This window comes from Sminthopsis crassicaudata, chromosome 1, assembly GCF_048593235.1.
Source record: "Sminthopsis crassicaudata isolate SCR6 chromosome 1, ASM4859323v1, whole genome shotgun sequence".
NCBI classification, from domain to species: Eukaryota; Metazoa; Chordata; class Mammalia; order Dasyuromorphia; family Dasyuridae; genus Sminthopsis; species Sminthopsis crassicaudata.
The window spans coordinates 470906400-471162218 of record NC_133617.1 but is presented as its reverse complement, the minus strand read 5'-3'; the positions used below and the strand labels follow the sequence as shown (position 1 = coordinate 471162218).

The following is a 255819-nucleotide window of genomic DNA, read 5'->3' as shown; positions in this document are numbered from 1 at the left end:
AAGAGGGCTGCCACAAACATTTTTGCACATGTGGGTTCCTTTCCCTCCTTTAAGATCTCTTTGGGAGATATAAGCCCAGTAGAAACACTGTTGGACCAAAGGGTATGCACAGTTTGATAACTTTTTGAGCATAGTTTCAAATTGCTCTCCAGAATGGCTGGATGTATTCACAGTTCCACCAACAATGTAGCTCTGTCCCAGTTTTTCCACATCCCCTCCAACATTCTGCATTATCTTTCCCTGTCATTTTAGCCAATCTGACAAGTATGTAGTGGTATCTCAGAGTTGTCTTAATTTGCATTTCTCTGATTAATAATGACTTGGAGAATCTTTTCATATGGCTTGAAATAGTTTCAATTTCTTCATCTGAGAATTGTCTGTTTATATTCTTTGACTATTTATCAATTGGAGAATGGCTTGATTTCTTATAAATTAGAGTAAATTCTATATATATTTTGGAAATGAAGCCTTTATCAGAACCTTTGACTGTAAAAATGTTTTCCCAGTTTATTACTTCCCTTCTAATCTTGTCTGCATTAGTTTTGTTTGTACAAAAACTTTTTAATTTGATATAATCAAATTTTTCTATTATGTGATCAATAATGACCTCTAGTTCTTTGGTCATGAATTCCTTCCTTTCCCACAGATCTGAGAGGTAAACGATCATATACTCTTCTAATTTATTTATAATCTCATTCTTTATGCCAAGGTCATTTTGGTGTACAGTGTTAAGTGTGGGTCAATGCCTAGTTTCTGCCATACTAATTTCCAATTTTCCCAGCAATTTTTGTCAAACAGTGAGTTCTTATCCCAAAAGCTGGGGTATTTGGGTTTGTCAAACACTAGATTATTAAAGTTATTGACTATTTTGTCCTTTGAACCTAACCTATTCCACTGATCAACTAGTCTATTTCTTAGCCAATACCAAATGGTTTTGTTAACCATTGCTTTATAATATAGTTTTAGATCAGGTACAGCAAGGCCACCTTCATTTGATTTTTTTTTTTTTTTTCATTAGTTCCCTTGAAAGTCTTCACCTTTTGTTCTTTCAGGTGAATTTTGTTGTTATTTTTTTCTAGGTAATTAAAATAGTTTTTTGGGAGTCTGAGAGGTATAGCACTAAATAAATAGATTAGTTTAGGTAATATTGTCATCTTTATTATATTTGCTTGCCCTATCCAAGAGCATTTAATATTTTTGCAGTTGGTTAGATCTGACTTTATTTGTGTGGAAAATGTTTTGTAGTTTTGCTCATATAGTTTCTGATTTTCCCTTGGCAGATAGATTCCTTAATATTTTATACTACTATATATTGTATATTTAAATCATTGGTCCTCAAACTTTTTAAATAGGGGGCCAGTTCGCTGAGCCTCACACTGTTGGAGGGCTGGACTATAGTAAAAACAAAAACAATGAACAAATTCCTATGCGCGCTGCATATATCTTATTTTGAAGTGAAGAAACAAAACAGGAACAAATGCAATATTTAAAGTGAAGTAAAGTTAAATCAACAAACTTACCAGCATTTCAATGGGAACTATGGGCCTGCTTTTGGCTAATGAGATGGTCAATGTCTGGTTCCATATTTGTCACTAGTCATAACAAGTGATGCAAATGTGCATCTGTTAGTCTTGATCTGGTTGAAGATTTCAAATGTTTCATTCTAGAAAAAATCTGTTCACAGACATAAGTGCTGCCAAAGATGGTTGCCATTTTGAGTGCATGGTTCCTGAGATGAGGATATATCTCAGAGGGGACAGATGCATAGAAATTATGAAGGCTGCTTGATTTGAATGCGTCTTTTAGAGAGTCACAATTCTGTAGTTCAGGCAGTTCGATTTGGTAAATTGTATTCACATTTTCAATGTCAATAGAAAATGGGTTACAGAAAAGCTGTATGAAAAGCTGTATGTCCTGTTCATGGAGATGAAGCTCTTTAAATCTAAATTGGAACTCCTTTTGCAATTTTTCCAATGAATTCACACATGTTTTGTTTGGGAATGTGTTAGGTTCTTACTGAGTGCTAATGAGATAATATTAGGTTCTTACTAAGTGCTAAGTCTGTACTTAACAATTCTCTAGTTCTGGCTTTTACTGGGAGTTTTATTTGTGAACTCCTGGGGAGGAGCTTGCATGCTTAGGAGGAGCAAGTTCACTGGTTGAAGTAATTTTTCCCAGAAGCCCTTGTGTGCCCATTCTCTGGGAGGATAGAGAGTCTCTGCTCTAGGCCAGAGTTGAGGCGGCTCTCTGGAGGAAGAAGTCTCTCCTCTAGACCAGAGAGCGATTGGGAGTTTCTGGAGACAACAGCACATTACAAATTGGCGTCCACAACATGGGGCAAGGACTTTTGCTTATCCTGACAAGGACTTATTCTGAGCCCTTCAGAGGAGCTAGCCCAGACCTTTGCATTTAAGGACTTATTCTGAGCTGTTCAGAGGAGCTAGACCGGACCTTCACAGGAATGCAATCAGCGGTTTTTCTGCTAACAAATTTTGAGTTGTGGGGAGATGGCAGAAGTTTTCCTCCTTCACTTGTTTGATGAGGAGGCCTAATTTTACTTCAAATGCTTTGACATGTGAGTGCATATCACAGATGAGCTTCCCCTTTCCTTGAAGTGGCATATTGAAATTGTTGAGTAGCTCTGTTACATCTGTCAGAAAGGCAAGGTGCCATTTCCATTCTGCATCACTGAGCTCTGGTACTTCTTTGTTTTATGAAAGCAGAAAAGTTGTAATCTGTGGAAGTAAGTCATAGAAACATTTCAAAACTCTCCCTCTACTCAGCCAATGGACTTCTGTGTATCATACTCAACATTTAGCTCAGACAGAAATTTCTGAAATTGTCTGTGATTTATTACATTAGCTCTAATGAAGTTAACAGAAGATACCTCGATTTTCTTAACAGAGTCCCATTTCAGTGATTTACTACCCAGTGCTCGTTGGTGGAGGAGGCAGTGTATGGCTATTGGATGAGAATGGTTATGTTTGTCCATCTCTTGGTTAATGCGAGCAATTACTCCTTTCTTAGACCCCACCATGCTAGGGGCACCATCAGTTGTCACGCTGGCTAGTTTAGCCCAGTCCAGCTCCAAACCATTCATAGTTTGGCAAGCCTTTTCATAGATATCCTTTCCTGTAGTTGTTCCTTTGATGCTCTGCAGTGCAGCAAGCTCTTCTGTGACTTCAAAATAATCATTCGTCCCACGAATAAAAATTAGAAGTTGTGCAGATTCACAAACATCATTGCTTTTGTCGAGTGCCAAGGAAAAATATGAATTTTTTTTTTTTTGTGGAGCAAAATCAGTAAATGCTGATGCAGATTGTCTCCCATTTCTTCACTCCTCTGTGTAAGAAAGACTTAACTGTACTAAATAAATTGGCCTTCTCTAGACACATCTCTTTGGCAGCAGAAAGAAGGCATTCTTTAACAGTCTCCCTCCATGAATGGTCTGTCAGTGCGTGCTATTAGCTTGGCAACTTGAAAACTTGCTTGCAGTGATGAAATATTTAGCTGCTTCTGCTTCACAAAAATATTTTGCTGAGTTGTCAATGTATTTTTCAGTTTTAATATTTTATCTTTTCTCACTTCTCCAACCAAACAATCATATTTATCTTTATGTTGAGTTTTTGTCAATACAAATTATGTTCTTTGAACACAGACACTATATTCTGGCATATCAGACATACAGCTTTTTCCTTGTACTGCATGAAAAAGTAATCATAAGGCAGTGCACTGTTCTTTGACTATCCTACACTCCAAGTCAATTTTTCTTTTTCTTGTTGAATGGATGTCCATCAATTGGAGAATGGTTGGGTAAATTATGGTATGTGAAGGTTATGGAATACTATTGCTCTGTAAGAAATGACCAGCAGGAGGAATACAGAGAGGCCTGGAGAGACTTACATCAACTGATGCTGAGTGAAATGAATAGAACCAGAAGATCGCTGTACACTTCAATGTTGTATGAAGATGTATTCTGATGGAAGTGGATATCTTCAACATAAAGAAGATCCAACTCACTTCCAGTTGATCAATGATGGACAAAAACAACTACACCCAGAGAAGGAACACTGGGAAGTGAATGTAAACTGTTAGTACTACTGTCTATCTACCCAGGTTATTTATACCTTCGGAAGCTAATAATTAATGTGCAACAAGAAAATGGTATTTACACACATATATTGTATCTAGGTTATATTGTAACACATGTAAAATGTATGGGATTGCCTGTCATTGGGGGGAGGGAGTAGAGGGAGGGGGGGATAATTTGGAAAAATGAATACAAGGGAAAATATTATAAAAAAAAATTACTCATGCATATATACTGTGAAAAAAAATTCTAAGTAAAAATTTTTTTTCTTTTTCTTGACATCATTATTTCTAAAGAATTCCAAATTGCTATTAGAAAAATACTAATATATATATATATATATCCTGCAGTCTCTCTCCCGCTTCAGACCTTCACTGCACACACGTCACCGCTCAGGCGACGTCCTGGCTACCTCTGAATCCTGGGATCAATTCTCATGATCCAACGCTGCATGATGGTACGTGCTGCACTCGTAATTTATCATAATCACAGGCAAGACTGTGCATATATGTATATAACTGCGCGATATATTGTATGTGCAGAATGAGCTTCAGTGACAAATCGTATAGTGGGGCTTCTGGTGGAGGTCATCATGTGACTTGAAGCTGCACAAGTGTATGGGGACCTTAAGAATCTGGAGGGGGATGAAGCAGTACACCAGCTCTGCACCCCTCATACTCAGGATAAGTGTGGGGGGCATTAAGGTCAGACCCCCCAGTGATTATAAGTTGATGACATTTGTTAGCAATATTCCATCTCTTTACGAAACTACAGAACATTCACACAGTGATAAAAGTGATGACCACAACACCAGACATGAGGTCACTATGGATACAGGGCCATGGCCTGGTACCAGGAGCCTCATTCTGGGTGACAATAGCAGTTAGTACTGCAACATGCGCTAGAGAGGAAGCCGTTACATTGTCATTACAGCATAATGACAATGATAGAGTCAAGCTGGGACTTGTAGTACTAACTGTATACCCGCGCACCAGACACAGCCCATATATTCCCCCTGCAGTGGCCGTGACATGCGTAGCGTGCACTGTACATCCCTCGTGCCTGTCTGTTGTGGTGGCTTATGTTACTTTACAATGCGTGGGCCATCAGTTCTCCATCTTCTGCATCTCTCTTCCTTCCCCACACCATACACCCTGGCCTGGGAACTCACCTCACCTCGGTATCGCCTCACCCTCTGTCTCCGCTGCCTCAGCCCAGTGCTGGAAGTGTGTGTTGCTAACACAAGTTTAGGTCGAACGTCACTTCTGGTCTGATTTTGCCATAACCCGGCGGGCTGCATCTGGCCCACAGGCTGTAGTTTGAGGACCCCTGCTTTAAATAGAATTTCTCTTTGTAACTCTAACTGTTGGATTTTGTTAGTGATATATGAGAATGCTGATAACTTATGTGGGTTTGTGCATTGCAAGATACAAAATCCTGCAACTTTGCTAAAGGTGTGGATTATTTCTAATAGCTTTTTAGTAGAATCTCTGGGGTTCTCTAAGTTCTCTCATCTGCAAAGAGTGATAATTTGGTTTCCTCATTACCTACTCTAATTCTTTTAATTTCTTTCTCAACTCTTATTGCCAAAGCTAACACTTCTAATACAATATTGAATAGTAATGGTGATCGTTTTACTTCTGATCTTATTGGGAATGGTTTCAGTTTATCCCCATTACATATGATGCTTATTAATGGTTTTAAATAGATGCTACTGATTATTTTAAGGAAAAGTCCATTTATTCCTATACTCTCAAGTGTTTTTAATAGGAATGGATGTTGGATTTTATCAAATTTTCTGCATCTACTGAGATGATCATATGGATTTTGTTAATTTGATTATTAATATGGTCAATTATACTAATAGTTTTTCTAATATTGAACCAGCCCTGCATTCCTGGAATAAATCCTACTTGATCATGGTGTATTATCCTAGGACGATTTTCTGAAGTCTTTTTGCTAATATCTTATTTAAGATTTTAGCATCAATATTCATTAGGGAGATTGGTCTATAGTTTTCTTTCTCAGTTTTCAATCTACCTAGTTAGGTATCAGTACCATGTCTGTGTCATAAAAGGAATTTGGTAGGACTCTTTCATTCCCTATTTTTTCAAATAGTTTATATAGCATTGGGGCTAATTGTTCTTTAAATGTTTGGTAGAATTCACATGTAAATCCATCTGGTCCTGGGAAGATCAACAGTCTTAACCTTTTTCTTTCCACGGGTCCCCCATTGTCTTTTCTTTAGGTTTCCTCACTTTGTCCCTTTTTTTCTCTTGTACACATTTCGGGTCCATCTGGTAGAGAGCCATCTCCATTTTCCATCTGCATCTGTAATACACAACAATCCCAGCCCCTTCAAGAGAACTTGAATGGGGCCATGCTATTCCTCATTCTTGTCCTTTCACACAACATTGCTATGATTGCCCAGGTGGGGCTCTTGATTCTTATTAGATGCTTGAAGTGCTGTTTTCATAATGCATCTTTTCTTTCATTAGGAGCATTCATTATATGTCTCATAACTGGAGAGAAAGCATATTCTTGATGGACACATAGAAAATTATATGTAAAAGTGGCCTTGTCTACATTGGATTGGGTGGGCCATCGGGGGTGCCTCTGCTTCCCCTTTTTTGTTTAATAAGGAGAGCTTTTAAAGTGTGATTGGCACATTCCACCAGTGCTTGGTCAGTGGGGTTATAAGGGATGCCAGTAATAGGGACTATTCCAAAGGTGGAGAAAAAAGTAGCTAGATGCTTAGAGGTGTGTGCTGAACCATTATCAGTCTTTATAGCTGAGGGAATTCCTTGGGAGGAGAAGCAATGATACAGATGTTTGATTACAGGCATGGTTGTCTTCTTAGGGGAGACTGTGGCTCACATAAATTTAGAAAAGGTATCAGTGGAAACACGGATAGCAGTCTGTCCTATGTGGGTAGCATCCATCTGCCAAAGCTCATTGGGGCAAGTCTTTGGAGGTTGACTCCGGTCAAAGTGGGAGGGGGAAGAAAAGGGATGCATGTGCGTCATTTCACAATGTCACCAGTCTGTTCCCAGGTGAGACCATAAAGGTGTCGCAAGGCAGCTATGGGGAGGTGAAAGGATTCATGGGCCAATTCAGTTTGAAAGTGCATGGTCTGCCACATCATTCCCAGTGAACATACTTCCGGATATAGATTGATGGGAATACACAAGAAGCACATACAACGGGTATATACATGCACGAAGGGTGAGTTGTAAGTCAAAGAGAAGGGGGGCTATAAAAAACCAAACCAAACATTTAAAGAACAATTAGCCCCAATGCTATAATAAATTATTTGAAAAAATAGGGAATGAAGGAGTCCTACCAAACTCCTTTTATGACACAGCCATGGTACTGATACCTAAACCAGGTAGGTTGAAAACTGAGAGAGAAAATTATAGACCAATCTCCCTAATGAATATTGATGCTAAAATCTTAAATAAGATATTAGCAAAAAGACTTCAGGAAATCGTCCTAGGATAATACACCATGATCAAGTAAGATTTATTCCAGGAATGCAGGGCTGGTTCAATATTAGAAAAACTATTAGTATAATTGACCATATTAATAACCAAGGGTGGAGAACAGTGTCCTCAATTCCTTTAGCTGGCTGATAAGTTTCTGAAGGAATTCAATGTGCTAACATCTTCTAAATGAAGATCAGTAGTCTGATTAGTAATAATATACCCATTTAGTTTAAGACCAAGATACGTCATGGGGAAGGAATGCTGTATCTTATTTAGCCCATGAAGGGCCTTCAATAAGGAGATAATGTTTCAGGAGTTGCAGACAACAGAATATCATCCATATTATGGCCTGTAGCCAAGCTTGCCTAATAGGAATCAGAGCTGTAGCCACAAAAGTCTGGCATAAAGTAGGACTACAGCTCATTCCTTGGGGGAAAACCTTCCATTGGTATTGCAAATTAAGGCTAGCATTGTTTAAGGCAGATACTGTAAAAGCAAATCTTTTACGGTCTTCTTTAGCTAAAGGTATAGAGAAAAAACAATCCTAGATATCTATCACTGTTATGGGTCACTCTTTTGGGACCATGTTGGGAGATGGCAATCTAGTTTGTGAAGGCCCCATGGGTTCTATTGTGTTATTAACCACCTTCAGATCCACTAACATTCTGAGCTTTCCTGATTTTTTCTTTATAATAAACACTGGGCTATTCCTAGAGTTAAGGGTGGGCTCAATAGGTCCTGCTATTAGCTGATGTTGCACTATTTCTTTTAAAGCTCAGGCCTTGTCTGCTGGGAGGGGTTTTCCATACTAACGGTATAGGTTCAAGGGAAGGCACCTGGCCTGAACATGTAATGGCCCCAATTAGAAATCCTGCTGTGGTGAGATGTATATTGAGGCCTTCAGAGTATCTATTTTCCATAGATTATGTTGAAGCCCAGCAACGACTAGTGGCTGAAATGTGCCCTGTCTATCAGCAAAGGGCCATGACAGTGGTTCCACAGCTACCCATTCATGTTGCATGCCGCCCACCCCATTCACTGGGGTCCCAGTCTTACATAATGAGCAGGAGGGGGGCTAGACATGCTGAGCAATAATTAACTGATCTGCTCCCATATCCATCAGGCCTTTAAAGGCATTACCTTTCACAATAATCGTGGCTCATGGTTTGCTGCGTTGCATCCAATTGCTCTGTTACAATCCAATTATTGACAGGGGAAAAGCTTGGGCAAGGATCTCTCCCTTGTCAATAAAAGTGGGAATTTGTGGCTATAACATGAGGCTGCTGAGGGATCATGGTAGTAGTATGAGTTATGATACGGGTGTATGTGGATATGCCTACTACAAGGGCAGATAGAATCCTTATTTCAGGTACTTCCACCAGAATCACAGTGGTATGATGCCCCATCTATTCGGTAATTCCTTGCAGATCGAAGGGGAAACCCAAACCACTAGGCAACAGGCGGAGATACTCCTGTAGTAGTCCAGGCTTTTGGGTTTTTGTGGTTTTGACCTCTGTATGGTATTTGTGGGGCCTTTGAGGAAACTCCTTCCTGTTTCCCTTCTTTCTGCATTCTCCAACATAATGCCTGGGTTTGTTACAATGAAAGCAGCTAACTTTGGGCCTAGCTCCCTGTTGTTTCCTTCCCTGATTGCATTGGGCTTGGAAGTGACCAGACTTGCCACAATTGTAACACACTTTGATTTCTTTGGTTTTCATGGCATCTGCAAAGGCTTTTGTAAGGGCTGCCGCTAGGGCATCCCTCTGAAAGGCATTGGGCCCTACATCCTCACATGTCTTCATTATTTCTTCTAAAGCTGCATCCTTATCAAGTCCCATCATGGCTTTTTGACAGTTATTAGCATTTTCTCAAGCCAGCTGTTTTATTAATAATGTGGCTGCCTCTCCCTTTCCCACTTCTTTGTCTATTGCTGTTTGTAATCGGGCTACAAAATCAGGAAAAGGCTCCAGATTGGGCCCTGTCTAATCTTTGTCATAGCTGGTTCTGATTTTCCAGACACCTGAACTTTTTTTTTTTTTTCATCTCTAATAGTTTTTATTTACCAGATATTTGCATGGGTAATTTTACAACATTTGACAATTGCCAAACCTTTTGTTCTAATTTTTCCTCCCAGATGGCAGGTTGACCAATACATGCTAAATATGTTAAGAGTATAAATTAAATACAATATATGTATACATGACCAAACAGTTGTTTCGCTGAACAAAAAGAATCAGACTTGGAAATAGTGTACAATTGGCCTGTGAAGGCATTACCTTTCCCTGTCATTCTAGCCAATCTGACAAGTGTGTAGTGGTATCTCAGAGTTGTCTTAATTTGCATTTCTCTTATTAATAGTGATTTGGACCATATTTTCATATGACTAGAAATAGTTTCAATTTCTTTATCTGAGAATTGTCTGTTTATATCCTTTGACCATTTATCAATTGGAGATTGGCTTGATTTCTTATAGAGTCAATTCTCTATATATTTTGGAAATGAGGCCTTTATCTGAACCTTTGACTGTAAAAATGTTTTCCCAGTTTATTGTTTCCCTTCTAATCTTATTTGCATTGATTTTGTTTGTACAAAACCTTTTCAATTTGATATAATCAAAGCTTTATATTTTGTGATCAATAATGACCTCTAGTTCTTCTTTGGTCATGAATTCATTCCTCTTCCACAGGTCTGAGAGGTAAACTATCTTATGTTCCTCTAATTTATTTACAATCTCATTCTTTATTCCTAGGTCATGAACCCATTTTGACCTGACCTTAGTGTGCGGTGTTAAGTGTGGATCAATGCCTAGTTTCTGCCATATTAATTTACAATTTTCCCAGCAATTTTGTCAAACATTGAGTTCTTATCCCAAAGGCTGGGGTCCTTGGGTTTGTCAAATACTAGGTTGTTAGAGATTATTTTGTCCTTTGGACCTAACCTATTCCACTGATCAACTAGTCTATTTCTTAGCCAATACAAAATGGTTTTGGTAACCGCTGCTTTATAATATAATTTTAGAGCTGGTACAGCTAGGCCACCTTCATTTGATTTTTTTTCATTAATTCCCTTGAAATTCTTGACCTTTTGTTTTTCCATATGAACTTTTGTTGTTTTTTCTAGGTCATTAAAATAGTTTTTTGGGAGTCTGATTGGTATAGTGCTAAATAAATAGATTAGTTTAGGGAGTATTGTCATCTTTATTATATTTGCTCGCCCTATCCAAGAGCATTTAATATTTTTCCAATTGGTTAGATCAGACTTAATTTGTGTGGAAAGTGTTTTGTAGTTTTGCTCACATAGTTTCTGATTTTCCCTTGGCAGATAGACTCCTAAATATTTTATACTATCAGTAGTTACTTTAAATGGAATTTCTCTTTGTTAGAGTGACATATAAGAATGCTGATGATTTATGTGGGTTTATTTTGTATTCTGCAACTTTGTTAAAGGTGTGGATTATTTCTAATAGCTTTTTAGTTGAATCTTTGGGGTTCTCTATGTATACCATCATATCATCAGCAAAGAGTGATAATTTGGTTTCCTCATTACCTACTCTAATTCCTTTAATCTTTCTCCACTCTTATTGCCAAAGCTAGCATTTCTAATATAATATTGAATAGTAATGGTGATAGTGGACAACCTTGTTTCTCCTCTGATCTTAATGGGAATGGCTGCAATCTTTCTCCATTACATATGATGCTTATTGATGGTTTTAAATAGATGCTACTGATTATCTTAAGGAAAAGTCCATTTATTCCTATACTCTCAAGTGTTTTTAATAGGAATGGATGTTCTTGTTCATATATGGGTTGGACTAGTTGGTTTATGAAATCTCTTAGAATTCTGAGATTTTATGTTTCTCATTCAATTAAGATTTGTATGATAAATTTCTAGGAGATGCTGATACATTCTTTCTCATCTGGAAAAAGGATAGAATAAATATCTTCCTTATGGACCTATTATCAGAGGTTGTTATTTCACAAAAGGGCCTGGATTCTTTTTTCAGTGTTTGTGTAACACAATAAATAGTATGCTGTTTTTGCTAGCCAGGATGCACTGAAAATGAAAAGACCTGCCAGTCATTATAGCTTTCCATGAGGTCTGATCCCAGAGCATTCCTACAAGGAGAAGTGATCAAATTAATCCACTAACTAGGACTTTGTGTAGTTGCCTGAAGCTGCTTTGGGGACCAAATGATTGCATTTGTAAGGATAGTGGCTAATGGCTAGTGGCAGAAAAGATAGGTGGTTTAAATAATGCTAAAGATCTGAGGTACCCTATTCATGTTTCTAATGAAGTTTTTGAAAGTGTTTTTCTGAGGGAATGGTAGACTGAGGAGTAAAAAAGGAGAGAACAGGTAGGTGATGTCATAATTTCCTTTCCTTCCCATTCTCCTCCCTGGCTGGCTGTCCTTATTTAACTAGATTTTATGTCTAAAAATGTCAAGGGGAAAGAATGATGTATGATTTTTCCTGGTTACCAACTTCTACCCTTCATACCATTCTAGGGGAGTGGAGCTCCCTCTTAGTTACCCTCTTAGCTTCCCAAAGAAATGGTTATTTCTCTGAAGGCTACATCTCCTAAATCTAGCTCCATTATTTCTCAGTATTTGTTCCACTTACAGTTCAGAGCACTCAAGAGAAGATTCTTTGTTTTCTGCCCTACTAAATATTGTTCTTTCTTGAACATTTTATTAAAATACTTTAGGCTCCGAGTACTTATGATCTTCTTAATGTCTTGCACACATCTAAAAAGAGCTTATTTTGCCCAAAGGTACTCACCTTAATTCTCTAAGTAGAAAATACATTATTATATTGATAAATTAATACAAAGGCTTACAAGTAGAATTAATGTCCCTTTATTTACTACATATGGGCACATGTTATAAGGGCCAGTGGTGGGGAGAACTCTTTAGTCATTTTCTTCATCTTCTGCTGTTCCCTGTTCAGCAAAACTCAGGAACACTTGTTCTAGAGTGATTTGGCTGATGGAATAGTCCTCCAATTTATATACATCTTTTGCTTTCTCCAAGATACCAAATACCTTTAGGGTAGCAGACAGAGTCAAGTGTTAACAAAATTCCTCAGGGAGCATCTTAGAGACTACCTAGTCCCCCTTTTCCCACGTAGATATTGAGAAAAAAAAAGGTAGGTGGATTTTGATTACTAAGGGAAGATCTCTTTTTACATATGTCTCTTTAGTAGTTAAAAGCTGAAACAAATGACTTGGGATTTTAACCTTCTTTTGTGTATCATGGACTTGGCATCTGATGAAACAGACTTCTCAGAATAATGTTTATAAAAATATAAAATTATATATATATATATATATATACATATATATATATATATATAGGATTACAAAGTTATCAAATTATCTTCTTTAAAAGTTCATGGCTTTGAGGTTAAGAATACCTGCTCTTGCTAAAAGTTTTTTCTCAGTTTCTTAGAATAATCCATGTCCCAGGCTACAAAACAACTCATTTATATCATGCTTTAATATTTACAAGTAATTTTACAAAAACACTGTGAAGTAGGTAGGGTATTATTCTCCCTTTTGGTTTTTCCATACCAAGTCCAGTTTTCTTTCCACTACATCATTCACATAAAAAGTCCCTGATGGATCTGAGCCTCCAGGTGCAGTTTGGCAGTGCTTTACAGTACTCATCTTCTATAAATCTGGTCCTCATTCCTACCGTAAGGGACATTAATTTGGGTTGGATCCCATACTCACCTTTGCCCAGCTAAGGTTATCACTGGGAATGTTGTATTGGACCATTCCTTGGTGCTCATGATTCAGTGTTCTACCTAAAATTAAGAAGACTTTCTTGGTGAGGGAAAATAATCAGTAAATTTATTTTTAAACTCAAAATAATTGTTACTGTCATATCACTTATATCAATAAAAGGAGAACACAGGTATAGACATAGGTGAGACTAGAAGGATGTGCCAGCACCCCTTGAAGTGCCATTGCCTAGGCCCCTTATTTTCCTTTATAGGAATGGGAAGGAAAAGATGAAGAGAATTGGAAAAGAAGGATGCAGGATTTGCTGGCACAGCTAGCACACCTTTGTAGAGCCATGCCTATAGGTGTAGATAATTCCAAATAGATAATCTAAAAGCCATTTGTCCTGGAGAAGAGAAGAATTAACAGAGTGTATTAAAGCTGTTTTCAAATATCTGATGGGTTGCCATGTAAAAAGATAAGATTTGTTTTGCTGTAGAGGGCAGAAGTAGTTGAATTCATAATTCAGCTGAAAAAGACAAATTTAGGCTTGCAAAAAAATTCTGAACAATTAAAAAGTTGAATATCTTTTTGTATTTTCTAGCCAACTGTCCCCCTCTTAGTGGCTCTTTCCAGACTAGTTATTAGCACATAACCATGATTTCCACTTTCCTTTCTTCCATCTCTGCAAATTGTGCTGGATGTCTTCTAGCAAAATTTGAGAGGCCAATTCAAGGCCACTCAAGGATTTATGATGCATGTTGCCATCTATGCTACAATATGCTAGACACCATTCTAGGTGCCAGTGATACAAAAACAATAAAATAACCCTTATCCTTACATTTTATTGGGGGAAATAACATGCCCATACAAGTAAATGTGAAATATACCAAGGATTTTGGGGGTAGGGCACAGAAGTAATACAATGATAATAATAGCTAATATTTATATAGCATTTACTATATTCCAGGCACTATGCTAAGCACTTTACAATACTATATTATTAGAGTCTTACAATAAACCTGGATGTTTCCTATTTTACAGATGAAAAAATTAACAGAGGTTAAGTGACTTGCCCCCATAAAGATATTAAGTATCTGAGGTTAGATTTGAAATCAGCTATGTAGGGAAGTCTCTTAATGGAAAAGGGAGACTATTGGGCACAATACAAGTGTAGGAAGAAAAAGATTAGGAATATTGGAAGAGTGGGACACAAACAGATGGATGTGAAGGGTTAGGGAGGGGAATTTCCCTTAGGTAGCCTATATCACCATGGGAAATTAAGTGTTATGTTTGTCATAGTAGTAAAAAGGCTGTAAAAAGTGGGGGATGGTCTAAAGAGGACAGAGAATCATTTGTCAGGCATATTTTAGAGAAGTTCTTTTATTCAGATATGGGTTGGACTGGATAGTCTCTGATACGCTGTGATTCTTTTAATATACTGCATATACAATACTATATTCATAGAGTTAATTTTTCATCTCTGGAAGGAAATGCCTTCCTGATCACCCTTTTCAGTAGAGGTTGCTATTTTTCTCATTGTTCTCCAGTGCTAGATCCTCCCTTTATTACTACCATTTAGCAAACTTTCCTTCTTTGAGGTTTGGTCCATATAACTGAGGTCATAATCTTATTCTTATAACTTAGCACTTTAAAGTCAATCTTCTTTCTCAAGAATTTAGGACCAGACTCTGTCTTACTTTACATGTTATAATAACCCCTACTCTCAAATTTGGGGATGTCATCGCACATGTTAATATTTCCTTGAACATCTTAGCTTTCTTCATCAATTTATTCAATTCCAATTATCTATATATAACTACCTCATATAGTTCTTAAAGTTCAAAGTACTCTGTAAATTTTACAAGATTGTACAAATGTCAATTATTGTAATTATTTCATCTATACTCACACCTTATAAAATCTCAACATCATCTATAAACTTTACTATGATCTTGAATTCTGAAATTTTCTTTTCCGATAATAACTTTCTGTCCTTCCATCTTTTTCCTCTAATTCATTATTCCTAAACTATTTTTTCATTCTCATGGCAAATTCTAGTTCTCCAATCTTCCTTTGTTTCCCAGTCTACTACTGCTCCTGTTTCAGTCTTAACTTTATATTTAATCCACCCAAATATATATTGTTCTCCATCTTTGAATCCCTTGCCCCTTTCCCCTTTAAAGCTTTATTATTAAAAGCACATTGACTGCATTAGCAAGAAATTCATTTTATCTGATCTCAAATAGACTCACAATGCTGCATAGAAATCTTTCCATTCATTCATTCTTGATTGATTCTACAACCCATTCTCTTTAGTGATTAATCCAAATCTCTCTTCCGAAACCCCCAATACTGCTTCCTCAGTATCTATTTCACTGAGAAAATTGATATGAGTCATTGTGGGTTCCTTGATGTCCCATAATTCCACATTTCAAAACATTTCTACATATGTACCCACATATGTTTGTCCTTTAATCTGAGAAAATGGCTCTTCTCAGCTCCTGTACTTCTATCCCTTACCCTATTCCCCACTCCATCTTTTAATCTCTCCTTATCTATTGATTCCATCATTGCCTAAAAACATAGCTTTGTTCTACTTTGTCCTTTGAACCTTAGGCTACTATCCTCACAAGCTGGTCTTTTATACACTCCCCTCTTTTAGTTCTAGAAGGAATGTTTGTGCTTACTGATTCTACTCTTTTGCCCCTGTTTGGTTTTTGGTTTGTTAATAAGCTGAAACTGTTCTCTTCAATCAAGTTCACCCATGTTCAAATTATGAAGCTAGTGTCTGGGGTTGGATTTGAACTCAAGTCTCCTGGCCTCTACACTCAACACCCCATTTGCCAGAATCTGACACATAAGACTATGGTGTAGACTGCATGCAAAGTGTGGAACTGAGCAGGTGAGCCAGCACATATAATTGGAGATTCAGAAAGAACTAAAAGTGGCCTGGGGCAAAGGCCAGGGCCCAAGGTTCAAAGCAGGGAAAGAGGGCAGGAAGGAGGGCTACAACAACCTACAACCAGAGGACGGATATCAAAAAGGGGTGCTGGGCGGGGGGGGAACACCACACTGCCTGGGACTCACACTTGCATACCTGGAAAGGTTGACTTGATGAACTCCTTGAACAGCTCCATGTCAGCATCTGTGCTGTCACTCTGCATCTTGGCCACCAAAGTGTAGCCACTGCCAAACTTGTTCTTCAGATATTGGGGACTGCCTAGACACTTCAGCTTCCCGGCCACCATGATGGCCAGACGGGTGCACAGGGCCTCGCACTCCTCCATGCTGGGGAGACAAGGGGTGGGGCTGTGGCCAAGGCCCAAGCAGCGCTTTGAGCTCTGCCCCTGGCGGCATAGTCCTGGTGTTGCAAACTCCTGGGGCCCAGGGAACAGAGAACCCCTAGGGTCGCAGCATTACAGGATTGATGGTGGGAAGGATTTGAGAGATCATCTAATCTAATTCCCTCATTTTGAGAAAACTCAAAGTACTTAGGACATGAACAAAGCAGATGTCCAGATTTACTGCAGGAGCTTTCATCTATCAGCCTCCATCTTTCTATTCTAAATTCTAAGGGTTCCAAAGACCTCACTTAAGTGGCCGGCATCTAAGGATCCTAGAATGTTTCCTTTGGCAAAATGAGCCACTGGGAGGGCTCCTTCCTAGGAAGCTCAAAAGTTCCCAGCCCCAAGAAAGCCCTGCTGCCCCCACGACAGTTCCTCCCACATCCCTGACCAAGGTGCGGGCCACACCTATGGGAGGTTATGACAATGGCCTTGCCGGACTCACGGGTCCGCATCACTGTGTCCCAGAGTAGGCGACGAGCCACAGGGTCCATGCCAGTGGAAGGCTCATCCAAGAAGATGACTGAAGGCCTTCCAATTAGGGAAATACCAGTGCTCAGCTTACGCTTGTTGCCACCACTCCAAGAAGACGGAAGCAAATAAGGAAAGAAAAAGATATTGTAAATGGCAATAATTTATAGAAAACAATTCAGAGAAAACCAAAATCCCAACTAGCACACTGACCAATATGACTGTCTGGGAATCCAAAAAATAAAAAAATAAAAACAATGCAGACTTTTCATTTGAAGATAGTTTCAATAAGTGCCCAAGAAGTCATGTCCCTGTACCTGATTCTGGATGGTGACACCAAATTTATACATATTTTGGATATGTAGGCAATCAAGATCATCCCTGCTGTTGGTGCTTGGGTCATTCTAACAGTGCTCGTTTAGCATAGTCACTGTCTCTATGTATCAGGATGGGCATTAGGCCAGATTCTGAGTCACTCAAATTATGATACTGATATCATTTTCTTCTACTCTCATCAATAAAGAGGTTGGTCTAGTAAAGGAACCCTGATCACAGCATCAGAGGTAACAATAATAACTAGGATCTGCGATGGATGTATAGTTTCTAGCAGGCGCCAAACAGTGGAGAACAAACTTAAAATACTGTTCTGTGTGAAATGGTGGTAACTGATCAGTTCCCTGGGGGCTGATGTCTACTGCTTCTCTGCTATCATGGAGTTTCTGGTGGAAGATTGATCTTGTGAATAGTGAAGAAGTCTATGTAATAATATCCTAACGCTATTGGTTAGGAATTCCCTGCTCTTTTTTGCTTCTGCTTCTAAAGGTTATAGGTATAGAAAAGGAGTAGGGAATGACAGAATCTCACCTTAGGTTCCTTATGAGCTTGTCTGCATTGGATTCAAGGAGCAATGATTTCAGCATGTTTTTCACATAATGATCGATGTGATTTTCAGGAATCCCCCACAATCGAGCATACATATACATTATCTCCCTTCCTGTCATGTAGTCTAGCAGAGCATCAAATTGAGGACAGTAACTGATTCGTCGCTGTACCTGAAGTAAGAGTTCAGTGCCACAGGAAATGAGATTCATTAGGGCTAAAGATTCTCTGCATCTGGGGCCCAATGGAATAAACTGGTCCTTGTGGACCTTTTCTCCTGGATTTGATGTAACTAGTTCCTTAACACTTGTTATGTTCAGTGTTGTGGAGGAATACATAAGAAATAAAATATGTGACAAAATAAGTATGACAGGACTGCTGAGCCATGAGGGTGACAAGTCAGCAGCTATGGGGAAAAAAGCCCTAGAGACTGTATTTATTAGCCACTCTTCTTCATGATGAAACTGACTGCAATCAGATTGTAAAACCTGGGAGAGGAAGGGTTTCTCTGGACATCAAACTGTTGTTTCAGGGAATAGTGTAGAAATGTGGCTGTGGTATTCTTTTTTTTTTTTTTTTCCTTTTTTCCTGAGGCTGGGGTTAAGTGACTTGCCCAGGGTCATACAGCTAGGAAGTGTTAAGTGTCTGAGATCAGATTTGAACTCAGGTCCTCCTGAATTCAAGGCTGGTGCTCTATCAACTGCGCCACCTAGCTGGCCCCCATGGCTGTGGTATTCTTGAGCTCCAATCTCAATGTGTCTGTCATAAAGATTTTGAAAGACAGTGATGAGAAAGGAGGACATACAAGGCTTGGGGATAACCTGTGAGGAAGCAGAGTGGTGGAAGATGAAATGTGGAATTCGTGGAACTTCTTATAATCTAGTTTGATTAGGGCAAGAGAGTAGGTGAATTAATATTGAAAAAGGGCAAAAAAAAAAAAACAACAAAAAACCGAGGTTAAAAAGAAAAAGCTGGTTGAGAGCCTAAGAGGTTTGAATATTACCTTCAAAGCAAATCCCTGAAAGTAATGGGGATTCACTGAAAGAACAAAGTTGAATATGATGATTGAGAGAAAGGATAATAGAGATAATTTTTTTTTACAATTGTTTGATGTTTGGTTTGTGGAAGCATAGAAAAGGGACAAGTCAAAGATGATCCTAAGATGGTGAATCTGGGTAACTGGAAGGTTAAATATCCCCACAGAAAGAAACAAGATTGGTGGAATGATATATTTAGCTTCCTACATGAGATAATTGGCTTTGGATTGCATATGTTAACTTTGGGATATTCCTAGATAATATCCAGTACCCAGTGGGTAGGTTTGCCATGAAAGCTTGGCCAATCCAGATCTTACTGACACCAGGCCCAATGTCTTATTTGGACTCTAATATTAAAGTCAATAACTCCTTTTTTTCTTTCCAGGATCAAAGTGAGGTCACAGGCAATACACTAGTCATTTATTGTTCAAAAATATTTCACCTTATGGCAATTTCCAATGCATGCAATTAAATCAAGGTTTTGTCTTTTAGGATAACAAATGTTATTAGGCTTGTTCTGTATTAGTACGGTAATATATTATGTTCATTAAATAGCCATCTTTGTATTTGGCCCAGAGATTAAAACACACACACACACACACACACACACACACACACACACACACACACACACACACATACATGCACACCCTCAAAAAAGGCTAATGACAAAAACAAAGGCCCCCATATACAAAGTACTTATTGCAGGACTTTTGTAATAGCATGGAAGTAGAAACAAAATAGATGATCACAGATTAAGGAATGACTAAATAAGTTATGGTACATGAATATAATGAAATATTATTATGTTGTAAAAAACAATAAATATGATGGATAACTGGAAAGACAATATCTGATACTAAGTGAAGAAAGCAGAATCAAGAAAAATCTATATACTCAATGCCTCATACAATATAAATGACAAGGACAAATCAATTAAAACTGAATACTACAAAATTAATATGATCAAGAGATATGAAAAGGCACCTTTCTCCCATTACTTTGGCAGAAGTTGTAGAGATCATTGGTAACTTTTTGGTTATCAGGATTAGTTTTAATGAATTGTTTTCCCCTTTTAAAATTCTTTGTTAGAAGGGATTTGTGTTAGGAATGGGGAAGAGGATAGAAATATCCTGGGAAATGGTGGTGACATAAAAACCAGTTATCAGTAGACTTTTCCAAACAATTTTAAAATCCAAATATTGTACCCAAAAGATTCCAACTCAATTTTAAAAAATTCTACTTTACTTAAGATTTAAAGAAGACTAAAGAAAAAGACTATTTCAAACAAATCCACAATGAAATCAACAATGACATAAAATCATTACACAGTATACCAAATCCCTGGTTTCAGTCTTTCCTGGGATATGCTTCCTATGCTGCATCTTGAAAGAGGATGGATAGAGTGGTACTGACAAAAGGAAAAAGTAAAAACTCTTATTGGAAATAAAATTGTACATTTTTTTGGTAGACCCTACTAATTTCAAGCTATAATATGAATGAATTTAGGATCAAATAAAGTTTTGATAAACTGCTATTGAATGACCAGTCTGTTATATAATGGTAGGGAAGAAAAAATATGTGGAAATCTTTAGCTTTTCTGTATATGGAGGAAATTATTCCAAAACCCCCCAAATCATTTGTCTTTAAGACACTATTAATCTGATATCATGTGCATATATATATATATGAGAGACTATCAAACACACAATACACATATTTCTATCAATTATTTTCAGGCTTTAAAACATAAGACATTTTCTTTTTTGCACAGAAACTATTTCTCACAGTGAGAGGCTACTAAGATTTCCTCAATTTTCCTTGTGCTGCTTATCAAAAAAAATTAATTTGGCATACCACAGTATATACATTTAAATGTTTAGATAATCTTTTTATCTTTTCAGAGAAAGCATTATGTTCCCAAATAAAAAAAAATTAAATTACCTGTTTATAAACTGCAACATAATATGATTGAATGTCAATATTTTTTCAGTCATTTTTCATGTCTATATTGAGAATGCACAGTCTTCCAATTTCATTTAACTGGAGCTACCCTTTCCAAAATTAATTAATTTACAAAATGGCCTTTTCTCAATCCTTATCCTTCTTGACCTCTCTTTATCCTTTGACATTGTTAAATATCTCTCCTTCTGGATACATTTTCTGTATTTCTATGACACTGTTCTATCCTGATTTTACTCCTACATGTCTGATCAGTCCAACTTTTTCTTTTTGGATTTTCATTCAAAAGATGGCATTTCCTCTTTCGATTTTCCTCAAAGGTTCTCTGTCCAGGACCATTTTCTCTTTTCTTTCTATACTCTCTCACTTGGTTATCTCATCAGCTCTCATAGTTTCAAGATCTATGCAGATGATTTCCAAATCTATAAATCTAGCCTTAATCTTTCTTCTGAACTACAGCTCTGCATCACCAACTGCCTTTGGACATTTTGAACCAGATTTTCTATCATCATCTTAAACTCAACATGAAATATTCACATTCCCACCTCCCTTTCTCCCACCCCAATATCCTCTTTCAAATTTTTCTATTACTATCAAGGGTCTAACTATACTTCCAATCATCCAGTTTGGAAATCTTGGCCATCATCATCTACTCTATACTTGGATTCACTTCACATATACAATCCATTAACAAATTTTGTCATTTCTACTTTTAAAACATGCTCACTTCTATTCATTTACATACTATCTAATTTAGGCCATTATCACCTTGGGAAGGGAATTATGATTTTCACATTATTTGATATGATATATATAATAAGATGTACTAATAATTTAGATTTTTCAGAGCGCCTATTTTACCAGCAGATTCTAGCTCAGTAGACTTAAAATGCAGCTTGACAATGCTCTCACAATCAACTTTTCTGTACCAGTGATGAGGTCCTGAATGGTGTTTTTTGACAGAAAGAAACTAAAGAATTGATCCCTGAGGCAAGCAGGGAGAAGGCACTGATAGAAATAAGTTTAGCTCCTCCAGTTTAAGTCCTCTAGTCTGAAATCCAAGTTATGTCAAACTGCTGAGACCCATCATGTATAGAAGTCTGGAGCAGTCTTACCTTGTTGCCATGCCCAGTCATCTCTCTGAGGTTAAATTTTCCCTATAAAATATACTTATGGGCCATCTCAAGGCTGCTGCCTTCCTTTGAGTCAGACCACTATGGCATTCGGCCTTGTAGTGTCTCCTGTTTCCCGCCATGGCCCTCAGAATTTCCCCTAACTCTACTATGCTTCCCAACCCCACTTCTCCTCCTTACATTTAACTGACTCCTTTAGGGTGCTAGGGTCCTTTAAGAATTTACCCTGCCACCTAAGGGCATGCCCCAACCTCATGGGATACTCCCTCCTTTTCTAATGGATAATTTAAAATTGTGAGTTCCACTGAGGAACTTGTATTTTATTTGCTCTCTCACTCTATTTATATTTACCATTACATTTACCATTATTAGTGTCTACTGTATCCCTTCATTTTGTCTGTAACCTCTTCCTTAAATAAATCTACCTTTTGCCAAAGAGAATTCTTCACATGACCAAACCCCAACTTTTGGTGCCAACCACCATCTGGTGTCTATATCAACCATGTCATTAGGTGCCAAATCCCTCATCATAAATCACATCACCAGTACACATTAAGTGAAATGAATCAAAGACTGCAAAGCCTATTCCCATTACAAAACTCTCGCTCTATGCCCCACCAAGCAATGATGTCCAAATCTTGAAACAATTAATTTGAGGACTGTTTTTAAAGGATTCGAGAACTTGTCTTGTCCTGTATTTATGGACTTGTCCTAGGAAATCACTCAGATCCCATAAATGACTTTCTCCACACGTCCTCCCCTTTTCCCACTTGTGATTTTTATATATATATATATATATATATATATATATATATATATATATATGTACACAAGATCTTCAGGAGAACTTTGAAGGTCTGTAGATCACTCATCACTGAAATTAATTGCTGTCGTTTTTCCTTCATTCTTGAAGAGAGCCACGACATCAGGGAGCTGTTGCCATGACATGCCAATGAATTGGATTTCAGTGGGGGAAGGCTGTGCAAAGTCACCTGCCTCACTTTTCTCTCCAGAGCCACCTGAGTCTAAGATATAGATCAGGAAGACTGGAGATGGCCTAGATGAAATGGGAAACCTTGGCCTTTTTAAGCTGAGCTCTTCAACAGGTCTCAGTTTGACTGAGGTCACACCCATTCACTGAGTTAAGGTTAGTAGCAATTGAGACAAAGAACCTCCTCTTTCACCTAGTTCAAAAAAAAAATCTAAATAATGAATGAATGAATCTGGGAGAGGAAGACCCTCAGGGTTTCAATTTGAGTCAAACATGACTCAAACAATGACCAAATGGGGTTTGGCCTAGGACCCTGAGGAGCTGGAATTAAACTGCTACTTCATTCCCTGCTTTACTTCTATAGCCTCTTACTATTCCCAGATTGAGACCTGTCCTGTCCAAATTACATTTACAATTATGTTAACATTAACTGCTGGCAGTGTTTTTAAAGGGTGGACATGGAGGTGGAGCCCTGAGTTTTCTAGTACTGAGAGAAGGACCTAGGTGCCACTGGATCTTTTTCCAGAGTCCCAACTCAGCTCCTATGGCAATTTCATTCTCAACAGCATTGAGGCTGTTGAGGGCGTTTGGCCTTTCATCATTTTCTACTATTCCTGGCAATCACACTCATACTTCTGATTTCACTAGATGTTGGTGATGCCATTTTCATCAAATTGTCTTGCTTACCCTTTCCTGAAAACCATGTCAATTACAAAACCATTCCAAATACTGGGGATACAACATAGAAACCAAATACTATTTCTGCGCTAGGATCTTATTACTCTTTACCAATCACTCTTTTGGAGATTTAGATCTGCACACGAAGATGAATCCATTTCCTTCATTGAGAAAATTATCTAAAATGGAACTGACCATTTTACAAGGTAATAACTGCTCATTATCTGAGTTATTCAAACAGTTTGGAGAATCACTTGTCAGGGATGCTGTAGAAGGAGATTTATATATTATGTGGAAGATTTATTCTAAGATAGTATGAACCAGCGGTGTTAATGGGAAAAGAAAACTTTGGTGAGGGTGATAAAAGTGGTGTGGAAAAGCAGAGTGAGGTAGCCATTTTCAAATGAATGAATTCCATAATATGGAAGAGGGATTAGATATTCTTTCTAGAAAGACAGAAATAGAAAAGATAGGCAGAAGTTACAGAGTTTAGTTTCCATATAATATAAGGAAGAACTTTCTGAATAAAATGGTGTTCAAAAATGGAATGTGCTCCATTGAAACTTAAGAAGATCCTCATCCTTAGAGATGTGCAAGCAGAAAGTGTATGACTATCTACTGGGAATTAGTAGAGGAAATTCATGCATTTGGTAGGTTAGATGACTTTCAAAATCTTTTCCAACTTGAAGATTTTTATGTACTGGAAATCTTTAGTCTAGAGTAGACTTAGGGGGAACAGAAGAGCTATCTTTAAGTATGTAAATGTTTATTACATGTTTGAGGAATGTTCTATTTTAAACTTTTCTGTGGCTCCTGAAAGCAGAACAATTACCAATATGTTAAAATTACAGGAAAATGGATTTTGGCTATAGAAAAAGCCATCTCTTCTTGCTCTGCTTGATTAAATCTAAACATATTACTCCAATAATATGATCCTTCTGGGGCACTGAGGTCAAGAGTAGCTTAGTGAAGCAAAACTAGTTTGATATGAAGGAGAATTAACAATTAGTTCCCTTTCTCTTTTTAAATTATTGTGGCAGACTTATGGAAGGATATATATATATATATATATATATATATATATATATATAAAATAGTTACAAAAGGAAAAATAGATAAGGATGGGTTAAAATTTGAACCATTGGAAGTCACTGATAGGATTGTCACTAGATTCCTGTGATTGTGTGAGTTAAGTATATATTGTATTTCCTACTTCCACCGCTGGAGAATATAAGCTCATTGAATTTATTTTCTATCTCCAGTGTCTAGCATAGTGTCTTGCACACAGGTATATAATAGTCACTGAATTGAATTGTTTGTTGAATATCTGGAACTATGTTGACAAAAAGTTTATTATGGAAAATTAGAGGTTGTAAAGTAAATTAGGAGAGAGTCAAATTATATGACACTAAATGTTGCTTTCTTTGGTTATTTTAATATTTTTTAAATGGAGCAATGTAATCCAAACTATCTTGCTCTTATATATATATGACAAATCTACTCCTTTTCAATTGACACTTGTCTTTCATACCATTTCATATGTAAAAGTCATCTTTGTTAATATAGTATACAATAATTCACACAACATATATTCTTCCATCATTCTTTGTGTCACCTGCCATTTTGATCTTTGAAGACTAAATTGTCTTATGATTTAAAGCCATATAGCATCAATGGAAGAATATTAGTGGTAAAAAGGGAGGCTTTGAAAGTCCTGACCAGTTTTTCTATATATAAGGAAGAAATGCCTATTAAATTGAGTTATCTAAAAATGGAAGTATCTGTCTCATCAGGTAATGGGATGTCAATGGGAAACGATAAAGCAGACAGTGGATTAATTTGTTGTGGCTTGATATGATAGAGATTTTATTAGATAAATGGCCTCTTAGGTCCCTTGAATCTGATTTTCAGTATAGATAAGATTTGGTTAGCTGGAAAAGAGGGGAATGGTCTTTCCAGGAAAGAATTTGGAAACATAGGGAGATCAATATCCTGGCATAGAGGATTTATATTACAGAATATTTTTACATCTGAGTTGATAACTTTTCAATAACCAACATTAGTAATTCACCAGCTACACCTGTCTCAATTTCAAACACTACACTATAAAGTCTGTTATCTGTGTTTCATAAGATATTTCTCCATAAGGAATACAATTCAATGATTCCAATTCTTTTTTCCCCTTCTCCAGGAGACTCAGCAAAATATATTCTACTCAGAGACTACTTTTATTTTACTAATATACCTTTGCCCAACTGCTTCTTCCTAAGAACTCAAACCTGCCAGTTTGGTCTCCAATCCCATAAAACTCAACAAATCATTTTACTTTGGATCCTAGTAATAGTATCTTACCGTTTTAATATTTTTGCTGATGCTAAGGCCATCGAAAAATGCATCCCCACTGGTTATGGTTTCATCTCCAGTCAACATTTTGAATGTGGTGGTTTTTCCAGCTCCATTGAAACCAAGTAGCCCAAAGCATTCTCCTTTCATGACTGCAAAAGAAATCCTATCCACTGCCAGGATGGGTATCCATCGATAATATACCTGAGAAAACCCAGAGAATATAATACTAAAAAAAAAAACAATGATTACAAATCAAGGACAGCAACTACAGACTAGTGTATAACAAACATTTCTACTTTCAAAGGTACATACAAAAATTTTTTTCTTTTCCTTTTTTTTTTTTTTTTTTTTTTTTTGGAATAGGCTAGTTCTCCATGCTAAAAAAATAACAGATGCAGGTCTCAAAGATCTATATTGGCATGCATCTTTGATCTCCTGTTTAATAGAGCTCAGGACAACTTTAAACACTGAATAGTTTTACCTTCATGAGGTCTCTAAGAATCAGAGGACTCTCCATGACTGAAATTGATTCTAAAGGATACTCCCGAATTTTCTTCTTTTCATTGGCCACATCAATATCCTCTGGTGGCTGTGAAGCTGCATTTATTGTCTGTGACTACATTCCAAAGACAGAAAATGAAGATGTGGATATCTTTTAGGCATCTTGGTCAAAGTTAGCTGTTGGGGAACAGTTGTAGGAAAGGGCTGGGAGACATACATGAAGATGCTAACATAGACTGATTTAAACACCCTAATTTCTCAGTTCCTCAATCTACTTATTCCCCACGACCTATTTCTCCACACACACTGACCACCAGGATACTCTCCTTCCTTCCTCAATGAATTTGATGCCTAGAAACTTATTGATATGATACTCCCCTTAAACTTTCTAACTCAGTTTCTCATTACTTATTTTTCCATCCCACTTTTTCAACATATGGAGATGTTCATACTTTTAACCATACTATCACCCATAAGCATTCTACCTCCATCTCTCTAAACTCTAAAATTCCTGTATCTGATCATAATCTTTTATTATTCTGTTTCCCAATTTATTCTCACCATGGATCCAATCTGCCTATCCTCTTAAGTTCTTTCTCACATTTTCAAGAACTATTCTTTCTTTCTTTGACTATTGTGATCCCTTAGTGATTCAGTTTAAGTACTCTTTATTTTTTGTACTTCAATACTCCGCTCCCTTGATCATGTCTTGCCAAACCCCATCTTGGATTATTCTCACTATTCACTCTCTTTGCTACTATTCAAGTACATGGTATAGGAAAAAATCATGAAGCCATTCTGACTGGAAACACTACATATTTATGCTACATAATCTCAACTGGGTCTTCAATGTAGCAATACAATCTATGTGTTGCTACCTAATCAATTCACTATTTTGTGACCAGGAAAACTATTCTAAATCTTTTCATACTTCCTTAAGTCTCTATGGTACAGTACATGTTCCTTTCCCTTCTTGGAGAACCTTGCCTCATGACTTCACTGAAAAAATTGAGGCCCATTTCTAAAATAGAGATTTGACTCAGTTTTTTAATAGTTCAAGCTATCCTCCACAATTGATAAATGGTCAAAAGATATGAACAATTTTCAGATGAAGAAATTGAAACTATTTGTAGCCACATGAAAGGCGCTCCAAATCACTATTGATCTGAGAAATGCAAATTAAGACAACTCTGAGACACCACTACACACTGTCAGACTGGCTAAGATTATAGGACAAGATAATGCTAAATGTTGGAGAGGATATGGGAAACTGGGACACTGATACAATTTTGGTGGAACTGTAAATGGATCCAACCATTCTGGAGAACAGTTTGGAATTATACTCAAAAAGTTATCAAACTGTACATAGCCTTTGACCCAGCAATGTTTCTACTAAAGTTTATATCCCAAAGAGATCTTAAAGGAGGGAAAGGGACCCACATGGGCAGAAATGTTTGTGGCAGCCTTTGTAGTGGCAAGAAACTGGAAACTTAATGGCTGCCCATCAATTGGAGAAAGGCTGAATAAATTATTGTATATGAATGTCATGGAATATTATTGTTCTGTAAAAAAATGACCTAAAGGATGATTTCAGAGAAGCTTGGAGAGACTTACATGAACTAATGCTAAGTGAAATGAGCAGAATCAGGAGATTATTATACATGGCAACAAGAAGACTATACAATGATCAATTTTGAAGGACATGGCTCTCTTCAACAATGAGATGATTCAAACCACTCCATTTGTGCAGTGATGAAGAGAGCCATCTACACAGAGAAAGAGAATCATGGGAACAGAGTGTGAAATACAACAACATTCTCTCTCTGTTGTTATTCGCTTGTATTTTTTTTTTTCTTTCTCAGTTTTTCTTTTTTTTTTTCTTCTTTGATCTGATTTTTCTTGTACAAGTTAACTGTATAAATGCGTGTGTGTATATATCTATATCTATATCTATATCTATATCTATATCTATATCTATATCTATATGAGATTTAATATATTTAACATGTATTGGACTACCTGCCGGCTAGGAGAGGAGGTGAGGGGAAGGGGAGGAAATTTGGATCAAAAGTGTTTAAAGGTATAAACTCCTTTCAGAAGTCTAAAGGTGTAAACTCCTTTTAAAAGTGTGAACTAAAGGTGTGAATTCTGAGCTAGAGAATTGTTAAGTACCAACTTATCACCTAATAAGGATCCTAACACAAAAGATTTTGCCAGGATCAATGTTGAAAAAATTACCCATACATATGTTTTGTAAATAAAAAGCTTTAAATAAAAAAAATTGAGGCCATTTGCTGAGAGCTCTCTCCTCTCTTTCTCACATCACTTAGTTGCCTTCTGCTAATTTTTTTCCTTCATTCTTCTCTCACAGAAAAAAATAACTCTCCTCTCCTAAAGCAAATCCTTCTACATGCATCCTGGACATCAATCCATCTTGTCTTTCTTAAGGACTATGCCTTAAACTTAAGCCACTTATTTATTGGCCACCAATCGGTGGCCTCGTTTGGTCACCATTTGGGTCCTGATTGACTCAAATTGAATGTAAAAACAATCATTGCTGTTCTGGGATCAGAAATCTTGAAGGTCTTCCCCTCCCAGACTGATTGATTGATTTAGACTTTTTTTTTTTTGACTAGATAAAAGAGGAGAATCTTTGCTTTTTAGCCTTAATCACTGAATGGATGCTGCCTCAGTCAACCTGAGACTTGTTGAAGACTGTAGTTTAAAAACGCCAACGTCTCCCATTGCATCCAGGGACATCTCCAGCCCTCTTTATCTTGCCACTGGACCCAATAGCTCTGGAGGGGAAAATGAAGCAGGTGACTCCCTCACTTAAGTCCACTTCACTTACATGTCATAGCATTACTTCCCTGATGTCATGCTTCTCTTGTGAACGGACAAATAACAGCAACAGTAGTTTGCCCTTTCTAATTTCCCTGTCCAGCTCTATATCTGTCTAGTGCCAGCTTCTCTGCTACCTACAAATGTCTACTATGTTTCTTCCATCATTAAAAAACCCTCATCTGATTGAGCCACCCCTGCTAACTATCACTGCATATCTCTCCTATTTCTTGAGAAATCCACCTAAATCATAATCTCCAATTCCTTCCCTTTCTTGTTCAGTGGTTTTTCAGTCCAACTTTTCCTAACCCTATTTGGATTTTCTTGGCAGAGACAGTGGAGTGGTTTGCCATTTCCTTTTCCACATCATTTATAGATGCTAAAACTAAGGTAAACAGAAGTTAAATGACTTGCCCACACAGTTATTACATGTCTGAGGTTACATTTGAAGTTGCATTTCCCTGACTTCAGGCTCAGCTCCCTATTCACTGCTCTACCTAGCAGCCCCCAAACCCAGACCAGCTTGTACTGCTGCTGTAGAAGTCTAGAAAGAGGCTGCTGCTGGGGGTCGGGTTGGTGGAGAAGCCCTGTGATCTTCAGTGTAGACACACCCCACCATTTGTCCTGTCTCTTAACCCCACCCCAGCCAATGGGCCTACAGGTAGAAGTGAACTTGGAGGGAGAATTGTCTCCAAAACTTAAAAGAGTACTGAGGAGAATAGAGTGTTTAACTGACAGAAGATGGAGAGAGAGATGGCAATTCTGGCAGGGCTGGATGAACTCTTTCCATGATCCCAGAAAATCCCAGGAAGAGGTCAAAAGGGCAAGAAAATGGACTAAGGTCAAGTCTTCTGTGATATCTCCTATTTTTTTTTTCCTTCTTGGGGAACTACAGACCAGGAGCATCTCTTCTCTCAGCCCACTTCCTTCAATATCAAACATGATTCATGTTTGTTTTTCTGGAATGGTATTTTGATGCAAGATATTGAATCAATTAAGACTGAGATCAAAGCTATAAGCAGGAGTATACAACGAAGATCTAAAGCCATACAGACAATTACAAGTACATAAAATTATACACTGAGATCATTTTTTTATGCGATACGTTTCATTTAGATCCCTTGTATCTGGAGCCCTCACTGAAGTTCCCTTTCACTCAACTGTACTTATATTCTATACCATACAGATGAGTACTTAATTACTGACTTGCCTTTTATTGTTTCACGTGGAAGGAGTGCTAGCCATGGGTTTAGGGAGAGATGGTTGTTTGTTCTTGAATATATTAACTTCTTTGAGTCTCAGTTTCTTCACCTTTACTATCTACTTGATAAGGTTGTCATGAAAGTGCTTTATAAGTCTTAAAGTGCTATGAAAGAATTTTTAAAATAATCTTCTTACAAAAGATTACCTCAAGCTCTGTTAGGTTACAATGGCTGTTCTTCAAAGACTGTTACTAAGGTTTTTGTTTGTTTCTCCATATTTCCCACATTAACTAATAAGCACTTAGAATTTATTAGTTTCTAAATACTTTTGCCCAGTCATTTATCCCTCTTACTTTCCCATATTAGGTTTATACCATAATGGTCCATTATACTATCATCTTGGATCTCTAAGAAATCTGCATTATTGTTTTACAACTTCTTGGTTTCTATTCGTAATCAGGAGGAACTGTCTTTGAGCAGAAGATCTTCCCGGTTCCCTCATTTCTGTCCCCAATCCAAATAAAGTCTTACTCCTAGTCACATATCTGAGGAGCAGGTATTTTCCAGTTTCCAGGTTCTATTGAACTATTACTCTTTTTCTGATTTCTGTTTTCCTGTTGGAAGCTTAAATTTCCTTTTAGCTTATTACTTACTGAAACCCCTAAACTTATCTGTGGTTTACTTATAACAATGTATAAGCCTGAACATCAGTACCCAGATACAGTGACCAGCTGAGATAAATTTGTAGAGGCTTATAAAGTTCTCTACCAGGAAATGAAATCTGTCATTTATAGAAACAAAGTCCATCCAGCAAGACAGAGAAAGGCTATGATTGTATTAAAGAGTTAGGGTTGCCCATGATGATGACATGAATCATGGAAGTAAGAAGCTGAGCAATAGAAGTTTAAAGTCATTCCTCTCACATTCTTCCTCTCTCCCACGCTTCTCTCCCCCACCAAAAATAGAACATTAGATGTTGTATTACTATGACATAAAAGTTCAGATGTTTATAGAGTTATGTAAGGCAAAAGTCACAACAAATCCATGAACTAGAATAAAGCCAAAGAAACTAATCTAGAGAATGAGTTAGATGATAGAGAAAATTATCAGATTAATTTATATACATTTCAAATTGTGAATATTATTTGTTGTAAGTATCATGTCTGTTTTAAAGCATAAAAATGTTGCATGTAAATGGAAAAAAGATTTTTTTGTATGTTTCAGAAGCAGTATGATATGGCAGAAAGGTCAATGGATTTGGAGTTAGAGGACCCAAGTTCAATTCTCATTTTGGCTACTTATTTTATCTCAGTGCCTTCATCTGAAAAATGATAGATTTGTACTAAGTAGTTGCTAAGGCCCCTGCTCTGCTCTAAAGAAATGATTTTATGATACTATAAAGTTTCATAGTTATATTTTGATTACTTACAGAAACCCTGGATTGCTAGGTTATGCATAGATCTCTTCTTCCACTTGAGAGCAGCTAATGCATACCATACAGGAGCCAGTATAATGGGAGCAAAAAATTCCATGTTCTGTGAGAAGTCTAACAGAAAATGTGATGTTGCTAAATCAAATGCTTAGCCACTTACCTTATGCCACTTTGTGTAGAATCGAAAAAATATGCAGCGGCTCAATGTATTTCTCAATTTCCAGAGTTGGCTCTCAAGAAGAAAAAGAATGAGAAGGAAAATGAAGCCTGATATAGCCATTGAGGCAATATATTTTCCAATACCATGACCTTCCCATGAATAAATATTCTTCTCATATTCGATACCTGAGGATAACAGAAAGAGATATACTCATTATAGGATGTTCTGATTTCTTTCTTCTTTATCTACTATTTGGAGAGCTTCTCTTATCACAAATGTTTCCTCTAATGTTTCAAAGTTATAATCTTGTAATATGAGCTATATAAATGAAAAAGGTTGGACAACATTTAGCATAATAATCTAAGAAAGGAAAAAATATCAAGAATGCATTTAATAAAATGATAGTATGACAAAGTAGTAAATGTGCTAGTCTTAGAAAGTGGATATGTATTTTTATTCTATGTCAGATATGTCATAGGCAACTACCTTAACGCAGCATAGGAGTAATAATGACAATATTTACACTAACTATTTCATAGTAGTTAGTGCTGATAAAGAGTTGATGAAGAGGAAAATGCTTTACAAATTTAAAAATGCAACATAAATATGGATTTTGATAATTTTTTTTTGCTATGATATTATACATTAGTAAGACTTAAATTAAACAATTAAGTTAATGTAACTGATATAACTTTTGCATATTAAAATCTTATTTTCAGTTTTTCTCTTTGGTTACATTATGAGTTATCAATGTTGACAGTTTTCTGTGATGATATGTAAACTTAATTCTCATATATCTTTCTCACTTATCTGCACACAGATAACAGATACACAAATTTTTTTTTTTAAAGGAAGAAAAATCCTGGATCTTAATCCTTAATATCTGGGGTTCCTGGATGAGTTATGGATAGATCCTGTTCCTCTAGAGAGTTAATTTCTAATGTCTGTGATGCTTGCCCCAACTTCCCTTGGCTCCTTATTGTATCCCTAGCTAGTTAGGCCTTATGCCTTCCATTATGAGAGTTAAAATGTACCAGATAAAGCTATCTCACTGACTATGTCTTCTGTGTAAATCTAAGTCACATAAAATAGTTATAAAAAGATTGAGATATGTGATTATATATTCACTCTTTCGTGAGAAAAATGACAAGGCACCATTTCTATAATTTCCAAGTCTGTTCAAGGATCAGGTAAGGAAAAAAAAATTGTTAAGACACACCTTATGAAAAGAGTGGGAAAGCTTTAAAAGGGAGCCTTTGGGGGTCTGTATGACAGAGAATAGTACTATTAAAGTAGGAAAGGGCCTGTACATAAAGATCCCTGTAGGTCACATATTAACTTAGTTTTTAAAAGTAATGTTTTATATATATATATATATATATATATTATGGTATATCTATTTATTTTGTTAACTATTTCCCAATTATATTATAATCTGGCTTGGATAACATTTAGTAGTATTGCTGCCAGCTGCCTGAAATTTCTTTATTAGAATATAATTTAAGACAATTTAGATATATGGTTGTATCTCCATATGTACATACATTTGCTGGTTAATTGAAGTAAGGGAATAAAATGCCACTGTTTGGTATAGAGTGAAGATAAATTTCTTAACAATTCTTCTAACTTTCTAGGTAGTTTAGCCTTAGCTTCCCTCAAAATGCAAAACAGGTGGCATTTCTGCATAATCATATGCATCTGACAGCTATTTGCCACCCTCATTAAGTGGGTAGCATAAAGAAGCAACAGAAGCCAAGTGTTCTCTGGGGTCATACCACTACTGCTAGAGCTACTTGTTTAACTTAATAATACTCTTTTTGATGCCTCTGAATCCCCAGTTCATTTTTATCTCAGGTTTTTTGCTTCTTTTTCAGGCCTCTTCAAGCCAAGGTTTCTGACCCAAGGCATCCAGTCTGTAGTGATCATTTCTTGTTCTGATACCTCTCTCACTGCCTTCACCACAATGACTAGTATTTTCTGAACTCTAGAGTCTAACCAAGGAGCCCTTCTTGCGATTTCTTGTATGGTTTTTACAATTCCAGCTTTGGCTAGACCTCATGTCTAGAATGTATTACCTCTTAAAATCCCTTCTATCTTTCTACACTTAGCTCAAACTCTTAATTTTACATAAAGTCTTTCTTGATTTACTAGTTCCTAGTGCCATTTTCTCTCAAAATTAACCTATATTATATTTTATATAGTATTTAACACATAGTATATGTATTAGTATATAAGCTATATCTCCAGCATCTATCACAATATCTGGAACACTGTAGGTACTTCATAAGTGCATACTTAATTCATTACCTGCCTATTACTTAGAACCATTCTGCCTGCTTGTTTCCCTTTTCTTTCACTAATCAATTAGTCTTTGACTTGGATTTATGGTATTTATGTACTTGTCCCTAATACAGACTGACTCCTTTACCTTTGATATGTATCACAGAATTACAGAATCATAGATTTAGAGATAGAACAGATCTTAAAAGTCATTTTATAGATGAGGAAACTGAGATGTTAAATGACTTGCTAGAAGAGACACAACTATTAAATTTCTGAAGAGGAATTTGAAATCAGGTCTTCTGGACTCCAAATCTATCATCCTATCCACTATACTATGTTACTTCTAAGTTGTCCTTACGTAATTGGATTAGTGATGACTATTCTGGTTTACCTATTTTGTTGCCACTCATGAACTGTCATAATAATAATTTTCAATGAATGAATAGGAGATATACAAGGAAATATTTTAGGTTATGGACAGCTGGGCATACACATAGTTCATTAAGTCTATGTCCTCTCACCCTACTCTCTCTCCCCTTTCCATGAAACAGTTACTTGAATATATAAATGATTCCACAGCTTTAATAAAAAAAAATCAAGAGGCCACCCTGTTGAGGTTTACAATTTTCATAGACAAATCTCAATGTCTATGAATTAAAGATTTTTACCAGGGTTTCTCTGAAATGAAGAAATTTTTATTCCTTTCTCCAACATTATAGAAATTTTAGAATTAGTCCAATTTATTTCAGACTACTTTAAATTGTTCTGTTTTAGGGTTTCAGTCACTTCAAACTGTAGATCTAATTTTTTTTAAAAAGTAGACCAACTATCATTTTGTCAATGTCACTAACAGAAACTTTAAAGTTGGAGCTTTCATTAATCAGAAAGAACATGAACTAGGCTAGCTTAATGGCCCATTATTCTTATTCTTTTTCTATTCTAAAATATTCAGCTTGTGCATCACAGTCGTGAATATTTTTAATGGATTAGAGAGGCTATAAAGTACCTTCTCCTTTTGATACAGAATTGACTGCTTGTTTTCTGTCAGAAGTTAAGACACCTAGTGCCATAACCTCATTCCTGTTCAGAGTGTCCAGAAAGGATTTAATGTAACTAACTCTCTATAGATCAAACTACTGCTAACTTCCCTAAAGCATTTTGCCTTTATGTCTTCTTTGAGGTCTTCACAGAGAGTCCCCATTCTGAGGAAACTTTTGTACTGACAACGGTCTTAATAACACATCATCTCTTCTCCTTCAGTTTCTAAACATGGAAGGCTGGAGAGAAGGAACTGTTACTTGAGCCTAGATACTCACCTTTCTCGTCACAATCTTTAGAAGCAACAGAAGTACAGTATTTCTGGGCTTTATAGTTTTCATAAAATCCACTGATAGACTGCCCCAGGTTGTGATTGGGAAATACCAGAAATAAATTATCCAAGGTTTTAATGGAGGAATTTGCCATTACCACCACTGTGATAGAAAAGTTACAAGTTATATATTTCAAGAAACATGACTCCCCAAGACACCCACATTAGGCTTATGGAATTCCTAAACTACATGTGATACTTGAAAAATAAAACTTAGCAATATATTGTTTTCCTGAGAGCTACTTCTATAGATATATATCTATCGTGGCATAGTCTATTTGCCTTTGCTTATGGTGAATATTTATCTGTGATGAGAAAGCCCACCTAAACCAATTATCTAGTTTTCATTTTGACTCGAGTCAGGAAAGGAAGCACATTTTCTAGAGGGAATGCAGGGTTTTTTTTAAAGATTTTTTTTTTATTTAAAGCTTTTTATTTACAAAAAATATGCATGGGTAATTTTTCAGCATTGACCCTTGCAAAATCTTTTGTTCCAAATTTTCCCCTCCTTCCCCCCATACTGTCCCCTAGCTGGAAGGTAGTCCAATACATGTTAAATATGTTAAATTCAATATATGTATAATATTTTTACAGTTATCTTCCTGCACAAGAAAAATCAGATCAAGAAGGAAGAAAAAAACTGAAAAAGAAAATAAAATGCAAGCAAACAATAACAGAAGAGAGCGAGAATGCTATGTTGTGGTCCACACTCAGTTCAGAGGGAATGTAGTCTTAAGAAAAGGACTGCCAACCTCTTAAAGGATAAGAGCATTTTTGTTTATTCTCACGTCTACTAACTTCAGTGATTTTATATATACATATGTATACATATAGGTATAAGGAGATATGCCAATTCTGTCTTAATTGGCTCTTTTTTGGCTTATAAATTAATATGTATTAATATAACACAATATGTGATTGTGATGGAATACTATTGTGCTATAAGAAATGAGGACCTAAATGATTTAAAAAACACACAGAAAGACTTGCATGAAGTAATGAAGAGTAAAATTAACAGAACCAGAACACTAAATACAGTAATAGCGATACTATTTTAATTACAACTTTGAGCAAATAAACTAGTTTGTCTTATTATAAATAAGACTATATATATAAATTATAACACACACACACACACACACACACACACACACACACACACACACACACTATTTGTATCTAATGATAGTTGGAATGGGGTAGTGAAGAAAAAAAAGAAAAAAATTTACATGACAATTTTGTTGTATATTTGAAAGGAACAGCAAATTGCGCATAGTAGATTCGCAGTTTCATGTACAATCATTTTTTATTGTACTGTTATAGAAATGTTTTATTCCACAGATTAAAAATTAAATTAAAAAGATATAACACAATACAATTGAAAACTCTTTTTTTCTTCACCTAAGAGCACTTTTTTTTCTCAGTGGCTTGATTTGAACCTCAATTTTTAAAATTATATTACAATTCTTTGTTCACCCTAATATATTAACCAAATAGGACCATTTTCCATTCCTGGAATGGATTTCAGACATTTTTGCTCTCCTTGCTCACAGCTATTTCTGGAATGCCTTTTCTTCTAGCTTTGGTTCCTACCCACTCTTTAAAGTCCAGTTCAAATGCAATATTTTGCTTTTCTTGAATCTCTCAGGTATAATTTCTGCTTCTGTTGAATTCCAATAATACTGCCAATCTCTCTGATTTATTCAGTCTTATACTGTAGTTACTTTTAGTAACTATTTTTAGGTCCCTTACTAAACTGCAAGAGTAAGAGCAGTGAAGTGAATGTCTACTATGTGGAGATATAAAAATCTAGATTTAGAAGAAAACTCTTTTGAGGTTGACATCTCAAAATTTTGTGCTTTGCATGGTGTTTGCAGCACCATGATAAAAGATAATTGTGAAGCAAGTAACAGCAAGCTTAGTATATCTAGGAAAAGAAAACATGAAGCTGGCCATGTTTTAGGCATGTGGGGTGGGTGGGTAATTGGGGAAAAAGAGAAACAGAATTTTAGAATTGGAAGAGTCTTCAGAAAGCTGGAAAGGTAAGAGGGGCAATAGTATAAGGAGTTTTGGATGTGAAATCACTATTCGTTTTTGAAAGCAAAGGAAGTTACAAGTTTATTGTCATGACCAAACCTGCATTTTAGGAAAGTAACTTTAATGATGGAACAGAGGACAGACTAGAGTGGGGAGAGAGCCGAGGTAGATAGACCCACCAGCAGGCTGTTGTAACAGTTGAGATATGAGGGGCTGAGGGCCTCTTCTAGATTCTTGGCAGTGTGATGTATTTGAGAGATGCTGACAGGCTTTGGCAACAGCTTGAATATGGGGGAATAGTAAGTTGTCCAGAATGAATCCAGGGGATGGGAGGATAGTGTTGTCCTCTACAGAACAGGGAAGGTAAGAGTGGGAAATGGCTTAGGGGAGAAATAATGTTTTGGACATGCTGAATTTAAGATATCTACTAGATGGACATCCAGTATAAAATGTCTGAAAGGCAGTTGGAGAGGTGAGACTGGGGTTTAACACAGACACTGGAGCAGGTTAGGCAGATTTAAGAACCATCAGCATATATGGCAAAGAAATACATTGAAGCTGATGAGATCATCAAGCATAGTGTAGAAGGGGAAAAGAAAAGGGCCCTGAACAGAACCTTGGGGACCACTTATAATGAGCAGAGTGACTAGATACAGAGGAGAATCTAAAGAGACATGAGTATCAAGGAAGAAAGAGTGATCAGCAGTGCCAAAGGCTGCACAGAAGTCAAAGGGAGTGAGCATAGAGAAAACTATTGGATTTGGAACCAAGAGATCATTAATAATTTTGGAGAGAGAAGTTTCAGTGGAAAGATGAGACTGAAAGCTAGATTAAAAAAGGTTAAGAGAGTGAGAGGGGGAACAGAAGAGAGGAAAGAAAATAGATGCATCTATTGTAGATGGTCTTTTTTGAAAAGATTAGCTACAAAGAGCAGAAGAAATATTTGATAACAGCAGGGATGGAAAGATCAAGTGTTTTTTGTTTTTTGTTTTGTTTTGTTTGTTTGTTTTTCAATCAAGACAGCAGAGACTGGGGCATGTTTATGGGTAGTAGCTAATGAACCAGTACACAAGGAGATATTGAAAGTGTTGGGGTAAAATGATGAACAAGCTGATTACAAAAAGACTTGGAAAGATTTACATGAACTGATGCTTGAGAAAGGTATACAATAATGGCAAGAATGTGCAGTGATAAACTATGAAAGGCTTGGTTCTTAGTAACTTGGCGATCCAAACAAATCCCAAAAGATATGGACGAAAAATGCTATCTGCAACAGAGAAAGAACTAAAGAGATTGAATGTAAATTAACACATGCTGTTCACTTTGTTCTTTTCTTTTTTAATCTCTCACATGATTTTTCCCTTTTGCTCTGATTTTTCTCTCCAACATAATTTATAAAACAATGTGTATTAAAAATACATGAACTAAAAAAAAAGTAATAGGATAGGGATGACAATGGGGGGCAATCTATTGAAGAAAACATGCTAGAATAGGATCATTTGAGCAAGTAGAGAGGTTAGCCTTAATAAAACTTAAGGTCACTTCATCAGATGAGACAGGGATAAAGGAGGAGAATAAGTGGCAGAAGATAAGGAAGAGGAGAGAAGATGGAATTCATGGTAAATGGCTTCAATTTGGTTTATAAAATATCAAGAAAGGTTCTCAGCTGAGAAAGTAGGAGGTTTGAGAAGGGATGAAAAAGTTTGGAAGAGCTGCTGTGGAGAATGGGATAGTGAATTGATAAGGAAATTAGCAGTTAAGACAGTTGAGATCATGTAACACAAATTTGTGAACCTAATTAGAATGGTTTTTCTCCACCTTTGTTCATTAGCACATGTATAAGTATGAAGGCAATGAATTGAAGGAGCTGATCCAAGGCTGAGAATAATCAGCAATATCATAAAGGGCCTAGGAATTCAATAGAATAATGTAGAGGTGAGGAGTGGTCAGTGCAGGGTTAGATGGCCTGAAAGAGAATTGAAGGGTCAAGGAATGGGAGGCTATGGTATGGCTGAAGAGTGAGGATTTTTTAAGGGAAGGAAAAAGGAGAGTCCACAGACAACTACCAGATTTTGATTGGTTGATAAGAAAGAATAGCATGGCTCTGTAACATGATTTAGACAGATTACAGAATCATGGAGGTTGAGGAAAAACTGTAAATGGCAATGGGGATCAAGATATATCCCAGCTTCCTTGCTCTGATCAATAGAAGAAGGACCCTGCTACTCTGAAGATCCTTGGAGAAAATCTTCAACCTTGCCTCAAATGAGGGACACTGCCCCAAAACTTTTTTTTTTAATGAATTTAAATTTTAACTGTTTGAAGGGGGAAAATGATGTGGGTTGAGGTCCCTTTAAGATTCCTTTCTGATCAAGCCAATCTCCAATTGATAAATGGTCAAAGACAATTCTCAGATAAAGAAATTTAAACTATTCCTAGTTGCATGAAAAGATGCTCCAAATCATTATCAATCAGAGAAATGCAAATTAAGGCAACTCTGAGATACCATTACACACGTGTCAGATTGGCTAGAATGACAGGGAAAGATAATGCAGAATGTTGGAGGGGATGTGGGAAAACAGGGACACTGATATATTGTTGGTGGAATTGTGAATACATACAGCCATTCTGGAGAGCAATTTGGAACTATGCTCAAAAAGTTATCAAACTGTGCATACCCTTTGACCCAGCAGTGTTGCTGCTGGGTTTGTATCCCAAAGAGATCTTAAAGAAGGGAAAAGGACCTGTATGTGTAAGAATGTTTGTGGCAGCCCTCTCTGTGGCCAGAAACTGGAAACTATGTGAATGCCCATCAATTGGAGATTGGTTGAATAAATCGTGGTATATGAATATTATGGAATATTACTGTTGTGTAAGAAATGACCAACAGGGTAATTTCAGAAAGGCCTGGAGAGACTTACATGAACTGATGCTAAGTGAAATGAGCAGGACCAGGAGATCATTATATACTTCAACAATAATACTATATGAAGATCAATTCTGATGGATGTGGCTCTCTTCAACAATAAGATGAAACAAATTAGTTCCAAAAGAGCAGTAATGAACTAAACCAGCTACACCCAAAGAACTCTAGGAGATGATTATGAACCACTACATAGAATTCCCAATCCCTCTAATTTTGTCCACCTGCACTTTGGATTTCCTTCATAGGCTAAATGTACACTATTTCAAAGTCCGATTCTTTTTGTTCAGCAAAACAACTGTTTGGTCATGTATACATATATTGTATTTAATTTATACTTTAGCATATTGAACATGTATTGGTCGACCTGCCATCTGGGTGGGTGGGGGAGTAGGGGAAAAATTGGAACAAAAGGTTTGGTAATTGTCAATGTTGTAAAATTACCCATGCATATATCTGGTAAATAAAAACTATTTAAAAAAAAGAAAAGAAAAGAAAGAGGAGCCAGAACTAGAAAGATGGCCAGGGAAGTGGTATCATCAGGGAGAACCAAATTTCAGTAAAAGTAGACAGAAGCAACAGGAGCAGAATACATTTCAGATAAAAGGAAGTTTGCTGCCTTATGGAACAGGCATTCCAGGGGACATAGTGGGAGTTAGGATTAAACTTTGGGGTGGGAGTTTGAAGGGGATGGGAATGAGGAATCGGGTGTTAGAAAGTAAGGAATAGGGTTTGGATGATGACTTGTAGGAGTTAAGAACCATTGAAATATGAAGGATAATGACCAAGTGTAAGGATGTTTCTCATTGAATAAAAGTTGCTATTCTGGAAGGACAGATGGAGAAAGAAATGGTTAAGTCTAAGGTCAAAAAGAGGGAGGCTCTTCTTTTGAGGTTTCCCACATTCCACTTAGGAGATTGGTCTCACAGAAAGAGAAGATGTCTTGTGATAATATAGATAGACGGAAGTGATTGCTTTGGGACAGATGGTAGATGCTTTTCCTCAGAGAACACACCATATCAGCAGGAGTTGCAAAGTATCGGTGTGGTTTGAAGTGTTCTTCTGTGAAAAGAGTGGCTATGAGGTGGCAGCTGAAACAGAATTCCAGTGCAGATGGAAGATGCCTGACCTGGCCCCTGGTCTCTTTTCCTCCTGTGTCCAGCAGATCATCATCCATCAGAGATAAAAACTGCCTAGACTATGTATTCTCTAACTATGCTCTCTGCTATTATACTCTTCATTTGTGCTCATTTTATCCACTGATACAGTATATAGTTGTAAAGGGAGAAATTTTGTTATTGCTCTTCATGCAATGTTATTTCAGTAAAAATCTTTGTTTTGAGCTAATTATATGAATTACTTAAAAGTAAAAGCACTGGATGGGACTTTTGAACTATAGTTTTTTATGTTCAAACTTAAAGAATATTGCTCTGAAACAGACATTACCAAGAGGGACTGATCTACACATTTTTGTGATAGTAGCTTTGAGAAGATAGTTAGATAAATACATAGACATACATATATATCCATATTTATCTACATGCTTACATTTATCTAGATCTACTATCTGTTTCTGTCTGTCTCTTTCTTTTCCCCTCCCTTGATATCTATCTCAATTTCTATCTATATTCAGTTCTAGTTTCTCTCCTAAGCTTAGGCTTAGTTCAAATTGTATATCTTGGGGGAACTCAATATATGCAAATTTAAATTTAATATCTTTTCTCCAAAACCCATCCTTCTTTCAAACTTTTCTGTTTTGTTCAAGGGCACCATTATCCTTCAGATCATCCAAGTTCACATCTTGGTTATCATCTCTGATTCTTCACTCTCATCCTTCATAGTTGAAAATATTTTTTTCATCTCTACCTTTTTCAAATTGACCCTCTACTCACAAAGCTACCATTGTAGCTCAAACACTCATTGCCCTTTTCTTGGATTACTGCAATATTCTAAATGATCTCTCTGCCTTCAATTTCTCCTTTCTCTAATTCATCTTTCACACAGCTGCCAATATGTGTCTATACTCTGTGTTTACCTCCTATAGAAATTTTGGAAAAAGTCTAGAGGGAGACGAAAATAATTTGGGAGGTTATTTTTAAGGGCATGGATTGGATAGTCAAAATTTTGTTGTTGTTGTTGTTTTTAAATAGAATTAACCTTTAAATTAGAAATTAGAATACTGAAGTGCTGAGTGTGATTCTATATAGATTTGACTCCTCAGGTTCTAGATATGATAAATTGAAAATGACTTATAATTAAATCCATGCCCTTAATAAAGGAGCTGCTTTTATTAATTTTTAAAATTTGAGAAATTTAGTATTTTATAATATTAAAAATAAACAACAATGGCAAATGTAAATAATAATTTCTTTTATTTCTTGTGATCATTGAATTATAGTCTTCTCCTTAGATCCTCTAAAACCATAAGAGCCAGAGGGTCCTCAAATCTCTTATTTTACTTCATTTTTTTTTTTTTTTTTGCAGATGAGGATACTGAGTCAAAAAGAAATTAAGTGAGTTGCCCAAAATCAAATGAATGACAGAATGGGAATTGGAACCCATGTTTTTTTATTCCAAAACTAGTACTCCTTCTCCTGCACCATGGTAGAAGAGACCTCATATCCATATCATGGCCAATCCAACTCATATCTGACCAAGAATCTCCTCAATAACATATCCAACAAATGCTCATCCAGTCTTTGGGGATAAACACTATAATCTCAATCCCTAATCCAGGAACACTGTTCTATTTCTACCAGTATACCAGTACTTTATAAATATTTTCTCATTTAAGCCTCACAACAACCCTTGAAGTTGAAGAAACTGAGGCAGACAGGTTAAATTACTTGTCCAGTATTACACAGCTAGTAAACATCTGAAGCTGGAGTTGAATTCAAGTCATCCTAACTCCAGATCTGGCATTCTATTCACTGTACCATTTACTTGCCACATATGGATGGGGGTGGAGTACAAAATCTTTGCCCAGCCCTTATGCAGGCACTCCTTCTGTAGGCACTTGAATCACTATTTTTGAATAATTTTTTTTCACATAGTTGTGGTGAGTATGCTTATGGTATTTCTAGTTCTACTTTTTACATTTCATTACTTTGTTAGGATTTTTTTTAACTTAACTCTTAATAGTATTTGTATCTGTCATTCAGGCAGAGATGGAAGGAAGCACATCTTGGTTCATTATCTTTTAAGCTAGAGAGTCTAAATAATCTCTTATTTGGAGGAAAAAAGGGAAATTAGTAGTGGAAATTTCTTTATCATTTGGGAAGAGGGAAGCATTTAGACAGAGATATGGCCACTGAGTCACACATATCATGTCCTTTAAAATATATTGGACGAACTATAATGTTATCAGAAATAATTGAAATCCCATTAGTGGAGATATTTTGTTCCCTTTCTCATTCTATATGTAAAATAAAAATGTTACTTTTCTGTATTTCCCCAAGAAATGAACTAGGAATCATACTATTCTTCCACAAAATGTGTGAATAATTGACACTGCTATTAGCAACATATAACATTCATACACTTAACTTTTGTGACTTCAAGCATTCGTGTGATTATTATTCTCATTTCACTTGCACTGGCATGAACATTTGTAGTTAAGCTCAGTAGGAAAAAAAAAAACGAGAGGTGCGATACATGCAAATTAGTGGAGCTGATATATTATTTCAGGCTGGTGTATCCTTTACAATCTCTAATGGCAGCCACCAACTGTGAAGGACAGAGTGTTGGAGGTGATGTCAAGAATTCACCATTTTTGGTGTCGTCCAATAGCAGCAACTAAAGTCCCAGTAATCTCTCTTTTGGTTTTTGGAAGTTAGCACATGGTTTAATGCCCTCATACCAGCATCTGACATAGTATCAGGTAGGATTCAGTTTAAATTTAGTTTTGAGAATTTTACTTGCTGTACAGTATTAATGGTAGTGTAGATTTCATGTTACAAGAATTGAATATTGTCTGAAATCAATTTTTAAAGAGATGTTAAAGAATTCTAGTAAAATTTTTTGCATATTACCGATTAATTGTGTGTGCTGCATTTAAAGGATTATTTCATGGTTAGTGTGTGAGGAAAAGTGCATACTATTAGAATTAATGTTTTATTACAAATAATTATAAGCATAAGAATGTATTTTCAGCAACTTCTAGGGAAAGATTATAATTTTTGGTGATCACAGGAACCTAACTCCCTATTTCTCATATTTTCAATATATCAATATTCCCATTTTTGACTTTTGTACCATTTTCTAGGAATGTTGCCTCTGCAAAAGTTAAGGATTGATTAGATTTATCCTATTTTAGACTTTCTATCCAAGAATCTTATTCTGTCTTAAAGGAATCAGAGAATTTTTCTATTTGGAAGATTGTTAGATATAATCTACCCCAATCTAGTAGATTTATGATAGTCATAACTTTTTAATGATTGTAAATTAATTTTCTTATTTTAAAATGTTTCACCTCACTTATTCATTGTTTTCACTGGGACTTACATGGGGAAGAAAGTAGCTAAAGGGAGAGAAAAAGTAAGTGTTATTGCCCTTACCATTGGATTCTGCCATGTAGACAAAGAGGAAACTGATCATGCCTGAAAAGAAGTTGAACACAACAAGTTTGGCATAGGCAGTGGCGCTACCAGTAAATAAGAAGCTCATCAGGTACATGAGGGGGATGACGGACCAGCCATATAGCATGAAGATTAATAAAACATCTGCTGCATGATGGTTGTCAACAAAAGCTTTCACACCGGAGAACTTGAACACAACCTAAATCAAAGAGACCAAATACAGAGATGGGAAACATGGGTTAAGAAAGGAAACTATCAGTTAAGAACCCTAGAGATAGAAACTGAGTGTTTCACTTTTAAAGGTATATATTTAAAAAAAAGATATATGTATAACTATTTTGAAAACAAAGGCACTAAGATGACAGTATTTTCTTACAAAACAGTTTTGTTTTGTTTCCTTTGCCAAGATAGGAATTAAAACAGGAATGGTGTATGAACACCACTATATCCAGGTGGTGTTCAATGTCCAGGGCATCAATTTTGTGGTTAGTATAAACAGTGAACAAAGGGATTAGGACTGGACTTTTGCAGATACCAGTATATCAGGAACTAAGCTTTTCTTCTGTTTAGGGAGAGAATATAGAGAGAGGTTTCTCAGCAGCAGGAGCCACTGATTGGCCTTAGTCTTTGTAGCTAGATTCAAGAAAAGAGCAGTATTGCCTGAAGGAGAAGCTCTACTAATGGACTCTGAGATATCCACATTTTTCCAATACTCACCAGCAGCAGAAGGCAAGGAATGATAAAGTTGAAGAGGTCCCACAAAAAGGCAGAAAGCCAGAAATTAATAATTCGTACACCACTCACAAATTGGAGGTGCTTTGCCTTAATGATTCTCTCGGTGACTGTCAGGAGACAAAAGCTACTGGCCAAGGCGGCCATACCAAAGAACAAGCTGAAGGCAATTTCATGTCCACGACTGCCCCTGTGGGAGATGGACATGAAGACTTATCAGTGTGCCCCAGCAGACTTGTGGCAGAAAAGACTGATTCCTATCAGAAGCTATTTTCCACAGTATGATTATTTAAGTGTACAAAATGTTAGGGTTTGAAAACCATAAGCCAAAGTATTACGTACTTTTGGTATGTTTCTCTTGCAGCTTTGATAGCACTTCGAGGCTGAGGCTTATTGGAGACTTGAATGGAAGCACGAGTACCAACACGTGACATGAGTAGGATGTTGTCCACCAATGCCAAGGCTGCTGCAGGTGAATGGTATGCCTGGTTGTTGAAAAGGGCAGTGACCAATGTCTTATCTTTTCTGGAATCAATCTCAATTGCAACGATGCATCGGTCAGTGCATAGTCTACCATTTAAGAGGAACTCTTCTATGTTACCTAGAATGGGGAAATCACAATTGTCAACCAATATGAATCATGTAAGATGAACTCTCTCTCTTTGAGGAATAATTATGCTTAAGAAGAATAAATTTTATTGTAAAGGCAAAAAATATCTCATAAGCGTAAAGGGATAACTCTTAATAGAACACAGAATAAACAATATCTGTGAAATTGGGCTACAGCAATGAGCTATCTATAGCAATAAAGCTATTCTAGCATTCATTCTCCAAAAACCCTGATCAGGTCAGTGTTAAATAAAATTTCCACTCTAATGGGATTGTGTAGAACAGGAAATTACTATTCTTTGAATTTTTTGTTTGTTTTTGTTTTTTAAAATTTTTATTTTATTTTATAATTATAACTGTTTTGACAGTACATATGCATGGGTAATTTTTTACATTATCCCTTGCACTTACTTCTGTTCAGATTTTTTCCCTTCCTCCCCCAACCCCCTCCCCCAGATGGCAGGCAGTCTTATACATGTTAAATATATTACAATATATTCTAGATACAATATATGTGTGTAGAACCGAATTTCTTGTTGCACAGGAAGAATTTGATTCAGAAGGTAAAAATAACAGTTTACACTCATTTCCCAGTGTTCCTTTTCTGGATGTAGCTGATTCTGTCCATCATTGATCAATTGGAATTGGATTAGCTCTTCTCTATGTTGAAGATATCCACTTCCATCAGAATACATCCTCATACAGTATCATTGTTGAAGTGTATAATGATCTTCTGGTTCTGCTCGTTTCACTCAGCATCAGTTGATGTAAGTCTCTCCAAGCCTCTCTGTATTTCTCCTGTTGGTCATTTCTTACAGAACAATAATATTCCATAACATTCATATACCATAATTTACCCAACCATTCTCCAATTGATGGACATCCATTCATTTTCCAGCTTCTAGCCACTATGAAAAGGGCTGCCACAAACATTTTGGCACATACAGGTCCCTTTCCCTTCTTTAGTAGTTCCTTGGGGTATAAGCCCAGTAGTAGTATGGCTGGGTCAAAGGGTATGTACATTTTGATAACTTTTTGGGCATAATTCCAGATTGCTCTCCAGAATGGTTGGATTCTTTCACAACTCCACCAACAATGCATCAGTGTCCCAATTTTTCCACATCCCCTCCAACATTCATCGTTATTTGTTCCTGTCATCTTAGCCAATCTGACAGGTGTGTAATATCTCAGAGTTGTCTTAATTTGCATTTCTCTGATCAATAGTGATTTGGAACACTCTTTCATATAAGTGGAAATAGTTTTAATTTCATCATCTGAAAATTGTCTGTTCATATCCTTTGACCATTTATCAACTGGAGAATGGCTTGATTTCTTATAAATTAAAGTCAATTCTCTGTATATTTTTGAGATGAGGCCTTTATCAGAACCTTTAACTGTAAAAATGTTTTCCCAATTTGTTACTTCCCTTCTAATCTTGTTTTATATTAAACTAGCCCTGCATTCCTGGTATAAATCCCACTTGGTCATAGTGTATTATCCTGGGGATGATTTTCTGAAGTCTATTTGCTAATATCTTATTTAAGATTTTAGCATCAATATTCATTAAGGAAATTGGTCTATAGTTTTCTTTCTCAGTTTTTGATCTACCTGGTTTAGGTATCAGTACCATGTTTGTGTCATAGAAGGAATTTGGTAGGACTCCTTCAATCCCTATTTTTTCAAATAGTTTACATAGCATATATTATATTATATATATATAGCATTGGAATTAGTTGTTCTTTAAATGTTTGGTAGAATTCACATGTAAATCCATCTGGTCCTGGGGACTTTTTCCTTAGGAAGTTGGTTAATAACTGGGTCTATTTCTTTTTCTGAGATGGGACTATTTAGACTACTTCTTCCTCTGTTAATCTGGGCAAGCTATATTTTTGAAGGTATTCTTCCATTTCATTTAAGTTATCAAATTTATCAGCATAAAGTTGAGCAAAGTAGCTCCTAACTATTGTTCTAATTTCCTCTTCATTAGTGGTGAGTTCACCTTTTTCATTTTCAAGACTAACAATTTGCTTTTTATCTTTCCTTTTTTTAATCAGGTTTACTAAGGGTTTGTCTATTTTGTTGGTTTTTTCACAGAACCAACTCTTAGTTTTATTAATTCAATAGTTTTTTTACTTTCAATTTTATTAATCTCACCTTTTATTTTTTGAATTTCAAGTTTTGTGTTTGTCTGGGGGTTTTTAATTTGTTCCTTTTCTAGCAATTTGAGTTGTAAGCCCAATTCGTTGGCCCTCTCTTTCTCTATTTTATGCAAGTAGGCCTGTAGAGATATATAAAACTTCCCCTTATTACTGCTTTGGCTGTATCCCACACATTTTGGTATGATGTCTCATTATTGTCATTTTCTTGGGTGAAGTTATTAATTATATCTGTGATTTGCTGTTTTACCCAATCATTCTTTAGTATAAGATTATTTAGTTTCCAATTATTTTTTGGTCTATTTTCCCCTGGCTTTTTATTAAATGTAATTTTGATTGCATTGTGGTCTGAAAAGGATGCGTTTACTATTTCTGCCTTACTGTATTTGATTTTGAGGTTTTTATGCCCTAGTATATGATCAATTTTTGTATAGGTTCCATGAACCTATACTCCTTTCTGTCTCCATTTAGCTTTTGCCAAAGATCTATCATATCAAACTTTTCTGGTATTCTATTTACCTCTTTGACTTCTTTCTTATTTATTTTGTGGTTTGATTTATCTAATTCTGAGAGTGCAAGGTTGAGATCTCCCACTATTATAGTTTTGCTATCTATTTCCTCTTGCAGCTCTCTTAATTTCTCTTTTAAGAATTTAGATGCTGCACCACTTGGTGCATATATGTTTAATATTGATACTGCTTCATTATTGATGCTGCCCTTTAGCAAGATATAATGCCCTTCCTTATCTCTTTTAATTAGATCAATTTTTGTTTTTGCTTGATCTGAGATGAGGATGGCTACTCCTGCTTTTTTGGTTTTCCTGAAGCATAATAGATTCTGCTCCCCCCTTTTACTTTTATGCTGAATGTATCACCCTGTTTCAGGTGTGTTTCCTGTAAACAACATATAGTAGGATTCTGACTTTTAATCCAGTCTGCTAACTGCTTCCTCTTTATGAGGCAGTTTGCCCCATTCACATTTATGGTTAGAAGGACTAATTCTATATTGCTTGCCATCTTATTAACTCCTGCTTATGCTTTTCCCCTTTCCTTCCCTCTTACCCCCCTACCCAGTATTAAAATTGTGAACACCACTTGGCTTTTCACAGCCCTCCCTTTTTAGGATCCCTCTCCCACCTTAAAGTTCCTCCCCTTATTTTACCCCTTTTCCTCACAATTTCTGTATTTCCTTCCCCTTAGCTTACTCCTTCCCTTTCACTTTTCAATGAAGTGGAAGAAGTTTCACCATAAATCGAATATGTCTATTGATACACACTATGATCATCTCCCTCCTTTCTTTCTCTTAGATATAATAGGTTACCTTTGCCTCTTCATGAGATATAGTACCACCACTTTACCCTTTTTTATGATATAATTTCCTTTCCATCTCCAGTTTCTAAGACAAATTGTACATATATCTTTACATATTTTTTTGGTAGAAGTATAGTTCTCAAGATTTCTTTTTACCTTTTTAGAAATCTCTTGAGTTCTGTATTTGAAGATCAACCTTTTATGTAGGTCTGGTTTTTTCATCAAAAATAGATGGAATTCATTTATTTCATTAAATGTCCATCTTCTTCCCTGGAAAACGATGCTCATTCTTGCTGGGTAAGTTATTCTTGGGTGCATAGCAAGTTCCTTAGCCTTTCGGAATATCATGTTTCAGGCCCTTAGTTCTTTTAATGTAGACGCTGCTAGATTCTGGGTTATCCTTATTGTGGATCCTCCATATCTGAATTGCTTTTTTCTAGCAGCTTCCAATATCTTTTCCTTTGTCTGATGGTTCTTGAACTTGACCACTATATTTCTTGGTGTTTTGATTTTAGGGTCCCTTTCAGTAGGTGATGGATGAATTTTTTCAATGTCTATTTTACCCTCTGTTTCCAGAACGTCTGGGCAGTTCTCTTTGATAATTTCCTCGAAAATGGTGTCCAAGCTCTTTTTTTCCTCACATTTTTCAGGGAATCTGATTATTCTCAAATTGTCTCTCCTGGATCTTTTTCCAGGTCTGTTGTCTTTCTAGTAAGGTACTTGACATTCTTTTCAATTGTTTCATTTCTCTGGTTTTGCTTGACTACCTCTTGGTTTCTCCTTTTTTTATATCTCTTTGTAATTGTCCAATTGAGTTTTTATCTTCTATGGAATTTTTTTCCATTTTATCCATTTTATTTTTTAGAGAGCTGTTTTCTTTTTCCAGCTCACTAATCCTGTTTTCCTTGGAGTTGTTTACCTTTTCCAGCTCACTAATCTTGTTTCTCAAGGATTTGATTTCTTTATCCACTCTGTCTTTAAATGCATGGGATGACTTCTCCAGGCTCTCTTGCCAAGCTTCCCTTTCCTTTTCCCATTTCTCTTCCAGCTCTCTTGTGAGAGCCTTTTTGATTTCCTCTATGAGATTCTTTTGTATTGAGGAGCAGCTCATATCCCCCTTAGGGGATTCCTCTGGGGACAGTCTGTTTTTAGTTTCCTCAGTGTTTGAAGTCTGCTCTCTCTCCATACAAAAGCTGTCAATGGTTAGAGCCCTTTTGAATTTTTTGTTCATTTTGTCAGAGTAGGAATCAAAGAAAACAAATTGACAAGAGAAACAATTGGTCTGTTTTGCGGAGGATGGGGCTGGATGGTATTAATGGGCTTCCTCTACAGACTGGGGGTAGGGCAGCAGCGAGTCACTAACAGAACAGCAATGGCTGCACTGCGTCTGCACTCTGAGAACGCTCTGAGTCAGTCCAGGTGGGGGTTGGGGGTGGCCGGGTTCTGAGAGACACTAGCTTTCTGGGGTTTTAATCTTCACCTCAGGTGTTTACACTCTCTCTGCTGCTCCTGGCTTTCTGCCAAGATGGAGTATCCACACTGGGGTAAAAGCCTTTTCACAGAACCGGCAGAGATCACACCCCTCCCCCTCATGTCTGAGCTGTGTGAGCTGGCTGTCTTGCTCTGGCTGCCTGCCCTCAGTCTGCGCCCAGTCTGATTGACCCTCCCCTGAGCAAACACAGACTTTTTTTGGCGACTTTCAAGGACGTCTTCTCTTGGTGATTATTTGTGGGTTTCTTTCTTTCTGGGTCAAGCATTAAGTCTGAGGCTTGTCATCAAGTAAGTTCTGAGAGAAAACGAGGAGCTCAAGCAGCTGTCTGCCTCCTTGCCGCCATCTTGGCCGGAAGTATTCTTTGAATTGTTAAAGTGAATCATAAGCTTCCAGGCTTTCCTCTTTGTTTTTTCAGCTGAGTTATCAATGAGAGATGGTGTAATATTTTACAGTGACAGAGTCAGTGGATTCAGATCTTCAGACTTTTAATGCCAAAGCAACCATAGTATGCTGGTTAACCTGTTTTGACCTTAGTTTCCTCACCTGTAAAATGAGGGAGTTGTAACAGAGAGAGCCTCTGAGGTACCTTTTTAGTTATCTATGGAGGAAATTCATAAATTGTTGCATGCAAGATGATAAAGTTAGTTATACCTTTTTCCAAATATTAAATGTTTAGACACCAGGCTTTGAGATCAGATGTTCAAAGACAAATGACTTATTTCCCAACTGCCTGTGTTATGTACCACCTTCTCAGCCAGAGAGAAAGGAAAATTAAAAGGGATATATGGTTTGACATTCAAATCATATTATAATGTGACATCATAGTCTTCTACCAATCCTCTCTCATGACTTGTGATCATTTTCCAGCTCCTCTTTGAGGATTCATACTTTGGTGCAATTTAGGGGAGGAGGGAGATGATTTTATAAGGACTAACGTTAAAGAAAAATCCCATGCCACATTTTGAAAACGTTTACTCTTATCTCTTATCTTATTAACAATTTCTATAGGTAAGAATATATATCAATATATATATATAAATAATATAATAAATAAATGTATATCAATTAGATGCATAGTATCTATTATTTAAGTCCAGCTATAGTGGCTTATCCTGGTATAGAAGTAATCTTGTTTTCTCAAAGACTATGGCAATAAAATGCAATGTCTGAAAGGTTTTGCCAGATGAAAAGTTTAAAACAATGTATTTTTAAGCTGAATTTAGACAACTCACCTTGAAAAAAGAAGACTGCAAAAAACCTTATTTTATATAAAACCATGAATCTTTTATTTTATACCTCCTTGCTTTTTATAAAATTATATAATAAATTCTACATGCTACTATAACTTTTCTGCTTATCTGTGCTTTATTTTGAATTTCCTTTTGTTCTATCCTTTGTACATTTGTACATAAACTTTATTTTATTGTTATTTGGCATCACTGGTGTTAACCCTTCCTTCTCCCTCCTTTCTAAATAAAGACTGGGTGAAAGAGAGGAAAAAGAACTTGTAAGAGATAAGCACAGTCAAGTAAAATGAATCTACATATTAATTTTTTTTTTGTCAAAAGGTGGATTACATGTTTTTTCATAGGCCTGATGGTTGATCATTGCCATTATCAGACTTCTTAAATTTTTAAAACTTCCAATCTTAAGACATTTCCCAGCCTTAGATTCTAGGTATGCATTTTTTTTTTGTCCTTTTATATCCTACTTTTAGTTTTTTTCCCTTAGAACTATATTTTCTTTAGAACTATAATACTTCTATTTTAGCCTTCCCAGCCACACTAATCAAATTTTTTCCCTGTTAAGTTTGACATTGTCCTATATCACACTCTGTGTTCAACTTTTCTTTGTCCATTTCAGATAAGAGTAAGGTTTATCTGTCGCTCATTGTATACTTTTCTTATCACACATTTCTTTTTCTTTTTTTCTTTTTTTTTTTTTTTCTGAGGCTGGGGTTAAGTGACTTGCCCAGGGTCACACAGCTAACACATTTCAAATACAATAGCAAGTTCAACACTTTTCTTCCCTTTTAAAAGTACATGTAACTGTACTGTATTAGTACTTTAGCCTACCTTTTCTTTGCTATGTTAAAAACCCTCACCACCTTCAATATTTCCCACCTCCATTTTTCTTAGATAATGTAACTCGTTCAATACATTTTAAAATACATTAAATTTTGTTTTTTCTTCTATTTGAATGTTAGCACTCTTCTATCATAATTTTACAACTCCTTCTAAATACTCAAATTTACATTTTGAGGTTTCTCAAAACTTGTGTTTATATTTCAGAATTCTCATTTATGTCTACTCTTTTTGATCAAGATGTTTTAAAGTCCTCTATTCCAATAAAGGATCGATTTTTACCCCTATGGATTATACTCAGCTTTATAAAGTAAGTTTTAGTTCTTGGTCGCAAACCTCTTAGTTTTGGTTTCTGGGATATTACATTCTAAGATCTGTCATTAAATAATAATTGCCAAGTTTTGTGTGATCCTGATAGTATTTTCTGTGGTACCCAAACTGCTTGTTTCTTGATTCTTGTATTTTTTTTAATTATAAAAAAGCCAACTTTTAGATGTATCTAGGTGGCACAGTGTGATGGACCACAGCTTGGAAGTACTGGGAATATGACCTGAGAACTGCTACAGGCAGATGTCTCTGCCTGAGAAAGTTGAAGGGAAGAACTTGCAAGTGCAATGGTAAGATTCTTTTGATTCAGTTTCACTATTGTGTTTTCTTGCTGAACATGAAAATTTACCACCTGGTTAATTCTCAATCTGACTATGATACCCTATGAATAATGGAATCTGGCTACATGATTGGCTGTTCCAAAATAAAGGCTTTTAACTAGAATCAACCAGCTATAGGAAGCTTTATCCTGTTGTGTTTATTTCAGATTAGTCTGTGCTTTTGAAGGGACAGTTTTGATAGTTATAATCATATCCCTTTTCCTTTCATAACAAAATTCTATAACCAGGGTAGATGAACTAAATTAAAAAAATATATATGATGTTTTCACAATTATTTAAACATTTCTGAATTACCATTTATTGTTGAGTTATTTTGGACTTGTCCAACTCTTCATGACCCCATTTGGGGTTTTCTTGGCAGAGATACTGGAGTGGTTTTACATTGCCTTCTCTAGCCTATTTTCCAGATAAGGAAACTGAGGCAGACAAAGTTAAGTGACTTGCCAAGGGTCACATAGCTAGTAAATGTCTCAGACCAGATTTGAATTCAGGAAGATGAGTTTTCCTGACTGTAGGCCCAATATTCTATCTACTGTTCAACTAATTGCCCTTCTATAGGATGCAAGGATGAAAGATTTTACTATTCTTATTTTTAGTATTCTGAATCTGGTCACTATTTGTTTAAACTCCCATACTAAGCAACTATGTAAATGATTTCTTAGGTTTGCCAGCCTTCCTTTTGTTAATGATTATGTATTTATTTGTAGCTCTGTGTCCACACAGTTTTACTTCTTCTAGAACAAAGCTTCTTAAACTGTGGGTCTTGACCCTATATGGGGTCATGTAACTGAATGTGGATATTGTGAAAAGATCCTACAGATGAGTCAGAGATTGTTGAAAGGAATGTTTGAATCCCACCCAGGTATTGTGTTTTGACCTCACCCAAAGTTTTCTTTTGGTTTCATCCAAATTTTATTGAATGTTTAAACTTCCCTGTTGTTATATATTTCAAGCAACCTACGTATCCCCTTTTTAAAAAATGCTTACATGCAGGTGATTCAGCTGCTTGTTCTTGCACCCTTGTTTAAATGCTACGTACATAATGATGTCCAATTCACAAAGCCTAAGAGAGACTGAGACACACTTTTTTCCTAGCTCTTCTCTTTGCCTTACAAGTTAATAATTTTTTTCTAAAAACATTTTTTTTTTACATTTTGGGTTTTCTCTTAACCTAGTTCTCTAATGAATCTTAAGCAAAAAGTTTAAAATAAAATGCTAGCAGTGGTGATTACTGTAATTCAACACAAAAATCATATAATATGACCAGGTAGCATTTATACCATAAATGCAGGGTTGGTTTAATATGGGAAAACTATCAGCATGAGAAAAATCATATGATTATCTCAATAGAGTCAGATAAAGCTTTTGTCAAAATATAACACTCATTCCTCTTAAAAACATTAGAAAACACAGGAATAATGGAGCTTTCCTCAGTCATATCTAACTCTTTGTGACCTCAGGTTAGGTCCTTCTGTCTATCACTATCTTTTTTTCCCCCTCAAGGTATTAGCTTTGTCTGCTGTTATTTTTCCTTTTTTAAATATTTTATTTTCCCCAATATATGTAAAGGTAGTGCTCAACATTCATTTTTGTAAAACTTTGCATTCTAATTTTTTTCTCCCTTCCTCCCTTTCCTTTCCCTCTCCAAGGTAGCAAGCACCCTATTATAGGTTAAATATGTGCAATCATTTTAATCATGATTTCCATATTTGTCATTTTATGCAAGAAAAATCAAACCAAAAGGGAGAAAAAAGCCACAAGAAAACAAACAAAAAGGTGAAAATACTGTGCTTCAATCCACATTCAGTCTCCATAGTTCTCTCTTGGGATGTGTTTGGCATTTTCCATCCCAAGGCTACTGGAATTGCCTTGAATCACCTCATTGTTGAGAAGAGCCAAGTCCATCACAGTTGATCATCACATAAAATATTGTGTACATTATTCTCCTTGTTCTGCTCACTTCACTCAACATCAATTCAAATTCATGTAAGTCTTTCTAGGCTTTCTGCAATCAGCCTGCTCATCATTTCTTATTGAAGAACAATATTCCATAACACATATGCCATAACTTATTCAGCCATTCCCCAACTGATGGAAATCATTCATTTTTCAATTCCCTGTAACAGTTATTTTTGTAATGACAAACATTTTTGCACGAATGAGTCCTTTTCCCATTTTCTCTTTGGGGTACAGACCCAGTAGCCTCCACTATCTCTTGAACTTTATGTTCATGTTTGTTTGTTTCATGATGCTAACTCTCCATCTTGTCTTTTGCATCTTCTTTTCCTTTTGCCTTCAAACTTTTTCAACATCAGAATTTTTTTTTTTCAACCAAGTCCTATCTTATTATAAGGCTTTAAAAGTATTTAAGCTTAGCTTCAGTATCTGACTGATTTCACCTCCTTGCTAAGAGACTTAAAAATCTTTGTTGGCACCACAATTCAAAAGCATTGGTTTTGTAGTGCTCAGCTTTCCTTATAGACTCATTCTCACAGCCATACATTATTAGTGGAAAAAGCATAAATTTGACTATATAGACCTTAATTGGCAAGTTGACATCTCTGCTTTTTTTTTTTTTTTAATGTCATCTCGATTTGCCATACCTTTTCTTCTAAGGTGCATCTTTTAATTTCATGGCTGCAGTTGCCATCTATAGTGATCTTTGAGACAAAGAATATATAAAATCTGCCTCAATTTCTTTTCTTTAAGTGTAAAGTTCTGTTGTCTCCAGAAACTGCCGATTGCTCTCTGGGAGGAGATCTGCTGTCTCAACTCAATCTCTCAGCCAGATTCTTCTTCCTGTAGAGCTCCACCAACTCTGACCTAGAGTAGAGACTCTTCCCCCTTGCTTAATGTTGCTTCTTTTATCCTCCCAGAGAATGGGCGTGGAATAACTCAGGGGCTTCTGGGAAAAAATACTTCAACCAATGAACTTGCTCTTCCTAAACATGTAAGCTCCTCCCCAGGAGTTCAAAGGGGTAAAACTCCCTTAAAGGTCGGAACTAGAGAATTGTTAAATACCGACTTAGCACTTAGTAAGAACCTAGTATCTCATTATCTCATTAGCACTTAATAAGAACCTAACATTTCAGTTTGCCAGGAAGTAATGGGAACAGTTGCCACAATCACAGTTGCTTTGTTTTTACATTAAACTTCAAACCAGCTTGTAACGCTGTCCCCTTTCACTTCATCAAGAGGCTTCTAAATTCTTCTTCAGTTTCTACCATGAGAAAGCATATTGTCTAAAAAACAGATTGCTGATCTTTCTCTCAGCAATCTTAACTCTAGATTTGGTTCAGCCAGTCTGGCATTTTGCATGATATCCATATAGTTTATATACAAAATAAGATGACAATATGCAACCTTGTCATTCTCTTTTTCCAATCTTAAATTAATCCTTTGTTCCATGTTTGTTACATGAAACTTGATCTACATACAGGCTTCTTAGGAGACAAGTATCCATCTTGTTCCTAATCTCTTTGAGGATTTGCCTTATTTTGTTGGGATCCATATAGTCAAAGGTTTTGGTGTAATCAATTAATCAGAAATAGATTTTTTGGGGGAACTTCCTTGCTTTTGAATGTTGGCAATTTTTTCTCTAGTTCCTTTGCCTCTTTGAAAACTTGCTGTGCTTTTCTAGAAATTCTCCCTTCACATACTGTTGAAGCCTAACTTGCAGAATCTTAACTATAACCTTGCTGGTATGTGAAATGAGCACAACTGTACAGTGATTTGAACACTTGCTCTTCTTTAGGATTAGAACATAGACTAGATTTTTCCAATCTAGGAGTCACTCATGACTTTTCCAAATTTGCTGGCATATTAAAAGTACAGTATTTTCACTTCATCATTTTTTAAATAGTTCAACTGTAATGTTGAACCTCCCCTAGCCTGTTAGTAATGTTTCAAATGGCCCTCTTAACTTCATTCTTCAGGATGTCTGGCTCTAGATCAGTAATCCCATCATTATGGTTTTCTTGTATAGTTTTTTTTTCTTTTGGTGCTCTCATTTTAATATTTTCTGCTTCTGTTAAATCCCTGACTTCTCATGCCCATTTTTATATTACACTTTTTCTTATCTTTAATTTTCTTAAAGTGATGTTTTATCTTTCCCATTATGTTGTTTTCTTTTTTCTCTTTGAATTATTCATCTAAGAAAATCTTATGTCTTCTTGCTATTCTCTGGAATTCTATCTTCACTTGGGTTTGTCTTTCCCTTTCTCCTTTACTTTTTACTTTCTTTCCTCAGCTCTTTGTAAAGCCTCATCAAAAAGCCATTTTGTTTCCTTATTCTTTTTCTTTGGAATATTTTTTGTTGCTGCCTCCTATACAGGACTATGAACCTGGGTTTCTCATTCTTCAGGTACCCTAGCTATCAGATCTAATCCCTTAAATCTATTTTATCACCTCCCCTTCCTATTCAATAGGGATGTTACATTGGTCATACCTATATGATTTGATGGTTTCCCATACTTTTTCCAATTTGTCTGAATTTTGCAATAAGAAGTTCATGATCCAATCTATAGTCAGCTCCTGACTACCCTCCCCCTTTTAAATGATAGTGTCTATGCCAAAAGAGCTATAAAACTGTGCATATCCTTTAATCTAGCAGTGTTACTGGTGGGTCCATATCCCAAAGAGGTCATAAGAGAGGAAAAAGAACCCACCTGTGCAAATCTATTTGCAGCAGCTTGTTTTGTAGTGGCAATCAACTGGAAATTAAGTGGATGCCCATCAGTTGGGGAATGGCTGAATAAGTTATAGTATATTAATGTAATGGAATATTATCATTCTATAAGAAATGTTGAGTAGGTTATTTCAGAAAAGCCTGGAAAGACATATATGAACTGATGGTGAGTGAAGTGAGTAGAACAAAGAGAACACTGTGCACACTCACAGAAAGACTACATGATGATCAACTGTGATGGACTTAACTCTTCTCAGCAATGCAGTGATTCAAAACAATTACAATAGACTTGGGATAGAAAATGCCACCCACATCTAGAGAGAGAACTATGGAGCCTGAATGTGGATTAAAGCATAGTATTTTCATCTTTGTTTGTTTGCTTTTTATTTCTTTGTCTTGGGAAGGAAGGAAGGAAGAAGAAAAATTTTGAACAAGTTTTACAAAAATGAATGTGAAAACTATCTTTACACGTATTTGGCAAAATATAATACTACTATGTCAAATGGTAGCCTTCTTTAGGGTACAAAACACTTATTATGCAAAGAAAAGGAAAATCTAAACTGGAAAAATATTGTGCTATATGTGATAGAATACTGTTGTGGGGAATGGTTACAGTATATTCATATAATGAAATATTATTGTTCTATAAGAAATGATGAGCAGGATGATTTCAGAAAAATCTGGACAGACTTAACTGATGCAAAGTGAAGTGAGCAGAACCAGGAGAGCATTAGGCACAGTAACAGCAATACTGTAACAATGATCAACTATGAAAGACTTAGCTTTTCTGGTCAAAATAATGATCTAAGACAATCCCAAAGGACTCAAGATGAAAAATGCTATCTATCTCTAGAGAAGGAACTGATGGAACTCTGAATGCAGAGTGAAACATACTCCCCCACCCTCACTGGTATTTTAATTGTTTTATTGTGTTCTTTCACAGCAGAGCTAATAAAGAAATGTGTTTTGCATGACTTCAAATGTATAAGCTTGCCTTCTCAAAGAAGAAGAAGGGATGGAAAGGAGAGAATTTGGAATTCAATTTTTAAAAAATAATTGTGAATTTTTTTTACACATAATTTAGCAGATGTTTAGTGAAATACGTAAAGCTTTATAGTCACAGACTTTTAATCTCAGTTTTCTTACGTATAAAATAACAAGAATAGCATCTACTTTATCATGACCTCACAATGTCATTGTAAGGATAAAATGAGATAATATACTTTGTAAATCTTCAAGTGATATATTATTGTTAGCTATTATTATTGTTGTTGTTGTATTTATCATATAACAATTCTTATCAATGTTTGAATATAGCATGGTAGCATATTACCAGGAAATTAGAACAAATACTCATTAATTAGGGAATAGCTGAACGAGTTGTGGCATGTAATTAAAATGAATTACTGTGCATAAGAAATGATGAGTAGGCTAATTTTAAAAAATCTGGAAAAATTTATGTGAACAAAGTGATGGGAGCAGGACCAGGAGAACTTTGAACAATGTAATAAACATACTGTATGATGACCAACTGTGTGAATGACTTTGTTATTCTCATCAATAAAAAGATATGACAATTATTCAAATCAGCTATAAAGGATCTAGGAAAGAAGATGTTATCCACCTCCAGAAAAAGAACTGATATTATATAAGTATGCATATTATGGTTTTACACATATTTCTAAATCTGTGTCAGATGGGGGTCTTCTTTAGGATAGGGGAGGAAAGAAGGAAATAGTTTAGAATTTAACATATAATAAAAAAATAAATTAAAAAAAGGCTACTTAAGAGTGAGAAAGGATTGGTAGAAATATAGAAAGTATTGATTAGAAAGGGAAATTATAGCATTCTGGGTCAGGGAGGCAGGATAATGTCCACCTTGAAGATGTAATAATTTTTTATGTATAACAGAGGTATGGTGAAGGTTTTACATCTCTGAAATGTGATGTTATGTTCTCTCTCTCTCTCTCTCTCTCTCTCTCTCTCTCTATCTATCTATCTATCTATCTATCTATATATATATATATATATATATGTATATATATATATATATATATTTGGTCTAATGGATGCTCCTCTATAGGTATAAGGCTAAAATAGATATATACCATTTTGTGTACCTACAGTCTATATGTGTAAAACTGGGTTTAGTTTTTGTAAGAACTTAATTTTTTTACTGGGGAAAAACAAAGATTACCATGTCCAAAAGAGTTAAGGAACATTGAATATGATTGCTCATTTGGAAGAAAAAACTTTCAAGATTCTATATCTCAAAAAACCCAAAACAAAACCATGTATTTTCTTGGCACATCATAAGGAATTGATAACTGGGGATGCAACTTGTTATTACAAGGATTGAAAGGGAAAAGGTGAACCAGGACAATGTAGGTATATGTAATAGATAGCACATTCTTCCTAAGATTCAGATCCTAAAGGCCAATTTAGGCCACATGACACAAAGTAAAATTCAAGGTACATATATGGCTCTTAATCATGGTTACATAACAGATATTCAAAAGGATATATGTATCACCCTAATAAAGTATTTTTCTTTAGAGACATATAGGTTGCTCAAGTTCCAAGTTAGGCAGTCGCACACTACTGGCTTCACTTATTGGCTTAAATGAACTAAGGCCTAATTTTGGTGATGCAATAAACACTATATATGGGCAATCCAAGAAACTGGCAGGTTGTGGAAAGCAAAGAACCTTCCCTTCCAGGCCTGTTCATCAACTCTCAAAAGATACTGAACTCTCTTTCCCAACAGGATGCTAATTCTACTCATCCTCACTCTTTAAATAGAGGTAATCCAAAAGTAATCCTACTTTTGGGCTCAATTGTTCTTTCTAAACAATTTTCAATTGAGGATATATGGTTGTTCACTTATTTAGATTAATAGGAAATCATCAATTATAATCCTTTCATAAGATAACAGACCACAGGCCTTATGACCTAAAGCCATGCACTACAGAACTCTGGGCATTGTTATCTGAACTGTTGCTGTCCTTTATGGATTTTTGATTCTTGGTATCAGCTGTATTGCTGCCCTCTAAAGACCATCAGCCCTTTCCATCTGACAATATTGCTGAACTCTTTTATAGTAGTTATTTATCCTTAGAATCCTTTGACACCAGAGTCTATTTTGCTTTTTTATATCAACATTCAAATATTCAATATTTAATGCATTTGGCACATCTTCAGTGCTTCATCAATGTTTTTTCATTTCATTTTATAGAACCTTGTGCTGAAAAGGCTAACTCTTCAGATCTGATGTACTTCTCTTGCCCATGAGAAAATTGGTGGATTAATAGAGTTAAGATCACCAATGCATTATATATCCCTCTTAATCATTTGTAGATATTCTTGCTGTTATTAGCTAATAAGAGTTTTGTTGATGTTGTTGAGTCATCTGCTATAACTAAGAAAAAAAGTGATATTCAAAGAGTTTAGAAGTATCTGATGCTAGTAATTATGCAGTGTGGAGGACTGGAATGGGAGAATGGGCACTAGTTTTCAAACAAGCTTCAATTTTCCTCTTAAGTTATAAATTTTAGAGGAGTTTGTTTCTTAAGACAAAAAATGTCTTGGATGATGGAGAATGTGTATGAGACTGTTACTTCACTATTTCAAACAAAAAAAAAGTTACACATTTTACTTATTCCAAATCTAGGTCAAATAGCAACAGTCAAGAAGCCTCTATTAAATATTATGTGTTAGATATTGTTCTAGATGCTGGAGATACATGGAAAAATCCTTGTCTGTCAATAATTGGTCAGTACATATTTATTAAGTATCTTTTATATGCCATGCACTATGCCAACTACTGGAGATATAGGAAGAGGCAAACAAGTTCCTGTTTTCAAGGAGCTCACAATCTAATGGGAAAGATAACATACAAGCAAATATATACAAAGCAAACTATATATATATATATATATATGTATATATATGTGAATATATGATAAATGTCATTGCTGTTATTGGTTCTTGTTCTTTGTTCTCAAAGAAGACCATGATATTAGGAGGTATAATGTCATGACTTTCAAATGAAGTGGACTTGAGAAGGAGGGCTACACATAATCACCGGCCTCATTTTCTCCTCTGGAGCTATCTGGGTCGAGTGGCAAGATATAGTTCAGGAAATCTGGAGAGGGCCCCAGATGATGGGATAAATAGAAAATAATTAAGAGGGGGAAAACACTAGAATTAAGAGGGTTAATAATAATAATTATTATTATTAAGGCTTCTTGTGGAAGATGGAGCTTTAGATGGGATAAAAAAAATCAGGGAAGTCAGTGGATGAAGAAGAGGAGGGAAAGCATTCTGAGAATGGGGAAAATGCTTGGAGCCAAGAGATGGAATGTCTTGTTCAGAAACATCAAGGAGGCCACTGTCACTGGATTGAAGACTATGTGGGGGAAAGTAAGGTATAAGAATAATAGAAAGGAAGGAGGATACTAGATTAGAAAGTATTTTGAATATCACATAGAAAATTTCATATTTTAGTCTAGAAACAACAGAAAATCCCTGGAATTGTGTTTGTGTGTATGTAAGACTTGATATAAAGACTTGTGCTTTAAGATCACATTGATAGTGGTAAAGAGGATGAACTTAAGTGAGGAGAGACTTGTAGCAAGCAGACAAACCAGCAGAGTACTATTATGGTCCAGGTGTGAGGTGATGAGAACCTGCATCAGATTGGTGGCAGTGTCAGATGAGAGAAAGGAGCATATTCAAGATATATTGTAGAGATGCTTCCACTTTATAAAACCTGAATGTGAGCTATTGTCATTTTTAATGAAAAGTACATTAAACTGGAGTTCATTTTCCCCAAGATTTATTAAGCCACAAGGCTTTGGAAAATTACAAACTAGTCTTCATTTGTAAAATAGAGTTAGTCATACCTTATCTGTCTAGGAAAGTAGAACCTAATCTTAATGTTTCTTCCAGTTCTGGGCTCTGAATATGAGGTTGAGCTTATTTATACCTGAGAGCAGATGGAACTGCAGAGATTATGCTCCATAATCTAAGAAAAATAAGCAATCAAAAATTATTCCTCAGTAGGAAAATGTTCTGAAGAATGAAATTCTATAATACTTATTTTGCTGATCCATATTCTTATATGGTTATGTAATGTACACAAAATTGTCTGTAGACATTAAAATACTTTTATCAACTATTATTATTGTTGATGTGCTAAAATATAAAAATAGGGGCAGCTACATGGCACAGTGGATAGAGCATCAGCCCTGAAGTCAGGAGGACCTGAGTTTAAATCTGGTCTCAGACACTTAACACTTCCTAACTGTGTGACCTTGGGCAAGTCACTTAACCCCAATTGCCTCAGCAATAAAATAAAATAAAATAAAAATAAAGCCTTTTCTGGGATGCTGATGCTAGCTTCTCACCCCCACCAAAAATGACTCAATATTCATATCAAAAGATTAAAGAATTTAAAGGGAAGAAAAGTAAACTATTAAAAACCAAATTGAAAAGTCTCAAACCATGGGTAATAAGAGAAAATAAAATTAAATAAACTTTTTTTTTGCCTCACATTGGCTGAAGATGCTGCTATAAGAAGTTGTTGTTCAGTTGGTTTTTGGTTGTACCTGATCTTTTATAACCCCATTTGGGGTTTTCTTGGCAAAAATATTGGCTTGGTTTATCATTTCCTTCTGTAGATCGTTTTACATTTGGGAAACGGAGGAAAAGAGGATTAAATGATTTGTCAATGTCAAATAGATAATTAAATTAAGTGAAGCTAGATTTGAATTTAGGAAGATGAATCTTCCCAGAATTCTGTAAACTGCTCCACTTAACTGCCCCATTAGGAGAAGACAGACACAGTAATAAATTGTTGGGATAGTCCTAAGTAGATGTAATTTTTTTGTAAAAGTTATGAAAAAGATAAAATTAATATATTGTACCACAGAGATTAAAGAAAGGGTTGATTGCTTATTTTTCTTAGACTTGTGTGCCATTTACTTTTTCTGAAATAGAATGATTTACAAGTGAACACTTGTAAAACAAGAGAACACCCTCTAGAAATTGGTTATTTCATTCTAACCATTATGCCACCAGATAAGTCATGATAATCTTGGATTATAGAACATATATAACAAAATATTTCTAGCAGTACCTTTTTGTAGTAAAAAATGGAGGAAAAAAGTAGATGGAGTTAGAACCCAGACAACGTTATTCAGCTAGGTCCCTATTGGTGTGAATAACAAATGAATAATATGATGTATTTCAATTCTGACTATTCAAAGTTAGGTATATAAAATAACGTAATTGGTTCCAACAATTGAAAATATGAGGGTGAACTCAAATAATATGACCAGCATACAAGATTCATTATTTGAGTAACTCTGTCCCATAACTCTGTCTCCTCATTGCTTAAAATCAATGCCCTGCACCTGCATAAGAAGAGGAGCTGGTGACAGGAAAGAGAAAAGAACTTCAATCTCTTTAGTCATTTTGAGTCTTTTGTTTCTTTGGGTTTCTCAAATCACTCTGGGTTATCCAGCTCCTGTGGATTCTTCTGGCTTCAAACTTCAAGAGGAAAGATGGAGAGTGCTAACCTTCTTCAGTTTGTTGAAAAGCACCTAAGACTCTGGGAAGGTGATCTGAGAAAAGCTAGCAGTCTTAATCATGTCCCTATCCCCAGCTTCTGCCACCATGAACTTTAAGGAACTCCCCTTCGGGTAAGATCCAGGATTCTCTTTGTTCCCTACAGGAAAGCTCATTCCTCCTGTATTGTCTGTTCTATATTCTCCAATGTATACTTTTTCTGAGATCTGTTTTGTTATTGATTTGGATAAATTTGGGTAAATATATTGGTTTAAGCCATGTAGATTTATTGTGGAACTGATATAAAGTGGGAAAGGAATCAAGCCTATGGTCTTTCCATTAATTAATGAACAGCAGTCAGAAGTTTAGCTTGAACCTGAAAACCACATTCTTACTAGATTAATATTTAAAGGAGAAAATAGATTTAACTCTATTCCCATTGTTCTCTCTAAAGAGAGCAGAGTGGTCAAGCTTCTGGTCCCAACTTCATATATTCCACTCCTGCCATATACCTCAAAGTGGGGTATAGGGAGAAGAGGCTAGAGATGTTTATTCTGACTCTGAGACATATAAAATCATACTCCCAAAATACATATTGGAGAGGAGGGATAGTCTCATTACATATGTACTAATTAGTACCTAGCTGTATACAATGATTACAATAAAGTAAATTAAAAACAACCCTAAAAGGCAATGATCCATTTTGGTCCTGGAAAACAAATGATGAAATATTCTTTTCTTCTCTTGGCAGTGACATTTTTTTTTATTACAAGGATTAAGTTTGATATGGGGGGAAATATTCGGAAATGGCTGATATAAAAAACAAAGAAGATAAAAAAATTAATTCTGTGAACAGGATTTATGTAACATGGAAAAATAAGAATTATATGTTAATATCTGTTGAGTGACAGCATATATAGATTTATTATATTTATGAACATATGCTAAAATCTCTCATCTATAAAACTAAAATGATCATTTTCTGTATTAAAAAAAAAGGTGACTGAATGGATGCACAACATACTATAAGCTGAGAATTGTACACTACTAGTTCAATTTTATATCCCCATTCAAAAGTAGAGTAATAAGAGTCAACATATAACTCTTTAATAGGTATCACTGGATTTGCCTTATTATTTTGATCTTGATTACCTGCTTTTGTAGAGGGCCACAAACAATAGGGGAACTCTTGGTGAGGTATAAAATTCTTCAGCCCAGAGGGAACCTGCTGACAATGTCTCATCTCCCCTTGGGGCATCTCACTTTTCCTAAGAAGTGTTCTACTTGAAGCAGACATGCTTGCAATAAAGAGGCATCTATATAATAATAGTAAGGTGCTTATAGTTAGCACATGCACAGTTTGTTGTAGTGATATAATTGTACTAAAGTATTTAAGGCTGAGAGAACTTGAAATAAATGGACTCCATATTTGACCATCCATGTGGGTCCCACCTCTTCACTCTTCTAAGACTAATGACTTGGGCTGGTACTGAGATCCTCCAGAGAGCTAGTTCAGATGGTACATTTGGTGCCCCATGTGAGCCCCTAAAAAGTAGGGTAGGTACACAGCACCTCAACTGACATGATCAGCGAGTTCAGTAGAAGAGTACTTAAGTGATTTTCAGGAATTGATAGGATATATCCAATGGATGTGTCCAGTGTGAGGGTTAGCTACCTATCAATTACAACCATTGTGTAGCATTTTGAGGAAAGATATTGTTTTAGACTCACCCTGACAACTTACAAAAGAAGCTCAAGAGGCTCTGAGAGAAATTGAACTGGCTTTATCCAATGTGGTTGAAAGAGTCACTCAAAAACCCTTGGATATCAGTTTTTGCTACAAAAAGGCCTTCATCAAGGAGACAGTGTGATCAAGTGGGTGATTCTCCAAGCACAACCAGACCAAAGCATTATTCCTTACCCAGTGCTTGTGGCTAGAATCTTATTAAAGGCTATTAAGCGAGCAGTACAATTATCTGGGATAAGACCTGACAAGATGTACACCTTTTATAAAAATGCACAAATCAATGTATGCTGTGAAGCCATTCTAGAGTGGCAAATTTTACTGGTCACAGCTCCAAATTTTACACATGAGTCTTCCTTAAAAATAATCTGGCTATTACATAATTGGCCCTAGATTTTTGAAGAAAAGGTTTCTAAGGTTCCTCTTAAAGGACCAACCATCTTTACAGATGCATCCAAACACAACATTTGTGTTGTATATTCTCATGACTTAGCTATAGAGTAGTCAGAACTTCTTTTTAGTCCACTCAGTAGAATGAATTATATGCAATTATGCTAGCTCTTATTTATTATCCAGGAGATGTAAATACATTATCTGATTTGGCCTATTTAATAGGTGTGGTACAAAAAATTGCTACAGCCCAAATAAAATTTGTAGCCTCTAACATCCATCAGCTTTCTAAGGAACTTCAACAAGTAAGAAAATGTCCAGGTAAGTATTACCTCTTGCATGTCCACTCTCAATGGTCTTCCAGGAACTATTTTTTTTTATAAAAACCCAAAAGCAGATCACCTTCTCACCATGTTAGCCAATACTCCTTTATTTCAGGAGCATAAGATCTCATTCTAAATATCATCAGGCTACTGGAGCTTTACATTTGCAGTTTGGGATAACAAAAAGAAGCTAAGAGCATAGTAAAAGCCTGTACAGCTTATCTTGCTTTCCACGCTCCCTCCAGGGAAAAACCCTCATGGTTTGAGACTCAATGACATCTGACAAATGGATGTGACCCATTATAAATCTTTTGGTCATGTCTTTTTATCCATGTTGTAGTAGACACCTTTTCAGGATTTACTTTTGCAATATCAGCAGCAAAATAAACAGTGCGAATGGTCACTGAATTTCTTATACAAGATTTTGCAATCATGGGTATGCCACAAGCAATAAAAACAGATAATAGACCTGCATATATTTCTAAACATTTTGCACACTTTTGTGCCCAGTATCAGATTTCACATACCACAGGCATACTCTTCAATTCTCAAGAACAGGCAAAAGTAGAGAGGAGAAACAGAGACATCAAGATGTTCCTCCAAAAACAAAAGAAAGGGAGAGCCACAAGTAACCCTAGAGCACTTCTAAACTCTCTCTATATATAATATATATATGTGTATATATATATATTAATTTTTTGATTTTTTGATGAAGATGCACTGGCCCCAGCAGACAGGTTTCATAATCTGCTGGAAGGGCAGTGTCTAATGCGAGCAGCTCCACTATCTTTAGATAATTACCAGGTGATGTGGAGAGATCCAGAGAATGGTGAATGGAAGGGACCAGACAGACTAACCACTTGGGGCAGAGGCTTTGTTTATTTCTCTACAGATGGAGAAGGAATCAGAGAGGTGCCAATGAGCTGTATCTGCCTTGTCCCTTGGAGAGAGACAGAAAAAGAGAAGACCCTCGAAATAAAGAAGATCCAAAAAACATTGTGTGGTTCCATCTCTCTGACACCACTGAAAGAGCATGACAGTTAACCCTATATGTATGGCATTTGACTCATGAACATCAAAAATAATTGTTAATGAAACTGATGCAGGACTTCAAAACCTGAATCACTGGATTCCCTGACACATGAAGAGATGGACAATAGATTGACTTTGGACTGTGCTCTTGGCTGAAGGGTATACGTGTGATTGTTATTTATATATCCTCCTTTTAAGACTCATGGAAATCTTTTATAATATTATGTTGATTCATATTGTTTGTTACATTATTACTTGCCTGTGTGACTCCTCTCATGCTGTTTCATTTTATTCATTACATTACTATTAGCTTGTGTGATATTACTACTTGCCTGTGTGATTTCTCCCATGTTGATGGATTTATATATACCTGCTTCAATTAAAACAAAAGAAAGAGGGAGATGTAGAAGGCCATAGATAGTGGGGGAACTATCAGTGAGGTATGGGCCCTTCAGCCCAGAGTGAACCCACTGACAATGCCTGGTTTAGCTCTCATCTTTCCTTGGGGGTGTCTCAGCCTTCCTGAAAAGTCAGGTGGTATGACAACCTGTGTTTTACTTGAGGCAGTAAAGAGGCATCTACATAATAATAGCAGTGTACTTATAGTTAGTACATGCACAGTGTGCTGTAGTGATGTGATTGTACTAAGGTATTTAAGGTGAGACAATTTGAAATAAATCCACATGGGTCCCTGCCTCATCATTCCTCTTCTAAGACTAAGGACTTGGAGGACTTGGACTGGTACCATAATCCTCCAGAGAGCTAGTTTGGATTGTGCATTGGCGCTCAATGTGGGTCACAAGAAACACAAGAAATAAAGAAGCAGCAGCACTCAAGAGCTGTTCATGAATAGGATCTTTCAGGGAAGGAAAGGGAGAAAAGACACTGGTAAACTTTTTCAGTTGGGGTAATTAAAATGGACCAACACATCAAAGGGCTGAGCCAAGAGACTGATGAGAGATTTATAAAAAATGCCTGTTCTGACTAGAGTCCTCTTCTCTATTGGTCAGAAAGTTTGCTTCCATGACATCTCATAAGATTCAATATCTGCTACAACATCTCACCCTGAAACCATCCAGATAAATAAAACAGAAAAGACTTTGATAGTGCTGTTTGTACTCCTTAGATACAGACTTAGATAAACAGCCACTGCACAAACTTTTTGACCATGCTGTTGGGGGAAAAATAATCATGTTCCCATAAAACAAAAAACAGAGAATTGTTAAGGACTGTGCTTAAATGTGAAGGGGCAGGTCAATTCCCTGAGAGCCCCCACAGCTGTGAATCATAACACATTTGAAGGAATTGCAAATCAGCCTTTGCTGACACAGATGTTGCTTGTAGATTGGGAATGAAAGAAATTGGAGGCAAGAGGGAAGAGGAGAGAAGTCAGAGAATGCAACTACCTCTCAGTCATTATCATTATCATTGTCTCACAAAACGGATCTATTCTGCTGGTCAAAATTAAGATCTCCAGCAGCCATTAGTAGGTGGCTCCTATAACACCCAGAAACCACTAGCGGGTTGCATCTGTAACAGCTTTCATAGGTTAGACTTCAAGAAAAAAATTAAATTACAGAATCATAAATACTTTGAATTAGCCAAAAGAAATATCCTTGTGAAACGTTGGCCAAATGACCATGATTAACTGCCTATGGATTCTTGGAACTAACCATTCAGGGTGACTCTCCTCATGTCATGGGAAAGTTATGTAAGGACTAGTACTTTGCCAACACCTTCTGGCAGAATGTCCTTTTTGTTCTCAGACAATTTAACAGAGAAAAGTCTAGTTACTTGGTTGGAGTATCACCCATGGAGAGGACACTCTGCTTGGAAACCTTCCCAAGTGGGACTTGACTGGCTGCCCCCGGGATTCCTCAGTTGCTGATTCTAGAGTGGTTGCTCCCCTGATTTGCTGATGTTTTCTGTAACTACTCATTTCTCTTTGCTTTGCTTTATTGATTATTGTTTTAAATTGCATAGGATATTGTCTCTGTAAAACTGATATGTTTTTGTCTATTCTTTAAGCATTTTTATTTTGCCTATTCTTTAAGCATTTTTATTAAATCTATTTGTAGAATTGTGTGTGCATGTCATTTTGTAAGAATGAATCAAACCATAAAGAACCTTTACTTTATACCACTTCCCCCAAGCAGACTACAGTTAAGCACAGAATATTTGTGTGTATATGTATGTATATATGTATATATACATACATATGCACAGATGTTAGGATTACTAGGTGAGAACTCAGGTTGTCTGGACAATTACAAGGTGAGAACTCAGGTTGACTTGATAGTTCTCTGGCTCAGATTCTTAAGAGGAGCAAGCTCATTGGTTGGAGTACTTCTTCCCAGAAGCCCTTGCATTATCCCACACCCATTCTCTGGGAGGATAAAAGAGGCAACATTGGGCCTGGACAAGCAGTCTGGACTGGGGAAGGACAAGAGCTGGAGGAGATTCAGAGACAGGATTCAGGAAGAAGAAGAGGCTGGCTGAAGGCTCCAGAAGTCTCCCAAGAAACCTGCTCATAGAGGAAAAGATTATACAGAAAAGAAACCTCCTCCCAGAGAAGGATTACAACTAAGAGACCATCAGCTCATTACACACATATATACATACACACATATACACACATAGATATAATATTGATATGGTTGACATATAATGTAAATTTCTTGATTAAATCTTTTAAATTTGACTTTGTCTAATCCTATTTTTTCCTAATAAATTCTGCTCCTGATCATTGTTATTGTGTTTGTGTATATCTCTTATTCCTATCCCTGCTTACTCTTCTACTTTAGTTCTACTCCTTAATTTGCTTCTTGCTTTTACTCTTCCCTTTTCTTCCCTCACCCTTTTTCTCCTTCTACATCCCACTCCCATTAATCTACATGCCTTATACTCCCATTCATCTATATAACCTTCTACACTTCCCTTTATTCTATTCTCTTATTTTTTTATCTGTGTGTGTGTGTGTGTGTGTGTGTATTGTTCCCTATTTAATTCATTCTTTATATGAACAGGTTTTCAGAACTATCAGCTCTCCTCCCCTTTCTAATGCTTCTCTGTCAGTTCTTCCTCTGCCCCTCATTTGTATAGCACAATTACTATTTTACCTTTTCTTCCAGTTTTGCTTTTATGAGTCAGATCATACTCAGCTCTGCCCCAGTCTTTCTTCTGGACTATCCAACTATTATGTGAATCTTGTACATATCATTTACATTTCCATGTATAAAACACAGAGTTTGTTCTTATAAAATCCACTGAAATTAGTCTTTGATGTTGGTTCTTATATGTTACATTTTCTATTGAGTTCAGGTTTGAGACAAAATTCTGAAAATCTGAGAGTTCAATGAATTTCTATTTTTTCATTAATTATTATACTCAATTTTTCTGGATATGATATTTTTGGCCATGGGGCCTAGTTCTTTTGATTGTCATATGTAATATTCCAGGACATTTGGTCTTTTATTGTAACTGCTGATAAAACACGTACAATTCTAATTGTAGCTCCAGTATAGCTGAATTGCTTTTTTTGTTTATTTGTTTCTCATAAAATTTTCTCTTTGATCTGGGGGTAAGGAGGTTAAATTCTAATTGGGAAATTCTAATTTGTGTAAAAAGGGAGCTGAAAGGGTCACCAGGGAGAAAAGGTACCTGGCTCACGGATAGTAGGTAGAGAAAATCCTATGGGGATAATTCAGCAGAGAGATAAAGCCATTTTTGGACTTAGTCTCCTCATATTTGAAGTTCTAGGAGGAACCAATCAATCACAAAGTCCTCCCAACAGATGTAGCCCTTACCTTTTACCAATTGGGGTACTTGCTTCTCATCCTTTAGCAGAACTTGAATATATTCTTTGAGTTTCCGACTCAGATTAGTAGTTCCAGAAATAGAGAAAGGCACAATGGTTCGGCCATATTGTCGCAAATTCATTTCTAATGCAGGGTCATCTCGTACTTCTGAATAGAAAGTAATGGCTCTGAGAAGTATGGCAGTAAATGTCAGAAGCACCAGAATTTGCAGTAATATTAACTTCCAATTACGCAAACTGAAGGTAGCCCTCTTCACTAACATGGCATAGAACTGCTGGCTGTAGAGATAAATCTAAATAAAAAGCAGAGAGAAATATAGTATTATAAATAATAGTTACTGAATCATAGAACTTGAGTGTCAAAGTACACCTCAGGGGCTATCCTGTTGAATTCAAATGCTAAAGTAATACCCTTCAACATATACTCAGCAGCAAGATATTTACACTGCTTACTTGTAGCTTATGATAGATACAACAGTTAAAAGGGCAGTATTAAGTTAAAGAACACAAAACAGAAAGGTATTCCTGAACATAGTGCCTTGGCCAACACAAATAGTATAGCAAAGATAATCAAAATAAACAGATTAAACTAAAAATTTTCTGTTTATGTTTGCAAAATTATTTAATGAAACAAAGATTGATTTCTAAAAATCACCATTTATTGTATACTCATAAGACTAAAAAGAACAAGGACAAGAATCCCATTGAATAAACATTGAACATCTTGATGAAGCATAGAGAAAAGAACAAAATCCTATTATCTCTCTTGTATCAGTATAGTTGTTCTATTGCACAAAATAATCATTCCCATAAAACTGGGAAGTACCAACTTCCACTGTTTTTATAATATACAAATGGTGCAGTGTGTAGAGATAAAAACCCTTAGTCTGGGAATCAGGAGGACTAGCTTCTAATTTTAGCTTTACCATTAACTAACTATATGTCCTCTGGTAAATCACCTCATTAGACCTTAGTAAACATTTATAAAGTCAGAGAACAGGATTCAGAAAAGTCCTTTCTAGTTCCAACATTCTTAGTTCTATTATCTAGATCACCATGCCCAACCTAAAAAAAAAAGTTGTAAACAGGAGTTCTTAATCTTTCTCTCTCTCTCTCTCTCTTTTTTTTGGGGGTATTATGGACCCCTTTGACAACCTGATGAAGTCTGTGGGCCCCTTCTCAGAAGAATATTTTTAAAATGCTTAACATACATACATACATAAAATGACAAAGGAAACCAATTATATTGAAATCAACACTCAGTCAATAACATTTATTAAGCACCTACTATATGCCAAGCTGTGTACTGTACTATGTGCCAGCCACTGTGATAAACTGCTGGAGATACAAAATGAAATAAAAGACTCGAAAATTCTCTCAAAAAATCTATTGGGGGAGACCACAAGGAAATAAATATGTGCAAACAAACTAGATACAAGAAAAGTAGGACTCAATTAAAAGAGGGAATGTGTGATTAGAAAGACTGAAGAGAGGTGTCAAACCATTGGCTCACAATACTCCCAAACCAGAATAAAATGTGAATAGGAAATATTTATCAAAGTAATTAAAAATATAGTAAAACTTAGATAACATTACATTCTAAAACTAAGTCATTATGCAACCTATAAGAATCCTTATGTATTGAATAGTGCTTCTCATTTCTATTTGAGTTTGACACCATTGATACAGAGAGACTTGAAGGAAGCCAGGGAATTCAGGAGGTGGAAAAGAGGAAGAACAGAGCAGTCATGGAAGAAAACATGAAAAATGCCTGAAGCTGAGACATAAAGTGCCTTGTTCATGAACAGCAAGACCAACATGAATGGATCAAAGAGTATTTGGAGTAAGAAATAAGGTATAAGAAGACTGGAAAGTTAAAATAGGGCTAGGTTATGAAGAGCTTTGAACACCAAAAGAGGATTTTGTATTTGATCCTAGAGGTGAAACTGGAGTTTACTAAGTATTAAGGGTAGTATGTAAATAACTCTTGCCATCTTGGAATTTCAAAAGTTCAAACATCTAGGAGAAATGGTAGCTATAATAAAGGGAATGATGATTTTTCCAACTGACATATGTACCTCTGTATAACTATTTTCTCAGATCTGTTGACCATACTATTATTAATCATTTCACATGTCAACTTGCATATATATCAGAGGGTGCCAATTAAATAAGAATTAGAAAAAAAATTGAATTCATACGAAATGGAAATTTATCTTAAAACTGTCCAATTTCTCCTTCTCTGAGTTCCTGATAAATAATCAAACTATTAATTTTAGCTTGTTACCTCAAAGTTTTCCTTTTTTTGAAAAAAAAGATGTTAAAAGTTTAAATTCAACACATAAATTAGTAAGCAAAGTATCCCATGTATTTAATAATTACATAAATCACCTTAGCTAACTCAAAATTGCTTACTAAACTTTGGAAGAACTAACAATCCAATTCTTGGATTATAAAGTTGAAAAATCACATTCTAAAGCAAACAGATGACTAATTGATGGGACTAGTAAGAACAGCAAATATAATCTTTACCAAATTTTTCCTTGTAATGAGTTTATATGGTCTAGCTTCTGCATCACTAAGTCACTAAAATAATACAGAATACCCAATATTTCCTAAATATAAGTATTACATTAATTATATTTCTAACTTTTAAAAATTTTAGTTGAAACACTGAAATCAAAATATGTACCTTGCACCTTAAATTTTAAGCAAAATTACTTACCCCTGTATTGAACTTCACAGAATGGTAGTGGTGCTCACGTTGCTGCTGCTCTTCCTCTTGACTTTTCTCTTCATCACTGTCACTAAGATAAATACCCATCTCATCTCCTTCTAAAGACATCCTGCTGACCTGTCTCAGGAATTCTTTATTTGAGGCAGATAGTTGGATGGCTTTGAGATCCATTTTGGAATCCACCATTTTACCAACCCTGTACCAAAAAGCATTTCATTTTAGTTGGAGATGAAAGTTAATTGTCTTTGGGAGGCTGTCAAGGTAACTGATAAAACACTAAATAATATCCTTTATAATATTTTTTCAATATATCAAAACAGGAAACCTAATTATTAAGAAATATGGGCATACCTGCAAAATATATAATTAGAAATGACCCTTATAGGAAACTGAAAATCAAATTGTATTTTATACTTTAATTATGGAAAAAATTTCTTACTCAGGGATGTACAGTGGAGAAGCTTGTGAAAAGTGCTTAAAATATCTCTGAGGAGCACATATAGTAGATCTTAAAATCATTTAGATACTACAAAATCAAGACAACAGTAAAGACATTTATAAAGTTTTATACAATCTTTGATTCTTTAATGGACAATTCATTGCTATAAAAGTGCTTCTGTGCTTTCTGATCTTTTATTTAGCTGTAAAAAATTAAAACCATTATCCAAGAACAAAAAGAATGAAATCAAATGGGAAGGATTTGTTTCATCAACCCTGTAGGAAAGGAATTGAGAGTTTATAAAAACAACAAAAGAATACTCCACAAACAATGAAGACTTTACTACTTGAACTTTCTGTTTTCATTTATAATTTCCCTTACATTGTAAATTCTATCATGGTAGCACTGAACTTCAGTTGGAAGGGACATAAGAAGTTATTTAGATTAACCCATATCTGATCAGAAATCCCCTCTATAAACTTAAATTTGCCTACGTGGCATCTAGTGGAAATGGAATGTGAGTTATCTAAATTTAAGAAATCATCTAGGCTCTCTACACAATATTTCTTAAGCAAAAGGTAATGCTACAAGTATTCTAAAACAATTGAAAATTAAGCATACATCAATAATTTTTATTGATTTTGTAATTTATAGTTAATATAACAAATTTCGTTGATTTGATAATACATTTTAAATCAAATTATTTACTTAGAAAAGAATTCTGAAAAAAAATTACCCAATGTCAGGTACATCCTGGGGATAATCCTGCACATCAGTAACTCGTTTTGAGCTTTTAGTCTATTAAAAATACCAGATCTTTCATAAAATTGGCTATCCATGCTTCTCTATCTTATCCTTATGATGGTTACTTTTAAAACCAAGTAAAAGATTTTACAGTTATTCCCTACTAAATTTTAATATATTAGATTTAGTCCAAGTGCTAGCTTGTGCTCTAAGCAAAAATAAAGAAGATGAACACAAAGAAGCATGGAATATGAACTGATTATAAAGTGAAGTAAGCAGAATCAGGAAATCACTAGCCCATATCACTATCACTAAGCCTTCACTTCAAGTCCTGCATCAGATTTAATCTTAGTCAGTTAATGATAACTTATCAGAGAAGAACTTTCGTAGAATTCAGCAATTATTTAATGCCTGTTTTGTTCTAGGCACTGTGCTAAATTCTGGGGATATAAAGAGAAGTAAAAACTGTTCTTGCCATTAAGGAGTTCACATTCTAATGGGAAAGACAATATGCACTATGTACATATAATGTATACATACACACATACACAGTAAAACTGAAGAAACTCTTAGAAGAGGCACTACTAATAAGAGATAAGGACAGAGAAGACTGAGAAAGAATTCTTGCAGAGGGATCTTACCTGAGACTTTAAGAAGTCAAGATAATGGAGGGGGGAAAAGAAAGGAATGGGGCACAATGTGTGAAAATGCCTGGAATCATGCAGGCAAAGATTCATGCAAGGACCAGCAAGGAGACAGACCATTCTCTCTGGATTATAGCATACAAAGGATGTAAAAATGGAAGATGACTGGAAATGTAGGAAGGAGACAGAAACTATTATGTTTGAACTTGGAGTTAACAGTGTAATTGAAGTGCTATGATAGGACTGGTGCCTTAGGATGACTGTTTTGGATAGAATATACACAAATATGCATTTATATATATATATATATATACATATATATATATGTATATATATATATATATATATATATATAAAGAGAGAGAGAGAAAGAGAAGAGTTCAGTATGACACCTAAGATATCCAAAAGGAAATCAGCTAGTGTTGATTAATTTATTTTAATTTGATTTATAAGATTAAACTACTTTCTTTAGCTAAGCCATACTAACTTAGTCTCCTAAGTCTAAGCAACCTATGGAGTTAATGAGCAGATTAAGACTTTATCATCAGTAGCAGATCATTTAGAATTAAGACATATAATAATTATAGGATTAATTTTTTTTAAAGGCTAAATTCCCCTTTCAGATTTCCAGGGGAAAGGGGTGTTGACCAGAGGCTGTTCCTCTTTATGACAGCTAGAGAAAGTTAGCCAAAAGTTCCTTTTTCCAGTTTTAGTGGATAAGCTCTTTTTTTTTTTTTTTTTTTTTTTAAACCCTTGAGCTAAGAGTTCAGTCATGGAATTTTCCAAGATGGGAATAGGGTGAGGTGGGATGGGATAGAAGTGATTGCAAATTACTTACCACATGTTCCTATTTCTCAGTACACTTTCTGGTTACAAAAGGCACCATCTATCTATAAATGACCTCTGAGTAGGATTAAGAAAGTCCAATAGAAGCCAACTAATCAGATCTTCTACCTTGTCCAGAACTGTGTTCAAAACAAGATTCTGCCATTTAAAAAATTCTTTTTAGTAAAAATCAGCTTTGTAAATCACTCCCTGTCTGACCTTTGAGATATGATATGCAAATGTTAGTTTTGCAAATTAAATCACAGATGGCTTGATAACTTTGTGCTCATTTTCACTTTTATTCCAGATAATTTTAACACTTGAGTTCTAAGCATCCTTTTTTAAAATTAATTTTCTTTTCAATAAATGAATGTCTATTTCTTTTTCTTCTATCAACTTGAAAAAAATTAAAACAAAACTTTTTTTTTTAACAAATATGTATTGTTTACAAATGACTAACTTGTATCTAAGGTTTGAGTCTTTCTAAGTTGTTTAAAATATTGTTATCACTGTACAAATTATTCTCCTGGTTCTGCTCACTTTGCTCTGCATCAGTTTATGTATTCTCAGATATTTCTGAAACCATCTTTTTTTAAATGCTCATCACAGTAGATACTTCTTGTTTGATTGTATTGATTTTGATTTTTTTTACAGCACAATTATATTTTATCAAATTTATTTGCCATATTTTGTTTAACCATTTCTTAGTTAATGAGTACTCCCTTATTTTCCAATTCTTTCCCATCACAATAAGAGCTGCATATATATTTTTTTTCCTCTACTTTTTTTGATCTTTTTGGGAGATAAGCCTAGTTGTGATATTGTTGGATTAAATATACGCAGAGTTTAGTAACTTTCTGGGTTTAGTTCCAAAATGCTTTCCAGAATGGAATTCATAGCTCCACCAAAATTATAACAATATGACTATTTTCCAACATTTACCATTTTCCTTTTTTCTCAACTTTGCCAACCTAATCGATGTGAGATGAAACATCAGTTAATTAATTTGGTTTGCTCTAGATATTAGTGGAGTAATTTTTTTATGTGGCTTTTAATAGTTTGGATTTCATCTTCTGAAGATCACTTTTTCTTATCCTTAATTAGGGAATGGGCTCTTATTCTAAATTTCAATCATTTCTCTATATGTTTAAGAAGTGAAATCTTCATTAAAGACACTATGAATACATGTATTTTTCCACTTAACTGCTTATTTTCTACCTTTAGCTGAATAGTTCTGTTGTGTCTATGTTCTTATTTTGGTTATGATATTAAAAATCCAATGATTCTTAAATTTTTTTCCCTCTCATTCTGTTTTGTAAGTCAGTGATTTTTGCTATGAAATACTTAACATTTTTTTGTATTTTTTCAATTATTTGACTTTGCTTTAATATTTCTTTTTTTTATCATGAAATCATTGGCTTCTTTTTGGTCCATTTACATTTTCAGAGAGTTTGTTGCTTGAGCAAAATTTTGTACCTTTTGTGATACTGCCTGTTCATTCTTGAAGAGGATAAAAATGGCATCAATGTTAGAATCAAGTTACAATTTGTCTGACTGTAGCTGATCAAATTCAATATGAGCTCAGAATGCTCTGCCACAGCTTGGGCACAAATAGGCTTTATGAACATCTGGGGATGAGTTACTTCAATTAAACTTTGCTCATATATCATAGCACTCTCTCCGATGCTCTGATGTCATGCAATCAATTCTAAAGTTCTTAAGAGATATCTTGAGAGTGTCCTTGTGTTGCTTTTTCTAACTAATACAAGAGTGTTTAAAACCTTGTGAATTCTTCATAAAAAAGTCCTTTTTGACATTTGAACAATGTGGCTAGCCCAATGTAGTTGTGCTTTCTGCAGTAGAGTTTCAATGCTCTGTATCTGATAACTTATCCTGCCAAGTGATTTTCAGAATCTTCCCAAGACAATTCAAATGAAAGTGATTCAGTTTCCTGGTATGATGTTGGTATTACTGTCCAAGTTTCATAAAGCATTCAACTAAGAACACAATGGCTCTGTGGACCTTCAGTTTGGTAGTCTAAAACTGCTCCTCTCCCACACTTTTCTTTAGAGCTTCCCCACAATGAGCTTAACTCTGGCAATGCATGCAGCCTCATTATCAACCATTATTTGGCTATAAGTCAAAACTAAATTGGAGGGAATATTGATGCATGATTTTTTGTTTGCAGATAATTGTGCACTCAATGAAGCCTCAGAAGCATAACTACAACAAATTATGGATTGTCTTCTGCTTGTGCTAATTTTGGCCTAATCATTAACAGCAAGAAAACACAGATACTCATCAGCCAACCATATCATCTTTATGTGGAACCATTAGTTACAGCAAATGAAGAAATTTTGAATGCGTGGATAGATTCACTTACCTGGGGAATATACTTTCCAGGCATGTCTACTTCATGTGACAAGACTGTAATCCTTTTTCTGATTCTTTCTTACATAGTCCCTACTGCTCTCATTTCTTTTCCATTTTTCTTCTCAGATACTTTCAATTCCATTTATAGAAACATTTTTGCACTCTTAAAAATTTTTGCTTTGTAGGCAAAGTAAAAATAGTGGAGTAAAAGGAAGCAATGAAACTGAGTTCCTGTCTATAAATTTTCCAAAGAGATCTATAGTATGCACCAGACTGAATTCTGATAAGATGAATTCAGAAAAAGTTAACAGTGAATCCTTTGTCCAGCCCTGCAGACATTTGGAGACAGAGAAGTCTGCAGGCAATGAGGACAGGACCACAGCAGGAGTACCTAGAGTGTGAAAAAACTTGTGCACCCAGGAAGAAGTTATATACTGGCATATAGAAAAATCCCAGACCCATAATGGAGAGCACTCATATAGGGCACTGCAATGGGGAAAGATTACCACTGGAAGTTTTGTCAACTTTTACTCAATCCTGTGTTGTCCATAGCACAATGAGAAAGTATGCTTAGCACTACATGGAGGTGGCTTTGCCTTTCCTAGACAAGAAAGCTCTGATCACTGTACTGAAAAAGGAGAAAATTCAGAAATGAGGAAAAACAGTGTGATTGGTCAGATTTCAAGGTCATAAAAAGCTTTTATTTTTCCCTGTAGAGGAATAATCAGCATTGTAAACACACACCAAAAAGGAGTTTCCAATTATTTCACTTTGAACCAACAGGACTTTTCAGTTGGTTAATAAAAAAAGCACTTGAGAAAAAAATTGTTTAAAAAAAAAAAGATTCATACCTTTCACATTGGCTAAGATGATAGAAAAAGGTAATGAATGTTTGAGGGGATATGGAACACTAGTGGTAGAATTGTGAAGTGATCCAACCATTTTGGAGAGCTGTTTGGAACTATGTCCATTTCAACATTTGAAAGTGGTTTTGTTTTTGTTTACAATTAATTTTCTCCAGTATTATTCTCCTATTTTCACCTGCTTTGCTACAAAATTTTTGATATATTCCACAATAATTCTGTGTGTTTACCCTCCTTTGTCTAGTTCACATGAACTCATCTAATTATCTGCTTGCTTTCTCACTAGTCCTTCCAAATTGATCTTGTGTACTCTGAAATATGAGAAACAGTACTTCTATCACCTTTCTCTTTCCTAAACAAGTATGATTCTTTAACCTTTTTCTTAAAAGTACTCAAAACAGAACTAATCCACTCTCAGATCCTCTGTTTTTATTTAAGTCCATCAATGCCATTGAAATATAGTCTTCTCCCAATATAATGTAAATCCTCCATTATACATCTCTTCCTGTAGTTTAAATAAATTTGACTTTCTGGGTTTCTCAAGTCTTTTACTCCAGTCAGATATTTCACATTATTTTCTATTTTTTCATTCTTTTGATTTTGCTTTATTGATTTCTCATGAAGTCATTAACTTCCATTTGCTCAATTCTAATTTCCTTTGCCATTTGGACAATTTTGCTTTTTAAAGCATTCTCATTAACTTTTTGTATTTCCTTTTGCATCACTTTCAATTCTCTTCCCAATTTTTCTCCTCTTCCTTACTTAATTTTCAAAGTTCCTTTTGAGTTCTTCCATGGCCTGAGATGAATTCAGTTGTTAGAGTTAATTTCTCCTTCTAGGCTGGATTATTGACATCTTCACATCTATTATAACCCTTTATATAGTAGTTTATTTATTTATTTTTTTGTTTTTTTCATCTTTCAACTTTACTTCCTAGGTGGGAATCTTATTTCAAGGCCAGGCTCTGCTTCTTGCTGCACTTTTGAGGTTGGATGATTGACTTTGTTTATTCTCAATTTGTGTAATCCTCCTTTCTATGTTTATCTCTATCTTTTGGTGTTCTGTACAATGCATTGGTTCAAAGCAATGAATCTCCAATGGAATCTCAGGACAGAGCTCTAGCGATCTGGAAATTTCTGGACTGATTGTGGCAGCTACTGGGCTTTGCTACTTCTAAACCCTTAAGAGACCCTCACTGTGGATTTCTGACTACCCTGGAGCTTTTTTGATGTTTATAAATAAAGCAGCTTTGGGGTTATGTGTCCCTGACTTGGATTTGGTGGTTTACGTATATGCTTAAGATTACCCATCACAATAATTATGGTTATGATTTAAGTAACAAATATTAAAACATAAATGATTTTATCAATAAAAATCTATTAACAAAACATAAAAACAAAGGATTAATGAACTGGATATGCATTTTTAAAAATCAGAAAATCAAAAAAATCAACAAAACCAAAGTAAGGATAAAAGAGGAGACATTAAAAATTAGAGGAAAAAGATAAGACTGGAAAAAAAAATCCCTCTTTAGAAACAACAAATAAAACTGCTGTTTCTTTTAAAAGACTAATAAAATAGGATTGATTAGATTAGATTCTATTTTACCTAATCTGATTAGATCAGATTAGAAAGACCGCAGAAAATCAAATTAATATAGTAGTAAATACTCAAAGTGAAATCATAACAAAAGCAAAAGAAATAGAGAATAATCAGAACCTATTATGTACAGTTATATGCTAACAAAACTAAAAACACAAAAGAAATAAATGAATATCTTCAAAAATAAAAAATACCCAAAACAGTAGGCCAATTAGAGATTTTAAATAATTCATAAAAAAGAACAAGTTATAGAGGAATTATAGAACAACAACAACAACAACAACAAAAAACCCTTCTAGTACTAAAAAGTTGTTTGCAGGGGAATTCTATCAAACTTCAAGTAACAATTCACACTCATATCACACAATTTTCAAAAATTAAGAAAATGCCCTCCCAGAATTTTTTTCTGGGACAAATACTCAAGATCAATTTGGAGGGAATAGTGAGAAGCAAGCAGATAATTAAATGAATTCATGAGACAAAGGAGGGTAAAATACAGAATTATTATGGAATGTATCAAAAATTTTGTAGGGAAGCAGATGAAAATAGGAGAATAATACTGGAGAAAAGTAATTGTAAGCAAAATCAAAACCATTTTCAAATGTTGAAATGGACATAGTTCCAAATTGCTCTCCAAAATGATTGGATCACTTCACAATTCTACCATTAGTGTTCCAGTTTTCCCACATCCCCTCTAACATTCATTACCTTTTTCTGTCATCTTAGCCAATCTGAAAAGTATGAATCCTTTTTTTGATAGCAAAAGCAGAATTTTTTTTTTTTTTTTGCCTTAGTAACTGCTAGACCATGAAGACAGGACAGTCTGCTTATCTACAAGAGTCGAGTTGCACAAAACAGTTTCTCAGACTGGTACAGATTGAGTGGAGCCTGTTTTAATTCCCAAGAACACACAGAGTGTCCAGTTTGGATCCAAAAAACAAATTATATTAGCTCAAGGAGCTAATTATCTTCCTTGATAAACTCCTGCATTCAAAGTTCAGGGGGCCCTTTATACAAGAGAACCTCATGGCACTTGCTAGAAATTAGTAAAGTTACAGGTATAGATAGAGTTTAGGTTGTAGTTTTTTTTTTTAAGTTTAATTTCTCAGCCATTTAACTAAGTTCTTTTTTTAAAGTAATGACTAAGGAAGTGTTTTCTCTTCATGTTCTAGTACACTTTGAACTTGTGTCACAATTAGTTTTCTAGCTTTCTCTCACTCACTAAAATCTTCATATCACTAGGATCAACTTCCTTGAGCTACTCCTGCTTTTAAAGTTTTCCCAACTGTCTGCTCTATTCAGATCCATAATTTGCATTAATTATCAATCAACAAGCATTTATTAAATATCTAAATGTCAGGCATTTTGCTAGGCATTGGAGATACAGAGATAAAAGAAAAACTTGCTTTCAAGAAGTTTATATTCTAATAGGGGAGACAATACATATATGCAGAGGTATATACAAATCAAAAAATAGGACTAGGAAAGGCTTTATATGGAGAAGTAGTATTTTACTTGAATCATGAAGAAAACTGAGCATTCCAAGAGGCAGAGGTGGGGAAGGAGAAATAATAAAACTGCTAGTACAAAGGCATGGCAATGTACAAAGGAAATGGAAATACCATATGTGAAGAAGAGGAAGAAAAGCAATTTGGCTGAATCCAGAGAGTGTGGGAGAGAGAAATATATAAGAAGACTAGAAAAAAGTGCTTTAAATGCCCAACAGAGGATTTTATGTTTAATGTTTAATTTTTAGAGTCATTGCCATTGGCATTTATTGATTATTGTTCATGGTTAATATAGTTTAGAAAAACTATTTTGGTGGCTATATGGGGAATAGGATACATACACAAATATATATATAAATATACACACATTCAAATACATGCACACACATATGTATATACACATATGCACATGTATGCACACACACATATATGTAGAGGGGGAAGCATTGAGCATTATGAAGAAGCTAATGTAAAAGTTTGGGTAAGGTGATTGAAATCTCAAAAAAGGTGGTTTATAAATGGAAAAAAGAACATAGGTAAGATGTGTGGTGGTAGAAAGGACAAGAGTTGGCAACTCACCATCTTCTTATACTTTATGAGCTCTAATTTTTGCATTTCTCATTAATTGTTATTATTGGGCATTGGCTGTTTTTCCAAGGTATATGTTTTTCACAAGCTGGCTAAAATCTGTCCCATAGGATGTGAAAATTTACTTAAGGCCTCAAACATTCCTTAAATAAGAAGCCAAAATGTGAATCAAGGCTACCCAATAATTTAATGTTTTTGAGGAAGGATCCTACCTGGTTATAACTCTTAAGTTAACTTTGAGACATATAAATATCTCCCCTCTCAATAAGCCTATTGTGAAACATATATATGTAGTTTAATCTGTTAACTTGACTTAATTTATTCACAGTTTGTTTCCTTAGGAGATATCTGAGATTTTGATTCTGTTTAAGTTTTCTCAATTTCTTTGGGATTTTTCTATAGGATAGCATGAGACTACTACATATCAAAAATTATTTTTTTGTCTCTCTAATATAATCTTTGTAAAGCCTTGTCAGAAACTCCAACCTTTGTGTAAGGTTATTTTTCTATCTCCTGAAGTTGTGCTTAAGCTTACTAACATCTAGGTTTTTTAATTTTTGTAATTTTTGTTTTGTGGTAGATTTATTTGGCAGCAATAATCTACCATATGAACTCAAAGAGATGATATTTCCCTCAGAATACTTTCTACTCCAGTGGAAAGAAACTTGTTAGATAAATTTCTAACATATATCTTTTCAGATAAAATTAGCACATGACATCAGTATACTTTAAATTACTCTAATCTTAGATCATAATTTATTCCCAAATTCTTAAAATGATTCAGAGGGAAAGGGGAAGGGCTTGATTTTTTGGGTATACCCACAAATAACTCACTTAAGGAAGACTTCTTCCATAGTTGTAACAGAGGCCCCATAGCTAGAAATGCCTAGCTTTTGCTGATTCGCTTCTAGTGCAGTAAACAATTCTTCAAACCTAGAAGGCAAAGAGAAATAAAAAGTGCCAGTCTGGTTCATTCTAGTTGCAATTCTAATATTTTGTTATCACAGCCCCTTAATTTCCACCCACCCCCATAGTACAGACAAAAATTAATGTTAGTTCTTTATTACAATACTCTAAATAAGAGTTTGTGCATTTATGTAAACCAAAACAGTAATGAATATTAGGAAGAGATAGTGAACAACTCCAGTGGAACTTTACCCTAACCTAACCTAGTAATATTTTTTTCTGAAGGGGGCTGTATAATGGTTATACCTGGTTAAAGGTAAATGTGTAACTAGCAAATAGATATTACCACCATTTAATCCAGGAGAGACAAATGGACTGAGTCCCCTTCAAAGGAAACTCATGGATTGTAGATGAAAAAGAGAAACACTAGTATCTGGAGATCAGGAAAGATTTTTAAAAACAAAAATTTTTAATAGCTTTTTATTTTTCAAAATACATGCAAAAATGGTTTTTAACATTCACCCATATCTCATTCCTTCCCTTAGGCAGCAAGTAATCCAATATAGATTAAACATATTCTTTTAAACATATTTTCACATTTAGCATGCTGCACAAAAAGGGAAAAAAATGAGAGGAAAAAAATAAGCAAGTAAACCACCACAAAAGGTGAAAATACTATGTTGTAATCCACATTCAGTTCCTATAGACCTCTCTCTGGATGCATTTGTCTCTCTCCATCACAAGTCTATTGGAACTGGCCTGAATCACTTCATTATTGAAAAGAGCCAAAGACTTGCTTTTTTAAACAATTAGGCTAGATTAGTTGAGATGTAGTCCTCATGCAAGTTTATTCAATATAGAATTAAGAGAAGAATAAAAGACTTAAGAACATTGATAGAAAGCCCTGAACCAGAAATAACTAGCACTAGAATAGATAAAATAATTGTATTCAGCTGGGAGAGATTGTTAGTAAAATGGATGCATTTGGAATCTATATAAAATATATATATATATATATAAAAGCTTGTAATTACATATTTATCTATACTGTGTCCTTATAAATCCTATGACTATAATAAAAGAGTTATGTTGAATTTAAGGAAAATTTAAGTTAGTATTCTTATGTGGAGGAAGGCTTTGGTAGATGAAAGGAAGCTTATATTTCTAGGTTCTTAAGATTTTTTAGAAAAGGTCTTTAGAGCTCATTTAATTTCATTTTACAACTGACCTGACTACGGTGTAAAAAGATTATTCTCTATATTAGGCAATAGCTACAGGAAAGATGCTTAAACCCTTAAGTTAGGGCAACAAAGGTAGGAAATGCATAATGATATAAGAACAGTACTGTAACTAATTTACATGTTGGTTGGGTATAGGAAATATTAAAATCAAATAATTGAATTATATCATATAGGAAATAAAACTCATTTAGCAAAGAAAATGTTCTGATACCAGAACACAAATATTTTTCTTTGCAGACTGAATATGAGCCAAAAGATCTACAATATTTCCAAAGTTTAGTAACAAGCTGTGTATCTCAAAAAAAGCTGAGGAAAGCCTCAACTTTTCAAAATTCAACTTTCTTAGAGAACCACTCTTTGGAATCATTTTGGTAACATGAAGGCTTCCATAGTATTTCATACAATAGGACCTATTTCTAAGATGGTAATTAGACTTCTAAGAAGAGGACAGAGAAAGCAATGCTTTTTCTCAGGATCAATGAAACTACAACAGCTATTTGTGAAACAAATAATACTACTACTAATAAGCAAAAATTAAAAGAAAATGATAAAAAAAGTTCTATAATACCAGACAGTATCAAGTTATCAAGATGGAGAAATCAACTACCAAACAAAGAATGAAAAACTCCAAAGGACAAATTAAAACAGATAATTCATAATTTAAAGGATAGAGTGCCAGTCCTGGAGACAAGAAGACTTATCTTCCTGAGTTCAAATCTGGATGCAGGAACTTTTTATGTTGTTTAGTACTGGGAAAATTGCTTCAGTTTGTCATCTGTAAAATGATCTGGGCAAGGAAATGGCAAGTCATTCTATTATCTTGGCTGCCAACAAAACCCTAAAAGGGGTCATGAAGAGTCAGACATAATAAAAAATGACTAAACAATAACAATAATATTTAACAATTTAACAACAATAATTTAATATTTTATTTTTCCCAGTTACATGTAAAACAATTTTTAACATTTGCTTTTAAAACTTTTAGCGCTCCATATTTCCCTTCCTTTTCTCCCCTCCTCCCACTAAGAAGTTATATGTGAAGTTATGGAGTCATGTTGCAAAAGAAAACATAGATCTCCCCTACCCCCAAAAAAACTCTCAAGAATAAAAAATATAAAAAGTATGCTTTAATCTATATTCAGACATAATCAATTTTTTCTATGTGTATGGATAGCATTTTTTCATCATAATTTCTTCAGAGTAGTCTTGGATCAGGGTGATCCAATGCTGAGAATAGCTAATTCATTCACACTTTACATGAGCTCATGGAGGACTTTCCAAGATTTTCTGAGAGCATCCTGTTCATCATTTCTTATAGAACTATAATATTCCATCATAATCACATACCATAATTTATTCACAGCCATTCCCCAAATGATGGGCATACCTTCAATCTGCAATTCTTTGCCCTGAATATTTTTGTGCATATACATCCTTTTCCTTTTTAAAAAAATTCTTTTGGGATATATGTCTAATGGTATTGTCAGGTCAATGGGAATTCATGTTTTTTATACCCCTTTAGCCACAGTTCCAAATTGCTCTAAAGGTAATTAAATCAGTACACAATTCTACCAACTATGCATTAATATTTCATTCTTCCCACATTCCCTCCAACAGTTATTTTCCTTTTTTGGTCAATCTAATAGATATGAGAGAATATCTCAGAAGTATTTTAATTTGCATTTCTCTAATCAACAATAAGTTATTTTTTTCATATGGCTATAAATAATTTAATTAGTTCATGTGAAAATTGTTCACATCTTTTGATCATTAATCTATTGGGGAATGGCTCTGATTTTTTATAAATGTGATTTAGTTTTCTAAAATGAGAAATGAGAAATGAGGCCTTCACCAGAGAAACTTGCTTCAAATTTATTTTTACAATTTCAACTAGTCTTTCCTCTATTCTTTCTCCTTTTATCCTGTTCCTCCTCGAAAGTTTTTTTTTGCTTCTGATCACCCCTCCCCCAAAATGCCCTTCTATTATCCCCACCATCTTTCTTGTATTCCTTTACTACTTTCCTGCAGGATACAATAGATTCCCCGCTTCTCCTTCAGGGAAACTTTTTCTTGCTTCTTTTATAGCATATAATTAGGCCATTCCACCTCTTCTTTTACCTTTTACCCAGTACATTCTTCTCTCACCCCTTATTTTTCATATTCATATTCAACTCATATCCATGCCCTGTCTATATATACTCATTCTAAATACCCTAATAATGAGAAAGTTATTATGAGTTACAAGTATCATCCTCCCATATAGGAATGTAAATATTTTAAGCTTATTAAATCCCTTATGATTTCCCTTTTCCAATCCTCCTGTTATACTTCTTTTAAGACCTGTATTTGAAAGTCAAATTTTCCTCTCAGCTCTGGTCTTTTCATCAAGAATGCTTGAAAGTTTTCTATTTCATTGAATGTCTACTTTTTCCTCTGAAAAATTAACATTCAGCTTTTCTGGGTAGGTGATTCTTGGTCATAATCTTATTTTCATTGCTCTCTGGAATATCATATTCCAAGCCCTCTGATTCTTTAATGTAGAAGTTGCTAAATCATGTAATTGATTTAAATGTAGCTCCATTATACTTGAATTGTTTCTTTCTGGATGCTTGCAATAGTTTCTCCTTTATGTAAGAGTTTTAGAATTTGGTGATAATATTCCTGGAGTTTTCATCTTGGGATCTCTTTTAGGAGGTGATAGGTTGATTTTTTCTGTTTCTATTTTGTCCTCTGGCTTTAGGGTATCAAATAAGTTTTCCTTGCTAATTTCTTGAAAGATGATGTTTAGGCTCTTTTTCATGGTTTTCAGATAGACCAATAATTTAAAAATGATTTCTCCTTGATCTATTTTCCAGTCAATTGTTTTTCCAATGAGATATTTCAAAATTTCCTATTTTTTATTGTTCTAGTTTTGCTTTATTGTTTCTTGATTTCTCATTAAGTCCTTAGCGCTTATTTGTTCATTTCTTTTTTTTTTTATTTTTTAAAATTAATTTTATAATTATATTATTTTTTGACAGTACATATGCATGGGTAATTGTTTACAACATTATCCCTTGCACTCCCTTCTGTTCCCCTCCATCCCCTCCCCTAGATGGCAGGCATTCCCATACATGTTAAATATGTTATAGTATATCCTAGATATTTGTTCAATTCTTATTTTTAAAGTATTATTTTCCTTAGTGAACTTTTGTATCTCCTTTCCTATTTGGCCAAATTTGCTTCTTAAGGCATTCTCTCTTCATTAGCTTTTAGTATTTACTTTTATATCACTCTCATTTCTCTTCCTAGTTTTTCCTCAACTCCTACTTGATTTTCAAAATTCCTTTTGAGCTCTTCCATGGCCTGAAACCAATCCTATTTTGCTTGGAGGCTTTGATATAGGAGCTTTGACTCTATTATCTTCTCTGTGTGTTTTGATTTTCCTTGTCATTATTGTAACTTTCTATGATCAGAATCTTTTTCTGTTGTGTGCTAATTTTCTCAGCCTGTTACTTGGCTTTAAACTTTGTTAAACTATGTCAAGGATAGAGTATAATGTCCCAAATTTCATTTTTTGATTTAGTTTTATTTCTTGATTTTTCATAGTCATTAGCTTCTATTCATCGCTGATTTTCCAAGTAGCCTTTGGTGTCTATGAACTAAGAGGTTTGGAAATTGCCAGTGCAGCCATTGATTCAGAGACTCCAAGGCCCACTCTTTATTAAATGGAACCAAGGCTATCCTCTCCCACCCTGGTGCAAAAGATTTTTCCTGCTAATCTTCTAAATTGTCTTAGGCTAGAAAACTGTTTGAATACAGTTGTGTGTGTGTGTGTGTGTGTGTGTGTGTGTGTGTGTGTGTGTCTTCTGTCTGTTATAAAATGTTTGGAGTCATTATTTACAGGTAGTTGGAGAGTTTTAGGAGACAGCTCAGATGAGTCCCTGCTTTTGCTTTGCTATCTTGGCTTTCCATCTCAACAATGTATAATTTAAAAGAAATAAAAGAAAATTATGACATTTATCCAATATATTTAATAATATTTAGCAATAAAAATGCTAAATTACAAAAAATTAAATTAAATATGTAAGAATTTGAAGGCTAAAGAGAGGGAAAAAAAGAATAAAAAATAGCATTTTTGTTTTTAGGAATTTAAGGTTAGTAACAATGAGACTTAGACTAAGGCACAGACTTAGCAACAAAGCACAGTTTTCATATCTAATAGATATTACTCTAATAGAAGAGTATTCAAAAATAATTTTAAATATGTTGAATATAAATAAGAATTGTTTAAACAACTTATCTTCTCATCCTATCCTAAGATTTTAAAATCCACAATAGAAATAAAAGTGGATCAAATAATTTCATCAAAAAAGAGAAAAATACAGAACAACAAATAAACAATAATAAACATAAATAAATAAATAACAGTAAAATTAAATATGGGTGGATTATGTTCTATTTAAGAAATCCCCTTACTTGAAAACTGAAAACTTTGGTTTCATGATATATTGAAATAAAAAGGTTACAACTAGAAATAGTGATTACTTTCTGGTTTGTGGTGTTATGTCCTGTTATTAAAAATATATATATATAGAAAAAAGTATGTAACTGCTGTAGAAGCAGTTTTCAAGGTATGGATTTTCAATATTTAAATTGCCTTTTAGGAAATTTAAGAAATGTGCCTATTCTTGGCACAAAGACAAGACAGAAATGAGGCAGCTAAGTGGCACACTGGATAGAATTCTGGGCCTGGAATCAAAGATTTTTTTTGAGTTCAAATTTGATATGAGACTCTATCTAGCTCTGTGACCCTGAGAAAGTCACTTAACTTTGTTTGTCAAATGGCAAAACTACTCAAATATCTTTCCCAAGAAAACCTTAAACAGGGTCATGATGAGTCAGGTATCCAGGTGCCTACCATGAAGAATACAGGGAAAGTAACCAAATAATTAAAGTATGAATATAATCAGCTCAACACTTATTGGATTCATACCTGTGAGAATTCTCTTTGGGTAGAATAAATGATAACTCAGCTCCGACATTACTCTCCATTGTGGCATTTGGTACATACTGATAAATCAACTGGGAAATTCTCTTTATTTTACATTGAGGTTCCTTCACCATGATCAAATGGTATCCAGCACCTGAAATAATTTTAAAAACCAAATGAAAGCTTTACTTTTCTATTACCCTTGACAGAAGGAAAAGGGAACTGGAGAGTCATTTGTAACTTGGTTAGAATTATAGATATTTTCCCTAGAACCTCTAAATGTGACTCTCATGTCTTCTCCCTTCAGATGGTAAATGTTAAATATAGGTCCTAACCTAGAAAAGGGTATTTTCAAGCAAATGAAGAAAACCCTAGGGTTGCTAACTGTTGGAGTAAAGGCCAAAGACATTTGTAGGGAAGATAATTTGGAGTTTTGTGCAAAAATTGCTCATGGTAATTTCTTGCAGAGAGTAATACCTACCTAGAGCTTGGCACTAGGTCTAGAGATAGTAGAAAATGGAATTTTAGGGAAGAAAAACTTCTGTAATATACCTTCCATTCTGCCTCTCTGTCCTCCCATCAAACTTAAACTGCTTTATTAAAGGTCAACAATGACCTTGATTAATCCAAAAGCTTTTTCATAAACATCTTCATTGTCCTTCACCTGTGTTTCATTAAGTATTGCTGAATACCTCATTCTTGGAAATTTTCTCTTCTCTTTATTTTTCTAATACTTTTTTTTATAGCTCCAGATTTTTTTCCCTTTATCCTCTTATTTCATAACAATAAGTATTAATTCAGGCTTCATTCTCAAGTTTTTTGCTATTTTCTTTCTATATCTCATTTCTTAGGGAATTCACATTCTCATGCTTTCATATATAAAGTTTATACTAATAAGGTCCTAAATCTAAAATAAATTGTGATTAATATTAGTAAAAGATTAGTAAAAAGTCCCTGCTTTTCATGTATGTGTTATATTTCTTTAAATACTCCTATAAATTCAAAATATTTCTCATTCACAGATTTTGAAATTTATTTTAAACATCAATACTAATTTTCTTTTTTATCTCAAAGCATAAGGAGAGCCTTGGCATTAGACCATGGGATACATAATCTATAATGCAGATACCATTGTTGACTGGGTGGCAATTACACCTATTGAAGATGTAAAACTAGAAGAAACCTCCCTTTGAAAAAGTAAACTTGCAAATCAAAATCTATAGTGAGGGCATCACCTCAAGTCTTTAAATTTAATTTTCCAATAATCTTTTCTCTCATACCAATCAAATTCAGGGGCTTGTGCTCATTACTTAGCACTAAACAGGTATCATTTGCTCTTTTCTCTTCCTTCTCTAAGCTATTGTGATAATTTACTCTGGTTACCAACGATATCAGATGATTATCTTGGCAAAATTCATTCTTATACCACTTAAAGAACATTTAAACTTTGTCTCATCTACTTAAAAACTTGCCTTAAATTGCCTATTGAATAAAATGAAATCAAAAGCAAATCTTTCAAGCCTGTCACAACTTAGCCTTAGATCTCTCTAATACCTTGTTTCTATCACCCTTATTTTCCATTATTCTTCCTTGGAAACCCTTTATTTCAGGTTGGTTTTCTTACTGACTCACATGACCACTCTCACCCCTATGAATTGTTTGCATTGCTTCCTCTTCATGAAATGCTCACTCCTCTCCCTTCTAATAACTCAAACACCATTTATTCTACAGAATATAAGGCATTCTACAGAGTATTCTAGAGGTAAAATTTCATCTTCAACTCAAAATCTTACTCTACTACTCCAGTTCACAATGATCTTTTTTCTAAAAAGTCTTACAAAACAATATAAAAATTTAATTATATAACATATTATAACTGTTTCATATGTCTTGCCTCTAACTAGATTGTGAGCTCTTCTAGAGCAATGACTTCAAAAGTAGGCCATATACTTCCTGCATCAATTCTGAAAAGAATGCTAATTAAGCACATTTCAGGGATTAAAATGAAAGTGACCTGTAAACTATGTCCTTTCATTAAGGTGAATATTTGAATTGTTCAATCAAAAAAAACAAGGGGCTAAGATATTAGAGATGGTAGTGTATTTTATACAGAAAGTGGAAATAGCATGATATATTTGTGGGCTAGTGATATGATTTGCCTAATCGGGGTGGAAGATGTATATATTAGAAAATAGTGGTAAATTAATTTGGAGAATTAGAATGGGGTCAGATAACAGATGATGAAGTTTAGGCAGAGAAATTTAATTCTAATGTAATAGGAAATAGGAAACCATTTTAGTTTTTTGTTTTGAAGAAATTCATTATGAATTACAACTAACATTTTAACTAAGAAAGCTAGAATGGCAGCAATATATAGATAGGATCAAAAGGAGTAAAAACTAGAAAGAGAGACCATATTTGTGTTTGAGGAATAGTGAAGAACCACAGCATTGCAGGTCTCCTTTGGCCATAATGGCAATGCGGTCACCCAGCAGGTCAGCCTCGTCCATATGGTGGGTGGTCAGCAAGATGGTACGCCTACTTTTCTGCTGCTGAAGGAGATTCCAGGTAGCCCTTCTTGAGATCAAATCCATACCAGCTGTAGGTTCATCTAGCATTACAACCTATAGACCAGAAAAAGAATTTGTGACAATGGTAACAGGTGCTATATCACTCCCAGCTTAGATTTGCTTAGCATTCACTTCTTTGGTTAAGGTAAAAGACAAAGTGGTTGAGTCATGTCTGACTACAGAGAAGTTCAGGCTAAGTCAGAGCTAATTCTTGGAAGTCTTATTACCATACCAATCTCATAACCTCCTATGAGACCATTATTATTATTTTTTCACTAATTATATCTTAGGAAGATCTATTTAGAGGGTTATGTTTACAACATTGTTCTTAAGTTTTCCATTAGCTGATGTTTCTAATCAGACAATAGTAGAGATCATTTTGACAAGATTCAGTACCTTAGAATCTCCTACGAGTGCAATACTGATGGAGAGTTTACGCTTCATTCCTCCACTTAGTGAATTAGAAAATGCATTGCGCTTTTCTTCCAGGTTAAAAATATTCAACATGCGATCAATTTCATTATTTAACTTCTTTTTAGAAAATCCTTTCAGCTAAAACACCAATAGAGAAGATTTAAGTAGTCTTCTAAATTTGAATACAAATCTTAAAAGTTAAACCTAGCAGTGACCTTAGAGATAATTCACTCTCATATTACAGATGATGAAAATGAAGTCCATAAAAGTGAAGTGACTTACTCCATGCTTAATAAGTGACAGAACTGGGATGTGAACTTAAGTGTTTCTTCTAACCCTAGATCCAAATATTTTTCCCACTCCACTACAGTGCTACAATTTTGAATAATTTTAGTTTCAGATATTCTCCTCCCCAAGTCTGACTTTATTTTAAAAGGATTAAGGCAGTGCTATGTACTGTAAACAGTGTAAGATTTGGACCTTTTAAAACATGGGAAAATCAAATAACTCCCCTAAGCCTCATTTATCTGTAGAATGGTGTGGCCTAGATGACTAAATGACTACATGAAAGTTCCTTTCCAGCTATAAATCTAAGGGAATACTATTTTGGGACATTCTAAGGCTGATATTTCTTAGACCCATCACCTTCAAGGATGTGAAAAGAGGAAAAAAAAATTTTTTTCTTTGGATTACCATAGCGAAGAAGTAAAGATGTTCAGATACTGTCAAGTAATCAAACAGGAGGTCATGCTGAGGGCATAAACCCAGGTTCTTTCGGATCTGAACCATATCTCTTGTGACTTCAAAGCCATTGATATATGCCTGTCCACTTGTAGGAGGATACAGACCTAGGACCAATCAAAAATATCTCAGAAGCTTATCTGCAGTAACAGAACTTCTGTATTGAAGTTCCCATAAGAACCCAGACTAAATGAATCCCTTCTACTTTAATCAATTTGATTCAATAAAAAATTATTTAATGCTATTATATGTAAAGTAATGATTTAGGTACTGCAGATAATGAAAAATGTATAGTTCCTAGTTTCAGGGAGATTATATTCTACTGGGGGGATTGTCATGAATAAAGATCAATAACATATATGGAAGAGAATGATATGGGCAAAGAAGAGAGCCAGAGAAAACACAATAAGGAAATGTACGTGTGGAAAAGACTTTCCCCTGGGGTATTAGAGAAAATTAAAGGAGATAGCATTTGAATTAAGCACAGATAGATGAGAAAGATTTTGATTTTTTCAAGTTCTCTAGACAACACAAGGAAGTATTATAGATCCATCTGTCCAGCCTCTTTTCTGGACTCCAGAAGCTACGTCCAGAATACAACCAGTCAGGGTCTAAAAGGAAGAAGTAAAGGAGACAGAGAGAACTGTTCATTCCCTACCCCCAGGAGATTAGAGGGAAAACAGGCCATGAATTTAAATCGATCCTCCCTAGCAGCAGCAAATTTCCTGCCTAGTCCAGAAAAAGAGGGGTTAAAGCACCAGTGTTACTGGAAAAGGAACATCCTTACCCCAAGTATTTTCTGAAGCTTGGTAGATTCCCAGGCTTTTGGGCCTCCTCTCAGGTTAAAGCTAAGAGCAGAAGCACTTCATGACTGCCTGACTCCTTTTCACTTCTGTCTCTTCTTATACCTCTTATGGGAGAGTGGAACTGTGAACTCCAAACACCATATTTAAAAAGGTAGCTTAGTTCAGAACATCTCATTTCTCAACTGGCTGTACTATTTTGGGACCTTCTCTGACTTTTCTGCTATATTCTTGCATACGGTACCTTCTCTAACTCCCACCCTAATTTTTCAGTTTCCTTTTGTTTTGTCTCTCCCCTTCTCCTCCTGGCCTCCACCAGACATGATAAACTCCCTGATGGCAGAGGGTATCTTATCTATATCCTTAGTGCCTAGCACATTGCTTGGCACATAGCAGGCAGTTAATAAATGCTTAGTGACTATTGAGCTTAGGACTACTAGCCCTATTTTGCTGTAAAGTATGGCACATAAAGAGGAACAATATGAAAAAAATCCAGAAAGAACTGCAATGATATTCTAAAGGAAAAGTGATAGGCTGAAAAGTCTAGATCTTATCCCAGGGCAATAAGAAATCATTGAAAGTTTCTGAACACAAAAGAATGACTAGTTCCAATCTGAATCTTAAAACAATTATTTTGACAACTACATGAAGGATGACTGTAGTCAAGTAAGAAGTAATTTAAGATATGAACTATAGTAGTATTTGTTAGAATGAGGAGAAGGAAACAGATATGAGAAATGTGGCAAAAGTGGAATGATAAGACTTGGTGATTGGACTGGGAGGTGACACAGAAAAAATAATTTAAAATGGTTCCAAGGTTTCAAAGCTAGGTGACTAGAAAGATGGTTGCATTACCAGAAGAAATAGGGCAAGTCAGGAGAGTGATATCAGAAATTGATGAATGCAGTTGTGGACATGATGAAACCTGAGGAAAGTTATGTGGACACAGAGAAGGAAATTCACTGGCAGTTGGGAGACAAGGAACTGAAACCCAAGGGAGATATATTAAGGATGAATTTATTGAGATGGTGACTAAGGAAGAGAGTATAGAAAGAAAAGAAAAGAGAACTCTAACCTGAGCCTTGGAGGATACTCATGCATGCTTAGATAGTAGGACAAGGATAATTAACAAGAGACTGAAAAGGAATTGAGAGCTGTATCATGAGAAGCAAGATAAAAGAAGCAGGTGGAAAGTAGCATCAAAAGGTGAAGAAAGAAAAGAGGATGAAGATTGAAAGGTTATTTTGAATCAATAGATCATTAGTGACTTTTGTTGAAGTAAATTCAATAGTATGATAAGTAATCAGTTGTGAGGAGCTGAGAAGCAAAGGAGTGAAGAAAAGGAGATAATGAGTAAAGGTAATTCTTTTAGGAGTATAGCAGCAAGAAAAGAAGATATACAATATGAGGATGACCGGCTCAAACAATTTTTTTTAAGGCTAGGGGCCACCTGAGCATGTAGCCAATAGATAGGGAAGTATGAAAACAGAAGTACTGAACAAGAATCATTGGAAAAAAATTTAAAGTTTGGTGGATGCCAGATTTAGAAAAATCTGGCTCTTTTCACCAAATACCACAATAACACCTCAAAATGAATAAACAAGTCAAACACAAAAGTTCTTATCATTCTAGAAAACTGTAATTATTCAAGGAAAATTAACAACCTACTCATATTCTTTTAGCCAGATTTATACCCCAAGGAAATAAGAAAAAGAGTCTGTATGTATTTTAATATTGATAATACTAGTTTTTCTGTTATAAAAAATAGAAAACAAAATAGGTGCTATTGACTGGAAAATCATGAACTAACTGGGATATATGAATACAATGGAATATTATTACACTGTGAGAAATTGTCTCTCAGTGAAGACTTGATAGGGATTGAGTATCATATATGCTATATGATAAGATTAATATGCTGGCATTTAAATTTTTTGTGAGGATGATATAAACACAAGTTTTAAATAATATTTAAGACTGAAATAGTGGCTGAAATGGGGAGCTCCTCAAAATATAAGGAATCGCATTTATAAAAGTCTTAAGAACAAGGAAGTCACATGCAGGAAACAAATAGATGAGCTTTTAAGTTGTGAGACAGTGAAGATAATTTTCTCCTTTATATTATAGTCTAACTAGAAGTCACCACTAGTGACCAAAACATCTGGAACAAAGTGAGAGATAGTAGTATGGTATATTATATGAAGGGTTGAGCATTAGGAAGTCCTGCCTCTCTTCAAATCCTGTGTCTGACATCCATCAACTGTGTTGTTATGGTCAAGTGGCTTAACCTCTCAATGCTCCCAGGAAACTCTTAAAGACTAAATTACAGTTGAGTTGCCATGTTGGATTTCTGGAAATATTTTCTATACTTATGCTGATCAAATGACAAATCTGTTCTGCCTCCCCTACAAAATGGAATAGATGTCTTGAAAACAACTAAAATGATGATAATAGTGATGATTATAATAAAACTTCGAGGTTTTCCAAAATATTTTACATACATGATTTCAGTTGATCCTGATAACAATGTTGTAAAGTAACTGCTATGGTGTATACTAGCAAAAGAGAAGTTACTGTAATAGCCATGTTCTAGCAGGAAAGAAAACTAATAGAAAAGCCTTCTAGAGAGGGTTATAGCAAAGGTCATACTGGAGGTGGAATGGTTGTGGAAATAATTTGTTATAAAGGAGTGTGATGTTTCTCTAGAAAAAAAATCTTAACTGTAGAAACTGATTAATGGCTTCCTAATTAATAGACTCCTGAATGTCTTTTACCCATTCTACAGAAAAGTTAAGAATGTGTGAGAAGCTTTTTAATATGGATTGCTTTAGCTACCTACTTTCCAAGTACAATTCACATTATATTTCCATTGAACTAGAATCAATTATCATATTTTACATATCATTATAACTTTGAATAGCATGGATTTGAATGTGATCATATAATAGAATTCATTATTGACATGGACAGAAACATGACTATGCAGTCTCTTCTTTATACTTCAATTCCACATTGGAAATTACTGTCTACCTGCCTGACCTGCTGGTACCTCAATTTCAACATGTCCAAATTAGACTCAACATTTTTGATCCTCAATTTATCTTTCCAACGTCTCTCTGATGATACATTTTGAAGTCATTTTTGAATCTCCCTCTTCCTTATGTTCCACATTTTAATCAGTTGCCAAGTTCTTGATTCCATCCACAACATTTCAGGCATATGTTCTTCTGTCTCCACTCATGTGAGATCACTCTAATGAAAGCTCTCATCATTTCTCACCTGGATTATCATAATTGTCTCCTGCCTCCAGGTTTTCCCTTCTTAAATTCAGCCTTAAAATAAGATGTTCAAATGCTTTTTTTAAGACAAAGGTCTGATCATGTCATTTTCCTGCTAAAAAATCTTTAGTGTTTCCTGTTGATATTTCTATCACATACCAGTATGTGATATGGAAGTATGCTATACTTCCAAAGCAATTACTAATGGGATGAGAGCTTTGCTAAGGCAAAAAAAGCAAAATTTTTATCTTCTCTTTTCAATCACATGCTGAGATACCACTATAGTGAATGATTATGATTTAAAACAGTGCACTGGCTATAGAGACTAAAAAAATAACTTTTGAACTGATACTTTTCACTGAGCTATGATATACTGATTAGATATGAATGTATATATAAATGTATAATTTAGTGTTTATACAACTTAATTTGAATCTTTTCTGAGAGTAAGTGTAAAAATGTCACTTTGTGCCTGTTACACCTGGCAAACACTTCTGCCATCTTGCAGCACTTCATCAGTTTGGTATTAACATATTTGTTAAGCCAGCATGTGATTTAGAAATTTAATTTATATCACAAGAACTATAAGTGGTGTTTAAAAAAGGTTCCCTGTGGACAATCCTAGTCACTGTTGAGAAATAGACTGATCAATATCTATCTATCTCTAATCTATTGATAGCCAACAGATCAATTGAATACATATATCTCTATCTACATAAATAGATAGACTGATAGATAAATAGACAGACAGTAGAACAGAGAAACAGATTAATCAATTAGAAATAGGGTCCACTGTAGGTAATGAGTCCTATAATTTTAATGGAGAAACTTGATTATTTATTAATTGCAAAAAAACTACTAGAGGGAGGAGTCCCTATTAAGACAAAATTTTGAGGAAAACTATAAAACAGTCCACTAGAAATTGGATTTAATCTACTATTTTGTCTTTTCTACCACAATTAACTCAAAATATATGTCCAGAATTTTAGTCATACCATAGGAAAAAGAATGAGATGAGAATAAGACCAAGTACCATTCATAACTATCTAAATACAGATTTCTTACTTAAAGGATAGGGAGTCAACAGACATTTGTTAAGCACCTATTATGTTCTAGGCCCTGTGAGGAAATCATAAAAGATATTTTACTAAACCAATCTTTAAAATAGCATTTGCAAGAAGAAAAATCAATAAAGACAAATTTATAAGAGAAACTGTAGAGGAGAAAAAAATCTTTGCTCTGAATATTACTGATAAAAATATGATTATCTAAAATATATGGTGAATTGACACAAATATATGACAAAGTCATTTCCCAATAGATATCAAAGGATAGTATTTAAGATATGCAAATTACAAATAACCACTTGGAAACAGTTAAAATCAATGAGAGAAATGCAAAATAAAATAACTACATCTCCATTCAAATTAATAGAGATGAAGAAGGATGGGAAAATTGGGCAAAATGATGCACTGTGGGAGCTATGAAGTGGTCTGCACAGTGTATATGTGTGTGTTTTCATGTTCATAGCAACCCTCTTTGAGGAAATAAATAAAAATAAATTTATATTTGGGAAATGGGAATGGTAGAAAAATTGTAGCATAGGGATTTAATATTGAGGCACATGAGGCATTTGGAGAGGACTAATACCTCTGGTGTGAGAGCCTTTTGAGCCCTTTTCAGGGCTGCTCATTCCCCTTTTGGTGTCTGCTTTCATCCAACTCTCACCTGTGGTTCCCTTTTGGTGTCTGCTTTCATCCAACTCTCACCTGTGGTTCCAAGAAGTTGGAGCATGAATAACATCCATAATTCAGTAAGCTGTTTTGGCAGGTGAGCTAAATTATGCTTAATAGGCTTAAATTCTGTTAGCAACTTAAGAGTTTATCTACTCCAAGCATGTGACAACTTTCCCTAGTAATTAGATGGATGAGAACTTAATTCATCATTAATTCAATGTAGCCAAAGCAAATGCTGTGGAATGCTTAGAACGTGGTTAGACACTAAAGGTGCCAACATTATCCAGTGAATCCTGGACCCTCTCCAGTCACCCTGACTTTTGTCTTGCTTCTAGATTATGATGAGAAAAGTGAGTGACAACTTTGTGCAACTCTGCCTCATTTAAGTACAATTCACATGCAAATCATGATACTCCCCAAGATGGCATCTGTCTTTTCTGAAACCAAAGGATGAGTAATAAAAACTGCATGTAAGAAATGATCAATATAAAGAATTCAGAGAAATAACGGAAGATTTGTAGGAAATGAAGCAGAACAAAATACACAGAACAAGAGAATAATATATTCAATGATACAAAAGTACAAATTAAAAGATCACCAAAGGAAAATTGAACTTTGAGAGATGGAAAAACCATTAAAGGTCCTAAAGAAGAAATAATGAAACATATCCCTCACAGGAAAGAGGTAGGTGACAGCTAATATAGACTATCATCTGCATTGTTAGACCAGGTTTCTCCATACCAGATATTTTTGCTTCAGTGTTCTTTGTCACAATAAAGGATTCATACTAGAGTAAAAGTGGGTGAATGTGGAATGACTTCAATTTAAAAGCTAAAAACATAAATACATTTAATTAGGAGGTCCACTCAATTTTTCACAGTGACACATTAAAACTAGTCATTCATGCTGAATTCATGAGCTAGAGATGCTCTGGGGCAATAGATCTGATTTAGCTGGCCTACTTTCATCTTAATTAATAATTCTCTACAGAACTGGAAGTTTCCTAGAAAATGTTTTAGAGTTCAAGATGATAGGTACAGTAGGAGAAAAATATTAGCAGCTACCCAAAGAGCACTACTGTCCATAAGAAGATAAAGAAATGGGTTTAAGATACCTAGGGAGTTACCTCTTACAGAGTGTAGCTGCTATCAGCCACCACTCTTGCCCAAAAAGTTAAATTAGTTTTATTTCTACAATCAGGACAAGACTTTAATAATCACTCAATCAACAATCAACTTATGAATGTACCAAACTTTTGGCTAGGTGTTCAAGCTGTGATTTTATTACTATTCCAAATCCCTTGACTGATGAAAATGATACATTAGAGGGAAGATGATATGATTCTGTTGTTGATGTGTTTATATAGAACTAGAATACTATGGAATTCTATCATAATATTCAAAGTCCTTTGGATAAATCTCTTTTGGATTTACATGTCTCTCTAAATGCCATGTACTTCTATACCTAGAAAAAAGGGAAATCCCAAGATTATAAGCTTTAATAGTCTGTATCATAACTCCAAAGACTTGGAAGACTAGAGGATAATGGACAGTCCTTCCTCATCCAGATTAGGTTAATTAAGATTCTTGTATAGCTCTGCTATTATCAAGGAAGAACTGAGGGAAAAGAAAGTTGACTTTCAGTGGGTAATGTTGTAATGACAATAAATTTAGCTCTAATAATAAAGGTAAGGGCCTGAAGGACTGTGGACAGCAAATCCTTGGTTTCTTGGATGATCAAACATACCTGTAAGCATGGACAAAGTAGTGGTCTTTCCTGCTCCATTATGTCCTAGAAGAACAGTAATCTGGCCCTCGTATATGTTCAGATTCAGGTCTCTTACAGCCTCTTTGATATTACTCCCCACTACAAATACCTGTGGAGAGGTAAAGAAAGAGTAACTTTGCATCCATTTTCCTCACTCCAAAGAACTTAAAAAAAGGAAAGTATTCAAATCAACTATGCCTAAAAGTTATTCTACCTACATGTCAACAAGACCAAAGAGAAAATACAAAGGGAGTAGATTTTACTACTTCATAGAATAAAACAGGATAAAGCTTATATACAAAGGGAACTAATTTAGAGTTTTCAATAAAGCTTAAAGGAGCATAGCTCCTTATATATAGCTTCCAGCATATAATTATGCAAAGCCTTAAGAGGAGAGTTTTAAGTTTCTGCATGGTTACATGCAGGCAACAGCAATACAAATATATGTTGAACTACTGCTACTTTTAAAGCAGTAGACTAGACATCTTAATGAACACAAAGTAGTATAAGACAAAGTCTCTGCCCTCAGAAGCTTGGGAGAGAAGACATGGACATGAAATATAATTTATAGTACCAAGCAGTCTATGTATGTATTAAATATGTTACAGAAAAAAAATACTACAGATCTTTAGGGGAAGGCTAATTTTGGGATAGAAAAGGTGATATTTTTAATGGGTCTTGGAGGAGAGTTAGGATTTTGCCATATGGGAAAGAGAGGTAATGTTAGAGGTAGGCAGAACAGTGTGAACAATGGTATAGAGCTGAGAAAGTATTATATGTGTTGAGCCATGAAATATAAACATAGAAACATACAGCTGTAATTAAGGTACAGATGAGGCAGGAAATAGGAGTCACAGTGAGCACTGCCTTCAGTGCCATGCAAAGCTGCTTGTACTTTTTCTGGTAAGCTACCAATACATACTGTGTGTTAAGAGTCAACAAAAGACTATGAAAAAAATTTGAAGGTTGAAATATAAATTGTTAATTAAAAGTTTAAAAGCATTCATACTGTAATAATCAGAGAAAAAATAAGTTTAAGGCCCACTAAATTGGCAAAGAAATTTTAAAATATAAAATTCATTATAGATTAGATGATAAACAGACTAAAAAATTTGATAGAACTATCAATTAGTTAAATCTTTTAGCTCAAGCTAGCAATATATAAGTGACTAATGAGATCCTTGATCCCATTCAATACTCAAAGACAAGTGGATTTATGATCTTACTAATGTAAAATATTCCTTTCTTTTCTGAAATTACATATTTTTTTCAATTAGAAAAAATCTGCTTGTTTTACTCTCCCTCTTAACAATGAAAAGGAAAAAAACCCCAAAATCTTGTTACAAATATTTACAAAATTTCCATGTCTAAATAAAGGTCTTATTTTGGACTATGAATTCTTCACCTCTCTTATCAGGAAATGGGTAGTATGTTTCAACATTAGTTCTCTATGAAAGTGGCTTATCATTACCCTAATCATAGTTCCCAATTATTTAAAAGTTTTTGTCTTTATGTAATATTGCTGTCTTTGTGAAATTGTTCTCCTGGTTCTGTTCACTTTATTCTATAACAGTTCAAATAAATCTTTCCAGTTTTCTGTAAAATCATCCCCTTCATTACTTCTTTTTTTACTTTAATCTAGCTTTTTATTTTCAAAACATATGCACAGATAATTTCCAACAATGATTCTTGTAAAACCCTGCGTTCAAATTTTTTCCCCTTTTTCCCCCATCTTCTTCTCTAGATGGTAAGTAATCCCAATATATGTTAAACATAGTAAAAATATATGTTAAATCCATTATATCCTCTATTACTTCTTATAGCACAAAATTTTTTATATAGCTCTGATATTTTCATCAGGAAATTTTCCTTTTTAGGATTATACCCAGTTTTGTTGGATTATAAGCCCATCTCTATTACCTTATGGAATACTATATTCCATGCTATTTGCTCCTTTATAGTGATGTTTTCTAAATCATGTGTGGTCAGGATTATGACTCTTCTGAAGCTGAATTTCTGGTGACTTCAAGTATTTTTTTTTAACCTAGAAACTCTGGATTTGGGATATAATATTTTGGGGAATTTTCACTTTGAGGTCTCAGAAGATCTGCTGGATCTTCTATTTTCACATGACTGATTCTAAAAGATCTGGACAGTTTTATTTTAAGATTTTTAAATCTATGATATCTAGGATAATTTTTTTTGTTACAGCATAATTCCAAACTGCTTTTTAAAGGAGTTGTATTATGTCCCAGCTCCAATAATAATGTATGAGTGTTCTTATCTTTTTATAACTCCTTCAATTGACTCTTCTTATTCTTGGATACTAGACTTCTATCAAAGCAATCTAATGTAAAGATTTTTCCATTTAATTGTTTGAGTAAATTCTGAATGCATTTTATTTTGCTCATGTAAGACATTTTCAAATTTATATAATCATATCATTTTATTTAATTTTTTAGGGTCATCTCTAGGTAAGCATATTTCCCCTAACCATCATTGTAAAGAGACATTACTTAATAGATAAATGGTCAGAAATTCAAGTTACAAAAACTATTTGGTAAAAATTATTTAAATCATTAATAATAATAAAATGATTGCAAATTAAAGCAACTTTGAGATTCTACTCCAGAGCCATAAAATTGTTAGAAATGACAAATATGGAAAATAACTGCAGTTAGATGGAAACCTATAGACTTTATTCATCAGAATATTTTTCTTGGACAGACATTGCCAATAGAAATTTAATTAGGTTTGTAACATGAATAATGTGTTTTTATTTAATATGATTATACATATATAACATATCTGATTGCTTGCTATTTTGGGGAGAGGAGAGAAGCAAAAAAAGAATCTGAATCTTGAAATCTTAAGTGAATAAGTGAATTCTAAATAATGAAAACTATATGTAATTGGAAAAAATAAACTACTATTAAATGGGGAAAAAATAAATTGCTTTGTCAATTTTGAAATCCTAAGAGAGAAAAGAAATTGAATTAGGCACAAAATGAAAAAGGAGGAGAGGGAAGTGGTTTTCCCTTCAATTTTTAAAAATACCCCCAAGTTTCTCTCTAAAACAAAGACTCACCTTTTTATTCTTTTGGTAGTAGTTATATTGCTATTAGGTATGAGACATTACAATCACCAAAGATGAAGATCATTAAAAGGGTAATTGAGAAGCACATACCACATGATATAGAAAATCAGTAAAAAATCAGTAAAAAAGTCAGAAAACAAATTTATCCGAAAAAACCATGGACTGTCCCATAATTGGAACAAATAGCCTGTGTGCTCCATTAGTATTCTAATAATGTCAAGAGAAATTAAAGCAATGACTTTTATCTAGTATAAGGCATCATGAAACTTTCCAGCCAAACCTAGTTTTTCTTAGGAACGCCTATTAATAGTGAAGAGCATTATATGAAACAGCAATGAATTCCTTTATCCCATAAAAGAAGTTATAAGAAGGCAGGACTGAAGTGAAGGCCACTCTAGACAACAAAGCTTTTGTGCAAGAGATGATGTCAAAGTACTGGGGATATGGGTATGTCCAGGAGACTGAAACTTAGTAACTCTAGTAAAGTCACTTCAATGAGACAAGAGACTGGAGGTCTGTGAAGGGGTAAAAAAGATTCCTGGTATCAGGACCTTTGTCATGATTTTATCTTCTGGTTAGGGAGAGAGTATGTTCTACAGTAAGGAAGGAGACTGAGATACTATGAGAACCAATCCTCAAGGAAACCAAAATCAGAAGGGAAGAGATCAGGAAATAAGTGATAATAGAAAATAAAGGAGAGGGGGGAGACTGAAATCACCATAGAATAGAGAAAGAACTCAAAGACCTTGAACATAAACAGATAAATCATCAGGAAAAACAGTAGCAACAGAAAGAAACATGGCCTCCAGATCTAGTAAACAACTTTAGGTATTTGTGAATAAATTCTGCAAAATCAAAGAAAAGGATCAGAATAGAAAAACAGGAATCTGCAATGGTAAACCTTACCAAACCTTACTAACATATTAGGAATCCAAATACACAGATGTCTAAGACATCCTAGCAGAGAAGTAGTAACCAAAAATATGTTGATCCTGCAAGAAAACCAAAGAAATAATAAATGTGGAAGCTTTCTAAAATTGTAAACAAATATGAGATCATAGAAAAGAACTAAACGTTCAAATTCAAGAAAAGGTTTGAGTCAAAGTGAGCTTTATTTTATCTAAGGAAGTAAAATACTGACTTAGATACTTTAATCCTTTGATAGCTTTACTTCTTGACAAAGAGTTAAATAACAGCATTTATATACTTCATACTACCATTATCCAAGAAAAATGTTATATTAACATTATTCTTACTCTGAGATGTTGGATTTATCTGAAACTCTGAAATTGTGTATGTGTATGTGATTCTTTGATATTGCAGTCTAATTTGCTTCACCTAATGCTGGAGTCTAGAAGTACAATAGAAACATGGTCTGTTGATAGTATTTTTAAATTATTCGACTGTGGCCAAGATTCTGGAGAGCATCCCACATCTTTTACCTATGGTGCATCCAGATGTTGTCATCACTAAAGAAATTAAACAGAGAAGCCTTGGTTTTTTTTCCAAGTAAGGAGCAAGAAGCAACCAGTTTGTAATGATTCAAATTAAGAATTTACTTAATCTTCCTATAGAAAAACATAATTGTAGTAGAATATACACTTCTTGAGGGACTATTTCATTTTTGGTTTTATTCCAAATAGATATTTGATCAAAATGTAAATATATCATCACTTCAACAACAAAATAAGGAGAATAGAAGGTACCTCATATAATTACAGTGAGCAGAGAGAATTCTTATTTCAATGAAAAAAATTAATCACAGATGTTAAAATAGACAATTTCAATTATATAAAATAAGAAAGTACTTGTGCAAACAAAATTATTATAGCTATATTTTGAGGAGAACTTGAATGGTAGCAAGTATCTCTGAGAAAGGTTTAATATTCAAAATAAAAAGGGAATAGAACCAAAAAAATAAGGACAAAAGCCAGTGATCAAAGATTATAAACAGGAAGTTTTCAAAAGAAAAGTACAAGGAAATCACTAATAACAGGAATGCAAATCAAAACAACATGTATATATCAGATTGGCAAAGATGATAAAAGCCAAAAATATAAAATGTTGCAGGGGTTATGAAGTGCTTCAATTGTTTTGGAAACCGATTTGGAATGCTACAAATAAATTACATATCTTTTGATCCAATGGTATTACAAATAGGAATATGTTTCAAAGAAGTCAAAGACAGGTAAAGGTTGCATATATACAGAAAATTGTTTGTCTGTCTGTCTGTTTTTGCTGAAGCAACTGGGGTTAAGTGACTTGCCCAGGATCACATAGCCAGGAAATGTTAAGTGTCTGTGGCCACATTTGAACTCAAGTCCTCCTGACTCCAGGGTTGATGCTCTATCTACTGTGCCATCTAGTTGCCTCAGAAATTACTTTTAACAGCATTTTCTGTAATAGCAAAAAATTGAAAACAAAGTGAATACCCATCAATTGAAAAATGACTGACCAAACTATAGTATATTAATATATTGGAATATTATTTTTTTTAAGAAATGAAGCATTCAGAAAAACAAAAAAACTTGTGCAAGAAAAAATAAGCATTAGTAGGTAACTACTTTGAACAATGACTATAATAACATAGAGAAAAACAAAACAAAGTCTTTAGAATTCTTATTGCCTAATCATGATTTTAGGGTTCTAATAAGCAAAGTATGCTCCACGTCTCTAAAGGAAGGTCAGTCATTCAATGAACATATATTAAGGGCCTACTATGTGGTAAGGAAAATACTGGGGACACAATGAAAGGTAAAGGCAAGTACTTTCTTCTAAGGAGCTCACAATCTAATAAAGAAGACAACATGGAAATAATTATTTATAAACAAGGTTATGTATAGGATAAATTGGAAGAGATATGGTGGAATTGAGGCCCCTTCCCAATATTCATCTTCCCCTTCCTGCCAAATATATTTCAGACAAAGCCAATTTGTTGATCTGTTATATTTAGCTATTCTTATTTGTTATAAATATGAATTCTATTGCAATGTTAAGTGTATGTGTGGAGGAAGTAGATTTCAATGGAAAGCGACAGTGATGGGGGAAAAGGGCATAAAAAAAAAAAAGAATCTTATATATATTTTTAAAATACAGTTTTAATTCCACATCTTCCATTAAATTTTCCCTGATCACTCAGCTGTAAATTTTCCACCTAAATACACATTTATTATTATATTTTTAATTTTTTTATTAAAACTTTTTAATTTTCAAAAGATATGCATGGATAATTTTTCAACATTAACCCTTGCGTTTCAATTTTCTCCCTCCTTGCTCCCATCCTCTCCCTAGATAGTAAGTAATCCAATCTATGTTAAACATGGTAAAAATATGTTAAATCCAAAATTATCTTGTTGCATAAGAAAAACCAAATTAAAAAGGCAAACAACAACAAAAAGAGTGAAAATGCTATGTTATGATCCACACTCAGTTCCTACAGTCCTCTCTCTGGGTGTAGATGGTTCTCTTCATAAAAAGATCATTGGAACTGGTCTGAATCATCTCATTGTTGAAAAGAGCTATATCCATCAGAATGGATAATTATATAATATTGTTGTAGCCGTGTACAACGATCTGATTCTGCTCATTTCAGTTAGCATCAGTTTGTGTCTCTCCAGGCCTCTCTGAAATCATCTTGCCAATCTTTTCTTTTAGAACAATAATATTTTATAACATTCATATGCCATAGCTTATTTAACCATTCTCTAACTGATGGGTATACACTTAGTTTCCACTACAAAAAGTGGCTGCCACAAATATTTCTATATATGGTAGAGGGATTTTTAACCAGAGGTCTGTTCATTTATTTTTTTAAATTATTAACTACATGTAATTGTTTTAATACTGTGTATTTTATTTGTTTAAAAAAAACCAAACTCATAACAATTAAAAGAGAAAATGGGGGACTTCCGGCCAAGATGGTGGAGAGGAAACACATAGCTGCTTGAGCTCCGCGTTTTCTCTCAGAATTTACTTCATGACAAGGCCCGGAATTAATGCTTGACTGGAAAAAAACCCACAAATAATTACCAACAGAAGACATCCTTGAAATTCACCAGAAAAGGTCTATGTTTGCTCGGGGGAGGGGACAAACAGACTGGGTACAGGCTGAGGGCAAGCAGCCAGAGTGAGGCAGGCAGCTCACACAGCTCAGACCAGAGAGGTGAGGGATTCAATCTCTTCAGTTTCTGCAGAACGACCTTTACCCCAGTGTGGATATTCTGTCTTGACAGCAAGCCAGGAGCAGCGGAGAGGGTGTAAATACTGGAGGTAAAGAATAAAAACCCCAAAAAGCTAGCATCTCTCAGACCTGGCCACCTCTACCCCCACCTGAAGTGACTCAGTGACTCAGTGCCTCAGAGTGCAGACGCAGCCATCGTCCTGTTAGTACCTTGCTGCTGCTCCCCCCCCCCAGTCTGTAGAGTAAGCCCAGTAACACCATCCAGCCCCATTCCCCCCCCAAAAAAAAGCAGACCATTTGTTTTTTTTTTTTGTCCGTTTGTTTTCTTTGATTCTGCTCTGACAAAATGAATAAAAACATTTAAAAGGGCTCTACTGACAGCTTCTATATGGATAGAGAGCAGACTTCAAACCCTGAGGAGTCTAAAAACAGACTGTCTCCAGAGGAATTCCCCAAAGGGGGATATGATCTGCTCCTCAATACACAAAACTCTCACAGAGGAAATCAAAAAGGCTCTCATAAGAGAGTTAGAAGAGAAATTGGAAAAGGAAAGGTAAGCTTAGCAAGAGAGTCTGGAGAAGTCATCCCATGCATTTAAAGACAGAGTGGATAAAGAAATCAAATCATTGAAAACCAAATTTACTGAGTTGGAAAAGGTAACCAACTCGAAGGAAAACAGAATTAGAGAGTTGGAAAAAGAAAATAACTCTCTAAAAAATAAAATTAAATGGAAAAAAATTCCACAGAACAAAAAAACTCACTTAAAAACTCAATTGGACAATTACAAAAAGATATAAAAAAAAGTGAGTGAAGAAAATACATCATTAAAAACCAGAATTGAACAAATAGAAGTGAATGACCAGAAAACCAAGAAAACCAGAAAAATGAAACAATGGAAAAGAATGTCAAGTACCTTATTGGGAAGACAACAGACCTGGAAAATAGATACAGGAGAGACAATCTGAGAACAATTGGACTCCCTGAAAAATATGAGGAAAAAAAGAGCCTGGACACTATTTTCGAGGAAATTATCAGAGAACTGCCCAGACGTTTTAGAAAGAGAGGGTAAAATAGACATTGAAGAAATTCATCGATCACCTACTGAAAGGAACCCTAAAATCAAAACGCCAAGAAATATAGTGGCCAAGTTCAAGAACCATCAGACAAAGGAAAAAATATTGGAAGCTCCTAGAAAAAAATCAATTCAGATATGGAGGCGCCACAATAAGGATAACCCAGGATCTAGCAGTGTCCACACTGAATAACAGAAGGGCTTGGAATATGATATTCTGAAAGGCTAACGAACTTGGTATACAGCCAAAAATAATTTACCCAGCAAAAATGAGCATCTTTTTCCAGGGAAGAAGATGGACTTCAAGGAAATAAATGAATTCCATCTATTCTTGATGAAAAAACAAGATTTACACAAAAAGTTTGATCTCCAAATACAGAACTCAAGAGATTTCTAAAAAGGTAAAAAGAAATCTTGAGAACTATATTTCTGCCATAAAGATATATAAAGAACACATGTATAATTTGTTCTAGAAACTAGAGATGGAAAGGAAATTATATCATAAAAAAGGTAAAGTAGTGGTACTACATCTCATGAAGAGGCAAAGGTAACCTATTATATCTGAGAGAAAGAAAGGAGGGGGATGAACATAGTGTGTATCATATTCTCATTAGAATTGGCTTAAAGAGAAAAATATAGACATATTCGATTTATGGTAAAACTCCTTCCACTTCACTGAAAAGTGGGAGGGGAAAAGTGAAAAGGGAAGGAGTAAGCTAAGGGGAAGGGAATACAGAAATTGTGAGGGAAAGGGGCAAAATAGGGGGAGGAACTTTAAGGTGGGGTAGGGATACTAAAAAGGGCAGGTTGTGAAAAGCAAGTGGTGCTCACAAGTTTAATACTGGGGAGGGGGGTTAAGGGGAAGGAAAGGAGAAAAGCATAAGCAGGGGGTTAACAGGATGGCAAGCAATATAGAATTACTCATTTTAACCATAAATGTGAATGGGGTAAATTCCCCCATAAAGAGGAAGTAGTTAGCAGACTGGATTAAAAGCCAGAATCCTACTATATGTTGTTTACAGGAAACACACCTGAAACAGGGTGATACATTCAGCATAAAAGTAAAAGGGTGGAGCAGAATCTACTATGCCTCGGGTGAAGCCAAAAAAGCAGAGGTAGCCATCCTCACCTAAGATCAAGCAAAAGCAAAAATTGATCTAATTAAGAGATAAAGAAGGGCACTATATCTTGCTAAAGGATAGCATAGATAATGAAGCAGTATCAATATTAAATATATATGCACCAAGTGGTGCAGCATCTAAATTCTTAAAAGAGAAATTAAGAGAGCTGCAAGAGGAAATAGATAGCAAAACTATAATAGTGGGAGATCTCAACCTTGCACTCTCAGAATTAGATAAATCAAACCACAAAATAAATAAGAAAGAAGTCAAACAGGTAAATAGAATACTAGAAAAATTTAATATGATAGATCTTTGGCGAAAGCTAAATGGAGACAGAAAGGAGTATAGGTTCATGGAACCTATACAAAAATTGATCATATACTAGGGCATAAAAACCTCAAAATCAAATGCAGTAAGGCAGAAATAGTAAATGCATCCTTTTCAGACCACAATGCAATCAAAATTACATTTAATAAAAAGCCAGGGGAAAATAGACCAAAAATTATTTGGAAACTAAATAATCTTATACTAAAGAATGATTGGGTAAAACAGCAAATCATAGACGTAATTAATAACTTCACCCAAGAAAATGACAATAATGAGACATCATACCAAAATGTGTGGGATACAGCCAAAGCAGTAATAAGGGAAATTTTATATCTCTAGAGGCCTACTTGCATAAAATAGAGAAAGAGAAGGTCAATGAATTGGGCTTACAACTAAAAATGCTAGAAAAGGAACAAATTAAAAACCCCCAGACAAACACGAAACTTGAAATTCTAAAAATGAAAGGAGAGATTAATAAAACTGAAAGTAAAAAACTATTGAATTAATTAATAAAACTAAGAGTTGGTTCTATGAAAAAACCAACAAAACAGACAAACCCTTAATAAATCTGATTAAAAAAAGAAAAGAGGAAAAGCAAATTGTTAGTCTTAAAAATGAAAAGAGAGAACCCGCCGCTAATGAAGAGGAAATTAGAACAATAATTAGGAGTTACTTTGCCCAACTTTATGACAATAAATTCGATAACTTAAATGAAATGGAAGAATACCTTCAAAAATATAGCTTTCCCAGATTAACAGAGTAAGAAGTAAATAGTCTAAAGAGTCCCATTTCAGAAAAAGAAATAGAACAAGCCATTAACCAACTTTCTAAGAAAAAATCCCTAGGACTAGATGGATTTACATGTGAATTCTACCAAACATTTAAAGAACAATTAACTCCAATGCTATATAAACTATCTGAAAAAATAGGGATTGAAGGAGTCCTGCCAAATTCCTTTTATGACACAGACATGGTACTGATACCTAAACCAGGTAGGTTGAAAACAGAGAAAGAAAATTATAGACCGACCAATCTCCCTAATGAATATTGGTGCTAAAATCTTAAATAAAATATTAGCAAAAAGACTACAGAAAATCATCCCCAGGATAATACACCATGATTAAGTAGGATTTATTCCAGGAATGCATGGCTGGTTCAATATTAGGAAAACTATTAGTATAATTGACCATATTAATAACCATATGATCATCTCAATAGATGCAGAAAAATCATATGACAAAATCTAACATCCATTCCTACTAAAAACATTTGAGAGCATAGGAATAAATGGACTATTCCTTAAAATAATCAGGAGCATATATTTAAAACTATCAGTAAACATCATATGTAATGGTGATAAACTGGAACCTTTCCCATTAAGATTAGGAGTGAAACAAGGTTGCCCACTATCACCATTACTATTCAATATTGTATTAGAAATGCTAGCCTCAGCAATAAGAGTTGAGAAAAAGATTCAAAGAATTAGAGTAGGTAATGAGGAAACCAAACTATCACTCTTTGCAGATGATATGATGGAATACTTAGAGAACCCCAAAGATTCTGCTAAAAAGCTATTAGAAAATTCATAACTTTAGCAAAGTTGCAGGATACAAAATAAATCCACATAAATCCTCAGCATTTTTTTACATTACTAACAAAATCCAACAGCAAGAGATACAAAGAGAAATTCCATTCAAAATAACTGTTGGTAGCATAAAATATTTGGGAATATATCTACCAAAGGAAAGTCAGGAATTATATGAGCAAAATTGCAAAACACTTGCCACAAAAATAAAGTCAGATTTAAATAATTGGAAAAATATTAAGTGCTCTTGGATTGGCCAAGTGAATATAATAAAGATGACAATACTCCCTAAATTAATCTATTTATTTAGTGCTATACCAATCAGACTCCCAAGAAACTATTTTAATGACCTAGAAAAAATAACAACAAAATTCATATGGAACAACAAAAGGTCGAGAATTTCAAGGGAATTAATGAAAAAAAAAATCAAATGAAGGTGGCCTAGCTGTACCTGATCTAAAACTATATTATAAAGCAGCAGTCACCAAAACCATTTGGTATTGGCTAAGAAATAGACTAGTTGATCAGTGGAATAGGTTAGGTTCACAGGACAAGATAGTGAATAAATACAGCAATCTAGTGTTTGACAAACCCAAAGATCCCAACTTTTGGGATAAGAATTCATTATTTGACAAAAACTGCTGGGAGAACTGGAAATCAGTATGGCAGAAATGAGGCATGGACCCATACTTAACACCACATATTAAGATAAGATCAAAATGGGTCCATGACTTAGGCATAAAGAACGAGATCATAAATAAATTAGAGGAACATAGGACTTGTGGAGGAAGAAGGAATTTGTGACCATTATAGATCATTATTGGTCACAAAATAGAAAATTTTGATTACATCAAATTCAAAAGCTTTTGTACAAACAAATCTAATGCAAACAAGATTAGAAGGGAAGTAACAAATTGGGAAAACATTTGTACATTTAAAGGTTCTGATAAAGGCCTCATCTCCAAAATATACAGAGAATTGACTCTAATTTATAAGAAATCAAGCCATTCTCCAATTGATAAATGGTCAAAAGATATGAACAGACAATTTTCAGATGATGAAATTGAAACTATTTCCACTTATATGAAAGAGTGTTCCAAATCACTGTTGATCAGAGAAATGCAAATTAAGACAACTCTGAGATACACATCTGTCAGATTGGCCAAGATGACAGGAAAAAATAATGATGAATGTTGGAGGGGATGTGGGAAAACTGGGACACTGATACATTGTGAGTGGAGTTGTGAAAGAATCCAACCACTCTGGAGAGCAATCTGGAATTATGCCCCAAAAGTTATCAAACTGTGCATACCCTTTGATCCAGCAGTGCTACTACTGGGCTTATATCCCAAAGAAATACTAAAGAAGGGAAAGGGAACTGTATGTGCCAAAATGTTTGTGGCAGCCTTTTTTGTAGTGGCTAAAAACTGGAAAATGAATGGCTGCCCATCAATTGGAGAATGCTAGGTAAATGATGGTATATGAATGTTATGGAATATTATTGTTCTGTAAGAAATGACCAGCAGGATGAATACAGAGAGGCTTGGAGAGACTTGATACATCAACTAATGCTGAGTGAAATGAGCAGATCATTATACACTTCAACAACAATACTGTATGAGGATGTGTTCTAATGGAAGTGGATATCTTCAACAAAGAGAAGAGCTAACTCAGATCCAATTGATCATTGATGGACAGAATCAGCTATACCCAGAGAAGGAACACTGGAAAATGAGTATAAACTACATTTTAGTTTTTCTTCCCAGGTTATTTTTATCTTCTGAATCCATCTCTTCCTTAGCAACAATAACAAAATCGGTTTTGCACACATATATTGTATCTAGAATATACTATAACATATTTAATATGTATGGGAATGTGTTAGGATTACTAGGTGAGAACTCAGGTTGTCTGGACAGTGACAAGGTGAGAATTCAGGTTGTCTGGACAATTACAAGGTGAGAACTCAGGTTGACTTGATAGAAGGAGCAAGCTCATTGGCTGAAGTGGTTCTTCCCAGAAGCCCTTGCATTATTCCACGCCCATTCTCTGGGAGGATAAAAGAGGCAACAGTGGGCCTGGAAAGTCAGTCTGCCTGGAGAAGGATAAGAGCTGGAGGAAATTCAAGGAGAAGACTCTGCATTACATCAGGCTTGACGCAGCTCTCTGCAGGAAGGGAAGTCGGCTCTCTACAGGAAGGGAAGTCACTTCTCTGGACAAGAGTTAACAGCAACTACCTGGAGACAACGGTTCACTACAGGAAGAAGAATCTGAGAGATTTGAGTAGACACAGCAGATCTCTTCCCAGAGAGCGATCCGGCAGCTTCTGGAGACTACAGCTCGCTACAGGAATGTATGGCATCTAGGAAAGGGGGTGGAGGGAAGGAAGGGAAAATTCGGAACAGAAGGGAGTGCAAGGGATAATGTTGTAAAAAATTACCTATGCATATGTACTTTCAAAAAATGTTATAATTATAAAATTAATTTTAAAAAATAAAATTTAAAAAAAAAAAGAAAGATCCATGGGTTTCACAGAACTCCTCCTACAGAGGTAATATTTAGGCTAATTTTCTCTTATGTTCATATACACAATCAATTAATCATACAATTTATTTTTATTGTTTACCTATTGTGTAGAGTGTTTACTAGGTAGACACTGGAGGAAATACCAAGAGCTAAGACAGAGTTGATGCCCTTAAGGAGTTTATTGTCTTAGTATTCCGGCTTACATATTTTATATATTTTTACTTCATACCCTATAACATAGTAAAGATGACAAAAAAAATTAGTCAAGGCTGGAGCATTTGGGGGAAGACAGGCACACTAATGCTTTGTTGGTAGAAGTATGAATGAGTATAACTATTTTGGAAAGTAATTTTGAATCGTGCAAATAAAGTGCTAAAATATCCATATTTTTGACCTGGAAATTTCATTCTTAGTTTTATACCCCACAGAAGCCATTGATAAAAAGAAAGTCCCCTATAAGAACCTAATTACTATTATTATTATTATTATTATTATTATTATTATTATTATTATTATTATTATTATTATTATTTGCTGAGGCATTTGGGGTTAAGTGATTTGCCCAGGGTCACACAGCAAGAATCTATTTATGGCAGCATTTTTTTTTTTTTTTGTGATAAAAAAGCATTGGGAACAAAGTAGATGCATATCAAATGAGGAATGGTAGTGCAGAAATTCAATGAAGCATTATTATACTGTAAGAAATGGTAAATACAGAGAAGCATGGAAAGATTTATATGAACTAATGCAAAATGAAGTAATCAGACACAGGAAAACACTACATGCAAAATTTATAATAATGTCAAAATGATATGTTTTATGATCCTTCGAGAATAGAATCACAAAATATGGATTAAAAAATCCTAGGCTAAGTTGTATTATAATAAGAAATAGCACTGAAGAAGACAAAAAAAAGTCAGAAGAGCAATGAAAAGTCTAATGTGCATATGGAGAACATTGATGTTAGAAGCAACACAATCTTGAATATATCGATAAATTGTTTCATAAACTATCTCAAGGAGAGAAAGATGGCAAAAGAATGGGAGAAACGTAAAATATTTTACTTAATAAAGGAGATTTAAAAAACATATCTACTTATGTATTTACTTTCTTTTTATAAAATTTTGTGAGAATTTTCTAAACACACATTGAGTCTCTCCTTGATGAAACAAGAAATGAAAAAGATAAGATTATGTGATTCTAGTCATACTGAAGATTCCACATCATCTATCATTTATTCAGTTAGTCATTTATTTATTATTTTTGCTGAGGCAATTGTGGTTAAGTGATTTGCCCAGGGTCACACAGCTGGGAAGTGTTAAGTGCTGAGACCAGACTTGAATTCAGGTCCTCCTGACTTCAGGGCTGGTACTCTATCCACTGTGCCATCTAGCTGCCCTCATTATTTCTTAAAAAGCAATACAAAAACAGCAGCCTTTAAAGGCTCTCTTCCAATGAAAAGTCTTTCATGCATATAAAATCTATTAATAAAATGAAATCAACTCTGACAAATGACTTTGAGCAAGATATAAAACATTATGTTCATAAAAAAGCATGCCCAAAGATGTATCATCCATTGCCAAAGAGAAAATGAAAAAGGGACAAAACATATATGATAAAATACTCCACATCTTCTTGTTTATAGATTATATATCAAAACATCACAAGGCCTCTTCAGTAAGATCTTTAATTGTTTGGAAGAGATTTGTCTAATAATATGTATAGGAATGACAAAATAAATGGAAATGTCTCTTGTACAAACTCTGACAAGAAGTTGGATAACTAATCCATTTAGTTAGCCTATTAGTGCTATGTATATTGTATATATGTATATAGTGCTATGTATATAAACAATATTCTGGAATAATATTGCAGAATTGGGCAGGAGAGAGCCTGGGATTGCATTTGGTTTTGATAGTAACCTAAAATTTCAGTACCATTTGCTTGTTTCTCTCTTTTAGTTTTTGAGATATTGCTTAATATATAAAAGGCACAAATGACTATTTAATTTAGTTCTTGTCTTCAGGGGTAAATAGTAAATGGTAAAGTATCACTGAAACTGAGATATCCTCATTCTTGTCCAGAGCACCACATATTACATTGTTTTAACAATAGTTACAATAATTCCGGTTCTAGGTGGAAAACAGACCTAGAAAAAAAATTAAATACCTTGGATAGATGTTTGATCTGTACTCCAGCCACCAATCCTACAGGTTCAGCCTCCATATATTCACTACGTGGGACATCTTCAGAGTCTATATATCTCCTAAAAAGAGGTTTTGGGTATCCATACCAGTAGGAGCGCTAAGATAATAAAAACTGTATTACCAAGATAGGTAGTCAACAAACAATTAGAACTGGAGGATTTTAATAGATGAAAACAACATGGTTCTTTGTTGACTAAAATAAATGGAGTATCAGCCAATTCCTACTTACTGAATTTGTTAACAAAATGAGCTTAGATTTGTCTCCAAAAATTAAATGTCAAAATTTCATTACAATGAAAACTGTCAAAATGAAGCAATTTTAAAACTGGAGTCATGGCAAAAAAGGAGAAAAAAGCAACAATATTGCAATTGTTTTATTGAATATGACTATGCAATACATCATGTGGGTCAAAGACCATTCAGCTTTATCAATATTCTTAATGTTGAATTTTATATAATATATTATTATTTACTTTCTTTAGATAGTTGATGGAATTATATTAAAGGGTTTGTTCTTATTTCTCAAGTTGTTCCTGAAAGTGTTAATACAACAACACTATTCTTTATCACTGAAACTCTTTTTTTAAAAGGATTTTATAATCCCAATCTTTTTTTTTCATTGAATGAAAATACTATAGAATAGGGGTAACTATTGAAAAGGGGTAATTATTCAGAGGTTAATTATTCAAGGCTGCTAACAACCTAAGGAATAGCTTCAGAACTCACCTTCAAGAAGAAGTACCATGGTTGAGGCATACCATACTCCCCTGGAAACACACTTTCCATATACCAGGCTACTAAAGCATAGCACAAAGAATCACACAGCATCATTCCCAGAATATGCCCAAAACTTAAGTCATCCTCAATGCTCACTGTATCCATGAGGCTATCCCAACGAACTCCATCCCCTGAAATATACAATAGGAGACAGTTATGAGGTAGTCTAGGCTAAGCCTAATTAGTTACCCTGAAATTGCCTGATCGATGAAAAAAAAATTATGTGCAGGTAGTAATTTGTTTTGAAATTTAAATTTCAAAACAGCAGTGAATTTCAGGACCAGATTAGACACCAGGATTTGTACACTGATTTTATGATTAATAGTAATGATTTACTCTGTGGAAATAGCCTTAGTTCAGAGAAATAAATCTGATACAAGCTTTTTAAGACCTAGTTATCTGAAGGATAAGTTAGGCAGTAATTATATTACTTACATGCAACATTGGTCCTTTGGTTATCACCTTATTACAAATCATACAAAAATGAATCATGGAGGCAGGTAGGTGGATAGACAACCAAGTTCTGAAGGAACTGATTCAAATCTGGCCTCAGACACTTAACACTTCCTAGCTGTCTGACCCTGGGCAAGTCACTTAACCCCAACTGCCTCATCAAAAAAGAAAAAAAAAAAGATCATGGTCAAACAAATGTTGGTTGTAGTCACTTAATTTTTCATCAGAAGATCATGGCACAAGCTAAGGCCTGATCAGAAACAATAAATACATTACAATAAGCTGTGAAATGAAAATTTGGATTCTAGGTCAATAAAGCCTTATTGCTTTTGATTTACAGAGTTTTGCTAGGTTAGGACCAGAAATCTAAGAAATGGAACGTGGAATGCAAGGATTCTGTAATACAGATAACTAAAAGAGGGCACTAGGGAAAACCTGTAGCTATCTTAAATCTCTGTTCCCTGACATAGTTAAACTCTTAGAAAAATATCCACTCTTTCTAACTTCCTTACCATGTACTTCTCAATGACTTGTTTGGTTTCTGATTTCATATTCTCTCAAAGTTCAACGTTGACTATTGCTGAAATCAATGACCATTTTTCTTTCTTTCCTCATCCTTTGCCTTTCTATAGCATTACGATTATCCCATTCTTTCCTGAATAGTTTCTCTGTATCTTCAATATACTGCTTTCTCACAGTATTCTGCCTCCATTATTCCTTCTTGATTCCCATTGGTTTATTCTTTTTCCATCTGTAAGTGGGGATATCCCCAAAGGTTCAAATCTGAGTCTTTTCTGCATTTCTCAACACTTGATTCCCACTATTCCTACTTTCAATGATCATTTCAATGATCATTTATATCTTCCAAATCTTGCTCTGGTCCCATATCTCAAACTCACTGTAAATCTATCTATAAGCAAACTCATTATCTTCTCCTAAATCTCCCCATATAGCTCACTTCTCCTTCCAATTTACCTCTTTCTGCTGATGGCACCTCATCTTTCCAATCATTGAATTATTTAGTGCTTAAGAAATCTTTGATTCATTACTATCCCTCATTCCCCAACATTCCAAACCATGTTGGATCTATATATACATATGTATTATTGTCTTATCTTCATTTATACAGATTTTCTGCTAGTTCAAGCTTTTATTACCATTCACTTGGACCATTTTAATAGCTCTTTAGTTGGTCTCTTTGCTTCCATTCATTTCCTTTTCCAATTCATACTTCAACAAGTTAGCTAAATAATCTTCCTAAGATTTCACTCTGCAAGGCTGCCTTTCTCCCTTAAGGAGGCCCATAGAGTATGTGACTCCAATAAATACTCCTTTTCTTGATTTAGAGATAATTTGAAACTTAATTCTCAATGATGTGGTATAAGCAATGATACCACAACACATATCCTAGTACCCAAACATCTTTGGCAAACCCCTAGTAATTCTAGCACCCAAGGGGCTCAGTTTTTGATTCTGACCCTTTCAAGGCATCTTCAGAAGAAGGCTGGATAGCATAAAAGGAAGCTTTGGGCCCTGATCTGTAAGTTCTCTCTAGGTGGGGAATGCTTAATTGGAGAATTTTGCATTTCTTCTCCTCCCCTAAGCTATATGTCAGCCATATTAATCAATATTGTTTTAAACTATTAAAAATAATTAGATACTACAAGATTGGAATATTACTGTGGTGTAGGAAATGATGAGTTGGTGAAGTTAGAAAAATACGGAAAGACTTGGGCTTATGAAGGATGATTATGCACTTTCAGAGAAACAGGAAAAACAAGTATAGTATAGTCTTACATATCTATGTCTATATCTATCTATATCTCTGAATGTACATATGTATAAATATGTTTGATTATGGATCTGTGTATTTATGTGAATATGTCTTTCTCTCTCTCTATATATATATAAATAAATATATGCATGCATGTATGTGTATATATATACACATATATATATATATATATGCATATCTAGGTCTACATATACACAAATATCATAGAGGTATGTAACTATAGTCTCCTTAAGAGAAGTGGGGAGGGGAAGAAAGGGAAAAAAGAATAAAGTAGAAAGTTTACAGCAGAGAACCAAAAAAAAAAAAAACTATAAGGAAAGCAAAGAAAAGATGGGAGCTCTGAAAACAATAGTATTTATTATATGTTTCCTTGACATGATATTTTAATCCCCCCAAATTCTGCTGTGTCCATGGCAATTTTTTTACTTCTTACTTTTTTTTATATTTTATATTTAAGTTTTAGATAGCTAAATTTAAAAATTAAAAAAAAAGAAACTTAAAGAGTACTCTTCTGAACAACTTTTATTTACTGGTTACTAGACATATTTTTAATTTCTTGAATAAATCCAAAAGGAGTAATAGAACCTTCCTTCTTCCTCTCCAAACTCATTCTTACCTCCTTACAAATACTAAAAGTCAGATAGCATTATTGCTTTGAAACTCAAGAACTTCCCAAGTTAACTGATGGGCTGGAGTCAGCCTGTCTATTGGCTATTCCTCCAGGGCAACTGTGCAGTTCTATTGCCTAAGTCCAAAACAGAAGCCCAAGAGGGCGGTGATCAGGCATACCTTTCCTAAATGATATAATAAAACTTTCCAATTCCTTGGCCTCTCAGCTAGGTCCTACCGCTTCACCCTTGTCAAGGTCTTGTGTGGGACAACAGGACATCAAATAAACTAGATTAGGACCATTCAAGATCAACAGAGTTCCACCATATGTGCATAGAACCTAGCTCTTATGTACCAATCCTGGAAATAATGCTGGAAGAATGAAAAAAAAGATAAAGAGGTAGTATGATGCTAGGAACACTGAAGACACAAACTCTCAAAAAAATAACTCCAAAGTACATGACCTATTTCTCAGATATGCATTGGATCTTTACAAAAATTAAAAATGCATTAGAATATAAAAACCTAATAAAAGAGCCAAAAAGGAGTAATATTTTTTTATTATATACCTTTTTATTTACAAGATATATGCATGGGTAATTTTTCAGCACTGACAATTGCAAAACCTTTTCTTTCAATTTTTCCCCTCCTTCCCCCCATCCTCCTCCCCCAGATGACAGGTTGACCAATATATGTTATATTTATTAAAAGTTTATGTTAAAAACAATATATGTAAAAACATCCATTCAGTCATTTTATTGCACAAGAAGAATCAGACTTTGAAATAGTGTACAATTAACCTGTGAAGGAAATCAAAACTGCAAGTGGACAAAAACAGAGGGACTGGAAATGCTATGTAGTGGTTCAAACTCATTTCCCAGAATTTTTTCGCTGGGTATAGCTGGTTCTATTCATTATTGAACAAGGAACTGATTTGGTTCATCTCATTGTTGAAGAGGGCATGGTTGTTGCCATGTATAATGATCTCCTGGTCCTGCTCATTTCATTCATCATCAGTTCATGTAAGTCTCTCCAGGCCTCAAAAAGGAGCAATATTAAATATATAGTTTACTGATCATATCGTGTTAAAATTATACTTAATAAAAGGCCATTGGAGAAAGGATTAAAAAAGTAATTGGAGATTAGCTTAATTCTAAAGAATAGATGAGTCAATTGAGATACTACTACATACTTCTCAGATTGGCTAAAATGACAGGAAAAGATAATGATGAATGTTGGAGGGGTTGTGGGAAAACTGGGACACTGATACATTGTTGGTGGAACTGTTTACAAATCCAACCTTTCTGGAGAGCAATTTGGAACTATGTTAAAAAAGTTATCAAACTGTGCATACCCTTTGATCCAGCAGTGTTACTAGTGGGCTTATATCCCAAAGAGATCTTAAAGAAGGAAAAGGGACACATATGTACAAAAATGTTTGTGGCAGCCCTTTTTCTATTGGCTAGAAACTGGAAATTGGATGGATGTCCATCAATTGGAGAATGGTTAAATAAATAGTGGTATATGAATGTTATGGAATATTACTGTTCTGTAAGAAATGATCAGCAGGAGGATTTCAAAAAGGCCTGGAGAGACTTACATGAACTGATGCTGAATGAAATAAGCAGAACCAGGGGATACATGGCAACAACCAGACAACATGATAATCAATTCTGATAAACATGGCTTTCTTCAACAATTAAATGATTCAAAGCAGTTTCAAATGTTTAGTAATGAAGAAAGCCATCTACAGCCAGACAGAGGACTGTGGGAATTGAGTGTGGATCACAACATAGTATTTCCAACTCTTTCTGTTATTGTTTGCTTGCATTTTTGTTTTTTTTTCTCAGGGTTTTTTTTTTCCTTTTCTAGATCTGATTTTTATTGTGCAGCAAAATAATTATAAATATGTATACATATATTGTATTTAACACATATTTAACATGTATTAGTCTATCTATCTAGGGGTGGGGGTGAGGGGGAGGAAAGGAAAAGTTGAAGCATAAGGATCAATGTTGAAAAATTACCCATGCATATATCTTTGTAAATAAAAACAATAATAAAAATACAAAAACAAAAAATAAAATAAATAGATGAGTCAAGAAACCATAGATAATTTCAATATAAGAATTCTAGACAAATCCTAGACAATAAATTAAAACCTCCCTTTGAAACACTAACAATTCCATTACTGCTCAAATTGTTTGTAAAAAGATCAAAAACAGGAATGAATCCTAACCAAATTTCTTTAATGTTACAAATATGATTTTGATATCTAAATCAGGAAAGTTCAAACAGAGAAAGAAAAAAATGAAAACATCCTTAATCTTGATGCAAAAATGTTAAGTGAAATATCAGCAAAAAGGCAACAGATAAGAAAAATAAAATATTACCAGGTTGGAGTCATAAGAATGCAGAACTAATTTAAATTTAGGCCTAGCTCTAAACAAGCTAAATAGAAAGCCTACCTAACAGAATTCAGAATTTCATAGGTACAGTCCAAGGTTCCAGTAGAAAGAAGTGAGGATGTACAATGATGACGACACCATGGAGGAAACAACGTGGCTATTTTAGGTAATGCCACAGCCACACTTCACTACACCTCTGTCAATGAGCATGTGTCTCACTGGACCTGATTCCTCCTGAGGGCACTTGGCTGCACTTTTATTCATTCTCTCAACTTTCTGAGTTAGAATACTCTTTACTCTTCATTTCAGGTTTTCCCCTTATCACTTCCACTCAGTAACCCAGAAAACAGATACAAGGTCACAAAATTCTATCACCTAATCAAAATTTTGGTAGTTGTTGTCTACAGACTTCCAGGATACTCTTAGTTTCTATCATCAATGAGTTTAGAACCTGACTCAAATATTTCCTCCTCAATTTCTGCCCTTATGCTAGGGAACTTCAATATAATGTTGAAAATCTGTCAAATACCCTAACCTATTTCCTCTACTTAGTTATTTCCCATGACCAGCTCTTTTATCCTTCTCAGTAACACACAAAAAATAATCAATCCTTGATACTGTCAAAATCCACAGAATAGCATTTTCATACAGTATCTTTATCTCCTCAGGTGAAATTTTAATTGGACACCTGCTACTATGGGAAAATCATTGGAGGGATTCTAGACTTACTCTTGTGAGCCTGGTCTGGGGGAGGTTCTTTGCCCTGTATTCCTTTGAGAGGAGAGTAAAATTGCTTGAACAGATATTCAGGACTAAATCACCAAAAAACATGGAGCATGAATGTATCTAGTAAGATCATATTCTAGAAAACTGTCTGGTTTCTTTCTTAACTCTATTTGTTCTGTTTCAACTGTCTCCTATCTAATTTCAACTGTCTTGACCCAAGTACCATTGACACTACTATAGTAACCAATCAGGGACATCACTGAATAAATACAAGCCATGCTGAGTCTAGTATTGCCTCTTAAAAGTACTGCACTATTTGGATCAACCCTTAGTTATCCTACCCTACCACTCTAATAGCTCCATAGAGTATTTCTGGTCCAAAGCTCATGAAGCTTTCCCTTTTCTTCTATACAGTTAATCACACTGACATATTAGTTTAAAAAGATCTCCAAGGATGGGATGATTTACTAAGTAGTTTTTTTAAGTTCTCATTTAAACTCATTCTACATATTTATATCAGTGACTACTTTTTCCAGTCCAAGATAGCTCTCAGTGGGTAGAATATACTTAGGCTAGCAAAGTCCCCTGTTGGAGACTTAGCACTGTTTCTTTATCTGCTATCTTCAAACATACCCAGATCTAATTTAAAACTTTCACTTCACCTTACCTTCTTCAATACTGTCCTATATCTTTCCTGCATTTCATAGGCAAATTCTTAGAAAAATCTGCCTGTATTTTATCTAATTCAGGTGATCCCCTATATGTAAATGTCAAGCCTTAATTCTCTTTTGATCTCCATACTGAATTTTCAACTGCATGATTAAGTAGGCATCCCACAAATGTAAATGTTCAAAACAAGTTCCAGGTAATACTGTATTGATACAGAACTAGAGCTAACGATAAAAATGAAAAAAGTTCCTATTAAGGAGCTTATGCTCTTAAAATGGATATAATATATAATATGTACATATATGCCAATGTGAGTATATGTATACATATTTATATACACAGTCACACACACATGTAAAAACAAAACAGATACAAGGTCATTTTTTTGTGGAGAGATATATAGCAGATGGGGGTATCAAGAAAGACTATATAAAAGGTGGTACTTTGGGTTATTGTTGAATATCAAAGGAAAGTTAGGATTCTAAAAGGTAGTGGTGAGAAGAATATGTATTTCAGTGAATGTCATGGAGTTGGGTAGAGGAACATGAAAAACAGAAATAAATATCTTTTTCTTTAATATCACTCCTTCTTTTAAACTCCCTATACCTGTCAAAGGTACTGCCACTCTTCTAGTTACTCAAGTTTACAATTTCATAATCACCCTTAACTTCCTTTCTTCATCACCCTTTGATTTCTCTGGGCTAACCCCCTGACACTGTGCACCCTCTTTCTCTCTCCTCTCTCTGTCTTTCTCTTCTTCTCCCTCTGTCCTCCCCACCACCTCTCTATCTCCTATTCACTGTCCATCTGCATTGCTTCTGACTACAATCTCCCTCAAATTGTCTTCCCTTAATTCTTTCCTTCTCCTTTCTGATTCCCTTGCCTTCCTACTTTCTTGTAGATTAAGATACATTTATATATCCAATTTAGAATGCATGTTATTCCCCCCATCTCATCCTCTACTGTAAAACTCTTTTGTACCTATTTTATGTCAGATAATCTACCTCATTCTACCTGTCCCTTTCCCATTCTCCCAAGTATATTCCCCTTCCTTAATTTTAAAATTAAAAAAAATTTTAACCCATCATATTCAACTCACCCTCTGTTTATGTATACTCCTTCTACTTTCCTAAAAATGAAGAAATTCTTATGGGTTACAAATATCATCTTCTCATATAGAAATATAAACAGTTTAACCTTATTGAACCCCTTATTTCTTTTAGATGTTTACCTATTTTAATGCTTAACTTGAATCTTATACTTAAAATTCATATTTTCTATTCACATTCTGATTTTCCCCACAGGAATATTTTAAAGTCTTCTATTTCACTGAATGTTTATTTTTACCCCTGAAGGATTATCATCACATTTGCTCAACAGGTTATAATTCTTTTTTGCCTTTTATAATATCAGATTCTAAGCCCTGTATTCCTTTAATGTGGAAATTGCTAAATTATGTGTTATCCTGAATGGAGCTCCATGATACATAATTATTTCTTTCTAGCTACTTGCAGTATTGTCTCTTTGACCTGGGAATTTGGCTATAATATTTCTGGGAGTTTTCATTTAGTAATTTCTTTCAGAAGGTGATAGGTAGATTCTTTCAATTTTATTTTACCCTCTGATTCTATTATATTAGGGCAGTTTTCTTTGTTAATTTTTCAAAATGATATCCAGGTCTTTTTTTGAATCATGGCTTTCAGATAGTCCAATAATTTTCTCCTTGATCGATTTTCCAAATCAATTAATTTTCCAATGAGAGATTTCACATTTTCTTTTATTGTTTCATTCTTTTGATATTTTCTTTTGATAGCTCATAGAATCATTAGCTTTCACTTGTCCAATTCTAATGTTTAAGGAATTATTTTCTTCAGTGAGCTTTTCTACAGCTTTTTTTCCATTTGATTAATTCTGCTTTTAAAGTGTTTTTCTTTTCAGTGAATTTTTGCATATATTTTTCTATTTAGTCAATTTTGCTTCTTAAGGTGTTTTACTATCAAAATGTAGCTAAAAAGTAGTATAGACTAGCAGATAAAGATAATAGATCAAACATCTAAAATAAGAATGGACCTCAAAATCCAGAGCTAGCCTTGTAGTAAGGAAGTTCAATATTCAATGGCTCAGTGATCTCAAATCATAACTTTAAGTGCCCCAGGTAAATTCCTATGACTATATTTGATTTGAAAAATATTTGCAGGTTAGAAAAATTTCCTCATATGGCATTCCTTACATCAATGAAATAAGAGGTCTCATTCAAACTTCAATTACACGACAAAACAACAACAATATTCGTAAGCACATAGTTCTGGAGTTGAAAAGGACATCGTAAGTCATCTATTATAATCATATAATTTTGCAAATGAGTAAACTAAGGCCCAGGGAAGTTAAGTGAATTGTCCAAAATTATAAAGATAATCAGTATGAAAGGTGGATTTTGAACCCAGGCACTAGAGATCCAGTATTAGGGCTCTCTCAATTGTACCTATAAATCAAGCCATTTAGGTGTAATGCAGAGATAAAAATTAATTTCCATTATAACATCCAACCAAATGGTCATGTTGTCTAGATTCTTCTTGAAAACCTCCAATGAGGAAAAACTCACTAGCTCCAGAGGTAGTCCATTTTGCTTGTAGATAGCATTGTCATGAAGTATCTTCCTACTCATGAAAGCCTAAAATTATCTCTTTGTACCCACTGTTGGAGCAAAGTAAAACAAGTCTAAAACCTCTAACATATAACAGTCTTTCAAATATCTAAAAATAGCTATCATGTTCTCTGAGTGTTTCACTCTTTATTCTAGGTAAGTTACTAGCAATTTCTTCCATTATGATTATTAAAAGAAATCTCCAAAAAGAGACAGTGGCCACTCTTTTCCCTAATCTATTTTGCAATTTAATGCTATGTATAAAAATCAATCAATAAGTATCCATTTATTAATGGCTATTGCATGTGAATCAAAGGGCTGTATGTTGAATCTATAAATACAAGGAATGAAACAATCCTTTCAAAAGGAGCTATATTCTAATAAGGGAAAAAAGTTTGTGTGTGTATGTGTGTATGTGCACGTACGTGCACATGCGCATATGATATACATGTATATATATAATATATGTGTGTGTGTGTATATATATATATGTATAAAGAAAATAAATTTAAGCAAATATGAAATAAACATATGGCAATTTTGGAAGAAGATGGAAATGAATAGTTTGGGATATCAGAAAAGACTTCACTTAAAAAGTGCTGTTTCAGTTGCATCCTGAAGGAATAAAGTTCTATGAGGCAGAGGTGGGGGAGAAGTGAATTATGGGAAGTGAAGATAGCATTAGAGATATAACATGGAGTGTAGTATATAAAAAATAGAAAATGACATGGAGTGTAGTATGTAAGAAATATAAAGAAGGCCTGTTTGGCTGGATTGCAGAGTTTATGAGGAAAAGTAATATATAAGGGGCTGAAAACATATATCAGGCCTAGGTTGTGAAGGTCTCTAAAAGCTAAACAAAGTAATTTTGATAGTTTATTTTAATAAGGTAAAAGGGAGATGCTAGAGTTTACTGAAGAAGGGAATGACATGGTCAAATTTGTCCTTACAGAAATTCTGGCAGCAATGTAGAGGGTGATACATCATTTGATGTGAGAAGACTAATTAGGAGGTAACTTCAGTACTCCAAGTAAAAGATAATTAGGACTGAACTAAGTTGTAATCTATGTGAGCAGAGTGCTATGGAAGTAAAAATTGAAAGATATGGCAACTGATTGCATATGTGGAATGAAAGACGTTAAGAGCAATAATTAAGTTAAAAATCTGAAGAGCTAAAAAAAAATCATGGTAGAAGAGGGGGTACATGCCAAATTTGAGATATTTCAGGGATATCCAGTTTGAAATATCCAATAGGCAACTGGAAATGTGAGAATTCATGGTAATTGGTAAGATCTACAAGAGTAAAATTTTAGAGAAGAAAAGGAAGAGAAGGGACAGAGAGAGAGGAGGGAAGAAGATAGTCTAGGACAGAGCCTTTGACAGTGTGTGAAAGAGATGACAAATTAGCAAAGGTGATTAAGATTCCTAAGAAAGAAAATAGGAAAACTGGGAGAGAGTATGCCAAGAAAACAGGAGAGAGTATCTAGGAAGAGGGTGGTCAATAGTGTCAAATGCAACAGAGAAGTCAAAAAGTTTAAGGAATGAGATAAGAATATTAGATTTGAATTTTAGGTGGTCACTGGTAATTTTGAAAAGAAAAAAACCATTTAGTGCAGTGATGGGATCAAAATCCAGATCACAGGATGCTGAGGAGCTTAGGCTGAGAATGAGATAATTTTTTTTCTAGGAGTTTAGCTAAGAAAGGAATGAAAATAACTTGAGGAGATGGTGGAATCCAGTGAAGTTTTTAAGGATAGGTAAGATTTGGACATATGTGATGACAGTAAAGAAAAAAAAATACTAGATAAGATTAAAAACTAAAGACAAGACATGTAGGAGACCAGAACATGTTACTCTTGTATAATCTACTGTCTAAACAGATCTTTAAAATTAATTTTTACTGTTTGCTTTGATAAATGTTTGTTTGCTTCTGTGTACTATAAGTATTTGACTTGAAGGGATTTAAACTGACTGAAATTAATTAAATAGTTATCTTTGTTGTCTAGGGTAACAATTATCTTCTTTATACTACCATATGAAGTAATCAGGGAAAGTGGCTTTTATTCTGAATTCTGAATAAAGAACCATACCCCTAGACTGTTATCTAACAAAAATAATTCTAGTTCAATATCCCTCTTGAAGAAATGATCACTCATAGTTGTCTTTCTATTTATCACACATGTAGGTATTTTTCTTGGAGTACAAAAGGAATATAATTTTCCAAATATATCCACTTCATCATTTTACAACCCTATTTAGGAATACACTTTGGTTTCCTATTGAACAGTGGACAAAGACTAAATTTGTATGCCTAATATTCAAATCCTTCATAAAATGGCCCTATGAATCTAATTTTATTTCCTCTTATGGTCTAACACAAACACTTAATCCTCAATTGAGGTAGATCTATTTTCTCAAGGATGTATTTACTCAGTTTCAAGTTTTCCTTATTATAAATTCCTTGTCTAGAATAACTATTATTTTCTTTTGTTCTCTCTTCTATAGCCTCAAAACTCAACACGGATACTTCCCTCTTCAACAAACACTTCAATTTAATTTTAAAAAATGTTTTTTTTTTTGGGTGGTTTGTTTGTTTTTTTTTTTGCAAAACAATACATGCTAAGTTTTGTAGATGAAAAGACAAAAATGAAGTTGTTCCTTCCCTTAGGAAGTTTATATTCTAATAGCAGAATAGTAAAAATATGAGTAAATATAATATAAACTAAGGAGAGGAAAAAACATACAAATACTTTGGGAAGCTGAGATTAAGCTTTAACAGGAAAATAGCATTCATAAGGACCTTTCAATGAAAATAAAAATTCTGAAAAGTTAAGGAGAAAACTCATTCCATCCATAAAGATTAGCTTGTGACAATCATGTAGGTGATGAAAGGAAATTTTGGGAAGATCCAGCAGTGGCTATTATGTAGTGTGGGGGAAGTAAAAGAATATGAAATAAAGATGAAACCATATGCTAGATAACATTCTAAGAAGCTTGTGTTTTATTCCAAAATTCATTGGTAGTCACAGAAAGTTTAAGTATAGGGTAAGAGCTGTGCCTCAGAAAAGTTTATCTTAGAAATTCTTAGGAAGATTGATTAGGCAAGAAAGAAACTGGATACAAGGTAACCAACTGGCTGGCTATTAGTATAGCCTAGACAAGAGGCAATAAAAGCCTAAATAGGGTAGTGGCCAGTGAGCAAAGAGAAGGAAAGGGATGTGAGAGACATCCCTAGAATAAGACTTGAATACAGAATTCATAATACTTCTCCCTTCTCTGAACAACACAACATCTATGTTGTCTTATATTTCACAATTGTTTTTTATATTCAGTTTCAAACTTAGTGGAAATTTCTCAAGGAACTTGTTTCTTATGCTTTTGTATTTCCAGACAATCTTGCATAGATGTTCGAGTTCTAAGAGACATTTAATAGCCATGGTTTTTTTTTACTATCTGAAACAAAAGAGAATTTAAGTCATTATGATTTACTTCAGGATCAGTCACTTTGTTGATGACTTTAGTAAATCTCATTCTATCCATATGTCACGAAACTCTTAACTGTACAAGTCATAGTCTCCTTGGAAAGGATACAGTAAACAAAAATTTAATTATCATTACCCTTTCACTTTTTAGGACTACCCCAAATTCCCTCCAAATAACTGGCTAAAACCAGGACATTTTCAATTCTATTTAAAGTTCTAGGGTGGGGGGAGGGCAGAGGCCACACGGTTTTTCTGATCTTCCCCCTAATTAGCAAATTCAGCCTCTGAATTGGTTCTGGAGGAGCAGGAGCTATGAATATTGCGAGTGCAGCAGAAGATAATTTTGAAGATGGCCAGAAAAGGTCTGTTTCTGTGAGGCAGAGGGAAGTGGCGAGGGGGAGGCAGGCAGAGAACAGACCGCAGTAATGCTATGCAGACGCCAGGCAAGGTACAATTTTTGCAGGGTGGTGCAGCTGCAGAGAATCTATGGGGAGGAATCTACAGCAATGTTGGCTACTCTGCTCTGGTTGCAATCCAGTAGTTACAAAACATCCAACACAAACACAAAAGGTAAATAGTGAATCCTGAAGTGCTGGAAGTCTTATGGGACCTGGCCACATTCATCCAGCACTGGGAGTGAGTCAGCATGATTCCAGCGCAGCCCTGGCCACTTACCTGTTGTCTGCAGAAAAAGCTTGGAAAACCTCCCTTGCCCTAAAAACAGATCCCAACTTTTTTTTTTAAATGAGTAAAAAAGTAAAGAGACTCTAACCATAAATAGTTTTCATAGTGAAAAAAAAAGAACATATTTCAAACCCTGAGGAGACTAAAAGCAGAATGTCTCCAAATGAAACCCCAACAGGTGGTATAACCTGGTCCCCACACAAGGCTCTCCTAGAAGAAATTAAAAAGGCTCTAAAAAGAGAGATATAAAAGAGATAAAAATATATAAAAAGAGAGACATAAAAGAAACTAACTCCTTAAAAACAGAATTTGTGAAATGGAAAGAAGTTCCATAGAACAAAACAACTCATTTAAAAACTCAATTGGACAAATACAAAAATAAGTTTAAAAAAAGTAAATGAAGAAAATAACTCACAGAACTGAACAAATGGAAATGAATGACTCAATGAAACATCAAGAATCAGAGAAGCAAAACCAAAAAAATTGAAAAAATAGAAAAAAATGTAAAATACCTATTTGAGAAAACATCTGACCTGGAAAATATATCTAGGAGAGACCATCTAAGGATTACTAGACTCCCTGAAAATCATGACAAAAAAAGAGCCTAGAAACTATTTTTCAGGAAATCATCAAAGAGAACTGCCCGATGTCATAGAATCAGAAGGCAAAATAACTATTGAAAAATTTACCAAACACCTCCTGAAAGAGACCCCAAAATTAAAACTCCAAAGAATATTGTGGCTAAACCAGAACTATAAGACCAAGGAAAAAATATTACAAGCAGCCCAGAAAAAAAGAACTCAAATACTGAGGAGTCACAGTAAAGATTACCCAGAATCTAGCAGCTTCCAACTTTAAAGATCAAAGGACCTTGAATCTGATATTCCAAAAGGCAAAGGAATTTGGAATGCAGTCAAGAATAAATTCCCTGCTAAATTGAGCATTTTCTTCCAGGGAATAAGAGGAGCATTCAATAAAGCAGGTGAATTCCATTTATTTCTGATGAAAAGACACAAGCTAAACAAAAAATTTAACCTCCAAATACAGGACTCAAGAAAAGCATAAAAGGTCAAAAGAACTCTTAAGAATTGTATTTCTGTTATGAGTATACATAGAGTGCGCATGTATAATTTTATTTTACTATTATAATATAAAAAAGGAACTAGAGGTAGAAAGGGAATTTTATCAGAAAAAGGGAAAAGTAGAGGTAAAAAGAGGGAAATTACATCTCAGGAAGAGGCAAAGGAAACCTATTATATTTGAGGGAAAAAAGGGAGGGGAATAAAGATTGTGTGAATCTTACTGTCATCAGATCTGGCTCAAAGAGAAACTTCTCTCACCTTATTGAAAAGTGGAAGGGGAAAGATGAAAAGGGAAGGGGTAGGCTAAATAGAAAATAAAACAGAAATAGTAGGGGAAAGGTATAAGAAAGGGAGAGGAAAAAGAGAAAAAAGAGAAAAGTATAATCTGGGGATAATAAGATGGCAGGAAATACAGAATTAGTAGTTTTAATTGTAAATGTGAATGGGGCAAACTCTCCCGTAAAGCAGAAGCAGATATAGCAGACTGGATTAAAAGCCAGAGTCCTACAGTATGCTGTTTACAAGAAATACATTTAAAGCAGAGGGATAAATACAGAGTAAAGGTAAAAGGCTGGAGCAGCATCTATTATACTTTAGGTGAACTTTTAAAAAAACAGTAACAGCCATCCTGATCTCAGATCAAGCAAAAGCAAAAATTGACCTAATTAAAAAAGATAAGGAAGGAAACTATATCTTGCTAAAGGGTACCCTAGATAATGAAGCAATATTAATATTAAATATGTATGCACCAAGTGGTGTAGCATGGAAATTCCTAAAGGAGAAGTTAAGAGAGCTACAAGAAGAAATAGACAGCAAAACTATAACAGCGGGAGATCTCAACCTTGCACTCTAAGAACTATACAAATCAAACCACAAAATAAATAAGAAAGAAGTTAAAGAGATAAATAGAATACTAGAAAAATTATGTAAGATATATCTTTGGAGAAAACTGAATGGATACAGAAAGGAGTACACTTTCTTCTCGACAGTTCATGGAACCAATACAAAAATTGACCATATATTAGGACATAAAGATCTCAAAATCGAATGCAGAAAGGCAGAAATTGTAAATGCAATTTTTTCAGATCATGATGCAATAAAAACTACATTCAATAAAAATCCAGAGGAAAATAGACCAAAAAGTAATTGGAAACTAAATAATCTCATTCTAAAGAATGAATGGGTGAAACAGCAAATCACAGAGACAATAATTTCATCCAAGAAAATGACAATATAATACCAAAATTTGTGGGATGCAGCCAAAGTAGGAATAAGGGGAAATTTTATATCACTAGAGGCTTACTTGCATAAAATAGAGAAAGAAAAGATCAATGAACTGGGCTTGCAACTAAAAAAGCTAGAAAAAGAGCAAATTAAAACACCCCAATCAAATACCAAACTTGAAATTCTAAAAATAAAAGGAGAGATTAATAAAACTGAAAGTAAAAAAAAAAACCAAAAACAAAAACAAATTAATAAATAAAAGTAAGAGTTGGTTTTATGAAAAAACCAACAAAATAGATAAACCTTTAATTAATTTGGTTAGAAAAAGGAAAGAGGAAAATCAAATTGTTAGTCTCAAAAATGAAAAGGGAGAACTTTCCGCCAATGAAGAGGAAATTAGAGCAATAATTAGGAGTTACTTTGCCCAACTTTATGCCAATAAATTTGATAACCTAAGTGAAATGGAGGAATACCTTCAAAAATAGATAGGTTTTGTAGGGGTCAATGTTGAAAAAATTACATATGCATTATGTTTTGTAAATAAAAAGCTATACTAAATAATTAAATAAATAAAATGCTAGGATGATGCTGTCAGTTCGTCAGTTCTGTTAAAGGATTAAATTAATAGGTGAAATTTTAAAATAAAAATGCTCACCTTTAATTTCAAACTTGACTAGCAGATTGATCCCCAGTGTCATAGCAACATTTGAGAGCAGACAGGCAGACAACTTTTGGCTAAGATTCATCTGGTTGTATCGAGAACTAATGAACAAGTATGGGAGGTAGGTGATAAAGTAGATGCACCCTCCTGTAGCAACAGCCATATTAGCTGAAAATTGAGGAAAACAGAAATAATTTAAAAATAATACAATTAAATTAAATCCTTTGGAAAATAACAGGCAACAAAATTACTTCTGACTAGGAGGCCATTTTTGTACCATTTAATCACATATGCCTTTATGATAGTTCCGATTTTCTGTGAAATCACATATAATATAGCCCTTAAAACGCCTCTCTTCCAGAAAAACTTCACATCATCTCACTCTCACCTATTTTGAATATTTATTCTGTATCCTCTTAGGATAATCTAATAATTTATGCTATTTAGTGTCTTTTAAAAATGTCCTCTTGAACTCCATGAATAATTATGGTATTTTACATACAATACATACATCATTCAATATATTCTTGCTATGTGGTCCTTGTTCTACCCTAGTATTTTTCTTGCTTACCAAATGACTTTCAAGTTTTATTAATGCTATTTCTATACCAGGATCTTGAATGGTTGACACCATTGATACCATTACCTGATATATCATGATTTGTTCAGTCACAATTATATGTTACTTCCATTTGTTTTGCTAGTATAAAAGTTGATTTTGTTATCTATCCATTAATGGGATATATGGCTTAAATATCCTCTATTTCACTAAATCCATTTTCTCTCTGAATTATATATTATAATTATATTTGCTGGATAATTATTATTCTTGGTTGTAATCCTAGCTCTTTTGCCTTTGATAATATCATATTCCAAACCCTGCATTCATTTAATGGAGTTCCTAAATTGTATATGATTTCTGATGTGGTACCATGTTTGTTTCTGAATGCTTGTAATAGTATCTCCAGAAGCTGGAGTCAAGGCCCTTTTTGGATGAGAGTTTTCAGGTATTTCAGTAATTCTTAAATTATCTCCTTGATCTATTTTCCTGGACAGCTATTTTTTAATGATTTGTTTCACACTTAAAATTTTATTTTATTCTTTTGTCTTTTATTGGTTCTTGATAACTCATCCAATTCTAGTTTTTAAAGAATTATTTTCTTCAGTGAACTTTTGTGTCTCTTTTTTATTTGTCCATTTCTGCTTTTTAAGGAATTCTTTTCTTCAGATAATTTTTGTGCCTGTTTAAGTCAATTCTGTTTTGTGACATGTTATTTTCTTTAGTATTTTTTGTATATCACTTACCAAGATGTTAATTCTCTCTTTTTAAAAAAAGAAAACATTTCCATGTGCACAGTAGAACATAAGAGGATTTAAAATATAAAACAATAAATTTCCATTTCAAGAAAGCTTGTATAATAAATACTATATACATTATGTTCAAAGCTATCCATCTTTTTTTTTTTTGCTTCCTCTCAGATTTTCTCTTGTTCTCTGCTGTGCTGTCTTTATTTTCTCCTCTTCCCCCATTCCTCTCCTCTGCCTCCCCCACAAAGGCTATAATTGTGGATATATTTTTACAATTACACAAAGATCCCCACACACCTATACACACACACACACATCTCTATAATCCCATACATATATACACATGTATATTTATATATAAATCTATGTATGACTGTACTTCACTTGCTTGTCCTCTGTTTCTCTGAAGGAACATAACATGATCCTTTAATAAGTCCAAGTCTTTCCATATTTTTCTAAATTAGCCAATTCATAATTTCTTACATTACAGCAACATTCCAAACTTGTACTGTTTATTTTAAATAGTCTAAAATAATATTAATCACTGACATAATATAGTTTCCTTATTTTTCTCTTTTATATTTTAATTTTAATTTTGTTTGAAAACAATGATTACTAATCTTGTTTTTGTCTGAGATCAATTACTAGTTTTTCCCCCTAAGAAATTCTATTCTCAATTATGTCTGTCTTATTTCCTGTTCCTTTTGATTCCTCTGCTTTATTTCTATCTGCTGCCTTTGCAGCAGATACCTATATTGTCTCTCCCCTCTAGTATCCTCCCTTATCCTTTCCCTTACTCTTTATCCCATTCCCAATAATCTTTGAACTTTACCCTATTCTCCATCTTATATACTTTTATGCTTTTATAACCTCATTTATTTATATTATCCCTCGCCTTTATTTCTTTATAAATTTAGAAACTTTTAGATCTATATCTATGTAGCCATATCTAGACATCCATATCGATTTATGTATCTATCCATCCATCCATTCATTCATATATTGTTCCCTCTTTAATCCAATGAACATAGGGTTCTAGAACTATCAGTCCTTTTTTACTTCTAGTTCCTTGTTTGTACTTTCTCTTTTATCTTATTTGCATAAAATACTCTTTACCTCTTCCTAGTTTTGCTATTTAGAAATCATATCATACTCAGCTTCACCAAAATCTTTCTTTTGAACTATTCAGTTCAATTACTAATTGAATACAATTCAATTACTAATATCAATATTAGACATAAGATTTATATTTCATTGTATAAAAGTTTGCCCTTAATGAGTCCCAAGTAATTTAGAGTCTCATGCTTACGTTATTTTTTCTTGGATTTTATAGGTTAATATAGGTTTTATAGGATTTTCTATTAAGTTCGGTCTTCTTGCAACAAATTCCTGAAATTTCAGCAATTCATTGTCTTTTTTTTGGGAGGGGAGGAGGAGGTCAGAATTATGCTTAACTTTGCTAGATGTGTTATTTCTTTTTCTTTTCTTTTCTTTTCTTTTCTTTTCTTTTCCCTACCACAACCTCAGTTCTTTTTCTGGGCCAAAATTTGTGGTTTTAGAGGGTTTTGGTCCAGATTTTAAAATCACTTTGGTTATAGCCATAACCAGGTTTTGTATGATTCTAATTGTTACTCTGCTATATTTAAATTGTTTTCTTGCTGCTCATAACAATTTCTCCTTGATCTGGAGGTTTCAGATTCTAACTGTGGTGTTACTGTTGATTTTCCTCATAAAATCTCTTTAGGGTGGTAACAGTGGATTTTTCAATTTTCCTTTTCCATCTTGTTCCAATTCTTCAGAACCTTTTTCTTTAATTACTTCTTGACTCTTTTTTTGATTTTATCTTTCAGGTTGTTAATTCTGTTTTCTCTTCTTAATCTGTTTTCTTGATCAGTTATTTTTCTTATGAGATGGCTCATATTCTCTCCTATTTTTTCATTCTTTATATTTTGTTTTATTATTTCTCAGTTTTTTGATAATTTTGATGGCTTGTCCTTTCTCAATTCTAATTTTTAAGGAGTCATTTTCTTAACATTCTGGCTGATTGACTTTTTCATAATCTTGTTTTTCTTGGATTCTTTTATTTTTCTTATATCTCTTATTTGATTTTAAAAGTCTTTTTTTGGAGTTCTTCTAATGAATTATTTTTGGGCAGTATTCAACATTACTCTCAGGGTAGGAGAGGCTTTTTTGCTTCAGTATTCCCCTTTGATGAACCACCTCAGTGTTCTCTATTTCCATAGTAACTTTTACTGATGGGGTTCTTTCTCCTTTGCCCATTTTAAAAAAAAATTATTTTCTTGTTTCTGGCAGACTGTTAATGTATTCATCTCTAAGTTCTGGGCTATGGGGATGGTGCTTCTGGCCTAAGGTCTTCCTTTAGTTCTCCTTTCTGACCTGGAATCCAAAACCAAAACTGGTCTTGCAAGTAAACTTCTAAAAAAAAAAAGAAAAAAACCTATATAATATAGTTCCTTTATTCTTCCTGACATTTTCCTTAATTTTTTCTTATTGCCTTATGTCTGCATGACTGCAACTCTAGCTTTTCTGGAACTGCTTGACATATAGTAAATTTTGTCCTTGTCTTTCATTTTCATTATGTATGTGTCTTGATTTTAGGGATGCATTTTGTGGATGTATAAATGTGGCTATTAAGAAAAAATCCATTTTGCCATTTAATTTTTTTAATTGGGAGTTTAATCAGTTTATATTTATTGATAGTTTTATGCTTTCTTTTATTTTAATTCTTTTCTAGATTTTTTTCTACCCTTAAGTCAACCTCTGATCAGTTTAGCTGTATTATTTCTTACTTTCCTCTTTTTCCTTGAGTTTTCCTTTTTTTATCATCGACTTAATAAATGTGAACATCATAACTATTTCAATATACAATATACAAAGAACAACTGAAAAGAGGTTTGTGTATGTATACACACACATAATAACTGAATTTCTATTATGTAGTTTCTGATTTTTAAAGTGTACATATAATTTATCATAATAGTAATAATACATCCCTGTTTTTCTTTATTCTCTTCTGAAAATTCTGTTCTGTTATATATTTTTGTTTTTCTTCTTTATTTGTATCACTTGACTACCCAATAACTTTCTCCAACATTGAAGTCCTCCCACGTAGTAGATATAGTCAAATAGTATAAATCAACAGTCTTCTCTCTCATTTCCTTGTCCTCTACCTCATTTCTTTAGTTTACTTAAATTATTATTCTTTCTTTTTCTTATGTTCTTTTATCTTTTCCTTTGCTACTTCAATTAAGTGAAATTCTGAATAATTTCTGTTCTCAGACCATCTTCTTGCTTTGAATAACATTAATTTGTGGTGTCCCCTTCTAAAAACTGTTAATTTACTTATTCTTCTTTCTTATTTTTTTCTTTCATGTTCATTCTGTAATTATTAACCATTCAAGGACTACACTTTTTTTTTTTGAAAACTAGATCTGTGTCAATGGCTTTTCTTTTTTTTTTAATTTTTAAAATTTTATTTATTTATAATTTTTGACAGTATATATGCATGAGTAATTTTTTAAAAACATTATCCCTTATATTCATTTTTCCAAATAATCCCCTCCCTCTCTCTACTCCCTCCCCTTGATGACAGGCAATCCCATACATTTTACATATGTTACAGTATAACCTAGATACAATATATGTGTGCAAATACCATTTTCTTGTTGCACATTAAGTATTAGATTCCAAAGGTATAAGTAACCTGGGTAGATAGACAGTAATGCTAACAGCTTACATTCAATTCCCAGTGTTCCTTCTCTGGGTGTAGTTGTTTCTGTCCATCAGTCAATGAGTTTTCTATATCGCCTCCTGGTAAGGAATTTTCTCTACCAATGCATTCTTATGCAGCATTATCTGTTATACATGTGCTCTTAAGAGACCTGGGATACTAAAAAAATTAAGGACATACTCAAGGTGAAAATGTCAGAGCTAGGATTTGAACTTAGGTCTTTTTGATTCCAAAGTCAAATATCTATGTACTATACCCAAGATGCCTATCACACTACAATACTTATATGTTCCTTATTCTCTGCATCTCATAAAAAGTAGGGTTTTGGTGGGACAAAAGTTTGTCTCTTTCCTCTGTCCCACTTATCTATTAACCCAAATGAAGATAATGTACATTCTTTTCTCAATCTTTTCCCCTTCAAAGTGGGCTTTTTTGGAATTTTAATTCATGAAAACAGATAGTGTCATGTTATGAAAGTAATTTTATTTCCTGCATTATATGACCAAGTTCTATTTCATGCTTTTACCCTACAACTTGCAAATCTTAACACCATAAGCAATTTCTGATCTTATAACAATCTGGCCACTGGTCACATCCAGATGCTCATACCCTCATTCTCCTGGGTAGGATCTGAGCCTGCGAAGCACAAATCTTGCAACAAAAGAGAGAGAAATGCACTTTCACCTTAAAGAAAACCAACAAGATACCCATAACTGTTTCTACCCTAATTTTGTATAACTATATTTTAATGCTTAGCATTTCAATTCCTAGTAGGAAACCTGTCTCCAATTCCCTATTTTTACAACTACTATTTTTACAATGTATTTTTACAACCCTACTCTTCCACACCAAAATGTAGATTGAAAGACTGAAAATACCTCCATTCATATCCAGGCTAAATAATAATGGGTCTCCATCTTTTCTTTCCTTCCCCATGCAATAAACTTTGTTCTAAGTTATATTCCAACTCCTAGCATCCTTGGAAAATGTGTTTCTATTTACTCAATTATTTCTCCTATCTTTTCTTCTCCTATCTTCTTCTATCTTATCTGAGAGTATGAAACTCTTCTAAATATTTTGAAACAGAATAAGATAAAATACCCAATTAAATCCTTGAACTATTTAAAAACTGTCCCTTAAACAATACAAGAAAAAATTTTGGAACAAGTCTTATCTTGCTCTAGAATCATGAGATTTCACCATTTACTGCTTTCTTGTTCATTATAGTCAATCACCTTTCTTGTGTTTAATCCCACTTGAAGCCTGCATGTTATAAACATAACCTGTTTATAAAGGTTGGTTTTCAGAAGAATAATTCAGATATTTTATTTTTCCTTAAATGTCATCTTTTTTTCCATTGAAAAGTAAATTCAACTTTGAAGGACGTTATTTTAGAGTATGTTCCCATTATCTGTACTTTTGGCGGTAGCATGTTTCAATCTCTTTGATTTCTCATAGACCAGTGGTAGTCCTGGGTTATCAAACTTACTTCATTGATGCCAATCTCAGTTTCTGACAAATTTTAGCAAGTGAATTTCTTAGTGATTGGAGACTGAATATTCTCTTTGTTAGAGTTCTCTATGGATTCAATGATCTACTATTCTATTCTCTGTTTTCAATACTTCTATTGAAATCATTTCAGTCATTTCTTGTAATGTGGTATTCAGTCTTTTTAATTCCTCACATTTTTTCCCTAGGAAAATAATGGTCCTTAAATTATCTCCATCGTCCCACCCTGAAGGCTAGTCATTTGATTTGTATATAAATCTTATGTTTTTAAATATTCTTTGACTTTGTTTTGCCAAAATTTCCCTTAAATTTTGATTTTTTAAATGAAAATCTTCCATTCTTTTTTTTTTTAAAGACTCTCTGGTTTTGTACAGACTTTGTACTGTGATCCAAATTCCCTTTCTTTTATTGTTCTTGATTATCTCTAAGCACAATCAATCCTCTTTTGAATTTATTATTCCTTTGATTTATTCCAGAGTTTCTTCCCATTGTTCCATTATTTAGGAAATTCAGCAGAATATTTTGTCTTATTTTTACAATGGGAAATTTTGGATCACCTTCCATCAGTGCATATTTTTTCATTTGCTATGCTTTTCTAGTTAGCTTACTTATTTTTCCCCTTTTAAAAGAATAATTCTTTTCTGCTGACTTTTCTGTGTGGTGCTTTGGTTCACTCTCAGTCTTTGTCAACAATCTTGCCACCCATCTCTTCCATTCTAATCAGGTAGCAATGTGTCAGGTATACTTCATAGGCACCTTCCCCTGTCCAGACAATCAGGACTTGGAAGAGTTTCAAGCTTTGCTTGTTTTGAGGAGTGCAGGTGTACAGTTGGCTCTCTGCTGAGTGGAAACTATGAAGCATTTCTAGTACTTGAGTTTCATCTGCCTTCAGATAGCATTTAAATTGTGTGCCAAGTTTATTATCAATCTTATTCCAAAATGTATCTCATTCCCAATCCTTCCTTTCCATTTTTACTGTCACTATTCTAGTTAAAGCTGTCAGAAACAAGATTACTGTAATGGTCACTTTATTAATGTCTTTTCTTCCCATTTCTCCTTCTTCTCAAAACCCCACATTCTTTTGCCATAGTAAACAAGGTAAAGTTCTTAAAATGTATGTGGCTTCACTGCAACTGTTGTTTTAAAAAAACCCCAAAACTTTCACTGATTCACTCTATTCAATATCTAGTCACAAGCTACATTTCCTATTTTATTTCCATTTATCTTTTGCTACTACTTTTAATGTATCCTATATTCCAGACAAGCTCAATTATGCCATTCTCCAAACATTTTTTTCGCCACTGTAATTTTCTTCCATATTTATGCCTCAAATTTGAAAAAAACCATTCCAGGTAGTCAAGATTCCATTCATTCTTTTAGATTAAGTTAAAATTACAAGTGTTCCAATACATATACAAGGATAGGAAATGGAACTATGGGCTTCATTGGTATAGAGAACTCCTCATTGAGGAAAATTCTTCTAATAGTGCAGGTCAGCACCTTCTCAGAAATCTATTTATAGTTCCAAGAGAGTTATTTAGAACACTGAGATCTTGAGAAACTTATTCAGGGTCCCAAAGCCGGGATATGCCAGAGGCAGTACTTGAACCCAAGTTTTCATGGTGCTGAGACTAGTTCTCTATTCACTATTCCATGTCACTATGCTCTGCTTCCTCTCATTCCTTCAGCTGGAAATATTCTAAATGCTTTCAGTTTCCAAAGTATTTGCTATATCTTGGAGCATATCACATTCTATAACGTGTTACAATTGACTGTCAATGTTTTACTTGTCCATAAGTTTGTTAAGTATCTTGAAGAAAAGAACCCCATCTTTTGAATCTCTACATTATTCCATAGTAATTAACAGGCAATGAAAAATGTTGCTCACTGTTTTCAGATGAAAACTCCACACTTGTAATGCTACCTGAAAAAAACTTATTACCTTCCTTTTGCCATCACATAACTACTCAATTCAGTTTAAGTTGCTATTTTAAAAGATGAAGGAAATAGTAGAATTCAGAATCAGTATATTGCACAGTCTTTTTATCCCTCTATATTCTCTCTCAGGGTATTTGCCCTTGCTTTGGGGCTTCACTTTCCTCTCCTTCCTGTTTCAATACCATGGATAATCACTTTAACATTTTAACATTCCAATCTTTTTTAGCCTAAGTTTTGTTCCATCTCAGTCACGAATCATCCATGTCCTCCACTCCTGCTCATTTGTCTCTAAATAGATGAATAAATGGAGTAGTTCATGTTAGCAAGCTAATTAGAGTTATTAATGTCAGAAGTGACCAATGATGGCAATTCTTTTAATCCTTCCATTTTGATTCTCTCTCCTATTCCTCAAAAAGTTTGTTTCAAATCACTTTTTCTTCAAATCTCCCATACCTCCTCCTAACTTAACACTCTCAGTTGAAGACCACAGTCATCTTTATTGAAAAATATAGAGCTCATTTGGTATAAGTTCTATCTTTTCTACATCTTCAAACTCCTTGACATTATTTAACATTCTACATTTTAGACTTTCATGAAAAGAGAGCTCATGGTTCTTCTTGACAAAGTAAACCTTTCTACATATACCTGTGTACCCATCTCCTTCTTTACTTCCTTTCTGGCAGATAGCTAACAGAGTCACCATGATAATCACCCTCCTCTCATCTCATGCTCTAATTTTCTATTTCTCCTTATCCACTGGTTCTATCCTTACTGCCTATAAACATGCCTAAGGTTCTCAAATCTTTAAAATAACTCTGCTTGATTCCACCATTCCTCCAAATTATGGTCCTTTTTCCTTTCAAAGAGAGACTCCTAGTCTGCCTATTCTTATTGCTCCTACATTCTCTCTTCTTTGCTTCTTAATCTTCTGAAATCTGGCTTTTGATCTTAATAACTTAACCAAAACTGTTTCTTCAAAAATTCCAAAATTAGGATTGCCAAATCCTAATTGTCTTTTCTCAGTCATCATCCTTTTTGACTTCTTTGTAGTATCTAAAGCTGCTGACAATCCCATCATTTTAGATACCCTTTTTCCCCCTCCATTTTTCTAGAATGCTGCTCTCTAAATATCTCTTCTGTGGATCACATTCATATAATCTATCCTAAAGATAGACCCCAAGACTTTGACCTACATTCTCTTCTCTCTTGCATCTCTCTCCCTAAGTGAGTCCCTCAGCTCCCAGATTTATATATTTAGTCTTAGTCTTTCTCCTAAGTTCCAGTCCTGCCTCATCAACTGCCTTTTAGCTATTTTGAAACAGATGGTTCATACTTAACATCTAAAACATTCTTCTTTATTTTTAATCCTAAAACTACTTCTTTTCCATATATTCATTGCTGTCAGTGATACCACCAACCTTCTAGCTATCCAAATTTTGAAGTCATCCTCTAGGCCTTATTTTCCCTCAACTCCTCATATCTAAGTAGCTTCCAAATCTTACCAATTATATCTTCACAACATCTTTCATATTCCATCCTCCCCATCTTAATACTTACTCAGCTAATTTGGAACTATGCCCAAAGGAGTATCAAACTATGTATACCCTTTGACCCACATGTGCAAAAATGTTTGTGGCAGCTCTTTTTTGTAGTGGAAAGGAACTGTAAACTACGTGGGTGCCCATCAGCTGGAGAATGGCTGAGTAAACTACAGTATATGAATGTTATGGAATATTATTGTTCTGTAAGAAACGACCAATAGGATGATTTCAGAGAGGCCTCGAGAGACTTATATGAACTAATGCTGAACTAGGAGATCATAATACACGGCAACAGCAAGATTATATGATGATTAATGCTGATGGACATGGCTCTTTTCAGCTTTGAGATGATTCAAACCAGTTCCAATGATCTTGTGCTGAAGAGAGCCAACTATACCCAGAGAGAGGACTATGGGAACTGAGTATGGATCACAACATAGTATTTTCACTCTTGTTATTGTTGTTTGCTTGAACTTTGTTTTCTCATTTTTTCCTTTTTGATCTGATCTTGTGCAGCATGATAAAATGTGAAAACGTTTTGAAGAATTGCACATATTTAATCTATATTAGATTACTTGCCATCTAGGGAAGGAGGTTGGGGAGTGGATAGGGAAAAAATCTGGAACACAAGGTTTTGTAAGGATGAATGTTGAAAACTATCTTTACAAGTATTTTGAAAATAAAAAGCTATTATTAAAATAAAAAAATACTTATACAGTTATTACCCTACTTCAAACTTTCATCATCTTTCACTCAGACTTCATCTTTTAACTAATTTTTCTGGCTTATGTATCTCCCTATCCCAATTCAACTTTCCTCTAATTGCCAAAAATTTTTTTAAAGTATAGATCTGATTCTTATAACTCCTTTACTTAATGAATTCCATAGGATTCTTTTCCTCTTAGGACCAAATACAAGCTCCTCTTTTTGGCATTTAAAGTCCTTCTCAATTTGGTCCCCATATACTATACCCTACTCCCAATCACTTTGTATTTACTTTGGAAATAGCTTCCATAGTTTTATATACACACACACATACATACATACATACATACATACACACACACACCCACACACTCACATACATATACAATCTTCCTTTCATGTGGGCAAGGATTGCTTAATTTTTATATTTTAATTCCCAGAGCCTAGCAGATAGTAGGTATTTAAAATAAATGCATATTGGTTGGTGCGTTCAGATTTTATTTTTCCCTAGAGGAAAACTGTTTAAGATAAGGTTCCAAGAAATATATTCTGCCAAAGTAGTGACTACTTTGCAAGAATTTAATAACTTTGTGAAAAGATTATAAATGGTAAGTATTCTATAAGAAATTATATTGCAATAGAATAAAATGTCATTGACATACTAGGATCAACATATATCTATATCTATATAAAATGTTTATATCTATGTGTACAAAATGAAATGAGAATGGAAAAGAGTTTGAGATAGCTATGATCCCTAATCTTCTCCAACCTGGCTAGTCACTTCAAAGCAGTGAAGGCTAACAGGGAATAACCAAATAAATCCTTAGTATATCTGCAAGAAAAGACTGATTATTTGACAAGGAAGAACTTTCTACTCTCACCTTTATTGAAGAATGTGCTGATCATGAAGCTGAAGAACAAGGAAGAAGTGGCAAAACACACCAGAAAAACAAACATCAAGGATGGATCACTGTTGCGAAGTATTGGTTGGTTAAAAATCTACCAAAAATATTTTAAAATAGTATCAGTCACATAGGTATGTATAATGACATAAAAACAAGGGAAAGATAAGAAGGAAATAGAAAACATTTAAAATTTCTGCATGATTAATTCAATTAATACAAAACTATTCATGGCAGCTTAGTCTCAAGAATCAAAAGGACCCTGATTCAAGTTCTACTTCTTGCAAACAATGAATAGATGATCTTGGAAAAGTCACTTAATATACCCCTAGTGCCCCAGGAAACTCTCTAAGATTAAAAGGTGCAAAATAACTGTCTCTCTGCTTTCTAACACCAGTGAAATTGCAGGTTTAAGCCAAAACAAATAAGCAATAACTGGAGGCCAGTGGATTGTGAGGTAAATTGTACTATTCAAGTTTACTTACTACTTACTTATTTACTCAAGAAGCAGCAAAGGTGTCCTTTTAAATTTATTGTATTTCCTAGGTCACCAGTCTCAAACTTTGGTTAGACTTAAGATTTCTAAACGTCTCTGTTAACTAATTTCATTCAGAGAGTTAGAGCTGGAAGCACTCTCAAAGGCTACTTTATATAACTCTTTTATTTTACAGATAAAGAAACTGAGGGCCCAACTAATTTGTTCAAAAACATACAGTTAATAAGTAGCAGAGCTGAGATTTTAATCACCTTGTTTTCCTCTATCAACCCTTCCAATATCAAATGTCCTTTATATTTTAGAATTTCAGTGTGATACACATGTATTGTACCTAGACTATATTGTAACACATGTAAAATGTATGGGATTGCCTGTCATAGGGGGGAGGGACTAGAGGGAGGGGGGATAATTTGGAAAAATGAATACAAGGGATATTATAAAAAATATATATATATAATAATAAAAAAAAAGAATTTCAGTGTGATAAAGGAAACCAAATACTTGCCTTAATGAAGAAAAACATTGTCATCAAACAAGCGGTAATGAGAAAAGAACAGAAGAATGTGACGAAATAGGAACCCCAGAACAGCCAGTTGCTGAGTCCCATCATTTGAAGGTATTCCTAGGAGCAAGTTTGGAGGGAAGGTAGAAGGAAGCAACATAAATCAAATGGCACAGAAGCAATTATTTGCCTAGCTACTGGTTTGAAAGAATAAATGGTTAAGTAAATCTGTGAAGGACTTAGATGTAGGTCTTTTATTCCAATTTTTATAGGTATCATTCATAATGGCTAGGGAATCTATCTGTATTGTTGGTCAGTGGGAATCTCTAAATCAGACTACAGAAGTATAAGTAAGCATTTGTAGAATATTTAAATTGGTGAATCATAGAAAGAGACTCAAAAAGACTCAAAAGATAAGAATAGATTCTAGATATCAGTTAATCCAACAAGGAATTATTTTGCTAGATAACATCTAGAGACAGGGAACCAATTACTCATCAGACAACTTAAAAATTCTATTAGGAAAGTTTTCCTTAATATAAACCAAAATCTGCCTTTCTGCAACTACCATTCATAGAGATTCTTCAGAAGTTTGACAGCACAATATAAAAGCACAGTAGCTCCAGAGTCAGAAGAACTGGGCTCAAATTCTGACTTTAATATTTATGTTATCTTGGGTAAGTCATAACTTTTTGGGGGCTTCAGTTTTTTTTATCTATAAAATCAGGGGGTTAGATTAGATGGTTTCAAAACAGTATGTGTTTCAATTCAGGATACTATGATAACCTGTAAAGACAACAAGTACTTCTTGCTTCTAGAATAACTGATACATTATACAATATAGTATTGTATTATTGTGTTGTATGGACATTATAATTTCATGGTTTATGGTCACAGTAAAAAAAAGAGGAGGTCATTGTTTCTTCAGTTTCTACAAGTGGCATGTAGAAAGGAAAGGGATAAGTATCCAATGAAAGCAATGGAAGAAATTAAGTCATACACTGGTCCTGGAGGGAGAATTCAGAACACTCCTTGATTCCTACTCTTAGTTCAGAAACTTTTTCCCTTTTGAAGTGCTCTTGATCACCAACCCACATTATGTTAGCTGCAGTATAATTACCCCCAGGTCTTACTTTCTTCCTTTCTCACCAAGTTCAGGACCTGGCTCATCATCTTCCTCTCTTCCCCAAATCCTGTCCTTATACCAGAGGACTTTAATCTCCTCTTAGATCAGGAGTTAAACAAATCTCAAGGAATCCATAGATAGGTTTCAGGGAGTCAATGAATTTGAGTGAAAAAGATTATATTTTAATTTTAGTTAACTCTTTGTTTCCTTTGAAATTATATATTTTCTTTTATGCACTTAGAAATGCCATTTTGAGAAGTAGTTATATTGGCTTCAATAGATGGCCATATCTATTGCTATGTCCATGACATAAAAATAATTAAGAATGGAAATACTCCCTCAAATATTTTTGACTTCCAAATTCCTTAATCCCCTTAAATCTTTTGACCTACTGTTTCATTTCATCTCACCAACATATAGATTACAAACTAGACCTCATCATTATATAGAAACCCTCTATTCCTCTTAGAATATTATTAGAAACATGATGGGAGATCCATAGATGTTACACCCTACATATGTACTTGCAGTTTTCCTATATATTTGTAAGTTGTGCTGATATTTTTTCCTCTAAAAATACTTTTTATTATATGGGATGGCTTTCTTAGAGGAGGAGGGATGGATACTTAGAAAACTATAATAATGTAAGATGTCAATAAAAACATATTAAAAAAACTGATATTCCATTATTTATCATATCCTATCATTATATTTCATACTATGCTTTACTATTCCTCCATCTTTATTACCTTTATCTTCCAGTATTTTCTCAGGCCAATATTTCTGTTCTGATTTCACTTTCCATTTTCTCCAATGTCACCTCAATAGCTATTTCTATGCTATGCTTCCCTCTGCTCTTAAGTCTCCTATCTCTTTGTCTTATTTCTATTCTCTTGCCAAAGTCAGCTCTAGATCACTTCTACAATTTGCTGTCTCTGTTCTTACTTAGGAAATGCTGAACATATCTGGAACTTTGTTCTCACAATCATTATGACTGGTCTCCTGCAGTAAAGCATTTACTTTATGGCTTCATAAGAGATCTCTTATCACTCTCTAAAGAAGCTTATTTTTAAAAAAATCTATCTTCCCATCTAAATATCCAATACCCATCTTGCTTCAACCTCTCCATTGAGCACCTTTCCTCTTATTATACTGGAAAAAGCCAGAGACCGAGGATCAGCAGAACAAAAATTTAAAGAACCTAAGACTGAGCTATGATTGGGAAAAACCATAAGGTATTGTTTTTCCATTTCAGATCATCTGAGAAACACATAGAAAAGTGTAATATTCTCTCTAAAATATAATGTTCTCTGTTGAGGTTTTCTTGGGGTCTCTGAAGGCAGCCTTTGTTTCAGTTCAGTAATCATCACACGGGTACAGCTAGGTATTAAAGTCCAAATCCTTTATTGTCTCTTTCAAAGTCTTGTCTCCTTTCCTGGGGCCCAGTTAGCTTTCTTAGAGGTCTATCTCTCTCCTTGGTTCTGAAAGCTCCTGTCACCAGTCCTTGCCTCTGCCAGCTTCTGCCTCTAGCTCCCTCCTAATGTCTCTGAATCTCCCTAGCTGAGGCTTCTAGTTTATATGCTCCACACTGAGTATAAACCAATTATTATACCACTAGGAAACCATTATTTGTTGTAGGATTAAATCAATGCTAAACTAGATTTAACCATTGTCTCCTCAATTCCACTTAGTACCTTATTTCAAGTTCTGGCCCATAACATCTTCTTGTAGGATTAAATCAATCATACTGAACCATGCTAAATTAGATAACTATTGTCTCTCTCGATTCCACTGACTTAGAAACTTGTAAGAATCCTTTGTTTCAAGTTCAGAGTTCTGGCCCATAACATCTGCTGCTTTCTTTTGTTTTAGAACATAGGTAGTCATGACCTCCCTGACTTCTCAAGGAGGCGAGAACCCCAAAAAAGGAGGTGATCATTCCTTCCCTGACTGCTCAAAAAAAGGGGTGAAAACATAAAAGGAGGTGATCATGCCCTCCCTGACCTCTCAGGAAGGGAGATGAAAACACCAAAGGAAATGGGAAATCAAATCAGATTAGCGGGTTTCTGAAGGGTCTCACTTTGAAACAGGTATACATAAATCCATCAACATGGGAGGTATTATACATAATTACATAAGCACATGGCTAGTAGTGATGTAACAAATAACATGAATCAACATGAGGAATTATACATGTTCATAAATCCCAGAAATAGTCCAAAAGGAATCTATTGTCCATTACTTCATGTGCCAGGAATCCAATGATTCCTGCAAGTTGAAGTCCTGCAATAGTCTTATCAACAATTTTTCATCTCAGGAAATCCAATGATTTCTTCTGGTTTTAAAGTTCTTTAACAGTTTCATTATCAGCCATGCTCTTTCAGTGTCACGATTTTTTTTAGGTCTTCTCCTTTGTTTCTAGGTTTTTCTCTTTTTCTGTCTCTCTGAGCCAGGTGCTGTTGGCACCCATCTGATTCCTTCTCCATCTGTAGAAATACAAGCAAACCTTTTCTCCCAAGCAGTTAACCTATCTAGTCCCTTCTATTTACCACTTTCTAAATCTCTCCACATCACTTGGAGATTATATTAAAGCTAGCTGCACTGGACACTGCCCTTCTGTTGGGTTAAAAAGCCTATATTCTCCCCAATTGCAGTCCCTTTCTGCCATCTGATTGTTTCTCTGCTGATTGATCACTTCTAAAGACTCTCTGGGTGTAACCTCTGCTGCCATCATGCCCCACCTGTCTTTTGTTAGAGGTCTTGGAGCTGGGCCTCACCTCATTTCCCTGGGTCAATCTACATTCTGAGGACCAGTGGAAGCCCAGTTGCATTTTGGACATAGGGTTTAGGTATTCTCTCAACCTGTCTTTTCAATCTATCTCTATACCTATATTGGGCTTTCATATGTCCAATTTTTCCACTCTGATAGACGATTTTCTCTAGAAGTCCCTTGCCCCATCTTCCCATGTTCATCATAGTCTGGGTATAATAAGCACTTGTGCCCACTGTGGCACAGTGTCTTATGATCTCCTCTAAAGGAGCATCTATGTGTAGTTCCCATATAATTCTTCTGCAAACCTCATTAGCAAATTTTTCCTTAGCCAGTTGTCTTATCATAATTCTTGTAGCTACATTTTCTCCAATAGTTCTTGTGATAGTTGTGGCAGACGTCCCACAAAATCCGCACAGGGTTCATTAGGACCTTGCTCTATTTTTGTGAAGGCTTCCCCTCGATCTTTTCCCAAGAGGGAATCCCAAGCTTTTATAGCAGCAGTAGGAATTTGCTCATACACTGCTATGGGGTAATTAGTCTGTGCTGAATTGTCTTCATTCTGACCTTCACCTGCTAGTTGGTCAAACATAGGTGATTGGAATATTAACTCCAGTTTGCTTATTGCATTGGGCTTGAATCCTACATAATTCATGATACTCCAAAAGCCACAAGTTTTGTCCAGGTTCTAAACATGTTCTTGCTATAGATTTCCAATTACTAAGGGTTAAGATTTCATAAGTCAAATTCTCTAGTAACATCTTAACATAAGATGATGTAGCCCCATAAAGAGTGCAACCCTTTTTTCAAATCCTTAATTTTTTCCAGATCAAAATGAGTGTATTTTCTCCATTGTTGATCTGAAGAGTCAAGCTCTTCAATCACAGGGTATGCATTTATTAAATCAGATATATTCTGCCCTTTTTTGCCTTAAGCCTTTTGTAATCTTGTCATAGGCTGCTTCATAGGTGATGTTGATTGTATTTACTACCTCTCCCCCTTCTGCCTCCATCCATGAAGGGTTAATTGAGGGGGAGGGTCATAAAATGGGGAATACCCTAAATATCTTCTGCTGTGAAGCACCACACTCAGGATTGTACTTAACTCCATTTTTATCTGATTCTTCATCCTTTTCACCTAGTTTATCTGAGTCCTCCCCCTCTTCTTTTTCCTTATTCTACAACTTATATAATTTCCTAAAGCCAGTTGTATTAAATTATATGTATTAAGTGTGTCTTTATCATTGTAGTCAGGGCCATTATCATTGTAGTATTGACATAGTTGCTCTCCTACTAATTTCCACTTGTCTGGATTAAATTCTTTTTCCTTAGAGAACCAAGGAGATGTGCACTATACTGTTTCTAAAAGTTCAATAATCTGCTCCCAAGTTACAATTAAACCTTGATTTTTTTTATCAGTCTGACCAAGCTTTCGACACATTTTCCTTTTTGTGGAGAAATCTCCTTTCTAAACATTTGTCCCATTTTATCTGGAATACTACTTTAGCCCTTAACAAAGTTTCCTTGTCTATTTTTGTACTCACCCTAGTTTCTGGGTCACAGATGAAGTTTCTTGGTTCCACATTAGGATGCCAAAATGTAATGTTTTCTCTAAAATGTAATGTTCTCTGTTGAGGTTTTCTTGGGGTCTCTGAAGGCAGCCTTTGTTTCAGTTCAGTAATCACCACACGGGTACAGCTAGGTATTAAAGTCCAAATCCTTTATTGTCTCTTTCAAAGTCTTGTCTCCTTTCCTGGGGCCCAGTTAGCTTTCTTAGAGGTCTATCTCTCTCCTTGGTTCCGAGAGCTCCTGCCACCAGTCCTTTGCCTCTGCCAGCTTCTGCCTCTAGCTCTCTCCCAATATTTCTGAGTTTCCCTGGCTGAGGCTTCTAGCTAATAACCTCCACACTGAGTACAAACCAATCATATCACTAGGAAACCATCATTTGTTGTAGGATTAAATCAATGCTAAACTAGATTTAACCATTGTCTCCTCAATTCCACTTAGTACCTTATTTCAAGTTCTGGCCCATAACATCTCCTTGTAGGAGTAAATCAATCATACTGAGCCATGCTAACTTAACTATTGTCTCTATCAGTTCCACTGACTTAGTACCTTGTTAGAATCCTTTGCTTCAAGTTCATAGTTCTGGCCCATAACAGAAAAATAGTATGAGCACTAAGGAGAAGTTCTAACAAGAAAGGTATCACAAAATAACTTTTTAGCCCAGGCATTGAACAGGGTTCTGCAGTTATGTACTAAGGAAAGAAGCAGCTACAAATCTAGTAGATATGGGCCTGATGTTATTTAGCAAGTAGAATTAGAGGCCAACCAACAGTTCTGTTGCTCTGACAATAGAGATAGGTCATAGAGTCAGAATGGACTGAGGAGGGCAACCATGATAAAGAATGGTGGGAGTCCTGAAACTAAGTGCTGAGAAGAGGAGAAAAGAGATGAGCAGTAATAGATATGTGATTCTGACAGAACTGGGTCTAGAATCCAGCATTCTGGCTTTTACTGAGGCTTGTAGATAGGTAACCATAACAGGGAACTTAGACCTAGAGGGAACTAGCAGATTTTTCATGGAACCTTGTTCTAAAAGGTGAACAGAGGATGAGTGCCAGCAGCAGTCTACTGGAGTTTCAAATCAGGGTAAGACTCCAATTGATTTGTTTATACACAAACCAAGACTAAGAATTTGTAAGATCATAACAAGAGGGCAATCATCAGATTTTGCCCCAGAGCAGATCACTTTGTGTACACAGCAAATTTGCAAGTTCCAAGTTTGAATTACCCCTGACATTCTCAAAGGACATAGCACTCAAGAGAAAGAAGCAACATGATCAAGAAAATACAAACCAGGAACAGGGTCTAGAAATCCTTTCATAAGTTCACAGTCTAACCCTGATACAAATTGGCAATTTGGCTGGAAGAATGAATAAACAAAAAAAGTTTCCCATATATCTGAGATATAAGATGCAAACTTAGAAGAAGAGAATTATTCTGAAGTTAAAATGGAAAAACACAGTTCAGTCATGAGATCAACTAGAAAAAAATGAAGCAAGAGTTTTAAAATATTATCAGTATGGAAGTGGATATCTTTAACATAAAGAAGATCCAACTCACTTCCAGCTGATCAATGATGGACAGAAACAACTATACCCAGAGAAGGATCCTTGGAATTGAATGTAAAATATTAGCACTACTGTCTATAAGTAACCCAGGTTACTTATACCTTCGGAATCCAATTCTTGACGTGCAACAAGAAAATTGGATTTACACACATATATCTAGGTTATACTGTAACATATGTAATATGTATGGGATTGCCTGTCATCTAGGGGAGAGAGTAGAGGGAGGGAGGGGAAAATTTGGAAAAGGGATAATGTTATAAAAAAATTACTCATGCATATATACGGTCAAAAAAATTCTAATTATAAAATTAATAAAAAAATAAAATAAAATATTATCAGTATACAGGGATTTGACTTTCTTTACATCTTTGATTTCTTTCTCTTGTTTTACTATTTTTGCTAGCATTTTCAAAATTAACAAAAGAAGGTAAACATCATGGCTTCAAAACTTGCGTTTATTAGCAAAGTCGTTAGTGGAGTGTTTTCCAAACTTTTTGGTCTAAAGGATCCTTTTACACCCTAAAAATTATTGAAGATCCTAAAGAGACTTTGTTTATGTATATCTATTAATATTTACTAGATTAATTTTTTTTAAATCCTAGTATTACTAGCTGTATGACCCTGGACAAGTCATTTCACATTCTTTGCCTCAGTTTCCTTATCTATAAAATGAGTTGGAGAAGAAAATGGCCAACCAAGAAAACCTCAAATGGGATCATATACTTTTTATGAGCAAAGTGAAATTAGTCAATGTTTAAAAACATATGTGTGTGTTCTATATATTACAAACAAACCGCAGTAAATTAAGAAATAGGAAAATTCCACTGAAAATAACTGTAGGGGGCAGCTAGGTAGTGCAATGGATAGAGAACCAAACCTGAAGTTAGGAGGACCTGAGTTCAAATCTGACCTCGGATACTCAACACCTCCTACCTGTGTGACCCTGGGCAAGCCACTTAAACCCAAATGCCTCAGAGGGAGGGAGGAAGGGAAAAAGGGAGGAAGGGAAGAAAGGAGGGAGGGAGGAAGGAAGGGAGGGAGAGAGGGAGGAAGGGAGGGAGGGGAAAGAGAGGGGAGGGGAAGGGAGGGGAAAATAACTGTTGACAATTTTAAATACTTCAGAGCCTAGCTTCCAAGACAAACCCAAGAACTATATGAACATAATTATAAAACACTTCACACACATAAAGTCAGATATGAACAAGTAGAAAAATATTAACTGCTCATAGGTAGGCCAAGCCAATATGATAAAAATGATAATATTACCTAAATAAATTTACTTAAATAAGTAGTACTACTAAATAATGTCATACCAATCATACTGATAAGAAATTACTTTCTAGAGCTAGAAAAAAATAATAATGAAATTCATCTGGGAGAATAAAAATCAAGAATATCAAGGGAATCAATGAAAAATGTAAAGGAAGGTGGTCTAGCTAACTATTCTGGATCTAAAACTTTATTATAAAGTGCTAACTATCAAAACAATATGGGACTGGCTAAGAAAAAGCATAGGTATACATTACATTATAGTAAATGAACACTGTAATCTAGTATATTATAAACCCCAAAATCCAAACTTGTAAAACAAAAACTCATTATTTGATTAAAAACTGGGAAAACTAGCAAACAGTATAGCAGAAATTAGTTGTAGACCAATATCTTACACTGAATACCCAGATCAGATCAAAATGGGTAGATGATTTAGACCTAAAGTCTGATACCATAAGGAAATTAAAAGAGCATTGAATAGTTTTGTCAGTTCTATGGAGAAGGGAAGAATTTAGGACTAAGGAAAATATAGAGAGTAATACAAAATGTAAAATAAACAATTTTTATTACATTACATTAAAAAGTTTTTGCACAAACAGAACCAAAGAAATTAAAAGGAAAGCAGGAAAGGAGGGGGGGAGATTTGTAACAAACATCTCAAATAAAGGTCTCATTATTCAAATACATAGAGAACTGAGTCTGATTTATAAAAATACAAGTCATTCCCCAATTGCTAAGGGGTCAAGGGATATGAATAGGTAGTTTTCACACAAAGAAATAAAAGCTATTCATACAATACAATACAATGTAATACAAAATACAATATTGATAAAAAATGCTACAAATCACTTTTTATTAGAGAAGTACAAATTTAAACAACCCTGAGATATCATTTCACATCTATTAGGTTGACTAATATGGAAAAAAAAAAGGAAAATATTGGACATTGGAGGGAATGTGAGAAAACTGAGACACTAATGCATTGTTGATGGAGTTTGTAAACTAACCCAACCATTCTAGGGAACAATAAGGAACTATGACCAAAAGGTTAGAAAACCAGGCATATCTTTTACCAGGCATATCCTTTGATCCCAAGTCTATATCACAAAGAATTAAAAAAAAAAAGGGAAAATAATTTCTTTTGCATGAAAATATTTATACCAGTCCTTTTTTTCCCCTGACGCAATTGGGGATGAATGACTTGCTTAGAGGGTCACACAGCTAGGAAATATTAAATGTCTTGGGCCAGATTTGAACTCAGGTTCTCCTGACTCTAGTACTCTATCCACTGTATCATCTAGCTGCCCCTATCAGTCCTTTTTTGAGAACTATAAATTAGAAATTGAGATGTCCATCTTCATCGATTGGAAAATGGCTAAACAATCTGTGGTATATGGTTATGATAGAATATTATTGTACTATAAGAAAGAACGGGATGATTTCTGGAAAATCTCAAAAGACTTATTAAGTGAACTTAGGTAGTGAAATGAACAGAACCAGAACCACTGTACACAGTAACAGCAATATTATACCATGAAAAACTGTGAATAACTTAGTTATTCTTAGCCACATAATGATCCAAGACAATTCTAAAGGACTCATGAAACATATTATCCATCTCTAGAGAAAAAACTGATACTGTCTGAATACAGATGGAAGCATACTGGTTTTTGACTGTACATGTATAGCCTATCAGATTGCTTACCATCTTAGGAAGGGGAGAGAGAATTTGTAAGTCAAAACTTAAAAAAAAAGTTTAAAAGTTGTTTTAACATAAAATTGGGGAAAAGTATATGTGTGTGTGTGTACTGCTAAGATCTCTTAGAACTGGAGGATGAGGTAGAAAGAGAAAGAATCCATAAGTCACCTCCTAAAAGAAACATCAAAATGAAAACTCCCATGAATTTTATAACCAAAATCCATAGCTTCAAGATCAAAGACAAAATTCTTTAAGTGGTCAGATAGAAAAAATTTCAAGTAACTAGGGGCTATTGTCAGAGTCATACATGATTTAGCAACCACTATTATAAAGCAGCAGAAAACCTGGAATAAAGAATTTGTTCAGTAAAACTGAAAAAAAAAGGGGGAAGCATTTAATGAAATAGAAAACTTTGAAGCATTTCTAATGAAAAGATCAGAGCTGAATAGGAAATATGACTTTCAAATACAAGACTCAAGAAAAGCATAAAAAGATAAACATGAAAAAGAAATAAGGGATTCAATAAGATTAAATTCTTTACATTCATACATGGGAAGATGATACTTGTAACTTCTAAGAACTTTTATCATTTTTAGGACACTTAGAAGGTATAGATATAGTCACAGGATACATATATGAGTTGACTATATATTGGGATAGTCTCAAAAAATAAAATTAAGGAGAAAAAGGTATGGAAGATTGGGAGAAGGCTGAGCATGCCATTGACGGTCAATCTAAATCCATAGAGGAGTTTAGTAGATTAACCAGAGATAAATATAGTAAGGAGAAAAACACCATTAAAGGGAAAACACAATGGGGAGGGAGAGAAAGTCTGCTACCTCACAGCAGACTTAGTCCTACAAAGGACTTAATAAAGATATTCATCAAAGGCACATCTTTTTAATAGGGGAAATACAGGGACTTTCTCAGGGGAGGAGGGGAAGTACCAGGAAAGAATCTGATAGCTCAGAGGGAGGGATAAAGGAGAAGTCAGATGGAATAACTGGCAGATCAGGTGCCAGACCTGTCTAAAAAATATGCTAGTCAATATCTCAAAAGTTATTTAAAGATGCCCAGAAATTTGAGAGAGAAAATGGAAGTTGATAACTGGTTGTGTCCGATGGGCTTCTTCCTGACAAGGGAGGAAAATAAGCTTAACATCCACATCAATTATACATGTGTAATCATATTAAGGATATTACCACATTAGTCACGTTGTGAAAGAAGAATTGTATCCAAAGAGGAAAAATGTGAGGAAGGAAAAAAAAGTGAAAAAAGTATGCTTTGATCTGCATTCAGACTCCATAGTTCTTTCTCTAGATGTAGATAGCATTTTCCATAGTGAATCTCTTGGAACTGTCTTAGTTTAATGCATTGCTGAGAAGAGCTAAGTTTATTAAAGTTAATCATCATATAATGTTGCTGTTATTGTGTACAATAGTCTCCTGGTTCTTTATTCAGCAATAGTCATTCTTACTCAAATTATATGATCAGTTCACTAATTTCTAATATCATATAAGATTTCCTAATGATCCTGGTAAGGAACTAATTTCTTTCTATAATAACACAAAGTGAAAAATAGAAATAGGCTCAGAAGAGGTTAGGAAAATGCATATTTGATCAACTACTACTAAGAGCATGTTTAAGATTGGGGAAGAGGCAAAATTGCTATCCTTTTAAGGCTGATAGCAGAGAGGATAAGGAAACCCTCTTTAATATTAAAACCCCTTTTCAATCATTCTTATTGCTTCTTCTTTCAAAAATTCATTTGATTTTTTTATCCATAAGTTTCCTGGTGTTAGGGGCAAGAGGCAGATTCCAAAGAGGAAGACTACACGTTGGTGAAAATATCAAAGCAAAAATGGAAAGGTATATATTTAGTAAAACAGTTTAACTGAAAGAGTTTAAGTTAATTCTTGGAAGGGAAACTGGAAGGATAGAATCCAGTTTTAGAGGCAGTCAGCCAGCCCACATTTATTGTATCACAACTATACCTCAGGACATGTGCTAAATAGAGAATATATAAAGAAATGCAAAATATAATCCCTGCTCTCAAGAAGCTTGTAGTCTAAATATGAATTCAACTATGTACCAATTGGAACTGATCAGTTGGGAAATTCCTTCTCTTTTCCTTCATCCTTCCTTTCCTCCATCTGTCCTCCTCTCCTTATTTAATCCCTCCTTCCTTCCTTTTGTGTACCTAACGTATTTCACTGATCTATCATTCTATTTCTTAGCCAGTGCAACTAGTTTTGATGATTGCTGCTTTATGTTATAGTTTTAGATCTGATACATCCAGAGTATCATCCTTTGCTTTTTTTCCTCCATTATTACCCTTGATATATTCTTGACCTTTTGTTCTTCCAAATGAATTTTATTATTTTTCTAGCTTTATATAACAATTTTGTGGCAATCTAATTGCTAAAGTACTGAATCAAAAGCAAAACATCTTAAAGAGACATCAGAAACAAAGAGAAGGAGAAGCACAAGAAAACAGAATGTATGGAAATGCATTAAAAATTATAATTGTGAATGGGATTAACTTGGCCATAAAACAGAAGAGGATAGTAGAATAAAGAAGCCAGAATCTAATCATATATAATTTATATAAAATATGCTTACACTTAAAAGATACATAATGAGTTATAAAACAAGGGGCTGGAGCAAACTATATTATGCTTCAATTAAAATAAAATAAAAATAGAAGGGATAGTAATCATTATCTCAGAGACCTAATTAAAAGAGATAAAAATAGAAACATTTTTTTCTGAAAGGTACCATAATGATTCATATCAATACTAAGTGTACACACACACACACATACATACACATATACACATCAGATGGATTTACAAGCTTATTGTACCAAATATTTAAAGAATAATGAATTCGAATAATAGAAAATGAACCTCTATGACAAAAACCTGAGATTCAAAACAGAAAGAAAAGCAATAACCCAAATGAGTACTTCCTTGATATAAACATAGTATCTATCTAAAGCTGAAAGTCAAAATTGATCTGCAATGGTGATTAACCTTTCCAGTAAAATCAGGATGAAATCAAAGTTGGCTATTATCACCATTACTATTCAATATAGTATTTAAAATGCTAGGTATAGTGTTAAGAAATTGAAGAACTAAGCCTAGGTTAGAAGGAAATAAAATTATTACATTTTGTAAAAGAAAAATTGGGAAACTGGGAAGGAAGGTGGCCAAACAGTAGCAGATCTCAAACCAAATTACAAAGCTGGAATCATCAACAAAATTTAACACTGAGTAAGAAAAAGAGGGAGAGAACAGATTAGGTACAAAAGATGCAGAAGCAAATACGCAAAATTACCCAAAGATTTCAATTAGTATGTTAAGAAATCAGTATTCAAAATAAACTATTGGAAAAATCGGAAAATAATCTGGTAGAAACTAGATATAGATTTATATTTCCCACCATATGCTAAAATAATCCCCAAATGGGTATATGACTTAAGATATAAAGGGTAATATAAAAAAATTAGAATATGGAAGAAATTACCTGACAGATGCATAAATAAAGAGTTCATGACCAAACAAGGGAGCAAAAAGATCAGAGAAAGTAAAATAGATAATTTTTATAAGATTTTTTCATAAACACCACAAAACAGCTAAAATTAGGAGGAAAAACTTTTAAGGGGAAGGGAGAATTTCTTGCTTCTAATAATTATCTCATTTCTTTATATAGGTAACTAAGTCAAATTTATAAGAATTTATGATTCATTCTTTAGCTTGTAAATGATCAAAGAATATGAACAGTTTTCTAAGGAAGAAATCTGAAGTATTAATAACTATGATTTTTTTAAAAAGCTCTAAATAATAATTAGTGAAATGCAAATTAAAGCAACTCTGAAATTCCATCTCATATTTATCAGATTTGGAAAGCTGACAAAAATGTAAAATGACAGATGCTAGAAGGGTTGCAGGAAAACAAGCACTGTTTGATGGCACTGTAAGAGTTCCAATTATTGTACAAAGTGATTGGAACCAAAGTCCAAAAAAAAAATTAATAAATTGGTATATCCTTTGACCTAGATTGTACCAGGTTTATATTCCAAAGAGGTAAAAAAAGAAAAAAAAAAAAAAAGGAACAGGACCTATATGCATAAAAACATTTATAGCTGCTCTTTTTGTGGTGACAAAGAACTGGAAATTGAAAGGGTACCCATCAATTGGTAGGTAGCTAAACAAATTATAATATATAAATATGAAGAAATATTTGTGTGCTATAAGAAATGAAGGGAATGATTTCAGAAAAACACAGAACACTTATATGAACTGATAGTGAATTTAATGATTAAAACCAGAAAAATAATTTATATAATTTTATATATTGTAAAGATAAATGACTCCAAAAGATCTAAATCTTTGATCAATAATCAATCATTAGTCTGAAGGATTTATGGCAAAATATGCTATCCTCTACTGCCTAGAGAGATGATGGGAGTGCAAATTGAAACTTTTTAAAAAATATGGCCAGTGTCAGCCTGTTAGGTTCTTACTAGGTGGTAAGTTGGTACTCAGCAATTTTCTAGCTCAGAATTCACACCTTTAGTTCACATCTTTAAAAGGAGTTTACACCTTTGGAATACCCACAAGCCCATTCTCTGGGAGGATATAAGGAGCCACCAAGACTGCCTCTGAGGAGATTGAGTTTGGATGGCATTCTGGAAGGAGAGTTTGGATTGAGTCAAAGAGAAGACATCCCATGGATTGGCAAGTCCAGCAATCCCATACTTTTGGAGGGGAAGGCTCCAGAAAGCTCCCAAGAAACCTGCTCACAGAGGAAAAGATTATACAGAAAAGAAACCTCCTCCCAGAGAAGGATTACAATTGGAGAGACGACAGGACATTACAGTTTGACTTTACAATTTGGCCCCCAACGTGGGGCAAAGACTTTTGCTTATCCTGACTAGGACTGATTCTGAGCTCTTCAGGGAGCTAGCCTGGACTTGACATCAGCCCTCTTTGTGGTGGCCAGAAACTGGAAACTACATGGATGCCCATCAATTGGAGATTGGCTGAATAAATTGTGGTATATGAATAGAATGGAATATTATTGTTCTGTAAGAAATAATCAATAGGATAATTTCAGAAAGTCCTGGTGAGACTTACATGAACTGATGCTGAGTGAAATGAGCAGGACCAGGAGATCATTTTATACTTCAACAACCACAATACTGTATGATGATCAATTCTGATGGACGTGGCCCTCTTCTACCTTTTGGTGAATCAATTCAATTCTATAATAAATACTCCCTCTGGCTTATCACTTATATCTTGCCAAGTTCAACCTTGGATTACTACCATAGTCTACTGCTTTCATTTTTATTTACTTGCTGCTGAATGGAACTGAAGAAAATCATATAACTTTTCTTCTGGACATGCTACAAATTTGTTAAATAATCTCCATTTGGCTCCTATGGCATTTGTATCTTCCTAATCAATTATTCCAGTCAACAAATAGTTTTTCCAATCTCTTTCAACCCTTTAAGCTTTCTATAGTACCAATCATTATCACATTCTAGGCTGAGAACCTTAATTCATATTAGGCCAGTTACTGAAGAGTTCCCACTTATCCCTTCCTATGTGTCTCATATCTTCCCTAACTACCTTCTCCTTTACTTCTACTATATACCTTCATGTGATGTGGTCCTTCTCTGTCCTAAGATAATTCACTCTACATTGGCCTTTGATCCTAATTCTATACTACCTTTTCTGATAATCTGCCTTCTCTATTTTTCCCCTTTTCTCAATGATCTTCAATGTTTCTCTATCTACTTTCCTACTCCTACAAACATACTCTTGTCTCTTCCATCCTTAAAAAACTTTAACTTGGTTTGAACATGTCTCCTGGCTAAAGTTTTATAAACTTTCCTCCCCATTGTACCTAAACTTCTTGAGAAATCCATCTAATCAGTGCTTCTACTCTTTATTTCACTTGATTCTAAGATTTCTACCTTATCCGCAACTAAAATTACTCTCTTCAAAATAACCAAAAATTTCTTGATTGTTCATTTCTCAATCCTCTTTCTTTTTGACCATTCTATATTCTTTGAGACTGTTGATAACATCCTCCTGGATATCATTTTCTTCTGGTTCTTCCATCTGTCTGATCTCAATAATGACCAATACTGAATCAATAACAAAGTAATAACCTGATACAATCTTGGAGAAACAGTAAGAGATTATTTAGAAAAGAGATTATAGGAGATAGGAACTAGGAGAATCAAATATTCCAAACTAAAAAGCATAATCAAGAATTATGTTAAAAAACATCAGAGTAGGAAATGTAAAGTGACCAAGTAAGTCAGTTGACTTAATGACTTCTGATTACTCTCTACCATGTCTACATTACTACTATGACATCTTATACCAACTAACCGGTAATATTTAGAGTGTAGGTCAATAATCTAGGCCCTCAACTAAATATTGCTTCTAGAGTTACTACTAATATTCCATAGCAACTCAATCTACTAAAAAGTTTGAAATTCAAACATAAATGAGCTTACCTTCAATTGCTTTTCCTTTTCTTGAACAATTACTCGGATGATCATGAGTACATTTAAAGAGTAAATCAGCAAAATTATCAGAGGCAACACCCGGCCCAGGAACTCTAGGAAGTTGTCAGAAACAAAACGTGGGAATGGAAACCTCTTTACTTTAACAGTGACATGATTAATAAGCCACTTTCCAAAATCTTTCCCATGATATTGAATGATGGCTTTATCTACAGCATGTTGAATGGCTAGAAACCCTTCAGAAATGTAACCTGAATAAAAAAGCAATGGATACTATGTATAAATAGAAAGGTATCTTACAGGGAAAAAAGCAAATGTCATTTTGTTCAGGTACACAATAGGAAAATATGGCTTCATGAAGCACACATCTATAAGCAATAATCCTCTGGCATTTAATGCACACTTGTGAACTAAATTAACTTCTTACCTTATTTCTATGCCTTTTCCACCTCTTTCCAAATTGATATTGACAATTGATAAGATAGAAATATTTTATCAACTAAGCAGAAGGGAGACGCATTTAAATAGCAAGCTATAAACAACTAAAAAAATTGGCACAGAATCTGTGTTCATGTAAATTACCTATCTCTTGACTACTGAGAACCTTAATTCATAATTAGGCCATTTACTTAAGAGTTCTTACTTATGCCTTCCTATTTGTCTCACATAACACAGTTATCTTCCCTAACTCCTTCTTCTTTACTTCTGTCTCACATGAACTAGAGTATAATTTATAAAACTGGTTATCCAAAAATCTAAGCTATAATAGAGACTTTTTAAAAAATTTGAATGTAAATCTCCCAATAAGAAAAAGTATACATTTTTCTTATGATGACATAAAACATTGAAATTCAGCCTCCAGGGGGAAAAGAATAGTCTCTGGAAATTATGTTATGGTTTATGTAAATTTAAAAATAAAATTATTATAGAGTAGTTTACTATAATGTCTGGGCTAGCTCTCTGGAGAGCCTCAGGATCAGTCAGAGTCAGGATCAGTCAAAATCCTTGGTCTTTAGGAGGAGAAGTAAAGGAGGCAGGCAAGCTGCCATGCGGCTCATAAAGATGAATCTTGGACTCTGGAGCCTGAAGCCTTTCCTTCTCAGCATGCTGTGGCAGAGAGCAACTGACCCTTTCCCTCAGCCCTCCAATCCTTGCCTCTGATTACCTCATCAAAACACATTCAGCAAGGGCCAATTGTGAGGAGAGCCCAAACATCACCATATCATCTAAATATATGCTTATAGAACCATTATCTCACATTGAGTAGTAATTAGCCTTAAGTGCTCTCCTGTCTTAGATTCAAATACACTTTTTCAGAGTTCCAGCCTTCAACATCTCCCACTTCCCTTTGTTTTAGAACACAGGTGGTCACACCCTCCCTGACTTCTTAGGGAGGTGAGAACCCCAAAAGGAGTGATCATGCCCTCCCTGACTTTTCAGGAAGAGAGATGAAAAACACCAAACGGAAGTGGGGAGTCAAACCAGATACAGGTGCCAATATATGTCTAGACTAGCTCTCTGAAGGCCCTTAGGATCAGTCAGTCTGACTCTCTCCCTCAGCCCTCCAATCCTTGCCTCTGATTACCTCATCTAAACACATTCAGCAAGCGCCAATCATGAAGAGAGCCATCATATCACCATCTCATCTAAATATATGTATATAGAACCATTATCTCACATTGAGTAATTAGCCTTAAACACTCTGCTGTCTTAGATTCAAATAAACCTTTTCAGAGTTCCAGCCCTCTACAATTTACTTTTTTTTACAGAGAGAAAAAAAATCTTTAAAGTATTTTGCATGATATTCTTATCTACTCCTGATATAATCAGTGTAAAGAGATATAAACAAGCAAATAAAACTTACAAAACTGTTAAAAGTTCAAAAAAAGAGGTATACTAGCTTTTCTTAACCTAATTACAACAATTTTGCTTAGGTCTTTCTCAGCTAAGTTTATTCTCAAACAGCCTAAGGAAATCCAATATTTATTATCATAGAATTTTATAGCTAGAGAAAACCTTAAAATAATTAATGTCTAATAAAAAATTTACATTCTACAGATAAGGAAATTGAGTTGTAGAGAAGTAAAGGGTCACAACTGGTAAATAGAGCTGAAACTATATCTAGGTGTTTTCAAGTGTAGCTCAGTCTTATTTTTACTGTCATACACTACTTCTCACAAATGTGGAAGTTCTTCTAAGTTCCTAAAATACCATAGTAATGGTATTTTCTACTTACTACTTTTCTAATTACTAAATTGCTCAGAAATAATGTATTCATCATCTTCTTTGCTGCTACTTTTCCCTTTTCTTTTTTTTTCTTTTTGGTTCTCTGAAAGAAAAAAAGCTTCCTCTTCTGAAAGAATGAGTTTGTTTTCTTCAGAGTTCCTTCACTTAACGTTTTATTTTTTTCTCCTAGCTCAATTCCTTTATCATTTTGATTTATAATTATGGTGTTACATGCTATTTCTAAATAATCTTACTCTATAAATTAACTCAATCTGATTTTTCAAAGGGACTAGACTTTTTTTTTTTTCCTGAGGCAATTGGGGTTAAGTGACTTGCCCAGGGTCACACAGCTAGGAAGTATTAAGTGTCTGAGGCCAGAATTGAACTCAGGTCCTCCTGACTTCATGGCTGGTGCTCTATCCATTGTGCCACTTAGCTGCCTGCCCCAGGAGCCAGACTTTTCTGAACCATAAATTATCTAATTACAAAACATTTAACAAACACAAAAATAGCTTAAACATAAAACAAATTTTCTTCATAAATAAAAAAATAAATAAACAATATTGGTTGCTAAAGGTAATAATCTGAGTTATAAATAAAAGTAATAATGATTAAAATCACTCTCACCAGGATTTCCCCCATCACTCAAAAGATGGTTCCGGGGTCCTGGTAATGGGTAAAGTGGAAAGAGAAGGGCTGTACGCCAGCCTTCTGGCTCCTTTGGCATCAAGAAAAGCCTCCCTGTTACCAAAGTGTTTCTTGGAGAGAAACTGAAACGCAGGTGGTATCTAGCCTACAAGAAATAATTAGAAAACATGGTTAGTGAGATATAGAAAGATTTAAACCAAAGATAGATTGCACCTATCTAAAAAGTTCCATAGAATGTCAAAGTGAATGAGGATTATGTTAGATAAAGATCATAATTTTGACATGGCAGCTAGATCGATATATTGGAAAGAACTCTAGGCTTGGAGTCAGGAAGACCTAAGTTCAAATCATGCCTCACACTCTTAACTTTGTGACCTTGGGCAAGTTAACTTCTCTAGCCCAAGTTTCCTCATCTATAAAACGAGGGAGTCGAATTCAACAGCCTTTCACATCCCGTACACTATACAAGCTATAACTATAGGGTATAAGTAGAGTTATCTCTCTTAAGCCATATTTATCTAAATTTATAATTCAATTAAGTGCCTATTCATGAAGACACTTTACTGGCAACACACACACACACACACACACACACACACACACACACACACACACACAGTGGTAAGGGTCCTTTCCCTAAAGAGTTTTAATTTTAATGGAGAATAATACAATATGCACAGTTAGTAGTATACCTAAGAGGAGATGAAATAAATATAAGGGGAGGTGGTGATGTCCTGGGGGACGATTAAAGGCTCTCAAGCTTGACTTGAGCAATGAAAAAATTAAGGATTCTTTTTTTATTTGTATAATTTTTTTTTTAAACTTAGGATTCTAGGAAGCTGAGATCCACAGAGAGAGCTTATGCAAAGACATCATAAAAGGGAAAGAAATGTCACCTATAAGAAAGAGAAAGACTAGGTTGGCTGGATTGAAATGAATGAAAAGGAAGTAATGAATAAGGCTCAAAAGTTGGGACGAGTAAATTGACTCAAGATGACAAGATTGGGATATGTATACGTGTGTGTGTGTGTGTGTGTGTGTGTGTGTGTGTGTGTGTGTATGTAGTCATATAGGAAAGGCTTCCTTTTGTAACAGCTGACACTTGGGAAATATTGTGAAGAAAAACTAAGGATTTCTTTTGAAGTAAATAAGGTAAGCAAAGAAAAAGCATAGAGGGTACCACAAAAACAAAGGAACACAAACAGTAAATAGACTGTCATGAAGGTACCACTAAAGGTCAATTTGATTTGGAATATATGAAGGGGAGTAATATTAAATAAGACTAAATTGTGATTCAAATTGTGATCATTTCATTGAGAGAATAATTAAGTCTATAAATGTGAAGAACTTGAATTTTGGAGCAGTCACTCCAAGGGGGAATGAGATAGAGAGTTGATATGAGAAGAGGTATAATGATAGTCTGGCTGAGATTATGTGTCATAAATTTCTAAGTGTGTGAAATTAGTCATTGGAGCTCACTAATTTTCTATTCCCAAAAGATTATGATTTACCTAGAGAGAAGTGACGGTTTCTTTTTTTTCTTAGTATCCCTATCCCCTAACATAGTGCCTGATACATAAAAAAAGAAATTAATAAATACTTGATGGAGTTGATGGAGTCTTCATACCTCAATACCTATATGTCTTTGTCCATTTTTTCTTTTGCTTCAGTCTTGCTACCCTAAATTCAACTCTCTATTGTCTTGAATCATTAGACAGTGATGGGGATACTAAGATTAAAAAGGCAAGCAAGAGGTCAAATCAAAAGAAACAAAGTAAGTCGTGGAAGAACAAGCAAGTAAAAGTAAAAAGTCTAGGTGGTCAGGAATTAGCAATCCAAATTTAGAGAAGAAAAAAGGGGCCAGGAACTTATGCAAATAGTTTGGGAAACAGAGATAAAAATGTAGGCCAGGGGCTGGCCAATAAGGTAGTAATACAGATATTAAACCTCTCCACAATCCTACCCCTCATCTAACAGTAAAATAAGCATGTAGAAAATATGATAAATCAGCTACCCAATTCTCATTGGAACTCAAGAAATGATAATTATAGTTGAAAGCCATTCAACCTTCAGAGAGTCTTCAACTCTATTAAATTCCTGGCAAGTCAAATAATGACTTTATGATCATTTTAGTCAACATTTCCTCACCTTAAGTGGCAGGGGTTCCAGTCTGTGGCTAAAGGAATGTTCAAAAACAATGGCAGCCAGCACATTGGAAGATTCATTGTGATACCTAATGTAATCATCAAAAGCCTGCTCTGAAGTAAAGCCTCGAGCTGTGGAAAAAGAAAATCATGCAATGAACTGTCTAAAGGTAATAATTAATGCTTGATTATCCTGTCTATTTGAGAGGATGTGAGAGGTTCAGATCACTTAAGGATGAAGTTATCAAAATTTCCAAGGAATGGCAAACTTTCAAAATTAAGACCCTATAAAACTTCTTTCCAAGACAACTTTGGAACTTTGGAAAGAGTTTTTATTCTAACTATGAAGTTAATCCTCTTCTCCTGACTTCATTTTCTTAGACATAGAATCATAGAGCTGGGAGTAACCTTGGGAATCATTTAAGTCAAACCTGCTTATTTTACAGGTTACATTTTTGTTGACTATGCTGGGAAATAAATTTGGTTTTAATTTCATCCTCAAGCTTTACTTAATTGGTAATTTTATATTTATGAGATAATTGGAGATTTCTTTCTTAGAGTACCCCTAGTTATGGGGCTTAGTAGAAGTCACAACACACAAGAATGTGAACTACAAATTAATTTACTTTATTTTGTAAAACTCTTCATATTTCCTAACCTTTCATATTGGTGCCTAATGCCTGTTGTACTTTTTTAGTGATACCCTTTACCACATCACTGTTGGATGGCACATAAACCAGTTCCCACGGACTGATCTTTCTTGGAGGAGTTCGGAAAGGTGGGGGTAGGGTTGCGATTTCTTGAATATTGTAACTGACAGAATCCACTTGTTCTGTAGGAATATACTTGCGAAACATCAAAAGCATAATAGCAAACAGCAATTCCAGGATGATTTCTAGGACTGTAATTATCCACAGCCGCTTCTGGTAGAGAAATAGAAAACACACATGAGGGAACATAGTTAAATCTCTTACATTTAGAATTTTTTTATTTTTTTCTAGTCTTAAACTATTATATCCAATGCTTTGGGGTCTGAAAAAGTATAAAAACCTGCCATTTAAGAATTCCTTCCCTCTCTAGTTATATCTACATTTACTCATTTCCTCTTGAAGGCATTAGATTAGGCACCATTGGGAAATGACACACCAATACTCCCTAGTCTCAGAAATTAAAATCTTGGTGCCTTTGTCTTGCAATTAATCTGCTTATTTTGCCCAGATACTTGACTTTCTGTGGATCTGCTCAGTTACTTGCCAGAACTTTGATTCTCTAGCTCATCTTACTCTTTTGGGCATATGTATCCTACTGAGTTTGTCTATCTATTCATACAGTAGTTGATTCTCTCTATAGTTCTAACAACCATTGTATGTGATTAACTTCAAATATTGATTTGACTTCCTAGTATCTGACTTATTTCTTCCCTGAGAGAATTGGTATTTCCTGCTCTTCTGATTTATTCCATCCAGAGCTTGACTCATAAGATTTCTGGACTACAGCCCTAATGTGGTTACTGGCCAGAACTGCTATAAACCCACTGTCTAAGTATAATTCTGTTTGTACTGGTCCTGTCACTTCCTATACGCATAACCTATTCACCTAGGATCCCAGCATTGATAAAAAAGAAATAACAGGAACTAGAAATGAGAACATTAGACTTTTTTCCCCCCTTGGGCAATCAGTCCTTTAGATTTTCTCAAGGTCATCTATGTAAGGATGTCTCTTAAAACTTTTTCTACTCAAAAATCCTTTTTGTCCAAGAAATTTTTATATAATCCTGGATAAAAAGGCATAAAAAACAGGTGTACAATCAAACATTTAATGAAAATAAATCACAATTTCACAACCCCCACATTCAGTTATGAGACCCTATTTGGAATGGCGAATCAAAGTTTAAAAAGCTGGAATCTATACTTACCTTTATAATGTAATTCTTCCAAAGAAGCAGCAAAAACTGCCGGGACAATATATTGCATTTTCCCATGGTGAAAGTTCATCACTAGAGAAATAGAGAAATTTAGAATATCTAGACAAAGTTAACAAATCCCCCCTCTCCTACTCTTCTATTCACTCCATTATTTTTTCTTAACCACCCTCAAAGTTAACAGACAGAAAACTACTATGTTTAATTAAAAGTCCTTATTTTGTATTTATGACTAGGTTGCTTTTCTTTATTGTTATGTTCTTTTACAAAATTTTTGAGAGTGAAATTGTTTTATTTTTCTTATGGAAGATTCATCATAAGTATCATATCTCCACATGATACAGGTATATTTTCTGAAAACTTGAGTTCATGGAATTTTTTAGTCTATCTCCATACTCTAAACCAGGGGTTCTCAAACTACAGCCTGAGGGCCAGATGCAGCCTGCTGAGGACGTTTATGCTGCCCGCCAATGGGCTGACAGGTGGAGACAGAGTGTAAGCTTTTGTATTTACTATAGTCTGGCCCTCCAACATTTTCAGGTACAGTGAACTGGACCCCTATTTAAAAAGTTTGAGGACTACTGCAATCCATTCCTAACCAAACCAGAGACAAGCTAAAAGTAGCTGCTAAAATGATAGTCAAGAGTACAATGTTTCCCAGAAGTTATGGTTTCCACATGTTTCAACATGAGGAACTATACATGATTAGCAGTACTGGATTTAGCCATTTCTTCTTTGAAACAAACTTCAACAAAGAACCTAGAAAGCCATGACTTCCATACCATACTCTTCCACCATTTTTCTCCCACAAAAATTAAAACTACAAATACATGTATATGTATATATTTATACGTGAATGTATATGTTAAATTTTATATATATATGTATATATACATATATATACACACATACACATATACATATACATAGAACACATGTATGTGTGTATTCACACATACATATACACACATACACATACATATATACACACATATGCATACATACATATATATGTAATGTTCTTCTTTAAAATGTAATCTTCTCTGGGAGCAAGTTTCATGGGGAGCTTCTGGGAGCCTTAGTTTCAGTTCAGTTCAATAATCACCTTAAATGCAGCCAGGAATTAAAAGTCCAAATCCTTTATTTTCTCTTTCAAAGTCTTGAATCTTTTCCTGGGGCCCAGTTAGCTTTAATAGAGGCCTATCTCTCACCTTGGTTCTGAGAGCTCTTGCCGCTAGTCCTTTGCCTCTGCAAGATTAAGCCTCCAGCCAGCACAAAAATAGAAGTTGGAATGAATCTGACTCTGCCTCCGAGAGGGGGCTTTTGGGCTTCTGTATCTTCCTCAGTTCTGCCTGGATTGAGTTCTCTGACTTATGAATCTCCTCGACTGAATCCTGACTTGTGAATCTCCCAAAGTGCCCAGCCAGCACAATGATAGAAATTGGAATAAATCTGACTCTACTTCCTAGTGGTATTGTGGGTTCCTGTGGGTTTGTGGGAGCTCCTACTTATATATGCTCTCTTAAAGGTGTGAACTCTAATAAGTACTAAGTACATAATCGTTGTCTCTATCAATTCCACTGACTTAGTACCTTGTAAGAATCCTTTGTTTCAAATTCAGAATTCTGGCCCATAACATCTGCTGCTTTCTTTTGATTTAGAACACATGTGGTCATGACCTTCCTGACTTCTCAAGAGGTGAGAACCCCCAAAAAGAAGGTGATCATGCTTTCCCTGACTGTTCAAAAAAGAAGTGAAAACACCATAAAAAGGAGGTGGTCACACCCTCCCTGACTTCTCAGGAGAGATGAAAACACCAAAGGAAATGGAAAATCAAATCAGATTAGCGGGTTTCTGAAGGGGCTTACTCTTAAAACAGGTATACATAAATCCATCAATATGAGAGGTATTACACATATTACATAAATTACATAAGCACATAGTAACATAACACAGGCTAGTAGTGACGTAACAAATATCATGAATCAACATGAGAATTTATACATGTCCATAAGTCCTAGAAATAGTCCAAAAGGAATCTATTGTCCATTAGTTCATGTGCCAGGAAACCAATAATTCCTGCAAGTTTTGAAGTCCTGCAATAGTCTCATCAACAATTTTTCATCTCAAGGAATCCAATAATTCCTGCTGGTTTTTAAGTCCTGCAACAGTCTCATCTTGTGTTAGGGAATCCAATGATTTCTGCAGATTTTGTTCTTAGGTCTTCTCCTTTGTTTCGAGGTTTTTCTCTTTTACTGTCTCTCTCCCAGGTGCTCGTTGCCACCCATTTGTTTCCTTCTCCCTATCTGTAGGAATACAAGCAAACTCTTCCAAGTAGTTAACCTGTCTATTTCTAAATCTCTTCTCATCATCTGGCAATTACATTAAAGCTGCTTTCACTGGCCACTGCTCTTCTGTTGGGTTAAAAAAGCCTGTATTCTCCCCAATTGTAATCCCTTTCTGCCATTTGATTGCTTTTTGGCTGAGAGATCACATCAGAGTCCCTGACCTTCTAAAGACACTCTGGGTGCAAACTCAGCTGCCATCATGCCCCACCTATCTTTTGTATGATATCTTGGAGCTAGGCCCTGCCTCTCATTTCCCTGGGTCAATCTACATTCTGAGGCCCAGTGGAAGCTCTTGTGGCATTTGACACAGGGTTTTGGGTTTTATTCTCTCACCCTGTCTTCTCACTTTATCTCCATATCTAGGAGTATGGGCTCTCAAATGTCCTAGTTTTCCACACTGAAAACATCGACAAGTTTCTCTAGAAGTCCCTTGCCGAGAGGGACTTGTCTTCCCATGTTTATCATAGTCTGGGTATAATAAGCATTTGTGCCCACTGTGGCACAGCATCTTATGATCTCCTCTAAAGGAGCATCTTTTAAATGGTCAAAGGATATGAAGAGACAATTTTCAGATGATGAAATTGAAACTATTTCCACTCATATGAAAGAGAGTTTCAAATAACTATTGATCAGAGAAATGCAAATTAAGACAACTCTGAGATATCATTACACACCTGTCAGATTGGCTAAGATGACAGGAACAAATAACGATGAATGTTGGAGGGGCTGTGGGAAAACTGGGACACTGATGCATTGTTGGTGGAGTTGTGAAAGAATCCAACCATTCCGGAGAGCAATCTGGAATTATGCCCAAAAAGTTATCAAAATGTGCATACCCTTTGACCCAGCAGTGCTACTACTGGGCTTATATCCCAAGGAAATCCTAAAGAAGGGAAAGGGACCTGTATGTGCCAAAATGTTTGTGGCAGCCCTTTTTGTAGTGGCTAGAAATTGGAAAATGAATGGTGTCCATCAATTGGGGAATGGTTGGGTAAATTATGGTATATGAAAGTTATGGAATATTATTGTTCTGTAAGAAATGACCAACAGGAGGAATACATAGAGGCTTGGAGAGACTTACATCAACTGATGCTGAGTGAAATGAGCAGAACTAGGAGATCATTACACACTTTTAACAATGATACTGTATAAGGATGTATTCTGATGGAAGTGGATATTTTCAACATAGAGAAGAGCTAATCCAATTCCAATTGATCAATGATGGACAGAATCAGCTACATCCAGAAAAGGAATACTGGGAAATGAGTGTAAACTGTGAGCATTTTTTTTCTTCCCAGATTAGGTTTATCTTCCATATATAATTCTTCCTTTGCAACAACAACAAAATTTGGTTCTGCACATATATATTGTACCTAGGATATACTATAAGATATTTAATATATATGGGAATGCCTGCCATCTAGGGGAGGGGGTGGAGGGAAGGAGGGGAAAAATTTGGAACAGAAGGGAGTACAAGGGATAATGTTGTAAAAAAAAAATTACCTATGCATATGTACTGTCAAAAAAAATGTTATAATTATAAAAATTAATTTTAAAAAAGGGAGCATAGCATCTTTGTTGTAGTCCCCATATAATTCTTCTGCAAATCTCATTGACATTTTCCTTAGCCAGATGTCTGGTCATTATTTCTGTAGCTGCATTTTTTCCAATGATTCTTGTGACAGCTGTCTGCAGACATCCCACAAAATCTGCAAAGGGTTCATTGGGACCTTGCTCTATTTTTGTGAAGGCTTCCCCTCAAATCTTTTCCTGGAAGGGTACCCCCCAAGCTTTTATAGCAGCAGTTGTGATCTGCTTATAAGCTGTTACGGGGTAATTAATCTGTTCTGAATTCTCTCCATACTGACCTTCACCTGCTAGTTGGTCAAGAGTGAGTTGTACATTAACTCCTTTTTGTCTATTGCATCTGGCTTGAATCCTACATAATTCATGGTACTCTGAAAGCCACAATAAGTTTTGTCCAGGTTCTAAACACATCCTTGCTACGGATTTCCAATCCCTAGGGGTTAGGATTTCATAAGCAAAATTATCTTGTAACATCTTTACATAAGACAATGTAGCCCCATAAAGAATGCAAGCCCTTTTCAAATCCTTAATTTTTTCCAGATCAAAAGGAGTGTATTTTCTCCTTTTTTGACCTGAAAGGTGAAGCTCTGTTCAATCACAGGGTTTAATTTATTTATTTTTAAATCAGATACATCCTGTCCTTCATTTTTTGCCTTAACAAATGCTTTTTGTAATCTTCTCATTAGCTGCTTCATAGGAGGTCCTAAATATGTTACTGGCTCTCCCTCTCCTCCTCTTCCCTCCACCTTTTCCCTCCACCCATGAAGGATTAATTAAGAGAGGTGGGTCAGGGGATAGGAAATGACCTAATTTCTTCTGCTGTGAAGTATTACACTCAAAATTGTACTTAACTCAATTCTTATCTGATCCTTATTCTTATCCTTTTCACCTAGTTTATTTAGAACCTCCCTCTCCTGCTCTCTCTTCTTATAACTTATATAATTTCCTAAAGCCAGTTGTATTAAATTATATGTATTAAGTGTGTCTTTGGAAATTGAATCAGGTCCATTTTTATTGTAGAATTGACAAAGTTGCTCTCCTATTTATTTCTACTCCTCTAGATCCAATTCTTTTTTCCACAGAGAATCAAGAAGATATATACTGTACAGTTTCTAAAAGTTCAGTGATCTGCTCCCAAATTATAATCAAAACTTGGCTTTTCATAACCCTGACAATGTTCTCTACACATTTTCCTTAAAGAAAAATAGAAGGCTGTTTTCTAAACATCTGTCCCATTTCAGCTGAAATTCCATTTTAGTTCTTTAACAAAGTTTCCTTGTTGTACTCACTCTTTCTTTCTGGGTCACAGATAGAGGTTCTTGGTCCCTGTTCGGGTGTCAAAATGTAATGTTCTCTTTAAAATATATTGTTCTCTGTGAGCAGGTTTCTTGGGGAGCTTCTGGAGGCAGTCTTAGTTTCAGTTCAGTTCAATAATCACCTCAAATTCAGCCAGGAGTTAAAGTCTAGATCCTTTATTGTCTCCTTCCAAATAGCCCGGTTAGCTTTCTTAGAGGCCTATTTCTCTCCTTGGTTCCGAGAGCTCTTGCCACTAGTCCTTTGTCTATTTCAGTTTCTGTCTCTAGCTCCCTCTGAATCCAAAGCCTCCATCCAGCACAAAGGTGGAAAATGGAATGAATCTAACTCCGCCTCCAAGAGTGGGCTTGTGGGAGCTCCTCCTTATATATGCTTTCTTAAAGGTGTGAACTCTAATAAGTACTAAGTACATAATCATTCTCTATCAATTCAGTGACTTAGCACCTTGTAAGAATTCTAACATATATATATATATATATATTTTCATTTTTAGGTTTATAAACCAATCAATGAAAAATCAAAAGACTTAAGAGGGGTCACTAGACTTAACCAGTATCTTTGTTGAAGCCAAAATGAATACATACACACACACACAAACACACACACACACACACACACACACACACACACACACACATATATATATAAATGAATTTTTTATAGTTAATCTTTTTCCTTAAAGAGAGGCAGCCTGGCATAGTTGATAGATTACTAGTTTTGGACTCAGGTATTCAAAGTCTATCTTTGACATATACTATCTGTGTGACTGTGGGTACATCATTTTATCTCTTTGAATTATAGGTAACTCTACCATTTTAAGTTACATAAGAGTTGATAATCTGTACTGTTGGGAAGAGTTTTCACACTAGAAATCCCCAAACATTAATGAAATAAGAGCTAGATTTAAAAAAACAAAAGAATTCTCAGAACATTAGACGTATACTAGTAGACAGATTCACTTCACACATAGCATGTATTTAAAGCAACATTGAAAAAAGAGCACTGATTCCACAATTTCTAACTCCATAGGCAAGAGGTTACACTTGCCCTTACAATAAGCTAAATAATGCATGTTTTTTTATAATCAATCAGTTCATTTATTACTTAATAGAGTCCTTACCAATCCCATGCTGGGAAATTTTGGGAAAACCCCCCCAAATTAACAAAGTTTCAAATTAAGAAATATGGTAGAAACATAAGCAAACCACAAAAAAAAGAAGCTGACAAAAAAAGTTGTTACAGTGCCAGGGAAGATCATGACAAATTCAGAAGACAATGAAGTTATTAAAACAGCCATAAGCAAAGCCTCATAGGAAAAAAAAATGTGAACTGGAGACAAACCCAACAAGAATTCCTAGAATCACTAAAAATGATTTCAAAATTAAAAAATAGAGGAAAAATTAGATAAATAAATGAAACAAAAGGAAGAAAATAATGAAAAGTCAATTAACAGCTTGGTTAAAAAAAAAAAAGAAGAACAAAATTCACTAATGAAAATAACTCCTTAACAAGCAGAATTCCATTTGGTCAAATGGAAAAAGAAATACAAAACTCACTGGAGAAAATAATTCTTTAAAAATTTGAATCAGAAAAATAGAAGCTAATGACTCCTTGACACAACAAAAAACAATAAAACAGACCAAAAAAAAATGAAAAAAGGCAAGAAAATTAGTAATATATTATTGTAAAACAACTGACCTGGAAAATAGATCAAGAAGAGATAATTTAAGAATTATCAGATTACCTGAAAGCCATGACCAAAGATCTACACATATTTCGAAAATACCCTGATATCCTTGAATCATAGGGCAAAACAGAAATGGAAAAAAATCCACCAATCATCTCCCTGAAGAAGATCTACTATGAATAATACAGTCAAAATTTCAGAAGTCAAAGAGAAAACTTTTCTTTTTTTTAAAATTTTTTTATTATAGTTTTTTTTTATTTACAAGATATATTGCATGGGTAATTTTTCAGCATTGACAATTACAAAACCTTTTGTTCCAACTTTTCCCTTCCTTCCCCCCACCTCCTCCCCCAGATGGCAGGTTGACCAATACATGTTAAATATGTTAAAGTATAAGTTAAATACAATTTATGTGTACATGTCCAAACAGTTATTTTGCTGTACATAAAGATTAAGACTTTGAAATAGTGTGCAATTAGCCTGTGAAGGAAATCAGAAATGCAGGCAGACAAAAATAGAGGGATTGGGAATTCTATGTAGTGGTTCAGTCTTCTCCAAGAGTTGTTTCGCTGGGTGTAGCTGGTTCAGTTCATTACTGCTCTATTGGAACTGATTTGGATCATCTCATTGTTGAAGAGGGCCACATCCATCAGAATTGATCATCATATAGTATTGTTGTTGAAGTATATGATTTCTGCTAATTTCACTCAGCATTAGTTCATGTAAGTCTCTCCAGGTCTTTCTGAAATCATCCTGCTGGTCATTTCTTATAGAACAATAATATTCCATAATATTCATATACCACAATTTATTTAGCCATTCTACAACTGATAGGCATCCACTCAGTTTCCAGTTTCTGGTCACTACAAAGAGGGCTGCCACAAATATTCTTGCACATAAAGGTCCCTTTCCCTTCTCCAAAAAAAGAGAAAACTTTTCAAGCAACCAGAAAGAAACCATTCAAATACTGTGGAGACACAATCAGGATGACAGAAGATTTAGCAGCTACAATATGAAAGGAGCAGAGGATTTAGAATATGATAGTATGAGAATAATCCTTCAAGAAGTAAAAAAAGGAATTTTAATGAAATAGAGGACATTAAAGATATTCCTGAGGAAAAGATCAGAGGTGAATAGAAAACTGCCTTGCAAATAAAGACTAAATAAATAAAATTTTGCAAATAAATAATCTGCAAATAAAAATTTGCAAATAAAGCAAAGAATAAAAAGATAAAAGGGATTAACAAAGGTAAACTTTTCTTTTCTATATGGGATGATGATATATGTATCTTCTAATAATTTTATCATTTTATTAGAGCAAATAGGAGAATTCTACATAGAAGATATAGGAATTATGATGAGATTATAGGATTATGGTGGGGTGAAGCAAAAAAAAGATAGGTAAAAAAGAGGAATGTTCAGGAAAAGAGGGACCCACATAGGATTTATACCAGGAATGCAGGGTTAGTTCATTATTAACAAAATTATCAGCATAATTGATCTTATCAATAACAAAATCATTAAAAATTATATGATTATGCAAATAGATGCTGCAAAGGCCTTTGAAAAAATACAATACCCATTCCTATTCTCACACACACACACACACACACACGCACGCACGCACGCACGCACGCTTGAACAATGAGAAATCAATGGAACCTTTCTCAAAATGATAAATAGGGGAACCCCGAAACTCACTCTCTCTCTCTAACATGGGGGGAGCCATAAGGTAGAAACTCCTTGAGACTCTCCTTGAAGCCTTCCCTTTGCAAAAGACCCCCCCCCCCCCCCCCCAGGGAATCAGGATAAGTAGTTTCATTTTGTTATCCTGGAGGAGACAGGCATACTACTGACCCTGTATTGAATTGAAGATTAGTCTAGGCCTACTCATTCAATTTGAAGATTCTCTATTTTGATTTCAACTCAAACTTTCCCCAGCTTCTAGCCAAAGTTTCAATTATAAAAAAGAGGCAACTGGGCTCAATACCTTTGCAGAGGGCCAAAAGCAGGAACCATGCCATCTGCCTGTGACAACCCCCTGTCCACTGAGAAGACATTCTCTTCTCAATGCCAGCCCCTCTTTATCTCTCTCATCTATTTCTGTAACAGGACCACTCCCCTCTTTACCTCTCTGTCCAGATTTCTTTGCCAGGAACTTTATCTTTCTGTCTGTCAGGACTTCTTTGCTAGACCTTTACTTCTCTGTCAGGAACCTTGCTACTAAGGAAGTCAGCCTGCAAAAGCTGACTTCCCAGTGCCAATAAACTTCTTTTGCTACTCTAACTTTTCGGGTTCATAAATTCATTTACGAAGGACCTGCGTCAACCAGAAGGGAGTTCCCACAACTCTCTGCCCTACTCCAAACCTCATCAGTAGTATCTAACTAAAACCAAAAGCAAGCATTATCTTTAAGGGGAAGCCTTCCCAGTAAGATCAGGAATAAGAAAAGTATGTCCATAATCACCACCACTATTATTTGACATTTTATTAGAAAAAGTAGCTATAACAATAAGACCAGGAAAAGGAATTAAAGGAATAAAAATAGGCAATGAGGAAACAAAATTATTATTCTTTCCAGATGAATGATGGTATGCTTAGAGAATCCTACAAAATCAACTAAAAAACTAATTGAACTAAACAAATTCATCAAAGTTTCAAGGTTTAATTTAAATAAACCCTTATCTATATATTACTAACTAAACCCCACAGGAAGAGATAGATACTGCATTAAAAATTATTGCAGACAACGTAAAATACTTGGGACTCTCCCTACCAAAACAAACTTAGGGAGCATATGAACACAATTACAAAACACTTTTCACACAAATAAAAATATATTTAAAAAACTGGAGAAATAGTAATTGCTCACAGACAAACTAAGCCAATAAGATAAAAACTATTATTCTATCTTAATTAACCTACTTATTGTCATAATAACTAAATTACCAACAAATTGTTTTAGTAAGCTAAAAAAAAAAAAAAGCAACAAAATTCATTTGTAAGAACAAAAAACCAAGAATATCAAAGGAACAAATAAAAAGAAAAAAGTGAAGGCAGGTGGCCTAGCAGTTCCAGATTTCAAATAGTATTACAAAGTAGTAATCATCAAAATAAGCTGGTACTGGCTAAGAAAAAAGAATGGAGGATAAATGGGACACATTAGGTACAAAATACACAATTGTAAATTACTCATAATTAGTAGCAATTCAGTATTTGATAAACCCAAAGAGCCAAAATTTGGGAGTAAGAACTCAACATCTGACAAAAATTTCCAGATAAAACTGTAAAGCAGTTTGACAGAAACAAGTCAAAGACCAATATTTTATATCACATACAAAGATAAGGCCAAAATGGATAAATGATTTTGACATAAAAGGTGATAAGTATAATAAATTAGAGGAGCATAGAAAAATGTATCTGTCAGATCTGTGGATAAGGAAAGAGTTTATTTCTAAAATAGAGGATTTTGAAAAGTAAAAAGATAATTTTTATTACATCAAGTTAAAAGGCATTTTTGCAAACAAAAGTAATTTAGCCAAAATTAGAAGGGAAAAAAATTTTACACAGCAAGAACCTCTGACAAAGTATTTCTCAAATAAATAGGGAATAGAGTCAAATTTATAAAAATAAAAGTCATTCCCCAGTTAATAAATGGCCAAAGGATATGAAGAGCCAGTTTTCAGAGGAAGAAATTAAAGTTACCTGTATTCACATGAAAAAATGTTCCAAATCACTATTAGGGAAATGCAAATTAAAATAACTTTGAAGTACCACTAAAAACCTGTCAGATTGGCTAATAGCACAAAAAGAAAAATAACAAATACTGGAAAGGATGTGAAAAAATAACCTAGAGAGCAATTTGGAACTATGCCCAAAGTGCTATAAAAATGTGAATATCCTACAAAATAAATCCACATAAATCCTCAGCATTTTTATATATCACTAACAAAATGCAACAGCAAGAGATACAAAGAGAAATCCCATTCCAAACAAATGTTGAGAGTATAAAGTATTTGGGAATCCATCTACCAAAGAAAAGTCAGGAATTATATGAGAAAAACTACAAAACACTTGCCACAAAAATAAAGTCAGATCTAAATAATTGGAAAGACATTCAGTGCTCTTGGATAGGCCGAGCGAATATAATAAAGATGACAATACTCCCCAAACTAATCTATTTATTTAGTGCTATACCAATCAGACTCCCAAGAAACTATTTCAATGACCTAGAAAAAATAACAACAAAATTCATATGGAAGAATAAAAGGTCGAGAATTGCAAGGGAACTAATGAAAAAAAACTCAGAGGAAGGTGGTCTAAGTGTACCTGATCTAAAGCTATATTATATAGCAGCAGTCACCAAAACCATTTGGTATTGGCTAAGAAATAGACCGGTAGATCAGTGGAACAGATTAGATACAAAGGACAAAAAAGGGTACATCTATAGCAATCTAATCTTTGACAAACCCAAAGATACCAACATTAGGGATAAAAATTCATTATTTGGAAAAAACTGTTGGGAAAACTGGAAATTAATATGGCAGAAATTAGATATGGATCCACACTTAACACCATATACCAAGATAAGATCAAAATGGGTCCATGATTTAGGCATAAAGAATGAAATCATAAACAGATTAGAGGAACAGAGGATAGTCTACCTCTCAGACCTGTGGAGGAGGAAGGAATTTATGACCAGAGGAGAACTAGAGATCATTATTGATCACAAAATAGAAGGTTTTGATTACAACAAACTAAAAAGTTTCTGTACAAATAATACTAATACAAACAAGATTAGAAGGAAAGTAACAAATTGGGAAAATATTTTTAAAAGCAAAGGTTCTGACAAAGATCTCATTTCCAAAATATATAGAGAACTGACCCTAATTTATAAGAAACCGAACCATTCTCCAATTGATAAATGGTCAAAGGATATGAACAGACAATTCTCAGAGGAAGAAATTGAAACTATATCCACTCACATGAAAGAGTGTTCCAAATCACTACTGATCAGAGAAATGCTAATTAAGACAACTCTGAGATACCACTACACACCTGTCAGATTGGCTAAGATGACAGGAACAAATAATGATGAATGTTGGAGGGGATGTGGGAAAACTGGGACACTAATACATTGCTGGTGGAGTTGTGAAAGAATCCAGCCATTCTGGAGAGCAATTTGGAACTATGCCCAAAAAGTTATCAAACTGTGCATACCCTTTGACCCAGCAAGTGCTACTACTGGGCTTATATCCCAAAGAAATACTAAAGAGCGGAAAGAGATATATATGTGCCAAAATGTTTGTGGCAGCTCTTTTTGTTGTAGCTAGAAACTGGAAGATGAATGGATGTCCATCAGTTGGAGAATGGTTGGGTAAATTGTGGTATATGAAGGTTATGGAATATTATTGCTCGGTAAGAAATGACCAGCAGGAGGAATACAGAGAGGCTTGGAGAGACTTACATCAACTGATGCTGAGTGAAATGAGCAGAACCAGAAGATCACTGTACACTTCAACAACAATACTGTATGAGGATATATTCTGATGGAAGTGGAAATCTTCAACATAAAGAAGAGCCAACTCACTTCCAGTTGATCAATGATGGACAGAGGTAGCTACACCCAGAGAAGAAACAATAGGAAGAGAATGTAAATTGTTAGCACTAATATCTGTCTGCCCAGGTTACATGTACCTTCGGAATCTAATGCTTATTGTGCAACAAGAAAATGGTATTTACACACATGTATTGTATCTAGGTTATATTGTAACACATGTAAAATGTATGGGATTGCCTGTCATCGGGGGGAGGGAGTAGAGGGAGGGGGGGATAATTTGGAAAAATGAATACAAGGGATAATATTATAAAAAAATATATAATAAAAATTTATTTTAAAAAATGTGAATATCCTTTGACCCAGTGATATCCCTATTATATAGTATTCTCAAGAGATTAAAAAAGGGGGAAGGGAAGAAAAGACCAATTTGTACAAAAATATTAAAGCAGCTCTTTTAGTGGTGGCAAAGAATTGAAAATTGAAGCAATGCCCATCAATTAGGGAATAGCTAACCAAGTTGTGATACGTAATTATGATGGAATATTATTGTGCTATAAGAAATTACAAGCAGGATACTTATAGAAAAATTTGGAAAGATTTACATGAAGTGATGCAAAATGAAGTGAACAGAACCAGGAGAACACCGAACAAACTCATTTTTCTACAGTATTTGGTAGAGAATGTACAGATATTTTAGAATCCAAATATATTATTAGTATGTGGCAGCTGTGATCTAAGTAAGAAACAAAGGGGGCGCTAACAAGGAAGCCTCATAAAAAATTTCAAACACCACCGTAAAGGTAAATTAAGGGACTTCTGCAGAAAGGCAATGGAAGATTACTTCAATCACCAGCTACAGAAAATTTGAGCCATATTGGTCAATTAAAGGCAAGTAAGAAGTCCAGGGGCAAAAAAGCATATTAAAAATTTGAAATTACCTTAATTAATCAATGAAAGTAAAAGTCAAAAGGTTAAGGCTTCCTGTCAAATCCCTTTCTCTCATGTCTAACTGCAGCTTCCTTGTCCGATTGATGAGGGATATACCTAATGATGAGGTCTATACCTCATTAAAACTAGGATTAATTGAGTTCTAGTGGCAGGATTGGGGTACAGGAAATCAAATGGAGCTCCCCTGCACCTCTTTGGATTCGGCACAAGGATACAAAGTTAAATGAGGTCTAGCGGCAGCAAGAGTCCCCTGTAAATGAATTTACAGGCCCGAAAACCTAAATTGATAAAAAGAGGTTTATTGCAGGCTTTGAAAAGTCTGGTTAGTAAAAGGCATTAGATAGAGGAAGATATACACCAAAAGCAGCGGGACAGAGAGTCTGTGATGCTGGCATCTTTCAACTCTCCGCCAAGGGATGATTCCCACTTGGCTCTTTTATCTGCTTGAAGAGGCATATGGGTGGAGCCCAGGTTGATTCCTCTAGCTCCAGAACCCACCAGGTAGGAGTTGGGCTATCTGAGCAGATCATTAAAATGGAGGCTGAAAACCCAAACCAGCTCAGATCAGGTGGGGGCTGGGTACAGCCCAAACTGGCTCAGATATGGATCTCTTCCCTTGGAATACAAAGGAGTGGTTTTGACCAGATCTTGAAATCAAAGGTCAGTCCCAAAGGAAGTTGGAGATCAGACAAGGAATCTTAAAGAGGCTAAGCCCGCATCACTTATTACCAAAACTCCAAACGTGTAATACTTTTTCTACAAGCTTACTTTGTTACTTTTCACATATATTAAATGGAGCTGGTTGAAATCATAAGTATACTACAAATTTATGTTAGTTAATATCAACTGGGATTTCACTATATCAAGGCAATTCTTCCATTCCAAAAGTCATTCTCTATTCTACTCAACACAGCATTCTCTTCTCAAACCTCTCAAGTATCCATCTCTATTACCTATCCTCTCAGCTGACATTACTCATCCTTCAACAAAGAAATTGAGGCAATTCACTAGAAAGTCTCTCTGCTCCCTTCTCATCTCACTCTTCTTCACTTCATCTCATTAATCTTTTCACTAATTTCTCTTTTGCTCCAGTGGTTGCCAGTCAACTTTTCAGTTATGTTCCTTTGATCCTATACTCACTACTCTTCTTTAACCCGTAGTCAATCTTTCTCCCTAATTACTCATTTCCCTTCATTACCTACAAATACATCCAAGTCTAATTGTTAACAAACAAAACCATCATCTACCCTTCTTGTAGTTTTCTTTCTCATTTAAGTTAAATTTTTTGAAAAAGTCATCTACACTTTACCTCTACTTCCTTAACTTTCAATATCTCCTCTAAACCCTCAACAATCTGGCTTTCAAATCAATCATTCAACTGAAATGCTTCTCATTGGTTATTTCTCTGTATGATGGAAATAAGTCCCTGCCCCTGCTTTATGGCTGGAGTCTTGGCTACATACTGCTGCTCTTGACTTCTGCTTCTCTACCTAAAAGCACCATCTCTGCATGCAGCATTTTTTAGACTATCCTTGATCTATGACCTGGAACATGAGAGTAGGAGCTGAGCAGACTACCAGGTTGTAGGACCATAATATGGGTCTGGAGTGGGGCCAGTAAGGACCTAGCATTTCCTCTTGCCCTGGTGTTCAACCCCTCTCTGGTACTGGAATGCTCTTGAGTGCAGGACTGGTTCTACCCTGACAGTAATTGGAAGTTTGGAGGTGGGCAAGGATAGAATCCTAGGGCATCTATGGCCAAAGAGCATGATCTAGAGAGGATCAAACAAAGAAAAAGAAAAAGAGGGATGGATAGGTAAGGGAAGAACCAGGAGAGAATTGTGCTCTTAAAACCTAGAGAGAAAAAGTATCCAGGAGGAGAGAGTTATCATTAACAGTGTCAAAAACTCTAGAGAGGACAAGGAGAATGAGGATGGAGAAAAGGCTCCCCTTTTTTTCTCTCTTTATATTGGTGATATCAACTCTATTGATTTAGTGACCATTTTTATGCTAATGATTCTCAAAATCTACCTACTCTTGTTTCTCCATTGCCTTTCTGACAAATCAAACTGGACATCTGTCAGACAGCTTAAAATCATGTCCAAAACTAAAATTTTTAATCCTCCCTCTAAACCCTTCCCCCCTCCTAACTTCCTTATTACTATCAATATCTGGAATATTATTTTCCCAGTCTCTTAGGCTTAAAATTTAGGAATAATACTGTATTCCTCACTATTTCTTACCCTCTACTCCCATATCTAATCTGTTGCTACGGTCTATTAATTTTACCTTTGAAACATCTCTCAGATATGTCCCCTTCTCTCCTCTCACATTGCCACCATCCTTAAGGAGGCCCTCATTACCTTAAGTCTGGACTTTTGCAATAGTCTAAAAGTGGGCCTGCTATCTCAAGTCTACTCTCAATCCAATCCATCCTCTATTCAGTCACTAAAATGTTATTCTTAAATTATAGGATTGACCATGTCACCCCTTTTCCCTAGTCTCCTCCTTATTACTTCTAAGATCAAATACAAAGTGTTTGGTTTGGCAACCAAAGTCTTTCATAACCTAACCTCTTCTTTTCTTTACCAATCTTCTTATATTTTACTGCCACATACTCAGATCTAATAACACTGAGCCCCTTACTGTCCCATGAACAAGACATTCCATCCCTCAGCCTGAGGCATTTTCTTTTTGTTTGTATCCTCTTTTAAACTATTTAACTTCAGATCTGATAATAGGACTGGGCTCTCTTAACACTTCTGAAAGAAAGGTCTGGGCTGGTTTTTATACTGCTTCCTTGGGGTCCGAGTGTTGTGTTATTCCAAGATGTTAAAGATTGGAGGCCAAAAGTTTTCAGTTTTCTCAAAATAGTTTGATTCCAAATGTTGCCCTCTTGATCTGATGTGGGTTTGGGCCTGCTACTGGATTTAGTCCCTGTCAGTCAGATGGAAAGCTATCAAGATTTGGTGACAAAACTGCAGGTCTCCTTTGGTCTGAAATTCCAGTCCTCTTATTCTTCTGTGGGTGGGGTCAATATTCTGCTCCTAGGGCTGAACTATAGTATTACTATTTATTTCTGAACCTGTTCCTTTCTCAGTAAAACATCTGCTGCTCCAAAATCTAGGTTCCCTATTTAGTCCATCCTGTATCTACCATCCAGAACTGGGTAGTGACAAAGAAGCTAATTGGTACCTGTCCCCTTTGTTGTGTTTCGTAGGGGTCAGAAACCTCTTCTTGCCTGTTCACAAACTCTTCCTGGACTCTATAGTGCTACGAATAATGAGTTCCTAGTCTGATCCCATTTCCAGCATCTGAAGACCTCTCCAATCCAAAGTGATTTTAGTAAAGTATAGATATGACCATGTCATCTCTCTCCTATTTGGTATACTTCAGAAGACACAGATGGTATGAAATATAAATTCCTCTGCTTGCTATGTAAAGTTCTTCACAGAACTAGCCCTTTCCTATTTTGCCAGTATTCTTATTTATTTTCCTGCACGTACTCTACAATATAATTATATAGGATAATTTGTTTTAATACAAGGTTAAAGAAGAATAAAAAGAATAAAAATAAATGATTCAATATTAATTTAAAAATTTTACTATAGAGGCTTGAGGAGTAAAAAAAAATTAAAAATAAATGAGCATTCCTGAAAGAGGATGTAAACGATTTCTGATTATTTTTAGAGATGCACAAAGCCCAACATAATGAAAAAACACATTGGATCAAACAAGAAGTGACAGCTTGTGCATCATTAATATAAAGAACAACATAAGTTAAATCAAAAGAAGTTGGACATTGATTTCTCTACAAAACTGGAAAGCAGCAGAGCTGGATTATTGGGTTAAATTTTCAATGTGAACATTTTATACCTCAAAAATTTGCACTGCTACAAATGAGGATTTGATTTATTTTTTGTTGTTGTTTAGACTTATAAACATGTTAATAATGCAGATTAAACTTAGAAGTGTAATGCTTACTTTATTTCTCTAGAGAGTCTGACTGTTAAACATTTACAAATATATTCCTGTATTGGTCTATAAACCTGAACTCAGGAGGAGTGGTAGAAGACTAAAGGAAGTTACTGAACTAGAAAGCCTGGTGACTTGCAGATCATGTCTTATATCAATCCATTGAGAAATGACTAAACATTAATAGCAATATGAACACTTTGGATTTTTAAAATTTTTAATTTAATTATAACTATTAATAACATTCATTTTTTTAAATTTGTGTTCTAAATTCTCTCCCTTTCTTTCATTCTCTACCAGTCAATGTAAAGGCAAGCAAAATCATATCAATTATATTATCAGTCATATAAAACATAATTAAGATTAAAAAAAAAGCATAAAGGTGGTGTTGAGTTTTCTAGAGTATGTCAAATAGAATCCAAACTCTGCATGTTTTAATTAGTTGGATAAGCTTCTATTTTGGTCCCAATAACAATGTGCTGACTAAAGACTTCTCTAGTTGAAGACAATAGAAAGGTGACCAAAAAAAAAAAAAAAAAAAAATACAAAATTGTATTTCAAAGTGGGCAGTTCCTTTCAACTTTTGTATGAACATAGATATTACAAAAGAGAAAAGATTTTGAGATCATTTTGACTTTCAGTAATTGTGACAGGATCTATTCTAGCACCCTGGCTAGCATCTTCTTGGTTTACCTCCTACATGCAAGACGTGTCACTATTTATGAAGTGTTGAATCAAAGGTTTGGAGGGAATGTTAACATGTTCAATATAGCTATAAAATTATTTTGAGTCTCAGATGAGTTAAAAGTTAAATTAGAAATTGAGGGAAAGCCCATCAATATGTGGAATGCTGTATAAATTATGGTATATTATTTTAATGGAATGCTTTTGGCTATAAGAAATAATAGGCAAGATGCTTTCAGAAAAATTTGGCAAGACCCACATGAACTGAGGCAAAGTGAAATACACAATACTGTATGTTGATCAATTGTAAATGACTTAACTATTCTTAGCAATACAATTATCCAAGACAATTTTAAAGGACTTATGATGAAATATGGCATCTACTTCTAGAGAAAGAAATAATGGAGTCTGAATGAAGATCAAAGTATACTTTATTTTATTTTTCCTGTGGGATTTTTGGGTGGGGATTGTTTTCTCTTATAATATTACTACATATATTTGTGGCAATAAGAAACTAGAAACAAAATTGCCTACCAGGTAGAAACATTAAGTATGAAGAAGAGAGAGGAGCATAGATAGACTACTAAAATGTAATACAAAGTAAAATAATCAGAACTAGGAAAACAATCTTTACAATAATTAGAATAATATAAATGGAAAAAAAAAAAACTTGAAACTGAAGTTTGGTCCCAAAGTAGAGTTATGAATATCCACCTCTCATATCTTTTGCAAAACTGGGATAATGAATAGATTCGTTCCAAATCTTTTTCTCCTCTTAAAACAACTGACAAAAAGAGTTGCTTTATAATCATAATATAACCAGATACCTGGACTAACTTCACACACAATAGCTTTCAGATTGGTCTCTCTGCTTCAATTCTCTACCCACATTATTTTGTCTTTTACTCAGCAGGCAAATTAATCTTCCTGAAACCCCCTTCTTTTCATTTAATAATTTCAGTGGTTCCCCATTACTTTCAGGATCAAATACAAAATCTTCTGTTTGGCTTTCATAACCTGCCCCCTTCCCTACCTTTCCAATCTTCTTATACCTTATTCTCTTCTCCAAATACTTTTCAGTCTAGTGACTGGCCTCCCTGAGGTTGCTCAAACAGGACATTCCATATCCCTACTCCAAGTATTTTCACTGGCTGTTTCTCATATCTAGAATGATATAAGATATCTCCATTATCTAGCTTCTCTTGTTTTCTTTTATGTTTCAGTTAAAATCTTACCTCCCCAATTTCCATTAATTCTACTATCTTACTTCCATGGATTATTTCTAACTTATCCTGTATATAGCTTGTTCATATATAGCTTTTTGAATGTTACCTCCTTCAGTAGACTGTGAGAGTTCCTTAGGAGGGATGGACCTTTTTTTTTCTTTGCCTTACTTGGCACATAATAGTTACTTAATAAATGCTTGTTAACTATATTTAATTTGATCTGACTCTCTAGGAGAGGAAGAAAAATACATATATTGGGAAATGGAGGTGAAATAAAAATCATTAATAATGTATTATTTTTAAAGAACAAATTACCTCACAATTGTTAGGATACTTACAAGATGTTAAGTCGGCTGTCTAATTTAGCATGGTACTTAACAATTCTCTAGTTCAAAATTCATACCTTTCACACCTTTAAAAGGAGTTCAAACCTTTAAAAGAGTTTACAACTTTAAAGGAGTTCGCTCATTGGTCCTTTAAGGAGCTCCCACAACCCCAGGGAGTACCCACAAGCCCATTCTCTGGGAGTATATAAGAAGCCAGGATTCAGTGGGAAGAGGATCAAAGTCTGGATTGGATCAAGTTTCCGGGAGAACTTCAGGGAAGCTCAAGGAGATTCAGAAAGTCCAGCTGATTCACAAGTCTAAAGGATTAGCCTGCTCATGGTCTTCCCGGAGATTCACAACTAGGACCCACAATCCCACACTCTTGGAAGCAGAGTCTGATTCATTCCCACGTCTACCTCCGTGCTGGCTGAAGGCTTTGGATTTAGAGGGAGCTAGAGACTGAATCTGGTTGGAGACATTCTGACAAGAGCTATTAAAGCTAGCTGGACCCCTGGAAAAGATTCAAGACTTTGAAGGACACAATAAAGGATCTGGATTTTAACTCCTCGATGGATTTGGGATTACTGAACTGGAATTAAAACTAAGGCTGCCTCCAGAAACTCTCCAAAGAATCCTGCCCCCTGGGGCAGCTAGGTGGCACAGTGGATAGAGCACCAGCCTTGAATTCAGGAGGATCCAAGTTCAAATCTAGTCTCAGACACTTAACACTTCCTAGCTGTGTGACCCTGGGCAAGTCACTTAACCCCAGCCTCAGGGGGGAAAAAAAAAAATCCTGCCCCCAGAGAACGATTACAACTTAGAGAAACAGAACATTACAACAATAATTAGTGTATACCAATAAGCACTTAACTAAGCATTTAATATGTGCCAGACACTATATTAGGCAGAAGGAATAAAATTATAAAGTGTAACAGTATTTTTTAGGAGCTTACATCAATTACTGGATGGAGAGCCATTTCTTGCAGCACATGGCAAAAACATTATCTGAACCTTTGGCAAAAAGCTGAACTTATATAAGGCTATGAATAGAGATAGTAAGTTTACAGAAATCGGTCTATGGTTGATGTAATACAATTATCCCATGATGAAATCTTTCTGATTCATGGTAACAATGATACCTTCTATGTCAGCAGAGAAACATTCTTCTGGGTCTTAAAACATGATATAACAACAGTATGGCTTACAATCCTATTTCAGGATTTTATTCAAGAGAATGACAATAATGAACAACATACCAAAATTTATGGGATACAGCCAATGCAGTTTTTAGAGGAAATTTTATATCTCTAAATACTTACATGAGTAAAATAAAGAAAAAAAGATTAATGAATTGAACAAGTAAAAAAAGTTAGAAAAAGAACAAATTAAATCCCCCCCCCCCGTTAAATACAAAATTAGAAATTCTAAAAATCAAAGGAAAGATTAATAAAGTTGAAAAATAACAAAATAAATAAACCTTTCTAATTTGATTAGAAAAAGAAAAAAACCCAAATCACCAGAATCAAAAATGAAAAATTATTACCAATGAAGAAGAAACTGAAGCAATAATTATAAGATTATTTTATCCACCTGTATGCAAAACAAATCTGACAAACTAATTGAAATAGATGAATATTTATAGAAAGATAAATTGCCCAGATTAATGGAACAGAAATACAAAACTTAAAATCTCATTTTAGAAAAAAAAAAAAAAAAACTGAACAAGTCATCAATGAACATAAGAAAAAAATCTCTAGGGCCAAATGGATTTACAACTGAATTCTACTAAACATTTAAAGAACAATTAATTCCAAATATTCTATAAACTATTTGGAAAAACAGGCAAAGAATGGACTCATTAGTCCTGCCAAATTCCTTTTATGATACAAATATGGTGCTGATACCTAAACTAGAAAGAACCAAAACAGAGAAAGAAAATTATAGACTAATCTCCCAAATGAATATTGATGTAAAATTTTTAAATAAAATATTAGCAAAGAAATTACAATAACTTATCTTCAGGATAATATACTCTGATCAAGTGGGACTTAAATGAGAAATGCAGGACTGGTTCAATATAGGGAAAATTACTGGCATAATTGATAATACCAATGACAAAACTGTTAACAGATTTAAGTCATATGATAATCTCAATAGATGTAGAAAAAGATTTTGACAAAATACAGCACCCATTCCCATTAAAAATACTATAGTTCATAGGAATAAATGGAGTTTTCCTTAAAATGTTAAGTAGCATCTACCTAAAACTATCAGCAAACATTATTTGTAATGGGAAGAAGCTGGAAGCATTCCCAATAAGATCAGGGATGAAACAAGGATGCCCATTATTACTGTGATTATTCAATACTATACTAGAAATGTTGGCTCTAGTAATAACAAAAGAAAAAGAAACAGAAGGAATTAGAGACGACAATGAGGAAATAAAACTATCACTCTTTGCAGATGAGATGATAGTATATTTAGAGAATTCTAGAAAATCAACCCCAAACAATTAACAACATTAGTGAAGTTGCAGGATATAAAATAAGATCCACACATAAATCATCAGCATTTCTATATGTTAGTAACACAGCCCAGCAGAAAGAGATAGAAAGAGAAATTCCATTTAAAATAACTGTATGCAAAATAAAATCTTTGGGAGTCTATCTGCCAAGACAAACCCTGGAACTATATGAACACAATTATAAAATACTTTCCACACAAATTAAGTCAGATTTAAACAACTGGAAAAATATCAAATGCTCATGGGTAGGACATGGTTATAAAATAAAAATGACAATTCTACCTAAATTAGTCTATTTATTCCATGCCATATCAATCAAACTTCCAAAAAAATTATTTTAAGAGCTAGGAAAAAATGATAACAAAATTCATCTAGAAAAAAGGTCAAAAATATCAAGGAAATTAATGAAAAAAATTTGCAAAGGATGGTAACCTAGCAGTATCAGACTGTATTATAAAGCAGCAATCATCAAAAGCATCTGATACTTATGTCATTGTATCATGACACAATAATCAATGACTATAGTAATTTACTATTTTATAAGTTCAAAGACTTAAGAATTCACTATTTTGACAATTTTGGGAATACTGGAAAATAATACATCAGAAACTCATACTAGACCTATATCTCACACCCCATATATCAAGATAAGGCAAAATTGGTACATGATTTAGGTATAAAGGGTGATACTATTAAGAAAAATAAGAGAACAAGGAATAGTTTACCTGTCAGATCTTTGGAGAAGGAATTTATTACCAAACAAGAACTAGAGAACATTATGAAGTGCAAAATGGATAATTTTGATTATATTAAATTAAAAGTTTTTGCACAAACAAAACCAATGCAGCCAAGTTTAAAAGGGAAGCAGAATACTAGGAAACAATTTTTATAGTCAGTGTTTCTGATAAAGATCTCATTTCTAAAATATATAGAGAACTGAAGTCAAATTTCTAAAAATGTAAGTCATTCCCCATTTGATAATAGGGAATATGAACAGATAATTTTTCAGATGATGAAATTAAAGCTACTTCCAGTTCATAAGAAAAAATGATCTAAATCACTGTAGATAATACAAATTTCTCTCTGAGAAATCTGAAGTACCACCTCCCACTAATCAGATTGGCTAAGATGAGAGGAAAAGATAATGATAAATGGAAGGGAGTTGGGAAAACTGAGACACTAATGCATTGTTGGAGGAGTTGTGAAGTGATCTAACCATTCTGGAAAGCAATTTGGAACTATGTCTGAAGAGCTATAAAACTGTGCATACCCTTTGAACCAGCAGTAGCACTCTTGGGTCTGTATTCCAAAGAAATAAAAGAGGGAAAAGGACTCATATGCACAAAAATTTTTAGAGCAGCTCTTTTTGAGATGGTAAGAAATTGGAAAATGAGTAGATGGTCATCAATTGAGGAATGTTTGAATAAGTTATGAAATAAGAAAGTAATGGGATATTTTTCTATAAAAAATGATAAAAATGTAAAATGATTTTACAAAGACATGAAAAGATTTACATGAACAAATGCTGACTGAAGCAAGCAGAACCAGAAAAACAGTAGGATTGTGCGAAGATCAACTATGATAGACGTGGTTCTTCTCAGCACTTCAGTTATCTAAGATCATCCCAATAAACTTTGGATGGAAAATGCCATCAGCATCCCAGGGATAAAACTGTTTATTTTGTCTGAAAACTGAATGTAGATCAACACATGCTATTTACACCTTTTTTTTTTTTTATTTCTCTCTCCCTGGTTTTTCCCTTTTATTATGATTTTTTTCTGGAAATATGTAAGAAATGAGTGTACATGTATAACAAAAAAAATGTTTTTACATATAAATGGGGGAAAATACAAAAACATAGCACTTTAAAGTTCACAAAGTGCTTAAAAATATAATCTCATTTTATTTTCATGATATTCTTAGAAGGCAAGTGTTATTATTATCCCTGTTGTATGAAAAAAGAAACTGAGAAAGAGGTTAAATGACTTGCCCAGAGTCACAAAGCCAATATTTGAGGGACGATTTGCACTCAGATCTTCCTGACTTCAGGTCCTTGAGTAGGATATGTGATATCTGCATATAAGCAGGGATCAGGTGATAAAACAAAAAATTAGACTCATTTCACATCTCTTAAAAATAGCATCAGAATTCAGCCTATGTATAGTTTCATTTTTGTTCCATCTGAGATTTTTAAAAAGTATAATATGGATTCCTGCCCCATCAAATTCCCAAATAGCTAATGGAGAATTTTTTTTTTGGTAGCTTTGGTTTCCATGTTAGAAATAAATCTCAATTATCTCAAAAGCGTTCTTCCCAATCTCTCATAACACATAGAAATTCCCTCCCCAAAGGTTCACTCCTTAAGAAGTTTCTGTTTCGCCTCTCTTAATCTAGAAAGTGATCTCCTGTTCATTCTCCATTGTTCCATTTCTTTGAATCTTCTGCTTTCTTTTCATTTCTTGTAGAATACAGCAAAGTGAAGACAGAAAACATGTTTAATAAATACCTGCTTCAAGGATTATGAAGAGGGAGATGTGGGAGATATCTGAGGAAACTGATTAATGAATACACAGACTAGAACCTTTAGGGGGGGAGGGGCTGAGGCAGTTGGGGTTAAGTGACTTGACCCGGGTCACACAGGTAGGAAGTGTTAAGTGTCTGGGGACAGATTTGAAACTCAGGTCCTCCTGACTTCAGAGCCAGCAAGCACTCTATGCACTTCATCACCTAGTTGCCCCAGGAACAAAACTTCTTTAACTGTAGGTGGTAACTCTACAGGGGATCACGTAATTGAATGTGGAGGTCATAAAAAATTCCACTAAGATTTAATTGTTTATAAATAAACCCATCCATCTCAGTAGTATTCATGTTTGCTTTAATATCTTTAATCTTTAATTTAATCTTTAGTAAAAGGAAAAATTATGTGTATATCAAAAAATTGTTTTAAAAATAACTTTATGATTTATTATCAGTGAATGTTTGATTTGGAAGCCTATTTTGTAAACCTTTGTTACCAGCATTATATAAAAACTTTCAGGTGAAAATGGGTCACAGGTGGAAAAAGTTGAAAGAAGCTAGACTAGAATACTAAGTATATAGTGCTGTGGTATCACTAGAAGTGTGTGGGAAATAATTCTATTGGAAGGAAAAACCTGTGGAGGAAGCTGCAGGTACATTGGCTTAAAGATCAAGAAAATGGTGAGAAACATTGGGAAAAGCTTTTTTCTCAGGATCTTCACCTGAGGAAAAAACTGAAAACCTCTGCAACAGGCACATGCTAAGAACTATAGAATCACATAATTATAATTTTTTTTTTAACAATAAAAACAGGCAGTATAGGCCTCTCAAATACAGGCCAATGAAAATTCTGTTCTTCGGGAAGTAGTCATTTTGACAAGAATCAATCAGCTAGATTTCATTACTGGTTTATATACTTAGTGACTTTTGACACATCCAAGTGTCTGCGCTGGTTGTCTTATAAGAATTGGGAGTCTGTGGGACATGAATGCATCTATCACGGAGTTGTGAAGTGATCCAATCATTCTGGAGAGCAATTCGGAACTATGCCCAAAGGACTATTAAACTGTGCATACCTCTTATCCAGCCACGTGCCTACTGGGCGGTATCCCAAAGACACCTTAAAAAAGGAAAAGGACTCCCTTGTGCAAAAAGGTTTGTGGCAGAGCTGGAAACTGAGTGGCTGCCCATCAATTGGAGAATGGCTGAATAAATTGAGGTATATGAATGTTATGGAATATTATTGTTCCGTAAGAAATAACCAGCAGGCTGATTTCAGAGAGGCCTGGAGAGACTTACACGAACTGACGCTAAGTGAAGTGAGCAGAACCAAGAAAACACCGAACAGAACAACCACAAGATTACGTGATGACCAGCTGTAACAGACTTGCAGCTGAGCGGACATCCAAGCTGCTCACAAAGATTTGGGGATTTTCTGCATCCTAAAACGGGTACACAACCTGAGAACACGATGCAGGAACGCAAAGCATCTCAAGCGAGAGGCTGAAGGTTTAAATCTTACCCGATCCCTACTTTGTAGGACAAGGCCATCTGACTCTCTAAGGCCTCGGGCTTCTGATCTGTAAAGTGAGGAGAGGGGACTTGATCTTTCCTTGATTGGACCAAATCCTGTGACCCCAGGAATCTCCACCCCCACCTTCCGGCTCCAGAGCCCTTTAGGAAGCTCCGCCCTTCAGTCCATTTACAATTTCCCAGGCACGATTCAGACCGGACAGGGGGCGCAAAGGCTGGAGAGCACTACGGGAGGGGGTAGGGGGCAGGGCAAGCGCTGCAGAAAGTACAGGCCCACTGTACATACACGTTGAAAGACGGGGGAGCCGGAGGCGTAAGGCGGCACTCACCAGGCGGTTAGAAAGAGCGAAGAAAGGCCACAGTTTTCTTGCCTTACCCAACTGAGAACTCGCGAGAGTCTCCCCCCCACCCCGCCTCCCAGCTCTACCGTCCCCAAATACTCACAACCGCTGCGCCGCCGCCGAGAGAGGGCGTGAGAAAACCCGGGGAGTGAGCCCTCGCGAGAGCACGGGCTCTCCAACGGCCGAGGGCCGTGCCTCGTGACACCGGAGGGCCGTGCTTCGCGTACGCGTGGAGCGCTTGCCGGGCCCTGCAGAGTCGGGTGAGAGGGCTCTCCGGGCGCCATCGCAGTCTTTTTGTCATTTAGTCACTTTTCAGGCCTATCCGATTCCGCGATTCCGCGTAACCCCATTTGGGGTCTCTGTGGCAAAGATAATAAGAATGGTTTTCGACTCATTTTGCAGATAAGGAAATGAAGGCAAACAGGGTTAAGTGACTTGCCCAGGGTCACTCAGCTAGAAAGTGTCCGAGGCCGGAAGCTGAGCCTTACAGACTAAAGGCCTGGTGCTCTTATGTGGACAGAAGGCCTGGCGCCACATGAGCCACCCCCACCCCCCTCCTGAGTAGCTATGGGAAGGCCTGGTACTCAGCCTGCACTCCTTTCCTGTCTAGGGGATGACTGAGGTGAAGTGAAGGGACAGCTCTTTGAGGAATTTTTTTCACTTTTAAAAAACTTTTGATAGACATTTACTTTAAAGAGATGGGAGAGACAGGGAGAAGAAGAGAGAAAAGAGAAATGGCATTTACTCAGAATCCCAAAAAAGGATTTAGTGTTTCACCCATAATAATAATCAGAAAGTTGGGAGTTCCACTCCATAAAACTCCCAATCCCTCTAATTTTGTCCGCCTGCATTTTGGATTTCCTTCACAGGCTAGTTGTACACTATCTCAAAGTCCGACTCTTTTTGTACAGCAAAACAGCTGTTTGGTCATGTATACATATATTGTATTTAATTTATACTTTAACATATTGAACATGTATTGGTCAACCTGCCATCTGAGGGGGGGGAAGGGAGGAGAAAAATTAGAACAAAAGTTTTGGCAATTGTCAAAGTTGTAAAATTACCCATGCATACATCTGGTAAAGAAAAACTAGTAAAATATTAAAAAAAAAAAAAAAAAAAAAAAAAAAAAAAAAAAAAAAAAAGGAAGTTGGGAGTTCAGAGGTAGTCCTAGATACTAGTTGTGGGATTCTGGACACAAGTCACAATCTCTCAAAGCTTCCGATTCCTTACTTGTAAATTGGAAGTAGTTATGATGGGGGTTGAGGTCCCTTTAAGATTCCTTTCTGATTTCCAACCCCCCACGGCTGAAGAAGCTAGGATCTTTGATTCACAAATCCTGGTCAAAAAGCACCCTTTTGAATCCCAATGATATCCAGGCTTTCCCAGCCTCCACCAGATCTGAGCTAACTTGGGCTTTCCCAGTCCCCCACTATCTGCTCAGGTTTCCCAACCCCCACAAACAGTTTCTTCCTTATCTAAAAACCCATTGAATTCTATTCAATGCTGACCCTGGCTGAAAACCCGCCAGGAGCCCGGGACTCCACCCACCTTCAAGATCACCAAGAGCCCCCATTATAAAAGGGGGCAACCCTGGAGTCCACTCTTGGCAGAGGTCCCAAACATGGCATCCTTATGCTGGTCATGTCAAAGATTTCCGCCCACCGGAGTCACCCTGGCTCTGGTGTTTTCCTACCTTTTAACCTCACTTCCAAACCCTACAATAAACCTTTTTTATCAATCTAGGTTTTCGGGCCTATAAATTCCTTTACAGAGGACTCTGTGCCGTCACTAGACTGCATTTAACTATGTATCCTTGCACCGAACCAAAAGGGGTTCCCCCTTTCCTAACTCTCATCAGTTACTACAGCATTTTGATCCCAGGGTTGTGAGGATAAATAAGATTATTTGTAAAGTGCTTTGCAAACCTTAAAGGATTATATAAATATTGGTTATTAATGACAATGATAACACTCCTGGCTTATATTCTATCTCAAATTCACACAGTCTCTACAAGAAGACAAGAAGATGATGAGAGTATGAGTAGTGATGAGAAGCCTGTGTATAGGACACATGTAGTCTAATGCCAATGGGAATCTGGAAAGCTGGATTTCTCTTTCTTAAAGACAATCCTTATACCTTTCCCTGATGTGTGGCCTCTGTTGGATGTCACCCATGTGAAAGAGGGCGCTGGGATGGTGAGTTAGAGTTTGGTAAATTGGCTTTGTGCTGGCTTGATGCTTCTTTATACTTGCTGCTGGTCCTATTTGCTCAGTTTCCAATGGATAGTCAAGCTCAAGGCTCGGGGAAAGTTTCTCTACTCACCATTGTCCATTCTATTTACAATTCTCAGGGTTGAGAGAGAGAAAACTGGAAATGGGCTCAGGCCAAATCAACAAATATTTATTAAGTGGGAAATAGTCAAACAAAGATATTTATATACAAAGAATGGGATGGTGATAATTATAACAGTTCATTAAAAATTGTCTTGGTTCTAAATCCATTTAGAACACACCTTGAAATTAATACTATTCCCAAGATGTTTACATATTTAGAAAATAAATAAAAATATAATGTAGAATGGTTATAAAAGAAATGATCACCTTTTTTTCCTGATCACATTGCTTGTCTAACTCTCCCCTTCAGAAACCCAGCATGGGCTGTGTATTCTGGTATAAGATATAATGACTTTTACTCTAATGCTAATTTTGTTACTTTATTATTTGAAATAATTTCATTTCCTAGATCAAACTATGTTGCAAATGTACAAAAGACACATATAAAATCTTTTAAGACCTGTCCACTAAAAATCTTGATTGCAACTAAATATAGTCCTTACTAGAGAATTATCAGCATTTCTCATGAGCAATTGAAAGTGACCCTCTGTCAATAATCTTTTTCTTTTTAATTTGCTGAATTACAAACTCATGTCTCCTCCTGTCACAGGTTATTTATTTTGATGTTTTTGAAATATACTCATTCAAATATTTTACCTCCCCTATTTTCTAGTATATTAAGAGTTTTTCAACTATGATGGATCTGGCTTTCTGAACAAAGTTCAATTACATAGCCATATTTAGATTCAGTTTGCAAAATGATAGGAAAAATATTGAGAAGAACTCAAAATTAATATACTGTTGAGTTACCAAAATACAAATTTAATCTATCTCAATATAAAAATAAACCTCTGAAATATAAATTGTCTCATGACTAAGTATATTCATGATTTCTCATTAAGAAAATAAACATCTATAGTCAGTTGGATAATTTGCCTGTCACACAAATTCATTTCTTTTTCCTATATTACTGGTTGCAGATTGCTGATTTTATTATGGTAGATCATTATTGAACCAATGGATAATAGTGACGATTTCATAATGTTGGAAAATTGGCCAAAATAATGAAATAACAGACTATACCTTTACACCTTTGTATATGCTTTTCTTATTCACTCTGTAACATATGTTTTGAGTTTTCTGAGGATCTACAATCTCTACTTCAGACACATCCAGGGAACTTGTAAGTTTACAAAAACAAAACAACACCCCCCCCAAAAAAAATCTTATTAGGTAGCACCAGTCATCAGGGCCTTCAGCTATGGATCCACAGATCCCATTGGAAAAAAGACTCATGACTGTCTAAAGGTTAATAATGAAAAAGCTGGTCAAATGAAGGAATTTTTTTTATGACTATACATATTGCTATAAGGGTTTTTGTGTTTTGCTTTTGCAATGGGGAGTGAAGATGAAAGGGAGAGGGAATGGATTTTTATTCATTGAAAAAAAAATTCTTTTTGAAGGCAATCAGGGTTAAGTGATTTGTCCAGAGTCACACAGCTCAAGCCAAATTTGAAAAAACACAATTTAAAAAAACAAAACAGAAAGGCAAGGCTATTGAATCAGTAACACTTCCTCTTTCTAAGAACAGCACAAAAACATAAAACAGATGCTAACAACCTAAGAGACAAGATGTTTTTATTAATCTTAACAAATGCCTTTATAATTTTGGACAAATACATAAAATTTTCCTTCAAACTCCCATAATATTTTATCCATGTGATTGTTAATTTGTTTTATCATTAGTACTTGCTTTGAAACATTGTGAATGGAATATATATGATTGTATGGTAAAGTTAAGAGTATAGGAGGAAAGGAGTTAAAAATTTTCTTAACTCTTAAGAGCTCAATGAGTAAAAAAAAAAAGTTTTCAATTTCATATCATTGTGTATTATGCTACAAATGTTGACTAATCTCAATCTTGCCAGTCCTCTTGTAAAAGATATCTATACCCTGTTTGTCATCAATGGAATTTCTCTTGTGTGGTGTAATCTCTGGGGGCTAAGGGATCATAGGCCTATAGGTCACAAACATGGAGCTGAAAGAAGATCATTGAGTCCAATCCCCTAGTTTTATAGAAGAGAAATATTGAATTAGGTTCTCTGACTCCAGAGAGGGATTCCCCCCCACACAAATGAGCATGATTTAGTGATCATTAATCTCATTTTGATCCCAATGAAATTATATTAATTCTGAGTTATTTTAAAATTGATCCTATTTACAGTTAATAGATTGTTTTCCCCTTTAATTGCTTAAATATAGTTGTCACTGAACTTATTGCAGAAATTCACTGGACCTGTAATGAATCAAGTTTGGAAATCCATTTCTCCTGTCACTGTTTATCTTTGCCTCAAGGAAATCTGTTATCTTGGGGGGATTGTATGGTATATTGATATTCTAGAAAAATAAGAGGATATCATGGAGTACCCCAGATGGTGACATACATGCTGCTTCATAGAGTCCAAACCAAGCAGAGCTACAAATGGAAATTAGGGTTGCCTGAAAAGTTTTTAAAGTTTAGAGTCTTCTATGAAGGAAGGCAGGCTTTGGGAAGAGTTTACTGCTCTACCTTCCATCCCTTCAGTCAGAAAGGAGAGGTCAATTAAAAAGTTGAAACTGTAGTATTATCATGGTGAGATTTCAGTTGATCAGCTTATCTTGGAATGGAGCATATTATTCCAGAGCAGGTGAGTATATGACAAGTTAAACCTTGTCATATACTTTTTACACATGTACCTTACTATTATAGTATAAGCTTAAGTCTACTTCTACCATGGATATTGTGTATATTTATGAGAAAGGATTAAGCCAGATTCTTAGGAGATTTTTTTATTGCCTGTATTTACCATGTTATCTGAGAGTAGTGATAGATGCCTTCTGGGAATCCAACCTGAAAATTTGAGCAGAAGCAGGGGAAATATTATTTCTTCTCCTCCTCTTCTTCTTCTTCTTTTTTTTTCCCCTAAAAAGCGTTACTTTTGTAAACTTTAGTAATTTTAAGCTAATCCACAGGAAAATTAAAATTTATTCCTAAACTCACTTCAAGTGCATAGAAAAGATGGCTTTAAGTGGATACAGACTTGATTATAAAAATTTACTTTTGTCTTGCACAGTTTTCATTTTTAATTTCTTAAAATATAGCTCTGAAAAAACAAATTTCAAAAAATTCCATTGTGTTTTAAATGGAGTCACTTGACTACGCCTTTAAACCAAAATCATTAAGGCTTTCATTGAATGGCCAATAATAGGCCCAATCCAAGCCTCTCATTGTTTAGGCTCATTGTTTAGATTTTGACTTAGAGTAAGTGTAAGTAACAATTATTTTCTGTTCTGGCCTGATATCTTTGGTATAGTAAATTAAGCCATTTTTATCCCAATTCTTACCTAGCCCTTAGTGATTGAATGGGTGTGGCCTAGACAAAAGGCCTAGGAAAGACCATAATTCAGAAAGGCCATGGTCAGCTCCTGCATCTTTCATCCCTTGTCTTGCTACTGGACTCAGAAGACTCTGGGGGACAGAGCAAAGTGTAGCTCTGCCTCGCTCAATTCAAGACACACCCAAGTAAGATCGTGCTCATGATGACTGCTGATCCTCTTCAAGTACAAAGGAAAAACAATAACTCTATACTATGCTATATAATGGTGTTGATAACTTTATAGTAAAAATCAGATATTCTTAATTGTTGCACTATTATGCTTAAGGATATTTCAGGCTTTAAAGGTAGATAGCAAATCCACTCAAATAGTCCAAACTTTTCTGACCAACTTCCTATTAGACATCTCAAATTGGATTTCTAATAAACATCTTAAACTTGTCCATTCCAAAAACTGAATTCTATCTTACCCCCAAATTCTTCTCTAAATTCCCTATTTTTGTCAAGGATGGCAATGTGCAGATATCCAGTCACCTAGACTTGCAACCTAAGTGTCTTCCAGGACTCCTTACTCTCACCATCCCCATTCAATATTTTGCCAAGTCCTGGTGTAAGTAAGGATCTGCTTTTGCAAAGCCTCTTGACTATATCCTCTTATTTTCTCTGACATGTTCAGTATCGTGATGTAAGTCCTTATCACTTCATACATGGGCTGTTGCAATATCCTTTTGGCCCATCTCTGCCTCCAATCTCTTCCAATTCCAATAATCCTCCATTCAGCTTTCAAAGTGATCTTTCTAAAGCTGAGTCTGACCATACTACTTCACCTCCCTGCAAAAAACTCTGATGGCGTCTTATTACTTTGAATATCAAATATGAAATCTGTTGAACATTTAAAGGTCTTCAAAACTTGGAAATCTTTCCTCCCCCTTTCCTACAATAAGATGTCTTATGCTTTATTCTTCTCCAAGTACTTTGTGAGTCAGTGATTCTTTTTTTTTTTTTTTTTTCTGTTCCTCAAACAAGGTATTCCAAATTCTGTACATTTTCATTGTTACAATTCCATACTTGGAATTCTTTGCCATCCTGGTCTGACTCTTGGTTTCATTGGCTTTTTTCAAGTTTCAGCTAAAATTCTACCTTTTGCAAGAAACCTTACCTAGTCCCTCTTAATACTAATGCTTTCCTTCTGAAATAAAAATTACCTCAAATTTCTAGTGTATTAACTTTATAATTGCTTTAATGCTGATTTTTATAACTTGAATCTGCATCTGCCTAAAGCCATCTTTCTATGTACTTGAACTGAGGAATTTATCTTTCCTTCTGGGTTAGCTTAAAATTATAATTAATGGGGAAAACTATTATCTATCATACCTTCAATTCCAGAGAAAATATCTAGTGTTATCTTTGTTAAATTCTAAAGCCAGCTTTAAGAGTTACATTGTCTTCAAAGTCTCCTTGCATCATAAAGAAAAGGTGTTATCTCCTTAATAAATCTTCCTTAGCACCCAGGAGTTGGTTCACTCTGGAACACTAACAATGTCTGCAATATGCAGATCTCATAAACCAATCAGTTTTGCTTAATGATGAAGTAATTACTAGCCCCATATGGGTACCAGTCTTGTTGTAGTTAATCATGTAGGGTTAGAGTTAGAGCCTCTGAAAAAGTTATAGCAGTGGTAGTTTCCACACATCTCAGCCCTCAGGCACTAAAGGCAACCTGAAAGGTCAGGAGGAAAGATTTGTCTCCCCAGGGTATAAGGAAAACCCCAGAAAACTAGGAGCTGGCCTTGGGAGCCACTAAATCTGAAACTCTGGCAGCAGCAGTAGGAGCAGTGGTGTTGGTAATGGTGGTATCTTGAGGTCTTGAAGAGAGAACCCCAAAACTTTGAAAAATCCTTAAAGAAGAAAACTTCAACTCTGTCTCAATGAGGGGACTCCACCCCAAGCACAAACAGTTTCATCTTTGTTATCTGGGTGGGGCCGGCTCAGTCTCCCATGGAGCCCATGGAATTCAATTCAAATTCTAACCCTAGCTGAAACCCAGGGAGGGGGCCAATCTAGGACTCCACCCATGAACTCCCTTCAGCTTGTAGCCAAAATCCCCTATTATAAGAGCCAAACTAAAACCATCTCTTTGCAGAAGGTCTAAACATGCCAGCACATACCTGGCACCAAGTACTCTCTGCCCACTGGAATACTGTTTCTGGTGCCTTCTTCTCTTTATTTAATACTTTTTTACTAACTAGACTTTACCTTACTTCCAAACCCCATAATAAACCTTTTTTATCAATCTAGGTTTTTGGGTCTGTAAATTCCTTTACAGGGGACTCTTGCGCCACCAGAAGGGAATCCCAGAACTCCCTACCCTTGCGCTACCACTAGACCTCATTTAGACCTTTTTAAACTCCCTGACCACTAAAAACCCTAATTTCATTTGGGTACCTCAAATCTAAATCTCATCAGTCTCAGGCTACAGACCGTAAGGAAATGAACAGTTGGTCAGAAGGAGACGGGAATCTATAGCTTTGCCCATACTCAGATCTGGAATGCAGTCCAGGCTCACAGTCCTGGGATGGGGAGGAACACTAGCACACTAGTAGAACTTACAGCCAGAGTGGATAAGGAACCCTACTCACAGTTCCAGGGAAGAAAAGAATGTTTGTGGTTACTCACAGACCAGAGCATAATGTAAGAGATTAGTAAATATGCTTTTCCTTGGATCATACCATCTTGGAAAAACTGAAAAGTTACAGGTTACTAGAAGGATCTCTAAAAACAGCTGCACAAACCCCCTGAAAACTTGAGACATTAAAACTTCTACCATGGAAAAAGAGTCCTATTTTAATGAAGAGTTAGTTAAAAGTCAAATAATAGTCTGGGATCATTAAACGAGCAAACAACAGAAAAAAATTCTGACCATAGAAATTTACTATATTGACAAGGAAAATCAAAACACACAAGAAGATAAAAAAAAGTCAAAGCTCCTACATACAAAGATTCCAAGAAAAATAAGAATTGCTCTCAAGCCACGGAAGAGTTTAAAAGTGATTTTGAATATCAAGAAAGTAGATGAAAAACTGGGAAGAGAAATATCATGCATAAGGAAGTACAAAAAGCTAATGAGGAAAAAGAATGCCTTAAAAAAGCAAAATTGGCCAAATGGAAAAGAAGATTAAAAAAAACTCACTGAGGGGCGGAGCCAAGATGGCGGAGAGGAAACACACGACTCAGTGAACGTCCTCACTCCCTCACAACCAATTAGATAAATTAAGTCTCAAAATTAGCTCAGGACTGATAGATACCACAAGGACTGGAAGCACGACTTACCAGCTGAAGAGAATTTGGAGTTTCAACAGGAAAGGTCAGTTCTCAGGGGAGGAATAAGAAAGACCAGCACAGACGGTGGGGTAGGGGCACACTGCGCCCATTGCGCTGGGAAGGGCTCTGGGATCAGAGAAGCCACTGAGGTAAAGGAATCTGGCACAGGCTGTTAGCTCTTCTCTGCTAATTATTTAGCAGTTCAGAAGAGAAAGCCAAAATATTTTAAAACTCAGATTAGATTTTCCCCGGACCCTGGGGGTGACTCAGGCACCAGGGGGTGTGGCCTCAGCTACCGCCTGAGAATAGTTAAGAGACTGACAAGTGGGTGGATACAGCCCAAGGCAACACACACTGCCTAGCTTAGCTGGAGGGAGTGGAACTCAGCTCCAGGAAGTCCCAGAGAAGCGGAACCTTTGAACTAGGGACCGCGGTTTCTGGCAGACACTTCCAGTTTGAGCGCAGGGGCTTCTCACGTCACCTGCTGCAGACATCCACTCCCCACCCGGACACATAGGCTGAGCTTCTTGCTGTCTTCACTATTCTACGCCCTCGAAGCACAGCAGTGCTAATCACCTCTGAGGCGCTTCCAGGGAGGGGGTGGGGAACTCTCTCCCAGAGCTCTCTCTTAGCGCGGGCGCAGGGGCCGCTGCATCCATCCGGTCTGGGAGGAAGCTGGTAAAGAAGTAAATAATTTCCTACCCCAGGGACAGACCCCAAAACATTTTTTAAATATGAGCAAAAAAGCTAGAAAAACTATAGATTCCTTCTATACAGAGAAAGAGCGGGTATCCAACCCCGAGGAAGTTAACAGCAAAGATTCAGAAGATAACAACCTAAAGGGGAACGATTCCTGCCCCCCATCACATAACTCTCTCCTAGAAGAAGCTCTTAAGAAATGGAGGGAGATTGAAGAAAAATGGGGCAAGGAAAGGGAAGTTATGATAGAGAATAACAACGTCCTGAAATTGGAGTTGGAAAAAATAAAGAATTCACAGGAGATGCAGGGAAACAAAATTAGTGAATTAGAAAAGGTTAAAAAAAACACAGGAAAGTAGGATTTCTGAATTGGAAAAGATAAAAAAGTCTCAAGAAAATAGAATTTCTGAATTGGAAAAAGAAAATAATTCTCAAAAAAAAAAAATTAGGGAAATGGAAAAAAATTCAATAGAGCAAAATAATTCATTTAAAAATGAAATTGGGCATTTACAAAAAGAACTAAAAACTGTGAAAGAAGAAAATAACTCCTTAAAAGTCAGGATGGAACAAATAGAAATGAATGATTCACAGAGAACCCAAGAATCAGTCAAACAAAACAAAAAAAATGAGAAGCTGGAGAACAACGTCAAATACTTACTGGGAAAATCTATAGACCTGGAAAATAGATCTAGGAGAGATAATCTGCGGATTATTGGACTTCCAGAAAACTATGACCAAAAAAAGAGCCTAGATTCTATTTTACAGGAAATTATCAAAGAGAACTGTCCAGAGATAATAGAAACAGAAGGGAAAGTAGATGTGGAAAGAATTCATCGAACTCCTTCTGAAATAGACCCTAAAAAAAGAACACCACGGAATATTGTGGCTAAGCTGCAGAATTACCACACAAAGGAGAAAATCCTGCAAGCAGCTAGAAAAAAACAATTTAAATACCAAGGTGCCACAATAAGGGTCACCCAAGATCTGGCTGCCTCCACATTAAAAGATAGAAGGGCCTGGAACCTGATATTCCGAAAGGCAAAAGATCAAGGACTGCAACCAAGAATGAACTACCCAGCTAAGTTTAGCATCTTTTTCCATGGAAGAAGATGGTCATTCAATGAAACAGAGGAATTCTATATGTTTCTAAGAAAAAAAAACTCACTGAGGAAAATAATTCCTTAAAAATTAGAATTGGGCAAATGTTGGAGGAAATACAGGGGAAATGAGATTTTAATGCATCATTGGTGGAATTGTGAACTGATTGAACCTTTCTGTAGAAAAATTTGGAGCTATGTCCAAAGGACTATAAAATCATTCATATCCTTCAACCTAACAATACCACTATTAGGCATATAACCCAAAAGCAATATTTTTTAAAAGGGAAAAGGACCTATATATACACAAATATTTATAGCAACTTTTTTCCAAGGCAAAAAATTTAGAAAGGGGATATCCAACAATTGGGGAATGGCTGAATAAATTGTAGTGATTATGTTCTATAAAAAATTAATGAAGAGGATACTCTAAGAAAAACCTGAAAAGGTCTTCATGATCTCTTGCAAAGTGAAATATGATGTCTATAAAGTAATAGCAATGTTGTGGGATAATCAGCTATCAAGAATTGCTATTTTTCAACAATACAATGGTGCAAGATTACTTTGAAAGAGGAGCAGCTAATTAACTCAGTGGATAGAGCACTAACCCTGAAGTCAGGAGGACCTGAGTTCAAATCTGGTCTGAAACACTTAACACTTCCTACTGTGTGACCCTGAGCAAGTCACTTAATCCCAATTGCCTCAGCAAAAAAAAAAAAAAAAAAAAAAAAAAAAAAATTATTCTGAAAGATTTAGATGAAAAATGCTATCCATCCTGAAAGAGCGAACTGATTGTGTCAGAATATGTAAGGATGCGGTTCCTGCAAAACAAGAGAAGGGAATTGTAAGGGCCCTTTAAATGGGCAGACACAGAGCAATGGGAGAATGAGGCCCGGAAGTATTATCTGTGGATATTAGGACTGCCCAGTGGATGGGATCTTGGCCACATTGAGATAGCTTTGTAATGGGTGACACTCTCGCGCGTTGGCTGTGTGTGTGTGACCTCACAGGCCCTTTATAAGCCCACTGCAGACAGCAGTCTCTCTCTTTAACCTGGTGCTCTTTAACCTGGCTCCCTGAGCCAAGCGGATGGATAGCCCAGAGAGGTAAGGAGTTTGGTAGTGAACACGTGGGTCTTCTGACCAGGTGTTCACTAGGGAACCAACAAGTCAGGGCATCAAGTCAGGGCATTATGTGAGTAGGTATAATAAAGGCTTTTAAGATTACACGTGGCTGTTCTTGAGTGTGCCACCGGTTACTAAGCTATAGATTCAAGAGATTGTGGCCAGAGACCTTTGAAGGCCTCAGAGGAGGCGAGCCAGGTAGAGTTGACACTGCAAAGGTCAGTGGTCAAAGGTACTCTGTTGGGCCTAGGACAGACTGGTAATTGTAACTGCCAGGAGGGCATGTTATAAGAATACAGATTAAAGCATACTTTTTTTTTTTTTAACTTTATTTTTCTTGAGGGTTTTTTGGAGGGGAATGAAGAGATCTTTGTGTTTCTTTTGCAACATGAATTTTATGGAAATGTTTTGCATAACTTCACATGTGCCTTCTCAGTGGGGGTGGGGTTGGAAAGGAAAGAAAGGAGAGAATCTGGAACTCAAAATTTTAAAAACAAAATTTAAAAACAAAAAAGTTAAAAATGTTTTAATATAATATAATATATAATTATATATAATAATAAATATAATAATAATAATAAAAATAATGAGTAAAGAGGGTAAAATTTAAAAAACAAAAAAAAAATCTATCACCAGTAATTATAACTGTATGGCTACTGATCTAGAGCCAAACACATTGAAGAGTGAAGTGAAGTGTATTTTAGGAAGCTCTTCTAACTATAAGGCTAGTGGAGGTGATGGCAATTCAGCTGAGCTATTTAAAATCTTAAAAGATAATGATGCTAAAATGTTGTACCTAGTGTGTCAGCAATTTTAGAAAACTCAGCTACCAGATTAGAAAAGAACAATTTTCATTCCAATCCTAAAGAAGGGCGATGCCAAGAAATGTTCAAATTACCATACATTTGTGCTCGTTTCATACATTGGTAAAATTATGCTTAAGATTCTGTAAGTTTGGCTTTAGCAATATGTGAATCAAGAATTACCAGAAGAGCAGGCTGGCATCCAAAGAGACTAAATTTCCAGAATTCTCTGAATTATGGAGAAAGCAAGGGATTTCCACAAAAGCATCAACTTCACTGTCTTTGTTGTGTGGGTCATAATAAAATATGGCAAGTCCTCAAAGGAATGGGACTGTCAGGTAATCTTCTGAGGTACCTGTATGTGGGCCAGGAAACAAAAGTTAGAATTAAAATGGAACAACTGATTGGTTTAAGATTGGAAAAGAGTACAAGACGACTGTATAGTCACCTTATTTATTTAATTGCAGAATGTATTATGTAATAGTCAAGCTGGATGAATCAAAAGCTGGAATTAAGGTTGCTGGGAAAAAATATCAAAAATCTCATATTTACAGATGATAAGCACTTTAATGGCAGGAAGTAAAGAAGAATTAAAAAGCCTCTTATGAGAATGAAAGAGGCAAATGTAAAAATTAGCTTGAAGTTCAACAACCACCACCAAATAATAGCTCAACTCCTCCAGAACAACTACGATCTTGACAATAACTCCTATTACTTCCTGGCAGATAGCAGAAGAACTGGAAGCAGTGTCAGATTGATTTAATGTTCTTGGGCTCAAGGATTAATGCTGATGATGACTGTAGCTATGAAATTAAAAGATGCCTTGGAAGTGAAGCTGAGGCAAATCTGGATAGCATAGTGAAAAACAGAGACATCACCTTGCCAACAAAAGTCCATATAGTTAAAACTATAGTTTTCCTAGTTGCAATGAATGGCTGTGAGAGTTGGACTATAAGGAAAGTTCAGTATGGCAGTGTAGTGTCCTTCTTCCAGTGTCTCTGTTTGGGCACCAAAATGTAGTGTCTGGACTAGCTCTGGAGAATCTTGGGACCAGTCTTGGTCTGAGTGGAGGAGTGAAGAAGGCAGGAGACTCACGAGGATGGTCAAAAATGGGGTCCTTATTTCCAGTCCTCTCAGCTCTTAAATACCTTGGTATGATTACATCATTACAGCACACTAAGCATGTGCCAAATAGAGAACCATTATATCATCATATCACACTAAGCAAGTGCTAACCATAAGCACCCTGCTACTGCTATGTAAATGCCTCTTACTGTAAGTATTCCTTGCTCCAAGTAGAACACAAGTGGTCAGGCCCTCCTTGACTTCTCAGGAAGACCGAGGGCCCTTAGGGGAGACAGGGAGCAAAACCAGACATTGTTAGCAGGTTTCTCTGGGCTGAAGCATCTTATACCTTACCCAGAATTCCCCCACTATATGTGGCCCTCTGCATGGCAGAATCAATGCTTTCAAATTGTAGTGCTGGAAGAGACTTTTGAAAATACCTTAGACAGCAAGGAAATCAAATCAGATTCTATTGAAGCTTTACTACTTTAACTATCTATTGAAAAGGCAGGACTTATTTGAAAAGACCCTGATGTTGGGAAAGAGTGAAAAAAGGAAAAAGGAATGGCAGAAGTTAAAAGGATAGATGATGTCATGAAAACATTAACGTAGACAGACTTTAAGTGGAACATAGAAGGGTGTGATGTGCTATGGGATCAAGAAGACTCAAACACAACTGAGAGATTGAGCAGCAACAGCATTGTAAAAGAAAAGCTCTTTGAAAGACTTAAGAATTCTGATCCATTCAGTGATGGCCATGACTTCAGAAGACGGATGATGATAAATTATGACTGAAGTGATGGACTAGAGTTTCAGAATGAGTTATGCATTTTCTTTTCTTTTTTCATTTTCTAATACTGCCAATGTACAGATTGGTTTTGCATGGTCATACTTGTGTACTTATTTGTTATAATGAAGGACAGAGATTGCCTGTTGTAAGCTATCAGTAATAAATAGTGAAGCCACAAAAAAAAAAAAAAAAAAAAAAAAGAAAAGAGAGGATTACCAATGAAGCAATTAAAAAATACATAGAAAATGTAGAAGGAAGTTCAGAAAGTGACACAGACAAGCAAAGAAGTATTATAATTTTGTATTAAATTTCTTATGGACTTAGACAAACTATATATGATAGAGATTCACAGTTTCATACACAATCTCTTTTTTTTTTCTGATATTGGCCCAGCCCTGCATTCCTGGTATAAATCCTACTTGGTCATGGTGTATTATCCTGGGGATAATTTTCTGTAATCTCTTTGCTAATATATTTTAAGATTTTTGCATCAATATTCATTAGGGAGATTGGTCTATAATTTTCTTTCTCTGTTTTCCTACCTGGTTTAGATATCAGTACCATGTCTGTGTCATAAAAAGAATTTGGTAGGAGTCCTTTGTTCCCTATTTTTAAAAATAGTTTATATAGTTAATTGTTCTTTAAATGTTTGGTAGAATTCACATGTAAATCCATCTGGTCCTAGGGATTTTTTCTTAGAGAGCTGATTAATAGTTTATTCTATTTCTTTTTCTAAAATGGGACTTTTTAAGCAATTTACTTCCTCAATTAATCTCCATCTCACTTAGGTTATCAAATTTACAATTTTTTTTCCTGAACTTTGATCAATGTTTTCCTACTAGAATGCAACCTCCTTAAGGACAGTAACTAAGTCTTTTGTAAACCTTGTATTTCACCAAGTACCCAGTAGAACTCTTTGGACAATAGGAAGCTTTATTTAATGGTCAAATTGCCACTGTGTGCCAATGCCATGTACAGGCTGTGGGAGCTTATTTAAGGGTTGGAGTGACGACAGAGAGCTATATAAGTCATGAAATATCAAGACTACCAAGATTTTTCCCTGTTTCCCCTAGCTTCAAAGTTGGAACCTGGAAAAGGACATTTCCTTTTTGAACTGTACTGGAGAAGAGAGATAATGGCAATGTGCTGACACTGTTATATAATTAATTGTTTTTGAAATGCTTTCACTAATTCTTTGCTCTTCTTGATCTAGGCTTTGTTAGCACAATGGACTAACTACATGTGAGTAGTTGTATCTTTTTGGAATGGGGGCAATAGTCATGTAATGCACATTTATGAGGAATATGCCTCTAATATGAATCTAAGTCTGTGAATTCTGGTGCTTCTTGGCAATTAGGCAACATGTTAAATTGAATATTTCCTTTTCATGCCCGCTCTTAAAGTTCATTTGACACTATGGTATTTGACAGGTGTGTAGTGGTATTTCAGATCAGTTAATTTTTAATAACTCTGTTTTGGTATTTATTGTAGTCATTTCCAGGTCTGAAGACAAATCATGTGTTTTATCCTGTCTCATGCCACCTCCATCCTCACTGCCAAACTCCATACAGGAAAAAAAATGTTAGGTGAATTGAATGGTTTCTTTCTGGTTGCTTGAAAAGTTTTCTCTTTTTTTTGGAGAAGGGAAAGGGACCTGCATGTGCAAGAACGTTTGTGGCAGCCCTCTTTGTGGTGGCCAGAAACTGGAAACTACGTGGATGCCCATCGGTTGGAGAGTGGCTGAATAAATTGTGATATATGAATATTATGGAATATTATTGTTCTGTAAGAAATGACCAACAGGAGGATTTCAGAAAGGCCTGGAGAGACTTACATGAACTGATGCTGAGTGAAATGAGCAGGACCAGGAGATCATTATACATTTCATCAACAATACTATATGATGATCAATTCTGATGGACGTGGCCCTCTCCAACAATGAGATGAACCAAATCAGCTCCAATAGAGCAGTAATGAGTTAAACAGCTACACCCCACAAAGAATTCTGGGAAATGAGTGTGAACCACTACATAGCAAATCCACTCCCTCTGTTTTTGTCTGCTTGCATTTTTTATTTCCTTCTCAGGTTATTTTTATTTATTTCTAAGTCTGACTTTTCTTGTGCAGCAAAATATTGTATGGACATGTATACATATATTGTATTTAACATATACTTTAACATATTTAACATGTAATGTCTACTTGCCATGGGGGGTGGGGGTGGAAAGGAGGGGAAAAGTTGGAACAGAAGGTTTTGCAAGGGTCAATGCATATATCTTGTAAAAAAAAAAAAAAAAAGCTATTAAAAAAGATTTTTTCATACTCTATGCAGGTCACTTCAAAAAAATTTTGTCATTAACTTTCACAATCAATTTTCATAGGAAAGAGCTGTGGAATACATTTTGGCCACACTTCTTCACTATCATAAGGCTTTAAAGACTCTTAAAGAAAGCTTTATTCATGCACAGTAGTCTTTCAAACTTTTCTGATGAAATGAGGCCACTTTGTACATTTGTCTTTAGAAATCAGCAAACATCCAACCAAAGACTCAATACAATTCAAAACTTCCTTTTAAAAACCCATTGAACAATTTATAAGAATACAAGCCAACCTCCAATTGATAAATGGTCAAAGGATATGAACAAACAATTTTCAGATGAAGAAATTTAAAACCATTTCTAATCATATGAAAAAATACTCCAAATCACCATTGATCAGAGAAATGCAAATTAAGACAATTCTGAGGTACCACTATATACCTCTTAGATTGGCTAAAATGACAGGAAAAAATAATGATAAATGTTGGAGGGGATGTGGAAAAACCAGGACGCTAACAAATTATTTGTGGAGTTGTGAATTGATTCAACCATTCTAGAAAGCAATTTGGAGCTATGCTCAAAGGTCTATCAATTGTGCATATCTTTTTATCCAGCAGTGTCTCTACTGGGTCTGTATCCCAAAGAGATCATAAAAAAAAAGAGAAAAGGACTCACATGTGCAAAAATGTTTGTAGCACCCTTATTAAGGTGGCAAGGAACTGGAAACTGAGTGGATGCCCATCAGCTGGAGAATGGCTGAATAAGTTATAGTATATGAATGTTATGGAATATTATTGTCCTATTAGAAATGATGAGCAGAATGATTTCCGAGAGGCCTGGGGAGAACACTGTACATGGCAACAACAAGATTATGTGATGATCCACTCTGATAGACTTGGCTGTTTTCAACAAAGAGGTGATTGAGGTTAATTCCAGTGAACTTTTGATAAAAAGAATCATTTGCATTTAGAAAGAAGACTGTGGGGACTGAATGTGGATCTTAGTATAGTATTTACATCTTTTTTGTTTGCTTGTTTTCTTATTTTAATCTGGCTTGTCTTGTGCAGCATGACAAATTGGAAATATGTATAGATGAATTGTACATGTGTAACATATATTGGATTGCATGCTGTCTAGGAAAGGAGAATGGGGAAAAGGAGGGAGAAAAATTCAGAACACAATTTTGTAAGAGTGAATGCTGAAAACTATCTTTGTATATATTTTGAAAGCTAAAAAAAGCTTTTATTTAAAAATAAGACAATTAAAATAATAAAAGGCCCATTGAGCACAAAAACAAATAAAAAAAAGTTAACTGATCAGATGGAGTTATGTTTTTCACACAAAGAGTCCAGGCATATAGTAGTAGGTTTACTGTCTCCTACTGTAGAGGGCCAGGAGGTAAGACTCCATTCCAGGTTTTGAGTCTTACAGTAATTTGGTTCACCAAAACTCCCTTATTGAAGTAGCTTGTCAATATAATAAATTAATAATCTAGTGACTGAAGCAACACTTCTCTTTGAATTAAAAGCTAAACCTTTGAACTTATGACAGGAAAGAATGTCCACATTTGTATTTGGGAGAAAGATACCCATGAGCATTTGAGGTATATATATTTGTTTCTCTGATCAATAAACTTCAAAGAGTCCATAATCAGGACTTCTCCATCTGGCCCTGGTATGTTGTCACATCCTTCATCTCACTACAAGAGATGGACGCCAATATCCTACCCTGTTAAATGTTGCTTTTTCTCATCTAGGTTGTTTCTGAAGTGGAAAATGTAAAGATTTCACAGAAAAAAATAAAATTCTATCATTTCTGATTTCCCTTTTTATGTTTTGCTCATATCTGTAAGTAACCACTTGTACCTCTAGGCACACATGTTAATCTTCAAAACAGAAAATAAATTCTTTATTGCATTTAAACAACAAAATAGAAATGTTGAATTATTTTTCATCAATGCACTAAATACAAGCAGCAGCTGTCCATGTGGTAAGGGCTAGAAGTACAATTTTTTAAAATTACTTTTGCTTTTATTCTTTCATTCTATTGTTTCTTCAAGTTCTTCTTCTTCTTCTCCTTCTGTACTAGCAAAGCTCATGAAGACTTGCTCCAATGTAGTCTGACTGATGGTATAATCCTCCAAATTGTAGTCCGCTTTGATCTCCTCCAGCATACTAAACACCTTTGGGGCAGCAGACAGAGTTACTGTAAGGTCCTGATAGGGTAAGTGGAGGAGACCCAAAGATCCCAGTTCTTAAGTGTGTATTAGGACAAAGTAGTATATCTGTGATTGCATTAGTAGAAAAACAGGTGAAGCAGAAAAATAAGGGACAGAATTGGAGAAAGTATTTCTTTTTCTATTGTTCACTTATGATCTTATGTAAAACAACCGACTTTGAAAGGACAGGAATTCATACAGGTATTAAATCTCAGGATTCTTTGGCAATCAAGGCAGAATGAAAAATGCCCCAAAGGTTCTAGTTCTCTCCAAGTGCAGTTTTCTAGAAGAATACATTCCTCCAAGTCATGAAGCACAGAACTTTCCCATATTACATGAGACTTAAAAGAATGACACTTAAAGACGTGTCTTAAAAAGACATGAGATTTAAAGAATCTTTTTTTTTTTTTTTTGGGAGGGGAGGGATATCAAAACCTATAATTTGGTGTAGGAAACTCTCTGTAACCAAAACAATTATTCTGCCATTTGTAGTCATTGAGTATTGCCTAGGAAAGTTAAAGTAAAGAAATCCCAGAGATAAAGTCATGTTGGATATCAGAGAAGAAACTCTAAGAGAACTGAATGATTTCCATTCAGAAAAGTATTCTAAAGTTTCACATTACCTACCCACTATCAGGTTGTTTTTAAAATTTTTTTTTCTCCTATGACATTCAGAGAGTCCTGCATTTACCTTTGACCAGCTGAGATTCTCACTAGGAATGAGGTACCGGACCATTCTTTGGTGCTCTTGTACCAATTTGCTGCCTAAGAAAAAGCAAGAGGCTCCTTTAAGAGACAAAGTTGGGGGAAACATTTCTAGACAGGTTAATTTTTTTAATCCAGAGTAATTATGGTGGTTATCCAACTATTTATAATAAAGAAGAGAGAATATAAGTACAGCTTATTTTAAAGTTTTTTTTTTCTTTTGGAACTCATTGTATGATTTCTTTTTTTGCAGCACTAGTAAATTAATTCTAGTTTTATTTGACTCCTGAGGATATTCCTTCCATGAGATGAGGAGGATCCTTAATTTGAGATATAATTTTCAATTAGAGTGATAAGAAAATAGAAATCAGATGGCCCCATAATATCTGATATCAAAGATAATGATCTTCTTTTTCCTCCATTAGTCTTGAGTAAGTGAAAGAACACTTCATTCCACTATGTCCATTCCCTTTGACCAATTACAGTATTCAAGGATCCTAATACATATATCTGGAAATTAAAGTGGCATACAACACCTTGCTCTATCCAATTTCTATCCTGGAACTCCTGAAAAGTATGGAGCATCTCTAAAACATGTAATATATTGAAATTTTCCTATAAAAAAGGGAGAAGCTGGGAAGCCGTGTTTGGAGCTACTATATTACTACAATCAAAATTGCCACTACTTAAGACCCCAATCTGAATACAGATTTGGAAGGTTCTAATATTTTACTCCATATATATCTGAAAGTAAAGAATATCCTTTAATAATATCCTTTCAACATATAAATTTTAAGTATTTCTTCTTCTTAGAGTAGATGATTAGGTTTCCACAAAATTCACACTTAGAAATGCATTTACTACCACATGCTATCACATGAAGGATGTGAATTTGGTGGGATGAATGCTATGTATGAACCAAACAAAATTTTTAAAAAAACTTTAAAAAAAATTTTTTAAATTTTATTTATTTAAAATTAAATGAAAAATAAGAAGAAACCAAAAAAGAAAACGACAGAAGAAACAAAACAATTTTCACATTCCCAATAGAACATCAAGAAAAATTCAAAATACATAAATAAATTTCCTTTTCAAGAAAGCATATGTAATAATAGAAGATAATATTCATGATTGTCCATCTTTGCTTTCTTGTAGGTTATTTTGTTCTCTGTGGGGCACTTTTTACTTCATTCTTTTTTTTCCCTTTTCTCCCCCCACTCCCCCCAAGTAGTCTATATTAATACACACACACATACACATCTATATTCACATATACATATCCCAACATACCTAAACATTACACATGCGTATATATACATGTTTACACATATGTAGACATGCATCTAAAACAAATGGCTGACATATGATGTAGATTTCTCTCTTTGTTGAATCTTAAATTTGACTTTGAGATGGATGATTACTAGTCTTACTTTTTTTTTTTTTGCTGAGGCAATAGGGTCAATGTTGCTAGGATGTGTTACATGTCTGAGACCAGATTTGAACTCAGGCTTTCCTGACTTCAGGGCTGGTGCTTTATCTACTGCTCCACCTAGCTGCCTCCAGTTCTGCTTTTTTTTTATTATTTTCTAAGAAATCCTACTTGTGATTGCATTTATATATATATATATCTTATTTCCTATTCCTGCTAACTCTTCTATTTTTATTCTATTCCTTGACTTGCCTTGCTATTACTTAACCTCTCCCCACCTATGAATCCCTCTCTTGTCTTCTCCCTCCCCATTTATCCCATTCCCATTAGCATACATACCTTATCCTACTCCCATTAATCTAAACCCCTTTCTGTACCCTACTTTATTCCATGCCACCCTTTTCCTTCCTCTTTATTCCTTTCCCATTAATTTAGACACCTTGTCCCACTACCATTACTCTGCAATCCTACTCCCTCACCCTTATTTTTAGATTTTTGAGTATGCTATATACTTCATCGAAGGGGCAAACTGAAAAACACAAGATTATATAGACCCTAGTCAGAAGCAACCCCCTCCTCCCCACCTTTTCTCCTATTGTCTGGCAAAGTCCAGGCTTACGCACTAAACTCTGAAATCTATCCCAGAAACACAAAAAAAATAGTACTTAAATACTATTTAAGAGTTGGAGGAGGACAGGAGAGAAATGTTTATCTAAGATAATGGAACACTGGCAATTTTAAACTATTCAGCTTGTTATTGTAAAGTCTCAAGTCACAATTAGGGCATAGGTCAAGGCCACATTCTTATGAGATGTCTTCACTCAGTTTATCCTATTCAACAACTTTCAGATATTCTAATTATTCTTATATTTTTTGATCTATTATTTTTCTTATAAGATGTTTCACAGAAATTCTGTTCTACAATGAGATGAACCCAATCAGTTCCATTTGTTCAATAATGAAGAGAACCAGCTATACCCAGTGAAAGAACACTGGGAAATGAGTGTGAACAACAACATAGCATTTCCACTCCTTATGTTTTTGTTTGCCTGCATTTTTTATTTCCTTCACAGGTTATTTTTACCTTATTCCTAAGTCCAATTTTTCTTGTGCAGCAAAATAATTATATGGATATGTATACATATATTGTCTTTAGCATATACTTTAACATATTTAACATGTATGGGTCTACCTGCCATCTGGGGGAGGGGGAAGGAAGGCAAAAGTTGAAAAAGAAAGTTGCAAGGGTCAATGCTGAAAAATTACTCATGCATATATCTTGTAAATAAAAAGCTATAATTTAAAAAATTCCATTCTATTTTTTCATTCTTTATATTTTGTTTTGTTATTTCTTGGTCTCTTATTGCTTCATTGGCTTCTGCTTGCACAATTCTAATTTTCAAAGAATTATTTTCTTCTTTAAGATTCTATATTTCCTTTTCTAGTTGGTTAACTCTTTTGCATAATCGCATTTTTCTTGGATGGTTCTCTTTTTTTCTCCAGTTTTCCTCAATCTCACTTATTTGATTTTTGAAGTCTTTTTTGACTTCTATAAATTATTTTTGGGCAGATAACCATTTAATGTTACTCTTTAGGGTAGAGGAGGTTTTTTTTTAAAAAAAGTCATTGTCCCAATCTTGTTTATTCCTACAATAAGTTTCTATGGTTGAGTTCTTTCTTCTTCACCTGTTCATTTTTTTTAAAAACGAGAAGTATTACTATAATCACCTCTAATCCTGGAGGGGGGGATGGTGCCTCTAGCTTCCCTTCAGCTCTCTACTGTGACCTGGAACCCTAAACCAAAACCTGCACCTTTCTGCAAGTGCCCACAGCCAGCACCATCCCTGTCTTGCTGCTTTTGACTCACTGGATGCTGGTTCCTTCTCACCCAGAGTCCAGTCTCAGCAGCACAGCTGGGCCTGTTGTTCCTAATCAGCTTGAGGTTCCCTTGGTCTTCCTGAAGACTCCCCATCTGTCTGTGGACAGCCAGCTCCAGGGCTCCCTCCTTGTTGTTTCTGCAGAGCTAGCCTGGAGGTATTCACTTCTGTACTTCACGCTGGTTTAACACTGATCCTTGGGTCTTGCTTCTTCTTTCAGATCTTCTTGGGCTGTTCCAGAAAGACCCCTGTTCTGTCCCAAGTCTTTGTTTTTTACCAGTCTATGTTAGCCCTGAGGTACAAGTTTGTTCAATTTGTGGGGGGAAATCTAAGAAAACTTGAACTTTTCTGACCTACTCCACCATCTTCCCCAAAGCTTCCCCCAAAACTAAATCATTAGTCTGCACCTCCACTTTCCTCCTCTCCTCAGACAGTGGTGATATAGGGGATTATGTTTTTTCTTCCTGTATGAGTGAAATCACTAGCTCCTTTTAAAGTCCACTGATATTAAATGGTTAAATAAACAGGAGTTATGACTTCTGTGTTCCTAAAATGGGGCATTAGGGTTGGAAATACAGCCAATGGGTACTGATGGGAGAGAAGTGATAATCCCACAAATCCCTGAAGGTATCTAGAAATCTGAAGAGAGATGTGGCTTTCTTGGTCCTGAGAGAAGAGCCAGAATGCACCATGTTACATCATGATGAGATCTGATTTGTAATGTCAATCCCTGATCGCTTTTCCTCAGAAAATCAGTCATCTCAAGAGTCCCAATCCTTAATATCCCTATGTGCTTTGAGGTCTAAAGTAGGTGGAAACCATCTATTTCTCTTGCATCCATCCTTTTCTTATGATTCCTATTATCTTTCCCTTATTTAACAGCCTTAATTGAAAATGCAAGGAGTCCTCATTTATCCTTATTCTTTAAAACTTCTTGAAGACACAGCTTCCATAAAGAACTACAGGAAACCTTTTACATTTCTCCTATTTGTTAGAACTCTCTTTTATCAAATTATTTTATGCTGATTTATCTGAATAAATACTGCATTCCTAAGTACAAGGACTATATTTCCTTTGTCTTCATAACCTTAGCACTTAGCAAAATGCCTTTGATATAGTATGTACTTAATAAATGAATGGTTTTTTTGCTGTTGTTCTAAGGAGCATTTTCTAGACCCATTACATCTTTCCAGAGATGAAAAAATTAAAAATATAGATAGTAACAGAAGTAATGTTTCATTATGGTCTTATGGGTGAATAAAAACTTTCCATTTTATTCCCATTATTTTCTCTAATACTATCCAAACATTATTGACTTTATTAGGCCGAAATCTTTAGTGTGGACTCTACAATGACTTTTGTGTATCTTTCCTGAGTAACAATTCAGAGCCTATAATTAAACTAGAATATTCTATATATTTTCTCCAGATCTCTTTCCCTGGAATCCAACAAATTAAATCTAAGAATTATGTATCAAACAATTTTTATGTGAAGAGATATGTGCTGAGCACTGGGAATAAAAAGAGAAAACTGGAATATACTTTGCCTTCAAAGAGCTTACTGAAGAGATAACATATATAGATGCAGTTGATGTCAAAGTAATTTCAAGAATGAGAAAAGGATAAAAAACTTGAGGGATCAGGAAGGTCATAGGATCTGTGTTTATAAGGAATTTGGAAATTCTACTTGATGGAGGTTAGCAGATGAGGATCAGAGGGGGATGGCCAGTAATGAAATGTTGTGCACAAGGGAAATGAGCAAGAAAGACTGATGAGAAGGGAGACTATGGAAAGGGGAATAATATGAAACAAGACTATGTTATGCATAGCTTTAACTGCCAGGATAAAGATTGCATTTTATTCTTGAGGCAATAGGGAATTAAAGAAGATTTTGAGCAAGGGCACTGGTATTAAAATTAGAGGACCAAACTAGATGCTGTGTAGAACAAGCTGGATCTAAGATATGTCATTGAGGTGGGAATGACAAAGAATTACAACTGAAAGGATATAAGGCATAAGAAAGACTGAAAGAGGCATGAAATTGAGCTTGTGAAACTGAGAGAGATTAGAAATAACACTATGTTGGCAACAAAAGGAGGAGATTTTTAGAGAAATACGATAAATTTTATTTGGAACATATGAAATATGAGATGGGCTTTGAGACATTGAGGGGCAATTATGCTGTATAAAAATCATGTGTGCATCAAACAGATTTGTAAAATCTTTGAATCCTGAGTTAAATCTGGAAGATTATCTACTCCAAACTCCTACTTTAAAGACAAGGAAAAAAAGAAGTAGAGTAAAGGGATCATTCTAACGGAATCTCCTAACCTTCTCCTTTAAAATAATGTGTCAAATCAAATTCTAATATAGTACAACCAAAAATGATCATGGTGAGAGATTTTTTCCAGTTTAGAACAACATAGGAGATCAGAAGGAGAAGTCTGTGGCATTGGATGGTGATGGAGCACAGCACGGCAACAACACCATCTTGCATGGGAGGCAGTAGAAGTACTGGGAGACAGTAAGGGATTTGGACATCTCATCTGAAAGAGAAATCTGGGATCCCTCCTGTTAGCACTAAACACAGGAAAAGGCACCATTTTTAACTTCCTTGTCTATCACCTAATTCTGATTTGCAGTTCCAAGGAGGACCAGTATTATATGGTGACATGTGAGTAAGGACCAGAGTTCAGACCAGAAGAGCAGTGACCAAGCTTCTCTCTGGTTCATAGCATCTTGGAAACAGCCCAAACTTGATATAACACCAGAACTAGCTATTAAAGGAACTGGGCAAAAAAAGCTTGAAGATTGAAACAGTGCCCCAGGTGAGCAGAGCTCAATTTTAACATAAAGTTCAAAGTTAAAAAATAGATTGGAAACCTGAGCAAAGAACAACAACAAAAACAAACAAACAAAAAACCTGATAATAAAAATCTAGATGGTGATGGGGGAGAACAAGACACAAATACATAAGTAGACAATGAAATCAAAATAGCTACAGGCAAAATCTAAAAGAAAAAAAATGTGAATTGGACAAAAGCCCCCCCCCCCCCAGCCAAATTTCTAGAATTTAAAGAAGGGGAATTTTAAAAAGAGCAAAAAATATTTTAAAAATTAAAAGAAGTAACAATGAAGAAATGGGAAAAGAAATGAGATTAATGCAAGAAAATTATGAAAAAAATTAACAGGTTATTCCAAAATATTGAAGAAAATAACTTAAAAAGAGAGAGAGAGAATTGTCCATATTGTAAAAGATGTACAAAACCTCAATAAAGAAAATAACTCCTTAAAAATCAGAACCTGGCAAATAGAGGTTAATGAATCTATGAGATATCAAGGAATAGTAAAATAAAGTAAAAAAAATATATAAAAACAAAAATTCATTGGAAAAACAATTGAACTGGAAAAAAAAGATAAAGGAGAGATAATTTAAGAATTATTGGACTATCAGAAAGCTATGATCAAAAAAGAGGCCAGACATCATATTTCATGATTTTTTTTTTGCAAAGCAATTGAGATTAAGTGAATTGTCCAGGGTCACACAGGTGTCTGAAATCAAATTTTAACAGGTCCTCCTGACTCCAGGGCCAGTGTTCTTTTCATTGTGCCATCTATTTGCCCCTCAAGAAATTTTAAAGAAAAACTATTCTGATATCTTAGTGAGATAAAATGAAAATGAGAGCAACATGGAAATCAAAAGAATCCAAAATTTACTAGCTAGGATTTCAAAACGAAGATTCCCAGGAATATTTTAGCCTAGTTTCAGAATTCCCAGATCAAGGAAAAAAGATTTCAGTCATCCAGAAAGAAACTATTCAAATATCATGGAATCACAATTAGGATCACCATTTTAAAAGAGCAGAGGGCTTATAATATAATATTCCATAAGACAAAGGAGTTAGGATTGCAACCAAAAATAATACTCAGCAAAACCAAGTATCATCCTTCAGAGGAAAAAAAATTGTACACTTAATGAAATAGAAGACTTCCTTACATTTCTAGTGAAAAGACCAGAGCTAAATACAAAATTTGATATTCGACACTAGACTGAAAGGGGCATAAAAAGGTAAACATGAATGAGAAGAAGTACAATTTAACATTGTTAAACTATTTACATTACTATATAGGAAGATGACACATACAATACCTAAGAACTTTATGATCATTAGAGTAGTTTGAAGGAGTTTACTTAGAGAGCATGGATGAAAATCTGTTATGTTGGGATAATCTCAAAAGACAAATGGAAGGCTAAGAAAGAGAGATGCACTTGGAGAAGGGGAAAGGAAGGGAAAAAGGGAAAGGAGGAAAGGGAAAAGAAGGAAAGAGAGGGGAGAGGAAGAGAAGAGAAGAGGAGAAAGAGAAGAAAATGTGATGGGTAAAAATACACATTTATCAGACATAACTACATATGAATGCGATGAACTCACCCATAAAATGGAAGTGAATAGAATAGATTAAAACCCAGAATCCAATAATATTTTCTTATAAAAAACACACTAGAACCAAAAAACACAGTGAAAATAAGGGGCTAAAGCAGAATTTATTATATTATACTTCAGCCAAAGTAAAAAAGGCAGGAATAGCAATCTTTATCTCAGACAAGGCAAAAGTAAAAACAGACCTAAATAAAAGAAATAATCAATGAAACTGCTTTGCTAAATAGTACCATAGTCAATGAAATGATATCAGTACTAAATATATATGCAACAAATAGCATAACATATAAATTCTTAAAGGAAAAGTTACAAGAAGAAAAAGCAGCAAAACTATACTAGTTCAGGACTTTAATTTACCCTTTTCAGAACTAGATCACTCTATAAAATAAGTAAAAAAGAAATTAAGAAGATAAATATAATTTTAATGTATATATATATGTGTGTGTATATATATAGTATAAATAGTATGCCTCTATAGAAAAATAAATAGGAATATAAAGATATAACTTTTTCTCAGTTGTAGGTGGTATTTACACAAAAACCTGACCATATATTAGTATATAAAATCTTTCAAACAAAAAAAAAAATGTTTGTGGCAGCCCTTTTTGTAGTGGCTAGAAACTGGAAAATGAATGGATGTCCATCAATTGGGGAATGGTTGGGTAAATTATGGTATATGAAGGTTATGGTATGGAATATTATTGTTCTGTAAGAAATGACCAACAGGAGGAATACAGAGAGGCTTGGAGAGACTTACATGAACTGATGCTGAGTGAAACAAGCAGAACTAAGGGATTATTCAACAATGATACTGTATGAGGATGTATTCTGATGGAAGTAGATAGCTTAAACATAGAGAAGAGCTAATCCAATTCCAGTTGATCAATGATGGACAGAATCAGCTACACCCAGAAAAGGAACACTGGGAAATGAGTGTAAATTGTGAGCATTTTTTGTTTGTTTGTTTTTCTTCCCAGATTATTTTTACCTTCCTAATACAATTCTTCCTTTTCAACAACAACAACAAAATTCGGTTCTGCACATATATATTGTACCTAGGATATACTATAAGATATTTAATATGTATGGGAATGCCTGCCATCTAGGGGAGGGGATGGAGGGAAGGAGGGGAAAAAGTCGGAACAGAAGGGAGTACAAAGTATAATGTTGTAAAAAAAAAAAACTTACCTATGCATATGTACTGTCAAAAAAATGTTATAATTATAAAATTAATAAAAAAAGAAAATATTTTACAAAATAAATAACAATAAAAAAAGTAATGAATGAAACTTACAAAGAAAAAAAATCTTACAAACAAATGTAGAAAAGCAAAAATATCAAAGGCATTCTTTTCAGATCATAAAGCAAAAAGATTATATTCAGTAAAGGGCCTTGGGAACATAGATTAAATATTAAATGGGAACTAATCTAATCCTAAATAATGAATGGGTCAAAAAACAAATCATAGAAATAACATGTAATTTCATTAAAGATCATGACAAGAATGAGATAATATATCAAAATCTGTGGGATATTGGGATGTTGGGGGAAGCCAATGCAGTACTTAAGGGAAATTTTATATCTCTAAAGATCATACACCATGAGTGGGTGTGATTTATATCAGGAATACTGACCTGGTTCAACATTAGGAAAACTATTAGAGAAATAAACTATAGTAATAACAAAAACAAAAATTATATCAATAAATGCAGAAAATGTTTTTGGCAAAATACAATACCCATTCCTATTTAAACCATGAGAAAACAGGAATAAATGGAACTTTTCTTAAAATGATTGTTGTTGAATTATGTCTGACTCTGGGTGACCCCATCTGGGTTCTTCTTGGCAAAGACACTGGAAGGGTTTGACATTTCCTTCTCCAGGTTTGTCATCACTTTCCTTCTCTCATTTTATAGATGAAGAAGCTGAGACAGATAGGGTTAAGTGACTTGCCCACGGTCACTCAGCTAGTAAATATCTTAGGTCAGATATGAACTCAGGAAGAAAAGTATTCTTGACTTCAGAACTGGGATTCTATTTACTGAGCCACTTAACTGCACCCCCCAAATAATCATTAGTATCTAACTATAACCAAGAGCAAGCATTATTTGTAATAGGGATAGAATAGCAGTCCGCCCAATAAGATCGGTAGTGAAGCAAGAATGTCAATTATCACCATTATTATCTAATATGTTATACTAGAAATGCTTGCATTTTATATACCAGATGGATCTGTTCTAGTCTGACCACTAGATGATGAATTTTAATATCCACAAAACTCCATAAAACATCTATTAAGGCATCTGAAAGCAGTCATTTGCAGTACTATATTAAGCCCCCTTGCAATTGACAGATTGCAATTAATAGATCCTTTAGATATTAAAGTAACATCATTCCTTACTCAAATCCCCTGGGAACTCTCTCATTCTACCAATTTTATATTTATTATTTCACAAATAAGGGCAAATCACCCTATGGCAACCTCAATTTCTCTGCTTGAAAATGAGAATTGTTATGAGGATTTTATCCGATACGATGTGTAATGTATTTTGAAAACTTTAAAGAACTATATTAAAACTAGCAATTATTATAGACAGGTAAGTGCCCCAGTAGATAGAATACAAAGTCTGGGCAGGAAGATCTGAGTTCGAAACCAGACTTAGAATTTTAGTTCCTGACTGAGTCCTAACAAGTATTAGTGTCTTCCTCAGTTTTCTTCAACTGATGTGGATAATAATAGAACTATCTCACAATAGATTATTGTGAGGATTAAATAAGATGATATATACAATAGCTCTATAAACTTTAAAATACTATATAAATAGTAGCTATTATGGTTATTATAAATAATTTTATATTAAAAGATGTATTTTTCTCTAAAAAAATGTTATTTATCCCTACCCATGACAAAAACAGACCACCTAATACCATGTTCACATGTTTTTCAAAATAGTATTTTATTATTTTTTTAAACAATTTTAACATTCATTTTTAAAAATTGAGTCCCAAATTTTCTCCTTCCCTCTCTCCTTTATCCTCTCCCCAAATAAATAAGCAATTTGATTAGGTATATATATGTACATATGTATGTACATACATGTATACATATATATAATCATATGACTAAAAAAAATAATTAGCTATCTGATTTGCTTTAGTATTTAAAAGAAGAGAAAAAATGTCAAGTAATTCTTCTTCTCAACCTGAATAATAAAGATAATGTTCCATTGTACCTCATGAAAGGGGCATTATCACTGATACTCTGGATCTGAGATCAGAAGACTTTTTGTTCAGATACAATCTATCTCTGCTTTTGAAGCTGGCCTTCCTTCCAACCCCCCCAAATTTCAAGTTACTTGTCCTCATCAAGCCATAGTTCCCTCATTTATTATATGTGGAGCTTGGATAAATCTTTAGGACTCTTCAACTCTAAACCTATGATCCTATGAGCTTAGGGCACTTTAAAATAGCTAAGATAAGGTATATAGTCAGGCTGCTAATTACTAGTTAACTGGTTAACTTTTTCTTTGCTTCTCTAACACAGAGATATAGAGCTTAAAGAAGACAGTGGGACAGCTAGGTGGCGCAGTGCTAGTACACCAGCCATGAAGTCAGGAGGACCTGAGTTCAAATCTGGTCTCAGACACTTAACACTTCCTAGCTGTGTGACCCTGGGCAAGTCACTTAATCCCAATTGCCTCAGGGGAAAAAAAGACAGTTCAGAAAAAAGAAGTGACAGTTGGAGGAAACTGGAATGTTACCAACAATTTCACTTTCTACAGAGGTTTTTCATTCCCTAGCAAAGGAGTATAATAGCTTCCTAGACTCACAATTTTGGACAGATCGGCTATTCCTCACTGCTTTGTATTGTCAGGATGGCCATATATGAGCTAGCTATGTATGACTATGTATGTTACCATATGCACTAAGATTTGTGATGGGAAAATATTGAGAAATTATCTATATAAGTAGTCATCCACTTTGTGTTGTGTTCTATATCTGTTGGTTCTTTATCTGTTTTGAATGCACTGCTGAGAAAGCAGGGGCTTAGCATTCGTGTGGCAGATGCTAGCCAAAATCTTCACCTTTGGCCATACTTATTTAAATTATGTTTAAGGGACAATTATTTTCAAGAATTCAATTTTAGTCAAATTTCCAAAGATAAGGAAGGCAACACTACAATTGGTTAGAGATATACCTAATGTGAACTAGTGGCAGGCCATGTATCCCATCTTCTTTTTAAGGACATTTATGATTAAGCAATTTCATGTACCTCAAGAGTTTCATGGAGAAAGTTAGTGTGTAAGCTTTAGTACCTGGGAAGATCACTTTGACGTATTCCTTGAAATATTCCAGGTCAGTATCTTTACTGTCCTTCTTCATCTTGGCCACTAGGGTATAACCCTTGCTGAACTTGTTCTTGAGGTACTGAGGACTGCCGAGGCACTGGAGCTTCCCTTTCGCCATGATGGCTAGTTTAGTGCATAGCACCTCACATTCCTCTATGCTGAGGAGACAAAAAAATCAAGGCCAGATCCCCATCCCATGGGAAGTCTGGGGCCAGAGATAGGCAGGGTTATTTGTGTTCTGTCTTGGGAGAGACCAGTTGTGGTACTGCAGTTACCCAAGGCCAGGAGCATGACTGGGCAACAGATGCTCTGCAAGAAAAGGAAGGGCATGGGAACTTTTCCCCAGATTCCCTCTGTTCTAAGTTCTACGGACTATTGCCCAGGGACAGCCCCAGGGTTGTATTCCCTCAGCCAGAATTATAAAGTTCTTTCTCCACAAAGGTTATCAGCCCCCATTTCTGGCCCTAATCAAGTCCCCATAGTTCCCATTGTAGCTCCCGGTAGCCCCTGAACAAGGGGCTGGTTGATACCTATGAGAACTTAGGACAATGGCCTTCCCAGATTCACGGATGTCCGTTATCAAGTCCCAGAGTTGATGTCGGGCTACAGGATCCATGCCAGTGCTTGGTTCATCCAGAAAGATGATTGGTGGAAATCCAAGGAAGGCAATAGCATTATTCATTTTCTGCTTAGTGCCACCACTGCAGGAGGAAGAAAGCAAAAAGGGCAGGGAAGAGGAAAGAGAAGAGATTGTAAATATCAGTGATTCACAGGGAATCCTTTCCAAAATCCCGAGGGACACAGCAACAATTTACAATGTGAATCTAACAAAAGCAGCAAACTCAAATTTACTCCTTTGCTTTGCCAGTGTCTTGATTTGAAATGTTAAGAAGTGAGCCCTGTTTTGTTCTCCACCCTGAAAAAACCGTCTTTAACATTGTCTGTACAGCCTGGCTAGGTAGACTTTTAGGTACTGTGCTAAGTACAGAGCAGGAGCAGAGCATAGTTTCTGGCCTTCCTCAGGAGCTCCCACAGGCTCCAATCTTACAGCAGCTACTAATATGCTATGGAGGCCCAACAGTGGTCACAGTTACAATTGTTCTTTTAAGAAACTTCATCTCAGTACAGCCAAAGCTGTCAGTGGCTTTAGGTCAATGTGACCATTATTGAGGAAGGGGGAATGAAAGGAGATCACTATAATTGACTTTCTTATAATTGCTCAAATATTGAATGATCTTGGGATATGGCTATTACTAGAAACATTTACCATTATTACAGAGAAGAAGCAAAGGCAGGGACAGCAGAAAACAAAGCTAAGTTAGAGGTTATAAAAGACTATGGAAAAAATGCTCTGCTTAAAAGGCCAGCTCCAAAGAAGGGAGGCAGCCTTGGCTTTAGTTCCAATTCAATAATCCCAGAATTCAATCCTAAATGTGAATCTCCTGGAAGTCCATGAGCAGGCTTTTCCTTTAGATTTATGAATCTGCTCTTGTCCAAGTGTCCCCAGCCAGCACCACAGTAGAAACTCGAATGACCCCTCCTTCCTGAATCCTAGCTCCTTTTATCCTCCCAGAGAATGGGCTTGTGGGTACTCCATGAGCTTGTGGGAGCTCCTTAAGGGGCCAATGAGTGAACTCCTTAAAGGTGTGAATTCTGAGCTAGAGAATTGTTAAGTACGGACTTACCACTTAGTAAGGAACCTAACATTTAATAAGGAAATTTTATAAAGAAATACTGCTTTATATTCTTCTTCTAAATCTTCCATAAGATTTAGCAAGTGATTTTATATTCTAAACCAGGATTACCTTTGGCTGTTCTGTTTACAATCAGTTGTTAAACTGATAAAGAACTCAACTATTTGTTGTTTAAAACAGTTACTGTGACAATTGCTTGATACTAGCTAAACTTCTAAAAGAAACGACAATAATTAATGTTAACATTGGTTATTTAATTATTTTGTTTTGATTTGTCTAGCAATAGCTTGCTTAAAAGTAGGTCACACTGAAATTTGGCAAATTAAAATGAGATATTAGTGTGCTGAAAAACTCAGAAGAATCCATAATCTTGGATGTGGATATTCCCCTCATTAATGTAGATCATAGATGCCCATCTTGTATGTTTTGTTCATTTTAAATGCCTAATATGCTAGAGGCCTTCATCCATTTCTCTTGACATTGTGAGGTGTTAATTAGTTCAGGCAATCTTTTCTGATCATTCATTTCTTTGATAACATCTTTCATTCAATTCATTCTTTATTGATTCTTTGTATTGTAACCTACTCATTACTTCCTTGGGGCTATAAATTTTAAAATGTGGTTTATAAACAGGGATTATTTGTGAACCATTAGGAAAATATGAAAGTATTCACTTCTGGGTAACTATATGTATATAGTTACCCAGAAGTGAATTGGCTAAAGAAAAATGTTTGAAGGATAATTTATTAAGGTCAAATATACACAAATAGAGGTATCATCTCCTTCCTATGAGATTGGTTAATGTGACAGAAAAAGAAAATGACAAATGTTGGAAAAGATGTGGGAAAACTGATCCAATCTTTCTAGAGAGTAATTTGGAAGTATGTCCAAAGGACTATAAAATGGTGCAATATCACAAACAGATCTGTATTATAAAAAAGGGAAAAGGACCCACATATACAAGAATATTTATAGCAGCTCTTTTTATGATGGCAAAGAATTGGAAATTGAGAGAATGGCCATCAATTAGGGAATGGGTGAACAAGTTGTGGTATATAAATGTTATAGAACTACTAGTTTATATTTATATACTACATCCATATTAGCTATAAGAAATGATGAGCAAATTTGATTTCAGAAAAACCTGGAAAAACTTTCATGAACTGGTACTGAGTGAAGTGAGCAATACCAGGAGAACATTGTATGCAGTAACAGCAACATTGTATGAGAGACTTAGCTCTTCTTAACAGTACAATAATCAAGATAATTCCAAAAGTCTCATAATGTAAACTGCTATCCACATCCAAAGAAAGAACAATGGTGTCAGAATGCAAATTAAACATACTCTTTTCACTTTTTTCTTCTTCCTCATGGTCTTTTCCTTTTGTTCTGATTCAACTTTCACATCATGACTAATGTGGACATATGTTTAATATAATTGTACATGTATAACATATATCAGACAGCTTGGTGTCTTGGGGAGGGGAAAGGGAAAGGAAGAAAAGATAAAAAATAAAGGAACTCAAAAATCTTTTAAAAAGAATGTTGAAAACTACTTTTATATATAATTGGAAAAAATAAAATACTATTAAGTGGGGAAAAAAAGTTACTGATCTGATAAGTAAAGAAAATGTCTTGAATCAGTATTGAAATACCATTGGAAGGAGATCCATATTACCATGATACCAAGATGATAAAAAAAAAGAGATTAAGACAAAATTTTTGAAAAGATATATAAATTCATCTTAGTTTCTTAAAGATCCAGAGAAACAGAAATATATATATATACATATACATATATATATGTATATACATATATATATATATATGTATATATATATATATATGTATATGTATATATATATATATACATATATATATATATATATTTTTTTTTTTTTTTGCTAAGTTAATTGGGGTTAAGTGACTTGCCCAAGGTCACAACAGCTGGAAGGTTTTAAGTGTCTGAGGTCACATTTGAACTCAGGTCCTCCTGATTTCAGGGCTGGTGGTCTACCTACCGAACCACCTAGCTGCCCCAGAAATTTCTAATTTTTTCAACTGAAACTCCAGTTGAAGCTGTGAACTTTTTGTAATGTCTTTGTAGTAATGTTCCCTGAACTGGCTATTCAATCAATCTTTCAGTCAATTATCCAACAAACATTTTAAGCACTTATGTCTCATGTTCTGTGCTAAACATGGGGGATATAAAGAAAAAATATAAATAGCTTACACTTTAATTGGAGAGACAACATATACAAATTTGACTATATACAATAAATACACAAGCATGTATATATATATATATGTTAATCTTAAAGGAGATTAATTTGTAGCTGAGGGAACTGGGAAAATCCTTTCATAGAAAGTGGTACTTAAACTGAATCTTGAAACTAAGGATTTTAAAAGGTGGAGGTGAAGAGATAGAGCAAAAATCTGGATATGGGAGGAAGAGCATAATATACATGGAATAAAATGTAGGCTCATATGGCTGTAGAGGAAATAAAGGGGAGTCTTGTATAAGAAGACTGGAAGGAGCTATAAAAGCTAGACAGAGGAATTTATATTTAATCCTAGAAGTAATAAGAAATTAGAATTTATTGAATTTAAGGACAACACAATCTAATCTTTGTTGTAAAAAACTCACTTTGATAGCTGTCTATTCTAATTATTCTCACCATGAACTTTGCAAGAATGTGCAAACGAAACTTTGTTCCTGAAACCTTTTGGGAATCAGAGTCCTGAGTCCTAAACTGTCATCTCATATTGGCATTTCAAGTCAAATCAATAAACTTATACTAAACATCTACCATGTGCCAGGCCCCATGCTAGATAATGGAGATAAAAAGGCAAAACTTGACCTTGCTCTCAAGGAGCTTACTGTCTAATGGAGAGAGACAGCTAGCTGCAAACAAGTTACATATAGAATAAATTGGAGATAATCTTTTTTTTCTTAAGGAATTCTTTTCTTCGGGGCAGCTAGGTGGCTCAGTGGATAGAGCACCAGCCTTGAAGTCAGGAGGACCTGAGTTCAAATATGGTCTCTGACACTTAAGAGATCCTACTTGTGTGACCCTGGGCAAGTTACTTAACCTCAATTGCCTCAGGAAAAAAAAAAAAGGAATTCTTTTCTTCAATTTTTATTTCCTTTTCCAAACTTTCCTGCAAAGCACTCATTTCTTTTCCTCATTTTCCTTCTATCTCTCTTTTAAGATCCTTTTTGAACTCTACCAAGAGAGCGTTTTGAGCTTCAGACCAGTTCATCTCTCTCTTTGAGGCTTCCCCTAAAGGTGTTTTCCTTTGATGTCCCCCTTTTTTTGAGGGGGTCTCTATGGTGAGTTCTTTTTACTTTTTTGCTCATTTTTAAAGGTTGAGCTCTGCTCCTAGGGCTCAGGGGAGATTGTCCCGATCTTTCTCTGAAGGGAGACAAGGGCTTCTTACTGCCTTAGTTGGGGCTAGGGGTGGGTCTGGCCAAGGCTTGCCTGTCATGTTGGGTTTCAGGGGCTCACTCTTTGCCTTCTGTAGTTGTGTTGAAGACCTCACAGCTGATCTGCTGATCCTCTGGCCTTTTGAACCACAACAAGGGTGGCCAGTGCTGCTGTATTTTGGCTAAGAGCCTCCCACTAGATTCCCCATATGTGGACTCTCTGCCCTGGGCCTTCCTGTGCTGTACCTGTATTGGGCCATGATCCCCCTGACCAATTAAGATAGACCTTTCCTGAAGTCTTTCCAAGATATCATACGCTGGACAATTATTACATTCTGAATGTTTGTAGATTTTGTCACTCCAAAATCCATTCAGAGACTTAAACTGGTGTTGATTCTGAGGAAAACCAGGAAGAGCTCAGGCAAAGTCCTGTCTACTTTTTACCATCTTGGCAGCTCTTAGAGGGAAGATCCTAGCATTTAGGTGAAGCAAGAAGAACTTCTTGCAGAAAATGGGATTTTAGCTGGGACCTGAAGGGAGTCAGAGAGACAGAAGGTAGATGAGGAGGAGGTCATTAAGGCAAGAAGGACAACCAGTAAAAATGCTTGGAATTGGGAAATACTGTGTCACGTGTGAAAAACAGCAGGGAGATGTGTCATTGGCTTGCAGAGTACTCGGAGTAGAAGTTGGGGGATGAGGGATAAGGTCCCTGATATGATTTTTTAACTAATCTCCAACATCTTTGTATATCCTTCAATAGTCATCATCCAGGGGAAGCATACCCTTGTGGATTACAAGGCCAAGGTGATTATACATCAAATTACTTGATGAAAATCCTTCAGATGAGAATTATTTTTCTTCAAAGGGGAAATTTCGTGGAAAAGAGTCCCTGGAAAAAAAATCTCACCTATAGGTGCTTATGAGCTTGTCTGAATGCCTCTCTATTAGCAGTGTCCAAAGAATTTGCTCCACATACTGTTGGATATAAAGCTCAGGGATTCCTCGGAGCCGAGCAAACATCATTAATATCTCCCTCCCCGTCATATAGTCCAGGAGAGCATTATATTGTGGACAGTAGCCAATTATCTTTCTCACCTGAAATGAAAGAATAGTCCCAGGCAGTAAATACAAGATGAAGGTTTGGTTTAAGTGAGAAAACTGCATTGTTTATGTTAAAATATACATAAAGTTAATGATGGAAAATATCAATTTCTCAAGTCTTTTCTTACTTGAGCTACTTTCCCATTGTGCCCCCACTAGCCCTATACTTTGCTACCAAGGTTATGTTTTCAAGTTCAGATGGAGCCTGTTGAAATGATTTGGGAGTGTAGGTATTCCCAGTGGGACACAATTCAGCTCAGTAAATGATTAATAAGTACCTTCTATGGGCAGAGAAATATTCTAGGAAATACATGTTTAAAAAAAATCATAACTTTATTCCTTATTGTCAAGGAACTTGCAGTCTTCTAGGAAGGGGGAAAAATGAAACTTAAGTAATTTCATAGAATACGTTACAAATAAAAGATCAGTAAGAGATGGCTACAGCAGTGGAAAGAGAAAAAAGGATATTTATTCCTCTTAAAAATATAATATTGATTATGAAGTCATATGAAGTCATGTGAAACATTTCTATACTGGCCAGATTGTAGGTAGGGGTAGAGGTAGAGAAAGCAAGAAAAAAGAAAAAAAGAAACGCTTCATTTTGCACTCAAATCTCATTAGGTCTCTTTCTGGAGGTTGCATTCATGAGAACCAAGATTGATCAGGGTAGTTAAATCTTTTACAATTGATGATTTTTACTATACACTGTGTATATTGTTCTGTTTCTGTTCATTTTACTTTGTATTAGTTCTTAATATGTCTTCCAAAATTTTTCTGACACAACCCCCATCATAATTTTTATATCATAATAATATTCTATCATAAATGTATACCACAACTTGTTCAAACATTACTCAACTGACAGGTATTCTTCAGTTTCCAATTTTTTGCCACCATAAAAAAGCTGCTATTAATATTTTTGTATATATGTGTTTTTTCCCTTTTTCGCTGATCTATTTGGGATACAGACCTAGTGGCAATATTGTTAGGTAAAAAGCTATGTACAGTTTTATGCTACTTTGGATATAGTTCCAAATTATTCTCCAGAATGGCTAGCCTAGTTCTTAGCTGTACCAACAACAGTACATAGTGTAACTTTTCCCCACAAATTCTCCAGCATTTGTCATTGTTTTCTGTCATATCAGTCAAACTGATGGATATGAGATGGTACAACAAAGGTGTTTTAATTTGTATTTCTCTAAGTAGTGATTTAGAGCATTTTTATATGGCTATTACTTTGATTCCTTCTTTTGAAAACTGATTGTTCATTTCCTTTGACCATTTTAAATTAATAATTGGCACTTATTTTTAGAAATATGAATCAGTTCCCTACATATTGAGACCTTAATAAAGGTCTCAATAGCTCTAATTTTTTTATTTTCTCTAATAAGAGAAAAGCAATGTAAATTTATAATATTCTGCTTTCCTTCTAATTTTGGCTGTGTAGGTTTTATTTGAGTTAAATCTTCTGAATTTAATTTAATCAATTATATATTTTTGCCTCCTGTGATCCCCTCTGAATTTTATTAATTCTCCTATCCATAGATGTGCTCCCTTAACTTGCTTATGATATCATTGTTTACATCTAAATTATATACCCATTTTGAACTTGGTATACAGTATAAGATGCTGGTCTACTCCCAGTTCCTGACAGATTGCTTTCTAAGACTTTCAACAATTTTTGTCAAATAGAGAGTTCTTGCTCCAATCAACTGGGTTGATTAAACATTAAGTTATTGTAGTCATTCACTTTTGTATATTGTATAACTAATCTATTCCATTGATCAACGATTCCCTTTATTTTGATGATTGCTACTTTGTTATATAGTTTCAAACCTGGTGTTTCTATACCAAATGAATAAGGAAGCAGATTTTATAATATTGTCATTTTTATTATATTGGCTTAGTCCACTCACAAGACATTAATATATTTTTTAAAATCCTAGCAGTAGTATTGCTGAGCTAAAAGGTTTTGTAGTTTATGAGTTCTTTGTGACTAGTTTGATTTTGTTCTCTAGTTCTTAGACTTTGAGCTACAGACTTAGTAGTGGCATTGCTGGGTCATTATTAAAATAATAGTCTACTTATAAGCAATTGTTTAGATCTGTCTTTACTTGTGTGAAAAGTGTTTTGTTGTTGTGTTTTTATATTTCATATAGTTCCTTCAAAGTTAGGCTCCCAAATATTTTATTCTATATGTTGTTATTTTATTTTATTTTTGTATTATAGCTTTTTATTTACAAGATATATGCATGGGCAATTTTTCAGCATTGACCCTTGCAAAAGCTTCTGTTCTAACTTTTCCCCTCCTTCCTCCCACCCCCTCCCCTAGCTGGCAGGTGGACCAATACATGTTAAATATGTTAAATACAATATATGTATACATATCCATACAAGCATTTTGCTGCACAAGAAGAATCAACTTTGAAATAGTGTACAATTAGCCTGTGAAGGAAATAAAAAATGCAGGCGGACAAAAAGAGAGGGATTGGGAATTCTATGTAGTGAACCATAATCATCTCCCAGAATTCTTTCGCTGGATGTAGCTGGTTCTATTCATTACTGAACAAATGGAACTGATTTGGTTCATCTCATTGTTGAAGAGAGCCACGTCTATCAGAATTGATCATCATATAATATTGCTGTTGCTGTGTATAATGATCACCTGATCCTGCTCATTTCACTCAGCATCAGTTCATGTAAGTTTCTACAGGCCTTTCTGAAATCTTCCTGCTGGTTATTTCTTATAGAACAATAATATTCCATAACATTCATATACCATAATTTACCCAACCATTCTCCAACTGATGGACATCCATTTAATTTCCAGTTTCTAGCCACTACAAAAAAGGCTGCCACATTTTTGCACTGTATGTAGTTATTTTAAATGGAATTTCACTATCTATCTCGTCCTGCAGGATTCTGTTGGTAACATAAATGGTGATGATTTATGTCTTTAAAAAATCCTCCAACTTTGTTTCTACTTTGTTTTTAGTTGATTCCCTTGAGTTTTCTATCATCTACAAAAAATCAATAGTTTGGTTTTTGCATTGCCTTTTTTTGGGTGTGTGTTTTTTTAAACATTTAACATTAAAACAATTGAGTTCAAACTCTCTTCCTTCCTCTATTCTCTCCCCCACCCACTGAGAAGGCAAGCAATATGATATAGATTATACATAACAAGTCATGCAAAACATATTTTCATATTAGTCATTTCAAACACTAAGAAAATAAAAGTGAAAAAATTCACTTCATTTCGCACTCAAGATTTCACCACTTCTCTTTCTTTGAGATCTTTGGAATTGTCTTAGATCATTGTATTAATCAGAGTAGTCAGTCATTCACATTTCTTCATCATAACAGTATTGCTGTTACTGCATGCAATGATTTCCTGGTTCTGCTCACTTTACTCTGAATCAATTTATATAGGTTTTTCCAGCTTTTTGTGAAACTTCCCTTCATTATTTCTTATAGGACAATAGTATTCCATCATACATCACAATTTGTCCAGCCATTCCCCAATTGATGAATAGTCCTCACTTTTCAAATCTTTGCCTTCACAAAAACAGTTGTTACAAATATTTTTGGACATAGTCCTTTAAAGTTCTTAGATCGTTTTTGCTGGGTCAAAGGGTTTTGTAGTTTATGAGTTATTTGTGATTAGTTTGACATTGTTCTCAGAATGATTGGACCAATTCACAACTCCACTGACAGTGCATTTTAAATATTCCATTATTTGTCATTTCTGGTATATGTGAGGAAATAACTCAGAATTATTTTAATTTGTATTTCTCTAATCAATATTGATTTGGAGCATTTTTTTCATATGATTATAGAACACTTTGATTTCTTCTTCTGAAAGCTGCTTGTTTATTTACTTTGATCATTTATGAATTAGAAAATGGCTCTTACAACTCTGAGGAACCACCTCATAGCTCTCAGATTGGCTAAGATGACAGGAAAATATAATGATGAATTTTAGAAGGAATATGGGAAAACTGGGACACTAATACATTGTTGGTGGAGTTGTGAACAGATCTAACCATTCTGGTGAGCAATTTGGAACTATGCCCAAAGGGCTATCAAATTGTGCATACTTTGTGATCCAGCAGTTTCTCTATTGAGCCAGAATCCCAAAGAGATCCACTCAATTTTCAGTTCCTTGCACTACAAAAAGGGCTGCTACATTTCTGCACACATGTAATAAAGATAATTCAGGCCAGTTCCAATGATCTTGTGACGAAAAGAACTATCTACATCCATAGAGAGGACAGTGGGACTTGAATGTGGAACACAAAATAGTATTTTTACCTTTTTTGTTGTTGTTTGCTTGCATTTTGTTTTCTTTCTCTTTTTCCCCTTTTTGATCTGATTTTTCTTGTGTAACAAGATAATTGTGGAAATATGTGTAGAAGAATTGCACAGATTTAACATATATTGGATTACTTGCTATCTGGGGAGGAGTGGGAAGGAAGGTAGGGAGAAAAAAACTCGGAACACAAGGCTTTTGCAAGGGTGAAAGTTGAAAACTATCTTTGCATATGTTTTGAAAATAAAAAGCTTTTTTAAAAAGGAAAATGCCTCTTTTTTAAAAAAATAAATTTTACTCAGTTCTCCATGTATTTGAGAAATGAGGCTTTTATCAGAGAAACTTGTCTATGATTGCTATTCAGCTGTTCAGTCATGTCTGACTCTGTGACACCAGGCCCTTTGTCCTCCACTATCTCCCAAAATCTATCCAAGTTTGTGCTCACTGCTTCTGTGGTGATATATATCCATCTCATCCTCTATTATCTGTTAGGATTATAAGGTGATAACTCGGGTTGTCTAAACAATTCTCTAGCTCAGAATTCACACCTTTGGTTCAGGCCTTTGAAAGGAGTTTGCACCTTTGGACTTCTGGGGGAAAGTTTACTTGTTTTAAAGGAGTTTGCATCTTTAAGAGGAGCAAGTTCATTGGTTGAAGTATTTTCCCACAAGCCCCTGAGTTCTCACGGGCCCATTCTCTGGGAGGATAAAAGAAGACAACATTGGATCTGGACAAGCAGTCTGGATTAGGGAAGGACAAGAGCTGGAGGAGATTCAGAGCCAGGATTCAAGAAGAAGAAGAAGAGGCTGGCTGGAGAAGAAAACCAACAAACCTGCTCACAGAGGAAAAGATTATACAGAAAAGAAACCTTCTCCCAGAGAAGGATTACAATTGAGAGACAACAGGACCTTTACAATTATCCCTTTCTCTTTTTTGCCTTTAATCTCTTCCAACACCAGGGTTTTTTTTTCCAATGAGTACAGTCTTGTCATTATAAGGCCAAAATATTTAAATTACTGCTTTAGTATTTGACCTTCCAGTGAAGAATCTGATTTCTTTATTAACTGGTTTGACTTCCATGATGTCCAAGGGACTTTCAAAAGTCTCTTCTAGCACCACAATTTGAAAACACTGATTCTTCCAGTCACCTTTCCAACTCTCAGAGTCATATAGTCACCTTTCCAACTCTCAGAGTCATACATTGCTACTGAAAAAAACCATAGTTTTGACTATATAGACTTTTGTTGGCAAGGTGATATCTCTGCTTTCTAGTATGGTGTCTAGATTTACCACAATTTTTCTTCCACGGAACAAACATAGCTATTTTCTGTACCAGCAGTGATTTTTGAGCCCAAGAATATAAATTTTAATACTGCTTCTATTTCTTCTACTGCTATTTGCCAGCTATTTGCTGGAATCTTAGGGTTTTTTTTATGTTAAGCTTCAAGATAATTTTACACTAGCATCTTTCACTCTCATGAAGAGGGTTCTTAATTCTTTCTCATTTTCTGGCATCAGAGTGCATATCATCTGTAAATCTGAGGGTGTTGATATTTTTTCCAGAAACCTTAATTCCAGCTTTTGATTCATCTAGCCTGAAATTTCACATGTTGCATCCTGTATATAAATTAAATAAATAAGATGACAATGTACAGTCTTGTACTCTTTTTTCAATCTTAAACCAATCAGTTGTTCAATGTTTAGATCTAATTGTTTCTTCTTGGACCAAATATAGGAGACAAGTGAGATGATCTGATGTTTCTATCCCTCTGAGGAATTGCTACATTTGTTGTGATCCACAGAGGCAAAGGTTCTATTGTAGCTAAATAACTTTTGTGAACTCCCTTGCTTTCTCCTTAATCCAGTGAGTATTGGCAATTTGGTCACATATTGCTAGTCAAGCCTGCAGAATCTTAAACATAGCTTTGCTAGTGTATGAAATGAGCACAACTGTATAGTAATTTGAATTTTTTTTGGTATTGCATTTCTTTAGGATCGGGACGTAAATTTGTTTTTTTTTTTTGTTTTTTTTCTGATGACTACTGCTAAGTTTTCCAAAATTGGTGCTAAGTATAGCATTTTAGCATCATCATCTTTTTTTCTGAGAGATTTTTTATGTATACATATTTATACAATTATCTTGCTGCACAAGAAAAATCAGATCAAAAAGGAAAAAATGAGAAAGAAAACACAATGCAAGCAAACAACAAAAAGAGTGAAAATGCCATGTTGTGATCCACACTCAGTCCCCACAGTCTTGTTTTTAGATGCACATGGATCTCTCCATCACATATTTACTGGAATTGGCATGAATCATTTCATTGTTGAAAAGAGCCATTTCCATCAGAATTGATCATTCTATAATCTTGATGCCATGTAAAATGATATCCTAGTTCTGCTTCCTTCACTTAGCACCAGTTTATGTAGGTCTCTCCAGGCCTCTCTGAAATCATCCTGCTGATCCTTCTTATAGAACAATAATATTCTGTAATGTTCATAAACCATAACTTATTCAACCATTCTCCAATTGATGGGCATCCACTCAAGTTTCCAGGTTCTTGCCACTACAAAAAGGGCTGCCACAAACATTTTTGCACAACATCATCATCTTTTAGGATTTTAAATAGCTTAGCTAGAATTCCATTGTCTCCACTAGCCTTATTGCTAGCTATTTCAATTTCTTCTTTTCCTTTTCCTTTGAAATAGAGCTTTTTGTTGCTGTCTCCTATATAATATGGTAACTGTTCTACCAGATCTAATCCCTTAAAGTTACTATTTTTTACTTCATATTCATAAAGGATGTTTTTCAGGTCATCCCTGTATTATTTTCTTAATTTTTTTTAATTTAAGACTGAGTTTTACAATGAGAAGCTCATGAGCCACAGTCAGCTCCAGATCTTATTTTAATTGATTGTAAAGAGCTTCTTAACCTTTGGCAAGCTACATTGGAAACAATTGAATCAGCAGCTGAAGTAGCTGCTTCCCAGTCTCTCATCCCACAGATGGTAAGGGGGTCAGAAAACTGATTAGAAGGAAATTATAGGACTCCCTTTTGCTGCCACTGGAGGCAGAACTCTGTTGCATTGCCTATACTCAGATTTAGGTTTCAGTTTCAGGGTGAGGAGCATCAGCACACCAGAGCTTGTAGCCACTGGGAAGCAGAGACCCTGACCAGAATAGATGATTGGGTTCACTCACAGACAAAGCACTGTCCAGGATAATAGGAAACAGAACTCTCATTAGATCATAGCACCTTAAAACAACTGAAAGTGGGGCAGCTAGGTGGCGCAGTAGATAGAGCACCAGCCCTGAAGTCAGGAGGACCTGAGTTCAAATCTGATCTCAGACATTTAACACTTCCTAGCTGTGTGATCCTGGGCAAGCCACTTAACCCCAGCCTCAAACCCCCCCCCCAAAAAAACTGAAAGTTTACAGATCCTCACAATTAGCTTTGAAAACAGCTGCACAAAAATCTTGAAGCCTGGAAAAGTATGCCCTCAAGCCTAGAAGCAGAGTGTTACTTTAGCATAGAGTTAAAAATAAAGAAAAAAAAGAGCAAACAGGAGGAAAAAAGTACTGACTCAAGAAAGTTACTATAGTGGCCAGGAAGATCAAACATATTCAGACTAAGCCAAAGGTCAAATAGAAGCAAAATAATCTAATGAAAAGCAGAATAGGTACAAAATTCACTGAAGAAAAGGACTCCTTAAAAAGTAGAATTAAGCAAATGTAAAAGGAGGTATAAAAGCTCATTAAAGAAAAGAATTCCTTAAAAATTAGAATTAGACAAATAGAAAATAATGACTTTATGAAACAAGAATCAATAAAACAAAAAAAAGCACGAAAAAATAGAAAAAAAATGTGAAATATCTCACTGGAAAGACAACTGACTTGGAAAATAGAACCAGGTGAAGTAATTTTAAAATTATTGGACTACCTAAAAGCCATGATCAAAGAAAGAGTCATCCTTCAAGATACAATCCAAGAAAATTGCTTTGATATTCTAGATGAGAAGGTAAAATAGAAACTAATAGTTACCTCCTACTTACCTACCTACCTCTTGAAAGAAACTACAAAATGAAAACTCCCAGGAATAGTATAGTCAAATTCCATTGTTTCCAGTTGTTCGAGCAAAAATATTGTAAGCAACCAGAAAGAATTCAACAGTTCGTAGGTCATTTCTGAAGCTATGTTGGCTCTCACATAGATGAGCATCTTTCCAGGTGAAATATCAGTCTATTAAGGAAGGCTCTGGCAAGAATCTTGCCAGAATTAACTAAAAAAAAAGACACACATATACATCTGTCCTCCATGACTGTAATATTCTCTTCCCCCTTCTCTTGGTACATCCCTCTTTCTCACACCTTCATTTTTTTGGAGCTTATTCCAACATAATCAATTCACACCCATGCCTTCTGTCTGTGTAAACTGCTAACTGCCCTAATAATGATAAAAGTTCTACATACTTACATGAATCATCTTACATAGGACTAGAAAAAGTTTAGCCTTATTAAGTTCTTTATGATTTATCTTTCATGCTTTGCTTTTTATGCTTCTCTTGCATTTTCTTTTTGAATGTGAAAATTTTTATTTAGCTTTAATTTTCTCAGGAATGTTTGTAAATTCTCTATTTCATTAAATGACCATTTCCACCTAAAATTTTAATAGGTAGGTTATGCTGAGTTGTAATTCTTGCTCCTTTGCTTTCCAGAATATCACATTCCAAGCCCTGCACTCCTTTAATGGGGAAAAAGCTAAATTTTGTGTGATCCTTATTGTGGCACCAGTAATTTGAATTACTGATAATTTTTTCTAATTGAAGCATTTTCTTTTAGGCCTGGGAGCTCTGGGATATGGCCATAATGTTCCTAGTATTTTTCATGTGGAGTCCTCTTTTAAGGAGATGATTAGTTAATTCTTTCCTTTTTTATTTTACCTTCTGGTTCTACAATATAATTTATAATTTCTTGAAAGGTTATGTCTAGGACTTCCGGCCAAGATGGCGGCATGGAGGCAGACAGCTGCTTGAGCTCCTCATTTTCTCTCAGAACTTACTTCATGACAAGCCTCTGACTTAATGCTTGACCCAGAAAGAAATCCACAAATAATCACCAAGAGAAGACATCCTTGAAAGTCGCCAGAAAAGGTCTGTGTTTGCTCGGGGGAGGGTCAATCAGACTGGGCGCAGACTGAGGGCAGACAGCCAGAGCAAGACAGGCAGCTCACACAGCTCAGACCGGAGGGGGAGGGGTGTGATCTCTGCCGTTTCTGTGAAAGGACTTTTGCCCCAGTGTGGATGCTCCATCTTGGCAGCAAGCTAGGATCAGTGGAGAGGGTGTAAACACCGGAGGTGAAGATTAAAACCCCAGAAAGCCAGCATCTCTCAGAGCCCGGCCACCCCCAACCCCCACCTGGACTGACTCAGAGCGTTCTCAGAGTGCAGACGCAGTGCAGCCATTGCTGTTCTGTTAGTGGCTCTCTGCTGCCCTACCCCCAGTCTGTAGAGGAAGCCCATTAATACCATCCAGCCCCATCCCCCGCAAAACAGACCAATTGTTTCTCTTGTCAGTTTGATTTCTTTGATTCCTACTCTGACAAAATGAACAAAAAATTCAAAAGGGCTCTAACCATTGACAGCTTCTGTGTGGAGAGGGAGCAGACTTCAAATGCTGAGGAGACTAAGAACAGACTGTCCCCAGATGTATCCCCTGGGAGGGATATAAGCTGCTCCTCAATACAAAAGAACCTCATAGAGGAAATCAAAAAGGCTCTCACAAGAGAGCTGGAAGAGAAATGGGAAAAGGAAAGGGAAGCTTGGCAAGAGAGCCTGGAGAAGTCATCCCATGCATTCAAAGACAGAGTGGATAAAGAAATCAAATCATTGAGAAACAAGATTAGTGAGCTGGAAAAGGTAAACAACTCCAAGGAAAACAGGATTAGTGAGCTGGAAAAGGTAAACAACTCCAAGGAAAACAGGATTAGAGAGCTGAAAAAAAAAATCAGCTCTCTAAAAAATAAAATGGATAAAATGGAAAAAAATTCCATAGAAGATAAAAACTCAATTGGACAATTGCAAAGAGATATAAAAAAAGTGAGTGAAGAAAATACATCATTGAAAATTAGACTGGAACAAGTAGAAATGAATGACTCAAGGAGAAACCAAGAGGGAGTCAAGCAAAACCAGAGAAATGAAACAATTGAAAAGAATGTCAAGTACCTTACCAGAAAGACAACAGACCTGGAAAACAGATCCAGGAGAGACAATTTGAGAATAATCGGACTCCCTGAAAAATGGGAGGAAAAAAAGAGCTTGGACACCATTTTCGAGGAAATTATCAAAGAGAACTGCCCAGACATCCTGGAAACAGAGGGTAAAATAGACATTGAAAAAATTCATCGATCACCTACTGAAAGGGACCCTAAAATCAAAATGCCAAGAAATATAGTGGCCAAGTTCAAGAACCATCAGACAAAGGAAAAGATATTGGAAGCTGCTAGAAAAAAGCAATTCAGATATGGAGGATCCACAAGAAGGATAACCCAGGCTCTAGCAGCGTCTACATTAAAAGAACACAGGGCCTGGAACATGATATTCCGAAAGGCTAAGGAACTTGGTATGCAGCCAAGAATAACTTACCCAGCAAGAATGAGCATCGTTTTCCAGGGAAGAAGATGGATATTTAATGAAATAAATGAATTCCATCTATTTTTGATGAAAAAAACCAGACCTACATAAAAGGTTTGATCTTCAAATACAGAACTCAAGAGATTTCTAAAAAGGTAAAAAGAAATCTTGAGAACTATACTTCTGTCAAAAAAATATGTAAAGAACATAAGTACAATTTGTCTTAGAAACTAGAGGTGGAAAGGAGATTATATCATAAATAAGTGTAAAGTGGTGGTACTACATCTCATGAAAGGCAAAGGTAACCTATTATATCTGAGAGAAAGAAAGGAGGGAGATGAACATAGCGTGTATCAATAGACATATTCGATTTATAGTGAAACTTCTTCCACTTCATTGAAAAGTGAAAGGGAAGGAGTAAGCTAAGGGGAAGGGAATACAGAAATTTCGAGGAAAAGGGGTAAAATAAGGGGAGGAACTTTAAGGTGGGGGAGGGATCCTAAAAAGGGAGGGCTGTGAAAAGCAAGTGGTGTTTACCAGTTTAATACTGGATAGGAGGGTAAAAGGGAAGGAAAGGGGAAAGGTTATGTCTAGGTTCTTTTTGATTATGACTTTCAGGGAGTACAATAGTTCTTTATCTCTCTCTCTCTCTCTTCAACCTATTTTCCAGGTCAGTTGTTTTTCTGATGAAATAGCAACAGCAATAGTCATTTACTAGTCAACTCTTGTACATCTTATGACCTTCTCATCACCAACACTGCCTTCCATTTATCTAAATGCAATGAGACTTTGTGGATGTGCCCTCAAAGCAAACACTGGCATTTACTAGACTAAGTCATTTAAGGAAAAGTGATAGATGAGATGTGAGAGTGATGAAGGAAATGCATGACACAGAGTACTATACTGATCACAGACTTATCCTGTCTATTCACATTCAACAAAAGTAGCAGCCCAAGATGACTACCAGATTTCATATCAACAGTTTAGAGACATTCTGTGAGCAAGAACAGTTCATTGCTAACATGTAAGGAAAGCTGAGGCAGGGCACAGATGGCAACAACACTAGAGCAAAAAAGAATGGGCAGTTTTCCATTTGGTATATGGCACTAAATTCACTCATCTGAATCATTTTGACAAAAACAATGCGCAAATTCATGAACTGCTAAATGAAAAATTTGTTCTCCACAGAGTTTATCATCAGGATAATTCATCCATCTCTAAAAAGAAAAGAATAAAACTTGAGATGCAGGATTCTTGGCCTAGGAAGATGAAATTCAGTTTTATGCTTATAGTAACAATCCAAAGCATTTTAATGATGCCCTAAAGGCTACTTATGGGTCAAAGACTTGTGATACATCTCAGGTACTCAGTGATGATGGGTTTGCATTGATGAGTGATAAGGAGATGATCCTGCAGAGATGGGTGGAACATTTCCATAGGGTTCTCAATCAATCAATGCTGAAGCCATTTACTATTCACCTCAGGTTGAAATTAGTTCCTCTCTAGCCCAATTTCCAACTGAAGACGAATTTTTGAATGCTGTTAGGCTCCTCCCCTATGGCAAAACATCTCATCCTGACTATTCCAGTTTGAGATTTACAAAACAAAAGAGGGGTCCATGGCTCATGAGAAAGCTGACTGAAAATTTCTGGCATGTATGGCAAGAAGAGGTTGCCATACAACTTCTTGGTTGGCATGAAGGATGTCTTCATGTCCTCTATAAAGGTAAAGGGAATAGATTGTTCTGTGACAACCATGGGGGACAAGGTTTGTGTGTGTTTGATTCTTGCCAAAGTCTTCCTTAACAGCTGATACTTCACCTGGAAGATGCTTATCTACCTGAGAGCCAACATAGCTTCAGAAAGGACATAGGAACTGTTAGTACAGTGTTTGCTGCTCAAAATCTCCAAAAGAAATGCCTGGAGTAGAACAAATGTTGTGTCCATTATCCAGGACCCATGAAAGCATGCTGTCATGAAACTGATGTACAATAATGATAAACTTCTCTGGGCAACCAAATTTTGACATAATTGCCCACAAACCCTCACAACTGACAATATCAAATCAACAAATGTTGTGAATGGTGCCACATAGTGGATAGAGCTCCCTGCTTCCATGGCAAACCTCAATCATAGTAAAATACAATTCTGTCCAACATTCTGAAGTCCTTTTTACACTGATTTACACAACAGACTTCTGTGTTTTGTCATGGGATAGTAACTGCACCAGAGAAAGAGCAGGTGCACAAGGTGTTCCCATCTTAGAGAACAGACTGATGCTCACAGAAGAGACCTGCTTTCTTTTTGCTTGCAAGGAATGTTATTCTGGCTTCTTCTTCTTCTTCTTTTTTTAATAGTTTTTATTTACAAGACATATGCATGGGTAATTTTACAGCTTTGACAATTGCCAAACCATTTGTTCCAATTTTTCCCCTCCGCCCCCCCCCCCATGGCAGGTTGATCAATATATGTTAAATATGTTAAGAGTATAAATTAAATACAGTATATGTATACATGATCAAACAGTTGTTTTGCTGAACAAAAAGAATCAGACTTTGAAATAGTGTACAATTAGCCTGTGAAGGAAATCCAAAATGCAGGCAGACAAAAATAGGGATATTGGGAATTCGATGTAGTGGTTCATAGTCATCTTCCAGAGTTCTTTCACTGGGTGTAGCTGGTTCAATTTATTACTGCTCCTATTGGAACTGATTTGGTTCATCTCATTGTTGAAAATGGTCACATCCATCAGAATTGATCATCATATAGTATTGTTGAAGTGTATAATGATCTCCTGGTTCTGCTCATTTCACTCAGCATCAGCTCATGTAAGTCTCTCCAGGCCTCTCTGACATCATCCTGTTGATCATTTCTTACAGAACAATAATATTCCATAACATTCATATACCACAATTTACCCAACCATTCTCCAATTGATGGGCATCCACGTAGTTTCCAGTTTTTGGCCACCACAAAGAGGGCGGCCACAAACATTCTTGCACATATAGGTCCCTTTTCCTTCTTTAAGATCTCTTTGGGATACAAACCCAGTATTAACACTGATGGATCAAAGGGTATGCGCAGTTTGATAACTTTTTGAGCATAGTTCCAAATTGCTTTCAAGAATAGTTGGATGTATTCAAAATTCCACCAACAATGTATCAGTGTACCTGTTTTCCCACACGCCCTCCAACATTCTGCCATGCACGATTTTTCAGCAATGTTGTTAAAATGCTTTCAATAAGGATGAGCAGGACCACATGTTATCATCAAGGTCAGTGCGTCACATTGATGGCAAGTTATTTAACTTAAGTGAAGGTGCATGGGGCAGCTAGGTGATGCAGTGGATAGAGCACCAGCCCTGAAGTCAGGAGGATCTGAGTTCAAATCTAGTCTCAGACACTTAACACTTCCTAGCTGTGGGACCCTGGGCAAGTCACTTAACCCCAATTGCCTCAGAAAAAAAAGGGTCATAATAATAATAATTAAGTGAAGGGGCAATTGGTTCATGATTTTTTATTTGCAGATGATTGTGCATTCAATGAGTCCCTGAAGCTGTGTTGCAACAAAGTGTGGACTGATTCTGTGCTGTTAATGCTAATTTTGGCCTAACAGCAACAAAATACCAGCCAGCACCATATGATACATATGTGAAATTATTGGTTACAGCAAATGGAAAAGTTTTGAATACTGTGGATAAGTTCATTTACTTTGGCAGTCTACTTTCCAGAGATGTACACTCATTGTCAAAGCCAGCTCAGTATTTGGGAGACTCCAGTGGGAAGTGTGGGAGAAAAGAGGTATTAATTAAACTGCCTGTCCAATTGAAGGTCTGCAGAGCTATGGCATTGTTGTATGCTGTGAAAACTGGACAGTATGCCAGCACCATGCCAGGAAATTGAATTGCTTTCATTTGTATTGTCTTAGGAAGATTCTGAAAACCACCTGGCAAAATAAGGTATCAGACACTGAGGTCCATTCTTAAGTTTGACTGTCAAGCATTCAAACTCTACTGCAGAAAGTAAATTTGAGAAATTGCTTTCCATTCAGTTCTGGTGTGTGTGTGTGTGTGTGTGTGTGTGTGTGTGTGTGTGTGTGTGTGTGTGTGTGTGTGTGTGTGTATGTGTGTGTGAAGAGGGGTTATTCAACTGTGGAAATTGAGAGAAAATTTTGTTACATTGAGCCTAGTCCTATATAGCTGGGGAGCTGAATCACATTTCCCTGCTATTTGGAGAGACCCAGTCATATCCAAAGATTGATCCAAAGAGTTTTTTGCACTTATATATCTTTAACAACCTATATGTTTAAATCTGAAAATTGGCCCAAACTAATCAGTCACTGTAAAGGTCCAGGCTAGGTCCTCTGAAGGGTTCAGAATAAGTCCTTGCCCCATGATGGGCGCCAAAATGTAATGTCCTGTTGTTCTCTCAATTATAATCCTTCTCTGGGAGGAGGCTTCTTTTCTGTAAGAATCCTTTCCTCTGTGTGCAGGTTTCTTGGGAAGCTTCTGGAGCCTTCAGCCAGAGTGAAGATAGAATCTCAAATCCTCTTCTTCCTGAATCCTGGCTCTGAATCTCCTCCAGCTTCCCTGAAGTTCTCCTGAGAAGCCTTGTTTTTATCCCAATCCAGACTGTTCCTTCCAAACTCAATGTCCCGGAGGCAGTCTTGGTGGCTCCCATTCTCCAAGAGAATGGGCTTGTGGGTATTCCAAAGGTGTAAACTCCTTTAAAGGTGCAAACTCCTTTTCAGAAGTCTAAAGGTGTAAACTCCTTTAAAGGTGTGAACTAAAGGTGTGAACGCAGAGCTAGAGAATTGTTAAGTACCAGGTTAAATTAGACAACCGAGTTAACACCTAGAAATCCTAACAAGTCACCTATTGTTTCCATGTTCCCTTGATTGTTTACAGATACCTAGGGAATGGGATACCTCTTTTTCTGAATTCAGGCAATTGTACCTGTTCACCTTGCTCTCTCAACTAGAGTAATCCTTATTCTTTCATCCAATTAGAAATCAGATTACTTAATATTGTTTCCTTTTAATTGACCTTATTTGACTCATTGCTTTTAAGTTATAAAAGTTTGTCTTTTGTATTCAGGGTCCAGATCTAAGCTGAGGAGTTCTGGTCTTGGTTTGTCAACCAATTGCCATGCATTGTTTAATAAAGCTTAGACGGTTTTCTTCAGTCAGTGGGCATATCAGAAAGATTGTAACCCAGAAGGGAATGGACCAATTCATTCTCTGAAGAGAGGGACCACACCAAACTAATAGGTATAAAGCTTCTCTCCATTCTGTGTTCAGCACTCTGTCTTCCTGATAAGGAGTGGAGCCCACTTCTGGCTTCTTTTTCCAGCTTTATAAAAGGTGTCAAAGTTCTATTGGACTCATAGGTATTTCATGAGGAATGGGTGACTATGAGTAGTTCATTTGCATATAAAGGAAAAGAAAACTGTTTCAGTAGCCAGCAGAGACAATAAACTTATTTTTGCTGGCATAGATTAACTCTATACCTTTTCTCACACATTTATTTGTAAAGCCTAATAAGAAAGAAATAAAAGTGTGAAACTTTAAGCTCAGAGTTGAATTTTTATTAGAAAAATAGCTATCATGTGACTATGACCTACTTAGAAGAGATCATCACCATAAGTTAAGAAGTCTCTTACTAAGAGAACCAAGCTTTGTATCTGAAAATCTTTTTGCAAAGAAAGTTTTGAATATTCTGTGACAGAAAATTGTTAATATTCAATATATTTCTTACCAGTCCCTTAAAGCATCCTGGGTAATATCAGAATTTCAGCAATGTCCTTAAATTCCTATTCTTAAGATATTTATTCTCTTTCTTTGTTTTTTTTTTTTTTTTGTTGTTGTTGTTTTTTTCTGCTGAGGCAATTGGGATTAAGTGACTTGCCCAGGATCACACAGCCAGGAACTGTTATGTGTCTGAGACCAGATTTGAACTCAGGTTCTCCTGACTTCAGGGCTGGTACTCTATCCACTGTCCACCTAGCTGCCCTAAGATATTTCTTCTTGATTAAATTAAACTGAACCCCACTCTAAGTACCCTCATCTTTGGATTTCACCCTTGTAAAGGCAGAGCTGGATCTAAGCTCCTAACATCCTTGTCCCCTTTCATGGAATTCTTGGAATGAAGGGCAAAACAGCCAGGCCTTGCTATTCTAAAAGTGTGAGAATCTTTTCCTGTGAATCTGCTCAGTGTGGTAGGTTTGCTGGTATCCATCTTGATTAAAAATAAATTTGTTTCTCAATTTATGATTTTGAAAATTTGCCTGAGAGATAGCAGGCCTTGAAACAAACAATGAGGAAGCAGTACTGGGGAAGCTTCCATCAGCTCTAGGTTGAAAGTCCCTGCATTTTCTGAAGGAATGTAGCAACCCTCAGGATAGCAATGGAACTGGAAAAAAAACAGTGACTACAGATGCTCACATGGGAGCAATACTAGAGCGGAATCCAAAGGACTGTTTTTCATCAGATAAAATACATGTTGCTTAAGTGTATGACCCTCTATTAATGTATTCTATATGATCTCTTTCCCCAGACTTTTGGGGAAAGAAAGCATGTGTTGTAAAAGGAGACAATGAAGAAGACAGGGGAAGAGTGATTAAGGAGTTACAAGGAGTTCTATAACAATATGGTTTCACAGAGCGGAATCCAAAGGACTGTTTTTCATCAGATAAAATACATGTTGCTTAAGTGTATGACCCTCTATTAATGTATTCTATATGATCTCTTTCCCCAGACTTTTGGGGAAAGAAAGCATGTGTTGTAAAAGGAGACAATGAAGAAGACAGGGGAAGAGTGATTAAGGAGTTACAAGGAGTTCTATAACAATATGGT

At 35.1% G+C, this 255819-nt stretch overlaps 2 protein-coding genes across 5 annotated transcripts in view; both read right to left on the bottom strand.

The window, feature by feature from the left end:
* Window positions 1–12414: 12414 nt before the first annotated feature.
* On the bottom strand, window positions 12415–200061 carry LOC141550393 (phospholipid-transporting ATPase ABCA3-like). 4 transcript variants are annotated; one of them, XM_074280994.1, is made up of 31 exons: window positions 199973–200061; window positions 173295–173375; window positions 172038–172302; window positions 171384–171511; window positions 169215–169380; window positions 166353–166612; window positions 149818–149934; window positions 148796–148913; window positions 137154–137327; window positions 120672–120853; window positions 119908–120042; window positions 103810–103939; window positions 96199–96353; window positions 95488–95643; window positions 94935–95145; window positions 92525–92675; window positions 86237–86335; window positions 75805–76012; window positions 73069–73372; window positions 46540–46798; window positions 46183–46387; window positions 45445–45664; window positions 35876–36031; window positions 32277–32461; window positions 26622–26756; window positions 26147–26341; window positions 17979–18166; window positions 17052–17222; window positions 16397–16587; window positions 13306–13379; window positions 12415–12615 (listed from the first exon to the last, which is right to left on the bottom strand). In XM_074280994.1, the coding sequence occupies exons 2-31, from the start codon at window positions 173358–173360 to the stop codon at window positions 12484–12486; spliced, it is 5136 nt and encodes a 1711-aa protein (XP_074137095.1). In that variant the 5' UTR covers window positions 173361–173375; window positions 199973–200061; the 3' UTR covers window positions 12415–12483. The 4 variants fall into 4 exon arrangements, with proteins under 4 accessions (XP_074137095.1, XP_074137096.1, XP_074137097.1 ...); XM_074280995.1 differs by lacking the exon at window positions 199973–200061 and adding an exon at window positions 199858–199940; XM_074280996.1 differs by lacking the exon at window positions 199973–200061 and adding an exon at window positions 199518–199538.
* An 18412-nt stretch (window positions 200062–218473) lies between these two features.
* LOC141550392 (phospholipid-transporting ATPase ABCA3-like) overlaps window positions 218474–255819 on the bottom strand; it is a 234350-nt gene continuing 197004 nt past the window's right edge. Inside the window, 5 exon segments of the mRNA XM_074280992.1 lie at window positions 218474–218978; window positions 219706–219779; window positions 231780–231970; window positions 232343–232513; window positions 237841–238028. Coding sequence (XP_074137093.1) covers window positions 218835–218978; window positions 219706–219779; window positions 231780–231970; window positions 232343–232513; window positions 237841–238028 — 768 coding nt within the window. The 3' untranslated portion in view covers window positions 218474–218834.

Excerpts from the sequence above, each read along its gene's own strand:
- LOC141550393 (XM_074280994.1), bottom strand. The coding sequence starts at position 173,360 with ATGGGAAAATGCAATATATTGTCCCGGCAGTTTTTGCTGCTTCTTTGG. Across the intron at positions 148,914-149,817 it reads CAATGTTTTTCTTCATTAAG|ATTTTTAACCAACCAATACT; the intron begins GCAAGTATTTGG and ends TATTTTTGGTAG. Across the intron at positions 76,013-86,236 it reads ATGGAAGAAGTCTTCCTTAA|GGTTGGTAAAATGGTGGATT; the intron begins GTGAGTTATTTG and ends TTTTTGGTACAG.